Raw genomic sequence first — 285671 nt, forward strand, 5'->3', positions numbered from 1 at the left:
CATTACTCAGTATTAAGTAGAACTCTAGATAGATTACTTTGTACCAGTCTTTTGATATCTTAGTTAATCAAATGGCGTGCTTCCGGTTATAGAATACAGCAGTCAACTATAATAAATCTCGCATCCTTTCAGAAACGGAAATACTTTTATGAACATAAAATTGGCATGTATATATCAATAACACAGTATAATGAATAATGTATCTATTTTTGTTAAATATTTTGAAATAAATGTTTTTTTTCCAAGAATATAACAATTTTTTCTTGATTCTGCCATGCCGGTGTGGCAGTTTCAGATGGTTCCTGGTGTGTGATTACCGTTTGGCGCATACGCAGTTGTAGGAGTCAACTCACACCGTTACAGTCGCGGTGTGCATTGACTCCTCGTGATAGGATTTCCCCTAAGATTTTCTTATGGTCAAATCAGACTATTATGTACCGATATTTACAGTATTACCACCACGAGAGGATGCAAATTGACGATCTTTATTATTATTATTTAGTATATATACCCGTCCACAATGCGAACATTCTCTCTTGTATTTGGCCTGTCTACATGCATGTTTGAATGTATGGGATGGTATAATAAATCTATATTTATGTTAAAGAAATCGGAATATGATGATGAGTTAGTTGTATTTTACGTCCGCTTCCACCGAGGTGATATCGCAGACAATCGGAATAAGAAATTCCATACTTTTATATTTGTGATAAATGAAGCCACGAAATATCAAAGGCCTTAATCTTCCTTTGGAGGTAAGTTAATTGATAATTTCAAGCCAATCATCAATTTGTATGGTTTCCAGTTATCGTACGTGTGTAGAACGACTAATCACTAAAAAAAAACAACGGCAACAAATCACGAACGATAGAAGTATCAATTTCAAGCCAATCAACTTAGATCCGTTGATCGTGTAACTACTCATCACTAAAACAACAGCTAATCACGATAACAAGTATGTTTATTAATGACAAAACTCTAATCAAGTACATGATATACTTTTTCCTGGACTATCTGACCAGGAACCAACTCGCATCGCAGGAAGTAGATATAGTTTCGTTGTTAAGGCAAACATCAGTTTCGGACATGCGCAAGTGCCCAGGAGAAAACACACACCAGGAGTCAACTCAAACTATCACACCGGATGTAGAATAAGGTCATTGCGAGGTACGACTCATGACTCCCCTACACACCCCACCCCCTCCCCTATACACCCCACCCCATCACCCATGAAGGCCGATGTGTGGGGAAGGAGTCAAAACGATAGAGTCCGGACTTGTTTCAATTTTCAGATGGTTCGGATGTTTTAATAATTGGCACGCAAATTTTCTTCTTGAAACGCCTCTGATCGTAATGAATTATTCTTCGAAAGTTATATCCAAGACCAAAACAGTACTAGCTATAGGTATAACCTGTCGGCGAAATGTCGATTTCATTCGAAGCTGTTTTTGTGGTGGTTATCGGTATAACCTGTCGGCGAAATGTCGATTTCGCTATTGGTTTGTGTATAACTTTAGGGAAGTTTAAGGTTGCATAATATACCTTTGCAAGGGTAACGGAAACTCCCGTGCTATAATCACAAATCGTAGAAGTATGGAGTACCCGCGCTATTAAACAACAAAACATTGTTTTTGACAATTCCATTCCAAGAAGTTTTTGTGGTGGTTATGATGTAAATATACTAAGTAATTTGTTATCTTCGTTTTCTTCGTGTAATAGTGATGTTTCGGGGTATGAATAATCACGAGATTTGGATCATTTGACTGGACTGGTATTTAATGACTCACATATCAAGCACTGTGTAAAGAATTAAATGAAATGAATATTAAGCACAACGTAGAGTATTTAATGTTTCAAATAGCAATGACATTGTAAAGTTATTAATGACTCAAATATCAAGTACAGTGTAAAGTATTTAATAATTCAAATACCAATTACCAATGACTCAAATATCAAGAACAACGTAAAGTATTTAATGATGCAACTATCAAGCACTGCGCAAAGTATTTAATGACTCAAATATCAATCACAGCGTAAATTATTTAATGACCCAAACATCAAATACTTTACACTGTAAATGACCCAAACATCAAATACTTTACACTGTACTTTGAATCATTGAATCATTAACTACTTTACACTACTTGAGTCATCAAATACTTTAAACTGCACTTGCATCGATACCTGGGTCGATGAGTATATTTTGCATTGTTCGCTATTAAATAATATTCTCTGTACTTTTATTTGTGTCATGGCTTTGTAGCTACTTAATATATGTAAGATATTTTGCATAACAGAATTTAAATCATTGAAATATATCGATACTCTTTGTAACACGAGTCAGTTTGTGTCAATACATTACAATTTACTGGCGTAAGCAGTTGCTTCATTAAATACTTTACATTTTACTTCCTGTGTCAAATACTTTGCCATATATACATCCGGATTGTTTGCGTCGGTATAGAGGATGAAGATATACCAAAGACGGTGTTGACTGTGAGACCATTTGGGCTCACTAATGACCCATCACCCTACCGACGACTCGTGCAAGGGGGTACAAACATGTTAAGTTTGGAAGAGAAAATGTAAGACATTTAGCACATAATATTTTTTAAGGATAAGTTATAGATAATCTAACGAAACTAGGGCTAATAATTGCCAAGTATTTAATGAAGCAAGTATTTAATGAAGCCTGTATTTATATAAAAATTTTCTTGGGATTTTTTCATCGTGGTTCTCCCCTTGTCAATAGTACAGAACATTCAGGCGGGACGAACAATAACCATTGGCAGTTCATAGTGTATTATGCCCGTCTTCGTTAGATCCGTGGGTGCAGAAAAGTAGGGTGCTAAACCCCATTTCATTTTATATAAATACATTGTAGTGTATTTTATATAGAGTATTGAGCTAATAATATTACATTTAAAGGGGCGTTAGGTAAGATTAGATAACGAGCTGACAGTTCTCGCTATAATAGTTTTAAAAAAATAGAAAATGAAAACAAAATATGCTGAGAATTTCAGTCAAATTGCTTCACTCCGAACCGAAATATTTGCTATTGAATTTTAGACTAATCTTGGTCGTCATTTCTGACATTGGCATGATAACAAACAAAGTCTTGATTATCCATTTTTACGTTAAATTATCCATCGCAAAATGTATTCAAACCCAGTAAATATCGCAGGCTAACGATGGCTTCGAGAGTTGATTATGGTCTGGATAAGTTAATGTGCAATTAATAATTTAGGTAACATTTCAGGCTAACAGAAAGACAATAGGAAGATTTAGCTCTTGCATAATGCATGTTTAAAGAATTTAATGAAGCAAGTTCACGCATTAATATATATTATATTTATGGAGCAAATAATTAAATACGGTAAGATATTTTTGTTGTTCAAAATTATTGTTTTAAATCTAACATCCTTCATCTTCAGCTTACGAATATTTCCACGGTATGTATGTATGCATTAGTATATTATTTATGGGGCAATTAATTAGATGCGGTCTTAGGATACTGTAACTGATTTGATTAATAAGCCATTAAATATAAGTAGGTTTCTTTTTTGTTAATACATTTTTCTGAATTAAATATTGTACACGGGGTTTTAAGTTATAAGTGAATGAACAGAGAGTAAAATTAAATTTTCCTCTATTAGATTTCTATCATGTGGAATTAAAAAACTCATTCATCATTGTAATTATTTTTAGTCTCCCGTCTGTTAAAATACACAGGGAAGTTCTGTAGTGTTTCCCCAGAGTAATAGCTTGCCTTCAACAAACATGATTTATTTAATATGGTGTCATTAATCACTGTCAATAACTTTCATCTTCAGTCACAGTTGGGGATCTATAAACATATAATAAAAAAATATTCATACAAAAACCATTTTACTCCCACGTAATAATAGTTCCAATATGAAAATCACAAGTCACAAATTATAGAAGTTGAGATGGATCAATTCTCCACAGTTATATCAGGCTGATTTGATTGTATGATTACAGGCGCGTGTGCATGTGTGTTGGGGGTGGGGAGGGGTCCGGACACTCCACTGCTCCCGCTTGTTCTCTCATATATTATGTTCATTGAAAAAACGTCTCACTCAAAATCCAATACAGGTAGACGTATTTCTCTTTTGTTAAGGTAGCTAACTCAATAACATCCAATGTCTTCGACATTGCAAACACGAATTATTTGTTAATTAAATCAACATGCGCAATAAATACCATCGGTGTAGACTGGAATAACTAGAGGCTAGAGATTGCCATTGAAACTTCTGGCGTGTTTCACCCAACATAACTGATTAGAAATTACAGTAAAACAGAAAGGATTGGATGTAAATCAGTTTATATACATTCACATTACATTATTATATATCGGAATTAGATAGTGCATGGGGTTGGAAATTGTAAATGAATGACCCTAGAAGTCAGATAATGTCTCAGAGCTTCTGATTTTATAAATCTCTCTGCCCTGTACCCCTCGCTGTCGAAACTCCTAAAAACGCCCTAGGGTTGGCTTTATTTGAATTTGGCATCTTATAACTTTATGGTCTATCTAATAATCTTGGAATTCATAAAACATCTATTTATTTGTTAATGGAAGATAAAAATTGTAATTTGTTACTAAATATAGTTTTATCTTGTAAGATTGATTTTGAATAATATAGAATATAGAGACCGGTAGTCTACCCTGGTATAGTGGTCAATACATTTATGGGGTATTGGATATTACTTATTTATATATAGGAACCGTGGTGGCTCAGAATTTCCGGCGTGATTTCCGTCTGTCAGTTGTGCGGGGCGGATAGGACGAAAAACCAAGGTCCCTTGTACACTTCACGTTGGTGTGCACGTAAAAGAACCCTTGACACTTGGAATTTGGTAGTGCCGTTGTCTGCGCAAAAATGGCCTTCATAGCACACTGCATGGTGTATGCCTGTCTTCATTAGCCAAGTCAGAGCTGACAAATAGGACGTTGAACCTCATTTCATTTCATACAGGGGTGGTGATTCTAGTTCATTTTCTGGTCCAGTCAATTTTCTGGAAATGATATTTTCAGAAGACAACAAATTATCTTGAAGGAGCACGAACCCTTTGACTGAAGTTAAAATAAAGTGTTGAATTGTGTTGATATTCATGTTATTTCGATTACGTAAAAAGTCTGCATTTTACGATAAAGTTTTCATACGATAAAGTTGCAGTCGTCTCATTTGCTAATTTCATTTTCAAGCCCCACATCTACAAGGACACCGCCGATTCCATTATACTTTTAGCAAATAAATATATATGTGAAACGTCTCAACCACCAGAAACACATTCAAGTAGATGGTTTAAAATTCATCTGGAATGCAAAATTCTCTGGTGTCAGGGAATTCAGTCATGATTGTCAATGTCAAACGAATGGTTTGAATTGCTATTTTAAATGAACACATCATTGATAGATAATCTAAAACATCAAAATAGGAATCATAATGTAGATAATAATAAAACTAACCATTCAATTGAAACAAAACGACCGACTGGTTGTTCTGTTGCTGACAGTTTACATTTTTATTTAAAGAGTGATTAATTTCGATCATTTTTTATTATGTTTTCATGATACCAGAAGGAACCATAGGTCAGTGGCCCCATTTGACCCTCGACTTGAATTATATCGATGTCACTCGGCATCATTTTCTACGTAAACAATTACGCTAGACAAGTTAGGTCTGGTGTTTTGCCATTAGATGGACCCCATCCCCACCCGCCTCCTGCACCGAGCCTCCTGAACTGAGCCTTCAGACTATATATTTATCAGAGACGTAAGAAGAAAAGAATTATTAACGATGCATTATGTAAGATTTCGATAAAATGCTGACAGACAGTTCTGGCTATAATAGTTTAATAGAGAAGAATAGAGAACCAGATTTTTCGTACAATCAGGGGCCATAATCCCAGAAGTTCTGGTCTGAAATGTGACAATATCGAAAGGGACTGAGATCTTTGTGGTATAAAGATATATTTTAAGTTTCATCAAAATCGGACAAAAATTGTGACCTCTAGAGATTCCACGACCTTCGTATTACATACTTGTGCACAATTTGCGTACACACGGGGGCCATTTTGTCGTGCAGTTTCTTATCAATTTTCCCGAAATTCTAACTCAACCTCTATTATGTTGTAACTGTTACCACTAGAGGGTCTACAAGCTAAAAAAGCGATTTTTCGTACAACCAGGGGTCATAATCTAAGAAGTTATGGTCCAATGTGCGCGAATATCGAAAGAAACCGGGATCTTTGGGTTATAAAAATACATTTTAAGTTTTATCAAAATCTGATAAAAATTGTGACCCCTAGAGTGTCCACATGCTATAAACATGATTTTTCGTACAATCAGGGGCCATAATCCATGAAATTATGATCCGATACATGCTATATCGAAAGGAACCGAGATCTTTGGGATATAAACCTATATTTCAAGTTTCGTCAAAATCGGATAAATATTGTAACCTGTGTAGTGTCTACAAGCAAAATCAAATTGTGGATGGACGGACGGACGGGTGTATAAAAATAGATAATGAAAAAGGAATATTATATTGAAAATTTCAGTTAAATTACTTTATTTTGAGCGAAAGTATGATTCGTAGTCTCAATTTTCATTTCTACCATTGTTACGATAATAAACAAAGTCTCGATTATCCACTTTTAAATTCAATTATTAAATGGCGTTGGTGTTTCATTCTATTAAAACCAGGTTCATCATATGGTCTAGAAAGTGGATTATGTACTTGTCATGTGAATAAATGTCTAATTTATAAATTAAATAACATTTGAGGCCAAAAGAATGACCTGCAATAGGCATACAGATTTATCTCTTACACAATTCAACAACCCGTTCAACGCAACAAGGCTGGGTCTTGGTGGGTTTTTTTCAGAAAGACAAAGGCGATAATAACCGATAAAACAATTTGGAAAATATGGACATATTAATATGCTAGACGGATTTGTTTCGTTTTGGGATGTTTTCTGAGAGTTTTTACACCGGTACCGAACAGATTAAAACAAAAGTCCCAGTTTTATCTTTAACAACAAAGCTGCGGGAAGAATGCCAAAAAATAACAAAAATCAATTATCTTAAAAACATATAAAGAAATTTATATTTATGGAATGAAATAAAATAAATAGTCAGCAACATTTTCCATAAAATAATGGAGAAAGACAGGTTACTGAGAAATGGAGGAACCTTATTACAGACTCGTATCAAGGAACATACTAGCTGTTTTAATATATTCTATAATTCAGTCTTGTTTTTAGATTTGGGACACAGACATGCTTCTTTTTGGGATTCTCTATATGGTTTACATCCTAGAGCCATAACACCAGCATACATCAAATCCGCCGTGGTCTTACATCCTGAAAAATACCATAGAAATAATGAAGTATGTTCCACCGACAAATTAAAATCAGTAATCATTCAATTGAAAGCTTGATTTTCCCAGCAGCTAATGTGTTTCTGGAAAGAAAATTATTACGATTATTTGCAAAATCTTATAGATTTATTTTGGAACGGATTCAAAATTTCCATCATTAGAACGTTCGAGCCAGACCTTCTAATGCATGCCTGGAGCTTCAATGATTTTTATACAGTTTTTTTTTTTTTGTTCTATTTTTTATGATGATGCATATTTTAGATGAAAAACAGAGACTGCAATGCATTTAGTTCTAAACCGGAAATTATCGTATTTGTGGGCATTAGGTCTACGCTTTTAAGTTTTCATATCAAATAATTCATCTCTTTGCGTATACTAATGTAGATCTATTGTTCACAATGACCTTGGAGGGTAATAATTCGTCGTCAGAAAACTAGAATATTCTTGGTTTACTTCTAAATCCCCATTAGATCAGTAAGTCAACTGGCGCGGTTTCTATCCCAACTTGTGCGGGACAAGCAGTAGAGTCGTCTGACCAGCCTCGTGGGTTTTTTCCGGTTCCTCCGTTTTCCTTCCACTGCTAAAATACTCCTACGCACAAGCGAATTATTGAAATAAAATTAAACCGTATAATGTATATTATGTAAATCTCGAAATTATCTAGTTTGTGTCGAGTCGGCGTTAATCGCTCTCTAGGTGTGGGTGTCTAGTTTTTCGGATAGGCGAAAAACCTAGGTCCAATGTACACATTGGCGTGCACGTAAAAGAACCATTGACAGTTGGAATTCGATATATAAAAGTAGGTACACCTTACTAGTCTGTGCAGATAAGTATAAGACGTTAAACACAACTTCATTTCATTTCATAACAAACTCAGCATGTTTACATACAATCTTTTTTAGAGTGAAAGTATAAAAGCATGAGGAAACACTCCCAGCTACCAGACCTGATAATATTTGTAATTATCATTCTTGATCTGATAAAAATCAAATTATTCCATTCCCTTGGTAAATTAGATAATTAAATAAAATATTATATAATAATATTCATGGTATGGTTCACTTCACGCGACAACGAGTTCCTGGCATTTCTTTTTATCAAAGAATGTAATAAATCATGTATTGTACATCATATTTTTAGACTTTTCATATTAAAGTCTCTAACTAAGCGCCCCCCCCCCTCCAAATAAACACATTTTTATTAAAGAATGTAATGAACCATGTATTGTACGTCATATTTTTAGACTTTTTATATTAAAGTCTCTAACTGAGCGCCCCCCCCCCCCCCAAAAAAAAACCCCTTATAAACACATTTCCTGTGCTTACTTACGGTTACCCGACCAACCCTAATTTTTAAGGCGATATCGCCGACACTATAACCCAGGGTCTTCTGTAGACAAATTCCAAAACTGAAATTGCGGTATTGTTATCAGAAGTCGAAAATTAAAATTTCGGTATTATTTTCAGGAATCTTAGTCGGTCTGTCCAAAACATGCAGGAATATCAAAAACTAAAATTTCGGTATTATTTTCAGTAATCTTACTCTGTAATTATGCTACGAATTAGATAATACAAACTTCACGAACAAAAATAATAAAAATATTTTCCGACCGATGGACCACAGGTATTTTTTTCCTAGCCTAATCATGGGCCATTTTTTATTCCCTGTAAACAACAATGCTGTAAAAGTCAAATCTTGATGCTCAGTCCAACCATCGTTAAATTCCGTTCGGTATTTACACAGATATCATTAATTGAAAATTTTTCAAAATTCGACATCTCTACAGACAATATAAATGGGAAATGTCAAACCAAGCCAGCACCACTTATAATTTTCACCAAATTCACTTGGCAGTAGAATGGAAGCCGGGAGATATTTTGATTTTGTTTTCTTAATTAGATTTTAAATAATCAATTTGAGTATATTTAACTTGGATTAAAGATGCATTATGTAAGATTTAGATAAAGGGTTGTTTATTCTTGCTATAATAGTTCTAAAATAGATAATTCAAAATTAATATATTGAAAATTCCATTCAAATTGCTTTATTCTGAGCAACATTATCACTGATTGAAGTTTTGACATAGACTGAATATTATCCTAGCAAACGTTACATGTTAATCGAGACTCAGTCCCGTTTCTAAGTTTTTAAATTAAATCAAATGGCTATCGTATCTCAATCCATTTTCTGTGCCATCCGATACTCTAGAGAGTTGATTATAGGCTTGTCGTGTGAATAAATGTCTAAATGGTAATTTATATAACATATGAAGCCAAAATAAAAAGATTTAGCTCTTACATAATGCATCTTTAAGCGATAAAAAATAGTTCAGAAGCTTTAAGGTTAAAAAAAGACATAGTACCCTTACAGTGCAAACTAGTCTTGATGATTTTACAGCCCAAAAAATCCACACAGCCATATCGACACGATCTTGATCCAAAAAGTAAAAACCTTTAAAAAGTGTGCATTATGTAAGAGCTAAATCTACCTAGGCATAATCAACCCTCTGTGTCATCGGATGGCCCGGCTTCTAAAAGCTAAGCATTCGCCCCCCCCCCCCCCCCTAAATTAGATAGATAATCGAGCCTCTCGATAAATAAACTCATATTAATTCCGTATTCTATTATAAGCAAAGGAATAGTTGCCAAAACTAAAACACCTCAAACTGCATCATTATTGGTAATTAGTCTAGAAGTGATTGGAGAAGATAAATAACTAATCAGTCCGGACGCAATAACACGTAAATATACTGATTAAATTATAACACTGTGGTCAATTCATTGACGATGGTTAAAAATAACCAGACTTTCTAATGGCTAGGACACACTATGTGAAATTTTGAGGCGAATCATTCGGGCGAACCCTTCCCCGGCGAATTAAGTCTACATATTTATAGACACCGATATTGTGTGGCTAAAACCGCACCGGCGCATGCGTGAATTAAGTTTCAAACGACCTGATCGCCGGGAATCGGCACAGGCACTCGCCTTGTATGTCTGTTACGTTACTCAAGTAACATCGGCGGCGAATACTTCGGCCGAGCTATTGGTTAATACAGTTCGCATAGTGTGTCCCATTACATTGTTACAGTGATATAATCAAACGGTTTTTTTTAAATCGGGTAATAATTGTGACCTCCAGGGACCACAAGCTAATAAAGGCGATTTTTCGTACAGCCAAGGGCCATAATTCAAGAAGTTACGATCTGATATGCGCAAATATCGAAAGGAACCAAGATCTTTAGGTTATAAACATGCATTTCAAGTTTCATCAAAATTGAATTAAAATTGTGACCTCTACAGGGTCCACAACCTTGATATACCATATTTTTTACACTATTCGCGTACAAGTGGCGGCCATTTTGTGACCTCCAGGGACCACAAGCTAATAAAGGCGATTTTTCGTACAGCCAAGGGCCATAATTCAAGAAGTTACGATCTGATATGCGCAAATATCGAAAGGAACCAAGATCTTTAGGTTATAAACATGCATTTCAATTTTCATCAAAATCGAATTAAAATTGTGACCTCTACAGGGTCCACAACCTTGATATACCATATTTATTTACACTATTCGCGTACAAGTGGCAGCCATTTTGTCTGGCAATTTTGGTCCGATTTTCATGAAATTCGAACTCAACCTTCATTACGGTGTAACGGTGATATTACTCAAGTAACATCGGCGGCGAAGACTTCGGCCGAGCTATTGGTTAATACAGTTCGCATAGTGTGTCCCAGGCATAAGTATTCTATTTCTTTATGTTTAATTTACCATACTCTACAAATATCACAAACTGGGAGTGAACATAATTTTTTTTAACCATCTACTGCACTGAGATCGTGAGTTTAACTAGTAATATTTTCATTTGATTTTTTTAGCAAGTTAATGAGTGTAAGTAATAAAATATTATTTTTATACAAGATAGTATTGTAAATATATCAAAATTAAGACTGGGTAGATTAATAAATAAAAAAAATTGGTAAAGATAGCTACGATACGGCTCCGTCGCGATCACGAGGCTTTTGGAAAGGAGGTGGGAGTGTGTGGGGGGGAGGGGGTGGGGTTCCGTAACAGAAGGTCCTGGAACTCTAAATATCGAAAGGGGTCATGAGTGGTTGAAATTTTGACATAGGTGTACGGGCTCGATGATTGTTAGGGGGGCAGAACTGAAATGCCCGAAAAAATTCTCGTTCACATACGGCGGTGCCGGTCGCCAGAGAGTGCCGGAGGGCGACATACAGACAACTAATCGAAGAGACAAAAAAAAAAAAAAAAAAAAAATACGAGAAATTGATTCTCTATAATTGCCCATAATATAAAAGTTGATGTACAGCTACATGTGCTGTGTCTATAAATGAATTCTATTAATCCTTTAATGGTTGATGGATAAATTGTGTTTCTAAAGTTAGACTGTAGCACCACTAGATAAGACACAAAGAACAATATTCTTGAAATAAATCAACATCAGCAATCAGTGCCGTGTTTAGAATTGATATTGATTGTCCATGACGAATAAAATGTTTGGCCAATAAGTATGTGAAAGATTTGTTTTTTTGACAATGCACGATATCAAATAAATCTAATTATGTCACGTACGCTTCTATAATACAATGGTAAAGGCGGGGCATAAGAGTTTTTAACAGTTCCAGGCTACCAGCATGACGAGTGGTCTCGGACTCGAATCAGTTTGCTGACTTCGCAAAAATATTTTTTTCGTGGTAGACTCTCTGGTGGACGGACTGGTTTGAACATAGAAGTGAATTGGTTAGGTTGCTTCCAGCATAAAGAATGGTCTGGAACTCGAATCAGTTGGTTGACTTTGCTAAAATACATTTTTCGTGGTAAACTTTCTGGTTGACGGACGTTTCGAAGTGAAAGAAAATGCTAACTGGTGCAAATAGGAGCTAATTGGTTAGGTTGCGAATAGTGGTTAATTGGTTAGGTTGCAAATAGTGGTTAATTGGTTAGGTTGCAAATAGGGGCTGATTGGTTAGGTTGTAAACATGGGTTAACTGGTTAGCGTTAGGGATCAAAAACTCTGTGACCGAAAAGTCCCACATTAACATGTTCATTATTCCATTCTGTGGCAGATTACCTGTGGCCCCGGGGTTCAGGGACCCTTTAGAAAGTTAGAATACAGAAATATTTTCAACTGCTAAAACAACATATAATCATCTGAGGGCCCTCCTTGCGCCTTAATCCGGCACTGATCCTATTTCGTTGTTTGATTGCCTTTGAACATCGTTCACAGACTCTCTGTATTAACCACGAACAGATTTTATAAAATATCAAATACTGCATTTCTGATATATAATAGAGTTGCTCATATTAAATGCTACAACTAATCGTTACCCTACGGGGACTTATACATAATCTAATTTCATGTTTACTTTATAAAGTTACATTGACAAGAGGATTAGGGTGACACATTGACAATTCAGAGCAGACCCGAAGTACGTGTTTTCACTTGTACACAAACATATTAAGAGATTAGAAGCAGATCATCCTGGGCTTAACCTGTGTTGGTTTAACACGTGCTCAAACTATCGTCTGAGACGAATGGTGGCAGTTTTGCATTATTATAAAACGTGCTCTAACTTCCGGTAAAGCATTGTTTGGTTCATACGAAACTTGTGCTGTCTGTCTACTGGTTGACCGACATTTCCATTCCTAAATCGACGATTTTAGTCGAAAATGCTATCTATATTTCGGGTACTTGGAGAAATATTTATTCTGCTTCCTTTTAATACAATTAAACATTTTTATTTAGTCGTTGTGCGTATGAAAGATATAAAACGGATTAGAATTGCATTACACAATTGCATACTAGTGTTTGAATATGGCAGTCATTGGGGCCAGCGGTCTATCCTCAAAGTAGATAGTTTTCTGTGTGCAGATTGTGTTTGGTTTAGTAAAGTATGAAGTGAGACGTGTACCAGTATGAGATATCTGTATTATATCTACTTGAATATAGCTCACGATTCATATCAATAGTTGCTGTAACATGTTAAGTTATTAGTACATAATTGACATATGGTCAATCATTCTTGTGAGGAAATGAAGAATTGGGAGTAGGAATGCTGAATGAGGTATTTAAGTGCAGATTTATTGTGATTCGTTTTCATCACAAACGACAGTAATGACATTCTAAATGGTCAGTTATACTTCAGAGAGGCTGTGGCTCCCTATTGTTTGAAAAACTCTAAACGAGGGAACTTAGCAATTTGAATTATTGTCCGGTGTAAAATCTATCTAAAATGCCTTTTGGCTTCCTGTTAAAAGGACTTGATCCTAAATCTGGAACTTCATTTATCCACAGCCGAGACTTTCGCTCATCACATCATTGTGGTCAGTAGGTAACATCGGTCATTTAGAAGGGGATGGGGGTGGGGCATTTCGTTGGACAGCAACTCCGCCTGGAATCTAATGTTATAAATTAAAACCCAGTGTATAACATCGTGTTGTTTGTAGCCTGCCATCGCCATTAACCATTTTTTTTACGTTGTGCGAAAATAATAGAAATGTAAATGACCTTCTTATTCACACAGCAGACTTAACCTTAAGACATTAAGGATATTGTAAGGGTTCCTCTGTTATTTCATGGTTTAGTTTAAGTTAACATTACATAATGTTGAAATGGTCTACGTGCAACTACACTCGTAAAACACCGACCCCGGGAACTCTTGGTTAGGGAATCTACGTCATACTCACTGAGCCACCATGACTCAGAGATCAAAATGGCGTCAAATGCCAATAGATTTGATTACGCTGACGTAATAATAATGGAAACACAAGAATATGATGAATTTATCGAGACAAATTAAACATCATCACATTAATGTATTTAATTACACAAATAATAACAAGTATCACAGATAATATATATAATTTAAAATTAAATATAAGAGATTTGGTGTATATAAATAGTTAAAATGAAAAAAAAAAAAGAAAAAAAAAAGCAAGTTACATTTATACAATAAAAATTTATTATAAAAAAGCTTCAATAAGCTTCTTCGTCATAATAAAATGTACGATAGTAATATATGGACCTGGAGCCAAGAATGCTGCCTTGCCGCTATCATGGAATTATGGCGTCATATCCAAGTCCGTACATCGATGCGCAATTGTCCAAGGAACAAGCATGCCAAGTTTAATGTCGATCGTACTTGAATTAGTGGAGCCCCCAGGTAGAAGAACAAGATGAGTAGCGCTAATGGCCCCAAAAATGTTGTCTCTTGTGAGTCATACTAAACTTAGGCTGTCTGTCTACGGTTACCTCCGCTTGAGAACAGACATTAAGCTGGTTTTCCGACATTTTAAGTCCTAAATCGATGATTTTAGTCGAAAACACTAAGTATACTTCGAATTTTTTGGGGGGTATTTATTCTGCTCCATTTAATAAAACTGAAAAAGTTTATTTAGTCTGTGTGTGTGTGTGTGTATGGCACATGCGAAACGGAGTATAGAAACGCATTACAAAACAGTATACTAATTTTTGGATATGGTGACCATTTAAGACAGATGTTTTCTCGAAGAATGAAGTAGATGTAGATGGATCTCTGTGTGCAGAATGCTCTTGGGTGTGCAGAATTTCAATATCAGTAAATGGTGAATGGACCAACGTAAGGCAGTATTCGACAATACGGCAATATATACGCGCATACAGAGTAAAAATACAATAAATGTAATGTAGACATTAAATCAAAGCAAATGATATAATAAGAAATATTTGCCAATTGTTTTCAAAACGGACATCCGCTAATCTAAGTCTGTGATAAATGACTTAACGAACACAGATCTCTCACGTCATTAATAGGTAGGTGAAGTTGTCTTGACCGAAATTAAACTGGGTTAATGAACTGCTATAAGCATGCATATGGTGAACTATAGTTCATACTATAAAACAAATATTTATATTAACATGGTGTGGCTATAATAGTATGCGTATCATGGCCCGGTTTTCTGAGAACTCGGTGTTTCTTTCAGGGCGAAACTAAATAAATCACTGAAATAATGCAGGCGTCATATCACAAAAAGACCAGCGGCTGCCAGGCGGAATCCGCCCACATTTTGCAAGAGATGTATAGAGAACAAGCTAAAAACAAACACGATTTTTTGTTCAATCAGGGGCAATAATCCAGAAAGTTATGGCCTGAAATGTGCAAATATCAAAAGTGAATGAGATCTTTGGCATATAAGTTTCATCAAAATCGGATAAAAATTGTGACCTCTAGAGGGTCCACAACCTTCGCATTACACACTTCTACACAATTTGCGTACAAAGAGCGGCCATTTTGTCGGGCAGTTTTATTTCTATTTTTCCGAAATTCGAATTCAACCCTCATTATGGTGGAATGGTGATGCATTTAAACGGTTTTTAAAATCGAAAAAAATAATTCAGAAAGTTTCGATCCGATATACGTGAATATTGAAAGGTAGCGAGATCTTTGGGTTATAAACATGAATTTCAAGTTTCATCAAAATCGGGTGAAAATTGTGACCTCTAGAGTGTCCACAAGCTAAAAACGTGATTGTTCGTACAACCAGAGCCATAATCCATGACGTTATGGTCCGATACATGCCAATATCGAAAGGAACCGAGATCTTTGGGAGATAGACCTATATTTTAAGTTTCGTCAAAATCAGATAAAAATTGTGACCTGTAGAGTGACCACAAACAAATTGTGGACGGACAGACCGACGAACGGGCGCACGGACCGGGGCGACGACAATATACGACCACATTTAAATGTGGGCGCATAAAAAGACATTGTTTCATCATATAAACTATTCGTTTATTTTTTTTTCAAAACCCAAAATCTTGTTGAACTGGTATCATGTTGAACTGGTTTCAAGCGGAACTTTTCGTGCACAATTGGAATCGAACTCCCCAATAGCCTCATCAAAAATAACAGTACGTGACAAGCCATTTTCGATGGTTAAAGTTGCCAGACCGAACGGATAATAAGCTTCTCCCGGACATATTAGTGACGAATAACGCAGTCATTGGTCGGCAAAAGGTCCACAACTGGCAAAAATATTGGAAAACATCGAGATTTGTACTGACTAACGAAACGAAGACGAAAGTGAAAGTTTCTCGTTCACCTGCGTTTTTAATGATCCGATACCAGTCAGCCAACATAAGTGATCAATAATCGCATGCATGATCTGAGATCATATTTGACACACCTGGGCGTAGCTGGAGTGTGTGCCACTCGGGTTGTCATTCAGTTTGTAGCCCCACTCTAACTGAATCCGCCCACCTTACCACAAAGACCACAGCATATACACAACAAACATACCTTTCGACAATAACCAGTGTTTCGTGGAAAAATAAAATTCTGTCAGACATCTTGTAGCCTTCTACAGTACGGGTAGAAAGCAATTTTTTTGAAAAAAATGAATTAGAACTAAAGTGGCATCCCCCCGGAAAGAGGTACTGCCGCCTCGTCCTACCTTAGCTACGTGATTATTTATAAACTCAAGTCAAAAAGAAAGACAACCGCATGTTCCCGAGGGGGATGTCGTTCGTTTAAAAAAAGAAAAAGAAAGCAGTCATAAAATATCTTTAAATATGATGTGAATTTCATCTAATATTAAAAGATTCGTCTCCCTTTAGCTTAAGATTTCGTCATTTTGGACACGAAGCGAAATAGAGGGAGGGTTTAACGTATCTACTGTTCTGCACCGACTGGGCTAATGAAGACGGGCATACGCTATACAGTGTCATATGGGGGGAATTTTGACCGGACAGTGGCGCTACGGCCTAATCTTATCTCGAATTCCAAATGTCAAGGGTTCTTTACGTGCACGCCAATGTGTACACAGGGCCTCGGTTTTTCGTCAAGTCTGATCAACTAGAACACTGCCCTTGCCAGGGCCTCCGTCCTGCACCACCGACATGGTGAAACTGCGCCGAAAAATGTCAAAAGTTGCATTATTAGATCTATCTGGTATTGCTTCGTGACGGTAAGCTTGTATCTTGGTGTAGAATAAGCATGACTATAACACATATTTTCCTTGGGCACTATTGGGTTTAAGGCCCTTCTTTTATGCACCGGCATAATGAAGCCGGACATACGCCACACAGTGTGCTATAAGGAAAAGTTTGCCTACTCTTCCTTTATTTCTTTTACGTGAACATGAACCGAACGGTTAGACAAGGGGAAACTAGACTGGAAAATTTCGATGCACTACCTTGGTCAAAACTGGGATTGAACCCGCCACCTCCTGGGGACATTGAGTCTCCTTGGATAATAGGTAAAGTGCACATCTACAGGTTACGGTGTGTACAAAGTGTCATAAAGGTATACCCCGGAAAATAAACTTAGGTTGCTAGGCTACGAAACATATACCCACAAGCTGCTAATTAGAAATATGGGATTATAAATATGGGGCGCCGTTTGTAAATTAATTATTTAGCTTTTTATATAGCAAAAAACACTAGAATTTAATTTAAATTTATATATATAGTTAAATCTCGACTTTTGTGCAAATTTTTCACTTCTAATATTTAAACTAAAAATACAACAAAAACTCAATATTTAACATAATATATATAAATATTTCTTGATTTGTCTCTATTTTCATATTTAACATTTAGCATTGAATATTAAGACCAAAACAAGAGATTTGATGATATATAAATATTTAGCTAAATATTTAGTTAAATGTTTAAACATTTAGCTAAATATATATTTAGTTTAATGTTAAAATATTTAGTTAAACATTTATATATTTAGTTAAACATTTATATATTTAGCTAAATAATATATATTTAGCTAAATAATATATATTTAGCTAAATATTTATATATTTAGCTAAATATTTATATATTTAGCTAAATATTTATATATTTAACGAAATAATTATATATTTAACTAAATAATTATATATTTAGCTAAACATATAGTTAAATTTACAAAGCGCAACCGTACCACGCCGTTTGTAAAATAATTATTGTTGTAAGCGACTTCACACTAAACGATGACGTGGTGTACAACTTTCCATTGACTGCACAACACAGTACTATCTGGTACCTGAGCGCTCAGCTTAGTTCTTACACCCGTGATTCGGGCTACAAGTTCGTGGTCAGCTTCCATTTCTAATTGCTAGTAGGCCTATTGTGCCAAGGCTCACGTCGGGTACACGTCATCATTTTATGCGCAGTTTTATGTGTCGCTTACGATAATAGAAATATTGGCGGGACCACAAATATATATTTAGTTAAATATTTATACATTTAGCTAAACATATATATTTAGCATGATATTTATATATTTAGTTAACTGTTTATATATTTAACTATATATATCTATTTAGTTAAATATTTATATATTTAGTAAAATGTTTATATATTTAACTAAATATATATATTTAGCTAAATGTTTATATATTTAACTAAATATATATATTTAGTTAAATGTTTATATATTTAGTTAAATGTTTATATATTTAGCTAAATGTTTATATATTTAGCTAAATGTTTATATATATATATATATATATTTTAGCTAAATGTTTATATATTTAGCTAAATGTTTATATATTTAGCTAAATGTTTAACTTTAGATTTTTCAGTGATTTAGTATTTAGCATTTATACCTACGAAAAACAGCACATTTAGCTATATATTTAACTAAGCGATGTGAAATCAAGATATAACATTTAAAGTTTTTCATAGACCAAAAACTCGACTTTTAGCTAAAATATTTTTTGATATTTACATATATGCCATTTTTGTTCTAATATTTATCTAAATATATATATTCGGAGTTAAATCTAATGTTTTTTGCTATAAAAAAAATTAAATAATTATTTTACAAACGGCGCCCCATATATAAATGAAGCCTCTAACGTGCTATCAAAATTTCTTAACGAGGAATAACTCTAGAAGTGATTATCGAAAATTTATGAAATTCGACAGGGTTCTTCCTTAGGATGGGGTGGCCAACCGACATAAGTTTGATAATTGATAATTGCAGTCTATAAAAGTTCTACCACAAATTTGTAACAAAGCGGAATAACTTGTTGACTTGTTGCTTCTGTGCCAACAAGATATGAACGGCACGGTACGAACAGTTTAGAATATTGGCATATAAATAAATACCACTTAATAGACAGGCCTCACCTTGCAGAGCATCTTCAGAGAACACATTTTTTAATTTATGACATATTTTTAGTAAACATTCCTGGAATTTATCATCACATTTTTCTTTACTAAAGTTACAAGTATCATAGCAGAAATCATGTTTATCACAGCACTTGGTAACACCAGGCATAACTGTCGTATCAATCTGAAAAATATTAAAAACGTTAAATCAGTCAATGGGCCAATACATTTAATTGGTATTCAACGGTTCCCTTTAGATTAAATAAATTAAAGACAGGTCTACACTTTAAAGTCTCGGGGTGTGGGGGCGGGTGGCGAATGGTTGACGCGTTCGCGTTAGATCATAAGGTCTGTCATTGAGTCAAGCAGCGTCGTTTCGATTTTCGGCTTGTACGCGACAAAGATTAGGGTTCCTTGTCCAACCTCGTGCGTTTTCTCCCTCTGCTAAAGACTACTACGTGCAAGCGACTTATTGAAATACAATTGAACCATACGTTAGTCCCGTTGTGACTCTTTAAAGACTCTGATAGTGATTTGATCGACAGAAGATCCCCATGTAAACTACAATATTGTAAAAGTCGTATTTCTATTAGGAATATCAGGCCAAAAATGGTTCAATTCCATTCTTTTACGAGGCAGAAACGTTCTACATTTCTTCGAAGTTGTACTTTCCACCATTTTGAAATCTACAGTAATCACGAGAAGTATGAGAAGTATATACAGTATATTAACTTTGGTTCAAACGCACCGGCATCTGATAATTATTGTACAAAACTTCGCCATTCAGATTAGGGATTTATCAAAACAATAACAGTATTAAAACTTACCAGCACATTTGATATACCACATCCATTACTTGAAGGTTTATGATGAGGATTGGGTACAGGTTGTTCACCTTAATAAAATAAAAATCCGATAACAAGAAGTAATTAGGTTTTATGAATAATCTATATAAATAAAATCAAAGTGTGTATGTTTGTATGTTCGCCAATCACGCTTCGTCGCGGCACTCCCACCCCCAAATATGTGGTATTAAATTAATCAACATAAACCCGTGAATGTTTTAGACCACCTGGGCCAATTGGGCCTGCGCCCCAGGCGAACCACGCTTTGTCGCGGCACTCCACCCACACATATTTGGTATCAAATTAACCAGCGTGCCCCCGTGAATGTTTTAGGCCCTCGAATTTGGGCCCCGGGTGAATTTGTTCCCCGGAAGACTTTGGGCCCCTGTCGAATTTGGGCCCCGGACGAAGTCGGGTATACTGCTAACTTAGCATAAGACCAACAATTTCATATAATACATCTTAACTACAATTTAACCCTTGGCCTTAAACACAATTTTAAATTCAGTCAGCAATTTTTGGGACAGGGATGGCGTTATACGTCAGAAATAGATAGAAAGCGTACCTATCAGAAAAGCGGACCTGGGCTTGCACTGGTCGGGACTAGAAAGAGTGCACTCCTAGAATAGCACTGAACTACGTTCGCCTAGTACATGAACTAAATGAACTAAAACAGTCAAAATAGAAGGCGTTTAGCACAACGAAAATTTGGGTAAAGTTTCAGTCAGCCAAGAGTGTGGGGGAGGGGGCATTAGTGGTCTGCATCCATTTATTAAATAGAGTTGCTTCCCTTATATCAATTCACGTTTACAATAACATTGTCGGTGCAGTTTGGAATTCGTATTCAGAACTATTTATGTCAGGAGTAAATATTGAACCTACCGTTGGGACATTTGTGAACACATCCATCGGCATCTCCTAGGAGATCAAATATAGAATCTACAGCAGTATCAAGAGACGATAACAGGTTATCGATATCGAAGTCTATGCCATTGTTTTCCACTCGTGGAGAGGCTTCGCCACACACCGACGCACAAAATAATACAAAACAAAACAAAACTTTCGTGGATATCCATTCATCACTTCTTTGATCCATGATTATTGATTATATAGTGATTTAAATCAGGTCCTACTACCATGCCCATTAAAATCGGCATCAAAATTAGTCTAACCAACACAAAAAAAAAAGGAGTTCCGTGATCGTAAATTTTGTTTCTATTTTTAGGTGTTGTTTACGTTCTCAAATTTGATTGGCTGTACTACTTGCTCTACATGACAGTGTAGAGTACGATAGTATCAAGAAATGAAATTGAACTTAAAGGACAATATTGGTGCCAGTCATTATCACATATGTGATAGAGCTGGTTAAACACATTCCAAATATAATTTTATCTCAGAGATCATTGCTACGATAGTTGAGTAATACAGTTTTTCTGAATCGGAAGTGACGAACGCCAAAGGAAAACACGAGTCGCCTCTCTATATAACTGACTGATGTGACGAATGATAACGGATATACGGGCGAATTTCTGCTCACTAATAATTCCTTTGGAGACCAAAAGTTGTTATATGGGACTGTAAGAGGATACCTGACAATTCAATAAAGTAATTAAATGTCATTAGATAAGAGAACACGAGAAAAATAGAAATAGTCCGTACATTCCCTTGTTTATATTCATTCTTTTCCTTATAAAAACATGGTAATGCACGGACTTTTTCTGTTTTTCTTTTGTGTTCACTTATCTAGTGACAGTCAATTCTTTTTATGAATTGTCAGATATCCTCTCACAGTCTCACACAACAATTTTTGGTCTTCAAAGGAATTATTAGTGAGCAGAAATTCGCCCGTATATCCGTTATCATTCGTCACATCAGTCAGTTTTATAGAGAGGTGACTCGTGTTTTCCTTTGGCGTTCGTCACTTCCGATTCAGAAAAACTGTATTACTCTGCTATCGTAGCAATGATCTCTGACATAAAATTATATTTGGAATGTGTTTAACCAGCTCTATCACATATGTGATAATGACTGGCACCAATCCTTTAAGTACATCCTACTTTTTTGCATCAACCGAGGAAGACGTACAGGGGATATTATGTACTGTTGTGAAGGAAATTTTGCCTGGACAGAGCTCTGCGTCTCCGCCTACTTTTCATCGAATTCCCTAACATACCGACTGGACCTCGATTTATCGCCCCAACCGAACTACTAGACGCTGTTCCTTAATAGGCCCTTAGTCCTCTATATACAACCTTTTTAAATGTGGTCCCATTAATATTTTTCAGTAGGAATTTTCATCTAAATCGGACAAAAATTGGGGGCTTTAGAGGGTCTGCATCCCACAAACTTTGTACAATTCACATTTTGCCTACTTTTTCGCTCACTGGGGATCTCGTCAGAAATATGTCATTGTGACATATATACATGCAATAGAGACCCGTTATATGTTAAACTTTGATTTAATAAAAAAATAAGCCAAGTGAGGCTGATGTCCCCCGCCGAAATCCCAAAATAAATAGATGACATATTAATTAATCACACATTTATTTTTTTCAAAAGTATCGGGCAATCAAACTGATTACCAACTATACACTAAGTTTCATCACTCTCTATCAGATAGAATCAAAGTTATGTTGTCCCAAAGCATCGACCAATGAAATTGCTTAGCTCTGCTTAGCTAATATAGCTTTAGCTCGAAATGTTATAATCATTGAACTCAGTCAAGACATTCACCTAATGAACATCTATATCAAGTTTAAACATTCTACCTCAATTAGAAGCAGAGTTGTTGTGTCCCAAAGTCTTGACCAATCAAATTGCTTATCGCTCCTTAGCCTAAGCAGAAAATTCTCATCATCGAACTTAGTCAACGTAATAATATAATGAATCTATACTTGGAGTTTCATCCCCAAAGGATCAACCAATCAGATTCATCCTTACCGTAAGCAGACAATGTTCATCATCAAACTCCAAGGCATTCACCAAATGAACGGCCCACACCAAGTTTGAACATTCTATCTCAATTAGAAGGAGACTTATTGTGTTCAAATGTCTCGACCATTCAAATTGCTTATCGCTCTGCTTGCCCTCAGCAGAAAATGTTCATTCTTGAACTTAGTCAAGGTATTGATGTGATAAAACTATACACCAGGTGCCCTCACTCTCACTTAATTAGAATTAAAGTTATCGTGTCCCAAAGCATCAACCAATCAAATTTCTTATCTGGGCTTACCCTAAGCAGAAAATTTGCATCAAGGCATTGACCGAATAAAATTAGAAGGAGAGTTATTGTATACCAAAGTCTCGGCCAATCAAGTTGCTTATTGCTCTGCTTACCCTGACAGACCCATTTTAATAGTCCCCTGATTTCTTCGAAAGGCGGGGGACAAAAAAAGAAGACATAGTAATTTGTAATCTTTTTATTTTGTGAAAACATTATCGGGTAGTTATATAACATTAAATAATTATAATCAATAAAAACAAAATCATAATAGTATGGACTGTAATTACAATCTGATAAATAATAATATCAAGTATGGACTGTTATTATTACAATCCTTGAACTTCTATTACATTCTACTTAAGCAAAAAATTTGTATAACTAAGGCCATGCAAAAAAAAATAAACTGGTTCTTAGACAATCCTTAACAAAAATCTGATGCAGAAGGAAAGGTTGTTTTTTTGTGTTTTTATTTTATCGTAGGATCATTACTTGGCTACATGACATTTATCTCATCCTGTTGTTTATAGGAATTTAAGATTAACCAGTATCATGTATGACTGACAGTAACATTTATCAGGGTTGTATATTTGATAAATGAGCCTACCGCACATGCCTGGTTTCAGTCATACTATAACTGGGGTAAAATATTTGTGCAGTAATTTATGAGACTTTATTTTTTATTTTTTAAAATCAAAACAGGTTACGTGACCCTTTTTAAGTGATACAGGAACATCTGGGAACCAGAATATTTTTTTCATGTGGCCTAACCAAAAGCATTGTATGGAAAATTTGCCTGCTATATTAAACATACATTATGCAAGAGCTAAATCTGCCTATTGCAGGTCTTTATTTAGGCCTGAAATGTTATATTAGAAATTTATTAACATGACAAGACCATAATCAACTCTGGATGCCATTGGATATCTCCGATATTAAGTTAATTAGAACGGTTCAGCAGAGTTCAGCTATTATTTTGATTTAATTTAAAAATTTAGAAGGAGGCTTAGCTTCGAACAACCAGTACGGTGGTTTAATTAATGCACACATCTTGTCAAACCTTCAAAGGCTAATATCTTCCTCACAATAGAGTAATTTCAACGAAATGTTCAATATATTCAGTTTGCATTATCTATTTTTGAACTATTATAGCAAGAATGGCTAGCTCTTTATCTAATTCTTATATAATGCATCTTTAAGTCCCACGAAAAGAATAAATGTATGAAAATCATCAGAACTTTTAGTTTTATATAATTATAATTTGTACCATCAGCTTTAACTAAATTATTATGTGTTTTTCTCTTTCCTAGATATCATCACTATAAGTATTATTAAAGAGCCTCAAGTTTCTAATTAACAACAAAGAGAAATTTTAATTAAGTAGAAACGGATCTCTAGTGAATATGTACTCCTTATGTACTGTTAAACTGTGAACTGCACATAAGCAAGCCAGATAAATTACCCTATGAATATAGAGGAAATAAACTCTGCACTATCCTACATGAGAAGTAGAAGACACTTTTAAGTTCCTTTGAGTTAGAATTTAAAGAATATTATTTAATTCCTAGAATAGTGAAGCTTTAATGAATATTTAAAACAAATCTGTCTTATAATTACAGTCAACATTAAACTATTTAAACTGTTCACTAAACAAAACAAATGTACTTTATTAATAAACAAATGATCAAATTATTTACATATATAGATTTATTATCGTACAAACTACAATGGATATCACCAAACTTGGTATTGACAAACTGTTGACATTTTGATCTGTCTAACACCAATCTAACAAATATATACAAGTATTTAAAAAATATTGAAACAATTGTAATAAACATATGTATAAAAAAAACCAAACAATTGTACAAATTAACTTGAAAACGTGACCTGTATGTGTTACGAAACGTTGTTATTAAATAATAGAGAAGTAGTTATATCCATATATAATGTCTAACTTATGCCAGGTTCCCACTGTTGTGCGATTCGTTATGATAGGATTTTCCCTTTTGAGTACATGATCTGGTATGTGCAGATACGTTCGTATAAGTTTCATTACAATCAACACAATTGCTATGACTGACCTCAATATATGATAAGACCTGATAGAATCACCACGATTACTTCATGATTAAAACCACGATTTCAATCGTAGCGAATTGTGATAGTGGGAATCTAGCATTAGATCAATCAAATACCACTCTATATTGTATCCTGATTTATTGGTTACAACATTTTTTTTTCAAAAACCTGTTTCTTGTAAGGTAGTTGAGATCAAAAGACTGCTATACTCCGCTTTGGTTTCAGTCATATTTACCAGTTTTGACTGACTGGCAGTCAAATTGACTATCTAGGGAACTTACCTGCCAGTCAATTTATATGCCACATAATTAGAATTTCAAAGAATTTAATCTTCAAACACAATAAATATAGTTAAATTTAAAGTTTTAACTTGCTAAAAACTGGCACATTCTTTGAATAAAATATCTATCTAATCTGAGGTAAACTCAATATGTCAAAAATTGAACAACTGGCAAAATTTTAAAGTGAAAACAGTCATACTAATCTCACTAAACAAACCTATTAACTTCACACAGGTAGAAATTAGAGATCTGAATCATCAAGACTAAACATAGATTACATAAAAAGAAATAATGAGTAATACTAATCAAGGCAAACTTTACCAGGTTAAACCCGGAAATAATCTTTGCTACAACCATTCTTCCTTATAATTATTCTAAAATTTACAAGACAGGACAACAATGTGAGAATGTAAAAAGGATCCAATTATAATCCTATATGATCAGTAATGTCTAATGAAGTGGGTTCTAACTAATCTAACACCATGCAGTGTTAACCGTACTGCGGTGCTACTGCCTGCTCTTATTTGCGAATTCTGACTGTCAAGGGTTCTTTTACATATACACAAAACTGTACAAGTGACATTATGGCTAGACACTTTTCCTTGACTGGCCCACCATCTTGCATCACTGACAGTGGGAAACCACACAGGAAAATCCTGGGCAACTTTCTCAGCCTTGTGATGATGCAAATGAATAAATATTCAAGTAAGTTTAAAATTATTTAAAATATGAAATGAAATAAAATGGGATTTAACATCCTACTGTTCTGCTCCTACTGGGCTAATGAAAATGAGCCATACTGTGCGCTATGAGGGAAATTTTGCCTGGGCAACGACACTATGGCCTACTCTTATATCAAATAATCAATTTGCTACAAAGTAGCTAACTTGAATCGCACAAAGGCTAATCATAAATTTGCTTCTTTTATTTCTCACATTTCTCGATTTTTTCGCCAGTTTAGTCACAATCATCTAGTATCTAATACCTATTACTGCTAAAAGTAAAGTTTTAGCGCCCACTGTATTACATCCCCCTGATATTTTTCTGATGACAGGTGTTTTTTTGATAAAATAAAAATAATTTATAGATTTTCTTTACAAAATGGGATAGATATTATTAAATATATAACAAAGGTAGGTACTGATATTAATGTGGGTATTAAATCAAAGAACTTTAACTACTTTAGGTCACTATTTTAATGTCTGTCTGAGAGTAAAATTTGATAATGGCTCATGTGTTTTATCACTTTAAAATTTCGAATAATACACATAAGGCTAATAATATATATTTGTTTCATGCTTGTTTTTGTTTGACGGTTGTGTGCGTTGGAACATAGAAATAATTGGACAAGAGCTGGGTTGGGATTTAATCCTATCTACATGATCTGCCTTAAAAAATGATTCTTCACAATTAAAATTTAACTCTGAGAAAGCCATACTTCTGTTAATATTTTTATCGGAGGAGATCAACTTAATGGTTTTTAGAAGAACATTATCCTCTGTATTTAAAGTGGAAGGCATTGAGGAGGTTACTTTCTTGTCTTCTTCTGTTTGTCTTTTAGTTCTTTTAAATGAAGCGTCTCTTAAAGTATTCTGTAATGTATTTTTCTCTATAGTTAATGAAAACAGCTGAAAAAAGAAAAACCCTGTTTTAAGTTTTTGTTCAATCCAAATAAATATACATTTTATGAGAGAAATGAAATGAAATGGAATTTGCTGCACCTTCTGGGCTAATTATTGAATAATGCAGTGTGCTATGAGGGAATTTTGGCCTACTCTTATTTCAAATTCCAAACTTTCATGGGTTCTTTAACGTGCACGCCAATGTGTACACAACACAGGATCTTTTTTTTTTTGTACACCTTGGTCTTTGTACCATCCAAACGACTTGATGCTGTTTGGAAGCAAACCAATGCCCTCCTAGTTAGCGAACCACACTGAACCACTGCAGCTCTAAAATAATTTAATATATGAGGATCTATGAGGCCACAAATAGAATCATAACGCTATTGTTAGTTCATTTAGAATATAGGACAAGCAGATTTATATTTTAAACCACAAAAACCTTCAAATTCTTTTCCTCCCATGCACAAGTGGATTATTCAAATAAAAATGACCTAGCTTGTGTCAAGTGACATTCAACCGCATTTCTCTCTCTCTCTCTCTCTCTCTCTCTCTCTCTCTCTCTCCATTAGGGCAAATTAAAGATACTCTTAAGTAATTTATTAAAGGTAAAACACAGGCCTGAATTGCCTGATCCACATCTGATATAGAAAAGTCATCATACCAACCTGGCGATTCAAATGTGTCATTCTTTCACTTTGGACATCTTTTTCCCTGGCATGTTCAGAGTTTAATTTCTGATATTCTTCTTGTAAAACCTATACAAAAGATTTCATTTTTATATGTTATAATGTAACAATAAAACAGACACTAGAAGCAATGAATACTCCTACCAACAGAAAAGTCATACAACCCATCAATAAACATTTTGATAAATTCAAAGCAAAAATATTTTCTGTTGAGGAGAATTAATGATGATTTCCATAATATTTTGTTTCTTGGGAATAATTGTTGGTAATTAAACAAATTCAATAAGCTGAAAACGCTATTAAAGCATCAAAAAGATACCATCAGCATTGCTGGGGTGATGTCAATATAAGGCCATTGGAAAGAGGGGGGGGTGGAGGTGGGTGAGCAGTGGGGAGGCCCGGGCTTTAGCGGTCGGGCACCCAAATGATCAGCAAGTATGTGTTTTTAGTTTATAAATTGTCCTGGGGGCAAGCCCTCAAGACCCCATTCTGGTTTCGCTGCATTGACAGTTCCCCCCGCCTCTCTCCAACCCAAATATGAATTTCATCCCGATGGGACTATACCACCATATTAAAATCTTTGTGTATAAACTGAAAGATTTAAATCATGTATACAAGTGTTTAATTCACTTCCTTCAATATTCATTGACGTTAATTTTGTTTTATATCATGTCCTGTTTCTATAACTATCCTAGGGCATGAAGTCATTGTTTTATATTATATTGATATAACAAGAAGAAATTACTGACATCTGAAAAAGTTAAACATGCATTATGCAAGAGCAAAATCTGCTTATTACAAGTCTTTCTTTAGGCCTGAAATGTTATCTAAATTATCAATTAGACATTAATTAACTTATCCAGACCATAATAAACTCTCGATGTCAAGGCTAGCCTTCGATGTTGGCTGGATTAGATTCCTATATGCCGCTAAAGGCCGTTGATAATTAAATCAGAAAAAGTGGATAATCGAAACTATGCTGTTTATATTAATGATTTTAGTAATGATGACCGAGACTATGCAAAAATTTCACCCGCTTCTTTCTCGGCTCATAGTGGATCAATTTGACTGAAATTTTCAGCAAATTACCTTTACACTATCTAGTTTTTAACTATTACAGCGAGAACTGCCATCTCTTTATCTTATCTCCCATACACATATTAAAATACAGAAATAGAAAAAGTAATTAATCCCAACTTATTCATTAACTTATTTATTAGGAAGCGTCTCATAAATAGAATTTAATTTCATTTTAATCCAATTTTTTAGTTATTCAATAATTGGCTATAAGGAAAAATCTGATTGATTAACATCAAAATGAAATGGGGTTTAACGTCCTACTTTTCTGCACTGTGCTAATGAAGACGAAGTAGGCCAGGCCATACAGTGTGCTAGGAGGAAAATTTGGTCTACTCTTATATAGAATTCCAACTGTCAAGGATTCTTTTACATGCATGCGAACGTATACATGGGACTGTGTTTTTTACATCCCATCCAAACGACTAGGGGCTGTCTCTGCCAGGCCTCCATACTACATCCCCAAGAACTCCTTGTTAGTGAGCCAGCGCCTTACTCACTGAGACACCACAGATCCCTAGATTAACATCAAGCAAATTAATCAATACTATGCCCACCTTATATTGTTCTTTAAGAAGGTCGTTCTCTGTGTTAAGATTATGGATTATTTGGACAGATGTTTCTTCATCCGTATCAAGGTCCTCACTGTTAATTAATGATACATCATGTGTATAACTTTCTCTCTTGTATATTTCATCATCTGTTCGGTTGTTGTTGTCATTATCTAACAAGGCATCAAACTTTGGGGTGCTTTCTTCTTGTGTTTGCACTCCTGTATTACAATAACTTTTACTCTGAAATAGAGGTAGAGAATTGGGGTTTAACGGCCACTCAACAAAAACTTGGTCATTTTGGGAATAACATGATCAGTTTCATTTAGGGGTCTTTAACAATGAGGTGAAACCGGAGGATCCATAGAAAACCTGTGAGGTTGGACAGGCAACCCTACAACTTGTTACAATCTAAACCATGCCACTTGACTCAATGACAGACCTAATGATCTAAAGTGCATGCATTAAACCATTCGGTCACCTAGCCCTATATGCCGAAAGAAAAAAAACAACAAAAAGTATTTACAACATATCTTAGTATTTTTACAGTTTATATGAATAACATCACCTAACTCTTAAGGTTCGATTTCATGACTATAATTTATACTCTAATTACAGAAAATTTCCAATGATAATATACATTACACATTGATTTTGTCCTGGATATGGAAAGAGAGGGACATGGGTTTAACGTCAACTTAATACCATCTAGGTCATTTCGGAACTAATACAAGTAGCATTTACACCAAACCTATCTTAGTATTTTCAAATCTTACGAGAAATATCATCCAACTCTTATGGTTCGATTTTATGTTGGCAACATATAAGCATAATTCAATGTATCCTAAAGCCATGATTATTATTGAATAAGGAACACAATCAACATAATTACATCTTAGCATTCACCAGAAAGGGGGGAAATCAGCTCATGGGGCTTGGATATGGTTAACTTTGAATTTGAAGTACAAACATAGTGTTTTGAATTTTTGAAATCGGTTAGATGGAGGGCCCCTAATGAACCCTTCTGGCAGTGCTACTGGATTATCTATCCAACCAAGTGCTAACATTTTGCCTAATCCTTCTAGAGCTCAAAAAAACACTTCTCATATTAGAAGTTAAAAGTGCCAAGAAAATGTTTCTTACACTTTTTGCATTTCATATCATTTCTATAGACAATGATGATCCTGTGCAGCCTAAAGCAAGCATAAAGCAAGATAATATGAAAACTGACTTACAGGATCTGTCAGTGAAGCTAATTTTTTGGACAATATGTTGCTTTTTTCTACACTTTCTTTATATTTTCCTTTCCACATATCACACTGTTTATTAAGATGTTCACAAACTAAATTACGTAAACTCAGTTGTCTTTCTTGTTGGGAAACCTGAATAATAGATATATTAGTACATATTACAACCAAGGTCATCACAATATACACATATATTTAATAATATAAGTACGGTACTTAAAGTCTCATGGAATTCCTTTGAACACTATTGTAAAAGTTGAATCTCTTATCAGTTCAGAAATGGTTCAATTCCATTCAGTATTTACAATATGTTGACCTGAAACTTTATTGATCTATACTGTTCGCTATGTAATAAGCCCACTGCCATTTTGTTGTGGGTGAACAGAAATGATAGGCCTGTTTTAGATCCGAAGGAATCCTTGCTGGGAGATTATCTAGCATTTGCATTTTGATTTTGTTTTCTTACACATGCATTATGCAAGAGCAAAATCTTCTTATTACAAGTCTTTCTTTAGGCCTGAAATGTTATCTAAATTATCAATTAGACATTAATTAACTTATCCAGACCATAATAAACTCTCAATGTCAAGGCTAGCCTTCGATGTTGGCTGGATTACATTCCTATATGCCGCTAACGGCCGTTGATAATTAAATCAAAAAAAAGTGGATAATCGAGACTAAGCTGTTTATATTAATGATTTTAGTAATGATGACCGAGACTATGCCAAAATTTAGCCATAAAAGCAAATAACGTATCGTTACTTTAAAGAAAAATGATGCATGTTATTGATTGTCAATGAACCAACTCCATGATAATAAATGAAGCTTCATTATCAGACCTATAATCAAGTCACTGGAGGTAGTATCTAATCAATTCAATATCTAAGCCGTCCAATGGTCAAGAGAGTTGATTATGGGTTTTTCATTTGAATAAATGTCTAAATAATAATTTATATAACATTTGAAGACAGAAAAACATCTGACAATTAGTAAATTTAGCTCTTGCAGAATACCTATTTAAGTAAAAAGTAAACTTTCTTTCGTCAGTTTTAATGAATAATTTGTATATATTGGGGACTAAGAATTAATAAATCCATACTACATTTAAATATATTATTCTAATCATTAAAGATAGGTTCCCAGAAAAGTATTTATTGGGTGGTTATTTCCAATAAAAGTATGGCAATACAATTACAATGTTTTGAGAATGATTTGAAGCAAATTTATGATAAATTAATTAGTTTGAATATGTTTTTAGGCCAAATATATCACCAAATCACCCAGTTTGTATGCGGGAATGTATCTTTAATTTCAACTGTGTGTAAAACTTGCAGTATTTTTAGTAATAACATTTTTAAATATGGGTATTACTATACATAACATGATATTTATATATTTTAGTGCCCACTTCCAAATCTCAGTTATAGCATTTTGAAATATGTGAATATGTGACATATTGTCTTTTTAGATGCAATAATTTATTGTATATCTTCAATTAGGCCACACTAATTTGATAAATAAATGGCCTCTTGAATCACATGAAAAATGTTTTGCTTAATCTTTCAAAAATTTGAACTAAACGCATTTTAACAGCACAACCAACTACTTCTTGTTTTAAATAAGTCTATTTCCCGATAAAATAAGAAGGAATATTTTTACAGGTGTTCCCAAATTCATGTATGAAAATAAATTGTTGAATAAACTGGGGATTTCCTTGAGCCAGAAATATACTACCCAGATGACTGCAATTACACACAACCTGGTTATGTAAACGATATCTTAAATGGTAATGAATTTAAATTTAATATATATATTTCTATCTTCCTTGAACATTTTAGATGATAGGTTGCCATGCAACCATTTAAATGTGGAAGTTTAATGGTAACAATCGCTCCAAAAGCAAATGTATTTTTAACTGGAACAAATTCAATCCTATACATCAATAACAAAAAATGAAATAATAAACATGATTTATTTTATCTGACAATTAAAACAAAAAAATGAATTAAAGGGCATATAGCTCTATTCTTTGGAACCATAAAATAGATGAAGAGCACATATTGATTTAATATAGAGGTATTTACATTCAATTCTTAAATTTATTATTTTAATTTCTAATCAATTATATTCAGGGAAATATGTGAGCAGTCCATTCTACATATTCATCTTTTTTTATTCTGGCACTCAAGACCATAGACAACTTGACGTCCGGAACTGATTTTAATATGTTTATTGTGTCTTAAATATTGGATATCAAGAGCCCATACTTTCACAGTAAGATAACAAATCAATATATAGAACAGAACTAATATTGAATTCTAATTTATTTTTTTAATTTTTAATATTAGACCTATAGATAATATTGAGTTAATGCTATATGCCTTTAATATAAAATAGTACTTCAGATTTAATCGATTTCTCTTTGTTTATGAGCAGTTGTGAAACATACGTTTACCATACAGGAAGAATTTACCTGCTGGAAATATTTCTTTGATCATCTTTACTTTCACTTTCAGTTTTGTTATAGATATTCTCAGAATGTAATTTTTACACCTTTTAAATCACCTGGTGTAATTTCCATCATTTTTTACCTGGTACTCCATTTATATTCTAGTTTCACTTCACCTCGATTTATATTTTATTATGTAATCAAGCCTGGAAATAGGGCACCTGTCACAGACATTATCAGGCACAAATTCAGGCATTGCCAGGTGCAATTCCCTCTGGTGTCTGTCATTTTGTCTGGTACAGATTTGTATGTTTTATGTGTTTTGTTGATATTATTAAATTAATACATATCCAGCACAAATTTCAAATTGTCAAGAACTAGTTCAGTTGTGCCTGATATTTTGTAAGATATACTAAAATCATTATCTGCTGGCCTGCATGTAAATTATATACAATGTAGCCAAGCATATCATTCTCAGAATTAAGAAAGTTCCTACCAACCTTTTTGGACAAATCAGAGACCAGTTGGTCTGGGTTTTCATTATATAGTTGTTGCTGCTCAATAATGATCCTCATTCTCCTATTCTCACTCACAGTTTCATCATACAGACTTTGAAGCTTTACCAAATTCTGGGAAAAAATAAGGTACCAATTTATTGAATAACCAAAATTACTAGATTTAACCCATGAAATAGGGCCTATAATAAAAATACATCTATATCCCAGAGATGCTTTTAAAGTTTGGAGTCGCTGTGACTCAGTGGATTTAGCCGCTGAATCATAACATGGAAGTACAGTAAAATGTTGTTTTAACCCAAAATACTGTGATCTCAAATAACTTACAATAAGGCAAATTTAATTATGTTCCTCTTTTAGAGCCTACTTTTAATCTCAACTCACCATAATATAACTAGGATCTTGCTCTGTTATCCTTATAAGATGTGAATTCAGTTCTTTAGTCTTTGCTAACTCTTCTAAGGCAGAATCAAAATAGTTTTTAGAAACCCCAATATCCACATTGTTTAATCTAGGCTGCAAGATACTATCTGATGAAGGTAACTTTGGTAATAATGTAGATGTGGGTGATGATAATATAATAGGATATGTTTCATTCTCACATGATGCCATTGCAACGCTCCTTTCATCATATATGAACTTGCTTCCAGTTAATTCAGGAGCAGATTTATATTCTCTATTTATAGGTAATGGAAATTCTGGGGCGCAGTCCACTTCCAGTTCGTTGTCTGAACTTTCACAGCCTCTCACCCCTCGACCAACTAAATTTCCCATATTTTGTGAACATTTATTTTTGTCCTGAGAGTCAACAACTTGGGGTAATTTTTCTGGATGGTTGCTTGATGTAAAATAATGTTTGATATATTCAGACATTTGCTTTTTTTCCATCTGTGATTTCTGTATTTCTCGTACCAGGAGTGCGAGTTCATGGGTAGCAACCTTCACATAAGGCATGTTCAGAAAGTCAGAAACTTCATTATTTCCGGATATATTTTCCTTGCTCATGGTTTCTCAAAATATAGCACTATTAATACTAAAAATAAAAGATCAATAACTTATGTCAGAAAACAAATAAAAACAGCAATATTATGTACTAAATTATATATATATATATATATATATATATATATATATATATATATATATATATAACCATTTTATTCCATTCAAATCAAATTCAATGTCAACAATCATCATTTATATTTTTGGGACAATATCAAATTATTCATGGCTTTATTCCCGACCAAAATATAACCAAATTGATTACATAAGTTCACTTAATTAAGAAAATATCAATGGTAAATAATCTCTTTGCTTGAATTCAGTTAGATTAAAAAGAGGCCCAACAAAAGAATTGAACCATTTTGGACTGATAGTCCTTATAGAAATTCATCTTTCAAAAAACTGTGCATGTGCAAGGGATTTGAAATCCCCCAAAAGACCACCAGACTTTAAACTAATATTATTCAAACTGTAGTTGGATTCTGAAAGAAATAGTCAGTATATAACCATGCAGTGAACAGTGACTTGAAAAAGTTATACATGTACAAACAGATTTCTATTTAAACAATTATGTACCTCCTGATTTTAATGAATAATTTTAACATGCATAAAAGTAGGCCTACCACTATACAGGATACATTTCATAGAATAAAGATATATAACTTCTTGCTTATATATTTGGGTTGCTTATATAAATGATCTCACCACAGCGTATTCAATTGCCTTATATATCTATTCCTCAAAATAGCACATTGGAATAAAAATATGGAAATTGTCGATTGTATCAGTATATGTGTAATATATTTCATAAATAATTAACTTATTGCCTGTTATAACTGCTTGTATAAATGACCTCACCGCAGTGCATTATGTTGCCTTATATAATTCCTTGAAATAGAACATGCCACATACAAAATGAGGAAATTACAGAAAAAATCTATTATATACGGTATTTATTACAAGGTCGGTCTATAATGCTAACAATAAACTGTGAATCCATTTTCTTTCTTCTTTTTGGGAAATTCCATAAAACTATTATGGGGAACAATTTTATGGAATAGGTCCTACAATTTTTGTCTGAGCTACCTTTTGTGGGCTTTTCTAGGACTATGACTTTGCCCTTTTGCAATGAGATCATTACACATGTGTATTAAATTCCCAGTCCTATTAGTATTACCGTATAATAAGATAGGCCTACTTAAATTGTTATTACTAATAATGTCATTGTCTAAAGCAATTAAATACTAGCTGTTACTGCTATACTTAAATAAGGACTTTGCTAAGGTATCGGTATTTTACATTGATAAGATCCGTTCCCATCAAAGTAGGAGAGAATATTAAGCTTGCCGGCCCCTACAGCTGGTTTACGTATTCATATATGATTAGGCCTACCCTACAGATTGACTGATGAAAACCACGTTATCGAGGACAAAATATAATCGTTGATTTGCATAGCCTTAATTCAGCAATTTGCTGTCATTTGAAATGACTTAAATCTCCATTAGAAGACGTTGATGTAATATAATTTAATACAATACATGACACTGCCCTGGCCATCCTGATATGAAATTCACGAAAATAAAATCGAAAGTTGCAAACTGTTCAGCACTTCACAGAGTAAAATCTACGGTGCTCTGAATGCATATTTATTTTATGAAGAAACTAACAATGCTTACCTCGGTGTTGCCGCTTGTAGATGCTGTTTGACTTGGTAAAAGATTGTGAATCAGGAGCTGTCGCAATCTTTATAAACGGAAGAATAGGGAATAACAAGGATATTTGTTGGAAAGACCGAATTTCTATTTTTAGTAACACCTATTACGATTAGACACAGACACCACGTGCAGACACCATTCTAATAGGCGTCATGGTGATCTAGGCTACACCAATTTGTCAAACGAACGAAGATCGCATTTTCGACCGCACCCTGGTTACTGCGCATAATGATCGATTCTGTAATATTTCGAAGCGTATTCACACATTAAACTACGTTTATAATAAAGTTTCCGAAAGTGGAGCCCAGCCCCTAAATGGAATTAGGCCTAAATGGGCCTGCCCAAATATATATTTTGATTTGATTGAGAGAATCATTTACTAGTCTGGTGAACAAAATCTTTTGACGAGCCAAAGCTTGGGGTGGGGGTGGGGGGAATATGTTATGCTCAATAAATACTGACATTGATTTTGTCCAATAGAAATAAAATAATATGTCATTTCGAGATTAACATAGCTGTCTCTATTTAAATCTTTTTTTGTGTGTGAGGCGTGGATCTTTAGCAGCGAGGATGGGTGGGTGGCATAACTAAACTAGGAATCGCAGAAAAACCTCGAAGTAACACAGACAACACACCTGGGATCAATCACGCAACTTCACCCATACGGAAACCTTACAATAGCTCGCGGTTAGATCAACCATGACCAACCTTACCCCAGGGGGTGCTGTAAAATTGACGGACAATGTATATCTATTGTTTTTATGGTCGACAATTTTTCCACATGAGGGAGGGGGGGGGGCAGTTACAGGCCTGGTGGTATATTAGATTTAAAATTCTATAAATTCGGATAGGACGAAAACACTTGGCAGTTGGTCGTGTCCTGGCTAAATTTTAGTACGTCTTCATCATTAGCCCAGTGAAATCGAATTAAAATTTACGCTGAACAAATAAAAATATTAGATTATACATTACATTGTCTTAATTTACAAATTACACGAATAAAGTTAGAAATTAGACGATAGCATTGTAGCTATATATGTATAGTAATTTTATAGATTTATTCTATTTAATTGGATTAATTGTATATATATTTAGACATATTTTATTTATCTACTTGTGGTTCCAAGTAGAGTACATACCTAAGATGTTTTTTACTATCTTGTTTTGAGTGGATTATCTTGTTCAGCTGAATGTACAGGTCATTTCTTTTAGTAAATTATCTTGTTCAGTTTGACGAACAGGAGATCGACTGACCAGTAAACACTCATAACAAGGGTTTTGTTTATTGTATTGTCGTGAGTTCCGCAATTGTGCAATTTTATGTTGTTTCATTCAGTATAAGTAATGGATCTCTCCTTCATTCGGGGAAGCTGATAAGCAAGGATCTCTCCTTCATTCGGTGAATCTGATACGGTCTGTCTTCGTACGTGTTAGACGTAGTATCCGTTTCTATAAGTAAACGGTGTATCTGGGAGCCACTTTGACTATTTCAACGTAATATCCAATAAAGCCATATAATTGAAATGAAATGGGGTTTAACGTCCCACTGTTTTGCTAATACTGGGCTAATGAAGACGGGCATACGTCATACAGCGTGACTTGCCACTATGGCCAATGTTACACATGACCTCGGTTTTTCGTCTCATCCGAATAAAGAGACAGCTGTCCATATCAGGCCCTCCGTCCTGCACCACTGACAAGGAGAAACCACCTCGGGAAATCCCGATGAACTTTCTCGGCCAATGCAGGGATCCAACACGCGACCTCCAGACTTGTGAGCCAACGTCTTACCCACTTAACCACCGTGGCTCCATAAAGTCATATATATACTCTTCAAAAAAAAGTAGGGGATATTTAGAAACAATACAAAACTGCGGAAATGCACTGCTGTTTTTATTAGAGGTAACCTGTGTATGTTAATAACGGGCCAATTGCCTACGCACGAACATAAACAGTTCATATGGGCGGCTTATCTGACGCCCTCATTTCACTCGCAAAGAGATACACTGTCAAAAGTGAAAATGGACGTTTTTGATTTTTGTCTTCATAATGAGTAATTTCTCCACCAATCCTCAGACATTCAGTAATTCGTCGTGGCATGCTCCTAACCAACCGTCCAATCACAATTTGGGGCAAACTGACCGACTCCTCTTGCAGTGCCACGGCCAATACTTGCAGTGTTGTCGGTTGACATTGACGTCGACGAACACGCCTCCCGATCGAATTAACGTAACACACTAAAGCAAAGATACGCTAAACAGTAAATCTTATGCAGGAACCGATAGGAAAGCAAACATGGATAGGATAAACCAGCAAGCGGCAGTTTTCATCAACCCTTTCTTGAGGTGTCAAATTTGACAATGGACCCCTCCCACGTGTATGGCGCTATTGCGTGTCGCACATGCAGCTCAGTGGTTCTGTTGTGGCGATAAGTTCTTCATCTGTGAACATATTCTCAAAGCATGTCAAGTGTCCATGACTATTTATCATATCACAACCTGCAGAGGTATTTGCATTTCAATTTCCCCTACTTTTTTTGAAGTGTATAGAAGGATATATTATTTTGTTAGTCTTAAAAACAACGTGAAGTCAGAATACCGTAGACGATCACAAGTCACAAACTGAGAAGAAAGAACCTGGGAGCTACTGACAAGCCTGTCAGCTCTCTGTTATAGCATGACGTTAACAAATTTAGAATTTTGAATCTAATATACGACGATCTCCGTAATGGTGTCGCCTTAAGATCACCGGAAACCTATAGTCACTGAGCCATAATTTGGGGTTTTATTGAAACGGATAAAGGCAAAGTCGACCCATGGATAGGCCAAACCTACGAAAGCCCAGAAGGCTCATTGGAATTTGGAATTTCGCATTTGGAATTTGGAATTTGGAATCTGGAATTTGGAATCTGGAATTTGGAATCTAGTAATTTGGAACGGGTATTTATCTGGCCCAGATAGGTAAACTAGAAGTAATTAGTTGTGTAAAATTACAATTTATATAAATTCTAATTTGTTTAAAGGGACGATAACACTCTTGCTGGCTTGACAGTTCCAGAAAATAAATAATAGCCTTATTCTAAGTATTAGATGTTTATGTGTCCTACCTGTTGTGTAAATTATCCATTACATCCTATTTTACTTGTCCAGAGGGTTCGAAAATATTTTTAAATCCAAGTCACATTTGAAAAGGTTTACGTTAGGCTTTTCAAATCATTTAGTTGAATTTTTCCAATTTTTTAAATTAGGTGTGTTAAGATGAAATTTGTATCATCAATTAATTGGAATATTGTAAAATAGTACAATTTGGGACATATTATTCAGTTACAACAGGAGTGGTATTGGGCCTTTAATTGAGGGGGGGGGGGACTGCCAATTTGCTATTTTATCGGTAAGACATGAATTTGGAATTTCGCATTTGGAATTTGGAATTTGGAATGAGCCTTCTGGGCTTTCGTACAAACCAATTTAATTTTTAGGGGTCTTGATCAATAAATAACCCATTCAAATCCAGTGTGCGATGGTTGTTAAAATTTTAATATTTGGAATTAAACGTATTTGACAAGAGCAACTAAATACTTTTCAAACTAACACATACTTATGGAAAAATAGCTACTAATTTATTTGGCGACGTCTCCAAAAGCATTCTCTCAACGTCGTCGCCCAATAAATTAGTTGTATGTGTTATAGTATTAATTGCCCTATTCAGTTACTAAATGCCTCTAAAGATTAAATACTTTTTGTTTTTAAATTTATTTTTTTCCTGAAGAAATTGGAGACAGAATTTTAATAATTGTTTCCGAAAAACAGAAATGCAAATTAATGAGGCTAAACGACTCAACCAATGTTTCAAGGTTGTTTCTAGAGTCATCAACAAATCCTCTGGATTTAAATAATTCTGCCTATTTTGTGTTAAAATTTTGAAATTTTATTAGGTGTAATGGCTCATTGTTTAAAACCTTATTGTAATTTAAAAGCTTTAGTTTGAGGACTTCTGTCTTAAAATTGGACGGGATTACTTCCCTTGAATAGAAATACTTCAAAGTTTAAACATTTTTTTAAAAGTTGACATTTTCTAATATTTCACTGGCATAAAGACAGATAAATGTTATTCTTGGAATGACACCTGGACTCACACGAACCACATTGCCAATACAATAAACATCCGGGTTAGTGTTAAAGAAAATAAATTCATTGACTTTATTATCACTCGCATTCCCAGGAGATTATACACCTTGCAACAGTTCTTTTATTCCGTGAACACTATACCAAGAGTTTCGAGTTCTTGACGAAATGTGTGTTCAATCCTTGGGTATTTGATAAAAAGAACCAAAGAATTGATTTGTTCACTGGGTCATGAGGGTTACCTTGGTCTAAATTTAGAATTTTCACGCACTTTGTGCCAGCTTTTAAAGAAAAACAAAATGCGGTGGTGTAAATAATACAATGCGTTTGCAAGCTTATTTTTAATCAAATTGATTTTCAACGACAGCGTGGAAAAACTTACTATGGACTTTTCCGGTATTGACCTCGTTTTTACGATGTTGTAAAATCCGGTTGTGGTTTTTACCGGCAAACCATTTCATTTAAACAAACGTGAAAGAGACACAAAATCATTGATTGATAATGTTTTTGTTATTCATTGGTAAAGAAGATCAATAAGATTGTATATATTACAACTTATAATATGTAATAAGTAAATAACAAATATTTATAAATACATGTGTTCTTTCCCTGAAGTTAGTTATGTTGACCATACTCACTGTTGTCAGAATAAACAATACTTTTTCCAGATAAAACTTGACTATTGAATTCCATATTCAGTGAAAAATTATACTTTCCGAATACCTACTAATGGTGATGATGAATTTAGTGTGTTTTATTCATTGTATATTCCATTTCCTCACATGATCAACTGTTTTCCGCTTTTTCTCCATTTAAAATGAGAAGTTTTTGATCGACGCTGTTGATGTTCAAAACTCATTGAATACGACACACGACCGGGTTCTCAAAGGAATGTTTTAAACATTGGTGAAAAACTAGAATGGTCCGTAAGCGCGTGAAGAGACACTAAGTTAGGGTGGCCCATGCACCTACAGAAATACAGCCAACCGCTGATAGTTCGAGACTACCACTGAAGCGTGCACATTCGGCGTGTCGAGGCCAACTTTCTGACAGTATGATACTATAAATAGCCATGGCACGTGCAATTCTCTACAAATCTATCAACTATTACAGCCGTAAAAAATTTATTGTTGACGATTTTGAATAGCAGTAAAATTAAGCTTCTTGGTTATTACAGCAGATTTAGAAATTACGTTCGTTTCATTTTTTAAATCGCTTTATCATTAACTGTACCGTTAAGAGCGGCATCTTTTGGTTTAGTACAAATACTATCTCTGAAACACTCGGTTTAGGCAGGAACATGATACTAGCAGTAGTTTCATTTTACTTTTACAAGCTTCTTAAAACAATTGTTGAGCTAGCTAACGTGTTCATTTCTTAATTCAATTTCTTGTTCTAACTTTCTGTTATGTTTCGTAAAAAAGTAGTCTTGATTATCCCGACCTGTCAATCAGCCTTAGAATGGTCGATAGACTGGTTAAGCGACTCTAATTTCAAAACAAGGGCACGTAACCTATCTTTTACTCAAAAGTGTCTGGATGTTATGGACGACACATGGAACCAGTTTTCAGTCTATTATTTATAGATGATTAATGGTCATAGCTTATTAAGTACAACATGATCGTTTATTTAGTGACTATAATTGTGTGAAACTGATTTGAGGCTTGGCATATATATAAATATTGTGGCGAAATTGTCGAGATATATGGAGATATTTATTTATGGTGGGTCACCCTATTAGACTAAGTATTTATTCTGCTCCCATTTAATGGAAATGAATAGGGTTATTTGGTCTTTGTGTCTATGTCAAGTGTGAAAAATAGTGAACCGCATTACAAAACAATATAAACGTATTAATTTTTGGCTATGGCGGCCATTCAGGGCAGCGATTTATTCTCGAAGTATGAAGTAGATATATCTCTGTGTACAGAATGGCGCTGCCGCGCATTATCCTTTCTTCCTCCCATTCCTAGCTTTTCTGGCAAGTTTCTTATGAAACATTGTCTGCGATGTCAGCCTCAGGTCAGTGGAAGCCATAGACATACTAATAATATTATTAATATGTCTATGGTGGAAGCGTACCATTATTTCAAATAATCGTACGGGCAACTGTAAAAGCACGTGCGGTGTGTCTGTATTTTTAGTCGTTTAATGGCCTCTTGTTGTTACAATATGTTACTTAATCACTCGGCAAACCTCGGCAGATTCCGGTATCCTACATCTAGCCTCGGCTGTGTGACAGTAAATGATATGTACCTACGCCTATACATTTGCGATGCGGCACCGGTTTACTTATAAGGGAAACTTGCCCGCGTTTAGAAGAGTGTGTAGAATTTTCAGTGCAAATTTATCATTGTCTAAAGAAAATCAGATAAACTTGAAAGAAAAACAGCTTCAAACTTTGAAAATTTTGTAAGATAAAACATTCTTCAAATACGTCGTCATCAATGACGTCATTGGTCGTCAGGGACAACGCCATTGTAATCCGGGAACTTGAAAGTAGTTCTAATGGCGGACTTTGTTATGCAGCCGAGATTAGATGTAGGGTACTGGAATCTGTTGAGGTTTGCCGAGTGATTACTTAATGTCTCGCTCTCGACCATAGAGATGCTCTCGACCAATAAACTAGTCTCTATCATCCAGAAAAATATTCTACGAATATTAGTCTGGACAGGTTGTCAACATTTGAGAAAAATTGGCTAGATAATCCGGTCTTTCACATTACCATAAACAATGTCTAAGGGAGGTAACTCCTCTTAAAACAAGATGTTTACGCCTATGAAATTAATTTAAGAATGTCATTTCAAAAAATCCATTTGATTGCATGCGAGTTCAATATCTGACACTCTCAATTTTTTATTGTAAAATTTCTCTCTTCATGGACCATATCTATGCTTTTAAAATTAATCCTAATTCGTCGTCACGGTCCATGTTTGTTTATATTAATGCAAGAATTATGGGGTTTATTGTGGGAAGGGGCGCAACTCTTACTTGACTTGGCTAATCAACCACATTAAAAACCAAACTCCCGGTTACGCATGGGCAATGGACTTTACGTCAAATATTGACAACCTTCCCAGACCCTCCGTATGTTGAAGACTAGGAGGTTCTGGGTGACCGAGACTACCAATAAACAATACCTAACGTAGGACGAAGAACTATAAGGACTAAGACTAGTAATTTTTTCCCCTTATTTCATGATGGACGAATGTAGTGCGAGTTATAAATAGACAATTTTTCCCTTAATTTTTTTCTCGCCTCTTCCGTTATGGGGCGCCGTTTGTAAAATAATTATTTAATTTTTTTTATAGCAAAAAACATTAGATTTAACTCCGAATATATATACATTTAGATAAATATTCGAACAAAAATGGCATATATGTAAATATCAAAAACTATTGTAGCTAAAAGTCGAGTTTTTTGGTCTCTGAAATACTTTAAATGTTATATCTTGATTTCACATCGCTTAGTTAAATATATAGCTAAATGTGCTGTTTTTCGTAGGTATAAATGCTAAATACTAAATCACTGAAAAATCTAAAGTTAAATATTTAGCTAAATATATAAACATTTAGCTAAATATATAAACATTTAGCTAAATATATAAACATTTAGCTAAATATATAAACATTTAACTAAATATATATATTTAGTTAAATATATAAACAGTTAACTAAATATATAAATATCATGCTAAATATATATGTTTAGCTAAATGTATAAATATTTAACTAAATATATATTTGTGGTCCCGCCAATATTTCTATTATCGTAAGCGACACAAAAAACTGCGCATAAAATGATGACGTGTACCCGACACGTGAGCCTTGGCACAATAGGCCTACTATAGCAATTAGAAATGGAAGCTGACCACGAACTTGTAACCCGAATCACGGCCGCGGTACTCCGTGCCGTTCGCACAGATCAAGGCAATGAGGACGGCCTCTACGTCATCGTTTAGTGTGAAGTCGCTTACAACAATAATTATTTTACAAACGGCATGGTACGGTTGCGCTTTGTAAATTTAACTATATGTTTAGCTAAATATATAATTATTTAGCTATATATATAATTATTTAGTTAATATATAAATATTTAGCTAAATATATAAATATTTAGCTAAATATATATTATTTAGCTAAATATATATTATCTAGCTAAATTTAGCTCTCTCTCTCTCTCTCTCTCTCTCTCTCTCTCTCTCTCTCTCTCTCTCTCTCTCTCTCTCTCTCTATTATTTAGCTAAATATATATTATTTAGCTAAATATATATTATTTAGCTAAATATATATTATTTAGTTAAATATATATTATTTAGCTAAATATTTTAACATTTAGCTAAATGTTTAAACATTTAACTAAATATTTAACTAAATATTTATATATCATCAAATCTCTTGTTTTGGTCTTAATATTCAATGCTAAATGTTAAGTATGAAAATAAAGACAAATCAAGAAATATTTATATATATTATGTTAAATATTGAGTTTTTGTTGTATTTTTAGTTTAAATATTAAAAGTGAAAAATTTGCACAAAAGTCGAGATTTAACTATATATATAAATTTAAATTAAATCTAGTGTTTTTTGCTACGCCATAGTCATTAGTACTAGGCTTAGTACGAACTCCTATGTTATTTATCTTACAAGTCCCAGTGGTCAGTTAACCACGTGATGTTGTGTTCTTCCGGTTCTCTCTGTATTATTACCGCCATTAAATAGTCTTGTATTGTTTGTCGCTGTTTGTGTAATTAATCCAATCCGGTGATTATTCACCGACTGTCGTGGTGGCTAGAGTTGGATCAGACTCCATTCTTCTAAAGGTATTAACTTTTCGTAAAGGAAAACATACTACATTTTCCCGGAAAAGGTAAATTTGTCTTTTGACAGCAAACGGGCGTACTTGATTCGTACGATAGTTAACAATTTGCGTGTGGTTAAATCACGCATTTTTAGGACTTAATTTGGTGGTAAATAATATACTGGTGCCATGGCCTCATCAACACTAAGAGCCCCTAAACAACAACGAATACTTACCAAAACAGAAACTGTTACGTCATTTGAGTCATGGAAACAAAATTTGACTTACATTTTGTCCCTTGATGAACATTTTGCGCAATTTCTACGTGACGATTGTGTATGGCAAAAGAAAGGACGAGATAACCCAGACAGGGGTTTCACAGACGACGAGGGTGCAAATGGCAAAACAGTAAGACAAAAAGTTGTGCTCTTAGAATTAATGCTTGGTCAGATAGCCAATTACTGTCCTGTAATAGCCCGTGGAACCATAGTGAAACATTCTGTCAGCATTACCTGCGTGTGGCAAGCCATTCGGGCTCATTTTGGCTTTCAAAACAACGGTGCTCAGTTTTTGGATTTTACTGACTTTAAATTAGAATTGGAAGAACGACCTGAGGATTTATATCAGAGAATTGTGGCGTTTATTGAGGACAATCTACTTGTGGATGGGTGCGGTCTAAAACATCACGGTGACAGCATTGTCGAAGAAGAAATTACGCCATCCCTTGAAAACATAATTGTTATAACTTGGCTACGCTTAGTCAATCCTGGTTTACCTAAGTTAGTTAAGCAAAAATATGCAACTCAATTACGTTCTGTTACACTTGCGTCGTTGAAACAGGATATTTCTCAATCGTTACCATCATTGTTAGACGAACTCGAAGTTAGTGAAGAGGTACGATGTATGAGAATGGGCAGTTACGGTAGCGGTAAGCCTGTGCGTAATAAACCTTCCGGTAATTTGCTTGCACGTCACAGAAAATCGTGTCCATTGTGTCTTCAATCTAAAAGACCTGCTTCAGATCACTTCCTTAGTTTATGTCCGTATCTGCCGGAATCTGATAGGAAGTTTATGTCCCGCGCACGTCAAATTCTTGTTGATGACGAAGATGACACTTCCGTATCTAATGTTCCGATACACTGTGATGCTATCCAAGTTCTACCAACTTCGTCACGTCGAGTTCAAGTCAACCAGTCTCCGTATATGGATACATTTTATAACGAGCATTGCGTTCGCATCACCAACGACTCAGGCGCTGAAACCAATATGATCAGTCTACGTTTAACACTATTCCTAGGACTTACCATTCGTAAAAATTCTCAACATGCAACTCAGGCTGACGGGAAAACTCTACTCGATGTTAGGGGTGAAGTTCACTTTAATCTCGCTCGAGACGACCACATTCTTACTCTGAGTGCCTTGGTTGTTGAATCGCTAGACGTCAATTTATTGGGTGGAACACCATTTATGTCATTGAATGACATATCAATTCGTCCTTCTAAATATCAAGTTATTATCGGCGACACTGACACTTACTCTTATGGTACTACTCCCAATTCACAGGACACCACCGCTCGCTCTACTCATCCATCGATTCTTCGTGCCAGTGTTCTAACTACCTTATGGCCTGGCCAGTTTATCGAGGTCACTGTACCTGATAACATCAAAGACACTCAAGACCTAGCTTTGGAACCGAGACCAGATCTTTTTCATACCGATAGCGATGCCACTATAGAATGGCCATACCTAATAATACTAATTTCCCTATTACCGTACGCCGCAATAGCCACTTTTCCCACATTTTGCCTACATATACTCCTGCTAAAAACGACACCGGCGGATCATCAGCTGGAAAACTGCCTTCCAACAATGGACCTCGTACATACTCCAAAGCTGTTCAGCTAGATCCCGATAATCTACTTCCCGAATCCACACGGCATCGATTTCAGGAATTACAACATACTTACGATGACGTTTTTCACCCTGAACCAAGAGGATACAATGGCGCATTTGGACCTTTTTCCGCTACTGTTAATATGGGACCGGTTTTACCTCCACAACGAAAGGGTCGCATTCCCCAGTATTCCAAAGACAAACTCGACGAGTTGCAACACAAATTCGACGAGTTGGAGCTATGTGGTGTATTCAAGCGCCCCGAGGATGTTAATGTTGTAGCAGAATATTTAAATCCCTCTTTCCTCGTCAAAAAACCGAACGGCTCTTATAGACTCGTCACAGCTTTTGCTGAAGTGGGCCAGTATGCTAAGCCACAACCTTGACTAATGCCAGATATAGACTCGACACTGCGATCTATTGCTAGATGGAAATATACTATTCAAAAAAAGTAGGGGATATTTGATTTTTAAGTGTTATTAAAGTCACCTAATGAAACTGACGAAGAAACAAATGACAAAATGAAATGAAGTTCACATTCATCGATTTATTCCAAATGATCGTTAGACTAAGTAAGGCACAGACTGACCATTATAAGGGTAAAATGATACCCGGTGTCAAACAGCAAAGTTACCACAGCATAACAACCAAGTCAGTAACTGGTAAATCCTCCTCTGTTTGCCAAACAAGCATTGATCCGACGTGGCATACTCCTAATGAGACGTCTAAGGTCATTTTGGTCCAGATTGTCCCATTCCTGTTGCAACGCAGCAGCAAGTTCTTGGACATTGGCAGGACGTTGTTGACGTTGACGTAACCTCTGTCAAAGCATGTCCCAGACATGCTCGATGGGGGAGAGGTCGGGACTCAGTGCTGGCCAAGGTAATGTGCTGATGTTCTGTTGTTGGAGGTAACCTGTAACGATCCTGGCCCTGTGACATCTTGCGTTGTCATCCTGGAAGATGAAACGGCGGCCATGACGTCGTGCGAACGGCACAACATGGACTGCCAAGATGTTGTCCCGGTAGTACTGGCCTGTAACACGCCCTGCAACAACATGTAAAGCCGTTCTTCCAGCAACAGTGATGCCTCCCCACACCATAACAGAACCACCCCCAAATCGATCATGTCTGATGACGTTAACGTCTTGGAAGCGCTCGTTTCGACGACGCCACACCCTCCTACGTCTGTCCAAAAAATCAACAGTGAACCTTGACTCATCTGAAAACATCACATTGCTCCAGCGTCGATTATCCCAGTGTTGACGATCCCTACACCAACGACGTCTTGCCTGAATGTGATGATCTCTCAAACAAGGGATCACGCGAGGACGTCGGGCGCGAAGGTGACCCCTATGCAGTCGATTCCGAATCGTCTGGCCACTCACTCTCACACCAGTGTCTGTTTGAAGACGAGCGCTGATCTGATTTGCTGTGATGACACGATTTCTCAAGGCCAAGGTACGGATAAATCGATCCTGGGTTTGAGTTGTCGCCCTTGGTCGACCTGGGCGTGGTCTGTCCTGTACAGATTGTGTATCACGGTATCTGGACCATAGCCTGCTTATGACAGACTGAGAAACATTCATCGTCCGCGCCACAACCGCCTGTGTTGTGCCGATCTGTAGCATGCCAAGGGCACGTAACCTTTCATTTTGGGTAAGCCTACGCATATCAAAATTTGTTTTCTGGTCACTAAAACAATTAAACTGATGTTTCCACCCTGGAATTCAATGCCACAATGACTGTAACATTCAAAGTCAGAGTCGTGCAAATCTTGGGTTGGACCCCCATGATGATCCCAAGCATCACCTGCATTCCATGCGGTAGCTATTAGTGCGTTTGGGCGTCACATGTAACTGGAAATGTTTCTTCTGTTAGGTTCTATAGTGACTTTTTTCGTAGTCATTTGCATATTTTAGTATTATGCCCCCAAAATCAAATATCCCCTACTTTTTTTGAATAGTATACATCATCGTTACCGACTTGTCGAACGCTTTTTACAAGATTCCGCTATCCTCAGAGTCCATGAAGTATTGTGGGGTTGTTACCCCTTTAAGGGAGTTCGTGTGTATACTCGTTGTGCCATGGGTATGCCAGGGTCGGTGACCTGATTCAAGATGGGTTTGTCGCTAAAATTGCTGACGACCTTTACTGTGGTGGAAACTCTCACGAGGAACTCATCTCAAATTGGCAAAAAGTTCTCACAGCCTTACAAAAAGCCCAACTTAGTTTGAAAGCTTCGAAAACTGTAATTGCTCCTCATAAAACTGTAATACTTGGCTGGATTTGGTGCCAAGGTACGTTAAGTGCTAGTCCTCACAAACTTGCTACTTTATCGACATGTCAACGCCCTGAAACTGTCCGCGACCTACGAGCCTTTATTGGTGCTTACAAGTTCCTGGCCAGAGTACTACCTCAATGTTCTAAATACCTCACCCCGTTTGACTCTATGGTAGGAGGTGCCACATCAAAAGATAAATTGGCATGGACTGATGATACTATTCGCGCGTTTCAGGTAGCTCAGGACTATTTGCGCAGTGCTAAAGTCATCGACTTACCCATACCATCTGATCAGCTATGGATTGTCACTGATGGTGCGGTTAAAGATCATGGTTTAGCGTCCACACTTTATCTCGTTCGTGACAGTAGACTTAAACTCGCAGGATTTTACAGTGCAAAACTTCCTCATCGCAAGTTTGGATGGAGCCCCTGTGAGGTCGAGGCTTTATCAATAGCTGCCGCCGTGAAACACTTTTCTCCCTATATCGTCCAGTCGGATAAAGATACTCAGCTTCTCACATTCACCGACTGTCACTATATAAAAAGCTAAATAATTAATTTACAAACGGCGCCCCATATTCCGTTAGGCCTATACGTTAACCTTTCTGAATCTTGGATTGGAGTTTTTAAAATATTGTTTAATTATTCATTGGGACACACGCAAGAACCACGAATTTTCGCACCACCAATTTCGAATGAGTTTCACATATTACTACAGTGTGCTGTAAGTACCGAAGGGTGTCGTCCTACTGGTGGTAAAGGCGGAGTAGGCCTATACTAGTTCAGCTCTGAACGTAGGTCTTATTACACTCGGCCGAGTGTAATGAGACCTACGTTCAGAGCTGAACTAGGCCTATACGTACTCCCGAGAACACCATTTCTCATTGAAAGCGGTTACATGTAACGGATTTTTGTTGTACTTTGTTACTGCCATGGACATACATATTCCGTGGACATACGGCTCATGATGTTGTTCATTGCTACATAAAGATGGACAACTTTGAAATTCCGAATTCTAGGATCACATAGGCCTAATAGGCCCTATTCTGTTTACAATTTATTCTAATTTTTTTTTTTTTTTTTTTTTTTTTTTGGGGGGGGGGGGGGGGAGTTGGATTGAAGACCGGGGCTACACGAGGGGCCGGCGTAACGCACTTAGAGTCAGCTTTAGAGTTTTTGCACCCCATTGAATTTTTGCTCGCCTTGTCAAATGGAACACAGTCCCTACCCCACCCCCACAAACGATATAAGTATTGGGTTTTTTGTGCGCCCATGGGACCTCTTTTCTCAAATAAAACCATGAATTTGGATCAAAATGTGGTTTTTTTTATCAAGACAACGCAAAATGGAAGTTTAAAGTTAAATGGTGCAGGCCAAGATCAAAGCTATGGCGGGGTATTGGGTTCAAAATGCAAACTAGAGTAAAAAGTAGAAAGTCAACAGTAAAAAGGAGAAAATCTAAAGTAAACGGGTAAATTCTTATCTATCTTATCTAAAAAGGTATTTTTATGGTGAAAACCTATAAATTTATGTACTTAGTCAGTAGAAACATCAAGCTTTTCAACTTTTAATCGTCATAATTCTACTTTCATGGACAAAATTTCTCCTTTCTACTATCAACTTTTGACTTTCCGCTTTCTACTTTCAACTTTTGACTCGAGACTTTCGACTTCAGATTTTCTACTCAGGATTTTCTAACGCAGATTTTCTCCAATACTATGGTGGCTGATAGTGGCCATGTAATTTTTCGCCATTTTCATAACACGACATAACGACAGCATTAGTGAGAGCATACGTCAAAGTAGACTTGGATATTATAGACTGTTGGCAAGCGGAATTTTTCACATCCGTATCGCGTATCCGTATCGTATACGTGATACGTTGCGTCAGAGTAGTTTTAGAGTTTTGACAGACGTAGCTGAGCTGAGCTTAGTTCTCTTACAACATGACGACGGTTATCTACCAAAATCACCATCAGTGCTGGTCAAGTGCCTAGCCACAAATGCCTAGACTCGACAGCAATTTTTGGTTTCACTCATTTCAGAAAGTTTATACCCCTTTACGGTAGAATCACACCATTTACACCTCCCTAAATTTAGCACGTAGATCAATCAGCATGCAGACAAACAGGAAAAATATGAAAATTCCGAGAAAATGATTAAAAACACGTCTTTATCATGGTTAAAATCACATCAAATATACACCTTCGTGTTCTAGGATACACATAGATTCATAAAAACGCTATGCCACAACATTTCAGCGTATAAAAGTAGCAAAAAAGGCGATAAAAAGACGACGATGTTATACGGACCTTTCCGTATGAAAGCTGTTCGATACGTGCTGCCGTATCCGTGTGCCGTATCACGTATGAGAAATACACACACATTGATGACGTCACACACAAAATCCATACGGATATACGATTCGGACCAGGAATTTACGCTTGCCAAAAGTCTCTAATATCCAAGTCTTCTTTGATGTATGCTCTCACTAATACTGTTGTTATGTCGTGGCCACTATCAGCCACCATAATATTGGAGAAAATCTGCGTTAGAAAATCGTGAGTAGAAAATCAAAAGTTGACAGCAGAAAGTAGAAAGCGGAAAGTCGAAAGTCAAAAGTTGATAGTAGAAAAGAGAAATTTTGTCCATGCAAGTAGAATTATGGCGATTAAAAGTTGAAAAGCTTGAGGGTTTCTGCAGACTAAGTACATAAATTTATAGGTTTTCATCCTTTTAGATAAAAAATTTCCCCATTTACTTCAGATTTTCTACTTTTTACTGTTGACTTTCTGCTTTTCACTCTAGATTGCATTTTGAACCCGATACCCCGCCATAATTGTGTAGTTGAACAGGTCCATATTGGTTGATAGCAATATCTTTACATTTATTTTGTTTCTGAATTTTTCAGTACAATCATGTGCAAGTGAAAGGTCGTTCGTTCGTGGGGATTAACGTTCGCTTCCACCGATTGTCCTATTGCAGACAGAATCAGTGACAGTTCTCAGTTTGGGCCCTGAGTTTTATTCGATCACACAAAATCCATCAGAACCCTACATGTACTTTTAAATTTACCACAATTCACCAAAAAGCCCTTTATACCAATACGAACAATTTGATTGATCTAAACACTGTCTTCAAAGACACTATGTCAGCTGTTAATTTATTACAACACGTAAAAGTAATTAATATCCGATGTCAAGCTGAGTTACCGTAATGTGGATTGTAAAATACTGAAAACAATTTGATGGTATTAAAAGGGACACATAAAGCATGCATTGTATTGACCACTGCATCGTCTTTTGTTCGGCTTTTCCGTTTAAAGAGTGCATGTCAAAGCGTAAAGAGTCCATTCCACCAAATCGAATCCTATTTTCGCCACTTTTTGGCCTTTTCCAAAATCTTACTTTCAACCCAGACAGATGGACACCCAAAATATATTTTTAAAAAAACATTGTATAGATATAAAAGATTATTTGCTGTTTTATTTTCATAGAAGTCACGCTGTCCAATTTTTATATTTTTCAGCCAATTTGACGTTTGATGAGAGAACAAGTTTATTAATTGGGGCAAATGAGAACAAGATGTTCTGGAATAGAAAATCAACCGTCTACAAATACAATAGCATTAGATAGATTAATACAAAATCTCGGTTCGCCAAGAGATTTAAACCAAGGTGATATAGATATAGAAAATGGTATATATCCAACAGAACCCGTAGTAATTGCTGTATCTACTGGCAACCCCGATTTAAACAATGACGAAGATGGTTCTATATTGTCTACTGCTGACAGTGATGCTGATGATGAACCTCTATTGCCGGACCTCTATTTTAGTATATATTGTGTTGAGAGCGGGGTGGGGTGGGGGTGACTAACGCGTACTCTTTAGATCGTAAGGTCTGTCATTGAGTCAAGTGGCCGGGTTTCGATCCCAAACATGTATGCAAGGAGCAGGGTCGTCTTCCCAACCTCTTGGGATTTCTCCGGGTTCTCCGGGTTCCCCCACTGCTAAAGAAAGTTGCAAGCAAGCGAATTAGGGATTGAATCTTATGTTGATACGGCCTTGGTAAATATCACTTTTGAAATTTAGTACAGCCTCGGTAAATGTCATTATTGATTGTTGGTAAATATCACTTTTGAGTGCTCGTAAATTCTTGTGACATCCAAAGTTAGTAATTTTATGTCATGTTGTTTAGGGTGATTTTTTTATCGTAATTCATGATCGTGAGTTCACATATTACATGGGTTTTTTTATATATAATTTATGAACTATTCTCTTATAGATGAATTATATTATAGTATTTACAGGTATGAATAATACTATTCCATGTTTTATACAGAAAGATATAGATGCTGTAACTACAGGTATATTATTATTCTTTATCTTAGTAGCAATTGTAATCACTATATTTTACAATAATTATATAAAATGAGGGTTTAACGTCCTAATTTTCTACACCGACAGGGCTAGTGAAGACGCGTAAGCCATACAGTGTGCTATTAGGGAAATTTTGCACCAACGGTCAACTCTTATTTCCTTTCCGTGCGCACCAATGTGTACTCAAGACCTCGCTTTTCGTCCCATCCAAACGACTTGACACTGTTCATGTACCATTGACAATGTAAAACCACGGGGAAATTTCTTGGTCAACACTGGGATAGAACCCATGACCTCGCCTTTCGTCCCATTTAAACGACTAGACACTGTTCATGTACCATTGACAATGTAAAACCACGCTGAAAAATCCCGGTGAACTTTCTCGGTCAACACCGGGATAGAACCCATGACCCCCTGGGCGACCTTCGGTTATCGTGATTTCTTGACTATGGTCGAACTAACTGAATCCGAATTTTATTTAGTCCGGACCATAGTCCGAAAATACTGAACCATGCTATTGTGGCATGGTCGGAATAGTTCCAGGATGGCGGTGTCGATGAAAGAAAAGTGTAGTATATGTAGAAAGAATCTATTTTTGTTAAATATATGATTTTAGGAAGGCTTGAATGAATTTTAAATGGTTGCTACCTCTATGATCAGATATTTTTTTGTCTCGTATCATATGTCTGGATCTATGTAAGTCTAAAAATTACGTATTGTTTCAATATTTGCGCTATGCAAAAAGTAAAGTCAAATTACAAGGAATTTTGTCGTCTCTGGAATTAATTTGAGTCGAGCAAATTTAACTTCATGAAAGTATTATTTGTTTATTAAACTATATAACACAGCGATTCATTATCCTTCATGGAGAGATGTATAGACCTTCCTTGAGCTTAAAGGTTTTTTTCAGGGTTATGGTCGAGGTCTAAAGCAGAGTAAAATGACATCACAATTTCCCTAGGGACAGCCATCTTTGAACAGATGATGGTCCGGACCATTCGCGTTCGGTTTCTAATTCCGATCACTAGTCGTGAAAACATTTTAACCGAAGGTCGCCCTGGCTATAGTGAGCCAGCACTTTGTTCACTGTGCTGGCTATAGTGAGCCAGCACTTTGTTCACTGTGCTTTGAGCTAAATTCATTGACAATTTAACTACTTCTGTTCCCTGATATAAAAATTTAAATGTTATATTTATTTATAGTAACTCCTACCTCACCAACAAAATCTAAAGAATCCAGATTACGAAGATGGAGAAGGAAAGCGGCTAAAAACTTAAAGAAACTCTTCACATGCTGTGTTCAAACTGATGACACGTGTGTCTAAGAATTTAATAAAAACATTTTAGTTTTGAAGAAATTGAAGAACGATAAAGAATGAAAAAAAAACGAAAAGTAAAAGAAAGGACTAAAAAGTTTACAATTTGAAATTACATTATTTATGTAATATTTTTGTATAAAGTTTCATAACGATTATTAAGACGCCTATAGGCTACGGGGCTATGAGACGCAATTTCAGAGAAAAGGACCGCCCCCCCCCTCCCAAAATTTTTAAAAAAATATTTAAATACAATATTATATTTGTGATTGATTAATTATTTTAAAAATGGTATATTTTATAACGGGGTATACATTATTTATTGATATACATAATAACGTTTTAAATAAAGTTTCAAATAGGCTACGGGGATATGAGGCGCAATTTCAAGGAAAAGAACCTAAAAAACTCATTAAATACAATATTATATTTATGATTCAATGATTATTTTAAAAAGGGTATTATTTAAAACGGGATATACATTATTTATTGTTATACAGAATAAGGTTTATAGCATTTTAAATAAAATTTCATAAGGTTTAGTTTAGTATTTCTATACTACGGGAAAAATTATAATATTTCAAAGAAATGAAGTAGAAACAAAAACCGTTTACATACAATAATAATATTATATTTATATTTGTTATTTATTTAATATTTTATATGACGGAAAATACATATTATTTACTGTTATACACATAATATTTTAAGCATAATGTCCAACATTATTGTAAACCCGAAAACCCCCCAAAACAAAATTGTTTTTTGTACATTTATTATACACCTGTTAATATAATAATATGTCTTTTATATTTATAAATATTTGATATTGTACAAGTTGTGATATATACATATTGATCTTCTTTTCATTAAAAATAAACAAAAAAATATCAATCAATGATTTTATTTATTTTTCACGTTTCTGGTTGGACCCTGTATGTACGGCGCAGGATTGGGCCGTAAAAACCATAGGGGTTTTACCACGACGTAAAAACGAAATAAATACCGGTAAAACCAATAAATTTTTAGTCTCGGTCACCCAGAATCTCCTAGTCTTCAACGTAGAATGGGTTTTTTTCTGGATAATGGAGACTAATAAATTTTCCCACCTTTTCCCTATAACTCAATTTTATTAAAATAAGCTTAAAAACTTATCAAATACATTTTTATATGCCCACATTGTCGTCGCCACAGTTTTGACGAAACTTGAAATATAGGTCTGTGTCCCAAAGATCTCGGTTTCGTTTGGTATTAGCATATATCGGACCATAACTTCATGGATTATGACCCTTGATTGTACGAAAAATCACTTTGTTAGCCTGTGGTAACTCTAGATGTAACAATTTTTATCCGATTTAAAAAAAAACGTTTGAATATATCACCGTTACACCCAAACGATGGCTGAGTTCAAATTTCGTGAAAATCGGGCTAAATAGTGTCAATATATGATATATCAGGGTATATCAAGGTTGTGGACCCTCTAGAGGGTTTTTTATGAAACTTGAAATACATATTTATTACCCAAAGATCTTGGTTCCTTTCAATATTCACGCATATCGGATCATCACTACCTGAATTATGACCCTTGATTGTACGAAAGATCGCGTTTTTAGCTTGTGGTCCCTATAGATGTCACAATTTTTATCCGATTGAAAAAAACGTTTGAATATTTCACCCTTTCACCCGCCCCTTGTACGCAAATAGTGTAAATATATGGTATATCAAGGTTGTGGACCCTCTAGAAGTCACAATTTTGATCCGATTTTGATGAAACTTGAAGTATATCTTTATAACCCAAAGATCTTGGTTCCTGTCGATATTCGCGCATATCGGATTGTAACTTCCTGAATTGTGTCTCCCGGGATACGATGATCTGTACGCTGTACACCCAAAAATGTAAGGGTATAAAAATCGGAAGGACCGCGGGGTATAATGTATTGGCTAGCGGTTGTAAGAAAAATAAGAAACGTAAACGTACAACATACTCTGCGATTAAACAGCGGAAAAGAAGTACTCAGAGGATAATCCAAGAGTTTACTCAGGCTTCGATATTTCTGGTAAATGGATAGCGGGTAACGACAAATTCAAGTCACGTGACAAATGAGGCTGCATATAAAATAGATTTGTTCGACTTGGGGTAGATCCTTGCGGTTAAAATGTTTTGTGAGGGATTTGAAGCAAATTTTTGATAGATAAATTAGTTTGAATATGTTTTTAGTCCAAATCTATCATCAAATAACACAGTATAATGTACATGAAGGTATCTTTAAAGGAGTTAAATCGCTAATATTTGGGACCTAGAAATTGACACAAATGGGTCGCAACGTATATAATAATGTAATATGAATGTATATAAACTGATTTACATTCAATCGTTTCTGTTTTTATTGTAATTTCTAATCAGTTATGTTCGGCGAAATACGCCAGACGTTTCATGTGAATGGCAATCTTTAGCGTCTGGTTTTTCCAGTCTACACCGATGATATTTATTGTACATGCTGTCTAGATAAAAATATAGCGTCACAATTTTAATGACTTGTGGAATATGTCTATCCTGTTCTTTGAGTCCCTTGTTCCAAATGGTGCTGAAACGCATTAGGGTACAATGGTAAAATGTTTATTTTGTATTGAATATTGGATATCGGAAGCCCATCTTTCCCCTGTAAGATCACAAGACCCATGTTGATTTGAATTGACAAATAATTCGTGTTTTCAATGTCGAAGATTTTTGATGATATTGGGTTAGAGACTTAGCTACTTTAAGTAATTCAGGGGGGTTGGTTGGCCGAATGGTTAGCACGTTAGCGCTGTATCATAAGATCTGTTATTGAGTCAACTGGCGCGATTTCGATTCCCCGGTTGTACGTGACACGGGGTATGATCGCCTGTCCAACCTCGTGGGTTTTCCCCGGGACCCCTACGCGCAAGCGAATTATTGAAATAAAATTGAACCATGTGTTAGTCCCGAAATGACCTAGTTTGTGTCGAGTGGACGTTAAACCCCATTCCTCTCTCCCTCATTTAATTAATTCATATTTATTTAACAACACTGCAACAAGCTTCATACCGAATTTTAAAAATAATTTGTTAAAAACTGTAGCCGCTTTTACTTTCATGATGTTTTCTGCTGGACGGGCGGACGGACAACTTAGGTTTCATGCTCTTGTGTTCCCAATATATCACATGGTAGATATGCCATAACCCAGAAAGTTACGGTCCGATGCGCCCCCAAAATCAAGCCCATCCCCCCAAAAAATTATCCTTTTTTTTTAATTGACCTCAAGAGTGTCCACAACCTTGTTATGTATAGGATATTAACCTACCCGAGGTTGATGTGGTAGAGAACGCGCGGTTGATATGAACGAATATATCAACCTATGATGATGTCATGACAGGTTGTTATGAGATATAACTGCTATGGACATCAAAGTAAAAACTACCGCCAGTTGTATATTATTATGTACTAGCTCGATACCCGGCTTCGCCCGGGGACCAAGATCTGCTTACTCGCCTCTTCCTTGCACGCTTTCTGCTAGCTTACATCATACGTTACTATTATTAAACTTAATTACCATAATAAACAGAATAACCTCCCGTGCTTTGCTCCATTTGCGTAAAGGGTAGGGGCCATTTGAACGGGAAGTTACGGTCCAATGTCCACCAAAATCGAACTCATACATGATTTTTGTGTAATAAACATATGTGTTAAGTTGGATCAAAATCGAATATCAAGCGGTTGCCTACGCCTACATTTTGCAAGAGATGGGTTTCGAACTGGGAAAATCGTTTGGCCTCATCCTATAATTGTCCCAGTGTTTCACATCAGATTTGAAAATAATCTGTTAAAAACTGCAGCTTCTATCGCGTCCAGAAAATTTTCGGTAAAGGGAGGTTGTGCAACGCTGAATATCGATAGTGTTCGTCCTGACGTGAACATAATGCGGCACACTAAATTTGAAAAAAGGTCTGTTAAAAACTGTGGCCTTTATCACAAATAACACATCAGATCAACCCAATTCCATACTTTATTTTGACCTGATTCAAATAGGTTTAGCTTCTTGAAGTTTAGTAAATGATCGACATGTCTGATAAAAGATAGCCACACAAAGCGTGCAATACGCCCATACAGCAGCGTTGTCTTAACTGCAGATTTTCAGAAAGGAAAATTTGGATGTTGAACAAATTTGATAAGGATCTAGGATCCCTGAAAAAATCTAACCTCTAGGGTTCAACCTCTTATAACCCCACTGCTTCGAACCAAATTTGAAAACAAAATCTTATAAAACATAATATAGCCTCTATTGCGTTCACACGGTGTTCAACAAAGGGTAATAACCCAGGAACTGAAGGCTCCGGATTAAGAACATCTATACGGATCAATCACCCCAATGCTCCAAGCTAAATATGAAAAAAGATTCATTAAAAGCTGTAGCCCATATCGCGTTCACAAGGTTTTTTGTTAAAGGATGCATAACTCTAGGACAAAAAAGTCGCGGAACGCTGAATATTGGTAGGTTTCATCCTCTCATGGAACCCAATGCTTCCCACCAAAGTTTACAAAAATTAATTTAAAACCATAGCCTCTACGAGTTCACAAATGGGGATGACTGAAGATCAACTGAGTTCATCTTCTCATGAACCCAATGCTTTCTACCGAATTTATAAAACATCCGTTAAAAACTCCAGCCTCTGCCGTGTTCACAAGGTTTTCGGCAACGGGCGGATAACTCCGGATCGGAAAGTCGCAGAACACTGAATATTGAGAGGGTTTATTGATTCAGCCACGAACCCGCGACCCCCGGTCTACACAAACGCGAGTTTCATAATGGCGGACCAATTCAAATTTATTTTGTTTATGTTTTTGAATTATTGTAAATGTGGCGAGAAATGATTCCTTTGGCGAAAAAAGATGAATCACAGTTAATAATAGAAGGTAAGGATTCCTAAATAGCCTTAGAAACGAGGTGGGGTAGAGCGATATATTCGTTCATATTGCAGCTCAGTAGGGACGAGCAGGAACGGTGAGAGTACAGCGTCCCATCAGAGACCGTTCCTAAAGGAACTTAACGATTGGGTTCGTCCTCTCATGACCACAATGCTCCACACCAAATTTAAAAATAATCCATCAAAAACTATTGCCTCTATCGTGTTCACAACGTCCTCTCATGACCACGATGCCTCACATCAAATTTGAAAAGAATCCGACAAAAACCCTGGCCTCTATCGCATTCACAAGCCAAATGATGACGGATCGACGGACGGGGTGGCGGCAAAATACGCCCACACTGAAATGTGGGCGTATAAAAATCTGCATTTGCCAACTGAGCAGTAGGTTAGAGCTAAACGATAAGTCCAGCTCAAATTTTCGTCATAGGTCACGAGATGTAAACAGGGCTAGCGCTAACCCCAACCCTAACCCAGCCCCAAAATTCTTAAACCTAACCTACAATCTTGCAAACAGTCACGTGTCCTAACCTTATTTACGTCAAAAAAACTGAGCTGGCATTAACAAATAGATTTAGCCCTGAGCAGTATTCATGTTATGCAGCATAATGGAAAAATACAATTGAAAAATCTATGGACGATAATTTCGTGTCATTAGAAGTGTTCTATTCATTCGTATTGCCTATATCTGAAAAATTATGGGATAATAGCAAGGCTACTATTGACAACACGAACCGCAACTCTACCTAGACTATAAATAATGGAATAACGTCAACACGTAAAGTTAACGTCAAGTTATTATGACGTCATAATAGTATATCATCATTTGAGCTGGAATCTTTATTCAACGAATTTATTTACCAGTATTTACTTTGTATAAACGAAAAAAGGGTATGTATTACATGCTTTTACAATTTTAAACTATTTAAAAATATTACTGATCAAAACGTAATCTATATTTTAATTTCTTATCAAGATATAAAAAGAGAACCAGATGGTTTCACGAGATGTATATATGAACATGTTTCATGAACTCTAAATTAATTCTGTTTTCTTTTATAAGATAACTATTCAAAATGGATGACAAGATTAACAACGATCTCCATACCTTCCTGAACAATTGGTTATGTAAGTAATATTCAAGAACCAAATATCGACATATATTTCAACTAGACAGAGTTGGGGTTAGGGTCATTATTGCTACTGGTCATTTCAGATTATTCTTGCTCCCAGAAATTATGACCATTAAGTCGGGGATATGGTAAAATATTGAAAACAATTTGTTCGGATTAAAGAGGACCAACAAACATAATATCAATCTGTGTATCGTCCTTGTGTTCGCCCAGTCTTTGAAAGAATACATGTCAAAGCGAAAAGAACTCATTCCACCAAAAGGTTTGGTGTCTTGGACCCTTCTTTTCCGTTTGGAAAAACCCTAATATCAACGCAGACAAAGTGACACACAAAATATAGTATTAAAAACAATGTAAATGTATAAATGTGTATCCGCTATTTTATTTCATGGAAGTCACGCTGTCCAATTTTCATATTTTTCAGCCAATTTGACATTTGATGAGAGAACAAGTTTATTAATTGGAGCTTGTCAGATGAGAACAAGATGTTCTGGAATGGAAACTCAACCATCTACGAATAGAATAGCATTAGATAGATTAATCCAAAATCTCGGTTCACCAAGAGATTTAAACCAAGGTGATATAGATATAGAACATGGTAAATATCCAACAGAACCTGTAGTAGTTGTTGTATCTACTGGCAACCCCTATTTAAACAATGACGAAGATGGTTCTATATTGTCTACTGCTGACAGTGATGCTGATGATGAAATATCCACTGATGATGAGCTATTGTTTACTAGTGATGATGATGATGATGATCTTCCAAAAAGACTTGAAGACCCCTTTAAAGGTACCGTTAATTATAATACGACTTTAAAATACCTGCTTGAGTTGGCTGAAATAGCCAGCTGTCTGAAATGTATCATAGTATATTCTCATATAAATACAATCCGTATTTAGCTAAATTGCCGGACCTCTATTTTAGTATATATTGTGTTGAGAGCGGGGTGGGGTGGGGTGGGGTGACTAACGCGTACACTTTAGATCGTAAGGTCTGTCATTGAGTCAAGTGGCCGGGTTTCGATCCCAAACATGTATGCAAGGAGCAGGGTCGTCTTCCCAACCTCTTGGGTTTTCTCCGGGTTCTCCGGGTTCCCCCACTGCTAAAGAAAGTTGCAAGCAAGCGAATTATGGGATTGAATCTTATGTTGATACGGCCTTGGTAAATATCACTTTTGAAATTTAGTCCAGCCTTGGTAAATGTCTTTATTGATTGTTGGTAAATATCACTTTTGAGTGCTCGTAAATTCTTGTGACATCCAAAGTTAGTAATTTTATACATGTTGTTTAGGGTGAATTTTTATCTTTCCTGATCGTGAGTTCAGATATTAAATGGGTTTTTTTTATATAATTTATAAACTATTCTCTTACAGATGAATATATTATTATATTTACGCAGGTATCAATAATACTTTTCCACGTTTTGTACAGAAAGATATAGATGCTGTAACTACAGGTATATTGTCTCATTTTATTATTCTTTATCTTAGTAGCAATTGTAATCACTATATTTTACAATAATTATATAAAATGAGGGCTTAAGTTTAACGTCCTACTTTTCTACACCGACGGGGTTGGTAAAAAGGCATCCGCCATATACGGTGTGCTAAAGGTGATTTTCCCGGACAGCGGCGCTACGGCCCGCTCTTATTTCGAATTCCAACTGCCAAGGGTTTCTGAGACCGCGCTTTCTCGTCCCATCCGAAACAGACACTGTTCGTGTACCACTGACAAAAGGAAACCACGCTGAGGAACTTTCTCGGTCCACAACAGGACCTTTCTCACTGAGCTTTCTCATGGACAATTTTAGGCATTTAATGTTTAACTACTTCTGTTTCCTGATATAAAAAATTAAATGTTATATTTATTTATAGTTTTAGATTTAACCCATACCTCACCAACAAAACCAAAAGAATCCGGATTACGACGATGGAGAAGAAAAGCGGCTAAAAACTTAAAGAAACTCTTCACATGCTGTGTTCAAAGAGATGACATGACAATGTGTGTCTAAGAATTCAATAAAACATTTAAATTTTGACGAAATTGAAGAATGGATAATATAATATTACAGATACAGTTTATTGTTTTTCTAAAAACTCAAAAAGGGAATAAGAACAAAATAAAGCCACAATTTGAAATATATTTGTGATGCCCTCCATATGTAGTATTTTGTATATAACGTTTCATAGAGTATAGATTAAGACTGTTACGGGAAAAATAGATACCTCATTTAAAGCACAAACATTTCAGAGAAAAGAAGTAAAAAATAAAAAAATAAAAACTCATTAAATACAATATTATATTTGTTATTCATTTATTATTGTTATATACAGAATATATTTTAGAATTTTCCCACATTAACTTTTGAAGATGTAAACTCGATATCTATTTTCAAAACAAAGAAAAAAAAAATCTTTTACATTTTTTATACATTTATTATGCATCTGTTATATATATTGTATAAATATATATGTTGTATTTATTTATAAATATTTGATATTATATAAGTTGTAATATACTTCAGAAATAAACAAAAACATTATCAATCAATGATTTTATTTCTTTTTCACGTTTCTTTAAATGAAAGGGTTGGTCGGTACCATGCGGAAAACAAGGGGTAAATAACTCAATTTGATGAAGATAAGCTTGAAAACTGACTGAATAGTCCAGACGTTTACTTCCAAATAACACTGCAAGATATATGAAATGAAATGAAATGGGGTTTAACTTCCTACTGTTCTGCCCCGACTGTGCTAATGAAGACGGGCATATGCCATGTAGTGTGCTATGAGAGACATTTTGCCCGGACAGCGGCGCTACGGCCTACTCTTATATCGGATTCTAACTGCCAGGGCATCTGTTGCGTGCATGCCAATGTGTACACGGGATCTCGGTTTTTCGTCCCATCCGAACGGCTAGACAGCTGTCTTTGTCATGCTCTCTGTCCTGCACCACTGACAAGGGGAGGCCACGCCGGAAAATCCCGAGGAACCTTCTCGGCCAACAACGGGAGCGAACCCGCGACCTCCAGACTAGCGAGTCGGCGTCTTACTCGCTTATCTCCACTATTTCCACTCGGGCCCGTAGCCACCCCCCCCCCCCCCAAAAAAAAAAAAATCCAATGAGCCCCCCCCCCCCAATATTTCGCCAACAATAATGATTTCTTAGGAGCGTTCTTAGCCGGCCACATCCTCAGCCCCCTCCCAAAAAAAATTCCGTAGCCCCACCAAATTTTAACAGCTGGCTACGGGCCCGCACCACTGCAAGATATATATAAAGCAGAACTGAGAGGTGTAATCCGGATGTTTATTGTAGCCAACTTGCAATTGGGCAAAACAGGGGCCTGTTTCACGAAATTTTAACTAAGATAAACTTTTAGTAATTTGATTGGATAATATTAGATTGATTTTAGTGCCTTGCCAATCAAAATTGAAGTATCTACTAAAATTTGGATTTTATCTTTAGTTAAGATTTCGAGAAACAGGGTCAAGAGTGTAACATGTCAAGACTATAACCTATCCTATCATGTTTAAATTCAGGGACAGACTTGGTAGCCCTTCGACCAGCTGATGTCTTTGCAGTGAAGAATACGTGACATGACGAGAAAAGGAAACTAACTTTTTTCACCTTTCCCGCATATCACTTCTAGATCATTTTCCTCCGCGGATTTAGGCCATTATATTTTTCAGTGGATGCGAAGATGAATTTTATTCATATTGAAAAACATAATATATTTTAACTTAATTGTTTTTAATCAGGGCCAATAGTTAGTACCCTGATTTTATCCAATTTTATTAAGCAACACTGGACAAGCGACTGTTTGTTATATTCTATTCCTCGGCGTGAATATATACAAACAGGGACGTAACATAATATTTGTAATAAACCCCTTGGCGAAGTTCAAATTCATATGATATCTATAATGCGAGATCGGGCGTTCATATTCTGTGTCGATGGATGTTATTGGATGAGCTTACATACGTGGGCGGAGCTTTCGAAAACACAGAGTGGAGGGTCACGCTATTGGCCACACATAAAAAGGATTGCCTGTATGCGATATCACCTCGGTGGAAGCAGACGTTAAATAAAACTATTACACACACACGCGCGTCAACTTGTCTGCGATGTCACCTTGGTGGAAGCTGCAATTTCATATTTTTAAGTTATATTTTTAAAATTTATTAAAATAAAGCCTTAAAATAGATGGTAACCATAAACCGTTCTACCTTGTTAAAGAATAATCCTATTAATCCTATAATTCACTATTGCCTGCTGAGAAATTGGCAAAAATATCATTTTCAACTTCAAAATCCAACGTTTGAAGGTAGCTAATGCATGGAGGCAATAGGAAAACAAGGGAGGTAATTGTGTTATTTTTTCCTGTGTAATGGTTTTTAAGGGTAGGAAATAATGCCCATGGTCGTATAATAGTGAGTTGATAACCTATTGAGCAAAAGACATAGAAATAATTTTGTTTTGACTTTCTTAGAAAATATGAAATTCTCGCTTTAAAGGAGCTAAATCGCTAATATTTTGGATCTAGAAATTGACATAAATGGGTCGCAACGTATATAATAATGTAATGTGAATTTATATAAATTGATTTACATTCAATCGTTTCTGTTTTTACTGCAATTTCTGATCAGCTATATTCGGCGAAATACGCCAGAAGTCTCAATCCAATGGCAATCTCTAGCGTCTGGTTATTCCACTCTATACCGATAGTATTTACGGCGCATGTTCTCCAAATAAGAATATGACGTCTGCACCGTTTAACATGACTTGTGGAATATATCTAGCCTCTTTCTACAAGTCCCTTGTTAAAAATGGCGCTGAAATGCACCAAGGTACACGGTAAAATGTTTATTTTGTCTTAATTATTGGATATCAGAAGCCCATCTTTTCCCCATAAGATCACAACATCAATGTTGATTTAAATTGACAAATAATTCGTGTTTTCAATTTTGGATGATATTGAGTTAGAGACTTAGCTACTTTAGATAAAGCTATCTCACACACACGCGTCAAATCTTAGTTTAAAAAAGGTTCTTAGATTAACAATTACAAGTAGTTATTTAACTTGGAAATGAAATCAAATGGGGTTTAACGTCCTACTTTTCTGCTCCGATTGGGCTAATGAAGACGGGCATATAGACCAGGAGCCCAGGGGGCCAACCTCCCAGGGGGCCAACCTAGCTGAAAAGTGTACCAATTTTCTCATATATGTTATCAATGCATGTATATCTGGTATCATCAGAATGTAAGTCTGTCGGGTTTCCGGTGGTGGGTGTGGTATTCCACGCCCAAAATGCCATGTACCCCAACTAGACTAGATTAGCTCAAAAGTGTACCACATGAAAATCTTACTGCAGTGTACCGTACATCTTCAGGTGTTACAAAAACACTCTAACAGACATTTCTAGTGGTGGGTTACCCCGGACAGATACTACAAATGTCTGACAATTACATAGCTCTGTCTTTTCCATCCGTTGCTATTTTATTTTTCCTGAGCTACCCGACATTGAATGGAAGGGAGTTTATCTTTCTTAATAAAGTGACGACATAGATTATTCCTGAATGTCCTCGACATAGTTTGAAATCCAATCTGGTTAAAACACAGATCCTATTTCGTTTCGTTTTTATAGTTCAAAATTTCGTTTTACTTGTCTTTACTACATTTGGTGTAGGCCATCGAAAGTATAAAAAAACGAAACGAAATATGGATCTGTATTTAATCAGATTGTTTGAAATCCGTCCCCCAAAACACAACCCAGCTTTTTTTTAATGTCCTCGGGCCAGCCAATACCCATGGCATGGAATGAAAGAGTGTTTATCCATTTTTCATGTGGCACCATAGATTATTTCTGAAAGCCCTCGACATAGCCTGAAATCCGCCCCCGTTAAGAACTCCCCCGCCCCCACCCCACTCCGTCGTTTTTGTCACTGCTGTTTTACTAAACGTCCGCTGCTAATTCATTTTCTTCAGCCATTTAATACATGACATGGAATGGAGGGGTGCTTATCTCTCTTTCATGTGCCACCATAGATTATTCCTGAAAGCCCTCGACATAGTCTGAAATCTGTCCCCGAAAAGCACTATACTCCCTCTTTTATGTCAATTCTGTTTTACCAAACGTTCGCTTCTATTCTATTTTCTGGTGCCACCCACTGATCTCTATATGTTATTTATAGAGATCAGTGGTGACACCCAATACATTGCATGGTATATCAATAGGATTCGTCCTCTCATGACCACAATGCTTTACAACAAATTTGAAAAAATCTCTCACGAACATGGTTTGATAGTAAATATGACATGCACCAAATAGAAAGGAAAAATGTTTTTAGTTGAAAAATCACAAAGGACGCCAAAAGGGCGTTCCCGTCCCCATGTAGCCTACTGTGATGGAGATGACATTCCCAGAAGAAATATGTTAGAGTCTAGAACTGATACACTGTTTAGACTAACTGTTTCAAGATCTTGTGTATTTTAACAAACACGTGTGTTTTTACACTTCGATTTACAAATAAAAATGGCAAAAAAATATGGTAGTATATTGATCGACTGTAACTGGTTCGATTATAACTTCAACTGTCAATTACATTTACTGTCGATGGAAGGCATTGGCTGAAATACATCACATGGTAGTAGGCGGGTTGTTTTTAATCTGCAGGCTGGGCTAAAACTTCGCGCGTCCAGTTACATGATAATCCTTACATAAATCCAGCGTATATTGTGTTAACTTGAGCGAACGACGATGAATCTGTTTGTCGGCAATAAGTATAACATTCCGTCTGGTAGATAAAGTATTACGCTTTGTTCAGGCTTGATCTACATGACATTCAGGTCGATACAGTCCAATTTTTTTCACAATCTATCGTGCGGCAAGTTTTAGTTGGAAGTAAGGGTCCTGACAGGTCACAATAAAATCAACGAACGACAGACATTCTTTTATTGATGACAGGACTGTGAGAATCTGGTTCTGTGGATGTACGTTTGTTTTGACTTCTATTTGTGCTTGGTGACATATAATCTCCACGGCTGATAAAATTTAACTGCTGGGAAAATAAGATAGTTGTTCAGGTAAGAATGAATTATCGAGTTATAATCGATGACGTGCGGTATGCCATGCTACCTACTAACTTTAAAGTGACATTTTTATATTAAAGAATGTTTTTATCTTTATTATATGCCTCTTTCACATGTAAATAATTTTAATTAAATCCCCCTGTCTATATAATATTATAATGTATTGGACGTTAATAAACAGCAACCTAGCTAACTATTACTGTCACTGTGTGGCAGGTCTTGTTGTGTATTGTACAGGTTGAAATTTATTTGTCTCACCTGACCTGAGTTTTAGCAATTTCTTCTATCTGCACGTACATAACAGGAACAACTTTCGGGATTAACACTGTTTACCGCAGAAATATATTTCTATGATGTTTACAATATTGTTGTCCTCGTCAATATATTTGTTGGTTTTTGTATAATAGGCTTCATATTTTGTTATGCTAATGTCCATATAAAACTTGCTATAATCACTATTCTTCATTTATGTGTCCTCGTTTAGGAGTCCTAGTAATTCTGCACTTTCCAAACAATTATTGACTGTCGGCTGATTGGATTTTTAAAAAAAAAAAAATACTGCACTTTCCAAACAATTATTGACTGTCGGCTGATTGGATTTTTAAAAAAAAAAAAAAAAAGAAAAAGAATTTCAGGTTTTGGTGATTTTAAGTAAGACTAATAAAAACCTATCAAGGTGTGAGCCAATCATTAGAAATTAATTTAAGAATTTTTGTTCGCATCACTCCACCCAGCTGGTAATTTATAGATCATAATTTATGTGCACATTTGGTTTGCTTGACTCAGTGAAACATTGAAGTTTTTTTGATACACTAAAGACTATGAAAAATTCAATGGAAAACATACCTTCTCATTGATCATAGATTTTTAATAACTATTCTTTTTTGTTATTTTTTGCTTTTATTTTTAACATAGGCTGGTGGATAATCTTGAGTTTATTTTTGAGGGAAAGTGGCAATCAAAATCGTAGCCTGTCACATTTAGAAATAGTTGTTCTTCTTAATGACATGTGTACTACTCATTGCAATGGTGTTACTACAGCAAACCAATAACTATACACTTGTATGCCTTTAGTAACTGGATAGAGCAATAAACTGTAACACATATTCATGGAAGAACAATTACTAATTAATTTTGACAAACTTTGGATGAATATTCTCTCAATGATTTAAAACAAGTACAGAAACCAATGACGTGTAGGGCAAAATAAATTAGTGGTCAGACAAGGACAGTGTCTAGTTATTCGGATGGTACCAAAAATCAAATTCCTGTGTACATGAATGACGTGTAGGGCAAAATAAATTAGTGGTCAGACAGATGGCACGAAAAATCAAATTTCTGTGTACACGAAAAATCAAATTCCTGTGCGCACTTTGGCATGCATGTAAAATGACTCTGGACAGTTGGAATTCGAAACCAGATAGGACGTAGTGCCGCTGTGAGGGCAAAGTTCCCCTCATAGCACACTATATGGTGTATGCACATCTTCATTAGCTCAGTTAGTACAGAAAAGTTGGACAATATACCCCATTTCATGTTTTCATCAACAAAATCCGATATAAGAGTTGACCATAGTGCCGCTGCACACTATATGGCATATGCACATCTTCATTAGCTCAGTTAGTACAGAAAAGTTGGACAATATACCCCATTTCATGTTTTCATCAACAAAATCCTTAGAATAAACAAAGGTATTTTTTTTATCTTAACCTATTTTTGGAGAGTGTAACCTGATCAAGAGAGGAAAATATCTGTGCACCAAAGGAGTACAATGTACCTGTTTCTAGATTACAATAGATTGTAATAGAATACCCACCCATTATGATCACTACCCTTGAGATTATATTTGTTATTATTTTCCGACTGTTTCTGCCTTGTTTAGTTTCGATGTGCATGACCTATATGGATGCAATTAAATAACATTTAAACAGTTTAAAAAATTTTATTCTGTCTTTGAAGTGAATCAGTAGCCTACAGAATTCACTGGTCACCTGTTCAACCTCATAGGTTTTCTCGATCTTCTGGTTTCCACCCCATCCTAAATATCCCTAAGTCCAAGTCAATTATTGAATCATTTGTTAGTACTGAAATGACCTGGTTTGTGTCAAGTACGCTCTATCTTTGTGAAAGATTCAAATAAATTAGTTCCTAAGTCCTAAAGTATAGTTAAGTAAGTAATAATTATGAAATGTTTATTTAATTGAGGCCATAAATTATTTTATTAGAGGTCAACAAAGGGTGAAAGTGTAAAAGTCAACTGACAATAGGTCAGGTATATTATCATCATTCTTCATTTTAAAATTTATTTAGATTATTACAATTGGAAAGTAATTCAATTCCTTGATTGGCTAAATCCATGTTTAGGTAGCTGTGGTGGCTCATTGAGTAAGGTCAAGTGTTTGATCCTGATGTTGTCTGAAAAAGTTATCCATGATGTTCTGGCTTGGTTAATTCAGTGGCGCCGATCTGAGGACCAGGCAAAGATCAAGAAACTTGAAATTCGAAATATAAGAGTAGGCTGTAGTGACTCTGTCAGGGTAATTTTTAACCTCATAGCAAAAAAAGTAGGATATTAGACCCGAATTCATCTCATTTCAAATCCATGTTTAATATATTGTGTTAATTATTTCCAATATTTTATCAGAAAACAGTTATATACGTCCCTTTGTACCATTATTTCCAATAATGTACGACAAAGGGCCAATCATACTTTATTTATACTTCATAAAATATTGAATGTGCGTGACAATTTCATAGAAATGCACATCCAGGATAGTGTCTGTGTTTTAAGTTGTTTGATGGTCTCAAACATTGTGTATATTGATGCAACACTCAGACTATTGCCCTCGTGCAGTATCTATTTCTTTCTTAATGTCCTCTCTTAATGATTAACCCACCCATACATGGTGGGAAGACATTACAGTAAACCTCAATTTAGATAAGAGCATACAAAAGAAAGACATATATGGTAGTTTTATAATGACAATGATTATAATGAAGGTCTAATACTAAATAGTGATTAACTATTATATAAACTTCTTTAACAAACATAATCAGGGCTTTTTGCCAAATATATTGTAGATAAGTTTGATATATGATTGGCTGTCATATAGGTATAGAGTAAGCCGTGATAATTTACTGGCCATTGATTGTCTTCATTATCTGTATATGGCCAGGGGCAGAAGAGTCCTCACATGTACAGTTTTAACGCTCATACATAATAGGCCATTATTCAAATAGAAAGTTTATAATGTGAAATGTGTATAAAATTTGTATGCACAGTAATTTTAGTCTCATGAGTTATATACATTTTGCTTAAGCTACTAACGCCTCTTGAGAACATCCCAGCCTTGTGGTAAAAGCACTAGATTAAAGTAGCTAAGTCTCTAACTCAATATCATCAAAAATCTTCGACATTGAAAACACGAATTATTTGTCAATTCAAATCAACATTGGTCATGTGATCTTACAAGGAAAAGATGGGCTTCTGATATCCAATATTCAAGACAAAATAAACATTTTACCATTGATACACGAATCGTGTACCATAATGCGTTTTAGCACCATTTGGAACAAGGGACTCAAAGAACGGGGCTAGACAAGTCATGTCATATGGTGACGCTATATTCTTATCTGGAGAGCATGCGCAATAAATACCATCGGTGTAGACTGGAAAAACCAGACCCTAAAGATTGCAATTCACATGAGACTTCTGGTGTATTTCGCCGAACATAACTGATTAGAAATTACAGTAAAAACAGAAACGATTGAATGTAAATCAGTTTATATACATTCATATTACATTATTATATGCGTTGCGACCCATTTTTGTCAATTTCTAAGTGCCCAAATATTTTAGCGATTTAGCTCCTTTAAGTCTTACTTTCCAGTCTTTGACTAACTGGTAATTTATGTCATAAAATTAGAATTTCAAAGAATTTAGCTATAAAGCACAATAAGTACAGTATTTAAAAATTTATATAGTTTTTATTTGTAGAAAACACTTGAAAATTGGGATAATGCTAAAAGTTGTCATATTCTTTGGAAAAAAATATCTTGCTAATCAAGGTAAATTATGTGGTTTATATACCATAATCATGCTGTCTTTTGATGTAAATGTTGACCAAGAGTGATAAAATTTTTACTGTTTATCAGAAACAGATGAAGTATTCGAATCACCATAGCCTTGGGCAGAAGTATAATTTTGAAAAGTGTTGGCTGTGTTACAGAAATATTGAATAGGCAATGTTAGCAGAATACAGAATAGGCCATGTGACAGAAATATAGAATGTGACAGGAATATATGTTACATGAATATAGAATAGGCTATGTGACAGAAATATATTACATGAATATAGAATAGGCTATGTGACAGGAATATAGAATAGGCTATATTACAGGAATATAGAATAGGCTATGTGACAGGAATATAGAATAGGCCATGTGACAGAAATATAGAATAGGCTATGTGACAGGAATATAGAATAGACTATGTGACAGAAATATAGAATAGGCTATGTTACATGAATATAGAATAGGCTATGTGATAGGAATATAGAATAGGCTATGTGACAGGAATATAGAATAATTTCTTGATAAACTCAATGTAGTCAGTTTAGATTCATACAGTTACTGAAGCTTGTTATTAATTTCTTTATATTGGAAAATCATGCACTAATTCATTTGAATAAAAAAAACTATAGTGACAAAGCCAGTGTACTTTTACTTGTCATCATGATACTACAGTTAATATGGTATTCTCTATCACAACTTAAATATTAACCATTAAGACAGTTTGTGTTATGCCAGAGCCAAGAAATAAGGCACCTATAACTGTGTCAGGCACAATCCCTCTGTGGTATATAATATGTCAATTTGTTCAGCACTTGGGGGGCAGGGTATAAGGCAAAAAACAATGCAAAGATTAACGGGGATAAGCCACTGTTCGCCTTAAATAACACACTCTTTTAAATTGTTAGTTAGTTGTATTTTACGTCCGCTTCCACCAAGGTGATATTGCAGACTCTTTTAAACGGTATACATATTAATTATATATAAAACAGATATGTGTATTACTGATTGAGAACAAATACCTACTGCACAGAAGGTTGGTGTGATTTATGTGTGTATAATTCACGTATTAAATTACAGAATACACAACTATTAGCAGATGGCTGGTGGGGTATATGTGTATTTACATGTAATGTGATATATTACAGGATGCTGATGATGTATGGAAGTTCTTATAGAATACACAACTACCAGCAGATGGCTGGTGGGGTATATGTGTGTATTTACTGTGATATATTACAGCAGACACACCCACTACACAATATTCTGGTGTGATTTATACATATATTTACTGTATGTTATTACAGAATACACATATATTTAGGCTATCGGTTTTGTAAATATACTGTTTTTTTATTAGGGAAAACACTTGTATTGCACAGGAGGCTGGTGTGGTTTATGTGTTTAATTAAGGGAATATACTTAAATTACACAGAAGGTTGATGTGGTTTATGTGTGGAAAGCAACTGTTATTTGTAGGGAATACAGATGTATTACACACGAGGTTGATGTGGTGTATGTGTATGTAACACTTTTTTTCACACTTGGCTGGTGTTGTTTGAAGCTGTATTTACAGTTATTGATGAGGGACTACACTAGTTGATGTTTATTCACCGCGAGTTATCTCAGAATAAACTTGCAGCACATAGATGGGTAATTACAACATGCATGGAACCAGACTTCTGCTTCGTGGGAGACAATAACCAGAAAAAAGTATAAAATTAACTGACTTGTTAAAAGACTTTTTAAAGCAGATAATGAATGATATTATTATTGTACATTTTTATATCAAACAACTTCCACAAATAAGTGCTCACATGTGCTTTTCAAAATATGGTACAGAAATTAAATACACTGTATAAAAATGACATAAATAAACCGAAATACAAATAAGACATACAGTAAACTTCGCACAAGTCGGATCTAAATGGACTGACCAATTTTATCCTAGTTACGCTAAGATCCGAGTTAGCTGAAGACCTAGTTCAGCTCTGAACGTAGGTCACATTATCGCCCTGTACGTTCAGGAACCGTCCTATTGAATCCTTGTCGAAATAAAAATCGGTTCCCAGGCAATTTTACTGGGAAACTTTTTACTGCTAAACGGTCATGTGTCAGTCTGTGAACGCCTGAACAATGTAAAGGAACATTTTAATGAGAACATAAGACCTAGCTTACCTTGCTAGAGTCAGTATGTGGAACACAACATGCCGTTAAAAATGCATCCGGTTCTGCTAAACGACTTTTGCGAACGCCATCGAGGTCTAGATGTAGAGTGGCGTACGTATTTACGTGGCTCGGCCATAAAAGAGGAAACAAAATTTAGGTAAGCTGGGGTGGGGAAAAATTAGAATGGGGAAAAATTAGAATTGTTGAAAAGCCGTAAAACTTAAGTCAATTATTGCTTTGCCTAGCCCAATTACAATCAATTTTTTTCAAAAATTCCAATATTCGTTTCGTCTTATATGGCCGAGTTGTGCAAAATGTGCACTGTCCTTTATTTGGATTTCAATGGCATTAGCCAGGCCCTTTGGCGGAGGGGGACGTATGTTTAACAGCATGTTGTGATCATAATTAGGCGAAGGAAAAAAGCCGGAATTAGATCAAATGGACCAAACATTTTGATCCGAGTTGAGCAAAGATCCGACTTAGTAAATCCGACTTACGCACATAAAATAAGAAAAACGTGCAGGATCAAAGGGTCCAAACGATTTTATCCGAGTTGAACATGGTTTACTGTACATGTAAACATTGAAATCAACTTCAAATCATATAAATTTCATTAATGTATAGCTATATCATACCTATTGTAACTAAAACCATCCAATTCAGACATCCTGAATAAAAATATTGTTTAAAAAAAAAATCATAAAATACACCATCACAATTTGCATATATAAATTATACAGATAGCTACTTGTAACACTCCATGATAACATGATCATTTTATTGTCAGTTTCGGGGAAAGATATCAGTCAACAGATAGTCTTCAGGAAGTGTTGGATTAAATACATTACTGTAAATAGATTAAGATTTATGTTATGCATGAAATATCGTCTTTAGATTGTTGGGTTTTTTTGACTACTAAGATCTGCATTTAACCCTTTAGCACACGATACATATAAATATTGACTACCGGTTCCTTAATAAAAAATTGATATAATTCATACTGGTATATCCCTGGACAGCTCAAGACATTCCAAAACTACTCCTCCCTAGAACCGCCAGAACTCTGTGAATATTGAATGTCCTGGTGGTTCCTTGAAAAAGCTGAGAGAAAGGTAGTTAATTGCTACCATTATATCCCAGGACATCCAGAAACTATTGCTCCTCATACCTTCTAAAACAGTGCATGGTTCTTACCTTGTTGGGGTATGAAGTATCAAAGTAGGGGGTACAAGATATGGTGTCAAATTCAATATTGTATAGGCCTACTAGTACTAATAACATTAATAATATGTCTGATTGTCTGTGTACTGTGTAAGTATGGTTGTACTTGAAAGACTTTATGTGTACAGTATATTTGTATGGTAACAGACAACTCATCCTAAAGACAACTCATCCTAAGACAACTCATCCCAATATAAGACAACTCATCCTTATCTTTATGTATGAGTTTCAGTATAGCTAATATCTTGGGATGAGTTGTCTTCTATCTTGGGATGAGTTGTCTTCTAACTTGGATGAGTTGTCTTCTAACTTGGGATGAGTTGTCTTTGGGATGAGTTGTCAGGTATTCATTTGTATGTATTCAGTGCATTGGATAAATAAACTTACATTGTATTTCATATTAATTATTATAATTTCATTTATTTCCATAAGTCATTTTAGACAAGAGGGTACAGGGAAATATTATGAAAGCTCACAGGGTAAGAGCACATAAAAATAGGTAAAGAACCACTGTTCTAAAACCACCAGAGCTAAGAGCTCTGTGACTAGCTCTCCATATTGTATGTACATATAATAGTTATGGAAGCTACAGTGGCTCAGCGGGTAGGATGTTGGCTCGCTAACCTGGAGGCCACTTGTTCGATCCCTGTTTGAATGGGATGAAAAACTGAGGTCCCATGTACACATTGGCGAGCACATAAAAGATCCCTTGACAGTTGGAATTCGATATAGGAGTAGGCTGTAGTGCCGCTGTCCAGGCAAAATTTACCTCATAGCACACTGTATGGCGTATATGGTCTTCATTAGCCCAGTTGGAGCAGAACAGTAGGACGTTAAACCCCATTTCATTTCATTTCTTAGAGGCACATCAGCTATTCATGTGCCAATCCAAGGAGCAATAGTATCAGATGGTGCGAATGATAAAGGGTTAAAGATGTTGTCACACATGACATTACTTTATGTATATTTAGAAAATGACAATTCAAGACATTTTGGGATGATTAAGTTTTTAATGGCTTAATTGTACTTGTAGAGAAAAATACCTAGACATGTTTAATCTTAAAATGTCAATTTATCAAGGATGATAAAACTGCATTAAAACTGTCAATTTCCACAATTGAATAAGAATTAAAATGTCAAAATATGATAAATATAGATTAAAACTTATCTTTGTCCCACAGTATGTGTATCTACCTACATGTAATTCAAACATAATCGATCGATTGAATGGAAAAGTTACAGCAATAAATTTATAATATATGCAAATCGTGATTGTGTATTTTATGATGTCATCATAGGTCTAGATATAATAGGTATGATATGGTTATCTATAGTCATAAGTAGTAGACGATAATCAGTTGAAGGTGTTGTTAGGCCATACATGTATCAATTTTGAACTTTGTTCTTCGGTAACACCTATTCATAATTTGTGTCCTGTTTCTTGGCTCTTGGGAAATAATATTAATTCAAAAACCAAAGATACTTTTCCGGGGGGGGGGGGGGGGATGGTTGAATGGTTAGCGCGTACGTGTTACATCATGTCTGTCGTTGAGTCAACTAGCGTTGAGTAAATTCCCGGTTATACGTGACAAGGAGTAGGGTTGCCTGTCCAACCTCATGGATTTTCTTTGGGTCCTCTGGTTTCCTCCTACTGCTACGACCTTTACGCGCAAGTGAATTATTGAAATAAAATAGAACCATATGTTAGTCCGAATTGACCTAGTTTGTGTCGAGTGGACATTAAACCCCATTTCTTGCTCTCTCCCTCCTTATTTTCTTGTTTTGAAGTTCTAAATAAATCATTTTACACAAGATTCAAGTGGATTTTTATCCATGAAGACCCTGAAAGAACTAAAAATTAAATTGTTTGGCCTAAGTTTAGTTTTACACCTGATTGACTATGTTGAAATATGAACTACCTCAGGTAAACTATTCATTCAATTGTCATCTACCAGTACTGTGTATATCGAAAAGGAGGGGCTACATAATTGTTGATGTATTTAAAGTATGATGTAAGTTTCTTGTGCTTTTGATTGGATATGCTGTAAGGAGGATTATTGTGTTCCACATTTTATGATAAATTAAAGTCTTGTGTCCCAGGTGTTTTGATTATTTCCTTGTGACCTTGAAATAGTCATTTTTTTCTACAGATAAAGTGAGTATATAATTTAACACATGACACAATAAATGGAATACAAGTTTCTTAGAAATTTATTTGTGGCCACATTCCGTCTAGGGTTTCTCTTCTTTAGTATTAATAGTTAGCATAGAATGAGTATATAGTAATTGGGATTAAGTTTATATATGTAATACAAGTTACTTTGATGTTTATTTCTGGAAATGTCTCGACAAGGGGTTTCTTGTATAAGCAAAGAATTAGTATATTATTGGGATTAAATATAATGTGGTGAATATCTGTTACTGTCATTTTTATGTTTTCGTGTTGAATGAATTATATATATATTTCGCTATGAATAATGTTCATATAATTGTCACAAACAACTAGGTGTGTCTCCAGGTTTTCAAACTCGCTATAAAGCCTGTATCTACCTGTATCATAATAGCCTGTTAAAGTATAGTTATTACTCTCTCCACTTATCATCTCAATAGTGAATTATATTCTGTCCCATGGAATACAATGTATTAGTGGAGAGAGTGAAGCTTGTACATGACAGGGAGTAAGATCGCCTGTCTAACTGGATGGGTTTCTCTAGTTTACTCTCACTGATAAAGACCCCTATGCTTCAGCGAATTATTGAAAATAAATTGTACCATGTTAGTCCCAAAATAACAGTTTGTATCGAGTGGACGTTAAACCCTTCCCCCCTCTCTCTCTCTCTTAATATACATATTCTTCAGTGGGAGATCCAGGTGGAGTGCCCTAGGGGCCCAGCTCCCCCAACCACACACACACCCTAAAATAACAGTGAAAAAAAATCCCCCTATTTGAGCTCTGTTTGGGTTGCATTATAGTGAGGTCACTATTGACAGCCCAATTTTTGAAAATGTATTCTGTGGGCCCCTTTGATATTCCTAACTTAATAATAGCCCATTAATGTACTCTTTGACTTGAACCAATAGGTGATTAAGGTCCTTGTGTCTCTTGGTCTATTCTTAATAATATTCAGAGAGCCTTTTGGATTTCATTGAACAGTGGCAATCCCCTTTAAGGCTTTTCTGTTGTGCAATTTCTTCTGATTGATATTAAATACGTTTTTCTTTGTTGATCAAGGTGTAAAGTTATGTATTCTATTTTTAAACTAACACACCCACCCAAAAGACAACTCCCAGAGACACATGATGTTGTAAGACATTATTATTGATATTAGTGTATTTAAGATTTATATGTAAGGCTACATACCTATTTGTGAAAGGCAAGTACAAGTATACCATATAATTTGATATAATTTACATTAAAGATACATTATGGAAGATTCAATAACGAGTTGGCAGTTCTCACTATAATAGTTAAAAACTAGATAATGTAAAGGCAAATTGCTGAAAATTTCATTCGAATTGATCCATGATTAAACAAGAAGTAAACGATTGAAATTTCCGCCTAGCCTCGATCATCATTACTAAAGTCAGTACAATAAACAGCATAGTCTATTTAATCGTTAAATCGTGAAGGAAAGTTATGCAGTAAATCGGCCCATAATCCACTAAACATCACAGGCTAGCATTGCCATCTAGAGTTGATTATGGTCTGGAAACGTTAATTAATGTCTAATTAATAATTTAGATAACATTTCAGGCCTAAAGAAAGACCTGCAATAGACAGATTTAGCTCTTGCATAATGTATGTTTAAATAGTTAACTGTTTTTTTTTTTTAAAATACAAATTATTTTAAGAATCTAAATCCATAAGTTTATGAATATAATTTAAAATGTCTAGCTTGACCATCTTGGTATGTGTCAAAGTTAAATGTTATTTTGTGTAATCTGTTTATATGCATAATGTGGTGGAATATATGGGTTTCTTATCTTAATAGTAAAACTGGGGGCAAGCTCCAAGAACCCAGTTTCGGTCTACTAGGAGAACAGCCCCCCCCCCCTACCCCTAATATGAATTTCATTCTAATGCAGAATGTGTATTACCTAGTTCAGATGAATAGTGTACAGCCATTATTCACAAAGAATGTGTATTACCTGCATATAGGTATTATATTTATTCAATATTCAACCTTCTAGTAAAGTCGAGTGCACTCTGAGTCATTTTTGATTCCCCGCTTGTATGTCACAATGAGTAGAGTTGCCTGTCGAACCTTATCGGTTTTCTCCGGGTCCCCTGGTTTCCTCCTACTGCCAAGGACACCAACAACGTGCAAGCAATTTACTGAAATTAAATTAACACTATGTTAGTTCCAAAATGACCTAGTTTGTGTCAAGTAGACATTAAACTTCATTCCTCTCACTCTCTCCTCTGTTATAAGATTGAATTCTAGAATTTATAATAAAACCACCCCAAAAAGTCTATGATTTCTTCCTTTCATTTCTTACCGGTAGAAGGATAACACCAAGTATTGTGATAATTTTCGATAATTAAACATTAGACATTAGTAAATGTAGATAAATTTAGATGAGAGACAGGTACTCTTCACATTCATTATGATCAGTTGATATTAATCAAAACATTCTACATCACTACTGTATTGTTGTATATTCACCTCGCCCAAAACTTGAATCATATCTTGTAATGGTTGACTACTTCAAACTATTTCACCCTAACAAATGGATGGATTTTATATATTGAATACTTGTAATGTCGGTTGTGTTGCTCATTATTATTGTGAAATATGGTATGGTTCTTGGAAAAATATGATTAATTAATGCCACAAAAAAAAGTTTTAAAAGAATCTGTAACATATCCATGTAGGATAAAATTCCTCAAACACATCTGTGTATTATTTTTATTTTAATCTTTGAGTGTTGTGTGCGTTAAATGGACCACTTGACCCCTCGCTAAATTGATGCTGTAAATAAATTTGTCTTCAAATCAATGTTTTGTGTGCAGTAAATGGACCACTTCACCCTTCACCACCCCCACCCAAATGATGCTATAAATAGATTTGTCTTCAAATCACCTTTTTTAAAACTAGATATAAATGGACAGAGGACATGGCAAGGAGAACCCTCTAGTTGTTCAGATGGGACAGAAAACTGAGGTTAAATTGACGTGTTGGCATGCTCATAAAAGAACCTTTGACAGTTTTTAGTTGATGAAGAGTGTATTTGGAAATGTTGTTGAGGCATAGTGTTTATGCCCGTCTTCATTAGCTCTGTTGGTATTAAACCACATTTTATAAACTAGCATATACTTATTGTTGGCTGGCTATTGTCTGATTAGTTATAAGGAAGAACTCCCTACAAATAAAAACTGATTGAGCCTACATTGAGAATTTTTACCTAAACAATGTTAAAAACCATTCATGATACATGTACTATATATGACCTCAGTGTAGTCAAAAGTCTTTATTCACTAGTAATGAATTCATATTGTCAATGTCACATATAATTGTTGTATGTAAAACTAAAAAAAAATCATTGATTTACCTGTATATGTTATGGTATAAATGGGTTAACAGGTGTATTTGAAATTTTACAAGGTATATCGGATTAATTTAACACATTTAAGTGTCTTGGTCACAGTTGTGTGCAGAGAAGGCGGGTCAATTTCAGGTGGTCATCCAATCAATGATTGAAATTAAAATAAAGTTTTTAGAAATTAGAAATTATTGCTGTTACCTTTGCTGCACAAGTTGCCCTACTTGATTTATTTATTTTGTTGTAACATCCTCCTTTCTCAGATTCTTACAGTTCTGAGTATTATGCCCTAGGAGTCTTGGAGGTATATATACAATCTCAGAGTTGGCCCTAGGTATTAACACCGTTCGACTTTCAGGGAATGTAGCTCGTCGACGGGAGTTCTTTAAGTATCAGAAATGAATACAGATTCTTGGAATGGATCTTCAACTCTTTATTTCAGCAGCAAATAATTAACAGCAACAATTTAACAACCTATAATTTCCTATATATTGGCCCTCCAAATAGTATGTTCCCTAAACTGGTCTCTCCAACTAATAATCTCATCTAACATACATTTGTCTATTTATACAAATCAGTTACTTAGAAAGTGTTGACATAAACATATAATTATTGAAGGATTAAGACTTAAGGCATTTAAAACAATAGTTAGATGAGACTTAACAGATCAACCACTTTAGTTGCCAGTCTGTCACAATTTGACTGACAGGTTATTTGCTGTATGACTAACCAAGCATTAATGAAAATTAAAATATATACTTGAAATTTAAAACAGAATTGACAAATAATAAAATAACAAAACAACATATGACCTAGACATCGGTCATATATCCCCCTTACTTCAAACAAAAACATGACCCCATGTTTTAAGCATTTAATAAAATCAAAAATCCTTATTTTTCGATTAATCAAAGTAACATAATCTATCCCTTTTTTCATGATAATAATTTCATAAAATAATGTTCTTGCAAATTGTACTGGTTAACTTTTTCATTTGGTAAACATAATTTGGGTCCTTGTATTCTATTTGACTTTGCATTTATGTATTGTTGAGCACAATAATCTAGTTCCTCCTCCAGAACCCAAGAATTCTTCCACTGAATGATATATTCTTGTTTTGTGTTCTTAACTCTTTGTCTAAGCACTTTGTCGGACACTTGTACAGGTGGATTTGTTGAACAAATTCCTACATATCAATGGTCTTGACTGCTGGTACTTTTGGCACTAGAACTTGAAACATCTTTCATCGCTGCCTCACTGTCCAAATTTATTTGACAACCTTTATCATGGCTATTTGCAGGATGACACATTGTTTCTCTTGTCACCATTAACACTGGGTTATTCCCAACAGCCACATCTTTAGTATCAGGAACATTTTGGACACCCACATCCTTTTTACTGGAGACCACAGAAATCTGTTCTTTTTGGGCATCCTTCTTAGCAAAAAATTCTAGCTGTCGCTGTCTATCCCTTTGTCTTTTGGCAAAAGAACGATATTTCTTTTCCGGACTGGGTAATGAATTTTCTGAGAAGCCCATTTAAAGCTGATTTCTGTAGAACCCCTATCCTGTTTGAGACTCCAAGACATTGGTAGTTGATTCAGATTTCTTATTGCTGCTACTGCTGCTGAAGGAAGAATAAAGTTGATATCCATCCTTTCTTCTTCCAAATATGTTTACAATTTATCTCGCTTAGCTGTACCGGAATCAAGAGTAGACAATTTTGTTTACTCTACCCGGCATCTCCACCATATAACACCGTTCGACTTTCAGGGAATGTAGCTTGTCGACGGGTGTTCTTTAAGTATCAGAAATGAATACAGATTCTTGGAATGAATCTTCAACTCTTTATTTCAGCAGCAAATAATTAACAGCAACAATTTAACAACCTATAATTTCCTATATATTGGCCCTCCAAATAGTATGTTCCCTAAGCTGGTCTCTCCAACTAATAATCTCATCTAACATACATTTGTCTATTTATACAAATCAGTTACTTAGAAAGTGTTGACATAAACATATAATTATTGAAGGATTAAGACTTAAGGCATTTAAAACAATAGTTAGATGAGACTTAACAGATCAACCACTTTAGTTGCCAGTCTGTCATAATTTGACTGACAGGTTAATTGCTGTATGACTAACCAAGCATTAATGAAAATTAAAATATATACTTGAAATTTAAAACAGAATTGACAAATAATAAAATAACAAAACAACATATGACCGAGACATCGGTCATAGTATCACCAAACACGTGTATACCACTGCATGGTCAGGCATGTGTTTTAGTACACTTATACTCTTTCTGAAACACCTGACATATTTTCATTATTGGGATATCAATCACCTGACTTGAGGGATTTCTTGTCCATGTAGGGTCGCCTGTCCAACCTTGTGGGTTTTCTCCAGGTCCTCCGGTTTCCTCCCACTGATAAAAAACCCTACGTGCAAGGGTGGACGATAAACTCCATTTCTCTCACACTCTTTTATCATTTCATATGCTAGAATATTTGTATATTTGATTACCAGTATATTTTAGCCCTTTATAGGGGCGATTCTGAATAAAGACTGTGTGTATGTTTTAGGGATTAGCTGACGGAAAGTTAGAAAAATGTCAAGTTTTTGACAATTAATTTTTGTGTTTTTATATAGTTACTGGAAACTGTTCTTTTACTAAAATATCAGAATTTCACGATGCATGTAAAATGTTATATAATAAGAAGTGTTATATGGCATTTGATTTGTCAACTGCTTAAAGCATTGCATGTATCACTTTGCCTGCAAAACAGTGGGCAACAGGTGTCGCTTTTCCTATTTACAGCTAACAGTGTAGATTGATCAAATTATCTAAAATAGATTGCAACGATTATTACGAACTTGTATTATCAACTGAAAGATCGTTTGCTCCACCTATGCTCTATTTTTTGTCGTCTGCCTGGCAAACTTATAAAAAAATATTTATTTAAATTTGTTTAGCTTTTAAAACTTTACAGAAAAAATAATAGACATTTTACTATAGTTCACAGGAGGTTATGTGAAATTTTCTAATGGTTTTCTATCTTATATTTCAGCTAACAGATAATAATAATGTTTTGAATAGGAAGATGTAAAAAAAGAAATAGGATAGCAGTAAATAGGTGTAAGAACTTTAGGATGTATATATAAAAGAAACTAGTCACTTGTGTAAGTATATTTATTATTTATATTTTAAAGGGGTGCGAGTCAAATGCAGAAGGATAATACATTTTAGAGGTACATATAGAAATGCCATGGCGGATCGGTGAGTATGGTTACTGAATCACTGACCTAGAGGTCCCAGATTTGATCCTGGTTCAGTTTCTCAATGTCAGTGATGCAGGATGCAGGCCATGGAAATGAATATTGTCTAATCGTTCGGATGTAACACATTGCCATGCCGTGCAAGGAAAGAACCCCTGACAGTTGGAATTCTATTGTTGTCATGGCACACTGGTTGGCATATGCCTGTCTTCATTAACCCAGTAGGTCGGGAAATTTAGAATTTAAATCCCATTTCGTTTATTCAAACAATAAAAATAACTGAGCTTCTCAAGACTGACCCTGATAGTGACAAAAATGAAGGCACAGGGATAGTATTTTAATCCAAATGGATTCACATTCATTCACACTTTTAGAACTTTCACATTGGATGGCATAATGATAAGATTTAGTCATGAAGGATCCCAACCCTCTTTGTATACTACAATCTGGTGTATTTGGTTCCATCCATACATACCTTTCAGATGACAAACTGTGAAAATTTAAGCAGTCCAAATTAATTTGAATATTTTAAGAATGGCGCTTTATCACTGACCGACAATCAACTGCTGCTTTCTTATAATACTTTAGTTCAAGATTGTGTGAATAAATCCCCTGTTCTGTAATAAGATTAAAACATACTTTATTGTCATATATATGTTCATTGTTAAATATTGGATATCATGATCCCATATTTTCATGGTAAGATAACAACAATATTGATTGAAATGGACCAATATTGAATTCTAATTTGTGTTTTTAATGTTGAATGTTATGGATAAAGCTATACACCCATTAAACTAACCTAATGGAAGCTGTTGCTAGCTTCTCAGTATTTTAAGGCTGCGGTAAGAAATTTGGATTACCATTATTTATTGTGTCGGTGACATCGTAACTATTGGTTCGTGGTTCATTAAAACATCAATTGCTGATCAGTCGGTACTAGACATTGATAGATTGAGCTTTAACATGTGTTTGTATTATTATATAAATCTGTCACTCACTCATATATTGACAGATTGATTGTAAATATCAGCTTCATGAATATTTATAAGATCCGGACATGATTTCTTTTACCTGTGACCTCAGTCGATTGGATTAATTACATGTACTTACTTGATCATGTCTGTACAAAAAGGCAGCTGAATTAATTGTACCATACCAAATATTAATACTAATATATATGAATAATATCTGTTATGGTATTCGATTTTTCATGGAAGAGTGGTTGAGTGGTCTTTAGAATATTAGGTCTGTCAAGAGGCATAGTTTCGATCTCAAGCCTGTGCATGACAATTAGTAGGGTTGTCTGCGCAACCTCGTGAGTTTTCTCTGTGTCCTCCACTTTCCTCCACAGTTAAAGTCTCCTATGCAGGCTCATTATTGAAAAAAAATGTTTCTATCCCGAAATCACCTAGTTTGTGTCAAGGGGATGTTAAACCCAATTTCCTTCTTTCTCCTCATGGATTTATATATACTAATTAACAGGTAATATTTCTGACATTTGAATTCATTCAGTGACAATCACAATTGATTGGAGCTTGCGTTGTTACCAAGCACAATTGATTGTAGCTTGCTTCGTTTCCATGTCTGTCTATTAAAAGATCAGAAGTAAATTTCAAAATTGACAACTTCGACTGTTACACACATTTGAAAGCAGTAGAATCTCTTCAGTGTAATTGAAGTTGCATGTAATGCCATTTGTCAGATAACCTCAGGTCAGGTGTTAGAATAATTTAGTGGACAGGTTCTATAATTATCTTTATTGCCATTTATTAGCAGAATGGAATTATTGTATTTATATGGTAAATATACAGATTGTAAGCATTGTCTTATGTCTATATAAATTGCTTCAAGATGGTAGTCTGAAATTTGTAGAGGCTAATGTAAACTTTAAAATGTTCAGAACGTCTGTTAGTATTGATCGACCTGTCCAGTTTTCAAAAGACTTTTAGCCTTAACTGTCTAGTTTACTAAGATATATTTGGGAATATTCCTTTAAGAACAGTTCTGATATTCTTTAATTTAAAGTCCTATATTGCCCTTTTATTTTTGCATCTTGTATGATTGAGACATCCATTTAAAACTGTGTACTGGATAATCTCACATATAAGCAATATATTTAATGTCGTTATGTCATGTTGTCCTATCAGTAGGATAGATACATGGTAACAGAATGTCTCGTATAGATTTAATATATAATTTACCCCTCAAAAAATAATTTATTGATCTCAACTTAAAAATTATGGCCACTCAGTGTTTTCATGAAAACTGTGATATATGAATAGACCCTGTAAATAACTGTTTTAGTTGTATCTGTCAAAATGTTGAGCACTACTGAACCAGTAGACATTTTATTAATAATGTCAATAAAAACACAGAAAAATGACAAATTAGTGCCAGACAAAATGGCAGGCATCATAGGGCTTGTGTCCGAAAGTATGTCTGTGACAGATGCCTTATTTCCAGGCTTGTGTGGTTGAAACTATTTATTAAATTTGCCCCATTAAGCTTTTGAAGATTTAGTTCGTTGATACTCCATGTACCAGGTTTAAAAGTCCAGTGCGAGCTGAGAAGAACAATTATAGAATTTTTTGAGTTCGATTCACACATATTGGGTGGTGGCGATGGGGCTGACAAACCAAGTGTGATACCCCCCCCCCCCCCGACACACACACAAAAACGAGGCTTGTTAATGCCTGTGGAAATTGATACTGCACATTAAAGATCTTTTGGAAGTTGAATTAGAATAACAGTAGGCAAAATGTTCCTTCTACCATTGCATAATTAACTATAAAAATAGAAATAAAATTTACAGACAATATAAACAAGTACATTTTAGCGACAATCAGCAGCTTTAAACTGTAACAACTTTTCTGCTCGATAAGCCATACAGTTTGCTATTAGGGAGATTTTGCCTGGATAGCGGCACTAGCCTACTCTTATATTGAATTCCAACTTTCAAGGGGTCTTTTACATCAGCGCCAACATGTACACAGGGCCTTGGTTTTGCTTTCCTTCCGAATAAAAAGATGCCAAGCCCTCCATCCTGAACCACTGACAGTGGGAAACAATGCTGAGACCGAACGCAGGACCTACAAGTTAGCTGGTCAGTGTCTTACTCACTGAACCACCACAATTATATGAAGTAAATAGATACTATGGTTGCTATTGTGTAGAAACGTACTGTGTTCTGTGATGATATTTCTGTCTTTGTTTGAAGATAATCAATAATTGATTTTATATCGTTAATTATTAAAAATTGTTAGCACATGATGGATGATATTTGGTAGCCCAACAGATTCATTTATTTTGTGATACTTGACAGAGCAATATTTGATTTGATTTAAATATATTTCAATGAATATAATAATTTCCAGAAGTTCTCTATATTTGATATTTTAAGATCAGACAGTTTGTGATAGAGATGACAAGAACGATATACCAGGTCTCCAATTTCCAACATATTTGTCAGTCTTAATTGACTGGCAGTGAAATTGAGCTGTGGGGAAGCTTACCTGTCAGTCAATTTACATGTCATAGAAATAAATTTTAAATAATTTAAACTGTAAAACACAATAAAGACAGTTGAATCATTTATATATATCTCTGGGTCATGTTGCCATTTGATTATTGTCTATCAAGACAAATTTGCTGCTGGTGTGCGAATAAAATAACATGTTTTATGTTCTACTCCACTGACATATAACATATTTTCTCTTAAGCGAAAGTTCAGTTCATTTAATTGATTAATCAAATTGTCTCTTGATGTATAAAACATTGGTTTGTAGGGAATTATGAGAAAGTTGACCAGAAGCGATGTAATATTTGGGTGTATGGTTGGTTTATATTTGTAAAAATTAACATTGTCACTCAGCAAACTTGGGGATGATAGAACTCATGTTAGAATACTATGCATTGCAAAAATCAGAAAAACAATGGACCTTACATTCAATTCTAATGAAAGTTTCTTTACACTAATCTTCAATAATATCTGAATAATTTTTTTTTAAATTTTCATTCAGAAGCCCAAGCTGAGCGGAAATCAAAATGGTTGCCAAACCAAAAGACCAAGAGAATGAGCAAGAAGGGGTGGAGGATATGATCCATTTAAGGTAGGTAGTAGGTACATTTTAACATAAACAAAATGTATATATGTATGATAGATATTGTCGGTGATTAGTAGGATGCTAAGAAAAAATGCCATGGTATGGTTCATTGTTGTCTGTAAGTACTTTACTCTATGGAGGGGGCGGGGTGTGGTTGAGTGGTCTAACACATACGCTTCAAATTATAAGGTATATCACTGATTCAAGTGGTGCAGTTTTAATCCCATCCTTGTGGATTTTCTCCACATCCTCTCACAGCCAAAATCTCCTACGCACAATCAAATATTGAAATGAGATTGTACCATATGTTAATCCCAAAATGACCTAGTTTGTGCTTAATGGATGTTAAATTCTATTTCTCTACCTCTCTCCCCTCCTTCGATATCCTCAAACATGAGGAATAAACAAAATATTACAAACATGCACCTGTGTGATAAATACAATTGAACGAGTAATCTGTAGAACATATTATCTAGAACAGTGTATTTGTTAACATTATACACATACCAGTAGTTGGTTTTGGATTTAATTGTTTACAAAATCAATCATTTCTGTCCTCCAAGGTGATCATTTCTTTGTTGTGTTTCATGTTTCCTTCATCATCCCTCACTTAATCTTTGTCTACTGTCATGTTTAACATTTGTGTGTCAGTTCAGGTCAATTTATGTACTACTGTTATTTTGTGGGTTTTCAAATAGGAATTAATGAATGAAATCATGTTTAACAGCTTACTTTTCTGCCCCAACCGGGTTAATGATAACAGAAATATACGCCATACAGTGTGCTAACACTGGGACTGAACACAAGAGCTATTGGTCAGCAAGCCTGCGCCTTATCACTCGGCCACTGTGGGTCCCTTTATTAATAGGAAGAAGGTAGTTATATGGAAATAGAATCAAAAGGCAGAGCACTTAAATGTCCTCCAATTGACATGATGTGTTTTATTTTGCCCATTCCTTGATTATGATTTCCAGAAATCAGTATTCCCACCTACTCCAAATATCATGGGTTATTTGACGTTGAACACAAATGGACTGTTTTTTTCCCTACCAAACCCCAGAATTCCCCTCATTCCTGATCATGATTTTCCGGACAACAGCGTTTCGACCTACTCTTCCATTTCCAAATGACAAGGGTTATTTGACATGAATGCCAAATTGGACCCAAATGGACCTTATTTTTTTCCCTTCCAAACCACAAAATTTCACGTATAGCACACTGTATGCCCATCTTCCTTAGTCGGGTTGGTGCAGAAAAGTAGACTATTAAACCTCTTTTCATCATGAGAATAACACAAGCAGAATAACACCCATTTTGTCACATCCTTAAGCAACAATAAATCTAACAAGACCATCTTCTCACGCCTGTTAAAAAATTATTTTATTGTGTTAAATTTTCCCATTATTGTACTGCAATTGAGATGGGTGTATACTGAGGATTACTCATCTTAGCGAGAAATTAGACTTTCATCTGCAGTCGACAAATATTATTACAACCCTTCAAATACAAATAGCTCTTTAAAGCAGTTTAAACATCAACTCCTTATAGAAATGATTTATTTATATATTTTTAAAATGAAAACAAGATTTTGAGGGTCGGTTTACTGTTTTGAATAGCCAGTGGATAACTTATTAATATATTCATTGAGATATATAAAGCTTTCACTATTGAATAACTTTATTCTCATTCTGTGAATAAGTTCTTGTTATTACAATTATGCGTCTATTGTAATAATAGATATTTGTGTAAATGTTTGCTGTTCACTACTAAAACTCATTGAATATTGAAATGGTTTTATTCTTCGTCGATATTTGTTTAAATGTTTGCTGTTCACTACTAAAACCCATCTGTGTTATCACAATGCTGTACTTAAAGTGCACATAAGATGGTCCCGGAAGATTTGAGATACGTGTAGCCAATGGTTACTATATCCACTTTACGGCAAGTTTACGCCAATCTGGTTGAAATTAATTCAGTTATCTTCATTCAAAGTTGTAAAAATAGACCTTCCGTAAAAACGGCTTTGCCAATTATCGAAAACACTTTTAATACCCTCAGACGCCAGTGACGTCACAGTGACCGAATTCATATTCGGAATGTTTATTCCTTAATTACCTATATACAGCCGGCGTGTGAATTCTTTAACGCCTGAAGGATTCCTTTATCCCCCTAATTAAATAAAACAATTGACTACGGAATAATTTGTTTCGTAATTCATTTTAATTTAAGATCCAATTTAGGGTGCCTACAACTTTTAAACTTTGAAGTCCTGAACTCTTAAGTAATTTTTTACAATATGGAACTTATTGGACGAACACTTTTAATATGTAAAAAATATACGGGTCTAGTTATGTGGTTTTTACTGCGAGCACTTCGCTTTTCCACATAAAGTGTAGTGTCGTTAATATCTGTCATTAATTAATCAATCCGATTATAAAAGTTATACAGGCATGGGTCATAAATTAATTTCAAGTTGGTGTTAGCAGTGAGTGTTAGTGGGATTAAGAATGTTGATTAGGTAATTATCTTTTTTTACGCCGGCCAGATCAAAGACATCACTCTCAGTGGAACGTGTGCGTAATACCTCACGAACGAACTAATGGTAGAATCATACACACACACATTAATTGTATAAAATAAATTAAGTTTTACTAATAAGTTGTTTAAAATTACTATATACCCAATAATTATTGCTCACCGGTGTTTTTGTAATCAAGTAGCCTCGTATTGTTTGTTGATTGGCGTTTAAACAACATTTAATTGATGGATGGATTAACGTTTTTCATACGATTAGGTTATAATGTCTAACATCGGTTATCTTCTTTATAATAAAAGTATTTTACAATTGCATCTCCTATTTCAACTTTCATTATGACAAAGTGAGAAGATGACCCGCCCTCTCTTCCCACGACAACGATTTCCAAGCCATTTTTAAAACCGTGTTTTAAAGTGATTTTTAGATTTACAAGAACTTTTAATTATTTTAAATCTGTTTTAAAGTGACGTTTAGATATACAAGAACTTTTTATTATTTAGTGTTTTTACCTAACTTCTATTTTTTATTTAAGTAAATAACTTAATCAAATCAACCTGTCCATAATATCATGTATTATGTATTGGAAGTTAAATTTGTAATAAACAACAACAACAACGGCATTGACAGTTTAATAACTCACCAAACGGCACCAGGAACTCCACGAATGATCCCGTGCAATTTTCGCGGCGAAGTTTAACCTCATTTACTACACCCGTAGTACATGGAACGGTACATGATAATAAGATACCAAGCGTTGATTGGCAGAGAAATGAGTGCGATCTATTGTACATGTTATGCATAGTCATCGGAAAATTCTATATTTACTGTAGTTGTTCTTTATGTATAGAAATGGTTATTATTATTATATATAGCTAATAATGAATATATCGACAAATGACTGGCACCATTTGTATTTCTGTACTTAAGTTTGGGATATCAAGTATTACAGGGTTATCCAAATTACCGGTAAATGCGCTAATTTCTTGAGTCATCTTCATTTGACACGTGGCCTATTTAAACAAAGGCAGCTTAAATTGATCTACGGCATGATATGGCATTTTAAATTCACTCTAAAATATTCCAATCACAAATGTCTAATCTATACCAATGAAAGACGATAATTCGGTGATTATGATTAGGCCAGTCACGTGGTAATTGGACCGTCAATAGACGCTTGCCCAGTTGCCGTGTGTATTGATAGTGCTATATTGTACATACGATGAGATATTGTATAGGTAATGTATATCCTATGTGTAGTGCCTGTGACGTCACCAGCCAATCAACCGGATTAAGGTCGTAATTGAAAAATCGAAAAGCGTTTTGGCGTGTCGGATACTTAAACGTTAATAGCGGACTTAATTTTAATCAGATTGGTGTGAACTTGCCGTAAAGTTGATATAGTAACCATGGGCTATACATACATGAAATTTAGATTTTTGATCTTAAGTGGTCTTTAACCATACCCGTTTCAGATCTTCTATCTTCTCTGGCGTTCAGGGTACTGGACTCGCAACAAGAATGTGCCTAGTCCTTTGGTAGGGACTAAAAAACAAAACAAGGTCCAGTCGTGTACGTCAAATAACCCATGACATATGGAAATTGAAGAAGAATAGGTGGAAATGCTACTGTCTGGGAAAAATTATCTTAGTTTGCATGGCACATGTAACCATAGAAATAAGAAAAAGCATAATGTTTGTCTCAAAATGGCCGAAGTATTGCATTGATGAGACATTTAACCCCATTTTAATCAATTCTTTCTTCTGTGCAAACAGGAAGTTGCAATATTCATGTGGTTGGGACACTGGACTCAAATTGTGAAAAGAAATGAAATGGGCTCTAAAGTCACACTTTTCTGCACTGACTGGGCTAATGAAGCCGGGCTTACACCATGCCTTTTGCTTATTTCGAATTCCAGCTGTCATGGATTCTTATACATGCATGCCAAAGTGTAGCCTAAGTGGGACCTCTGTTTTTTGTTCCATCTGAATGACTATACATCATTATACCTTGCCAGGCCCCCCATTCTATACCACTGAAAAGGGAGAAAATCCCAATGAACTTTCTTGGCTAACCAGGTTAGCGAACCAACTTCTTACTCACTGTGCTACAATGGCTCCCTGGGCTCATATTCATAGGGGTATGTGATATTCATGTGACTAATCACAGGGTGGACAAACAAGAACCTTCAGAATTTGATGTCTACACATACTTTACATTTGAGAATATTGAGACGATGCTCTACCCACTTAATTTCTAGACTTTTGAAAGGATTTTTAAAAAGATTTGGAGTTTGGACCCGGTTTTCCTTGATGTTTGGAACCATTTGTCCTTGTCCTTAGTCGCTTTCTTATAACCAAAATGTCTTTTAATGATAGTAAAGGGTTTTCTCAGTGACGTGCCAGTAGACAGCCAAATCATTTTGATGTTACAGGTTGGCCTATATTTATACAGATAAAGTCAGAGAATCAGAAAGTTTTTCGCCACTTCCCCATAGCGACTGTGTCCTGGGCTATTTGAACCATCCTTTTATGCATGGGGATAAAGCATAGAGTGTTAGATTGCCCTAAGCTAGTGGTTTGGTGCAGTAGGTAATGGGCTTGAATCCAACAGAGGACCGACTCGAAAACTTTCTATATATAGATACCTATACTTTGACATCTATGAAGTAATCTCATTGTTTCTATCTATATGTATATATATATATATATATATATATAGATATTAAGATACAGTTAGTTAAATACAGGTAGCAGGACTATACAAATAGATAGGGCTTTCTGTTGATTACATGTGGCCTATATACAATGGCTGAATAGTGTGGTGTTTTCTATAGGGTGAAAGGAAAGGACTTTATTGAAATCTTCTGATCCATATATGATAGAGATAGATATATGTTTACTTACACTATATACAGTAAAGATTCCCATATCTCATTCAGTTATTTAGGCCAAACCAATTTAACACATTGTACCCGATAGCGAATCGATTCGCACCGGGATATTTGTTCACATTATTTTACCATTATGACAGAAAAAAGTCATACTTTTGATGAAACCGACTTTTCAATATTATTGTTAGTAATATAATTGCTACTTTATACAATTCAATTATATATCATTGAAAAGTTAAACGACAATATGTACATTTTTGTAATAAGAGTATCATTTGCTTTTTTCGGAAAATAGAAAATTGTCCACAACTCAATCCATGCTTATATATGATCAAGATACCAGTGCTAGTAAATCCCTGGGTTGAATTCAGTCACATTTACAATGGGCCCATCAAATTGGTTCACAGCAAATAAAGATGGCAGGATGCTTGTTTCATAGGGAGTAGTATGATGGATTAATGGAATTTTCAATCTGTCATATCTTTGCAAATACTGAACTGAAATGAACAATGTTTGGACCGATATTCTTATTGGAGATTCAACTTTAACAAGATTGTATTTTGCAAGGCATTCCTATAGTACTAAAATCACACACAGGAGCTTGATAAAAAAAAAATCCAGTTAAATCTCATGAATTTTAAAACATGAAAGTGGGGAACTAAAAGTATTTTTGGTTTTTGAATTATTATATTTTCCCCAGGAAATAGGACATAAAATATTAATAGGTGTTACCGAAAAACAAAGTTCAAATTGATGTAGGTGTAAGATGGTCTAATGCATGCCTTTAGATTTTAAGATCTGTCATTGAGTCAAGTGGTATTGGTTTTGTAGGTTTTCTACGGGTCATCTGGTTACCTCCAACAGCTAAAGACCTATATGAGCAAGCGAAGTATTGAAATAAAATTGAATTATGTGTTTATCCTGAAATGACCTTTGTATCAACTGGACCCTAAACCTCATTTCTCTCTCTCACTCTCTGCTTTATGATGTAAAGCCTGTCCAACCTCGTGGGTTTTCTCCGGGTCCTCCGGTTTCCTCCCACTGCTAAAGACCCCTACGCGCAAGCGGATTATTGAAATACAATTAAACCATATGTTAGTCCTGAAATGACCTAGTTTGTGTCAAGTGGCCGTTAAACCCCATTTCTCTCTCTCTTTATGATGTAAAATTCTCTCTCTCTTTGATGTGGCCTTATACTTACCATGTATACTATATGGAGTAAAGATTCTCATATATCATTCATTTATTTACCAGTCTTTTATAATATATACATTAATCTTACAGGTAATCTTACCAATATGTGTCACCATTCTATTTTAATATCTTTTCTTTATTCCTTTTCATTATAATAGTATAAATTACAAACAATACCTTCTACCATGACCAATTCTATATACCTGAGTTCTGCTTGAATACCTTGTAGTTATTTTGTACAGGTGTTTTGGAATGTTTACTGTTTGTAATAGGTATACATGTAATATACATGTTTACACACCAGGATACATTATATTATACATACGTAAACATTCTTATCTCAAACACTGCATTTACTTATGTAATTATGAACACCACAACACACATATTCTCTCAATACTTAAAGTGCTATTATCACTTTTAACAAGAAAATAAATATAACATTATATTCGAAATAACTGAAGCATTGACCTACATGAGGCAAACCATTTTGCATAAGTTTCATAAAAGTTCTTGAAATCAAGCCCACACGCATATTTGAATATTCAGATAGGAACAGTGTTTTCAAGTCTTATTTTTAGATAATTTTTGGTGTTCATTATTTGATTCTAATTTAAACCAATTCTCCTATACAGAATATAATTATTCTATAAGATCAAATCAAAAGTAAATGAATAGATAAGGAAAATATATTTATTTTAGGTTCTAGTCATTGCTTTAGAAAAATCTATCAAATTTTATAAAGGTTCACAAATTCCCAAAAGTGCACTAAAAACAAAAACAACCGAAAATTGATTATTTGAACTGAATAAGCAGACAGACATCTCCAAAGTACAAATGTTCTTTTAAGACCACTTCATAAATAAACAACATGCAAGCAGACTTGAATTTCATCAATAGATAAATGATTGCGAAATATGTCGAGATCCATCAAGATTAACTTTTTTTTTATTTGGCTTGTTTATAAGAGACATGGTTTTGATATCAAGCTTATATGTGATAAGAAGTATGGTCATCTGGTTTTCTCCAGGAGTTCCAGCTTCCTCCCACAGCTAAAGACCCCTACCCTACGCACAAGAAAATTATTGAAATAAAACTGTACCATATATTAGTCCCAAGATGACCTAGATTGTATCAAGTGGACCCACAGATTAATAAATGTCTGTAAAGAAAACTGATAAGCTTTAAGTTTCTAGCTTCTTCTTCAATAAAAACATGTCCAATTTTATTCAGTACATCAAGATTGTGACATGAATTAGAAAACATACATTGATTGACAGACAAATGTAGAAAGATTTTTATATTCACTGACCATGTCACTTGATATGACATGTGTCAGACCTCTATACTAGACACAACTCACTCATATTTATCAATATGGGGTCATCTCTGATAGGATATTATAACAATATAACAATGGATAAACAACACCTGTTTCCATGTGTTGAATACTGATATATTAAAACTGACAATTATTATTTGTTTTTTTCGGACCATATCTAATTTGTCATTGCTTAATCCATGCTAAAATATACTCAAATTAATCATCTATATAAATAAAAACAAAGATGTGTGTATATTTCACCCATCATTTCAGCATATTTTGTTTTCATTATCTTTTTTTTTCACTATTATAGCGAGAACTGTCAGCTCTTTATTTAATCTTACCTAATTATGCCCCTTTAAAGTACAGAATACCAAACTGTAATAAAACATCATTTATATTGATGAAGCACCCCTTTAAACCAAAACATTTTGATTGTGAATTGACAGGTATCCACAAATTCTTGTCTTTCACTTTGAAAAATGAAAATTTGCAAAACTCATAAGTGTCTGAATTCGAAGTGACTGCTGGTTTATTACAGACAAGCATCCAGGCAACAAAGCTGCGTGTGGGCATATGTTGCAAAAAAAAAAATCTTATCATTCATACTTTTTCATTTCTTTCAAATTTTTTTGTTCTTTTTTTTTTCAGTGATCTGAATGAACGATCTATTTTGGAAAATCTAAAACATCGCTATGCCAAAGAACTTATTTATGTAAGTAATATTGTTTTTTTTATTTATATATAAAATATTGAACTTTGTTATGTTGATCGCTTGGTTTGAAAAACATTTCTTGGTAATAAGATAACATTTCAGGATATTGAGGTCCTTATCAGCAACCAATACTTTCACTTGATTTTGAAAGGGATATGCACAATTAAAACAATTTTACCTGATAACTAAAAGAAATTTAGAGCTATTAATTTGATATTTCAAAAAAATCTTTTGCATACATTTTTTTTCTAATAAATAATACTAGTAGTCAGATTTTGATGAGACTTTTTGAAATGAAATGCAAACGGGTTTAATGTCCTGCAATCCAACCTCGTGGGTTTTCTCCTGGTCCTCCAGTTTCCTCCCACTGCTAAAGACCCCTACGCGCGCAAGCGAATTATTGAAATAAAATTAAACCATGTGTTTGTCCCGAAATGGCCTAGTTTGTGTCGAGTGGACATTAAACCCCATTTCTCTCTCTCTCTCTCTTTCTGTAACAACCTTGATAATGGCAGTGTGTTGAAAACTATATGTAATGGTTAGGACTTGTCTGTGATATACTGAAAATATGTAAAGACTGTTGTAAGGTGTAACACTAGAGCTAGTCTAATGCATACAAAAGAAGTATATGTAATGCCATAGTCATTGGTGTAATGAAAATGTATAAGTAATGGCTAGGGTAGGGTAGAGTAAACTGTACAGAAAATGTTCATATGACTAGGGATAGAGTAAACTGTACAGAAAATGTATATGTAATGACTAGGGTAGAGTAATGTGTACTGAAAATGTTCATATGACTAGGAACAGAGTAATGTGTACTGAAAATGTATATGTAATGACTAGGGCTAGAGTAAGGGGTACTGAAAATGTACATATTATGACTCCAGGGATAGAGTAAAGTGTACTGAAAATGTATATGTAATGTCTAGGGATAGAGTAAGGTGTACTGAAAATGTATGTAATAACTAGAGATAGAGTTGACATTATTGTTTAACAGGGAATGTCAGACTGGAACAGTTTCATGTGGTTGTTGTTTTTTTTTTGCATTGGATGACCATTTATTGCAAACCAAACCCTAGCTAGGATTGTTTGCTTTTTTCCTACCAGTAATTTTCCACTACTCAACAGCTGAGGTTGAAAACTAAAAAAAAAAGTAACCCCAAAAACTTACATGTAGTTTGTTAAATCATTTTTTTAGTAAAATTGATCTATTCCACCAAATATTTTCTTAACAATTTTCTTACTGAAACCAGATTCAAATTTTAACGTGGTAAACATATTGAATTTAGGCTGTTAAATTCCTGCCACATCTTATGTTGATACTATAAAATAAGTTGAGTTGAATAATGTGTGTGCTTCAGATCAATGAATCGAACCTTGTGGGTTACCTCTGCCTATTACTTGCCAAGCCCTCTATCATGCACTGTTGACAATGGTGGAATCAGGCTTGATAATCCAGAGGAACACCAGGATCAAACCCAAGCCTTCATTGAGATCTAGTATTTGAACCAGGAACTGGTCGCTAAGGCTCCATCAAGTCCAATCGACATGAAAGTTAGCATGCTTGTTCTTTGAAAAGTTCTGCATCAATTTGGTGAATTAGATTTAGGAATTTCATCCAATTACAACATGGTCAGTTCCTTGTTAATGTATGTCACAAAAAAGCAAATTTAGCCTTGACATTTTTGCAAATAATCTGGTAGGACTATAGAATATAGTACTCAATACACCTATTTCTTTGTTACCAGACTATATAATAATTTAAAAAAAAGAAAATGAAATGAAATGGGGTTTAACATCCTACTGTTCTGCTCCTATGCTGTGCTAATGAAGACAGGCATACACCATGCAGTGTGCTATGAGAGACATTTTGCCCGGACAGAGGCGCTACAGCCTACTCTTATATGAAATTCCAACTGCCAAGGGATCTTTTACATGCATTCCAATGTATACACGGGACCTCGGTTTTTCGTCTCATCCGAAGGACTAGACAGCTGTCCTTGTGAGGCCCTCCGTCCTGCATCACGGACAAGGGGAAACCACGCCAGAAAATCTGGATGAACTTTCTCGACCAATGCAGGGATCGAATTAAAGAAAAAAAAAAAAAAAAAAAATGTATAAATAAATAAGAAATACAGTAATAAATCAAATATGTTTATAAATAATCGACTTTTGTGTTGTTTAAATACTTGCTACTAGATTGTTTCTTAAAAGCAACGATAATACGTGAAACAACAGATTGAATTTTTTCTCACATATTATGAAATAGATTCCATGTTAAAACTGATGGACGTTACGTAATAAAATCAAATCAAATGAGGTTTAATGTCATACTTTTCTGCACCGACTGGGATAAAGAAGAAGTGCATATGTCATACAGTGTGCTATGATGGAAATTTTTCATGGACAACAGCCTAATCTATTTCATATTCTAACTGAAGGGTTCTTTTACATGCACGCCTTTGTGTACATGGGACTTTGGTTTGTTTTTTTTTGTTCCCATCCAAACAAATAGACACTGTCCTTGCCAGGGTCTTTGTACTGCATCATTGACAAGGGGAAACTGCACAGGAACATCCAGAGGAACTTTTTGGGATAACCCTGGGTATGAATCTTAGACCTCCTGGTTAGCGAGCCAGCATCTCACCATTGACCCACTGCGGCTCCCAAGTTACATAACTGATGCTGATTCATGCACAAGTAACCAGGTACTAAGTATAACTGCAACAATGGTAATAAAGATCAGGCTTTAATTAGATGGGGAAGCTGTGGTGGTTCAGTAAGATGTTAGCTCGCTAACCTGGAGGTCCTGTCTTCAATCCATCTGTAAGTTCATCAGGAATTTCCAGCGTGGTTCCCCCTTGTCACTGGTGTAGGAATAGTAGGATGTTAAACCCCATTTTAATAATTAGATGCTGTATTTCATTGTTATTATGTATGAAAATAAAATTTAAAATCAGTTCCATGGAGAAAATAGCCCTGTTACAAATTTAAATGGAAAGTTCCATCAAGATTGAAAAAATCTCAAAAGCTAATAAACAAATAAAAACATTTTTTTATTTTCGATTGTGTTTAAGATTCCAGTTTTTAAAGCATTATATTGACGTTCTCCGGGGATACTACTGTGTACAAATTTCAAATATCGATGAATGTTATTTGCGGTATGCATGGAAAATATTTCTTTAGAAAATGAGACAACAAAGGTAACCTATTCGTGTTTACATGAGGTGGTTTTTTATTGGACGTTGCTGATTGATTAGATAACATTAAACATACAATATTACAATATAATGGAGTTTTATCAACATTTTAAACAAATTTCATTTCTATAATTTGTTTGAAAGTAGGGTCATTAACAGTGCAAGGAAACTAATATAACTGAAATAAATTTGAATACTGTAAGGGAACTAGATATGAAAAATAACAAGGTTCATCTATTTGTATTAGGTACGAATTAAAATATTTTGTTGACACATGATTTTTCATTGTGGTCGGAATCAGTCTGCTTAAATAACGATAAGAGTTATACCTCTTTATTTTCGATTAAAATATCTGACAGGGTACAAATTTGAATATTTTGTTGACATGTTATCTTTCTGAAGTTTATATGCATTATTTAGATTACTGAAACGAAGAAGCCTATTGAATTTCGGCAATTTCCGTTTATTACGTCTAGAGTTATGGCCCTTGTTTCACTTTATGGAACCTTGTGAACGCTCTAACACCAAAAGTGATCATTCGATCTTTCTGAAATTTATATGCATTATTTAGATTACTGAAACGAAGAAGCCTATTGAATTTCGGCAATTTCCGTTTATTACGTCTAGAGTTATGGCCCTTGTTTCACTTTATTGAACCTTGTGAACGCTCTCACGTCAAAAGTTATCATCCGATCTTTGTGAAATTTATATGCATTATTTAGATTGCTGAAACGAAGAAGCCTATTGAATTTCAGCAATTCCCGTTTATTATGTCTAGAGTTATGGCCCTTGTTTCACTTTCTTGATCCTTGTGAACGCTCTAACGCAAAAAGTTAACACCCGATCTTTGTGAAATTTATATGGATGATTTAAATTATTGAAACGAAAAAGCTTATTGAATTTCAGCTATTTACAATAATTACTTCTAGAGTTATTTCCCTTGTTTCACATTGTTAAACCTTGTTAATGCTCGATTGATGATAGTTATCATCCGATATATATGAAATTTATATGCATCATTTAAATTTGTGAAACAGATCTATTGAATTTCAGCAGTTTCCGTCAATAATTTCTAGAGTTATGGCAATTGTGAACGTTTGAATGACAAAAGTGATATGTATGAAATTTATATGCATCATTTAAATTTGTGAAACAGATCTATTGAATTTCAGCAGTTTCCGTCAATAATTTCTAGAGTTATGGCAATTGTGAACGTTTGAATGACAAAAGTGATCATGTGATCTGTATGAAATTTATATGCATTATTTAAATTAGTAAAACGAAAAAGCCTGTCAAATTTTAACAATTTCTGTAGATTACTTCCAGAGTTGAGACCCTTGTTTCAGTTTGTAGAACCTTGTTAACCCTCAAAGGACAAAATTTATAATCTGATCTGTATGGAACTGTCTTGTAAAGGCAACCAATTACCTACAAAGGAATAAATATGCGACAACCCTTGACGACCGCTCGGACGATTTAGCTGCTGTGGGAGTATGTTTTGTTGCCTGGCAACCTATCTTTAATTGTGGTCTGAATCTGTCTGATTAAATAACAATATGTGTTACGCCCCTTTATTTTTTTGTAAAAAATCTCTGACAAGAAAATTTTTGAAGTAGCGACACTAGTACATGACACATTTATGTGCTCTTTAAGTATATATTTGTATTATTCATTTTTTTTAATTTTAGAAACCAGCATAGATAATCATTGTTAATACACAGGTCATAATTCCATTGAATATAATTACTTTTTATTTTTCAACTAAACTTCTTTATATAGTCTTTTTCAAGCAATACAATAAATTGCATTCCATAGAATTGTGACCTGTGTATTTCCAGTTCAGTTAGTTACTAAAATGCGTTAAAACAATTTAAACACCAATAAGATAAGGATTTTAGGGAAAGGCACATACAATAAGTGATGACCATGACAATAAGGGAAGACACTGACAATAATCGAAGATAGTGTGTTGCAATATCTTTGACATGATACCTGTATTGACCTGCCATAGATATATAACATTTGATCCATTATCTGATATTGAGCCCTTTTATCTTGGCTTGTTGACAGAAGGTTTAAATTGTTTTATTTGACGCATACCTTCCCTGATATTGGCTTTAATAATAAATAATTGACATAGTTTAATATTATTGTCCTACAAGTGCTTGTTATACGTGTACTTGACGTCATTTTCTTTGGTTTATGGGTTGGATCTTGCATTCAAAAGTTTTGTTCAATTAAATGTGCATTATGTAAGAATTAGATAAAGAGATGCTGTTCTTGTTATAATAGTTTAAAAATAGATCATAAAAAATGAATATATTGAAAATTTTAATTAAATTACTTTATTCTGAGCGAAGATATGAATGTTTGAAGTTTTGACAAGAAACTGCCTAAACACTCTTAATTATCAAATTGTCCTACCATTGCTACAAACATTTACGATATGGTGGACAATGAAAAATGAATATATTGAAAATTTCAATTAAATTACTTTTTTCTTAGCAAAGATATGAATGTTTGAAGTTTTGAAAGAAACAGCCTAAACACTCTTAATTATCAAATTGGCCTACCATTGTTACAAACAATGTCTAATTGACTCAATATCTTAGCCATCCGATGATCTAGAGAGTTGATTATGGGCTTGTCATATGAATAAATGTCTAAAAAAATAATTTCTCTTAACATTTGAAGTGAAAATAGGCAGATTTAGCTCTTACATAATACATCTTTAATTCTTACAAGCCTATGTCAATTAATTTATCATTCGTAATGGCCAGATCTTTTTAAAGAATTTCTCCTTTTCTTTCCTGATGAATGATTTCTGTCATTAAAATAGAATCCATAATAAAATATTTACTATGTAACACTTGATATACGATTGATTAATGATTTTTATTCTGGGCAGGTTGTTCTTTATTTGTTCAGGCCATCTAAATGTTTAAATATGGCCTCCCAAAAGAGCTTGTTTATATATGCGCCAGATAGAAAAAGGCTTAGGAACATTGAGAAAAACACATTAAGCGGATTAGACTTCAAGGGGGGTATGGTGGCCGAATTGTCTTACGCGTGTGTTTTATATTATAAGGTATGTCATTGAAAAAAAGTGGTTTGGTTTCAAACCAACATTTGTAGGGTTGCCTAGTTAACCTCCTGGGTTTTCTCCAGACCCATCGGTTTCCTCCAAACTGCTAAAGACCCCTAAGCACAAGCGAATTATTGAAATAAAATGGTACCATATTCTAGTCCTGAAATGACTTACAGAGCAAACATTAAACCCCATTTCATTTCATTTCTATGGGGGATGGCTGAATGGTTAGCACGTGCACACTTTATCATAAGGTCTGTCATTGAGTCATCTGGCGTGGTTTTGATTCCCCGGTTGTACGTGGCAAAGAGTATGGTCACCTGCCCAACCTCGTGAGTTTTCTGCAGGTCCTCTGGTTTCCTCCCACTGCTAAAGACCCCTATGCGCAAGCGAATTATTGAAATAAAATTGAACCATATATTAGGCCCGAAATTATCTAGTTTGTGTTGAGTGGACGTTAAACTCTCTCTCTCTCTCTCTCTCTCTCTCTCTCCTTTAAGAGACATGGAAAAAGTACTAGTCTAAGAAAGGTGTACTTTGTACATGATGAATGTCTCATCTGACATGTAGAAAAGAAAAAATTCATTTTCCCCAAAATATGTAGTTGTCATGTCAAGCTTAAAACATGTGTAGCCATTTTTAACCTCCAAATAACACAGAACAACGTAACCATATAGAGCTATTAAGAGATTTGTCAGCTTTATGTTAGAACATAACAGACACTGTTAATAAATGTTAAACGGCCACGGACAGTTTGTTAAGCAATTAGTGACATCAAACATGAACACACTTTTTGCATTAAGGCCTTGTTTACATTCGTTCGTCTGTTACACTTGTGATTTGTATCTCAGATTTCAGTAAACAAGGTTTCTTTCTCTTCTTGACTCTTGTATAATAATTTCTATTATGATGAATGAAATTGTCTAATATATTGGACAACTGGAGCCCTGTTTACAAATTGGCAAAGCATATTTAAAATATCCATTGTTTCATGTATATCGTTGAATTTGCAGGAATCGTTCCTTGGGTAAGAAACTGGTCAAAATTCAAATTTTAGTTCCCTCTTAGTCTTTACAGTCGACACTTGTGGCTTTTGGTCGGTACTCCTTCCACAGTATCCTATAGGTCAGAGTTCTCCACAGATTTTTTGTTTGTTTTGAATTTGCAGGAATCGTTCCTTGGGTAAGAAACTGGTCGAAATTCAGATTTGAGTTCCCTCATTACATACAGTCATACATTGTGCCAGCTTGCAAATGAGATACATGAAAGAGTTCTCTATGTAACTTTTAAAACCTTTATTAGCTTAAAGAGAATTTGCTTAGCAGGGTGGTTTCGAATCCCTGGTTGTACGTGGCAAGGAGTAGGGTCGCCTGTCCAACCTCGTGGGTTTTCTCCGGGTCCTCCGGTTTCCTCCCACTGCTAAAGACCCCCTATGCACAAGCGAATTATTGAAATAAAATTAAACCATATGTTAGTCCCGAAATGACCTAGTTTGTGTCGAGTGGACGTTAAACCCCATTTCTCTCTCTCTCTCTCTCTTGCTTAGCAGGATATTCTAAACATTGATCTTAAGAGTTTTCATAGATGACTTTGCTGCTGGTTAACATATTAGGGGGATTGACTAACCGTTGTATAAATTTTGAAATGAAAAAAAGGTAATCAGAAAAACAGTTGTGCAGTCAAAATTTTCTCTGACTACATTGCACACATACCCACAGATAAGAAATGTGAAATTAAGTGAGATTAAACGTACTACTGTTCTGCTCCGACCGGGCTAATGACGATGGGCATATTACATACAGTGAACTATGAGGGAAATTTTGCCCGGACAATGGCACACGGCCTCAAATTCCAACTGTCAAGGGTACTTTTACCAATGCCAATGTTTACACAGGACTTCGGTTTTCTGTCCCATCCAAATGACCATACATTGTCAATTGTCAGGCCCTCCGTCCTTGCACTAGAAGACCTGATGAACTTTCTTGATCGACACAGGGAACGAAAACAGGACCCCCAGGTTAGCGAGCCAATGACTTACTCACTGAGCCACAAAAAGAAATGTACAATATGTTAGATTCAAAGAAGCCAACAACAAAAGACTTGATTAATGAAAGAATTTTGTCCTCTCTCCCTCTTTTACTCCAGATATAAGCCAATTATAACGATCTTTTGTTTTTGTTGCAGACATATACTGGTAGTATATTGGTGGCTGTTAATCCATATCGGATGTATAATATATATGGATTGGATATGGTTAAACGATATGAAGGTAGAACCCTTGGATCATTATCCCCGTAAGTATTTATATACATTCAAGTGCTCTCCATCATATATACACCTAGTTTATACTGACCAGCTCCATTGATGGCAAGTTTTAATTTGCTATCACTGTATGCAGCCTTGACTGTTGAGGCCTTTATGGCAAAGGCAGTTCCCTTGTTCATTGTGCTTAATGTCCATTTCCATCGAGTGTAAATCACAGATAAACATTTCCTAGGAAACCTACTAGAAGAGTCAATCGTGCTTGAGAAGTTAGTTTGGCATAGGATGGGAATGGGAGGGCGAGAATGAAAATTCAGCATACTGGCAAAGGCAGAGGACTTTTTAAAGTACCCTCACCCTATTCTATTGGGAGTGATCATAATTGTTCAGGGCACTATGCAAGTAAAGCTATATCCTTTAAATAAAATCAATGGAACTATTACAGTGAACAGTTTGTTTTTTCCTTGTAAAAGTTAACTAGTATTATTACTAATTGTCATATTTATTGCTTCTACATTGTAAAAGAAGGCATAAAAACTACATTAACTCTTTGAACAATATATGTAGTGGCTGGTTGTAGTACCAACAATACAAGTGTCCGGTTCTGGCAAAGATGTTCAATTGGTTACGCCGAAACATATTCAATTGCATTCTGAACAATCTTCATTGCTCGGTTTTAAATTATGCAAAGAAACATTAATTGAATGTTTGAAGATTGACTTCTCTTTCGAAGAGTAGACTGACAGATACATTATTCAGATGAGTTAGAATAAACTTAAAGATGGAAGTTATAGCTTTTATTTGTATAATGCTACTGAACTCAAGGGGGATCAATAGAAAATGTTTCTAGAAACAAAACGACACCAGAAGAACTTAGAAAACAATTGGATTTAAATTTTATTTGCCTTGAGCTTAATCCTTATAAATTCTTCAAACTATCTTGTGTTACGGTGGGAATACTTGAGAACACGACTGAGTATTGTTTGAAATAGTCATTGTTTTCAAATCTTTAAAGAACTTGAATTTTTTTACACTTGAATAGTGAGGGGGAAACAGATTTGTGGGAAAGGATATCTCTGTATAGAATAATAGTTTCTTTCCACTTCTTTTCTGGTACTGAAATAATAGCAGTTTTGGCAAAAGGTGGTATACTTAAGAATACAGAGTCGTAGCATCCAGGTTTGCAACAAACGTTATGAATTACACAATCATATTAGAAAACATTTTTGGCACTTGATTTTCCTTTCTTGTTTTAAGTGAATATTAAGAATATTTCTGATAATGTCTGATTTTTTTCATTCAGGTCTAGTCTTCTTTTGATGTCAGATCCTTGTTTTAAATCATGTATTAAGACTATGCATGATGTTGTGAAAGTTGAATCTGTAATAGGAATATCTGTCCCTTTCAGTATTTATCAATCTATGCTGCTCCCTATATTATGTAGCAAAACAGATGCCATCTTTCTTTGTTGTGAATCAAATTGATGGGTCTGTTTTAAATCTGATTGAAACAAGCCAGGCGATTATTTCGCATTGGTATCTTGATTTTGTTTTCTTAAATAAATGTTAAATGATAAATCTGAGAGAAATTTTATATTTTCCAAAAGTTCAAATCATGCATCGTTACTTTAAGACTTAAAAACTTGAATATGTAAGAAGATTATAGAGGCTTCTTCTACGGCATAAGTACGATCTCTGATCATAAAAACTGAAATAGCCTTCTTAACCTTTTAAAAAATTTGGTATGCAAACCAAAAGTTTAAAACTTGTTCAACATTGAAGTGAAATTTTTGGTTAAGGGCAAAGTAGGGGAGAATTTTCTTTTTAACGGCATTATTGCCGTTCTTGAGGTAACAAGAATGGGCTTAGTTTAACTGTCAATCGTTGGATTTGTTCAGCGAGACACAAGTCAATAAGAATGTGGTTCAATTGTTAGTTTAGATGGCTGCTAGATTGACTGATAGAGCCCCTGTATCACATGCCTGTATTTTAACAGTGATTTGTGTCTGCTTAACAAGTAAACATTGCTCAGGTGTGAAACAATAAAAATACTTGTAACTTCTTTTAAAAACATGATTGGGTCAAAAGTCAAAAATAGAATAGAATTTACTCGAAAGTTGTCTAAAGAAAATGCCCTAAATGCACTAGTAGAAATGTCATTCAAATCTTATATAAGTAAAGACAGTTAAAGCTTCTGATTGTTATTTACAGTTTTAAAGTCACATATATGTTGTAATCCTTTACATGCTACAACATTGTGAAAGTAGAATCTCTGAAAAGAATATCAGTCCAAAAATGATTCAATGGCGTTTAAACAAGATATGATGAATTGAAAATTTGTCAGTACCATAAGGGGATATGGTCAAAAGAAACCAGCTTTACCTTCACCAATTATCTTCCCTGATATCTTTTAATAGTCCTTTTTCTAATCTCAAAGCTGATAGATTGTCTACCATTGGAATTTTGATTTTGTTTTCTTAATCAAGTGTTAAAGACTCAATTTGAGTACATTTATTCTTGATTAAGCTCTCTCTCTCTCTCTCTCTCTCTCTCTCTCTCTCTGACATGGTGAAGAAGATTTTAAATACTGGTAGGAGGACAAAAATATATTCTAGATTTACTGTCTGTTTATTTATTTATTTATGATAATGTTTGTTGTTATGGCAACATGTAAACAACATTTCAAATAAACTATGGTAGTCTAGAAGAAAAAGCAATGGTTAAGAAAAGCTGATGAGATACAAAAAAATATAGAAAAATATGTAATTGAGTACATTTTGAACATATACTATTTTTCTTTTCAAAACATTGACATATTTAAAATGATCAACAAATACAATGTTAATCTTTTAGAGGCATATAAAAAAACTGGATAGAGCAATAAACAATAAGACATACTTATAGCATATTAATTACTGATTTATTTTGGTACCCTTTCGAAGAATATTCTTTCAGCTCTGTGACAAATGTGTGGCGCAATTATATATAGACAAAAAAAAAATATATAGACAAGCAACAAAATGTTGTCCTCCTGCATGGTTTCTCATTTGATGTTATTGCTTGTCCATAAGTAATTGCTCTACACATTTGTTACTGTACTTGCTTGAAAATGTTGAAAAAATATATACTCTTGGAAACGTTTCCTAAGTAAATTATAGTGATTGTTCTTCCATAATTATATGTTATAGTTTATAACAAATATGTTCAATGAAATCTGACCTGGCTTGTCTGACTGTAAAACCTTGAATTTCTCATTGATTATATCTGAGTGGACAGATATTTTTAGCATTTAATAATTTCTTGAATATTTTATGGCTATTCTATTAATAAAATTTCATATGAAATGAATCATATTTTTGTTGCCTGATCAAAGTCATTAAATTCCTGTCTAATATTCCTAATAGATAGATTGCCATTTGTATTTAATCTCCTTAATCAATTAAATTTCCTTAATGTTTATTGCATTAGTTTGAAATCAGTTATTCTGATTACCTATTTGTACTAGTGTAGCCCGAATGGGGTGGGGAAAGAGGATTAGGAAACAGAGGTATCTTAGAGGCTTTAACACCTTCTAAGGACAGAGTTAAGATTACCATGTGTTTGGAGCTGATCAACATGTCATACATAATACTCCATTTCATACATTCTTTCTAAGGACAGATATGAAGAACATGGTACCAATAAAATTTTCTATTACCGTGCCAACAGTCAAGTCCACCTGATCAAAATCATGGCCTGTTTTTAATGTTTGTTTCATTTACATTAGACATCTTTTTATTTAATATTTCACTTACATTGTTGAAAGTTTATGGCATGTTTATAATTCTTATTATTATTTACATTAATGAATATTTCAGGCATCTTTTCGCAATTGCCAGTACAGCTTATTCCCAGATGATGAAAACTTCGGAGAACCAAGTTATAGTTATCAGGTAATATATTTTTATTTGGCCATATTTCTTGTGGATATATATTGAATGTATATTGTCATCACCAATGTTTGGTGATCCATCCAACTTTATTTGTAAATGCGTTACACACGAGAGTTCTAATTGTTGGATATTTTTCAAGTTTTCACTTGATTGTAAAGAAGAACCATATTCAAAATTGTTGAATGTGTTACGCAGAGTTTTCTCTCTGTTCATATGTTTACCATTAAAGTTTTTGAACTTTATAAAGAAAAAAATCTATTTTGTTACCGAATCACAATTAAGACAGCAATTGGCCAGACTCTGTCTAAATATGACTCTGCCTTAAACTATCCGGGGGGTTGGGTAGCCGAATGGATCATAAGGTCTGTCAGTGAGTCAAGTAGCATGGTTTCGATTCCCCTCTTGTACGTGACAAGGAGTAGGGTCACCTGTCCAACCTCATGGGTTTTCTTCAGGTCATCCGGTGCCCTCCTCCCCCCACTGCTAAAGACCCCTAAGTGAATTATTGAAATAAAATTGAACCATATGTTATGGGCCTGTCATGTGAATAGATATCAAAATAATAATTTATAAAACATTTGAAGCTAGAAAAGAGGCCTGCAATAGGCAGATTTAACTCTTGCATAATTTATCTTTAAGTTGATTTTAATTTTAGAGAAATATATGCCAGTTATATGAGGTTCTATGTTTATATTTCAGCGGAGAAAGTGGTGCTGGTAAAACAGAAAGTACAAAACTTGTGATGCAATATTTAGCAGCTGTAAATAAATCAGGCAATAATTTAATAACAGAACAAATTGTAGAAGCCAATCCTTTACTGGAATCATTCGGAAATGCAAAGACTATCAGGAACGATAATTCCAGTAGATTTGGAAAATATATTGAAGTTTTCTTTAAACGGTAAGAATACATGTATTTGCAGTTTTGTTTCGGAGAAGACAATAATGGAAATCTACGTTTATTTCAAATTCCAACGGTAATGGGGTCTTTTATGTGCTCACCATTGTGTACACAAGACCTCAGATTTTTGTACCCCCCCCCCCCCCCCCGAAGGACTAGAAGTAGATTAGTTTCTCATATTAAATTAATTTGAATGGTTAACACCGGTGTGCACTAAATTGCAACTAGAATTTAATTCATTGTTTAAAGAGGTATTACCACTTTTGGACAGGAAAAATAAATGTCATTGACTCTTTTTAACATTAGAGCCTTGTAGAATAATACAAAAGGATATAAACATTGAAAACTTTTCAAAATAACAATAGATACTACTCAATTTTAAAGATGCATATACATGCATGTGTTGCAAAAACACAATTCCATTTGAAAGAGGGGGGTTGGATGGCTGAATGGTTAGCGTGCGCGCGCTGTATCATAAAGTCTGTCATTGAGTCGACTGGCGTGGTTTCGAATCCCCGGTTGTACGTGACAAGGAGTAGGGTCGCCTGTCCAACCTCGTGGGTTTTCTCCGGGTCCTCCAGTTTCCTCCCACTGCTAAAGACCCCTATGTGCAAGCGAATTATTGAAATAAAAATTAAACCCTATGTTAATCCCGAAATGACCTAGTTTGTGTCGAGTGGACGTTAAACCCCACTTCTCTCTCTCTCTCTCCATTCGAAAAATGTTGCTTTTTTGCGGCCATATAACATTAGATGTTTAGGAATTTATTTATACAGTAATTTGCCTAACCATGAACCACGCTATAGTCAGGTCACAGTTTGTTGAATATTATTTAGCTTTCAATTATGTGGATTTCTGTATATTTTTAGTGGATCAATGGTTGGAGCTCGAACTCAAGAATATTTACTTGAAAAATCAAGAATCGTCAGTCAGGTGTGTATGCTTTATTACTTTAACCATGCTTTGAAATAACGTTTTTTGTCATTGCCGGCATCTTTAGCTATGTGCCTAACATATATTACAAATACATAAATAAAAATAATGAAAATAGTCAAATTCTGAGTTTGTGCCTTTCTTGGCTTTAAGCCAAGTTTGATTGTGGTGTGATTAGTCTATGATGGAACTTTGGCTCCATATAGATTCTATATTTTGCAGGTTATCAAAATCTTTGTATGTGAAACCTTAAATATTTGTCTGTCATTATCTAACCCACTCAATGTCTAAGCCATCAGCTGATCTAAAGAGTTGATTATGGGTTTGTCATGTTAATAAATGTCTAAATGATAATTTATATGACATTCAAAGCCAAAACAATTCCCAGCAAAAGTAAAGTTTAGCTCTCACATAATGCCCCATTAAATATTTAAGTCAGCACCACCTAATAGAAAACACCGTAAATATTCGTCTTGGCAATGGATCTGCTTCTCACAAGAATATCTGTTTTTATCAATACTATTTATTGATTTTATCTGGGGTGATGAATATTATTGAAAGCCGACGTATAATTGCGTGTAATCTATGGACAAATAAATAGATAATCAAATCACTCAGGTGTATCAGTAACTAATACAGAAAATTCTACCTGTAATTGATTTATTGATCTGTAATATCTTCCTCATTATTTGTTCTTCTTTTAACAAATAACTATACCATGATATACGTACATAACTGTATTAATATCATTCATACTAGGGTGTCACAGTGGCTCAGTGAGTAAGACTTTGGCTCACTAACCTGAAGGTCCCATGTTTCAATCCCAGAGATTTTCCAGCCTGGTTTTCCCTTGTCTGTTGTGCAGGACAGATTCGAGGTTCTGACAAATAACTGCGTCTAGTTATTTAGATGGGACAATCGAGTGCATCAGACAGTAACTAATACAGAAAATTCCACCTGTATTTTTCTTATTGATTTATTGATCTATGTTCTTCTTTTAACAAATAATTACACACTGATATCAATATATAACAATATAAACATCATACCAGCCAGTTCAAGTAAAACCTAGACGATACTCGATGGGGTCAAACAAACCGTGAAAAAAATAAGTGCTAACTGTAACTGATTAGAAATATTTCCACCAGTCATCATAGTTGAAATATGTCAAAATCGAAGTTTGAACTTAAGTTTACACCATTACCTTTGGGTCCTCCAATTTCCTCCCACTGCTAAAGACCCCTATGCACAAGTGGATTATTGAAATAAAATTGAACCAAATTGTAGTCCCGAAATGACCTAGTTTACATCGTCGAGTGGACGTTAAACTTCATTTCTTTATCTTGTGTGTTTGTGATTTTCATCGAGCCTCCATTGCTGAATGAGTAAGGTGTTGGAGTTGGACCACTAATCACTATTTAAATTTTTTTTGCAGGCAACAGATGAAAGAAATTACCATGTATTCTATGAAATGTTGTCGGCCATGTCAGATGAAGAAAAGAGTAAATATGGTTTACAATCGGCACCGAAATATTTTTATCTCAATCAGGGAGGTGATGCAAGTATTCCTGGAAGAGATGATGCAGAAAACTTCCGTAAAATGAAAGCAGCCATGGATGTATTAAATTTTGACAAATCTGAGAGAGAAACCGTTTACAAAATTCTTTCCTGTGTTCTCCATATTGGAAATATTTATTTTAAAAGTGATCAGGTAAAAATAATATGATTTATATACAATATTGGATTTGATTACATGTAGATGTTCTAAGGGAGGGAAATAAAGGAGCAGGAAGCAAACAAGATCAGTTACCACTAGGTTGCGTGGTCAATAAGACTAGCTGGGATTCCTTAATTAGGAAACTGTATCCCTATATTCCAGTCTGCCTAGCTTTAATTAGGTACTGATAGGATAGTGCGAGGCATTTTTAATTCAGCATGAAAAATCATTATTTTACAGAGAAATGACCTCTCAAAGGAGCATGGGAGGAAATTAAATCTCATTATGGAATGTAAGTCATCAACGTTTTCCAGAGCAGGATGAAAAAGCATTAAATTTACAATTCAAATCGGAGAATTGTGTAACGCATGTACTTTAGTTCTTATGGTCTTTCATTGAGTCAAGTGGCTTTTTTTTCGTCCCACACTTGCATTTGTGACCTCAAGGATTTTCTCTCGGGGCCTTCGGTTTCCTCCCACTGCTGAAAATCCCTACTTAATATTGAATTAAAATTATACCATTTGTTAGACCTGAAATGGCCTAGTTTGTGTTGAGTGGACATTAAACCACATTTCCCTCTCTCACCTTTCAAATCTGAAGAACACAAGCAATGTAGTTAACAATGGCATCATCTTCAAACCTCACAAATTAGAAACAGTATATGTAAAAATATCAGTAATATTATGCAAGATTTACAAATGTATTTTTATTTATAGAGTGAAAATCATGACAATACTGTAGAATTAGGAAGTGAAGCGGAAATAAAATGGATATCATATTTATTACAATTATCGGAAGACTGGTTAAAACAAGCACTTATTAGTAAAGTTACTGTAAGTTCATGAATTTTTGTTTAACAGAAGTTTTTTTATGAAAAGAAAATCATAGTTCCTGGGTTTACCATTGACAGTTTCAAATTGAAATAAGAGAAAGCAATCCTCTGGTGTCTGGGCAAACTTGCCCTCATAGCACACTGCATTGTATATACCCATCTTCATTATCCTGATTGTCATTGGTGCAGATAACTACGACATTAAGATTCGTTTCAATTATGAAACACATGTTTTAAGTTTTCTAATGAAACATTTTATTTAAGACAAGCTTTAATGTAAAGAAACAATAGTTTAATTATGAAATGATATAGCCGCTTCTTGACCATTTCTGAACATTTCAAACCAAATATTGAACGATTTGGAAATTACCGCTGCAGAGTTACGTAACTCAATTGTATAATTACTTACACAGCATTGAAATTGGGAACTTATACCCAACTCCAGGGGGAAATTGAAAGTCTGTATTGGGTGGGAGGTTTGGTGGCCAATTGGGCTAACATATACGCTTTATATCATAAGGTCTGTCATTGATTCAAGTGGGAAGGTTTTGATCCTACAAAAGGAGAAGGGTTGCCTTACTAACCTTGTGGTTTTTCTCTGTGTCTATGGTTTCCTCCCACTGCTAAAGACCCCAACAAGCAAGCGAATTATTGAAATAAAATTGTACCATATGTTAGTCCCAAAATGACCTAGTTTGTGATGAGTCGACATTAAACACCTTTTCTCTATCTCTGTCTTAGCGTAAATGTTTGCAAGAGTCTTTTGCCCAGAATTAAGCAGCTTTATTAACTAAATCATGTTTGAGTTTGCACCTAAGTACTGTACATATATGAAACAATTTATTTATTACGTTTTTATTTTATATTATAGGAGGCTCGAGGAGATAAAGTTTATACACCATATAATTTAGATCAAGCTTTAGATGCCAGGTAATTCATTTTCATTACTAAATATTATTGACTTGTTTTACATAGAGGAAACCATGGTGCATCTATTAACTAACCATCTATATTAGGCAACTGCATTCAAGATTTTGTGGTTGTATTTGTTTCAGTCTTACTGACAATGAAATGATATGGCCTAAAATATTTACATACATAGACTGCGTATCAACTTCGAAGATGGACTGCACTATTACAGTCTGTATTTCTCAGGGTGTTTCTTTCTGATTTCAATGTTTTTATGACCAGAATTTGAATTTAATAAGAGTGATCTCATATGCACATTAGGTCATAGGTCAAATGGCTTGATTTCATTCCCATGCTTGTACATGACATGGAGTAGGGTTGCCTGCCCAACCTCGTGGGTTTTCACTGGGTCCTCTGCTTTCGTCCCACTGCTCAAGACTGTTAGTCCTGAAATTAGTTGTGAACGAATGGACATTAAACCTCATTTCTCCCTCTCTGACTGGAATTTAATATTTTTGTTTATTTCCAGGGATGCCATTTCTAAAGCTTTATATACCCGTTTATTTACTTGGTTAGTGGAGAAAATTAATGCAGTAATCTGTCGTGCTGAACGAGACAAATCAACCTCTTTAGCTGTACTAGATATCTTTGGTTTTGAGGTACATTATTTGAAATATACTTTAACTTAATTTAAATTTGACTAAATTGTATTCTCAATGAAATTAAAGATCAAAATACTGCTTTATAAACAGACCTGGCCACGAGTCTACAAAGCATTCTCAGAATTAAGTAAAGAATTTAATCAAAATTGTTCGCCTTATTTTAACTAAAATTTAGCAGTTTATAAAACTTTTGTTGTTTTAATGTACCAAATGACTCGTACATCAATAAGAAACTGTAAAGTTTTCTGTTTTTGGATCAAAGATATTTCTCATGAACAGTGATTGAAAATTGAGTAAATACTTAACTCAAGTCTGAGAATGCTTTGTGAACTCAGGCCAGGAAATAATGGTGTTTAGATGTACCTGACAAAACATCAGACACTACCTAGAACCTGATATTTTGAACTATATGCTGGGCATGTATTAATATCAATAACAACACAGACAAAATGACAAGCACTAGTGGGGTAATAATGAATGGTCTCAAAAACAAATAGTCAAATGAGAGGTTATTGTAGAAAAATCTTTGTTTTATATATTAGATTAGTGAGAGAGACAGTCTTGTGGTGGTGTTGTGAAATAGATTTATTTAATGCTAGCTTCCACCAAGGTGATATTGTAGATAATGTCATTACAGAGAATGTTCCTTGTTAATTATGGGGAGAAAATGGAGCGACCAAGTACAATTTTGTGCCACATAAAATGGCTATCAATTTACAAACAGTAAAAACATGACAGATATTTCTATTTTGAAATGTCATCAGTTGCACAAACAACTACCAGAAAACATCATTAAGATTTTTATTAAAAAATTACCTTCATGGAATTGGTAAAAACAAAAATTACATTTCCTAAATCATTTTTAGTGCATTATCTCCCCTTATATCTTTTGACCATTCTTATGATATGTGCATGTAATGTTTTAAAATGTCAGATCTACCCAATTCAACAAATATTTAACCTAAATCAAAGCAATTTAACTTCTTTAATATTGTATTTGTATATTCCAGGACTTTACAACCAACAGTTTTGAACAGTTATGTATCAACTATGCCAATGAAACTCTACAGTATTTCTTCAATCAACATATATTTCGACTAGAACAGAAGGAATATATTAAAGAAAAGATACGATGGAATCACATAGAATTTAAAGATAATCAGCCCACTATAGATTTAATCGCCACTAAACCTGCTGGTATTCTACATATACTGGATGATGAATCAAACTTTCCTCAGGTACAATTCTCTATCAATTTTCAGTTTCGAAAAGATTCATAGAGTTTTATAATTGAGCAGTACTTCTTTATCAATTCCCAGGTGTTTTATAGAGTTTTATAATTGAGCATGCTAAAAAACCTCATGTAAAATACAGTTTTGACTAATTTGGTTTTGCAGATTTTAAGTGTTATTCATATTTTCTTTCATTAAAAAATATCTCATTGTATGACATAAAACATTGTACATTTCAATTACATTTTAGGGAATCTCCAAAAATTCCAACACTTACGACCAAACGAATAACCCGCAAAACTGTCTGGGTTGTTTGAACAAACATTAAATGTCTGTTATTATTGAATCATGAATGGAAATCTATACTAATATTTGTGACTGGCGTTTGTCTGTTTGTGCAGCGCCGGGTCATCCGCTTGTATATCAATATTTTCTAATTCCGTCCATGCGTATTGGCAGGTGGATGAGTGGATTGAGATCTTTGCGTCGGTTATTCGTTTGAACGGTCCCTTAGAATCAGTTTGGATAAAACAACTGAATAGATAATGCATGTTTTAGATTTGATACTGATGATAATTTATTTCAATGGATAGGTATTCCTATTATCTGTTGTCAATAAATAAAAATATATTTAATCTTTATAATTACAGGCCACTGACCAGTCTTTCCTAGAGAAATGTCATTTCCACCATGGAAATAATTCCTTATATAGTAAACCAAGAATGTCTGGTCCAGAATTCTCCATCACACATTATGCTGGAGATATTAAATATGATGTAAGTTAGACTAGTTTTTTTTTTTTAGAGTAAAGTGTTGGCCGAGAAAGACCTCTGAGTTTTCCAGTATGGTGCTGGATGGAGGGCCAGGGCCTTATTCACGAAAACTTAAACTAAGATACAATCGAAATTTTAAGAAATACTGCAATTCGATTGGCTGACCAGTAAAATCAATTTGCATATATCCAATTTGCATATTGGTCAGCCAATCGAATTGCAGTATTTCTTAAAATTTTGATCGTATCTTAGTTTAAGTTTTCGTGAATAAGGGCCCTGGAATGGAACAGTGTCTAGTCAGGATATGCTGGGGAGCACATAAAAGAACCCTTGACCATTGGAATTCGAAAAACCGTATTACAGTTGTCCAGGCAAATTTTCCTCCTAGCACAATCCATGGCGTATGCCTGTCTTAATTAACCCAGTTACTGTAGGACATTATACCTCATTTTATTTTCTATTTTATTTATTTTTTCATTAGCATTTCCAAATATTAATCATTGTTATCCTTATAGGTTACTCATTTCTTAGAGAAAAATAAAGATACGTTACGTAGTCATGTGGTGGAACTGATGTGTGAAAGCAAAAACCAGGTAAAATTTATTTATTGTTGCCATAATTATAACGATAAAAGCAAATATAAAAATGAAAGCAAATATATTCAATCAATTTTTGTTGAAAATGATAATATTTTTATTTGATTTCTGGATCAGATTTGAATAAAGTAATACAAAATCACAATTTATGTTGGGTAGCCACGGGGTTGATCCCTGTGTTGGCAGAGAAAGTTCCCTGGGATGTTTCAGCTAATTTTCCATTGAAAATTATACAGGACATAAAGTCTGGCAGTAAACAGTATCTATTCGTTGTAATGGGATGCAAAACAAAGGACCTGTGTACATGTAAGAACCCCTGACAGTTGGAATTTGAAATGCGAGTAGGCCCTAGCACGGCTGTCTAAGCAAAATTTATGCAAAAATTAAGTAGGACATTGAATCCCATTAAATTTGAGTTCAGTTTATGTTAGGTAGAAGTAACCACCTCCTGAATCTTCCTATATACTAATCATTGTTGGTTGCTATAGAAATATAATTAATCTTTTATTTTTACGTTGTTTTTTTCGTCTCTAGATAATATCTCAGATGTTTAAAGATATGCGAGACCGTCTGATAACTAAAACATTAAGCAAAACAACTGGTAGATATATCACATTAAAACCAAAAACAGCAACCGTGGCAGCAAGTTTCGGACAATCACTGCTGTCTCTTATAGACACCATGACAAGGTTTGTTCCACTAGTCATATTTTGTTTATACAAAACATCTCCATTATTTTTTTTGTTTCTGGATTATGCTAAATAGCTTTAACAGCCCATTTCCAGTTTTACACCATTGTAATCATAAATAGCTAATAAAATGTGCATGTTACAACTAGTATTTAATTCTCAAGTAATGGTTAGCACGCGCGCGCTGTATCATACGGTCTGTCATTGAGTCAGCTGGCGGGGTTTCGATTCCCCGGTTGTACATGACAAGGAGTAGGGTCGCCTGTCCAACCTCATGGGTTTTCTCCGGTCCTCCGGTTTCCTCCCACTGCTAAAGACCCCTACGCGGAAGCGAATTATTGAAATAAAATTAAACCATGTGTTAGTCCCGAAATGACCTAGTTTGTGTCGAATGGACGTTAAACCCCATTTCTCTCTCTCTGTCTGTCCAACCTCGTGGGTTTTCTCCGGTCCTCCGGTTTCCTCCCACTGCTAAAGACCCCTACGCGGAAGTGAATTATTGAAATAAAATTAAACCATGTGTTAGTCTCGAAATGACCTAGTTTGTGTCGAATGGACGTTAAACCCCATTTCTCTCTCTCTCCCAAGTAATGCATTCTGTACATGTTGCTGGCCATCGTTAAAGAAGCCATAAACAAGTTACGAAAAATGACATCAAATACAATGTATTTTAGATGGTAAATTAATCAAACAACATGAAGTAGATAATGGGTAGCTGTCACATGGCATACATATCGTTTAAAGATTTTGTTGCCCATATTAACACAAAAATCAAAAGAAATTGAACTAAACTGTCTCATTTCTTGCTTATAGTAATGTTAAATTTACAGCAGACCAATTATCACTTGTCTGTAATGGGAAATAGCAGACAAAGCAGACCTTTTCTAAATTGGTGAAGGATTAGATGTCTGATTGGTCTAACCTGTGCACTTTAGATCATAAGATTTCGATCTCACACTTCTCTGAGACAAGGAGTAGGGTTGCTTGTGGGTTTCTCAGGGTCGTCAAGGTTCCTGCCTCTTCTAAAGACCACTACTATATATTAGTCCCAAAATGACCTAGTTTGTGTTGAGTGGTTGAGTGGACATTTAGTTGGTATGTTAATATTCTCTGGGCTCCAATGACCATTTATAGAATTTATAAATTGATTGCCCATGTCAACTGTGCAGAATAAGTGGGAGTAAATATATTGTGACTTATAACATTATATGACCAACACTTATAATAAATTCATAAACTAACCTCATGCGATGTTAATTTCACGGTTTTGTGCTTTAGGTGCAATCCATATTTTGTGCGATGTATTAAACCTAATACAACCAAGACACCGATGAAGTTTGATGATAATGTTATATTAACACAACTACAGTATACTGGTATGATGGAAACTGTAAGAATTAGAAAGATGGGGTTCCCTATTAGAGTCAAGTTTCCTCATTTTATAGAAAGGTTAGTTCTCTTTCTCAACATAAGATTTGTTATCATTTTATAGAAAGGCTAGTTCTCTTTCTCAACATAAGATTTGTTATCATTTTATAGAAAGGCTAGTTCTCAAACTCATCATAAGATTTGTTATCTTTTTATGTGAAAATGCATCGACATATTTGATATTATGCGAGAAACCGTCTACATATTTGATTTAATGTGAAAATGCAACTAGATATATGGATTTATTTTTGATTAAAGAGACATCAAATTCAAAATATCATGATTTTGGCTCGAAAATAACAATAATTTGTATTATTTTTCAGGTATCGTTGTTTACTAAAAGGGGCTAAATTACCTGCCCGTGAATTACCAAGTGAAGTTTGTGCCAAGATTTTATTAACTCAAGGTCCTCTTCATGCTGAACAATATCAAATTGGTGCTACAAAGGTAATTACTTCATTAAATATTTATCACTTCTAAAGAAATGCTAATTTTCAAATCTCAAAAATCAAGATATTAAATGCATAATTTGAATTTTGTATAATAATTTTATAATAATCAAAGAACCCTTGAAAGTTGTATTTTGAAATAAGAGTAGGCCGGAGCGTCAATGTCCGTGCAAAATAAAATTTCCCTCATTAGACACGGCATGGTGTATATTTGTTTTCATTAGTCCAGTTGCTTCAGAAAAATAGGGCGTTAAACTTAATTTTATTTAATTTAGTTACAACACTCTCCTGGGGGGGGGGGGGGGGGGTCTGAATGGTTAGCGCGTTGTATCATAAGGTCTGCCATTGAGTCAACAGGCTTAGTTTCGATTCCCGGGTTGTACATGAAAAGGAGTAAGGTCGCCTGTCCAACCTCATGGGTTTTCTCCGGGTCCTCCGGTTTCCTCCCTCTGCCGAATTATTGAAATAAAATTGAACCATATGTTACCTAGTTGACCTAGTTTGTTGAGTGGATGTTAAACCCCATTTTTCTCTTTCTCTCTCTACACTCTCCTGTGCCACCTTAAAAGTGATATATGGTTAAGACCCCTGGGCCTCTTAATTTGAGGCTATTACCTGTAAACAATTGTTATGATGTTTTGATATGTTAATTTACTGTTATGTTGACATATTAATGTGATGGATGACATAAACACCTATACATGGCCTACCTATGGTCATTATGTCTATTTATATGATACATGTCAAATCTTGTTGAAGGACAATTAGGCTAATTATATGCCGAAATAAACGTGACATATGTAATGATATTTTTGTCCCCCTTATTTCCAGTGTATATTGTTGACTGTCTCTTCATCCACAATGCTTTAAAACTTACTAGGATATTTTTGACTGAATTAGGGACTTTTGACACCAAAATGTGAAAGCCATTCTCCAAAATACCTTGTCTAACAGTGTTATGTTGCAGTATTTGAATGAAGCATTTAAAATTTACTGAATGTTGTAAACTTTATAAAAAATATTTATAAATGACAGTTGACACATGTCGAAAAACAAATCTAAATATTTGATTTAATTTCACAATGTCTTATGGCGTATATAATATTGTATTGTCTAAACTGATCCTTTATGAAACAGGACATCATTTTTTCAACTTAGTAGTATGACGTTTGAATACTGAAATTTACATATTAAAAATCTTATGGATTGAAATTACATATTAGATATATCTGTGAGTTTTGTTTGACTGACATTTATAACTCACTATAGCGTTTGATATGTGGTTTAAATGCTGACGTTTACATCTGACAAATTGAAATTGCATGTTTGATGTATGTATATATTGTATTGTTTAACTAATCGTTTATAAAAAACGATAGCGTTTTCTCAACTTAATATGAGATTTAAATGTCGATGTTTACATCTTAAGAATTGAAATTTCATATTTGGTGTATCTGTTGGCATTGTATTGTTTGACTGATCATTTATAACCCACGATATCATTTTGACGTTTACATCTCATGAATCGAAATTGCACATCATGTCTCTGTATGTGCACTTGTCAAAATATCTGTGACATGAAGAGACTAGGATGTTCTACATTTAAAATAGAAAATCCGGTGTAATTTGTATATAAAGATATATTATAGTTAAATTGACTAGACAATTGTCATGTTACTCCCTCTAGCTTGATAGATGACCTGATTGACTTACTTCAGCAGTGATGAATGGTTCTCTATTACCACACACATGTAAACCTCTAACTCTTGGCTTATTGTAGTCCATGAATTATTCTCTTGTCTTTATTTCGGATTCCAGTCAAATTATTTCCTTTTATCAGAGCTATTGTTTGGACTATTTCTGTGGATATTAAACAAGGGAGGTGGTTGACTTATGTGAAAGAGAAATCGTAATGTTTCAAAATTCTTGAAAATATAGTGCAGGATTTTTAATCGATCAAATAGTTTTAATTGATTCCATGAAATTTTTCCTGGCGTCCAACAAAAATGTATTTCGGAGATGACATTTCTTTGACTGAATCGGAGCACACCAAACATAAAGTGCAAAAATATTTGAATTCTTTGCCCAAATCTTTTATAACGATGTGCAAAAGTCGGGTTGAGGAGGACATGCATCCCAGACCAGATTATCCTCCAATAGATACGGATTCTGTGAATTTAAAGATTGATATGTCTTTTGATTCTGATCAACGATTTTACACTAATGTAGTTATAAACGAAGACCTGGTTAATCAAGGACACGAAGATGGAATCTCCGATATGGTTATAGACAAATTTCCAGAAATCAAACCAGTGCATAAAATGGCCAACATAAATACCGATTTTTTATCCAGAATGAAGGGAAATTTAAAAAGACATTCTTTACCGGAACAATTGGTGTTTTCTCCACATGGACACAGAAGGTCTGATAATTTTCTTGCTGTTCCACCACAAAGGAGATTGTCCATGACATCGCATTTATCTGACAATACATATCACAGTATCCATAGTTACGATATCCTCTCCTCAAATCGCTTAATAGCGTCCAAATCACTTCCAAATACTCAAAAAGTTGAAAGAAGTTACGACTCTTGTCGAGATATTTATGATAACGCTTCCTTACATTCTCAGGTTTTTATGAAAGAAGAATTCGAACATCATATTGATATTGAAGCAGCTAAGATTATGAAAGATGCTGTGATAAGAATACAGAAATGTACAAGAACTTTCTTAGCTAGGAATCGCTTCAAGAAATCAAGAGGCGCTGCCACTAAGCTTCAGTCTGCTTTTCGTACATGGAAAGCCAGGTAAGCCTTCAAAGCATTTTCTTTTATTATTTGAGCTATAAATATCTCTATCTATAAAGATTCATCATGTAAGATTTAGATAAAGAACTGGCCATTCTCACTATAATAGTTCATAAATATGAAAAATGAATGTATTGAAAAGTTCAGTCAAATTATTCATTTCTGAACAAAGTTATCAGACTTTGAAGTGTTCACAATAGTCTCGATTGTCAAGCACCATTGTTACGATAATAAACAAAGTCTAGATTATCCATTTTTCAAATTACATTCTTAAATGGCATTCGTGTTTCAATCCATTGAAAATAGTGACCATCTGATGTTCTAATTAATACTTTATATAATATTTGAGGCAAAAGAAAGACCCGCAATAGGCAAACTAGCTCTTACATTATGCATCTTTAAGTAATTCTCGCAGATGAATCTCTGACATTGAAAGTGATTTTACTGCTAATGTTTGTCTACTTCTATGGTACTATAACTTTACTGTTTGATACTGTAAATTTTGAGCACAACTGATATTAACCAGTTATCAATATACAATGGCAGAACTCAGTAAATTCTTTAAGTAATCACCAGGAAGTGGATTGTCTATATTAGATACCTTTAGGGGGATTTAACCTTGAAACAACACTGAAATTTAGTTCAAGGCACAGAGAATTCCACAAACACCCTTCACCCGTGTTTACAACTGATCTTTCTTACATAAATTTAATGACTGGCTCACAGTGGTTCCCCCTATTCGTCTGCTTAATGTATGTATTTTTCATATCCAAGTTCGATGAGCTTATTTTCCACATTCTGATTAATGCTAAGATGTAATTATTTCTGTTGATTGTGTTCCTTGAACCAGGAGGCCCCAGACATATGCAGAAAAGTAGGGTGTTAAACCCTATTTTATTTCTGGTTTTGCTTTGAATCATGCTCCTTAAGAGTATCAATTACAGATATGATGCCTATGTTTGGTTTTGAAAGGCTAGTAACACGAAGACAGAAATATTGTCGACTAGCAATTTACCCAGTGTTGCACAGGTAGATCTGAAACCCAAAGTAGTATAACTCTTAAACCGGAAGTGTCACTCTCCCAGTTCGAGCTGCCCCTGTGCCCCACATTTGAGCCACAATTGCAGACCTAGCTCCTAGTTTAGGAGGCAACCCCAGACAGACTAACGGACAAACAGACAAACGACAGTCATAATAGAGATATGATTTATCTGCATTGATGACGTAATAGTTAATACCTATATAAGATATATGTTAACATGAAAAGTAGAAAATGATAATATGTGAGATATATAGTCAAGTAAGGTTATAAATCATTATGCCCCTATTATTCCAGAGTTTTTATGGATGAGTATGATTGTATATTGTCAGAAGGAAATACACGCAATATTTGCTGATCGATTTTGATTTATAGTATACATATATCTCCCGTTATTGAACATTTTAAGGTGTAGGGCAGGTCAACCTTGTAGGTTTTTTCAGGTCATCTTGTTCCCTCCCACTGCTAAAGAATCCTAGGTTAGTCTCAAAAAGTATGTGGCTAAGTGTAAGACGCTGGCTCGCTAGCCTGGAGGTCAGGTGTTCGATCCCTGCATTGGCCGAGAAAGTTCATTCAGATTTTCCGGCGTGGTTTCCCCTTGTTAGTGATGCAGGATGGAGGGCCTGACAAGGACCGCTGTCTAGTCGTTCGAATGGGATGAAAAAACGAGGTCCCGTGTACACATTGGCGTGCACGTAAAAGATCCCTTGGCAGTTGGAATTCGATATAAGAGTAGGCCGTAGCGCCACTGCCCGGGCCAAATTTTCCACATAGCACACTGTATGGCGTATGCCCGTCTTCATTAGCCCAGGTTAGGAGCAGAACAGTAGGACGTTAAACCCCATTTCATTTCATTTCATTTTATTTCTCAAAAAGTACTAGTTTGTGTTGAGTGTATATGTTAAACCCCATTTTCAGTTTAATCGGCATTAAACCCAATTTCATTCATTCATTCATTAATAAATTGCTATAACTGATGAATAAGTTTTGTGCATTGGACAGAGAATGCTGTGTTGAAATCAAATGAAAATCAGATGACACCATATAGTGATCGATAAATGTGCACATAACTAAAGAATATATTTGATTAATATTTTATTACCGTTATTTATAATGTTTCATATATGTGATAAGTAGCTGAATATGGCATGTAGGTAATATAATGTAAGATGTAATTCGTTTTTTGAAGTGGTCATATTACTGAAGTGACCATAAATCGTATATGATAATGTGACAGATGTTAAATTTTTCTATGGAGTAAGATAAGATGTTTATTGCATCAAGACGACCATCAAGGACTGCATGCATACATGTACATTTAGACAAATCACATACATCTAAAAATACAATACACAGAAAATACATACAAGTAATACATTGTTTATTGTTTATACAAGTAATACAACTAATACATTGATAGGATACATCTATAATCTATATAGTAATTGCAGGAGGACTGCACTACACACAAAACAAAATCTACAAGATAAACCCACCGACAAGACAGAATACATAGACATTGCGTGAAATAAACAAATATCAAGTCAAGAGGATGGACCCGGGGGCCAGCCATACATTGATAGGATACATGTATGCACAATTAATACATCTGCAAACAATTAATACATTAATAGGATATGTGTAAATACAAATACATATAATACATTGACAGGGCATACACCTTCATACAAACAATATGTCTAAAGAATTTCAATTAGATCTCAGATCTCACCAAATTTAATTTCGAGCTATCATCAAATGCCCCAAAAATATATTAAGTACCGTACATGCTTTTACTGTGCAGTACATACACATGCTTGTCAGACTTGATGTAGATGTATAAGTAGTTTTCAGAGTCAGTGTGTATAGCCATAATATTTCAAACCATGTGACCTGAATTTTAAAATGAATGTAGTCACAGGGTTTCTTGACACATATCTCAAAATTACTTTATTTATGACCAACTTTGTAAGGTGCTTGTGATTGTTAAAACTTCCTTGTTTCAGTTAGCAAATCCTCTGACACATACAGAAGCTTTGAAACATTTCAAGTTTGGAAAAGTTACACTTTTCATTTCTTCTCTAATTCATAAATTCATTAGCAACCATTATTATAATGATTTATAAATTAATATGTATATGTAACAATTAGGATGATTAATGATGAGAATTGAAGTATGAGAAACCTGTTCTTGAACAGAAAGTGAGTTGTTTAGGTTATGAAATTTTACACTACAAGTACATGTATTATGAAATAGCCTCTAGGTATTTCATTTGACGGATGCATGTACTTATTTATAAAAAAATAAAAAATACACATATCAGTCACATGATGTTGATTTTATATGAAAAGGGAGGCCAGTTTTGATCATGTGAAATACTTTAAATCACCTCATGAAAATGTTTATCGTCATAAAGTAACATATTTGGTATATTCCAAACAGCAATATAATGATCGCATAAATGCATAACAGATCATATCTCTCAAACACCAAAATAAAAAGGAATTGACAGAATGTTCAAATATAAAATGTGGCTTTTAAAAAGCTAGGTTCATGTCAAGGTTAACATCTGAAGATCGGGATCGATTGTTCATTTGCGATATTTCCCTGGTAACAGCATTGCAACAAGAGTGGAAAGGGATCCAACAAGGGTAGTTTTGCTCTAAACTTTATAAGAAGCACTCCTTCCGTCACTCAAGCAGGCATGCTGTCAGTTAGTGACACCCTTTCATTGTTGTTCAGATGGTGCCCCATGGGAATTCAGTATTTCTCTAATAAGATTGAGTGTTCCTACTTGCCATATATTCCAAACATGCCATACTTTTATTGGAAAAACTACCCAATAAATACTTTCATGGGAATGTATCTGTAAGTCAGATTAGTTTATATACTGTTTACTGATGTAAACAGTGATTATCTCAGACAGAGTTGTCTACCCTAGCTTTTCACATGGGACACTTTACAATTACATCAGAAACAAATCCAGGATTTGTCAGACACAATACCTTGGGTGACAGTGAATTTGTGTGGCACAAATCTGTCCTTTTTAAATGACATTATTTATACATGTTTGACATGAAGTTCAAAATGGCAGGTACTACCGGTAGTTCAAGAGTATTTGACATTTTCTCAGATACATGTAAAAGCTAAATGATTATTTCCAGAAAACCTGCTATTATATATATAGGTAACACAGATTCTTGGTATGATTGAAAGTAATAAACAGTTTGATGAAAAAAAACAAATAAAAGATTACTGAAGGTGAAATGAGAAAATGTAGAGAAAAATACAGGAAAAAATTGGGGTTTAAATACAATTTCCACATCACATCATCATGTTATTTTAACATAACTTAACAGACTTGCATATATATATGATTTGGTTTTGTTTATCATTATCATGACAAAGACTTAACCTTTATAATGCAGTATTAAAACACTAAAGTTATTAAACTAAAACCATAAAGCAAAATTACATTGTGGGAAAGTAGAAATATTTCAAATATCCTTTGAATAAAAGTTGTGTTTTCATTTAGGGACAGACTGGTAACCAGAGGTTCCTGAGTCAGGTCCAGTTAGAAGACTTTAATTTAAGGAGAGGGAGGATGGGGGGCCCACACCTGCATGATAAATTATTTTGAAAAACTTATTGTAAATTAAGCTTTCTAGGCTATATATCCTGATGTTTCTAGGTTATGCACAAATTTATCATGTGGCAATCTTTCCAATTCAAGATTCTTTATGGGCCATCGGAGCTACCAGTCTTACATGCTCATTCTCAGTTCCATCTTGTTTTCTTTTCAATGATTGCATTTGAAATCTATGACCCCAAGGTCAATGCATTTAAATTGTGGGTAACGAGACTTGTATTGGATAAAGATAAAAGGCATACACGTGTGATATGTAGATAAGATTTGTGATAATAATACATCAGTCTGTACTTAAAGGTTCCTCAGTGTAGAAACAGTCAAGTGTAGACTGTAGAGGCTAATCACAATGACACAATCTACCAGGAACTGAACCATACTGCATGCAGCGATCAGGCAGCCTTAGTTTGGGATTGAACTGAGCATGACATCATCGATGCCATCTTGGAATTGTGACATCATATAAAAAATCGAAGTCCTTCATTGATGTGAAATTGTCCAAGGAACAAGCATGCGAATTTCATGCGAATCATGCTTAAATTGCCAGAACCTTGGGATTTTTTTTTTTTGAAGGACGTCGCCCCTAAGAAGAACAACTAGATGAGTAGCACTTGGGGTCTAGTTCCTGGCCCAATTATATTCCAAAACTGATTTAACACCCATCAGATTTTATTAGTACTGTTTGAAGTTTATGTTAGTCTATTGTTTTTTTTTGCTCTTTTATGTAAATGGTACGTATCTGATTTTTAAATATTTATGGACCATATGTCGTCCCTTTAAATATTTGTTAGTCACACCCATGAATGACAAAGATAGGAAATACAGATGGATGAAGCAGACATTTTGTTGTTGTGATATGTTATATAATATTGATGAAGGTAATATTCTTAATAATTGCATAAATTGTCTATAGGGGTTGTGGGTACGAATGCTTTACCACACCCACTTTAGATCATAAGGTCGGTCATTGAGTCAACTGCTGTGCAATGTTCTGGGTTTACTCCAGTTTCCTCCCATTGCTATAGACCCTTATGAGCAAGCGAGTTAGTGACATAATGTAAAATTGAACCATTTGTTGGTCCCATTTCTCTCTTTGTAGTTTATTTATATTGTTCAGTTTCTTCCATTGTTTGTAATAGAATAAAATGAATCAATCTTCATTATTTATTATTGAATAATGACAAGGAGTAGGGTTTTCTCCGGGTCCTCCGTTTCCTCCCACTGCTAAAGACTCCTATGCGCAAGCGAATTATTGAAATACAATTATACCATGTGTTAGTCCCGAAATGACCTAGTTTGTGTCGAGTGGACGTTAAACCCCATTTCTCTCTCTCTCTTTATTATTGAATGAAGAGATGGTGAATATTTTACTGTCATTTATAAAAGATACAATTATGTTAATAGCTGCATGTGTGTGTTTTAATTATAAATTATAATTGTGTGTAAGATAAGATTTTATTGTACCTAAACATCCATTAAGAGGACAGCATATACATAAATAAGAATCCATTACAATATGACAAATAATATAATTTTCATAACAAGAAAAATAGTATACAAATGTATGTCAATAACCATAAATATATATGTACATAAGTATAGATTAGAAACAGCATTTGATAGTGTTCTATATAGCATTTTGTAGTGTTCTATATAGCATTTGGTAGTGTTCTGTATAGAATTTGTTAGCGTTGTGTTTTGCAATTGTTTTATGCAAGATTTAAAGATATGTGAATTTATCTTGATCAATTATTGCTTTTGATTGAGAGATTATAGGATTTTAAAATCAGTTAAGAATATAATGTCAAGATGTCTGTACACATATGGTTAATTAAAATGAAATGGGGGGTCAACTTTTATGTCCTACTTGCTAATGAAGAAAGGCATATGCTATGCAGTATGCTATGAGGAAATTTTGGCCGGACAGCTGTACCATGGCCTACTTTTTAAATTCCAACTGCACATGACCTTATTTTTTTCGTACAATCTGAACAACTAGACACTGTTTCGTGTTAGATCCTGCACCACTTACAAGGGGAAACCCACGAGGAACTTTCTTGGCCAATCCTCGGATTGAATCCAAAGTAATGAATGGGAGTGGTTTAGCTCATTTAAGTATATTTATGTATTTAATTGTTTCTTATATTATTACACACTGATCAGCAGTAAATATTCACTTGGCCGCAAATATCACCGATTACCGCTGTGAATCAGTTTGATATTGTTATGCTAGTGTTAGAACTTTATAAATTGAATAAATCTGTCTTGATTGCTTATTGACATGTAAATTGTTTAATTGAGATATTATGATTTTCTTAACATCAATAATGTAATTACATTAATATCTTGTAGGTACATTTATATGATTTATTTATTACATGTCAGAAAGTACAAATTCTTTCTAGTATAATGTACGGTTTTAGTCAATTCGTGATCAATAATAATTATAAATATATTCTGCCGTTTTTAATGTTTTAAAAACATCTGTTGTAGTGAATGTATAACATGAATTGATCATTACGATTGTTCAGCTGAGCGGAATATAATATTAGTTTACAAGTTGAGGATCTACAATGGCTGTAAATTTGATATGTTGAGTTTTTATACCTGAGGAATATGTTACACTTATGTTTACCTATATGTGTTTATCATACATGCCAGGGATTATAAGATATAGATTGCCCATATTCAGTTTGTTTTTACTGTGAAGGAAGGGTTAGATTTTCACCTGTTGAGCTAGATATTTTGTGTAATATGTATGTGCATCTTTTGTTATTTTCCGGGGATAATATAAAAGGATTAAACGTATAAAGTAGTAAGTAGAATATTCATGAAATAACATTTACAACACTTTGTGATTAACAGCTACTTACAGGGCTATACTATATACCGGAAAACACCGAAAAACACCGGAAAACAACCGGAAAACTACTGGAAAACACCGGAAAACTACCAGAAAACACCATGTTATACTGAATACCGGAAAACACCGGAAAAACACTAAATACCGGTATTCAGTATAAAATGATGTTTTCCGGTTGTTTTCCTGTGTTTTCCGGTATATAGTATTGCCGTACTTGCATGTTTTCAGTTCTTTAAAGCTGCTAATATCCATTTGAGGGATTTTGAATCTAGTGCAAAATGCTATATTGCGAAAGTTGAAACTTTAAAAGCCCAAAAATTGTTTTGATTTCATACAACATTTAAAAAGATAATAAAAATTTAAAATTTCGCAACATTCAGCATTCTGTGCAGATGTTATAAACGAGCCAGCTCCACTTATAAGTTTTTGCTTAAACTTTTTGATGGGCCTCTTTTTAATCCAACTGAATCCAAGCCAGGAGATTATCTGCCGTTGATATTTTTGGGTTTGGGTTTTTAATTAAATATTATATAATGAATTAGCCAGAAAATGTGATTGATGATCAGTGGCTTCAATAAGCTAATGAGTTGAAAAGAACCATTTAATCCCAGTTTTTGTTTTCAATTTGTCTGTAAGGATACTGCATTATGTTGCATTATTAAATTGGGTCTGTGCATGCTGAGTGTTGCTAGTGGAGAATTACCTATGGTGGGTGGACCTGGGGGCCCATAGAAAGTTGCTTTATTTCCAAAATGTGTTTATAATTCTGTGATTGATTTAAACCATCACAGTCACTGAATCAACTCTGCTTTCCACTAGGACACATGAGAGACTTTGCAATTTGGCATTAATTACTTTAGTACAGAAAAGGCATGTAAACAACAAATTTGATCAAAGCTTACTGAACAAGAAATTATTTGACATAAATTGATGAGCATTCAGTGATTTGAGATTGTACTTTTTGTGTTTTGTCTATATATTATATATAGTGGATTCAAATCAATAAAACATTTTTTACATAATTCGATTTCTGTTTGAACATAACCTATTTTGACAGGGGTCCTCATTTGCTTAAGTGTGCCAGGGCCCCCCATGTGTTTCCCAAAGTATTGCACTTTAGTTTATAACGTTTAATAATGTCTTATAAAGAATGTTGAATATGATTATTATCAGTTCATACCATCTTGAAGCCAAACAGGTATATCAACAACTAATGTATGTTAACAGACATGTCTGACAAATTTACTTATTTTGCCAGAAGCAAAAATACCTTTTAATGTCGAATTCTGCTTTTTACAGTAAAGCCATACAGAAAATGTCCTTATTGAGGGCAATCCACCTTATATGCAAAACTACAAATTAGGAATAAATATGATCACTTTACGTTCTAGTACTTGTGGCCATGGGTTGGGTGGTCGAGTGCTCTAAGGCATGCACTTTAGATCATAAGGTCTGCCATTGAGTCAAGTTGCGTGGTTTCGATCCAAAGCTTGCATGTGACAATGAATATGGTCACCTGCCAAACCTTGTGATCTCTCTCTCTCTCTCTCTCTCTCTCTGTTAGTTTTGCCAAATATTTTTACAATTCAGCAGTTTTTAATAACACATATTGCATTTGTTCAAATAAATGTAAATTTGTCTTCACCTGTATTTGAGGTAGATATTTGACTCTGAGGAAATACAGGGGAAATATTTTTATACAAATACGATAACATTAAACTGAAGACAATCCTAAATAAAAAGCCATTAAGATTGAAAGTGATGATTATGTATATATTTAAGATAGCTCAGGGCTAATTTACTGGGGCAAGTAAAAGTTTTTATTTATACGTAATTTTTCTTTAATCTGTAGCACACACCATGAATTTGTTTTTAAAGGTAGGCTTGTTATAATATTAGATGAATTGATATGAAATTATTTTATAAGACTGCAGTTAATTAAGTTAGTAACAGTTTTGTTGGGTTTGCAGGATGTTATAACGTAGTTTGTAACAGTTTGGTTTTGTTGGGATTGCAGTGCAGGACATTTTTGACATAAAAAAAAACATCAGGTGCATTAAAAAACAATAGCTACAGATGGCCAAATATTTCTGCAAATTTATGAAATTGTGAATTTGTGACTTATATGAGATCTGTGATAGCAAAATGAGTTGGAAATTGCATGTCTTTTACGATATGAATAAAAATGTTAAAGATACTTTATGGGAGATTAGATAAAGAGCTAGCAGTTCTCACTATAATACTTAAAAACTAGATAATGTAAAGGGAATTTGCTGAAGATTTCAGTTAAATTGATCCACTCTGAACCGAGAATTTAGCGATTGAATTTTAGGTTTAGCCTCGATCATCATTACTAAAGTCGGTATAATAAAAAACATAGTCTCGATTATCCATTTTATGATTTAATCATGAATGAAAGTTGTGCAGCCAATGTGATCCTAATCATTAAATATCACAGGCTAACGATGACATCGAGAGTTGATTATGGTCTGGATAAGTTAATTAATGCCTAATTAATAATTTAGATAACATTTCAGGCCTTAAGAAAGTACTGCAATAGGCAGATTTAGCTCTTGCATAATGTATGTTTAAAATAGGCTAAAAATATCTTTTTAATGATATAACACGAAATGTAAAGTTTAGATTAACAAAAACTTTCATGCCAATGTTCTGCATTGAACTTTGCCACTTGGTGGAGTATTTTCTAAACTGAAGAACTCACACTCACTTAAAGTTGCATGTAAAAAAAAGGTTCCTCAAACCAAAAAAGCATTAAAATTACATTTGTATTTATCTATTTGAATGAGTTTGTGGTCAATTTTTTTTATTAAAGAATGTATTGAAGGAAGTTTAATTATGTCCTGGATATACTTTATTTTTTTGTTTTAATGAGTTTGTTATTTTGTTATTTGTCTGTTTGAGTTTGTTAGCATTTGGTTATTTTTCTGTTTTAAATAGTTTGTTGTCATTTGTTTATTAAAGAATGTATCGAGAGAAGTTTAATTACATGCGCGATATATTTTATTTATCTATTTGAATGAGCTTGTTATCGTTTGGTCATTTAAGAATGTAACAAGAGAAGTTTAATTATGATTGGGATATACTTTATCTGTTTTAATGAGTTTGTTGTCATTTGTTTATTCAAGAATGTATCGAGGGAAGTTTGATTTTATTTGCGATATATTTTATTTATCTGTTTGATGGGTTTATTATCTTCTGGTTATTGACGAATGTATTGAGGCAAGTGTAATTATATGCAGGATATACTTTTTTCCATTTGAATAAGTTTGTTGTCATTTTGTTATTAAAGAATGTATCGAGGGAAGTTTAATGAATTAAAGGCAGTTCAGGTACAGGCAGATGTCGTCATATAGAAACATGATTTGTAATATAAGTTACCAAACAACATTCTGTCTCAATGTTTAGCTGGGCTTGCTAAGGCCAGTACAACTTGTTCTAGTACAATCAAAGCAACCAATTAATTTCACTCATCTTTGATATTTCAGACGAGACTTCAAAGTTTTTCGAAATGGGATTATTAGAGCTCAGGCCCAGTTTCGTATGCGAAGACAGAGACGCAAATATCTACAGGTAAGCTTGAACCTTATCAATTTATAATTTCTTTTAATCAAACTTTGACCTGTACAGAAATCTGAATTTTTCCATTTTCAGTTTTTGAAGTCGGTTTATTTTTATTTTTAAATATTTCTTAAAGAATTTATATAAAAGGAAAACCATTATAAACAAACTAAATTTCTCTTTTTAGTGTTTTTTATGTCAGTTAAGTTATGTTTTTAAATATTTCTAATAAAATTTATATGAAAGGAAATCCATCATGAATAATACAAACTTCTCCAAATTTAGATCTTTTATTAGAAATTAGTTTACTGAATTTGATTATCTCTTTTCTTGTTTGTTGTAATCAAAATTATCTCATCCATCAGCTTTTAGCAGAATTAAATTGATGTAAAGAAAAAATAAAATGTTTATAAATTTGTGAGCCACAAAAGATAAGGAATTTGGGCACCAAATAATCACTGAATGTTTCTTAACTTGATTTTTATCCAAATATTCATTGATGGAGTTTGTCATAATTAGAAGATTTTTGTATTGAAATGAAATAGAGTTTAATGTCCTATTTTTGTGCTCCATTGAGGCTATTGATTTCCTAATATTAAATTTGAATAATGTGAATCAAAATAAAATGGGTTTCAATGTCCTACTTTACCACATCAGCCAGGCTAATAAAAAATGCACATACATCATGCAGTGTGCTTTGAAGAAAATTTTGACCAGATTGCTCCATGTGTGTCATGGCTACTTTTCCTGGAATATCTGATATTACTTGTCACTGGGCTGACAAGTTGGCAATATTTTGACATTAGAATTCAATTTTTTGAAGTTGTTGCAAGAATTTTTTTTTTTTATTCTTGTAGAAATTAGTTAATAGGCTTTGTTGCCCCACTGTGTTAAACTAATATTAAGTGGAAGAGAATTTCACCACACGTAAAAATTAAGTACATATCTAGAATACAAAACACAACTTGAAACAAAACCCCAGATATTAACACTATCAAATCAAGTGCCTTCTTTTAAAAATGTCAGTGGTGCATTACTGAGAGCCTGACAAGTACAGCTGTATAGTTGTTTGGATGGGATAAAAAAAAACCAAGGTCCCGCGTACACATTGGCATGCACGTAAAAGATTCCTGGGCAGATGGAATTCGATATAAGAGTAGGCCGTAGTGGCACTCACTGTCCGGGCATAATTTCCCTCATACTCATAGCACACTGTATGTCGTATGCCCATCTTCATTAGCTCAGCCGGAGCAGAACAGTAGGATGTTAAACCCCATTGCATTTCTTTTCATTTAAAAATGTAAACAAAGTTAAATTATAAGAGGATTATCATACAGTTCTTATATTTATGTTATTTCAATAACTAAGGAGTTCAGTTTAATTGAAGTTTCATTTCTTGAAAGTAACTAGTAATTAGTGTACAACTTTAAGTGCAGTTTAGTTCTGTTTATATGCCAGTCTTGATGTGTCATGCGGGTTGGATGGTCGAATTGTTTAATGTGTGCATGTTAGAAGATAAGATCTGTCATTGAGTCAAGTGGCACGGTTTCAATTCCTTACATGTACGTCACAAGGAGTAGGGTCACTTGTTCAACTTTGTGGGTTTTTCTCCTGGCCCCGAGTTCACAAAGCATTCTCAGACTCAAGTTAAGAATTTACTCAACTTTCAATCACTGTTTATGAGAAATAACTTTCATCCAAAAACATAGCACATAGTTTCTTATTGATGTACTTGATACATTAAAACAACAAAAGTTTCATAAAGGGCTATATTTTAGTTAAAATAAGGTGAACAATTTTGAGTAAATTCTTAACTTAAGTCTGAGAAAGCTTTGTGAACTTGGGGCCAGGTCCTCCGGTTTCCTCCCAGAGCAAATTTCAGACTGAACCATATGTTAGCCCCGAAATTACCTAGTTTGTGTCGAGTGGATTTTAATCCCTGTCTCTCTCTCTACAATTAAAGTGCAGTGTAATTAAATGGTGTAAGATAACCATCTATGTAACAAATAATAAAGGAGGATATTAGATTTGATAAAATCAACAGTTCTATTTTTCACTCAAGTCACATGATCACATCCTCTATGTTGTTGTGTTATGAATATTGTTTTAATGTAATGACAAACCTAGAGTCACATATATAGGTGTGTACTTATATATATATAACTTTTAATTTATCTTACTATTTGTACAGATATGACGCGTCTGTTAACTGATAGAGTAATTGGTATAAATCCATGAGAAAGTAGGGTGGAGTACCTACAGATTCACTTAGTAAAACCTGTTTCATAAATACAATGTACAGAAGAAAAAACTGAAATCTTTTATAAATTTAAATTGATGAAGGTTTTGGTCAACATAAAAAGGAGATCATCAGTCTTCCTCATTTGTCATATTAAAGGGTGTATAGCTCTATTCTTTGGAACATTATAATAGACCAATATGAGTCTAAAAGCACATATTAATGTAATATGGATGTATACATTCAATTGTTAAAAGAAAAATTGTAATTTCTAATCAATTATGTTCAGTGAAATATGTGAATTGTCCAAATTTAACAGCAGCTGCTCTTGCCTGCTTAATCCGATCTACACGTTTTTTAAAAATTATTTTGTCGTTCATGAATCGGCCATTACTAATTACTACCATATTGTCTTTAGGGTATGTTTTTCTTTGTTCATTACAAATGCCTAGAGTACACAGTGTTGTGTACTGATTTTAAAATGTTCATTGTGTCTTAAATGTTGGATAATGAGTTAGAGGTTCAGCTCCTTTAATGTCAATATATAGGGACATACATAGATATACGAAGTAACAGGGTGTGGTCTCTATGATAAGGTGGAGTCGCTATGACAGGGTGGAGTCAGAGTTAAATAGTAAGTGAAGGTGAACCACATTAAACACAAACAAACAGGGTGAAGCCAGAGGTCAATAGTAAATGCAGGAGAACTGCACCATACACAAACAGAAATCCAGAAGACAAACTCCATGGACAAGATGCATGCCATATAATAATAATTTTAAAGAATCCAACCTTCAAACACAATAAATACATTTAGAATTATGGTTTAATATGCAAAAACATCTAAAATATGTTTAAAAAATAGTATAATGCAAAAAATTGTCACATTCTTTAAAAAAAATATCTTGCTAATCTGATTTAAACAATAGACATCAAAAATTGAGTGTGAAAGCCTTAATGCAGAAGTCTTGTTCAATTTGATACTTCTGTTGTATACTGTTTATATTTTAAAACCAGGTACAAGATATTTGAGATTGTTTAGAAGATGATATGTCAAAAGCTGCTTTATTTGCTTTTATCCCACATTCATGTAACTTATTGAAGCATGGGGATCTAGTGGTATCATATGAATAACATTATAGCTATACTGTGTGCTTATAGCACAATAAAAAAGATTATTAAAATTATCCAATTTCTTCTGCATAAGTAAATGTATATCATAATAATTGTATATTAAATGAATATCAAATGATTTGAACTGGATATTCAGGATGTACCAGTTATTCACAGATCTAGGTAACCTATTAATGTTCCTTACTTAAAAAAGATTTCTTTTTTGAACGAAATCCAGTTGGTTATGCATAGATTGAGGAAGATTTAAGGGCTTATAATATAATATGCAAATGTATTTAAATAGTTACTTACAAATATAGGTAACCTTTTAATGTTCAATACCAATTGAACATTTCTTTTTTGAAATAAAACCCCAGTTGGTTTTGCATAGATTTAAGAAGGTTTAAGGGCTTATGATATAGTATGGCATATTATGTATTTATTTATCGCATTACTCACAGATATAGGTAATCTATCAATGTTCCATAATTGTTCTTTTTTGAATGAATTGTGAAGATTTAAAGGCTTGTAAAATAGTATATGGCATATTGAATGAATTTTTATAGATACTTACAAATATAGCTAACCTATTGATGTTTCATACTTATCGAAGATTTCTTTTTTAAAATGGAACCCAGTTGGTTATGCATGGATTTGAGAAGATTTTAGGGCTTATAGAATAATATATAGCATATTATATGTATGTATTTGTGATTTCTTCCTGCTTGATTTGATATTATGTTTGTTTATTCAAACTGATAAAAAGATATGCATATCCGTAAATAAATCTTAATGGAAATTCTGGCTATGTTATCAATGCATGGGTATTAGGTTTTTTTTTCTTTTTTCAATATTAGATTTACAAAGCGATCGCATTTGATCAGGTACATGTTTTGTTTCTTATTCAGACTCGTGAAGAAATTAGAAGAAAATTGGATCAAGAGAGGTTGTTAAGGAAGAAACAACAACAAGAAAAAATGCAGCGTGAGCAGCAGGTAAGATTGATGACATGGTTGACATCTTGCTCATAGTTGTTTGATTGGATACATTTCTCTTTGACATATTATCTTAATTGATACACACCAGTATTATATATTCAAGTACTTCTATGTTTACGGGGAAGATAAATACATAAATGAATAATAAATATGTCCAGTTATAAAAATCAACCATGTTCACTTCATTCTGATGTACATCAAATCATATGCTAGATGTCTGGTCTTACCTCAGTTTTGTTGAGAGAGACAAATGGGGTTTAGAATCCACTTAGGTTATTTCAGGACTAGACTAGATTTCATAGTCTACTACATGTATATCAATGTCTCTGAGATAAATTGCATTATTGAATAAAGCAGTAATATCTGAATGAAATAGCCCCTAAAGCTGTGCTACAGATCTTGAATCTACTATTAATGCAGTCATCTGACAGTGGGCTTTACTCTGTGTTACTCCCCAAATGACCTAATTGTGTCATTTCTCTGTCTACCATATGCTACTATCAAAGAAATCATTTCTTTCAAGCTAGATGTGAATTTATGTTTATTGTTTTGTTGATAAATTGTGATGTTTTTAATGGTGTTTCATGTGCCCAGCATATTAAGTGTGGTATAAGTATATTTTTATTTGTAGGAGAAAGCTGCTAAAGCTGCTGCAGCCAATGTTACTAATCTAGATATACCAGGAGAACTGGCTTTTGTATTTAGTAAACTAGAGGGTAGGTGGTGATTAATTACTGATTATATTCACGATGACATCACCCTAGTATTTAATCTGAATGAAAGTTGGGTTAATTATAAATACACTTGAACTAAATATATTTTATATGTCATCAGACCTCCGTATTGAACATCCCTAAACAATTGGTGTCATCCATAGCCATATTATTTGTTAATTATGATTTAATTAGGTTTAATTTCTCAAGCGGTCTGCTCTTAAGCCACGCCTCATAGGTGGCACTGTCTAGTTCACCATACCTTTTATAGAGGGTAATTTCTTCTTGTCTGCGATATCACTTCTGTGGAAGCAGATGTTAAAGCATCAGGTAGTAGTAGTAGGTAGGAATATGGTTTTGTTCCTTGGCACTACACGCTGTGAGCTCAAGCAAATGCCAGCTCTTACTTAACCATCATAGATTCTTGTATGAAGGTCCGGAAATAATGATTTTATTTGTAGCTGTATTGCTCCACAGAACAGTGGCAGATCCAAATAGGGAGACCTATTTTTGAATATGCAAATTCGTTTAGAACTTCTAGCAGTTTACGCTCCTGTACGTGCAATATTAATAAATAATGCCCACTGTTTTTATCTGGCTATAACACCACTTACTGTTAATAAATTTGGTAGTCTAACATTGTATTTGAGAAATGTGAAGCTTTATTACAACATTTATTAAGTTTTAAGATGACAGTAATATAGTATGTTTTATCTCCACAGAGACTGGATTTGGTTGTTATTAATAAATCAATAACAATATTACTATTTAATGAATTCTTACTGTATATTTTACAGATTGGCAACTTGTACATAATTCTAAACATGTTATTACTGCTGTTGGAGATGTCCGACCGATGGATATGGGGTATAAATTACCTGTTGATATTAACTCACACGTCTTCAATAAATTCACTGGAGTTTATTTCAAGGTATTGTCATTTTTATAGTTGATTCTTAGACAGCTGTTGCTGAGAACAATATTTTATTTGATCCCTACCTTACCCTGACAAAAATAAAACCCAACCCCCAAAACATGTCCTGTGTACAAAGTGCATATTGGTGGAGCAATTAAAATATTTGTTTCGAATGAAATTTGTAAAATTTTGACATCATGCCGTTGTTTAGACAAAATTGTCATGGCGTAACCTTTCCAGAGCGTTGATTTTATAGTGTGCTAGTGTTATCAATTTTTGATACAAACTGTTCCAACCTGACATATTATGGCCAAGATGAAACCCAAACCCATGCCATAAATGTGAATCAGTTTCCATTTGGTCAACAATTTTTTTTATTGCCATATTTATTTGTTTAGCGCCTGTTTTTGTTTTTAGCTATCTAGCTAATTACACAATATACATATAATTTCAAGATTGATAATATTCATTTTTTTTTTAAAGGATCCATCATGGGGTGTTAGAAATGAACCAATTAAGGCACCTCTCTCAAATACACCAGGAGAAGATGTATTCCACAAATCTATTTCCGTCTTCAAGTTGGTTAGTATAATATCAACAATTTTCTTTACAACAGTTCTTCTCTATGAATATTGGTTTGATAAAATTAATAACCTGAAAATTTAATCAAAGCAATAAAAAGACATAATATCAGCTTATAGATATCAAAATTTTGAAATATGTAAAAATTTGCTGTGTACAGATATATAAAATATATTTTATACAAATCTTAATTTCAGATACTAAGATTTATGGATGATGAGAAAATGTCCGAGAAGAGACAAAAAATGGTGTCTGATTATATTGTCCAAATGGTAAATATAGATATTTTCTACTCAATAATTTCTAATCTTTAAAAATTAGGATCCACCAACAGATTTTGGGACAAACTGTTGTTTTCAAGCTAACCAGTAGGTCTCTTGTTCACTCCTGGTGTTGACCCAGAAAGTTTCTCAAGATTTTCCAGCTCGGCTTCCAGTGCAGACGGAGAGCCTGACAAGGACTAGTGTCTAGTCATTTGGATTGAATGATAAATAGATGCCTTGTGTACATGTTGCTGTGTATTGAAAAGAACCCTTGGCGGTTGGAATTTGAAATAAGTGATGGCTATTTTGCTCCTCTCTGAGGAAAATTTCCCTCATAGAACACTACCCGCCTGTAGAATGTTAAACCCCATTTCATTTCCACCAATCAAGTTTGGGACAGATTGTTGGTTTTGGAACAGTGACATGAAATAGGGGAAGGGTAGTAAGGCTTGTTTAATTAAACATTGCTGGCTCAGTGAATTCATATGAAAAATTAAACATTTCAGATATATTATATTTTAACTTTATTTATATTGAGCATGAATAAAAGAAAATTAAAGTGGACTCATTGAATTTATAATTGTTGCAAATACATTTACAATGTAAAAAAAAAGTGGTTGTTTTCCTTTTTAAAGTGTTGATATATTTTGTCAGTTTTCTTATTATTTTTTTTGTAGGGCTTGCAAAATGAAGGATTACGTGATGAACTTTATTGTCAGCTTATTAATCAAACCTGGAAAAATCAGAAATTATCAGCCGTAGAGAAAGGCTGGTTGTTAATGGCTATGTGTCTCAGTTGTTTTCCGTCTAGTTCAACTTTATTTAAATATCTTCTCAAGTAAGGATGATTTTTTTGATTTTTTCCAAATGTGTTTTTTCTTTAAAGAAAAGTAATCTGCATTTGTACCTAAGACATATTCGTGCAAAATCACAAATTTGATAATAAATTTGATTGGTCAATATATATGTTTTAAATGTTTTTGTCATCTGTATGCAGCTTGGTTCACAGATTTCATTCTTTAAAGGAGCTAAACATCTAACTCAATATAAAATTTTCCATACACAAATAAGAATTTAATATTGGTCCATTTCAATCAATATTGATGTTCTTATCTTGGGCTTCTGATATCCAATATTTAAGATGCAAACGACTGCCAATCAATTTGCACTGCTTGCATATTTCTCAAACATAATTTAATTGATTAGAAATAAGAATAGAATTATAAAAATTTAATGTAAATCAGTTTATATACATTCATATTATATCAATATGTGCTTTTCGACCCATTTCTGTCCATTTTAGGTTCCAAAGAATAGAGACTAGCTCATTTAAAATATTTGATTTGGACTTAAATTTTGGCCTTATAAAGATTTTTTGTCCCCCGTCTTTCGAAGAAAGCAGGGGACTATTAAAATGGGTTCGTCTGTCTGTCTGTCTGTCTGTCTGTCCGTCTGTCTGTCCGTCACACTTTTTGGGACACAATAACTCTCTTCCTAATTGAGCTAGAAATGTTCAAACTTGGTGTATGTGTTTATTAGGTCAATGCCTTGATGGAGTTCGAAGATGAGCATTTTCCGCTTAGGGTAAGCAGAGATAAGCAATTTGATTGGTTGATGCTTTGGGACACGATAACTCTCTTCCTAATTGGGCTAGAATGTTCAAACTTGGTGTATGTGTTGATTAGGTCAATGCCTTGATGGAGTTCGAAGATGAGCATTTTCCGCTTAGGGTAAGCAGAGATAAGCAATTTGATTGGTTGATGCTTTGGGACACGATAACTTTTAATTGAGCGAGAATGTTCAAACTTGGTGTATGTGTTTATTAGGTCAATGCCTTGATGGAGTTCGAAGATGAGCATTTTCCGCTTAGGGTAAGCAGAGATAAGCAATTTGATTGGTTGATACTTTGGGGCACGATAACTCTCTTCCTAATTGAGCTAGAATGTTCAAACTTGGTGTATGTGTTGATTAGGTCAATGCCTTGATGGAGTTCGAAGATGAGCATTTTCCGCTTAGGGTAAGCAGAGATAAGCAATTTGATTGGTTGATGCTTTGGGACACGATAACTTTAGTTGTCCCCCGCCTTTCGAAGAAAGCAGGGGACTATTAAAATGGGTTCGTCCGTCTGTCTGTCTGTCTGTCTGTCTGTCCGTCACACATTTTGGGACACAATAACTCCCCTTCTAATTGACCTAGAATGTTCAAACTTGGTGTAGGTGTTTATTAGGTCAATGCCTTGATGGAGTTCGAAGGTGAGCATTTTCTGCTTAGGCTAAGCAGAGATAAGCGATTTGATTGGTTAATGCTTTGGGACACGATAACTTTAGTTCTAATTAAGTGAGAGTGATAAAATTTGGTGTATAGTTTCATTACATCAATACCTTGACTAAGTTCGATAATGAGCATTTTCTGCTCAGGGTAAGCAGAACGATAAGCAATTTGATTGGCCGAGACTTTGGAACACAATAACTCTCCTTCTAATTGAGCTAGAATGTTCAAACTTGGTGTAGGTGTTTATGAGGTCAATGCCTTGATAGAGTGCGAAGATGAGCATTTTCTGCTTATGGTAAGTAGAGATAAGCAATTTGATAGGTTGATGCTGTGGTAAATGATAACTTTAGTTCTAATTAAGTGAGAGTGATGAAACTTGGTGTATAGTTTCATTACATCAATACCTTGCCTAAGTTCGATGATGAGAATTGTCTGCTTAGGCTAAGGAGCAATAAGCATTTTGATTGGTCAAGACTTTGGAACATAACAACTCTGCTTCTAACTTGAAGTTGATGTTCGTCTTGACCGAATTCAATGATTAACATATCGAGCTAAAGCTAAGCAGAGATAAGCAATTTCCTTGGTCGATGCTTTGGGACAAGATAACTTTGATTCTATCTGATAGAGAGTGATGAAACTTAGTGTATAGTTGATAATCAGTTCGATTGCTCGATACTTTTGAAAAAAATAGATGTGCGATTAATTAATATGTATCATCTATTTATTTGTGGATTTCGGCGGGGGACATCAGCCTCACTGTTGGCTTGTTAAATTTTAATTCAGGTATGTGTCTGATGTGGGTATAAATGGCTACAAGGTCATCTGTCAACATAAAGCTCTACAATGTGCCAATATTCTTCCACAATTAAGTCGAGTGTATCCACCATGTTATTTAGAGTGGATGGCAGCACAGCGTAAAGCTAATATGGCGCTAGAAGTAAAATTTCCTGATGGTAAGTTTCAAGCTGTTAATTATACACTTTATACATTATTCAAGAGCTAAATCTGCCTATTGCAGGTCCTTTTTCCTGGTTTCAAATTATTATTAGACATTTATTCACATGACATGTGCATAATCAACTCTTTAGATCATCAGATGACTTAGATATTGAGTGGATTAGATGATCTTTCTTGAATTGTATTTTATTTTTACATCATATTTGTACCTTTATGATTTGGATTCATTATTCTGAAAATAACTTTTAGAAATTTCTCTTCATGTATGATTTTGATTATATTTGATATTTCTTCTATTAAAGATGTGAATATGTATGGTCATATTGAGTCGTGGACATCAGGAGAATTATTTACATCACATCTACTTAAAATGAGGTAAATTTAGACAGATTTTAACTTTTTGCATACTTCTGGAATATCATAATATGAAATATGGCTGGAAATCACTTTTAGAATTACTACAAGATAATGAATGTTTGTTTTGGATTAAAACCTCAATTATATCTGAAGGCTTAATTTTATACATTGTCTAAATGTTGAAAAATAATTCAATTTGTAATGGAATTTAGGATGACTCTTAGTGACCAGGGCATTTGCATATACTACAGAAACAAATGAATTTATTGATGCCAGTGAGTAAATCTGTGAGAATTTTAACCCGTACTTTATATCTTTTTTGTCCTTATTATAGAGGGTTACCAGAAAACTGTCATGGCTGGACAGTTGTTTTACAGAATGATACAGATTTCTATGAATTAATGGGGTATGACTATGTTCTGGATTTAATAAGTGAAATGGAGATAGCACCAGGCTTTCCTGTATGTAAGGCCTATTTCTTGGTATCTACCGATAGAAGTAAAGAAAGAATACAACATCGTAGACATCTTAATTCCGATCTGTAAGTACCTCAGGCATTTTCAGATTAACATTAATTTCATTACTATGGTTACGTGTGCAATTTGTGGTCCAGAGTTTTGCCTGGACACTGGGGATTTGAGCCCAGGACATATTGGTCAAGAGGCCAGTTTGTCACATCCTATGAAAACCAAATATGGGATGAATAAAATGAACATCGGTATGGAGTATTTTGAAACATTTTGTAAGAAAATGACTGATATATTTGAAATATTGAATTCTCAATGTGTGATGTTCTTTTTTTTTTCAGTCCTCACAACCCAGATAGAGAAAGATTAATGATTATAGTGGGTAGATTGCCAGAGTTGCTGAAACGTGACACATCAAAAATGAATTCCGGTAATATCTCGGATATTAAACAACAACGAATCTTACGGCAGAAAATGGCAAATTCCCCTCCATTAGAGGATGAACTGGGTTTCTCTATGACTAGTGTGTTAAATCAAAGACCAACAGATATTTTCTCTAAGGGACTTTCGGAGAGCAAAATGAATACCCGGTATACAAAGAGAAGTGGAGCTGTAACAAACGGAAATTCAAACGGTTTCACAAACGGAGATATCACAACAATCATTGAAGATGATCTGGAAAATGAATTATCTGGAAATAGATTAAATGTTCGTTATTTTTCATCAAATGGTGAAATTGGACATCCAGAAATGACAGCAGATCTTGATCCTCATAGTAAACTCAATAGCCGCTATGTGAAATCAGGTATTCAAGGAAAGAGGAAAATAGTGGGAGGTAATCGCGGTAAACATATAACAGACGGAAATGCTTCAGAAGCATCTTTTGTGACCAATAATACAGACTTCTCTCATTGGGTAGAAGACGTTTTTAACAATGCTCTTCAAAATGAAGAGGATGATATAGGTGATGGTAGAATGTTGGAGAATAGAATACGTGGAGGTGGAAAAGGTATACCAGGATTACAAACACAGCAGGTATGTCATTGTTAGATACTTATCTCAATGAGTCAATGTCCTGACAAGCAGATTGTGTGTCTACCTGTACAGCCAAATATGTGTTTATATATTCAATTTCTGTGGATGTATTTTGTCGTCGTCCCTGTCATTCCATCTGTGTATCTGTGTGTCCATTTACATTTTGTTTGTGGGCACTCTACAGGTCACTGTTTTTATCTGATTTTAACAAAACTTGAAATATAGATTTATATTCAAGAGATCTTGATTCCTTTTGATATTGGCATGTACCGGACCGTAACTTCATAGATTTGGGCCTTATTGTGCGCTTAAATATTGTGCGCTTAAATATTTGACAATTTCATCATAATGACGGGCGAGTTTGAAATTCATGAAAATCGGACCAAAAATGTTGCAGTATAAGAAAAAATCCTGTTAAATTTAAAACACACACAACTTTCATTGCGGGCTGCGGGGGTTTGGTGTTAATGATTTTTAGGTGGTATTACTGACTTAGCTGGTGTTTGGGGTATTAGGGGTCTGATAAGCCCCATCTGTTTATATTCTGGTCTGTTCTGCTTTGTTTCTTTATCTCTTGTCTGCGGTGCAGGACAAGGAACAGTGTCTAGTCATTCGGATGGAACTGAAAACCAAGGTCCCATGTACACGCACCCTTGACAGTTGCACTTCGAAATAGAGTAGGCTGTAGTGCAGATTTCCCTCATAGCACACTGTATAGTGTATGCCTGTATTCTGTAGCCCAGTCAAAGCAGAAAAGTAGGATGTTGAACCCCATTTCATTTCTTATTTCAGTATTGGATCTCATTGATACTCAATGAAAATATATTTTGTACATCTCCAATAATATATATTAATTGTGTTTCATCCTATATCATATCATTATTTTCAAATGTTTAATGTTATGTTACTATTATTTTCTGACTTGTTTGTTTGTTTGTTTAGACAAGTATGCCTCTAGCTACTGGTGGTTTTATACCTCAGATGCCAACTGGTGGTCTGATCCCACAAATACCAACTTCAACTTTACCCCCTCCTACAGGTAATATTAACTTAGATTAGAGGTACTAATTTATTTGGCAACATTTCTAGGAGTATTCTCTCAGTGTTATCAAGTTAATGACATTGTGAAAATACTCTTCGAAACATCGCCCAAATAAGGTTAGCCCGTCACAAAACGACTAACATTTATTGTTGTCTAACAAAACAAATGTGTTATACTTTTTTAAAATTTCACACAAACGAAGAATGTTTAACGAGAACAACCAACATTTGTTCAAAAGAGACCAACGTTGATGTCACAATGATTGACCCAAACATCACATAGTAACAACATGGCGACATCAGCCATTTCTGTACCATGTGATCGTTAGCGAAATACTGATTGGAAGTCCCTATAAATTGTTTTGCTCTTTGTTAAAATTCAACACAAACGAGACCAACACAAACATTTGTTGGCTGAACAATGTTTTTTAATATTGTTCGGCCAACAAATGTTCCTGTTGAGATCCAAGCACACTGGCTAACTTTTGTCGGAAAACACTATTCGGCCAACAAATGTTAGCCGGTCTGCACCAGACTTGAGTCAATGTTTTTCCATAAGTATATGTTATAGTTCATCTTAAATACTAATGTGTTCATTTGGCACGTACATAACCTATATAACTGGCTTGAAAAATAATAATACACAGACAATTTACCCACCAGGTATAAACAAAGTATATGTTTGTATATTTGATAGATGCTTTACAACAATTGGTGGCTCAACAACAGATGCAACAGCAACAACAAGCAGTACAAGCTTACATGACACAAATGGTAAGTTAAGTATAACTATTGTATGATGTTTGTCGCCAAGTTCTGAGATATTTAGAATATTTTTGTGTGGAAAAATGATAATACACTGTATTATATAATTTTAATCAAAATATAAGTATAACTATTTTTCGATATTTACGACAAAGCTGAGATAAATACACTTTTATCAAAATGGTTCCTTTCCACACCAAGCAATGATTGTTTTCTTACCTAACCTCCATCTCCCTAACAAGTATTTTATTTTGTTTACTGAAATCCCATAATGATGAGTTTCATTTTAATTTTTACCAGGCTGAAGCACAGAGACAGCAACAACAACAACAAGCAATGATGCAGGCAGCACTACAGCAACAAAATGCCAGTGCTAACATCCAAGCTCAAACACAAACAACTACATCTGCTTTACGAACAGCCTTACAACAACAAGAACTACAGAATCAGTTACTGAAACAATCTATCGAACAGGAAGTTCTTAAACAACAGCTTCAACAGATACAGACAGGACCGAGACCAACTGGTTATCCTGCAGTAAATGGAGGCATTATTAGTCCAGCGTCTAGTTTTAACAGTGGTCTTAGTGTTCAGACTAATCAATTACCAGGATATATTCCATCCAATTTTGGTGCGGCTTCCAATATTTCTCAAACAACAAGTAACTTTCAACAACAGCCACCACCGCCTACAGCACCAAAGAAAGTCTCGTTTATAAAAAATAATTTTGAACCTTCTTCCTCTTCACAGGGTCTAATGAATCAGCCAAGTTATGTTTTTAAATCCCAACAATCTAATTTATCTAATGGTGTGTCGAATCAAGTGACTAGTAAAGCTGCTAATTTTGGTGCTGCTTCTACGTCAGCAATGACATACGAACAACAACCTGTAACCAAGGTAACAGTCCGTGAAGAAAGAAGCCAAACACAAACAAACATCCCTCATGATCCACCTCCCCCACCACCAACTTCTTCAGCTTTTATTGTTCAAAAACTTCACAGTCAGCCAGCTATTCCCCCACCTCCTCCACCACCCCCTCCAGCACCTACGAATAATTTTGAACCAGAGATTGACAGAGAAACTGGTACTTTTACATTTAAAGACACTGAAGGTAGAGCGAGAACTATTCGTATCGGGCGAGTTGTCTGGCCACCACCTGTAGCACATGACGGACATAAACTACGAGATGTGGGTAAACTGGACATAGATGAACAAGTAGCTAGAGATCTGGAGAAAATGTCTGGTAAAGCAAAATGGAAACCACCTGCTAAACCAGCTGATGAACCTAAATCCATCTTAAAGAAGCAGGAGGTATTAACTTTTATGAGAACTTGTACATTAGAACTTAAACCCAGTATTTTATGAGTCCAGCATTTCCATTGACTAAGAGTTAATATTTTTACTAGCTTTTTTTCCCTTATTCAAAGAAAATGCTGTATCCTTAAATATAAATATTTAAAAGCATTTATGAATAAGGCCCTAGGCCTACTTGGAGCAAAGCATGCACTAAAGCCCTTGAAAACTTCTATGGCTGTAATATGTACAATTGAATCTTAATACATCTGTGACATATTGGCAAATCTATCACTAATGTTGCATACAATCTTAATTTGAAAACCACCGATGTAATTGTACAGTCACTACAAGCATGAACTGCTGGTAACACATAAATAAACTTAACAATTTAATGATGATGATATTTTTCAGAAACCATTAAAACGAGGTAAATCTCTAGTGGAAACTACCCACATGGAGACGTTAAGATTATTAGAAGTAAAACTAGGAGGAGTACCTGCTAAAAAGACAACCACCACCACCACTACTGAAACAGCTAAAAAGGCCATAACAGCTGCTGTTGCAACTAAAGCTATCGAGGGCATCCCCCTTCCTCCTCCACCACCACCAGCACCAGCAGGTATGTTTAATTTATTATCAATAATCAAATTTTTTGTTTAGTTTTAGTCAGTCATATTGGTTATACTGATGTTACATATTTTAAAAACATGTATCTGCTCCAACAGATACACTTGCTAATAGTAGTAATAGTACTGTCAAAATGTAATTTTAACGATGTCAGACATAGAAAATAGTCTTATTATTTATTAACAACTTGTTTGAAGGGTTTTGCTGTAGTATCGTAATACAAAGCCACAATCTATCTCAGTAATCATCCTTTAATTAATACTGATCATTTTTGTGCCACATTTTCTTTTGCCATGTATCATAAATATGTGAAATATTGTGACCAAATTAATCACTTATTTCAAGCTGAGCATTGCTGCAAAAATTCTATGAAACTTCTGAAAATAATCCTTATAAGACATATAGAGGTAGATTTCACAAATTAAAAACACTTATATGGATATACTACTTCTGAATTTATTAACATGCTACGTTTCGATACACATACAGATAATGATATTTGTATGTGTATCGAAACGTAGCATGTTAATAAATTCAGAAATAATGGCAAATACTAGTATCACATTTTTGTCTGTTAATTTAACTAATGGTCACTAGTTTAGACAATACTAGCTGCCAGATTTGCTTAACTCTGCATGATATAAATTTGTTCATTTTTATATCTGTTGCTACTAAAATATCAAAAACTGCAATAAAATCATAGAGTTAGACCACACACACGTCTAAAGGGCTGTATACGTTGCTACCTCCATAAAGCAAGCACTATGTACTATCCTCTTAAAATGGTTGAGTTCAATAGGAATTGAAAAATTTATTTTCTAGCACTTCCACCACCATTACCTGACCGACCTCCACCAACGAAACCAAGTACTATACAAACACAGACGGAGAGAATTGAGAAAGTATCAGAAAATATACAAGCACAGGAACCAATTTATGAGACACACATCACACAGGAAGAGGAAGTACAAACTAAGATTATTGACTATGCCACTCTTGAAAGAGTTATGACCGAACTTTACCCACAACAAAAGAATTTCTTCCTTACTTACAGTCCGGTTCCATGGAAACTTCATGTCAGAAAAGAGGTGGGTCAATTTTTAACATAATTATAGAATAGTTTATTGTCATTGTAATATTCTCTACAGTGTTGATAATTAATTGTCGCAATTAAAGAGTTTTAACAGATTATCTGCTCCTGTTGTCATTGATGTAATACTTAGAAATGACTAACGACAAAAGCAAATTATCATACCACTTAACTATACATTTTTCTTGCACTTTACAAAGTAAGGGAGGGATATTGAAATGGGTTCTGTCCTTTCGTTACTGTTTTTTTCTGATATCTTATATCCTATTCAAGATGTATTTATGAAACATCATACACATGTCAAGCTATTTTAATAGTTATGCCCTTTGCTAATTAGATATTCCTTGATTTTAATAACCTTTGGGTTTCATTCAATGGATGCAAATTTGACTTTTTTGTATTAAGGCTGTGGGATGTTAATTACTATATCTTTATTTCTTTGTTCTTGGTGATGACAAAGTATTTAATATTTCAGGTATTTTTACCACAAGAGAAATTAGATAATCAACTAGCTCTACATCTAATCTACTGTCAAGTTGTACAAGATGTTTATAATAATGCTTGTATTAGAATCACTAAAGAGGATAAAATCAAAATGAAATCTACTCTAGGTAATTTTTATGTTCTGTTCAAAGAATGTAGTAAAATATTGTTTATTGATTACATTATTCTCTGACTATCTCTACTTTATAGATCTTGTCGATCAATAACAAGTGTATCATTTAACATTAAACTTTATAATATAGAGTTATCCAGAGAGGACAAGTGTCTCATTTAAAATTAAACTTTATAATAGAGTTATCCAGAGAGGACAAGTGTCTCATTTAACATTAAACTTTATAATACAGTGTCTCATTGAACATTAAACTTTATAATAGAGTTATCCAAAAGTGTCTCATTGAACATTAAACTTTATAATAGAGTTATCCAAAAGTGTCTCATTGAACATTAAACTTTATAATAGAGTTATCCAAAAGTGTCTCATTGAACATTAAACTTTATAATAGAGTTATCCAAAAGTGTCTCATTGAACATTAAACTTTGTAATAGAGTTATCCAAAAGTGTCTCATTGAACATTAAACTTTATACATTGAGTTTTCAAGAAAAGAACATTGCGTCATTGAATCTGCTTTCATCATGTAGTCTGTATCTGTTAACTTTTGGTACTTCCGTTAAGCACCAGTCACATCATTGCGAGTTTAGATTGCCTGCATCATGCTTATCACTCAAGACAGCAAGACATGACAACTTAAAAGACTTGACTCTTCTGTAATAATGCTGCTACAATATAGTGTTGAATGGATTCTTCAAGTTACTGTTTTTGGTCATTTCCTTGACTTTAGTTAAAAGACAGCAATAGATGTGGTTCGGTAAACACTCCTGTTTACTATATATAACCCTGTGTTTTCCACAATATCCAGAGTTTTTCATGTCCCCCACAGTACTACATCATTTGTGTACATTGTAATGATAAAATGCTATTAGTAAACTTTTAACATGGCTGTTAAATAAAAATTTGAATGTTTATTTTTGTTTTTTGAATATTTATGTTTTATTTTAGATACATATGGAGTTAGTAATCATAATGTTTTAACTAAAGAGGTCAGTCAGAAAGCCAAGAAAATTATAGTTGATACCGCCAAAGAATGGCCTACATATTTCTGTCGTCTCTTTCCCGTGGCAGTAAGTTTTACTTTATATTTAAATTCTGTTTAAACTGCAAATATAAGTGCTTATTACCATTAGCAAACACATTCAAAATCTGACAAGAGTTCCATGCTTACTGTTATTTCCAACCGTCAAGGGATCTTTAATGGGCTGCCAATGGTAAACATGGTACCTCACATTTTCATTCCATCAGCGCATGGGTGCAGGGTGGGGGGTGAATGGCCAAATTGTTAACGTGTGTTCGTTGCATCTTAAGGTGTGTCATTGAGTCAAGTGGCATGGTTTTGATTCCCCACTTGTCTGTGACAAGGAGTAGGGTTGCCTGGTCAACCTTGTGGTTTTTCTCTGGTTTCCGCCATACGCCAAGACCACAGCGTGTAAGCGAATTAATGAAATAAAGTTAAACCATATCTTCGTTCTGAAATGATCTAGTTTGTGTCCAGTGGATGTTAACCCCTCCCCTCTCTCTCTCTCTCTCAGCACAATTAGATGCTTTACCCTGCCAAGGCCGCCGTCCTGCACTATTAACAAGCAGAAACCAGAGGACCTTCTCAAACCCAAGACCTACTGGTTTGTGACCAGAGCCATACTCATAGACTTTATTTCTGTGGAATATCTGACCTTGTTTATTAGAAGCCAATCCATATTGGTCAAATGCTGCACCATATTAACATAAATTCCAACACTTATATAAACAATTAATGGTGGGAGTATGCAACAATAAAATTTAATCTGAACTTCAGGAAAATAAAGAAATTAAGTTTGCATATTGAATTTTGATGTGATTTTAATATGTATGGTTTTTTTACAGTCAACAGGTCACTATTCTAGTGTCAAATATTTGGGCGTGAGTCATACAGGTTTACGTCTGGTAACAAGAGAAAGAACATTAATAGATGACCATCTCTCTGTTTTAGAAGAAATCAGGTATAATTACTTACAGTTGGGGGTGGGGGGGGTTAAGGGTTTATCGTGTGCGCTTTAGACTATAATGTATGTCATTGAGTCAAGTGACGTGGTTTTGAGTCCCCATCTGTTTGTGACAAGGAGTAGGGTCACCTGCCCAACCTCATGGGTTTTCTCCAGTTTCTTCCAACTGCTAAAGAATAAAGAACCCCATGTGCATAAAATGTTACAGCATACTCTTATTCCTGAAGGGGGGGTGGAAGGCTGAATGGTTAGCACGTGCGCGCTGTATCATACAGTCTGTCATTGTGTCAACTGGCGTGGTTTCGATTCCCCGATTGTACGTGACAAGGAGTAGGGTCGCCTGTCCAACCTCGTGGATTTTCTCCGTTTCCTCCGGTTTCCTCCCACTGCTAAAGACCCCTACGCGCAAGCGAATTATGGAAATAAAATTGAACCATATGTTAGTCCCGAAATGACCTAGTTTGTGTCGAGTGGATGTTAAACCCCATTTCTCTCTCTCTCTCTCTGATTCCTGAATTCCAACATGTACACCAGATGCTGTCCTTGTGAGGCCCTCCATCCTGCACCACTCAACAAGGGGGAACCACGCCGGAAAATATCCTGATGAACTTTCTCAAATTTCCAGTTTCCAGTGCATTATCCTTATCTCCTTGTCTCAGAACAAAGAACATGCAGTAAATGATGACAACTTCTCTGTAACTAAAAAAGTTTGCATGTATTTTTCAGGTTTGAAGATGTAGTAGATTGTGTGATGCCAAGTGATTCAACGATACAACTTGACTTAAAAACAAAATCAGTTTTATTTTACACACCCAGGGTAAATTATTTACATAAAATGTTTATAATAGTTGTGAAAGAACAAAAAATAAACTGATAAAATCGAATGATTTTAGGATGGGAACTAATAAATCTGTATTTTAATTTGGGATCATTTCTTAAGTTTTAAGAATAAACTAAAAAACTTGTGTGTGTTTTTTTTTTGTAGGCAAAGCAGCTGAAAAACATGATTGATAAATTCTGTACAGAGAGTGAAAAGGTATGTAGAAGATTGTATTTCTATTCGTTTAAAATGATATGAGTAAATATATATAGATGTTGGTCTTGAACTATTCCAGTAATTTTACCAATAATTTTATTCTCTAGAAGGGCTATGCCTTAAACGTGATGTTGAACAATTCTGGGTGGTTAAAGTCCTGATGCGTCATTTTAAGCAATAGAAATCACTTGCAAACTACAATATTGTGAAAGATGAACCTCTAATAGGAAAAACAGTCCATTCAGTATTTACAAAAATATGTGGAATTAAAATTTCATCAATCTGTACTGATCACTATGAAATGAGTCTGTTGCCCTTTTGTTGTCCACGAAAATTTGATCATTGGTCTGTTTTAAATCCAATAGAATCCAAGTCAGGCGGTTATCTAGCAATCATGGTATTTTGATTTTTTTTTCTTGATTAAATTTTAAATAATCATTCTGAGTACTTATTAGCGTGAACTGGACTGTGATATTTTTGTGACAAATGCCAATGGCGCATCATTACTTTAATTTGTATTGTATTGTATTATAATTGTTTCAGGGGAATAAGTACGATTGATGATTAATGTGTATTTATAATTGTTTCAGGGGAATAAGTATGTTGTAGCTTTAAGAGATTATATAACCAGAGAATCAACATTACTCAGTTTTAAATGTGGGGATATTATAAAACTCATGGATCCTGAGATGCACTTGGATCAAGGTACCTAACATTTTAATTTAATTATTGTAACACCTTTATGTAGCAGAAAATATAATATTATGATCTCTGTTTTATTGACCACTACTAACTATAGCATTGAGAAGGCTACTGTTTACTGTAGCATTGACTACTGGTACCTGTAGCATTGTTTACAGCAAACTGTTGCATTGACTACTGCTTACTGTAGAATTGACTGCTGCTAACTGTGGCATCTGACTACTACTAACTCTAGCATTGACTACTGTTAATTGTAGAATTGACTACTGCAAACTGTAACATGGACTACTGCTAATTGTAGCATGGACTTCTGCTAACTATTGCATTGTCTACAGCTAATAGTAGCATTGACTACAGCGGACAACAGCATTGAGTACTGCTGACCATAGCACCGACTACTGCTAATCAAATACCAGGTGAGATGAAGTACAGGACACAAAGTTTTGCTTTATTTCTTTAATTACTTTTAAGGTCTTTGCATCAGAAGAACCCCAACTTAATTTCTGTATTATGTTCTACTTGTGGTTATATATATTACTATATTATAAAATGATTATTTTTTAGGTTGGCTTTATGGCTCATTGAATGGTATTGTTGGTATTTTCCCATCAGAGTATGTTAAAGTATTACTTCGTCATGAAGTTGAACATAGTTCAACAACCAGGGTATGTATACAATGTTTATGCAACATATCAAATCATTTCAGCTTTGATTGTGTCTAGAAAATAACTATTTTTTTCTTAACAAAAAAGTATTTGCTAATCTTTCATAAAGCTAATTGGATTAATACAACATGAAAAGTTACTATCAAGAAGAAAATTATTTAAAATATCAGCTAAATTTTTTAAATTCATGTGTTTTAAGGTGGAGTAGCCCCAAGCAATGTTTGTTTTTTGTTTACTTCATAATAATAGGACTGTGAGATATATATGGAATTGTAATAACTAATTTTATATCCTTTGTAATAATCCCTTTATAGAAGGGTATCATTAGTATCACCTGGAGAAACAATATTTGAATTTGAAATATAATTGGTGTATAGATAGGTGGGATGAAATGCATTTGCTATATAATCTTAAAACAGCCGGCAAACTGTTATGTAGTTAAAGAATGTGAAATCCTAAAATTATAATCTTTAGTTGAATTATTTATATTTTTTGGGTGTTACTCCCTCTTCAAATTTGTGCTAATTTAACATTAACCTAGCTTTAAACTGTTTTTAATCAAGTCTGTTTTACGGCTTATTGCTGTTTTGCTTTACAGGCAGTTTTAGTACAAAGACAAACAAGTAGAGTAAGTATTTTATTCTGATTTATTTTAACCCTTTCACTGCGTATACCCGGTAGTACCGGGTATTATAAAATGTCGGTAAAATGCCCGTACCCGGTATTACCGTGTACTCAGTAAAGCCCTCGCTAAAATTAGTACCGTAACTGCAAGTGCCATCTATTGTATTTTCTATACACTAGAACATATTTCCACGTGTTTCAAAGCAGCAAACCGTAAAATGGCGGAGTGCATTGTGACAACATAGACAATGCACTCTCGACGAAGTCGTGAATGACGTCTTGCTGACCAACATGTGGACAATTTCGAGGCGGGTGATACACATAATTCGTTTCCAGTTACTTGATAATGATAGTAGTCAGGACAGTGATTGGTATTATGAAGTGTGTGATTTGTTGCGCGACGTTCCGCCCTTGGCTAGCTATGTCTCACGTGCATGATGAACAAGCCCAATGTGAACACGATAGCCCTGTGTCTGCAGTAGATTCTGACAATAATTCTGATGTTGATAATAATGCTGGCCTGCTGGATCGTAAAATACGTAGGTAATTCCTGATTCCCGAACGTGTAGATCTATTGACTGACTATATTGATAATGATATGGGACTTGGGGATGAAAGTGAAAGTGAAAGTAAAAACAAGGTATTGCAATCCGCACGTGGTCATGGCAGCGGGAGACGTGATGCGCGTGTTCGCGGCGGCATTGCTCATGGCTGCTATTGATATTTTTGTTCATTTTATATATCTTTATCAAAATCCAGTAAAAAAAACAATATCTTTTAAGTATTTCATGGAGAAAAATTCGTTTTCGTGTTAGCTTTAGTGTGAAATGAGAAATCCAAAATGGCCGCCATGACGTCACGTGACTACATTATTATGCAAATTTCCAAAATTCTATTTTTTCCTCTTAGCCCAACCTCATGCCCATCCCAACAGACAAAAAGATTTTTCATAAAAGCTTCCATAAGTACTGCTTGGCATTCAGTTCCAACCTCCCTTTTTTCCTCAAAAAAGGGTCTAGCACAGGCAGTGGATTTACGTCTAGCATTGAAAGGGTTAATCTAGTAATTTACCTTAGCAGCTTGTTAATTATGTTAGCATATTTTTACATCACAAAAATAGACATGTTTGTATGCACATGTATGAGATAAAATGTAATAGTAGAGAGCGGGGAGTGTTCGCAGATTGAATGTCAAAAGGTTTTATGAGAGTTTGATGTTCACGTCACAGAATGAGGTAGTTTATGAGTTGGTAAAATATATCAATTATTTTGATGAGGGTTTTGAATTAGGCAGACATACAATATATCACCATATTACAGTTCGTATCTGGTGGGTTTCAGGGTAGTTTATTATCCAGTTTCATTGTAGCTGTAATGTAGGCTCAATTATCAAATATACAACCCTGATAAATCTTATTGACAATCATAAATGACACTGCATATGTTATCTTGGGTTCACTCCCGGTGTTGGCAAAAAAAGTTCCTCTGGTGTGGCAAGTCTTTGACAGAGATGCAGGACGAATGGTGGAGCGTCTAGTCGTTTGGATGGGACGAAAGTCCCCAGTCCTGTGTACACTTTAGCATGAACATTTGAACTTAAAAGGATCCTTGACATTTGGAATTTGATATAAGAGTATGCAGTAACGCCACTGTCCACAGAAAATGTTCCTCATAGCACACTGCATGACGTATGCCCATCTTCATTTGCCCAGTTGGAGCAGAAAAGTAGAATGTTAAATTTCATTTCATGTCATTTCATTAACCTATATGATGGTTGTTTATTTGCAGGAATCAAGAGATGATATTAGTGATGCGAGTCAAGGTTCATTCATGCCAGAAGGAAAATATTCAATGATTGAGTTTGCTATCATGAATTTTAGAGAAACAATAGACAAGTAAGTCAAAACAACATATATTTTTATCCTAGAAAATTTAATTATTAGTTTTATTTTTTACAGTATAAACATTTTTTGGAAATTTCACTTGAAGGGTGAGTTTTGTTTTGCAAATGCTCTTGACCAAAAAGTTTGGGGGTTGATTCCAAATTTGAAGGGAATTTATAAGATATCTTGTGACTGGTTTCAGGCCAATTTTCCAAGTTCATTGAACCAACTTGATACAGAAAAGTAGGACGTCAAACCCCATTTTCCTCCATTCATTCCATCTTTCTTTTGTTTATTTCCCCCCCAAAAAGGGGCTAAAGTGGGTGGGACCAGTGATATTTGAAAAGGATTATACTATATGAGTTAAACTTGTTTCATACTGAATGGTAAATGGTTTGAAGTGATGCCTGTAAAATTACAGGATTGTAATAAGCTATGAACTTTTCTTGGATATGTACATATTCTAGTCAAGGAAGGATATGTGCATGTAGTCACAAAATGATTTGTGCATGTAGCCAAGGAAGGATTTGTACATGTACAGTAGGCAAAGATGGCTTTGTAGTTAAGAAAGGATTTGTACATATAGTTAAGGAAGGATTTATGCAAGTGGTCAAGGAAGAAAGTAGCAATATGTCAAAAATAGTTGATTAATATTCAGCACAATTGATAATGTTAAAATTGTTTCTATCTTCTATTGTATATATAGTAGATATTCAGCTAGACCGAGAACCAGGTAAACAAGTGTATAGTGATCAAATTAATTAATCACATTGATCTATTAATGAGCTTTGATTATATATAAATAATAACTATATCAGCATTTTAATGAATGATCTCGGATACATCTTCTCGTTATTGCAACTTATTAAAAAACTTCCATTTATATACAAGGACCATATATATACTATATATTGAAAATCTTGACACTGATAGTATTTGACAATATAGATTTTGAGGAGCTATACTGACAAAATTCACAAATATATTGGTATTGATCATGCAAAAATGTAATTTTAACGCCTCAGGGAGTTGTTCACTGTGCAATATACAGAATTTGTGTGCAACCAGTACCCACTTAAATCTGGATAGACTGGAATATAGCAATCACATGTCTGAATTAAGGATACAAGAATTTGAGGATCAAACAATGTGATTACAGTTCTGTCTCTCGGACTATTAATATGCGTCTCTCTACACTAAAGAATTTACTGTTTTCTTCCAACCATACCCATCTAACTACCACAGGAGACTTAATATAAAATGCAACTTACTCTGGTATATGCTTCTTTAATGATATATAATTATATGAATGATTTGTTATTATTCCGAACACGCTTCAGTCAAAACCACACACTTTCAGTTTATTGATACAAAATGTGGAATTAGCTAATGTTACAATAATATGAATACACTTTAGAATTATTCATTATCGTGATGACAGAATATCAACCAGCTTTTATGATTATAACAAATGATAATTTTTTAGATCTATATTCAAATAACCCCTTTTCCATTTCTGATTTTACATTCAAAATTTTTGTATCCATTATGTTTCAACAATATTTGAAGGTTATTGATAATGTTTTTTTTTCAAATACCGGTGGTCCTTGTTCAATTACTGATTTTACAATTGCATTTTGTAATTATAGTCATTATGCATTTTCTTTAATATAATTATGTATTTATAATAAATTGATGTGTTTTATATAATTATTTAATTATAATAAATTGATATGTTTAATATAATTATGTATTTATAATAAATTTAACAGGAATCAACACAGATTACCTAATCAAGGTAATTACAGACTAACGAATATCATATTTTTATTCTAGCACTTGTCTGGTCTTCACATGCCTGGTTCAGTTCCATCATGCATTATGTTTTTTAAAAATTTTATTTTAGTTAATTTTAACTTCAAGTTGTGGTCTCTAATACGAAGATGGCATTAGCTATTTAGGTCCATGCAGAGTAATCAGATTTTTTTTTAAGTGCCGTGCATGTAAAAGAACCCTTGACGTTTGGAATTCAGATGCTGTCCTGGCAAAATTTCCCTCATAGCACACTGTGTGGCATATGCCCATCTTCATTAGCCCAGGACAAGGAGTATGGTCGCCTGTCTAACCTCGTGGGTTTTCTCCGGGTCCTCCGGTTTCCTCCCACTGCTAAAGACACCTACGCGCAAGCGAATTATTGAAATAAAATTAAACCATATGTTAGTCCCGAAATGACCTAGTTTGTGTCGAGTGGATGTTAAACCCTATTTCTCTCTCTCTCATTAGCTCAGTTAGAAAAGTAAAACACATATCTGCTAAGAAAAATGTCACTGTCATAGACATATTTACAATCAGAGATATTTAAGATGGAGATATATATATATATATAACTGTCCCCCTTTAAAATTAATATATCGCCTTCTTGTTAGAGATCCTGACTTTCAAAATATGACATCAAATACACAATTCCAATTCATTTTCGACTGATGGAGTTTCATAATCTTTATAGAAAACAAAAACTGGAATTAATGCATGTAGTTTTATTGGAAGTTGGATTAAAAAAAAATTCTTAATCCTAATGGAATGATGTTTGAGAGTAGATTCTTCTTATAAATTGGAATTAAGTGATTGATATCATCATTTTTTTTTTTACTGTCTAGTTGCTTGAAAATAGTTTTATTTACATTTCATATACGCCTTCTGACTGATTGACCTCACCAACCGCACTGCTTCCATTAAAAAAAAAAGTTTTTGTTCCAGCAAAGCAACCAAGCGTTCCTAATTCATCTATCATTATTGCACTGTAATCCATTTCATGCTTACTTATTTTAACTCTTGGATGCTCCAATCATTATTTGTTAAAGGTACGAAATGCTGAGAAAGAATGATGGTTCTATCAGGGGAACAATCAAAATGATTGAAAGTCTCAAGCTTCGTAAACTACAACAACTAACTAAACATGGACGAAACAATTCTAAAGGTGACGGTGGTGCTTCATCTTTATTCTTTAATATTAGACTATTTATCTCTTTTTATATACGGTATTCATTTTCTATCTTTTTATTTTTGATTTTCTAAATTCTCCTTAATTTTTGGTTTCCTAAATTCTCCTTAATTTTCGGTTTCCTAAACATTGTCTTTCATATATTTTTATGCTTCACAATGCTGAAAATAAATACCATTGTACTCTTTACTTCTATGTTGAGTATGGTATATATTTATGTTTAGTATACCATGCATATCAACATATCATAGTATTTAAAAACCATCATGTTTAGTCTGCCTTGTAGAAATGCATCTATTTGCTTAATTCATATTTGCTTGAATAATACTAGTATTATGCTACTATACACAACACCAAAAAAATACATTACTATATCTTTATTTACATATTTACTTCGGTCTCAATTCCCCATTATTTCCCTATGTCAGTTGTGCAGGACAGAGGATCTGGCAAGGAACAGTATCTAGTCATAGTCTAGTCAAAACCCATGGCTGTTGGGTAGCGAAATAAGAATAGGCCGTAAGAGCAGCTGTTTGATCAAAATTCCCCTCATAGCATATTTCTATCTTCATTAGCCCCATTTCATTTAATGCCAGCCTCTGCTTGTATAAAAATTTATTATTGTGTGTGCAAAAATACAAATTTGACTTCCATTGTTCAGTATGTGGATACATCTACTCATTACATTCTCTTATATTTTATAAATATTATATTAGAAGTTGAAATCGGGACTGAAAATCATCTTTATATTCCATGCAAAATTTTAGATGAACAAAGTTTTATCATTCTCAAGATAATAATACAAGGTACAATTAAAACACCTTGGATTAGGGGGCCATTTACAATTAAACCAACACAGCGGAAAATCTTTTAGGCAATGAATTGTATTTTGTTATTTTTGTTGCATATAATGTTTATATTTGTCTACTATTCACATATCTGTATAATTTGCTTGATAAAGATGAGAGTATACTCGTCAAAACGTCACTTAGTATTAAACTCAGTAATTGTGTATCCATAAAATAGTACCTTGTGTTAATATGTTCAATTACTAAAAACTATTATTAAAATATTAGAGGCAATATCTATCTGTAGGCTCTATACTTCTCAGGGGCAGATTAAGCTTGTACGAGGCCCCTCAATGAAAATATCACTAGGTCCCTTGCATCAACAGTAAAAATGGACATTTTACCAAAGCTGCTAAGTTGTATGTCCCTTTTGTTGAACTCTATCAAAAATTCAAAATTTATTAAATGTAATAAATATAAAATTGTTTTTAAATACAGCTGGTGATTGGTCATGGAAAGAACAGGCAGAACTTATTAAATGGACAAGGGTACGAATGTATATTTTTTTTTTTAAAATCAGAAATAATTTTGCTTCAAATGGACAAGAGTGAAAAATAATTTTGATTCAAATTTTTAAATTTAAAAGTCAGAATGAAATGCAAAATAAAGCAACTTCTGATATTTTTGTGTCATTGAAATCATTAAATTTTAAGAATAACTTCCGAAGATCACCAAATATTTAAGTTAGTAGATTGTCTGTTTTTTTCTTATTCCAGTCCCCTATCCAGGCCTCTCTGTTGAAACTTACATCTGCTGAACTCAACAAAATGGCTTTAGAATGTTTTATATGTAAGTAGACTTAAAGAAATAAAGAATTGAATTGAATTGCCAGTATATGATATGCCAGACAAGTCCTATGCGAGCTGGCAAATGTCCAATCGGGAATATGCCTGCTTAATCGTACATCAAGATATGGGGAATCATATTCAAAATTCCAAAAAATATTGGCTGTACTGAGGTTATAACAATTACTAATCTTGATTGTGTTCGATAATAGGGGCGATTTTTTAAGTAAGTCGTTCGTTTGTTCCTAAAGTTTTACGTCCACTTCCACCATAGGTGATATCGTAGACAACTTTTTTTTTTTTAAAGTAATTAAGTGATCAATCCGTTTATAGTGTTATACACCTACCGTGATTGACTATATGTATATTAAATTTCAAGAATATTAGATATATCTGGAGGTTCACAACGAAATAGTAAAATGAAATTGCCAAATAATATTATTATAAAAAGTATCTTTTATTGTGGCAAACAATTAAAATGTAAACAGTTACAATTGATAACAATAGAATTTTTGTTAAAATGTTGCTTATGTTAAAATCAGTAATTGTATTCTTAGATTTGTGGTTTATTTAATGATAATAAAATGCCACTTAAACAATATATGTGTGTCCTCTGGTTTCCTCCATAAAGACCCCTAACCGCGAGTGAATCATTGAAATAGATGGGATCAAGAACTGAGGTCCCATGTACAGTTAGTCAACTGGCGTGGTTTCGAATCCCCAGTTGTACGTGACAACCTCGTGGGTTTTCTCTGGGTTCTCCGGTTTCCTCCCACTGCTAAAGACCCCTATGCACAAGCCAATTATTGAAATAAAATTGAACCATGTGTTAGTCCCAAAATGACCTAGTTTGTGTCGAGTGGACGTTAAACCCCATTTCTCTCTCTCTCCCCGTGTAGAGTTTTAATTCGATGTAATAGTGTGCTGTAGCGCCGCTGTCTGGGCAAAATTTCCCTCATAGCACACTGTATGGCTTATGACCATCTTCATTAGCCCAGTCGGTGCAGAAAAGTAGTAGGATGTTAAACCCCATTCCATTTCATTTTGTATATGCTCTTATTTTCAGGTATAATGAGGTTTATGGGAGATTATCCAATGAATAACATTTCTGATGTTGACTGTGTTATCGACATTCTTAGAGTATGTATAACAAAATAGTTAATGATAATAATAACTTTATTTAGAAAGGATAGAAAATAGGCCAAAAGCCTTTCTTACATTTTGCCCTCTGTACTAAAATGAATTGAAAATTACGTAAAAGTATGAAACACAAGCCAAATACAGAGAGACAGAAGAAGATAATATACAAAAGATATACAGTGTCAATTCCGACATTGTACAGGATTGATACAATATGCTGGATTACACAGCACGTCGGAATACTCAATCGCTGCAATACCGGAAGTATTATTGTACTTTCGAATACTGCAAGTATTATTATTATGCACCCTTGAATACCCAGTACTTAAAATATGATAACGCTTTCTGTACATTCTGTACGATCACATATTATAAACACAATATTATAATGATAGTGATTCTTCACCTTGGTAATTTATTGTTGCTGTATTTGACGTGAGAAACTCAAATGAAATACCAATTGCTCTTTTACGAGAGATTGTAAAATTATCAAGGTAATCAACAAAGATCGACACATGTTTCATGCTCACAGATAATTGGCCGGTGATTGCTTGTCGGTAACACCCGGTGATTAATGTCGTAATTCCGAATATTCAGAATCTGGACTACTCAAAACTTTTTTGTTTGAAGTAAAAGGAAATAAATCGGGATATGAAAATGATGACAGATTTCACAGAATGACATAGTATTCAGATGTCAGAAGTGACAGAGTCCACTGTATACATAAATAATGGTATAATTTCAATTATGGTGTTGTTCGATAGTTTTTTCATATTGTAATAATATTGATGCTTGTTTTATAGTGTTGTCATAAATATCCTGAATTACGAGATGAAATATTCTGTCAATTATGTAAACAGACGACAAATAATAGAAGTATGAAACCGTAAGTACAATACCCTTGCATGTAGACTTTGTAGATCATTGTAAACTGCTCTCAATGTGTCTTAGTTCTTGAATTATAAAAAAAGTGACAGTTCAGATTCACTATCTGAAGGATAAGGGTAGAAGGAAACAAAATAAGCAGTCAAGTTTCCTCTTTCTAAGACAGAAGTAAAAATTCCTTGTGAGAAAGAAGAGAAAACTCCTTGTTGTGAGAAAACAGTAGAAATTCCTTGTTCTGAGAAAGTAGTGAAAACTCCTTGTTCCACGAAAAAAACAGTGATAATTTCTCTTCTAAGAAAAAACAGTGACGATTCCTTATTTCTGAGGAAATAGTGTCAGTACCTTGTTCTTAGAAAAACAATGTCAATTCCTTGTTCTTAAAAAATAGTGACAATTCCTTGTTCTGAGGAAATAGTGGCAATTCAATGTTCTAAGAAAAACAGTGGCAATTCTGAAAATGCATTGTTCTGAGAAAACAGTGGCAACTCCGTGTTGAGAAAAAAATAACTGTGGCGATTCCGTGTTCTTAGACAACTTAGAAATTAATTTGTCAATCAGATACCTGAATACTGGATGTTGATATTTTCTTATTTTATAGAAAAAGTGCTATTAGAGGTTGGAGATTGTTTGGTATTGTTGCTGCTTTCTGTGATTGTTCAGATACACTGAGACCATATTTATTTAAATACCTAGAAACTAACTCATCAGACATCAGTCGACCATATAGTTGTAAGTTTTTATATGTCATCATTTAATAAGGACGTATATATATCTATATATTGTTGTCACCATCGTTTGTTCACAATTTGTGAACGATTTGATTTTTCTTTAAATTCGCATGTATAGTTCATTTTGTCGTAAGGAAAAAAGTGGGGTTGGATGTGTGCTGTATCATACGGTCTGTCATTGGGTCAACTGGCGTGGTTTTGATTCCCCTGTTGTATGTGACAAGGAGTAGGGTCACCTGTCCAACCTCGTGGGTTTTCTCCGGGTCCTCCACTTTCCTCCCTTTGCTAAAGACACCTATGCGCAAGCAAATTGTTGAAATAAAATTGAACCATGTGTTAGTCCCCAAATGACCTAGTTTGTGTCGAGTGGACGTTAAACCCAATTTCTCTCTCTCTCTCATAAGGAAAAACCTAATCGAAATCCTGGAAGTTCAGCGGAATGTGGGAGGTGGGGTGGTCTGAAGCGTGCGCTCTAGATCATAAGGCCTGTCATTGAGTCAAGTGGGGGGGGGGGCGGAGGCGATCCCAGGCTTATAAATGACAAGGAATACACCATATGTTAGTCCCGAAATGACTTAGTTTGTGTCGAATGGACATTAGACCCCATTTCTCTCTCTCCCCTTTTTGTTGACATTTTGACTGTTATAATGTGTGGTGAGATTGTTCAGTATAAGGAAGAACCATATTGAATGGTCATTGCAATATTTCTAGTTTTCTACTATGGTATTCAAGGTAAAGCATTGTACATTCTTTCTTTCTTAGCTGCTGCCACGTTGTGTCTTCAGAATCTACGAAAGACCTTCCGTTATGGTGGAAGGAAGAACGTACCATTAAGAGAAGAAATCCAAGCTCTCGGTGTAAGTTTTAAATTTTTTGTTGTAGATTAATGTGTTAAGAGTTTTACAATATCCTACAGTATGTTACAAGTTTATAATATCCTATTTTATATAATGTCCATTATTTTTTTTTTGTAGGATGGTCGAAACTGTAAACGATTCCCGTTTGTATATTCTGGATCTAATTCACATGGTGGAATGTTACAAGTTAAGTCATGCACAGTAAGTAGGCTTACGTTTACATTTACACTAAAAGGCTTCATTATAATATTGTTCTTTGTTGGTGTTTGGGGTTACAGATGACATCATATGTATATATTAAACACATTAAATCATTTGAAGTGAACTGCATTTGACGTTGTAATATTCTGCACCAATAGTGTGCGCACCAGTACTGTGCTATGAGGACATTTTGCTCGGCACAGCAGCATTTCCACTTCCTCTTGGTTAGGTCTAAATATTAAGGCCACATGCAGATTTCATCAAGGTCACAAGATGTAAACAGGGCTAACGCTAACCCTAGACCTAGCCTTCCCACAATCTCGTCAACAATCACGTGCCCAAACCCTATTTACATTTCGTAACCTTGCCAAAATCTGTAGGTGATCTTAATATTTAGACCGGACCCAAGTCAGGACCACTTGGTTATTCAGACAGGGCCTTACTCTCTGAGCAACTGTGCCTTCAAATAAAGCATATAATACATTACTTGAAATATAAAATCATAGCAGTATATTTTCATGAATCTTTGTAAGCATGATATAAAAAAAGAGACTGAGAGAACAGGGTCATTTCAGGACTAAAATGGTACAATTTTATTTCAATTTATGGGTCTTAACAGTAGGAGAAATAATATGACCCAGAGAAAACCCACAAGATTGGGTGGGCAACCCTACTCCTTGTCGAGTGTGGGATTTGACACAATGACAGATCTTAGCATTAGACCATTCAGCCACCTGTAGCTTAATGCAGTGTATTTTGGTTGTATTTGATAGGTTGTACTAGATGCTATTGAAGATATCTGTAGAAATCTGAGTATTGTTGATCAAGTAGAATTTGAAGAATATACGTTATTCTTAAGATCAAGTAAGTCAAACTAATTTAGATTAATAAATTATAACTCATCATTAAAAAATGTTGGATTATTTATCTTACCCTGAATGTTGTTAAAGAGTTAAGATAGATAAGTGACAATTGGAGCATACCAGGGCTTTCACTTCTATATGTTGCCAGGCAGTCTATTTTTAATGCATTTTGTATATGTTGTAACTGCAAGATATTTTTTCAAAAGAATGTTATGATTTAAGCATTATCCCAATTTTCTAAATATATTTTAAGTGTTTTTATACATTAAAACCTTAAATCTAACTGTATTATTGTGTTTCAAGGTTAAATTCTTTGAAATTTTATGTCTTGTAAATTGACTGACAGGTAAGTCTGTCAGTTTCACTAGGCAGTCAATTTCACTGTCAGTCAGTCAAGACTGGCAAATAGAATCGAATGAGAGCCCTGAAGCTTACACTAGTGAGCAATTGTTGTCCAAGAATAATACACAATAACTTTATTGTCCATTTATCTTTTCTTCAGGAGATGGTGGAATAAAGAAATTAGGTCGAGAAGAATATATATTAGATATCACCTCGGAATGTCTTCGCAAAAAAATTGAATATGACCTCATTTTCCAGAGAACTGTATGGTTCTTCCCTGTCCATCATAATGATAATGAAATCTATATTAATCTTCTATTTCAACAGGTAAATTTCTTTTCTTATTACTTGTTATGGTTACAATGTCTTTACCCATGGTGCTAGCATCATACAAGGTCTAATCGTTCTCTTCTTCTTTTCTTTTTTTCTTCTTTTATTTGATCTGAAAATAAACTGAAATTTAAATACCTTTTAAAGTGCAAAGATTGTTTCGAAAGTACACATGTATTCTTTGAATAAATTATGACAATGATATTATTGATATTTTTTATTAATAGTGTGTATTAGATTATCTGGATGGATTATTGATAGAGATGCCAAATGGTGTTCCTTCTAGAGAAACTTTGGTATGTATAGTGCATTTATTGTCCTTGAATATCAAAAGAAAGATTAGAGTCTATAACATTTGAGATATTATTAGTTCTATGTATTGTGGAAGACTTAGTAACAATTCGAGCTCTATTATATAAACTATGTGTATAAAGATATTAATTCTATGTACTGTGTTTAATAGAAAGATATAGTAACAATTGGAGCTCTATTATATTTATAAATTCAGATATTAATTCTATGTATTGTGTTTAGCAGGAAGATATAGTAACAATTGGAGCTCTATTATATTTATAAATTAAGATATTAATTCTATGTACTGTGTTTATCAAGAAGATATAGTAACAATTGGAGCTCAATTATATCTATAAATTAAGATATTAATTCTATGTATTGTGTTTAACAAGAAGATATAGTAACAATTGGAGCTCTATTATATTTATAAATTAAGATATTAATTCTATGTATTGTGTTTAACAGGAAGATATAGTAACAATTGGAGCTCTATTATATAAAAGTAAAGAAAATGCTGCTGTTCCAAGTCTGTAAGTTATTTTATTTTAATTTTTAGTATTTTTATCAGATTATATTTTATAATATTCTTTAACTTTAGATCAACAATTTTTTTTTTATCTTCACAAGGCATATTTCCATTGCATCAATCTTGTATAATTATCTACCTTATTTGGTTCCAAATATTTATTCTCAATCCCTGGCAAGAGAAAACATCTATTTGTTCGAATGGTACGAAAAAATGTGATCCAATGTATACCATTGACAGCAGGTTAAAACTTTCTCCCATAGCACCCTGCATGGTGTATGCTTTTCTGCATAGCCTGATTGGTGCAGAAATGCCCATTTCATTTTATTTTGCTTCTCAACCACTGCCACCTAGAAATTCCTATTGTGAGACAATTCCATGTTGACTTTTGAAGTCAATGTTTTTCTCAGTGATATTAGAGATTTTCCTTCATCTAATTGAAACAAAAACCCAATTTATCCATTATTATAGGTGTATATAATGGCTACTGATCGTGTGGAATGTTTTGGTAAACTGATAATTGTTTTATATTTCAGAAGAGAATTGGACACATTAATACCTGCAAATGTTCTTAATGTACCTGGAATGAGACCACAACAATGGTTAAATAGAATACATAGTAGAATAGCGGAGTTGCCTTCAAGACCACCAATGGCTTACAGGGCACAGTTTATTGGTAGGAATAGCAGATTTATTAATGATTGAATGATTGTAATGATTGACATTTGCTAATTTAATGTAATAAGTTTTTTAAATTCTCTAAGTAGAACTTCATAGGAGATGCACAGTAATTATTTGATGAATATTATGTATTTTTTTCTTATTTTATTCATATGCTCCCATCTATGTTTCATATTTATTTTTATCTTTAGATATTTTATCTACATGGAAATTATTTGGATCAACATTTTTCCATATTAAGGTAATTTTAATCTGTTTTTTTGTGATTGTGTGACTTAAAAGATCAATTTCACCATATAATCTATTTTTAAATAGATTGTGTTCAAAATAATCCTAGACTCACCACCTACTTATCCAAAATCCTGGTATATCTTGAAACATTCATTGATATATTGATCGATTTGTCTCAAAGATATAAACAATTTGATTAAATCAACACTGATGTAACTGTATAACAAATTCACATCAAATATATATATAAAAAAATTTAACGACAAACATGCTAACCCCTCTTTAAAATCGGAAAAAATTGATGGATTTCGACAAAGTATACTTTTATTATAAATATACATAGGTATTAATATTTGTTTTTTTAAGTTAAAGTGTGGTATTTTGTATGAAATCAATTTAAATATATTAATATTTCAGAGTATACCTAATGTAACAGGACAATGTATACTGGCTGTAAATAGAAATGGTATTCATTTCCTCAGACATGACACAAGGGTATGTATGCTTTCATTTTTTAATATATTTGAAGTCAAATGAATATCTAAAGATTGATACAACTCTCCAACAAGAATTGCAACCTAATCGTCTATAATCTATGTCTTTTGACACTGGGGAGCCAATATGGCTCAGTGGGTTAAAGCGCTGGCCCACTAACCAGGAGGTCCAGGATTCAATCCCACCCAGTGTTGGCAAAGAAAGTTCTTGTGATTTTCCAGGGTGTTTTCGCTTGTCACAGCATATAGTTACTGGGATGGTATGGAAAACCATGATCCAGTGAAAATTTTCCAAATAGCACCCTTCACAGTGCATGGCATGTGCAAATCTTTATTAGCCAAGTCTCATTCTTCATTGAATATGGACACTAGATAAATCATTGATCTGTCAGCTCTATATAAATTGCCTAGATCAGTGATTCTCTACCAGTGTGCAAGATCTTCCTAAGTGTGCCGCGAAATTTTGAACGGCACACTAAGAAAATGTGAAAAACCAAGTGATATTGAGTATTCACTGGTGTCTACTCATAAATTCATTATTTAGTTTAAGTCATCCTATGTGTCTATGAACAGTCTCTGTCTACGGTTGTAGATATTTTTCATACATATTTAGCCAGGTGTGCCGCTATTTTTTTCATGTGTTCCAAAGTGTGACGTTGGCAAAAAAAAGTTAAGAACCACTGGCCTAGATTAATCAAACAGATTAGTTTGAACATCTGGTCTTAAGCCTTAGATTTTTTGCCGAAATGTTCTTTTAAAACTTGTACCATATCTTATTGACATGTCAATGAAATGTGTTTCAACTAAAATGTATATATAATACCAGGTATTTGAATTTCAGGAGGTTATTGTTTATCATCCATTCGTGGAGACGTTATCTACTCGACGTTATCGCAGTGATTATAATGTGAATTATTTAGATATGAAAGTGGGTAATTTGATGGTACAGAAGATAATGAGAGTGGAAACTGATCAGGTACGTGGTGGATTCATTACTTTCGTAATAAAAACAAGTTGATGATAATATTTACTCGTGATTAGACAAGGATGTAGGAATCATGAAAACTGTATTAATCCAACGGCCATATTCATGAATACTTAATCTAAAATATTTTAAGAATTAAGCATGTTCATTGGGTGAGAATTAAAATCCTAGTTTGATTTTTTAGCCAATGAAAAGATAGCATTCTAAAATCATTTTAGTTTAAGATTTTGTGATACTGGTTAAGAAATAAATTATGACAACAAATTTGAAATACATTCAAAATATTCCATCAGTTTTCATTATTTTGAAATGATGAACTTGCAGAATATGGCCACATGATATTAAAGTATGGGACTTTGAATTTGGTTAATCTTTATGATGAATGGCCCTCTATTTCATTTGAGGAAGGGATATGGCAAATACTGCACTTTAGATCATAAGGTGTGTCATTGAGTCAAGTGGTGTGGTTTCAATCCCACACTTGTCCGTGACATGGTCCAACCTTTGGGGGTTTTTTTCAGGTCCTCTGGTTTATTCCCACTGCTAAAGACCCCTACTTGCAAACAAATTATTGAAAATAAAAATTGTACCGTATGTTTATTCCAAAAATGACCTAGTTTGTGCCGAGTGAAAAATGACTTAGTTTGTGTCGAGTGAAAAATGACTTAGCTTGTGTCGAGTGAAAAATGACTTAGCTTGTCTTAGTTTGTGCTGAGTGACCGTTAAACCCAATTTATCTCTTTCTCTCTATTTTCTTTGTTCTTAATCATAAGATAAACTTTTTGATGTTCATTTATTCCAGGGATCTGATATCTCCAATATGATTGGTCAGTACATGCAGGTCATCAATCGACACCGTAAACGGCCCGATCGACCAAGCCCATCTCCGTATTAAATAATGGGACCGGAACAAATCTGCATGATAACATAAAATACCAAAAATAATACCCTCACTATAAGATTCTTTCAAAATGTATATAGATATAAATATGTATATTTAATACTTATATAAAAAAACAATTTCTTATTCTTGAACAAATTGTATATAGCTTATGCTATTAATATGTCTTTCATTCTTATGGAAAATTTTGCCTAGAAGAAAATGCTTAGAAGATATTAATTATTTGAAATTGTTAATTTTGAAAATAAGAGTAAAGTTTATTTTGAAAAAAAAAGAGTTAAAAAAAAAAAGTTAAAAAAAAAAAGATTTATTTTTCTTTTGAAACTGTTCATTTTGAAGAAAAAAAATAGTAAAAAAGATTAATCATTTAATTGATCTTTTGAAGAAAAAAAAAGGAAAATAAGATTTATCATTTAAGTAATAGCTCTTGAAAATAAAAATAAGATTTTTTTTTTTTCAACACATCAAAGCATAATAATATATATTTATGTATTTATATATTCACAAATAACAGAATTTATAAACACTTCAATTTCTTATTCTGGTTAGATTAGCACATTCCACATTGACATAAACTCACTAATTGTAAATATAATTGTAATTTTATTATACATGAATATCGGCAATAAATACTGCTACTTAGTAATAATTATAAATATTAAATAATGATTATTAAGAATAAAATGTTGTTTATATTAAAAAAAAATTTATTGACAAAATGTATTTATTATATTATAACTAAAAGTGCTTTTTTCATGTAAATGTATGTTTTTGGGGTTACTTGTTTTCTCTGTGGAATATTTAAGTATTGTATTGTTAGAATTTACATATATTGACCCAATTTCTCAATTCATTCAATCTTATCTAGTGTTTTAAAAACTACAAATATTTATACCTTTATATTCACCCTTTAGCACTTAGACCGCACAAATCAACCCTTAATTGTGGCGCCTTCAATGGTCATATAATAGGGAAAGCTATCTCGGGTCGCTTGGTTGAGGCAGTCTAAGGAACAGCTGTTTCAGTCTGTTCAGGGATGTACCAGTATTAACATATCCTTTATCTCTAATTTTCTTCAAGGAACTGAGGTCCATCAATATTTACATGTATCAAGTGCTAAAGGGTTAATTATATTAATTTGATTATGATGAAAGGTTCATATATTATATTATAGTGTTTTATAAATCAGGAATAATTATTAATCATTTAAATTTGCTGCATTTAGGTATTGGTGAAGGTAGTAATTAACACTTATACCATTTAATATTTTAATTAGGCCAAGATAAAAACACCTGTGTTTATGGTTACCAAACTGACCCTATTTTTTTTTTTAGCCAAAATCGGGGTCCCCTTAACTTTTTTTCCTATTTCCCAGGTGTGAATTTCTCTAGACAAATTCCAACACTGAAATTTCAGTATTATTTTCAAGAACCGTACTCAGTATTTAAGCTAGAAATGCTAGGAAATATATAATACAAACCCCACAGAAAAAAAAAGATTTTCCAACTGAACGATCCTATTTTTATTTTGGCCAAGTCACATAAACACAGGTATTTTTTTTTTCTCGGCCTTACATGAATCATTTAAACAGGAATCTTTTTATATATATGTGCATTGTGTTGTACCAATATTTCTGTATAAGTGTCCATTTAAGTAAACCACTAACCTATATTTACAAGATCTTAATTATATTATGCACCAAACAAAGATTAATACCAACTTCTATAGGCCACACCAGTTTGATTTTCTGTTTTTCAGGAACACAAAATAAACATTTTGCCTCCAATTTCTTCAGAAAAAAAACTAATTTGGAAACAAAAGTACTTAAGTATTAAGTACTGTACTTAAGTATTTGTTTTGGAATTTTAAGGAAAAATTGCACACAAGAATTGAGGATTTATTTATTCATCAAGACCCCGAACAAAAAAATTTAATTGGTTTGGCCTATTGGTAAATGAAAGTAAACTGGGAATATTGAAAATGTTTACCAAGATTAAAATGAAGAAAACATGTTTAAAACATGGAATATGTCAACGTTTTGCTCAAAATATTTTGATAGTTTAGCATAATAGTACTAATTGATATAAAAGTATTTGGGGGAAAGTTTCCTTGAAGAAAAATATTGTATTACGTGTTCAACTAGTTGTGATTGAATAGGTTTGTTTGGAATTTTTGTGTAGTTGTGAAACACAGTTGTGATGAAATACTAAACAAGTTGAGTTATGACATTTATATTCTATTTTGGGGGAGGGGGGGGAATATCAGAATATTCGTTTTTTATTTGATGAGTGGGACAAATCACTTACAAAACATTCCTTTTTTATTCCGATATGTGGGACAAACACTTATAAAACATTCCTTTTTTATTCCAATGTGTGGGACAAACCACTTACAAAACAAATGATTATTTTAGGTTTTTTGATCTATATATAATAAAAGTTATATATCATATTCTATGTGCAATCATATATCATATCATATACACATTTCAAGTTTTATATTGTCTAGTACTATATAGTTTATAAGCAATTTAACAAATATTTATATTAATCTCATATTTTTATACTGACATCACAATTAAAGTTTATAAAATATATTATACTTATTCTTTATTTTACTTTCTTAACTTAAACCAGTCTGTATTGCATGCAGTATGTATCACAAAACGTATGATACAACTATATGGACGAGTATATGAGCATGACGTCATCGCGGCAGTCTTGTAATTATGATGTTGGTACAAAACATTTGAAGTCCTTCAATCGATAACCAACTGTCCAACGAACAAGTATGCTACGTCTCATGTCAATCGTACTTCAATTGGTGGAGCCTTAGACGTTTTGAAGAACTTTTTGCCCAAAGAACAACCAGAAGAGTAGCACCTGGGGACTGGTTCCTGGTCTCGTATGGATTATTTGACAATTTATTAAAGCAAAACCAAAATATCAATAGTAGATATCTCCTGCTGATGCTGGCTTGTTTATATCATCTGCAGATAATGCTGAATTTTGAGACATTTTCAGTTTATCTTATCTTTGTAAAGACTGAATGGAATTTGACTGATGTGTCTTTTGTAACAGTTTATGTGTGGTGCGGTCCTCCTGCACTTAACTGTTATAGAGATTTAATTTGCACAATATTGTAGATTCCAAGATATTTAAAATCACTCAAAAGAGGCTTTTATGATTATTCTAAATCTATTTGCTGTCAGTCGGATTCTCTGTATTTTGTGTAAATAACTTGGGAATTATGATCATAAATATACATAAATGTTCTTTCGGTCAGTGCCTGTCAACCAAATTATTAATCTGTGGCCATCAAGACTACACAGTCATAACAACATTGATCTAGCCTGTCTCATTGGACAGAGTTTAGTGTAGGCTAAGCCACATCTAACGCTGATATGTCGGGCATTGTCTAGTTCACTCAATATCTCTGCCATCCAATGTTCTAGAGAGTAGATTATAAGCTTGTTGTGTGAATAAATGTCTATATATAGAGAATCTCCTACAAGTCTTTTTTGATATCAAAAAATATCAACACAAGCCTCATTTTTTTTTACTTTATCACCAAGTGTTGATATTTTTTGATATCAAGTAGGAGATTTTATTTATCACCCAATGCTTTCTTACATGCACAAATAAATAAATATAATTCTTCGCTATATATTTCTCTTTTACTGCACCTGATTACATTAAACACTTTAAGCCAGAAAAACGTCTGACAACAGGCAAATTTAGCTCTTGCATAAATCCTCTTTAAACAAATTGAATTCAATAAAGTAAAAAATATTTAACAGTTTATTCCCAACTTAAATAAGAAACAAGTATAAGTAAATAATGTGTTAAAAATAAACATATACAAAATAAATTTTTGGAAGATATAATAAAGACAAACATAACATGGCTGGAATAAAGTTAAATCCAGTGGCCTGCAGAGAGAAAGAGAGAAATGGAGGGGGCATCTAAATCAAAGAGTAAAATTAAAATTATTTTTTTTTTTTTTTAGATTTGAAATTATCGCCCTTACAGGCATTAGTTTGTTCTACAAGCTGCCCTGTTTAATTTAAATAAACAGTTTATTTCATCTGTTTTTACATGTTTAAAATATCTTCCTTTCTCACATTTCTCAATACTATGCCCTATAGTTGGTGGCATACAATCAAGGAGTTGGCCCCAGGCATCACCAATCTTCTGCACACCACTAGTTAAATCCCAATCAGTAAACTATAATCTCCACATATTGGTGAACTGAATGATAAATGATGAATTAAACAACCACATTTAACTAGTCATTAAATACAGATGTAACTTAATCCTTTGATGTTGGTGTACTATTAATTCAAATAATGTATGTGCAACATGCCAATCATACATTATTTATACTAGATGAAATATTGGACTTGCGTGACAATTTCATTGAAATGCTGGTGCAGGATAGTACATGTATCTGTATTTTGAGCTGTCAAATGATATTGAGCAAGACATTGCATAATATATTGAAACAACACTCAGACTAATGTCCTCATACACTATCAATATACATGTATTAGTTAATGTCTCGCTTTCAACAAATTTAAACCACACTGAAGACACTAATCTTAACTCCATATAAATGATTCCAAATGATGAATTTAAACAACCGCATTGAACTAGTCATGTAAATGATGAATTTAAACAACCACATTGAACTAGTCATTAAGGTTTCTCTGAGATACATGATTTAAACTTAATTAGAAAATATACATAAACATGAAATTATTAACAGCAGCTAAAGTCAAAATCTGGCAAGCATGCATTTATTTGTAGCTGTCTTACTATTAAAGTATCATCCACAAATCTTCATTTAGTATGTAACATAATGTTAGCATAATTTGATATCTCAAGTACTAGTAATATTGTTGCAGTCTCAAATTTGTGAGTCCCAGAAGTCTGTGGGCATTCTTGTAGCAAACCAGACAATCCATATATCTCGTTCTCAGACAATCCAATTATCCTCTTTCTCTTGTATTTTTTTTTTAAAAGCCAAAACCCTAAAATGTCATAGTTCCATCCTAAAAATGTCACAGGACTTGGCTTTTTTATGGCTTATCATAGAATATACCCCAAAAAAGGATTTGGTCTGAAAATGTGTCAGTGTTTTCGCAAACCTAACGCAATTAAATTTAAGTCTTAGTATATTTAATTTGTATTATATACTCTTCAAAAAAAGTAGGGGATATTCAGATGCAAATACCTATGCAGGTTGTGATATGATAAATAGTCATGGACACTGGACATGCTTTGAGAGTATGTTCACAGATGAAGAACTTATCGCCCCAACAAAACCAGTGAGCTGCACATGCACGCAATAGCTCCAAACACGTGGGAGGTGTTCATTGTCAAATTTGACACTTCAAGGAAAGGTTGATGAAATCTGGCGCGTGCTGGTTTATCTTATCCATGTTTGCTTTCCTATCGGTTCTTGCATAAGATTTACTGTTTAGCGTATCTTTGCTTTAGTGTGTTACATTTAATTTGCCAGCCATGAGTCCTGACCTTTCCATAGAGCATGTCTGGGACGTGTTTGTCGATGTCAACCGACAACACTGCAAGAATTGGCCGTGGCACTGCAATAGGAGTGGGTAAGATTGCCCCAAATCGTGATTGGACGGTTGATTAGGAGCATGCCATGACGAATTGCTGAATGTCTGAGGATTGGTGGAGCAATTACTCATTATTAAGACAAAAATCAAAAACGTCCATTTTCACTTTTGACAGTGTATCTCTTTGCGAGTGAAATGGGGCCGTGAGGTAAGCTGCCCATATGAACTATTTATGTTCATGTGTAGGCAATTGGCCTGTTATTAACATACACTGGTTACCTCTAATAAAAACAGAAGTGCATTTCTGCAGTTTTGTATTATTTCTGAATATCCCCTACTTTTTTTGAAGAGTATATATTATAGTTATAATTTGTAAGTCATATTATTTCAAGGATTAGATATTAACATAACATTTTAGAACTATGTTTTTATATGTACAATAATCTACAAATAACATAATCTCCATCTTAAATTATTTTAAAAAACTAATTGGTTTATACAATGGATTATATATTTGCTCAATTTAAACAACAATTGTATGAACTTCCTCTAAGAATTTAAATAGTAACAAAGGCACTTCATTGATTCTATTAAAGATAGGTTACCAGACAACGAAACATGCAAACATGTGACATAATTGATCTGTTTGACCGTTTTTACAAAAAATCAAATACAACAATCATGTAAATATTTTATTGAAATGCATAGTATCAGTAAAAAATCCATGCTATCACATAAACAAAAAAAAAATTGATCAGAAATTGTTGAAATGTAAGGAATTGGATTCTTTGTTAAATTTATGCAAAAAGTGTGTGTAAGTTTTAAATTTCTTATTTGAAGAGTTAATAAAGCCCTCATGCTTTTTCATACTTTTAAATGGTTTCATTTATTTCCATGGATTTTCAAAAAAAAAATGTTTGAATATGTACATAGAAATCCATAGAGGCCCCTTTCTTCTTTTATCTGACTAATTTAAGCAATGCATATACATGAACCAAGCAAATCATGTATCTCTCCACTCAAGAGCATCTGAAGTGATCAAGGGCAATACTCTGCTGATTTAAAATGGGATGAGTGTAATGTCATCATTGCATCAATGGTAACTAAGGCTATAAAATTTTTCAAAGTTTGGATAATAAAAGTACTATTTGGAGTACTCAAAAAGAAACTGGTGAAGATACTCTGACAGAGGACGGATTTATACAACCATCTTTAAATCTTGTTGAAGCTACACTAAACAGTGAAACAAAGAAATATTTACAAAAAATTTTTAAAAAAAATTATTTCATCGTCAAGCAATTTCTCACATTTTTAATTTATATTTTCCCCATTACAATAGAATATTCAAATTTTCAACAAAATAATCCACAAATCTGGATGAATAATTTCAACATTAATTGCTATTAAGGCCACCATGATGTATTGGCATACTTCTGAGGCAAAACTCTATGGATGATTCCAATTTTGGTACCAAATCATTTACTATGTGTTACAATATGATGTGTATTGCCCAATCAAATAGCTTTTTACTAACATCTCCCTCAGTCTCCCTATTATCACCCTTGCATAGATAATAAATGTTTAAAATATATATCAGTCTCATACAATAACATATCTATACTGACATCCAAACTAAACAACACCAAGATATGTTATAAAGCAACATAAAAGGTAATTGTATCATCATAATACAACTAATGTTCCAATTTTGAATCTCCTTCAGTTTGGTCCAGGTGAGGGATTTGATAAATAAGGAGAAGTTGTATCATAATGAGAATGATTCCTTTCATTCATAAGACAAGGGTTAGAGTACAAGATTTAGAATCTATATAGAGCTTCATTGTAAGTAGAATACACAATTACAGTGACTTTTGACCATTTGTCAATGACATGTAAAATAGAATATGCAAATTATGAGAAGCGATTTTCAGCATTAAGGAGATCGTCAACAGACTCTCGTTGATTGAGTATTGGATACTCGTAATACTAGACAAATAATTAAATAAGACCCAAATTCTCAACTATTGTAAGTTCATAATGGAATGTTCAAAATGAAAACCTTTAGTCAATCTTTTGTTTATCTTCTGCTACTTGTACAAGAGGCAGAACTACTTTCTTCCACTGATCATGCCATCTCACTGCTTGAAAAGTTTTAATATTTCTACGCATGGCCGTTAACTTTGATTGGTCAGCAGGGAAACCATTCAGTAATTCCTATAAAATAATAAACCATCGAATATAACTGAAAAATGTACCAAAAAATCATCGTTACACAATATATCAAATTAATAATAAAATGCAAGTTGTTAACTGGAGGGAGAAAAATTGCTAAAAATGGTATATAGGAATAAAGTCTGCTTCTTGAGGATCTATACATGACAATAATAAGATTTCAAAGCTGACAACAATCTCGGTGGTATAAAAGTACATCATATAAAGACTCATTGCATCATTTTAGTGCAATATGAATCACTTGCAAACTACAATATCAGTCCAAAAATGGTTCAATTCAGTTCAGTATTCACAAAGATATGCTGAACTGAAATTTCATCAATCTATACTGCTGCTTGCTATGTAACAATCCACCGCCATTTTGTTTTGGGCAAACAGAATTAATAGGCCTTTTCTTAAATCTGATTGAATCCAAGCTGAGAGGTTATCGCGTGTTTGTATTTTGATTTTGATATCTTTAATAAATGTTAAATAATCAATCCAGGTAAATATTAGTGTGAATTAAGCCGTGAGAAATTTGATATTTTAGCAAAAAATGCAAATTCCATATTTCATCTAAAAATATATCTCTTATAATTCTGTGTGCTTGTATCATTTGTTCTATTTGTATTAAGTTGGCGGCATGGTTAGTGAGTAAGATGTAACTCGACCAGAAGAATAAGGATATGATACGGGGGGGTGGCCATCAAATGGGCACAAAACCAGACCCAACTTTTCTAGAGTAAAATTTTGCGTAGAATATGATGCCGAGTGGTAATCATAATATCTCGAAAACACCCCAACGGCGGACTGATTACCACTCGGCATAGTATTCTACGAAAAATTTTACTCTAGAAAAGTTGGGTCTGGTTTTGTGCCCATTTGATGGACATCCCCCCCCCGCTGAGCCTCCAGACTATACCCTTGTTAGTTGTTGCAGGAAAGAAAGTCTGTCAAGGAACATTGTATAGTCATTCAGTGGGCAAGCACATTAAAGAGCCATTGACAGTTGGAATTTGAAATAAGAGCAGACTGTAGTGCAGGTGTTCAGGCAAAATTTCTCTAATAGAACACAGCGTGATCCATGCCTGTTTTCATTAGCCAGGTTGGTGAAGAACAGAAGGACATTAAACCCCATTTCATTTCAGGTATGATGTGTTCTATCTATTCTCCTGTGTTGTCTGGTAAAGAGTAAGGTCCAGGATATGTTTCTGAATACAAATACTGTGGTCTATACATACCACTTAATTGTTGGCACTATCACTTCTTTAGAAACGGATGATAAATAAAGCTGTTTCACACACACATCACTTACCTTAAGTTGGCTACTTAAAACATCACTATCACTAAATATCATACCATTTTTATTATGTTGAACTAACTCAGTTAAACTAAAAAGATCAGAAAACTCATATGAAATATTATATAATAAGTAAACATTTTTTCAGCTATCTTTTATCATACATATATCAGAGAGATAGAGCGAGAAATGGGATTTAACGACAAACATTTTGTTCAATTTTATTTCAATAATTCGTTTGCTTTTAGGGGTATTTAGCTGTAGGCAGAAACCTGAGGACTCAGAGACAAAACAAAACACAAGGTTGTGTAGGCGATCCTACACCTTGTCATGTAAAAGTGTGGGCTTGAAACCACCCATTACTTGACTCAATGACAGACGTTATGATCTAAAGCGCACAGGTTAGACCACTGTTGCACCAAACCCCGGTAACAAAATGAAATGGGGTTTAACATCCTACTGTTCAGCACTGACTGGGCTAATAAAAATGGGCATACACCGTAGAGTGTGCTATGAGAGAAATTTTGCCGAGCTGCTGCACTACTGCCTATTCCTATATCAAATTCCACCTGACAAGGGTTCTTTTACACGCATGCCAATGTGTACACAGGACCTCGGTTTTTCATCGCACCTGAACAATTATACGCTGTCCCTTGCCAGGCCCAATATCCTGCACCACGGACAATAGGGAACCATGTTGGTCTATACTAAGATCAAACACGGAGCCTCCAGGTTATCAAGCCAACATCTTAATCACTGAGCCACCATGGCTCCCCATCTGGAACATAGGATAACACTTGTATAATACAAATTTGCCATGGTTCTTTAACATACATGCCAACGTGTACCAAGGACCTCAATCTTGCATTCCATCTGAATGACTAGACCCTGTTCCATGCTATAAGCTCTTCATCCTGCACTACTGAAATGGGGAAACCATGCTGGCAAATCCTGAGTTTTTCATGCAACACTGTAATCAATCCCAGAACCTCTTAGTTAGTGATCCAGTGCCTTACACACCAAGCCATAAGGACTTTTGTATAAGGCTTTTTGGGTATACACATTTATATCACAGAGAACTGCACTACTGTGAGGCCCTAATGTAATATTCTAGCATAATACTAAGTCATTTCTTTTATTTGAATCATATATAAGCATTTTCTTTGACTCACCAATTAAAATTCACAGCACAAACAGGAAGACCACAACCAAACATATCAACAACTTTCATTGGTAGATCTAAGCCACTAGATGATTTGTGTAAACATACACCAAGATCAGATGACCCTGAAATAAAACAAACTTTTAATATTCTGTCCTTCCGCAGGACTAATATTGTAGATAATTTCAAAACTAAACTTAAATGATTGGACATCCTTTAACAAAATCAAAAATATACTCTGCACTATCTAAGAAATGAAGCGCTCATTTTGGAATCTAAGAGGTTTCTCTTTTCTGAAAGGGAGAGGGGGATCAGCAAGAGTCTTTGAAAGAATATCAGGGACTGGACAAATCGGTAGATCTGTCTTAAAATCCAAATCAATATGATTAAACTACCACTCTATTTTACATAAAGTCTGTCGAGCAGGGATTATTCCATATTTTTTTTCCATAACAAATTACTGTATTCTTCGGAACACTACATGATACATTTTTTACTAATCATTTGAATTTCTGGAAGGGGCACACCAAATGCATGATATTAAGCAAATGTGGGGTTTTCCGGTGTCAACATATAAGTTTGAAGATGAAGAAACAATTGTTTATGAAAACAGGTGGACCATATCGGCATGCCAGTATGCCACAAGTCAATAATATTAACACTTCACTCTATGAACTGTTCATTTCCCTATCCATTTATATATTTTATAACAATGTTTTTACTTGAGGTTTGAATGTGCATAATTGCTGACAATTACCTAATAGAACAGGATAATCTTCTGGTTCTAACCATGGTAAACAAAAACTAACATGGTTCCATTCAATGTCATCAATTTTTTGTCTGTAATGTTCTTTTAGTGGACCTTTTCCTGTAATAATATATAATTTTTTTCATATTGGTTAAAACTCTGTTCCTTTAGGAAGTTTTTAGCATCTACATGTTTCATCTAGCATTTAATAACAAAATAGAAGAATTTCCCAAAGATTACACACATACTAAAATTTGAGACTAATCTGCCACAGAAAACTGAACATGTCGAATGAAAAGCAAATCTGGTAGTTGGAAAGACATAACACTTAGAGCACACATCTTGGACACTCTTTCAATGTGAGAACCGAAATGAACGTGCAATGTGCTATAAGGGAAATTTTGCCAGCGTATCGGTCTACTCTTCATAAGTCCAGACTGTCAAGGGTTCTAGTTTACCACAGCAACTTGTACACAGAACCTCAGTTTTCGTCCCATCCGAATGACTGGGATTGAACCCGGTACCAACGCATTAATCACTATGCCATCTCTGTTCGTCCTGAGGAATATAAAATAAACTTCCTACCTGTAATAACACATAATACACTAGGTAAAGGACAATCATTGGCTTCTACAAACTTCTCATATTCTGAAATATAAAATAGTTAGAAACTTAAGTCACACATACTTCTACAAACTATGTTTATTCTGAAATATCTGTCTATTTGACCAGGACAGCTATACACAGGCTATACCTGTTATTTTATTCAGTAAATGATTAATTAACCAAGACCAATATTCAAGATAGATAACTTCATTTATCATACATATTTGTATCAAGATATTAAATGCTGTGCATTAGTAAACGATTTTCTCTATCAAGATTATTCAAAGGTTAACATCAATAATTTGTTGCTACCTACCTTGTAATGCTGATAATAAGAGTCCAAAATCTTCATCCTCTAACAGGGCAAAAAATATAACAATATCAATTAATCAAAAATTGGGGAAATAATGCCAAAACGAACAGGCAAGTGTATCATAAGTCTGGTGCAGAAAAGTAGGATGTTAAACCCCATTTCATTTCCATCATAAGTCATGAATTGAATACATGTACATCAAAATCAAAATATATTAAAATTGCAAACATCTAAAGACCCATGGTACAAGACAATCATCATATTATTATTTCAGCAAATAGATATGTGTACATCAAATATCTGATAATGACATCAAATCCATCTTGTATCCAAATCACTGACGTCTCAGAACACAGTTTAGATATAGATATATGGATTGCCATATTTACATGTTCCATAAACCTTACAATTCTTATACAAAAGTATCAAAATAATTTTTTAATGGCACCCATTCAATTTGCCACTCACAGTAAACAACCATTAGTCAATTTATTGGGGGAACACAAAACTAATTTTGTATCAAGTTCCATTATGTATGCAAAATAATTATCATTTGATGATTTTTGTTATACTTATAGATTTAGATATTAAACAAACATTTGAAAACAATTTAGACGATTCATAAAATATAGATGTTTGTAACATCATTGAAGTCTCAAAAATAAGAAGGGTAGAAAAAAATGTGTCAGGGGAAATAACTCCATACATTTTCCCCCCTTTTCTTCAAATCACCAATTGACAAATGCATTAAAACAAATATGGAAATGAAATTAAAGACTGAATCATTCAGAATTAAAACATGGGAAGTCAAAAATTCCAATCAAATTAAATATGATCCTTTGATTAAATCACAATTTTCTATTAAACCAAATCAACAATTACAGAAGTTTTGGTGTGAGAATAACACAAATTCTATGCACTAAAGACCAACGAGTAGCAGAATAAAATAAATACTGTTGATATAACATAAATATAACTAACCTGTCCAACTGGTACTGCTAATAATTAATGCCGGTCTGTTTTCTTGGTAACTTAACTCACCAAAACTATTTTTGATAGTAAATACAGTTTCTTCCCTACCACTTGTTTTAGATTTACTGTAAAAATAATTAATAATAATCTCCATATTTTTCAAGGAGGTAAGAATCTTTTATTAATGTCTTCATACTAATCAATATATAAAATATACAATGAAACATAAAAGATACATTATGGGAGATTAGATAAAGAGCTGGCAGTTCTCACTATAATAATTAAAAACTAGATACATGTAATGTAAAGGGTATTTGCTGAAAATTTCAGTCAAATTGATCCACTCTGAACCAAGAATTTAGCGATTGAATTTTCAGTCTAGCCTCGATCAGCATTACTTAATTCAGTATGATAAAAAACATAGTCTCGATTATCCATTTCATGATTTAATCATGAATGAAAGCTGAGCAGCAAATCGGATTCTACTCCAGCAAATATCGCAGGTTAGTGATGACATCGAGAGTTGATTATGGTCTGGATAAGTTAATTAATGTCTAATTAATAATTTAGATAACATTTCAGGCCTAAAGAAAAAGGACCTGCAATACACAGATTTAGCTCTTGCATAATGTATGTTTAACATCCAAGAATAAAACATATACAGGGGAGGGGGAACGTCAAAACTCCCTTAAAAGAGCAGAGTTTTGACAGGTCGATAAATCTGTGTAGCTGCTGGATCAAAAGTTGATGCAGGTGAAAAGAGTAGACAATTCAAAAATCCCCGCAAAACAGTAGAACAAAACAGATTTTAAGTTGAATAGAGATATGGTTTATTCATAACGTTTCGGGTTATACGTCTGTAATCAAGAATAACTTATAATGAATTTATTTTGACCGTGTATTTGCATTAACATGGAACTGTGTTAAATTCTTCAAGACAATCAAAGACAAGATTTCTATGTAACCATCAAAATAATATGAAAAATGCAGTGATACAATAACCATGATACATTAGGTAAATGCATTATGTAAAATTTAGATAAGGAGCTGGCCATTTTGCTATAATAGTTCAAAAATAGATAATGCCAAATGAATATACTGAAAATTTCATTTGAATTACTTTATTCTGAGTGAAGTTATTACTGTTTGAAGTTTTGTGGGATAGATTTTCTATTATCATACCAGCGGTACTTGTTACTCGAGACTAAACCTTGATTCATGATTTTTAAATCAAATCATTAATGTGAATAAATGTCCAAATAATACTTTATATAACATTTGAAGCCAAAATAAAGACCGGCAATAGGCAGATTTAGCTCTTACATAATGCATCTTTAACATGCATTTTGATTAAAATCCTTTAGTGGCATTTAGCAATTGGAAACATAACAAAACTATACAGTTATATGGGACAACAATCACTGGTTTATTATACACAAGCACAATGTTTCGATAAGTATTCTCTTATCGTTATCAAGCACAATGACATTTAGTAAACTTGAGGGTCTATATATATGTACAATGTGAAACCAAGTGATTGTTGTCCCATATAACTGTATAGTTTTGTGTCATTTTGATTAAAACAGAAGAATATTTTGAGTGGGGAAATGCAGTTTTTGTTTGGTTACCTGGGTTTAAAGGATGTATATTCTTTAGCTAGTTTAACAAATAGATCATGTCGAGCAGCTAATGAAGCTTTCTGAAATTTGGGAGGTGGACGATCATATAATGTTACAGCCCTGAAAATAAATATAGACTTTATCTCATTATATATACATGTACTAAAGGGGGTCAAATGGTCTAATGCGTTATTGAGTCATTTGGTGTGGTTTCGATCCCAAGCTTTTCTGTGACAAAGAATAAGGTTGTCTTGACTGTTCAAATCTATATAATTCTTGGCCATCCGATGGTCTAATTATAGGCGTACAAAATATTTCACTTTAGCCTTTATTCAGCCTGACCACTTGACGTCATGAAGTCAAAATGACATAGACCGTTTAAGGTTTAAGGTGGTGTGGCCTTAAGGCAAATCACATGTTTTTCGGCACACAAATGAAATTTTGTAGATCATTATGATTTACAAATTGCTTTATTATAAATATATAAATAGTTGTTCTCACTCTATTCCCCAGCTCTTCTTTAAATCACCTTTCATAGCATTTGTTACACATAAGTTTATTGATGATAATCTCCCAAAATAACTCTCATACCTAAAATACAGTTATGGTACTACAGGTAACTATATTAGTACATACTTCATACAAATGGTACTACATTACATACATTATATACTTCATACAAATAAGGAAGCCACAGTGGCTCAGTGAGTAAGACACTGGCTCGTTAAGCAGGAGGTCCCAGATTCCATTTTGGCGTTGGTCAAGAAAGTTCCTTGTGATTTTACCTTCCTTGTCAGGGGGGAAGGGCAGTCATTTGGACAGGGAAAAAAAAAAATTAACTATAATACATGATCTAGGCTTACAGGTGTGTTCAAGGCACTGCACTCGTCTTTCTAGGATATCATAAAGACTTTTAGTTCATGACCACTCTGGTTTTTGGTGTGTATGTGGATTAGGATAAACACGGACAAAGGCCTACTAGCATGAAGTATATTAAATCTATAAATACATTAATGTTTTATGTAAATCTATCCATTGTATCAATCCTTTCTTAAATACTGAAATAATCTGAGATATATAAATTCAAAATACAAACCATTTTGAGAATCTAACCAAGAGATGAGCTGGATCCAGAGCAAGACTTAAAATAGTAAAACCATAGTTATGCCAGTCTATCAACAATTTACTGGATCTAAGCAAACAAACAATCCAACTAATGGCTATAGTAGGAATAGACGGAGGATTCTACAAACAAAATATATAAATAATTATATAAACATACATTCCAAACTTTTAGTGACTTGGAAAGATGAGTGGTTGGGTGGTCTAATGTGTGCACTTTATATCATAACATCTGTTATTGAGCCAAGTGGTGTGGTTTCAATCACATTTAAGAATGTGATAAGGCCTAACCTCGCGGGTTTTTTACATGCCTTTCGGTTTCCTGATACCACTAAAGAACCCTACACACAAGCGAATTATTGAAATAAACGAGTAGTTTGTTAGTCCCGAAATCACCCAGTTTTTGTTGAGGGGACATAAAACCTCATTTCTCTCAAACGCCAAGATATTTCTGTTTAGTCATCCAGTAAAAAAAAAAAAAGTTAAGCCTTTGTCCAAGATTAACAGGTATATTATCAACATCATATAGTTTATTAGCTGAAAAGATGTCTTTAGATAATGTAAGATATAGAGAATCTCCTACAAGTCATTTTTTATATCAAAAAAAGTTGAGTTGGAGATTTTATTTATCACCCAATACTTTCTTACGTGCTCAAATAAATAAATATAATTCTTTGCCTTAGATTTCACTTTCAATGAACCTGATTACATTACGGCGAAGTGATACATCATTTTTTGACAACAATTCAACCATTGCAAAGTCCTTTATATTGACCCAGTGTTTCCATCAAAGTCAATTAAATAAAAATAATTCATTTTTAATGAAAAAGAAGTTACTTTTAATAAAAAATGAACTGTTCTTTGAAAATACAAAAAAGTAGTTCCTTTTTAACTGACCAATCAAATTCATGTAAAGCGATATCTCCTATGGATTATGAAATTTATCACACAAGCAATATCTACTGTAGAATGTATTATTGGGTGATAAAAGCCTATCTTACCTGAAGCAAAAGAAAACCTGACTTTGGCAACAGTAGCAAAATCCATCCTAGATTTATACTCTGCCACAAAACTTTTAATACATAGCCAAGAAGTTTGGGTAATTCTAAAAAAAAAAAAAATGAAGAAATGAATTTCTAAGAAATTATATCATATAGCCAAACCAAAATGAATACAGGCAAAGTGGTGCCCTACTGAATTTCCCTCTACTATTATAATCACAAACACATATTGCATCCATGTCAAGTTAATACTATAATATAGTGCTGAAAAAGTAAACATTATTTCATCAGCTTTAAATAAACATATTATTAAAAAAACTTAGCAAAAACAAAAATTGAAAATGAAGTAAATTTGTAGCAAAAATGAATTATAAATGCCGAGATTTCAGGCAATAATATTGACTGTAGACTATAAGATAAATGTACAGGTAAGATGAGATTCAGCATGTTAGCAGTGATGACACTTTAATAAGTCATCAGAATTTTGATCTTTTGTGAAATCCCTTTTTTAACTGGGAGTAAATTCTCAAATTCTACCTTCTTACTTTATGTCTCTTAAAGATCACCTTACTTTGGTGCAATTGAACCCGGCTAATGTTGACATTCCATTAAAAAACATTTCTTTCTAAAGTTTGATATTTGTATCACTATGTCTATATGATGAACCTTTATATAGCTTTGAAAAAGGAATAGATTAGTGCTGGGTATTGCCACTGAAGTCAGGTGCTACGATACGATCTGTAGCACGTTTCATAACCAGGTCAATATTTACCAAAAAAACAACAGGATAAACAAATAATTGATATTTCTAGTCATGAAGATGTCGAAGAAATAAAATTGTTTTAAGTTACGATATCGACGTCGATTAAATAAGGACCAAAACAATTTAAGAATGTTTGTGTAATTATGGATAATGTGTCACATGGTTAATTAAGAGTGACAGGTTACTTACTGCAGCGGTACAAAAAGACATGAAAAAAGAATAAAGAGAGATAGATACAGCATGAGAATTTTAAAGACCACGTAAGATCAAAAATCTAAATTACAAGTATGTATAGCCCATGGTTATTATATCAACTTTACGGCAACTTCTCACCAATCTGATTAAAATTAAGTCGGCTGTTAACGTTTAAGTGTCCGACACGCCAAAACGCTTTTCAATTTTTCAATTACGACCTTAATCCGGTTGATTGGCTGGTGACGTCACAGGCACTACACATAGGATATACATTATCTATACAATATCTCACCGTCTGTACAATATAGCACTATCAATACACACGGCAAGTTGACAAGCGTCTGTTGACGGTCCAATTACCTCGTGACTGGCCTAATCATAATCACCGAATTATCGTCTTTCATTTGTGATTGGAATATTTTAGAGTGAATTTCAAATGCCGTATCATGCCGTAAATCCATTTAAGCTGCCTTTGTTTAAATAGGCCACGTGTCAAATGAAGACGACTCAAGAAATTAGCACACTTACCGGTAATTTAGATAACCCCGTAGTACTTGATATACCAAACGTACAGAAATACAAATGGTGCCAGTCATTTGTCGATATATTCATTATTAGCTATATATAATAATAATAACCATTTCTATACATAAAGAACAACTTTTATCGTAACTCAATTTGAAATTTACAGTGAATATGGAATTTTCCGATGACTATGCATAACATGTACAATAGATCGCCCTCATTTCTCAGCCAATCAACTCTGGGAATCTTATTACCATTTACGGTTACATGTACTACGGATGTAGTAAATGAGGTTAAACTCTGGCACGAAAATTGCACGGGATCATACGTGGAGTTCCTGGTGCCGTTTGGTGAGTGATTAAACTGTCAATGCAATTGCAAAATACTTTTATTAAAAAGAAGATAAACGATTGTTGTTTAAACGCCAATCAACAAATAATACGAGGCTACTTGATTACAAAAACACTGGTCAGCAATAATTATTGGGTAAATAATAATTATAAACAACTGATGAGTAAAACTTAATGGTTTTATACAATTAATGTGTGGGTGTACGATTCTACCATTAGTTCGTTCATGAGGTATTATGCACACGTTCCACTTAGAGTGATGTCTTTGATCTGGCCGGCGTAAAAAAAGATAATTACCTAATCAACATTCTTAATCCAACTAACACTCACTGCTAACACCGACGTGTAAATTAATTTATAACCCATGCCTGTATAACTTTTATAGTCGGATTGATTAATTAATGACAAATAATAACGACACTACACTTTATGTGGAAAAGCGAAGTGCTCGCAGTAAAAAACACATAGCTGGACCGGTATATTATTTACATATTAAAAGTGTCTGTCCAATAAGTTCCATATTGTAAAAAATTAATTAAGAGTTCAAGACTTCAAAGTTTAAAAGTTGTAGGCAATCTAAATTGGATCTTAAATTAAAATGAATTACAAAACGAATTATTCCGTAGTCAATTGTTTTATTTAATTAAGAACTAAGGGAGATTAAGGAATCAGTCAGGCGTTAATGAGTACACACGCCGGCTGTATATAGGTAATTAAGGAATAAAAATTCTGAATATGCATTCGGTCACTGTGACGTCACTGGCATCTGAGGGGATTAAGAGTGTTTTCGATAACTGGCAAAGTCGTTTTCACGGGAGGTCCATTTTTATGACTTTGAGTGAAGATAACTGAATTAATTTCAATCAGATTGGTGTGAACTTGCCGTAAAGTTGATATAGTAACCATTGGCTACACATATCCAAAAGTTCCCAAACCCATCTTATGTGCACTTTAAGGTGAATCGTGATACGTTAATTCAACGATATATCGTGCCAACACTAGAATATATACTGCCGCACGGTACCTACATAAAAGTACAGCTTACTTTTTATAAAGTGTGGGGGCTCTGTTAAATGACTAAGTCTTATTTTATCATTTCCTTCTATTTGTTCAATTGGCTTGGAGCCTGAAACAACAAACAATATCGATTAGTCAATTAGTAAATAAGTCAAACATGTCAAGTATACTTTTACAGGTGAATGTAAGGGGATATGCAATTGAACATTCTAGAATTGAATTCTCTCAATCCCCAAATTAATGACAATCAATTAAGTGCAAAAGGGGATTTCGGGCTAATGCACTAACAAAAGCAAATATCTCCACCAACCATCACAGCTAAAAGATATTGGTTGTGTTTAATAATGTCACAATTTTACTCACACCACCTCCGTTGTCGGGATTGAAAGAACTGTTACAGGATTGAATTCCACTTCACTTGATTGCAATTCGGTCAATTCGGGACATTCAGGACTAACTCAGTAACTGAGTACTCAGTAACTGACATTTATTGTCAATTCACGACAATTGTCCAATTGAGCATATTACCCAAAGTTTTGGCATGTGGGAACCAGTTTTATTTGCTTAATTATATCTGAATTTACACTTGTCATTCTGTACATCATGTAAGAAAAGAACAGAATGTTGCCAATGTTAATTATTCTAAATTAAGTGATATACCTCCATAACCAACCATATCCACATTGTAACCTTCTTCTGCAAAGGACACTGCATGATATTGCATTCGAGGACTTCTTCCAATATCCCCTAATACAACAATACATACACTCGTTTTACCTTTCACATGGTAGTTGAGTAACAGATATAATAATATAAAAACAAATGGTGCAACAATAATAATCTGCAATGTATACAGCATGATCTCTCTTCACACGTGTAAATGCAACAGGAAAATATGAAAATGTAAACACAGCCTAAGGCCACTTAGATCATTGACAAATACCTTATCCAACAAATTATCATAAATATATAATTTCTGAGGTAGAATTTCTCAAAGAAACATAAATCATAGTTAACCAATTGATATTTTCTTCTAATTAATACTGATAATAGATTAAATAATTTTTATTACAAATGTAAATGTTATAAGCGATAGTAGGTGGCAAGGGAAGATAATTGACCACGCCCACTGCTGTGAAGAATGTTGTTTATAATTATAATGCTGTAGTAAATGCAAGAAATATTATGATTTAACAGAGTAAAAATATATTTGCGTAAAGATGAATCAAGACACTGATGATAGTGACAGCGATAGTTTAGTGAGCAGTAGCTCTGAAGGCGAATTTCAGGTGAGTATTTTATTAGAATCATAAAAGTGAAGCTCCAATATTGTTTGTTGTGAGTATGACAATTGACAGCTTTATTTGGAGTTTAAGTCAAACACGCCCTGTTGCATATTCCTGTTGGTGTTAACAGTAACAGCAAGCCAATTTTTTAAATTCCCTGATTGTACGTGACAAGGAGTAGGGTCGCCTGTCCAACCTCTTGAGTTTTCTCCGGATCTTCCAGTTTCCTCCCACTGCTAAAGACCCCTATCCGCTATGCAGGAGCGAATTATTAAAATAAAATTGAACCATGAGTTAGTCCAGAAATGACCTAGTTTGTGTCGAGTCGACATTAAAAACCCATTTCTCTCCCTCTCCCGGGTCCTCCGGTTTCCTCCCACTTCTTAACACCCCTACGCACACGCGATTTATTGAAATAGAATTGAACCATATGTTAGTCCTGAAATGAACTAGTTTGTGTTGAGTGGATGTTAAACCTCATTTCTCTTTCTCTCTCCCTTTCTTTCTTCCTAAGACCAGGGTAATGAAATGCAAGGTACAGAGAGAGAGAGAGAGTATGGTTCAATTTAATTTTAGTAATTCGCTTAGGAATCTTTAGAAGTGGGAGGAAACCGGATGATGAGGAGAAAACCCACGAGGCTTGATAGGTGACCCTACTCCTTGTGAAGTACAAGTGAGGATTCGAAAAGATGCCACTTGACTCAATGACAGACCTTAAGATTGTCTAAGAGAGAGAGAGAGAGTATGGTTCAATTTTATTTCAATAATTCGCTTAGGAATCTTTAGAAGTGGGAGGAAACCGGATGATGAGGAGAAAACCCACGAGGCTTGATAGGTGACCCTACTCCTTATGAAGTACAAGTGAGGATTCGAAAAGATGCCACTTGACTCAATGACAGACCTTAAGATTGTCTAAGTCAGAAAACAAAGTTTAACATTACATACATATATGTATAGGTATTTATATTATGTATGTCATCCCTGTTGAAAATCTGTTTTTAATGTCTTGTCTTCTGCCTTTAACTTACAATGTATCATATATTCAGTTACCTGAAAATGATGAACCAAAGTTTAATTTTGAATGGAACCCTGAACCACCAGCAGGTTTACATTTCATGTGTCTGGTTCCATTTCATCAAGATTATCAAGCAAACTACAATCAGTCTTCTCACATCGGAAAAATTAAAGTTTCATCTTCACACAGACAACAGCGAATGAATGAATTCAAAAGTGGAAGAACAACTGGTAGAAATTTTCTAGGTATGTATTACATGTATATGAAGTATTCATATTATGTTATAACTATTAGGTTTGTCCATCTACCTGTGAAAGATTCATTATGTAAGAGCTAAATCTGCTTATTGTAGGTCTTTCTTTTGGCTTCAAATGCTATATAAATTATTATTTAGAAATTTATGCACCTGACAAGCCTAAAATTAGCTCTCTAGCCTATTGGATAGCTGAGATTTAAATGGATTTAAACACTCAAGATATTTAAAAATTTAACAATAAGATGGACAATTGAGTCTTAGTCTTGTTTGTCAAGTACCATGATAAATGATCTATCTTACATCTTTAAACAGTCTTAAATTCGCCCTGAATAAATTATTTTTAATAAAATTTTCAATATATTCATTTTTTATACGCCCACATTTAAATGTGGTTGTATATTGTCGTCGCCCCTGTTCGTCTTTCAGTCCGTTCGTCGGGTTCGGCTTCCACAATTGCTTGTGTAATTCAACATTTTCTTGAATTAATTGTATTTATGCTTTAGTCTTGTTAAATATTTGGTGAATATGGTAGCGTCAGAATTATCATCATAGAAACTGATAGCTCGAACGTGTGTAGTTTTAAAATAAACAAAAACTGAAAGTAGTTTATTAATCTCAATATTTAGGAGAGCGATTAGCTAATTTGCAGGAGTCTTTAATGACTCCCGCGAAGGTAAGTCGAGGTATTTCAAGATGTCAAGAGGAGCAGGAGCGAAAGTGCACCTTAAACGTGAAGGATTGAGCTATAAATAATGTTTAAAAGAGATGATCTATGGTCTGCATAATCATACACAAGACATCAACTTTTATTTTAGTGTGTTTTGTTGTGTGAATTGGCACTTGTTTCATTGTGTGTGTCATTTCTGATTTCATGCACGTAAAAAATATAATCAAATTATTATTATGTTTCATTTCACAGATGAGAAGAAATTAAGGAATGCAGCAACACAAAATAATCACCAATTAGGTAATTTCTTCATACTGTTATCTATTTTGTAAAATTTATTTGTTTAATACAAGCCAAGACAGTTCAAGTAATGTTTATTTATAGTTGATAAAAATAACAGTACAACATAAGCTCTAGTGAGCTTTTAAAATCTAAAATCAACTGTATACATTTTCAGAATTTATTCCTTCATACAGTTATTATTTTGTAAAATTAATTTTTTGAAAACCTTCATGGAATTTATTATTTACAAGATGAAATTCGGTTCTGCCTGCCATGAACTGAACCTGTGAATCCTTAGAGGTTGTAGTAGGGAATTCCCCCAGGACAATCTAAGCCTCCCCAGATATAAGTGCACCTGTTGGAGTGTTGGAACATTGGAACAAAATCATTTTGCGCTGTCAGCTTAGCAGCCAAAATAGGTCCTAGGGGCTTGTTTCCCAGAAAATATACAAACTAATGAACACATATTTGCAAAGTATTGTTGAAAGAAAATGAAGCCACCCCACCCCACCCCATAGGCGTAGAGGCTTGATGAATAATAGGGGGGGGGTGACAGAACCTGAAATGCCCCCCCCCCCCAAATTGGGTTATACACGGCTATGACAACGGAACAGAGCTAACTGTATAGGACACACAACACACACATCCATCCGTCTGAAAGGTAATTTGGAAAATTTGAAGGCTGCAAACACATTTTCCTGGCATGAATCATGATATTGAGAACCTAACATTTTCTATTTGTAACGTAACACCTTTCTACTTTTCATGAATAAAAATGAATAGTCAGACTTTTTATGCTCCTTAATGCTGTCACTTGTGAAAAAATAAAATAGATATTTGAGTAACTTCCTTGTTGAATAAGTATGCCAAGAATAATATATAATATAAAGTAGACAGTGTGTGACATTGTATACATGTACATATGTATAACTTCCATGATAAATATATGGTTGGTGTAGTTCATAATTTATAAATTTGGATCATGGCGTGACTTTTAAATTTTTTAATAACTAGAAGCCTTTTATGAAGTGTGTTTCACCGGTGTCCTTTTACCAAGATAAATCTAGAGATATCAGATAAATTTATACATAAAGTGGTCCTGTGATACATAGGTGTACAGGTTTGATGAATGTTAAGCGGCCGGGGCAGAAGCTTGGACTTGGATTTTAGAAGCCAACTTCTTCAGTTCAAAATAACACCATAAAGGAATGAGAAGTGACATCTGGTGTTTTTGAAATCTTTATTTCATTCTATTCAGACCGTGAATGGTGTAAATACACCAACTTCAAAGAGGTCTAATATAGCCTAACTTACCGGGAATTCTCGTATTTAAGCCCTGGGCTTAATTTCAAATTTGACCATGTCAGTGATGAAACATTTCTTTTGAAATTAAGCCCAGGTCTTAAATTCGAAAAGAGGAAAAAATGACAAACATATGGGCTTATATTCGAAATTTAAACTCGTTATTTAGCCCATGAGCTTAATAACGGCAGGGCTTAAATATGACGATTCCCGGTAGGTGGCTGACTCAAATTCCAATCAACCAATCATTCGTTTACAGTCCACGGAGATGGGACCGATGGGAGGAAATTTTGAAAATTTAACTGCCGCAAATGCATTTTCCTGCTATTCCAGGCTATAAATACAGCAAGTTCAATTTGGTCTAATATAGCCTACCTTATGTGACTTACCTGAATCCCAAACAACCAAGCAATCGTTGCTGGGTATGGGGCCCCCACGCTCCCCGAGAAGATTTTGAAAATATAGCCGCCCCAAATGCATTTTCCTGCTATTCTAGCCTGTGAATTAAGCAACTTAAAAGTTTCCAATCGGTTTGCAACCGAATTCTCACTCTATGCCGACCTGAGTTCCAATCATCCAATCGGACAAATAATAATCGACACCCGAAATATGTGGCACAAATAAGAGTGGCTCCAGAAATGGAATGGAATGAAATGAAATGGCGTTTAATGTCCTACTGTTCTGCTCCTATACTGGGCTAATGAAGACGGGCATACGCCATACAGTGTGCTATGAGGGAAATTTTGCCCTGGCAGCAGCACTATCGCCTACTCTAATCGACGCCCGAAATATGTGGCACAAATAAGAGTGGCTCCAGAAATGGAATGGAATGAAATGAAATGGCGTTTAATGTCCTACTGTTCTGCTCCTATACTGGGCTAATGAAGACGGGCATACGCCATACAGTGTGCTATGAGGGAAATTTTGCCTGGGCAGGGGCACTATCGCCTACTCTTATATCAAATTCCAACTGCCAGGGGATCTTTTACATGCTTTCCGATATATACACGGTACCTCGGTTTTTCATCTTATCCGAAGGACTAGACAGCTGTCTTTGTCAGGCCCTCCGTCCTGCATCACTGACAAGGGGGAACCACGGCGGAAAATCTGGATGAACTTTCTCGGCCAATGCAGGGATCGAACACCCAAACCTTCAGGCTAGCGAGCCAGCGTCTTACCCACTTAGCCACATGATCCCCGAGTGGCTCCAGACAAAAAGTTTTAATTCATTGTCAGTTCAGTACAAATTCATAGTAGTGAAAAGTAAAATTATTAGATTTATTAGATTTCGGTCACTTTATTTTGCCAACTAGATGAAATAACAGCTTCTGTTTTTATTTTACCTGTCTGCCGGAAAAGTCAGATTGCCCGAAAGTTAGGGGGACAGCTGCCTTCCTGACTTGTACGTCTATGCCCCACTCCCCTTCCCCACCAAGCCCTGATATTTAATTCCCTGTTTGTATCCCATCTATCGATACATAGATTTTTCTTTATTTGTATAACATTTATATTGATTATTGCAGTTATAGAATTATTAGATAATGGTGTTGATCCATGCAATCAGGATGATAAAAGAAGAACAGCTCTACATTTTGCTGCTTCACAGGGTCATGATACAACAGGTACTGTAATGATAATATCCTGTTCAGAGGCTTAAGTCTAATGGTTTAAATACCCAGGTGATCGTTAAATCAGTTGAACTTTGTCGTATAAACCCAAAGGCGGGGCTAATAAACCATTTTAAAAAACCCAGCTCTCTCTACCTGACTTTGAGAAGGCTTTTTTTTTAAAGCTGATTTATCTTGGCCATCTGAATGGGTAGATTGAAAAACACTGGCTTGGACTAGCTTTGGTCACACTCAGTAAGTTATCTTCATGGCAAAATGATGACATGTGCCCATATGTAATTAACTCTTACCTTTAAAGGAGTTAAATCTGTATTCTTTCAACTCAAAATGGACAAAAATGGATCAAAAAGCACATACCGGTATTAATGTAATATAATATGAGTTAATATAAACAGATTTACATTCTTTTTTAAAACTTTTATTCTAAGCTCTAATCAGTTTTGTTTGTCGATATATGTGAGCAGTCCGGATATTTCATATCAGGATTCCATATTTTCATGTTAAGATAACAACATCACTATTGATTGGAATGGTCCAATAATTTGTGTTTGTAATGTTGAAGGGGGTGTGGATGGCCGAATGGTTAGCACGTGCACGCTATATCATAAGGTCTGTCATTGAGTCAACTGGTTTCGATTCCCTTCTTGTACGTGACAAGGAGTAGGGTCGCTTGTCCAACCTCGTGGGTTTTCTCTGGGTCCTCTAGTTTCCTCCCACTGCTAAAGACCCCTACAGGCAAGCAAATTATTGAAATAAAATTGAACCTAGTTTGTGTCGAGTGGATGTTAAACCCCATTTCTCTCTCTCTCTCTCTCTCTCTCTCTCTCTCTTGTAATGTTGAAGACTGGATAATACCAATTTGGAGCTTTACCCCCTTTAACCGACAAGGTCAAAATAGTTTAAACTCGTTTGGCTTATCAAGGTCAGCGTGTTTATATAGAGTACAAATAATTTTTCGACGGCCATTTCAGCTCTTTATTTGTGTTTGGTATCATACTGACAAAGTGACATAGACATGTGAATTGACAAAACAGTATCATAAATAAAATCATGAAATATGAATTTAATTTGCAAAGTTTCTGTCTGTTATCAGAAATGACTTACAGTGAAAATTTTGAAGTAGAAGCCTGAGTACTTACACTACCTTGTCTTAAAAAGCCTGAAGTTTTAAAACTACCTTAGATATAAGCGTCTCACCCAAATTTGATCACAGAGGGGGGGTTGGATGACTGAATGGTTAGTACATGCTCGCTGTATCATAAGGTTTATCATTTAGTCAACTGGCATGGTTTCGATTCCCCAGTTGTACGTGACAAGGTGTAGGGTTTCCTGAACAATCTCATGGGTTTTCTCCGGGTCCTCCAGTTTCCTCCCACTGCACAAGCGAAAAATTAAAAGTAAATGAACCATACATGTATGTTAGTTTCGAAATCACCTGGTTTGTGTAGAGTGGACGTTACACTCCATTTCTCTCTCGCTCTCTTGATCACAGATAGTTTAATACAGATTTTAATTAAATATATCAATTGATCAATCTTTTGGTGAGGTATATTCAGAATATTCACTTACTTTAGGTAGATATTAGGAAGATCTTTCTTGTTTGATATTAAACTTATGAACATTATAGGCTTTTTAAAATGACCCACACTGAAATATACTGTTTAACTAATTATTATTATTTCTTATAGTTAGAATATTATTGGATAAAGGAGCTGATCCCAACATGAGAGATGTGATGGGAAATACACCTTTACATCTTGGTAAGTTTTAATTAATGTACTGGCATATTTCTTCACATATACTCTTCAAAAATGCGACACACAATAGCGCCATACATGTGGGTTCATTGTCAAATTTGACACTTCAAGGAAGGGTTGATGAAAACTGCCATGTGCTGGTTTATCTATCCATGTTTGCTTTCCTATCGGTTCTTGCATAAGATTTACTGTTTAGCCTATCTTTGCTTTAGTGTGTTACATTTAATTTGATCGGGAGACATGTTCATCGACGTCAACATCAACTGACAACACTGCAAGAATTGGCCAAGGCATTGCAAGAGGAGTGGGTCAGATTGCCCCAAATCGTGATTGGACGGTTGATTAGGAGCATACCACGACGAATTGCTGAATGTCTGAGGATTGGTGTAGCAATTACTCATTATTAAGACAAAAAGCAAAAACGTCTATTTTCACTTTTGACGGTGTATCTCCTTGCAAGTGAAATGGGGCTGTCAGATAAGCCACCCATATGAACTGTTTATGTTCATGTGTAGGCAATTGGCCTGTTATTAACATACACTGGTTATCTCTAATAAAAACAGCACGGCATTACCACAGTTTTGTATTGTTTCTGAATATCCCCTACTTTTTTTGAAGAGTATATTTTGACTAGGTAAATCATTGTCGAGGTATTCTCTTAATGTTTTAACAATATCTCTATTATTTTAGTTAAGAAATCACAAGAAATATACAATTTTTATAAACATGAGATAATTGCTTGTATAATAAAGTATTGTCTACATTAAATAACATATATGTTTACTGAAATTTAAGTAAAAACATTGATTATTGTCTCAGAACATTATAGATGTGTTTTGGAAGATTATCCCCAACTGCACTGGATTTTATATTGGCCAAATGATTTGAGTGAGTTCTGCTGTCTGTCTCAGTGACTGGCTTGTCTGTTGTCCATTCCTGATATTTTTCCTCATTCATTTCTTGCTTACATTTTACTTATTACAAAACTTTATAAAACAATAATTTTCTATTTACAGCTGTTTGTACATGTCAGATTCCTGTTGTTACGTTATTGTTAAAAGCAGGTAATACATTATCATTATTATTAAAGATTGTCTCCATAGTGCTACATTAAAATTATAAATCCCTTTTAAAGTCTTACAGATATTAATTTACGGGTACACACTTTTAGCTATTGATGAATAGAAGTTCATTTATTTTTTGTCCCCCGCCTTTCGAAGATGTTCATTAGGTGAATGTCTTGACTGAGTTCAATGATTAACATTTCGAGCTAAAGCTAAGCAAAGCTAAGAAATTTTATTGGTTGGTAATCAGTTTGATTTCTTGATACTTTTGAAAATATACGTCCACATGAAAATGTGGGCATATAAAAAATAAATGTGCGATAAATTAATATGTGTCATCTATTTATTTTGGTTATTCGGCGGGGGACATCAGCCTCACTGTTGGCTTTTTTTAATTATTAAGCATTGACGTTTCATCTGCTTTCTTGATCTATGTTCACACATTTTGGATTTAAAGGGGTTCTCATTAAGTTGAAAGTGATAAAAATTACCAGTATTTTAATTTGAATTTTACAGGTACAAATCTCAAGGCAGCTGATAATCATGGTCGAACTCCTTTATCCTTGGCCAAATCTAGATTAAAACTATTATCTTCAAATCAGTCGTACTCATCTGAACGACTGAAACGTGAAGTGACAGAGGTAACTTACCTAATTATTGTTCAGTTACTGTATGATTAATCCTTTCAAGAATTAACATTGGAACTTACACGTTTAATAAACCAGAGCTTGATTAACTATTAAAATCCATTAGACAGTCATTTCAAGTTTAATGCTTATTAGGATTATTTTTATGGAATATTTCCAAGTTTGATAGGCATAGTAGTTTTGGCTTTCAAGACCGACAAGCCTCTGACCAGAATAAAAATTTAAAATGTCCAAGAATGAAATGGAAAGATAACTCTGCATGTTGGGAGATACAGACCCTCTGAGGCAGGGTGAATGGATGCTGAACTTATGAAAATGACCACAGATTAATACCCTAGTGGTCAGTACTAAGGCATATCAGTCATCAGTGCCATAATGTGCAATCCAATTAATATAATCGACACAAGGTGAATGCCAGGATGGGAGTTCTGATTTATCTCATCTACTGTGATATAATTTTCAAAATTATATCATGGTGTAAGGCTAATGATATACATGTGATGAAAACATATGCTATCCATTTTGTCATTTTGGATTCAGGACCAGTGGCTGTTTATATTAATCACCAGTAGATTTGAAGATTCCAGCTGAAATGTGTTTGATTGACATAACATGTTTAAGGATGGTTTTATTTTATATTGTGTAATATAAAAAAGCTACAAGCACTAATAATTCTTATTTCAGGTTTCAGACATGATGAAAACATATTTAAATTTATCTGGAATGAAAGATGATGCCAGTCAGATAGAAGAATTGTGTGCTCGATTACATATTACATCATCAAGGGATGAATTGGACAATATTAATAATTTATTATCTGATTTTACAAGCATGAACATTCGCCAAGAAGAAAACCCAGGCTGAAATAATATCATTGATTGTTAAATTGTTAAAGATATATTTATTATGTTATGAAGTGGATTAGAAGGGAGCGATTGATTTGGGAATAAATGTAAATATTGAATGTTTTGGAAATACCAAATGAATTAGAACTTATTTGATATGAAATTCATTATACTGAAAGCAATATATAATATTACACACCTCCAGACTATAGCGCCCATAGCAACTAGTTATGTTTAAGGTGGCTATTCCCAAAGTCATAACATTAACCTCCAATAACATCATACTTTGAATTTCATGTGTACAAGGTAAGCAACGGTTGATACTTGGAGATAAACTTTATAGTTTGTGTCGATGTGTATGTCAGATAGAAACCTATTTCTACTCTTTTTATTCGTAATAAAACCTTTGGACTCCGTCCTTAGGATTTTCATTTCGAATAACAACCTGGAAAGCTGTTTCTATCTACTACATAAAGACAGCTTTATGGATAACATTCACAACAAAGTTTATTAACTGCAACATTTGAAGGGGGTACTCTACCCGTTAACACTTGATATACGTTGCAGTTAATAAACTTAGTGAATATTATCCATAAAGCTGTCTGTATTATTGCGAATTTTATTCTTTGGAAATCATTATCTAATAGTGAATTTCAGAACATCACTGCCTAGTATTTGGAGGTAGAATTGAAAATATTGTCCTTGGTACTGGTACTGGTACAGGACATTTTGATATTATTTGTTACATTGACTTTATATACATTTTATATGTAAATTTTTTAAACTTCTAGATATTTTATTCAAAAGTTAGATATAATACAAGAATAATAAATGGTGACATCTTCAACCCTAATTTTATATGCTAGATAAGCTTCTCATTTTTGACTGGCTCCTCTCACAAGTTTCCTAGGAAATGCATGTCTGCGATATTCCGTAGGTGGGAGCAGACGTTAAGCCCAATATCAAGTCAAGTCAAGTCAACCCTAATATATTCAGCTGATGTTTTCGTACTTTCCCCTTATACTACTGGAGTTCTACTGCAAGTAAAAATAACATAATCTGATAAAATTTAACTCCTTTAATACATGTTACAGTTTGCGGATGTGGGGTTTTTAATATCCCAAATAGACTGTTAGTGTACTTCAGAAACAATGCAATATCTCTTCTATAATTAATTTCTGTTTGATAAAACTCAGTTATGAAACAAAAACATGGTTAATGTGAAATTCTTATTGAAGATGTGGCTACAAACTAAAACTGTATACACTGCTTGATAAAGACTAGTGAATCCTGGAATTGTGTCTTGTGTATTTCCCGTTTAATGTCACAAATCTTCACAGAAAGGTATCCTAAATACATGCATATATTGAAAGGTTATCCCTCTGAAAATTGGTTTCGGTTAATCAGTGAAAAATCGAGTGTACAGGATAGGAGTGAGCTTTGGTATCATATCAGAAGTGAATAAGGCCACACTTATTTGAATTTCTGTTCTTCAGGACCACATGTTAAAATTTTTTACTTGGTTTCCAATTTCAAAAGTTTTTATTTTCAAGTTTCGAATATTCATGTTTTGACATTTTAAAGAAAACATTGTTCATGAAACTTGAGTGGATATTTATGGAAGGACAAAAAAATAAATTGGTTTGGCCTAAATCTCTTTTTTTTTATCAGCTTTTATACATAAGGGTTAAATTTATATTACTTTACATTACATTACATTATATACTCTTCAAAAAAAGTAGGGGATATTCAGAAACAATACAAAACTGCAGAAATGCACTGCTATTTTTATTAGAGGTAACCAGTGTATGTTAATAACAGGCCAATTGCCTACACATAAACATATTAACAGTTCATATGGGCGACTTATCTGACTGCTCCATTTCACCCGCAAAGAGATACACTGTCAAAAGTGAAAATGGACGTTTTTGATTTTTGTCTTAATAATGAGTAATTGCTCCACCAGTCCTCAGACATTCAGCAATTTGTCGTGGCATGCTCCTAATCAACCGTCCAATCACTATTTGGGGCAACCTGACCCAGTCCTCTTGCAGTGCCACGGCCAATTCTTGCAGTGTTGTCGGTTGACGTTGACGAACACGTCTCTCGATTAAATGAATCGTAACACACTAAAGCAAAGATATGCTAAACAGTAAATCTTATGCAAAAACTGATAGGAAAGCAAACATGGATAGGATAAACCAGCAACCGGCAGTTTTCATCAACCCTTCCTTGAAGAGTCGAATTTGACAATGAACCCCTCCCACATGTATGGCGCTATTGTGTGTCGCATGTGCAGCTCAGTGGTTCTGTTGGGTCGATAAGTTCTTCATCTGTGAGCATACTCTCAAAGCATGTCAAGTGTCCATGACTATTTATCATATCACAACCTGCATAGGTATTTGCATTTCAATATCCTCTACTTTTTTTGAAGAGTATATATATTGTATGCATATAAATTTGTGTTTTTAAATTTTTAGTTGTACGTGACAAGGAGTAGGGTCGCCTGTCCAACCTTGCGGGTTTATCTGCGTCCTCCAGTTTCCTCCCACTGCTAAAGACCCCTATGCGCAAGTGAATTATTGAAATAAAATTGAACCATATGTTACCGTAGTCCCCATATGACCTAGTTTGTGTCGAGTGGACATTAAAAGTCATTTCTCTATCTTTCTCTCTTAAGCACGCATGTTAGACCATTAGATATAAGTTCAGATGATGAAGACACATTTGTAGTTTAATTGCATTTGCAGAGCTTTAATTTGTAATTCCCTTTTAGCATGAAATAATAAATGTCTATATATATCTGAAAGAAAGTTATAAATGTGAAATATTTTTTATAACGTACAGGTTTTATGTCACTTTATAAATTTGTTATATGTTACCATCTTAAAGAATTTGTTATTAGTATTTGTCAATTGTAAGCTTATGTACACATTTTAAAAAAAAAAAATTTATATCTTTTTTGTTAAATCTTTTTAGTAGTTTATAGTAGTTTTTCTTCATTAACCCTTATTTTTAATTAGAATTGCATAAGTCTTGCAATTACATTTTAAAAAATAATCTACCTGTAGTGTTTATTCTGTGTTGGATATTAAACTGGTATTTACCAAGAAAGCTATGTTTTCATAACCCCCCAGTTCAACTTGTTTCTTTCTGTTATTTAACATACAGAGAGATGAAGAATGGTATATTTATTAGATAGTGCTCCAGAACCACAATCAAATATCTATACTTTGGCTGGTCAAATTGTCATTTGATGTGGAACAAATTGCAACAAAGGTTTTTTTTTCATTTCTATAGACTTATTATGATGTTCTAATTTAGCAAAAGATAACCACAAACAGAGTCAAATTGTGGATTGCGGGTATGCAGGTGGAGTGGGGGGGGGCTTCAAATCTAAAATGACGGTTGTCTACCAAATATCACAAATTTCTTCAACACTATTGGCTTGTGATGGATGTATTACAACTTTAAAACTAAACCGTTTTTAGCTGTAGAAGACATTTTCACTCGTGACATTATATAATTACAAACATGAATAAATATTTCACAGGGTATCTGTATCTGTAGATGACAATCTGTCTTTTTTGAAAATGTTAGTGTGTAGATAGCCAGTGTTTAGATATACTAAACTTTTTCTGTTTTCCACTCTGGAAAGAGTAGCATAAAAATTAAACAATAATAAATTATTAAACAAGCCAGCTTTCTACTTGTACCAACATCTTCACAATGTCCAAAGGTAGGCCTACTGTACACATGTCTGATACCTTGTTGAATACATTCTTGCTCAAAAATAATCTCAGCAATAAGGTTGGTCAATAATCTCAGTTAATAGGATGTATAAATTTGTATTGATTGGTAAGCTTAGCATGTCCCATACCACACCCAATGAATTCATGTGACATCCATAGTCCTACAGTACAAAAATGCAGGCTAATGCAGTTATTGTCAAAGAAGAGATTCTAAAATGTCTTTTTTCACACTCTTTTTTTTGGGGGGGGGGGGTATTTAGGCCTATTACATGCAGCCTGGTCAAATTTAAATTTTGTCAATAAAATCCTCTGGGGTTGGTTTTGAATTGAAAATATAAAAAAAACACCATCTTTCATCTTAAAATTAATTATGCCCTAAATCCATTTATTGTTTCTCAGCATTAAATTTGAATAAGATTTTATGAGCGTTAAATTTATATTTTTATTTCTAACAATCTAATAAAATTAAGGTTTTGAAAAAGTTTAAAATACAAAAATATATATTTGTGTCAGCAATAACAAAAAAACATCATAGTTGCTAGGAAAATACCACAAAAAAATGGAAAATTTATGTATCGTCGCATACATTTCAATATTAAATTGTTTTTTATACGCCCAAATTTTCATGTGGACGTATATTGTCGCCCCTGTCCGTCCGGACATCCGTCTGTTCGTCCACAACTGTTTATGGACAGTCTACAGGTCACAATTCTTATCCGATTTTGACGAAACTTGAAATATTACTTTCGATATTGGCATGTATCGGATCAAAACTGCATGGATTATGGCCCCTGATTGTACGAAAAATCACATTTTTTAGCTTGTGGACCCTCCAGAGGTCACAATTTTGAACCAATTTTGATGAAACTTGAAATTTTGAAATGCATGTTTTAACCCAAAGATTTTGGTTGCTTTCGATATTCGCGCATATTGGATTGTAACTTCCTGAATTATGGCCCCTGATTGTACGAAAAATCGTGTTTTTAGCTTGTTGTCTCTCTAGAGGTCACAATTATTATCTGATTTAAAAAAGCGGTTGAATATATCACGTTTACACCGTAATGTTGGCTGAGTTCGAACTTCGTGAAAATCGGACCAAAACTGCCAGACAAAATGGCCACCCCTCATACGCTAATAGTGTAAACATTTGCTATATCAATGTTGTGGACCCTCAAGAGGTCACAGTTTTGAACCGATTTTGATGAAACTTGGTTTCTTTCGATATTCGCGCATATGGATCGTAACTTCCTGAATTATGGCCCCTTATTGTACGAAAAATCATATTTTTAGCTTGTGGATTCTCTAGAGGTCACACTTTTATCCGATTTTAAAAACTGTTTAAATATATCACCATTTTTATCCGTTTTTGATGAAACTTAAAATATATCTTTTGATATTTAGACCATAACTTTCTGGATTATGGCCCCTGATTGTACGAAAAATCTCATTTGTTTTTAGCTTGTTCTCTATCCATCTCTTGCAAAATGTGGGCGTATCCTGCCTGGCAGCCGCTGGTTATCATATTAATTAACACTCGGTCATGACAGGTAAGTAACGAAAGCCCTAAAAAATGGAGATTTATGTTAAAATGGAGTTACTTCCCCTATCATAGTAGATGTAGCTATATTTACCATTATATGTTGGTTCCAAATAACAACTGACAACCAGACAAAAATAACAAAAATTGTGTGGATGGCGTCAAAGAAATGCATGAGAATTAAAATAATCTATTTTGATATTTCTTCGGGTGGGGTGACAATTGAGAGTTATTTCCCCTTATTTTGTCATGCAGTATGCAGAAGACGTCTAGATTTTGGTAAAATTGGTAAAGGACAAAAGAAAACCTATAAACATGGTCTTGTTTAGGACTGATTTTGAGATAAAATCTTTTTGACTACAGAACTAATTAAATCATGGCATCAACAAGGTAGTTTTAATTCACAGAACTGATATAATTTCTTGTAAATTCACTGTAGGGAGGGTAGATGAATGAATGGAATTTGGAAAATTGATTGTTGTCACCTTCTTCATCTATCTAGTTAGTTGTGAGTGTGACTCAAATTTCAAATGTACAAAAAAACTAAAGAGTAAAACAGTTTCAATTCAAGGTAGTGGGTACCCATACATAGTAAGACATTTATTGCAAAAAGGGATGCTTATTACAATGAAATCGTTAAAAAAAAATTGGCAGTACTAAGTAGGAAGCCGACGACCAAAGCGGAGTGACATTGGTTTGGCTGCTAGATCCCCTTGCCCACCCCCCTGATCCCCCCGCTATAGCTACTTACCTGGCACCCACCAGTGTTTCTACGGGTTTCACATTACCAGAATCATAATCTGTTTTTGCTACATGTGCAGTAATACAGGTAGGCTTAACGTTAATGTGAATGGTTCACAAATTCTGGTATCCCAAAGATACCACATAGTGACATATTAACAATTTTCACTGGGTAAGCACAGCAAGTCAGCTATTATATGAATGTTACTGATCTATTGTCCCCCCCCAGCTGGTGTACACATATAGCGCCCACAATTTTCCTGATAGGCCTACCCCTACTTGTAAAGTCAGCAGATCTTTATCAGGACGATTGAAATATATAAAATATTAACTTTCCTTCCACCATATAACAATAATACTATTATTAGCGAGTTCTTATTGCGCACAATTCCATCATTGTTAATGCTGAAGGCACATTTAGCTCTTCACTTATCTCTAGACAAAAATACAATTAATGTCAATAAGCAGTCAAAAAACTGCTTCTTAAAACAGCAAGAGATTTTAAATTCTTTATAGTCAAGGGTAATGAATTCAATAGGTTTGGTACAGTGTATGAGAAGCATCTATGACAGAAAGACTGTAGTCTATAGTTGGGCACCTCAAGCAAGACGTATCGGGTAGTTCATGTTGGGATCGAAGATTTGTTTGAGGAACATAGTAAACAAATGATAAGCGTTAGCCTAACTAAAGTTCCCTGTGTCCATTTCTCCTCATTTTTCTTATAGAAATTGTGCATATAAAATTTACTCAAGATTAGTTTGAAAATAAACCATTTTTTTCAGAAGTAACAAAAGATTAAGAAGTGAAGTTGATGACGAAGGAGATGAATCTCTACCGATATCAAAAAGAATAAATGGCCTTCATATTCAGTAAGGAAATATGTTGTAACATGTGATTTCTGTGAATATTATAGTTATTACCTAACCTAGAATTATTTTTTTTATATGTATATAATTGTTTCATTTAAAAGCTCCTCAAAAGTTTTTCTTTTCTAACATGATATAGACTTTAGGCTACAAGTCAGAATATATATTATTGTTGGGGTTGGGTGGTCGAATGTGTGATTTAGATCGTACGGTCTAGTGTGTCAAATGGTGTGAGCTTTTTCCAGGTCCTCCGCTTTCCTCCCACTGCTAAAAACCCTTATGCAGAAGTGAATTATTGAAATAAAATTGTGAAATATAGTTTATGCCAAGTGATCATTAAACCCATTTCTGTCATTCTCTGTTGAATTGTAGATGGTCATTGAACACTCTTGTTGACCCTTTAGCACCCGATACATATATACATGTATATCATAGTATATGTAAATATTGAGTACCCCAGTTTCTTGAGGAAAATTAGAGAAAAGTGATCTATCCCTAAACAGCTGGAAACTACTGTTTTAAGAGTTCCTCAAACCGCCAAAGATATTTGAATAGCTCTCTGTATTATAAGACCATTTACTAGTTCTTGTGGTACCAGTGTTAAATGGTTAACAATATATTAGGTGACTATCTCTGCTTATTATTAAAATAAAATTAAAAAAATCCTTAGGGTTTATTCACTAGTTTTGAAACATAAATTTTTTGCAAAAATGCAGAATTTGCTTGAAGTACTATACTTGTAAAAATACAGTGTTGCAAAATGATTCTGAGAATAGTCCATTCCTTTAAACTATGGGAACGAGATGTTAGTTTAGAGGTGGGAGTTGGCAGAAATTGTATTGTTTATTTTTTAGTAGCATCGACTTTAGAGTGCTGGTGTTGGTGGAATGAAATTCACAATTATTATTAGCTTTTTTTTTTTCAGAAATGAAAGAAGTTCATATTTGAATCAAGAAGATCAGTTATCTCCTTTGGTAGGTTAATTTACCTCAAAAGACCCTGCAGTCAGCAACAGGCATATTAAATTAAATATCAAGTAATAGAATTACGAATTATGTTTCTACTTTCTGCATACCATTATCGTATGACTGTCAAATTGTTAATTTTGTCAAATTTGTCAAGAAATACAGTTATAATTCTGGGAACTTGTACATATTTCAGAAAATGTAGTACTTCCACTCTGCAAAATTTTGCAAAATTGAGCTCTGTGACCCCCAAAATTATATAATTGAATGGTCAGTTTATGCAATTCTGTATTAAGACTATATAAAGAACCAGGGTCTAGTTGTTTGAAGGGGATGGAAAACCAAGGTCCAATATACATGTTGCCGTGAATGTAAAAGAACCTTGACAGTTGGAATTTTATATGAGAGTAGGCCATAGCACTGCTGTTCGGGCAAGATAACCCTTATGGCACACTGTTTTCATTAGCCTAGAAAAGTAGAACATTAAACCTCATTTCATTTCTATAAAGATTAATGAACATTATAAATATTTTTTTTCAGATTCATCCTAGTAACATGAATGGTCATACAGAATCTTGGCAGCAACAGGCTTCTCAACAACCAAATCATCACGCACATTTATCTCCCTTGTCTGTGTCTGCTGAACATTCCCGCCATCTTGAAACAAACTTGAACAACAATATTGAAAATAGACAATCTTCTTCAAGTAGTGTTTTATTAAATCCAGATTTACTTGGTTATGAACCTGAATTAACTGTAACAGAAAATCCACATTATTTTCATATTAATGAAGTTTTGTATCGAGCTCATGTTGATAGGGCGACAAGAACAAACCAATTTTTTGATAGCTAGCTTCCTGATACTCAATTGAATAACTTACCTATGTCTTTCATATTATTTGCCAGTTAATGTAATGTTTTAATTGCATTTCTGTATAAAGCCATTAGGGTGGATTTGCTACTTCAGATCTGTCGGCATGTTCCCAGTTATTTTAAGAATGTAAGAACTAAGAAAATAAAAGAAGTCTTCTTTTATGTAGTGATTTATTTTAATCTATATTTGAATAAGCATATACATGTAATTAATTCAAAAAGTGCTAACTAATTAGGTGTAAATATTAAGACTAGCTAAGCCAATAAGACATTCTATGTGATGCAGTAAAGTTAATGTCAGTTGATCTCAGTAATCTTATCTCAGAGCATTGTTAGTCAATCAGAATTATGATTTGTGGGGGTGGGGGCGCAATCCACATAAATTAAAGTTCCTTGCAGTGTTGTTCGAACTGAATAATCTGATCTCGGTGACAATTTAATATGCCAGTGATATTGGGCAACCTCACATTAGCTTTAACAAAACATGCACTATGATCAGATTTACTAGATTATGTACAGTACTTTATAGTATGGATATCAAAAATATAACTTTTAACTCTTTTTATTTCTATCTCTGAGCTTCCATATAAATGTGATATTGGATATACTGTTAATTTATATTACAAACATTGCTTGTGTCTGATCGTATGTATTTGTCATAGTATAACTGTATACGCATGTATTTAATTATGATTTGTCTGAGCAGAGGTTGTGAAGAGGGTGCAGGGTAGTGAGTAACTCATTGTGTTATTTAATGTTTTAAAAGTACATTTGTATGAGACAGCGAGTAGGCCTAGACATGTTTTTATACGTCACATTTTCATGTGGACGTATTATACCGTCGCCCCTGTCTGTCTGTACGTTCGTCCGTCCACACGTTCGTCCGTCCACAATTTGTTTGTAGACACTCTATAGGTCACAATTTTTATCCCATTTTGACGAAACTTGAAATATAGGTCTGTCTCCCAAAGATATCTGTTCCTTTCAATATTGCATGTTTCGGACAATAACTTCATGGATTTTGGCCTTTGATTGTTCGAAAAATCACGTTTTTAGCTTGTGGACACTCTAGAGGCACAATTTTGATCTGATTTTGATGAAACTTGAAATGCATGTTTATAACCCAAAGATCGTGGTTCCTTTTGATATTCGTGCATATCTGATCGTAACTTCCTGAATTATGGCCCCTGATTGTACGAAAAATTACGTTTTTAGCTTGTGGACCCTCTAGAGGTCACAATTATTATCCGCTTTTTAAAAAAAACGTTCGAATATATCACCATTACACCGTATGCAGATAGTGTAAATATATGGTGTATTGAGATTGTGAACCCTCTAGAGGTCATTTGTCTGTGATATCTCCTCGGTGGAAGCGGACGTTAAATGAAGCTATTTCACACTCTCTAAATGTCACAATTTTGATCCGATTTTAATGAATATGGAAATATATGTTTATAACAGAAAGATCTTAGTTCCTTTTGATTTTCATGCTTATCGGATTGTAACTTCCTGAATTATGGCCCTTGATTGTACAAAAAATCAGGTTTTTATCTTGTGGTCCCTTTAGAGTGCACAATTTTTATCCAATTTAAAAAAACGTTTGAATATATCACCGTTACCCCCTAATGACAGTTGAGTGTGAATTTCGTGAAAATCAGACCAAAACTGTTGGACAAAATGGCCGTAAATGTATGGTATATCAAGGTTTTAGACCTTCTAGAGGCCACAATTTTTATCCGATTTTGTTGAAACTTTAAATTTATGTTTATGTCACAAAGATCTTATTTCCTTTTTATGATCGTGCATATCCAAATGTAACTTCCTGGATAATAGCCCTTAATTGTTAAAAAAAAATCACATTTGTGGCTTGTGGACCGGCTAGAAGTCACAATTTGTATTCAATTTTAAAAAACTCTTAAAATATAACACTGTTACACATCCGGACATTATGGCAGCTCCTTGTACACAAATTGTGTAAAAGTGGACCCTCTAGAAGTCACAATTTTTATCTGATTTTGATGAAACTTAACGTGCAGTTCAGACCATAGCTTCCTGGATTATGGCTCCAGATTGTACGAAAAATCCCTTTTTTCTTTTTTTAGTTTGTTCTCTATCCATCCCTTGCAAAATGTGGACGTATCTTGTCTGGCAACTGCTTGTTCCAAAAGATACTTTCATATTTGAAAATATGGAGTATCTCAGACTGAGAGTGTAAATTAAGGGAATAAAAGCTGAATTTGAATGTCTCGGACCTCCTTTTTAGACAATTTCATCCCTAGTTTGGGTTCTTCCAATGGTATTTTTTTGAGACAGGAACTTCATCTCAAGTGCGGCTCAGGAACTTCATCTCAAGTGCGGGTCATCTTTTTGTTGTTCTATTGGGGGCGACCTTCTTCGAAAAAAGCATAAGGCTCAGCCAATGCTAATGCAATCAACATGAAAATGGTTGGGTTTTGTTTTTGCTATCACTCATGGGGTTATGGAAAAACTTTTGGGGTATTTCAAACATTACCAGATATATTAAATAAATTGGGTTCTTTTTGCTGTCCATTATTGGAAACTTTTTATATTTGAAACATTTCTAGAAATATTAAAGAAATGGGTTTGATACAAAATCAATCTTTTATAGTTATAATCTACATCCTTGGGTAAAATAAATTCTCTCATTAATGTTATCAAAAATAAATCTGCTTTTGGAATTACTAAAATAATGGTATAGATTTGGTTGTATTGATCTATTTATTTATGGGTCAGGATAACTGTTTAACCTTTTGTATTAAACTTTATATTTAAATCACAAATAATGAGTTCAGAATGTGTGATTTTTTTCAATTTAGAATAACTACTCTGCTGCAAATAAAAATCCCTCATAACCTGTTGAAATGAAAGTTTTATATGTCTGATGTATGTGCAGTTTGCTTTTTCCTCCTTAACTTTAGTTCCCAAATAAAGAATTCAATCTTCATTTTTGTAAATGCATTATATTATTATGTTTATATTCTGTTTTTGCATTAATAAATTATAAAAATGATTTTCTTTTTATTTTATACGCCCACATGTATATTGTCCTTGATCCTGTCCGTCAACAATTGTTTGTGGACACTCTACAGGTCACAATTCCTATCCGATTTTGACAAAACTTGAAATATAGGTTTATCTCCAAAAGATCTCAGTTCCGTTCGATATTCGCATGTATCGGATCGAAATTTCAGGAATTATGGCCCCTGATTGTACAAAAAATCACATTTTTAGCTTGTGGTTCCTCTAGAGGTCACAATTATTATCCGATTAAAAAAAAAAACGTTTGAATATATCACGGTAATTACCCCATAATGATGGTTGAGTTTGAATTTCGTGAAAATCGAACTGAAACTGCCCAACAAAATGGCCGCTCACAGCACTCAAATTATGCAATACGAACGTTGTGGACCCTATAGAGGTCACAATTTTTGTCCGATTTTGATGAAACTTAAAATATAACTTTATATCCCAAAGATCTCAGTTCCTTTTGATATTCGCACATTTCAGACCATACCTTATTTGATTATAGCCCCTGATTGTACAAAAAATCAGGGTTTTTTGGGGGGCTTGTTCTTTATCTCTTGCAAAATGTGGGCGTATCTTGCCTGGCAGCTGCTGGTTTTGAATATTCAATGAAAAAATACATGTGAATCTTATAGTCCTGTTTGTCTCTCCTAAAAGGAGCTGCGGTGGCTCAGTGAGTAAGACGGTGGCTCGCTAACCTGGAGGTCCTGTGTTCAATCCCTGTGATGACAGAGAAAGTTTGTGATTTTCCAGTCTGCTTCCCCCTACTCAGTGGTGCAGGATGGAGGGCCTGGCAAAGGAAAACATAGTCGTTCAGATGGGACAAAAACTGAGGTCCTGTGTACACATTAGTGTGCATGTAAAAGAACACTTGGATAGTTGAAATTCAATATAAAAGTAGGCCGTAGCACCACTGTCTAGGCAAAATTTCCGGCCTTCATTTCATTTTCTCTCCTAAAAAGTCAAATTAGAAGAGATCTTTTTTAAGCGAATTGCTGATTTTAGTTCAGGAAGCCAAGTGACAAAAAAATCACTAACTACTATAAAATGATTGTTATATTGTGATGGCACCAGTGATGCAGCCCTGTGCCATAAAGAGAGTTTGGCCAACTCCCATGATCACCATTTTTATTATTCAATCTTTATGGTTAATAGGTCAACTTTAAAACAAAACAATTATAACAATGAAAACAAATGGAATAACAGTTTTGTGTACCATCTACCATCAGAGGTATGAAATGTGTAAGAATCTGTGATAAGACTGCTCTCTGACACATTAATAAATATGCCATGTGTTAACCAGCACTACAGTGGTATATTACATTTATGATAGCCTTAGGTGTAGTGGCCTAATTTCAAGACAATAACTAAGAGTTATCCCCCTTTAGTTTTCAGGAATTTGGTATCCTGTTTTTGTGAATATAAGGTTTAAGCTTTCTCTCCTTTAAATAGAGCACTAAAAGATGGAAAGGTGGGTTGGGCGTGTTGCCTTGGTAACTGGTGCATCGGAGGGAATTGGTGCTGCCATAGCAAGAGATTTAGTTTGTCATGGAATGAAGGTTGTTGGTTGTGCAAGAAATAAAGACAAGATTCAGGTAACTTTTTGATGGGTCTTCATATACTTTCTTTAATATTTTTTTCAAAAGAAATTACATATTATAAGGTCCATGATAGAACACAATAGCACTGTTTTTTTGTGAATTACTCCTATGTCAAACCCTCATAAAACTAAAAGTAGGGTACCGGTACTGAAAGCACTATCTTTCTTGAATTACTCCTAGGCTATGTCAAACCCTATTAAAACTAAAAGTTGACTTTATCATACATTATGCTTTTTTTGTTATTTTAATAACACTACATGTAAATGTTTGATTTTGAATTTCAGAAGTTAAGTGATGAGTTAAAGAATGAGAAAGGATCATTAACTGCTATAAGATGTGATTTAAGTAAAGAAGAAGATATTATAAATATGTTTAAAACTATTACAAGTAATGAAAGTCTTGGTGGTGTAGATGTCTGTATAAATAATGCTGGTCTCGCTCATAATGCACCAATTTTATCGGGCAAAACTCAAGAATGGAGAGAAATGCTTGATGTAAGTATGCTTATCGGTCACACATCTTTATGGTTTTTAAAATATAATTCCCTCTTTTACACGCTTTCCCATTTAACACAAAATGAAAAGAAATGTTAATAATTTGAAAACTAGAACAAAATTAGATTAATATTAAAGATTAATATTAAATTGTTTCAATGGCAGATCACAATTCTATGGAATTACTGACTGACTTGTGACCTGTGTAAATTAATGTTGAAAGAAATGGTGGCACAGATAGTCAAGTCAATCAAGTGGAGTTAATTGTAAGAAGCCAAATTGCGGACAATAGACATTTTCAATAAGAATTTTGTCAGTGATTTAGCAAAGATAACAAAATATTGTTTAAAGGCACTCTTCATGATGAATTCATCTAATTTTAAAAAAGTGTGGTTTTCTAAACTATGCATTTGATTCTGTACATTTTATTTTATTATAATAGGTGAATGTGATGGCAGTAACTATTTGTACAAGAGAAGCATTTCAGTCAATGAAAGAAAAAAATGTAGATGATGGTCATATTATATTTATAAGCAGGTATCATATTAGACTATATTTAACATGCACAATATGAACAAATGCCAGTATTATTTATTTGTTGATTGTTTTGGTAATTTTAATCTCTTAAAATATTCACAATGTGATCGCAAAGTAAGTGAATATTTTAAAATTTAAACTTACTTCATTGCAGTTTTAATTTTGATTTCACCTACAGCAGGCCTACACAAAAATATTTTGTATCCTTCAATCTAATAACTAAAATCGAAACATATTGATAAGTTGATAAATATAAATAAATGTCTAGAAAACATATATATAAACATTACTCAAATAACAAAAAATATTATAATACAGTAATCACAATAATTATATTGAGTAAATTAGAGCCCCCAATTCTGCCAATTGCATCCAAACTGGAAATCAGTATGTATAGAATGACTAGCCCAACACAGTATACAAAGATCTTTTTTGATAGATTTATTTATGTATGGATCATTTTGACAATTTATAATCTCTAAAAACCATTCACGATTTGATCCTAAAGTAAGTGAATTTAAGCCCACTATAAGTTATTGCATTTAGAACATCGCCCAACAGATGTTTGGAAAATCTTATTAAACTTTAAACTTTATTCAATGCAGTTTTTATTTTGATTGGCCAACACTATATGAAGATCTATTTCTTTATCAAATCTCAGTTTTGTAATTGGTTAAAATCATTCTTGCCCAAGCCAAAGCATCTGTTCATTGGTTAGATGAAAGATCAGGTCAAGTCAATTGAAGTCAAACTTCTTGAAGATTTTGATAGACCTCAGCATTTGCACTAGGATTTTCTAGAAGGGAAGTGAGTGGGGGAGAGGAACGAAGCCACCCCCAGGCAATTTTCAAAAATCACATTGAAATACTGGATAATACTGGGCACTGGCATCAATAAGTGAGGTGGAAAATTGGCTAGGGTATGTCCAGCTTCAAATGAAAAGTACATACATTTTTTTGAAATTTTTGACATGCCACCAACCAATCTAACGCCACCACTGGACTTTAATGTAGTGGAAATGTAAAAGACCTAAAAAAAATGAAAGTAAGGTCTTTTATTAAATTTTGACTGAACTATGGAGAATTGATCTGTTTCAGTATGTCAGGTTATAGAATTGCTAATGAAGCTTTTACTCATTTCTATGCTGTAACCAAACACAGTGTCCGTGCAATAGTTGAAAGTACAAGACAAGAATTAAGGGAACTTAAATCGCATATTAGAGTTACAGTAAGTTTTATACAATTACGTTGGGGGCGGGGGAGGAGGGAAGTGGCATGGTTTCAATCCCAAACTTGACTGTGACAAGGAGAACCTAGTGAATTATTGAAATAAAATTGTATCACATGTCAGTCCCGAAATTGTGTCGAATGGACATTAAACCATATGTCTATCTCTCATATTTCTATTCCTTCCCATTCTTGGATCAACTAATCTCTTACCAGTCACCACTGCTTCAGTCACCACCACCCAATACCATATTCTTCTTATATTAATGATAATTTATGTTTTAAGGGAATAAGTCCAGGAAATGTAGATACTGATTTTGCCGTTAAAATGATGAAGGATGAAACGCAAGGAAAAGATAATTTTAGGGTAAGTAATGGTTATTTATGAATTTATAAACAATATGTGAGAAGTGTTAGCAACACAGAATAGTTATTAGATTGTTTGTTTTTCTAGACTTGAAAAGCAGATATTCTTGCTTGTTGGTTAATATTGCATTTTTGTGAGATAAAAGGGGACCGCGGAGGCTCAGTGATAATGGCACTGGCCCACAAACCCGGAGGCCTTGGTGTTGGCTGAGAAAGTTCCTCGTAATTTTCCGGTGTGGTTTAGCTTTGTCAGCACTGGGCAAGAAATGGTGTCTTGTCGATCGGTTAGCACAAAGAAACGAGACCCTGTGTAGGCCTACATACTGGCTTTCCCTTAAAAGAACCCTTGACAGTTGAAAAAATTTGAAATACAAATTAACGTCACAGTCCTGGCAAATTTCCCTCATAGCACACTGCATGACATATGCATGTCTTCATTATCCCAGTCAGTCCAGAAAATAGTCATTTCATTTTAATGAGATATTAAATAAAAATTGGTTTGTTAATTTTTCTTTTCTAGCGTATGGATGCGAAAGATATATCCAGTGCAGTCATTTATACCTTAAAGGCACCAGCACATGTTGAGGTAAATCTTTTCCCCTGCCTCCTTATAGTTTAATTGTTTCAAAGGGTTATTTAGTTTATGAGTATTGATGAGTCACTTATGTCCAATACACAAGGGGTCAGTCTGGAGAAACCCCATTGAAAATTGTTTTGTACATTAAAATTTCCATGTAGTCATTGTGAACCCCATGCAAACCTTGTAATCAACTACAGATCAGTGTTTTTTCCAGCTTGGATATGTTGCCTAGTCTTCATAAATGTTCTACAGGCTACTGTTTTTAACATTCTTATTGACACTTGCATTGATGGTTTCAAAGGGGAAGAAAACCCTATTTTGGTCAGATTTTAGTTGACCCAACAAGTCAAATAAACTGTCTGGTCAACTTAGCTACAGGTAGATCTTTTTTCGTTGCCTGGAAACTTTTTTTTTATGCCTGTTTTACCATTGATTGTTTATGTACAGTTTTTTGGGACAATATTAGAGAACTCAGTTCTTGTTTGTAAGTTAATAGACTAATATTTTTTTTGTCCCCCGCCTTTCGAAGAAAGCAGGGGACTATTAAAATGGGTTCGTCCGTCTGTCTGTCTGTCTGTCTGTCCGTCTGTCTGTCCTTCTGTCTGTCCGTCTGTCTGTCCGTCACACTTTTTGGGACACAATAACTCTCTTCCTAATTGAGCTAGAATGTTCAAACTTGGTGTATGTGTTTATTAGGTCAATGCCTTGATGGAGTTCGAAGATGAGCATTTTCCGCTTAGGGTAAGCAGAGATAAGCAATTTGATTGGTTGATGCTTTGGGACACGATAACTCTCTTCCTAATTGGGCTAGAATGTTTAAACTTGGTGTATGTGTTGATTAGGTCAATGCCTTGATGGAGTTCGAAGATGAGCATTTTCCGCTTAGGGTAAGCAGAGATAAGCAATTTGATTGGTTGATGCTTTGGGACACGATAACTTTTGATTGAGCTAGAATGTTCAAACTTGGTGTATGTGTTTATTAGGTCAATGCCTTGATGGAGTTCGAAGATGAGCATTTTCCGCTTAGGGTAAGCAGAGATAAGCAATTTGATTGGTTGATACTTTGGGGCACGATAACTCTCTTCCTAATTGGGCTAGAATGTTCAAACTTGGTGTATGTGTTGATTAGGTCAATGCCTTGATGGAGTTCGAAGATGAGCATTTTCCGCTTAGGGTAAGCAGAGATAAGCAATTTGATTGGTTGATGCTTTGGGACACGATAACTTTAGTTCTAATTAAGTGAGATTGATGAAACTTGGTGTATAGTTTCATTACAGTAATACCTTGACTAAGTTTCATAATGAGCATTTTCTGCTCAGGGTAAGCAGAGCGATACGCAATTTGATTGGTCGAGACTTTGGAAAACAATAACTCTCCTACTTTGATTGTCCCCCGCCTTTCGAAGAAAGCAGGGAACTATTAAAATGGGTTCGTCCGTCTGTCTGTTTGTCTGTCTGTCCGTTCCGCTTATGGTAAGCAGAAAAAACAAATTGAAAAAGAAACTATTATAAATTAATTAAATATGTAGTATGCAATAATGAATTGACATTTAATGACAGAAAGAAAACAGTGAACTTTGCACAACTTGCAGCAAGATGGAAAATAGACCCGTTGATACAACCAAACTCTAGATCTGTAGGCATAGAGCATGTTTTCCCCTTAATATGCTATAATTATTCCATCAAAAACATTGTATGCTTAGACTATAAGTAAAGATATACTGTTTGATTGTTCAATACTTTGTAAAAGATAATTTGTGATAAATTTATATGTGTTCTCTAATTATTTTCCTATTTCGGCGGGGGACATCAGCCTCACTGTTGGCTTGTTTAATATATTTTTCTTTTCTTTTATAGATTAATGATGTGTTAATGAGACCAACAGAACAGATTTATTAAAACTGTAGATAAATTGTAAATAATAATAAAATATGTGTGCATAATCATATATAGTCTTTTTATTTGAACATATTTTCAAGTGGATGTATATTGTCGTTGCCCCTGTCCGTTGTGGACCCTCTAGAGGTCAGAATATTTATCCGGTTTGGATAATACTTAAAATATATCTTTATATCCTAGAGATTTCGGTTCCTTTTGATATTCGCGCATATTGGACCGTCACTTCCTGGAATATGGCCGCTGATTGTACAAAAAATCATATTTTTTTATTAGCTCGTTCTCTGTCTATCTATTGCAAAATGTGGGTGTATCTTTCATGGCAACCACTTTTTCAGATATACATTCAAATGTTTGAATTGATCGATTTTAATCATTTTGGACCAATATCCATTTTGATCAGATTACTTTTTATTTTAGGTCTTTATTGTCCCCCGCCTTTCGAAGAAAGCAGGGGACTATTAAAATGGGTTCGTCCGTCCGTCTGTCTGTCTGTCTGTCTGTCTGTCCGTCTGTCTGTCCGTCACACTTTTTGGGACACAATAACTCTCTTCCTAATTGAGCTAGAATGTTCAAACTTGGTGTATGTGTTTATTAGGTCAATGCCTTGATGGAGTTCGAAGATGAGCATTTTCCGCTTAGGGTAAGCAGAGATAAGCAATTTGATTGGTTGATGCTTTGGGACACGATAACTCTCTTCCTAATTGGGCTAGAATGTTCAAACTGGGTGTATGTGTTGATTAGGTCAATGCCTTGATGGAGTTCGAAGATGAGCATTTTCCGCTTAGGGTAAGCAGAGATAAGCAATTTGATTGGTTGATGCTTTGGGACACGATAACTTTTAATTGAGCTAGAATGTTCAAACTTGGTGTATGTGTTTATTAGGTCAATGCCTTGATGGAGTTCGAAGATGAGCATTTTCCGCTTAGGGTAAGCAGAGATAAGCAATTTGATTGGTTGATACTTTGGGGCACGATAACTCTCTTCCTAATTGAGCTAGAATGTTCAAACTTGGTGTATGTGTTGATTAGGTCAATGCCTTGATGGAGTTCGAAGATGAGCATTTTCCGCTTAGGGTAAGCAGAGATAAGCAATTTGATTGGTTGATGCTTTGGGACACGATAACTTTAGTTCTAATTAAGTGAGATTGATGAAACTTGGTGTATAGATTTATTATATGAATACCTTAACTAAGTTCGATAATGAACATTTTTTGCTGAGGGTAAGCAGAGTGATAAGCAATTTGATTGGTAGAAACTTTGGAACACAATAACTCTCCTTCTAATTGAGGTAGAATGTTCAAACTTGGCATAGGTGTCTATTAGGTGAATGTTTAAACTTGATGTATATGTAGATGTTCATTAGGTGAATGTCTTGACTGAGTTCAATAATTAACATTTCGAGCTGAAGCTAAGCAGAGCTAATCGATTTCATTTGTCGATGGTTTGGGACAAGATAATCTTGATTCTATCTGATAGAGAGTGATGAAACTTAGTGAAAAAAATAAATGTGCGATTAATTAATATGTGTCATCTATTTATTTTGCAATTTCGGCAGGGGACATCAGCCTCACTGTTGGCTTGTTGAAATCTAAATCATTTTAGATAGATAACAATATTTTAGATGTAGCGAAGTTTTTGAAATTGTTAATCCAGGAGGTTAGGTGTGTAACTGAAAATTTCGTTGAATTGTTTGTAGAAGAAAAACAAAAACCAACCGAATCTAACTAGAGTGCAAATAGCTTTATATTTATCTTGGGTGTTTTTTAATTTAAACATCCTCATATTTTAAAAAAAAATATAAAAATTTAGAAATTTAAATTTATCCAGTCCATCAAGAAATAACTTTTCCATTAGACTTACACCATATTGTTCTTTGTTGAAATTAATTTCTTTAATATTTTTAAGATATGTGATCATGAGTAGAGAAAAATATAAATGTGATAATACCTGATTAATGAATAAGGGCTAGGACAGAAATATGGTCATATAAATCAGTTATATAATGTAGATATATTTTATTTATAATCTTGTAATCAAAATTAAAGAGACTTCATTACCGGTAGAAAATGTTAATAATGGATGCACTGATAGGCCTTATAAATTCTAGACTTTGATATGTTGTTATTTCCATTTCTTTTTATCTATGCCCTACAGTAATATCTAGCACTAAGTTTTACGTTTTTGTATCTCCATCTTGGATTGGATTTCAAAAAAGATTATTTGTTGGCAATTTTCCACTGCAGATAAATAATTATTGGTCTGCGATAACTTATAAAGTACAACGGATTCTCACTAACAACCTATTGCCGACAAACCATCTAGGTTGCTAGATATATATTTCAAAATGTAATCTTAGATAGCAGTGTTTGTTTTGATCAACAACTATACTTCTTTTACATGTACGCCAGCATATTCCTGAAGCAATGGCCCGAGAAATCTCTCTCTGCCAATTGCTGGATTGGCTTCTGATACTTAAGCTTTTGAGGGAGTGTGTCTATTCTTCCCATTCAATCAAATCTATCCCAAGTACAGCAACATGACAGTCCTTCGTTTAATCTGGGTCTTCCCTAAAACTTTGGACAGTGATTTAAGGTATTAAAAACGGGGAAAGTATGTTCGTCTCCAAACAGTATTGTTTACATTGTTTTCCGATTTGATAGCCTCGTTTGTCACACAATTAGTTTTTCTGCAATATTCTGCTATGCACTGGTTAACTGGGCATAAAAAAATTGTGAGTCATGATGTAAAGTTATGTAAACATATTTGGTCCAATTTGGAGCTCTTTTTAAGTGTAATGCTTTTGTAACGCAGTTAACTATTGGTTGTTGATCGGACCATTGACCAGTCATAATTTGGAACAGAAATTTGCTTTCGTTAAAGCAGTGTTTAGTGGGATTAGGTATGGTACGCCAGTGTGTACACAAGATCTCTGTTTTCTGTCCCATCCAAACGATTAGACACTGTTTCTTGCTAGGCCCTCTGTTCTGCACCAATGACAAAGGGCAGCCATACTGGAAATCTTGAGGCATGCTCTCGACCAACAACGGGAGTGAACAAGGAGACCTCCTGGTTAACGAGTCAGTGCCTTACTCATTGCGCCACCGAGGCTCGCCCAATACAGAGACTCGAGGTATGTGTCATTTTATATAGAAACTGTTTTATTTCTGAAAACAAATTTTATCTACATAGTTTATTACAGTAGGGGTGGGGAGTGGCCAAATGGTCTAACATGTCCACTTTAGATCATAAGGTTTGTTATTGATTCAAGTGGCATGGCTTCGATACCTCCTCCTGTTTCCTCCAAGTGTTACAGACCCCAACGCGCAAGTAAATTTACTTAATTAAACTTGTGCCTTATTAGTTTGTGGTGTTGAGTGGACAGTAACCCCATCTATCTCTCTCCCCCTGTAACCAGTTCCAAGGCACTAATTGACAGTCACATTTTAATACTTAGATATTTAGCTTTACAGTTGGGTGAGGGGGGTTGGATGGCCGAATGGTTAGCACGTGCGCGTTGTATCATGAGGCCTGTCATTGAGTCACAAGGAGTAGGGTTGCCTGACCAACCTCCTGGGTTTTCTCTACGGGTCCTCCGGTTTCCTCCCACTGCTAAAGACCCCTATGCGCAAGCGAATTATTAATATAAAATTAAACCATATGTTAGTCCCGAAATGACCTAGTCTGTGTCGAGTGGATGTCAAACCCCATTTCTCTCTCTCTCACAGTTGGGCGAAAGAACTATTCCTTTTTACAACTTTCATAATTATACAAATTTACATTATGACAATTTTTGTCTATAAAGTTTATTACATTAGTGGTGTAGCCACTTTAAATCTTTAAGGGTCAGTTGACAGATGAGCAAATGATAACAATATATGACCTGTTTATATAAGTATATGTATTGACCTATAGGCCTATATCTTTTATCACACTTTGTTGCCAGGTATTATCATTTAGATAAACCACAGGTATGTATAAATGTTACCTATGAATTACAAATATTAATTTAATGCCTTTATTTAAAGAAGTATTCAAGATAAAAAGGGACTGTCCCAGGTATATTTTATTGAATATAACTGGTTATTTAACCATTTAGAGATCTTGTAAATATTGACTACCCCAGTTCCTTGCAGAAAAGTGATATATTAATACCAGTACACCCTTGGACAGACCCAAACAGTCCAAATGTGAAAGATAATTTAGAATTGTTCTGTGCAAATATTTGAAAGCCAGATTCTTGTTTAGCTGTGGTTAGATCCCCAAATGCCACACTGTAAATGCCTGGATAACCATGCCTATTCCAGTTGCAGTTTCAGTGGAACATATATATATATATATATATATATATATATATATATGATTACTGCAATTATAAAGTCACTCATACAAAAGAACACTTATTCTTAAATGGGTTACATAACACCCCTATCTAACAGCTCAGTATTTGGAGCTTCAGCTTACAGAAAAGGTGATTTTCAGACATAAACCCACTTTTATAAACAAACACCTTGTGAAATCTGTGATGGCTCTTTTAAAAGTCAATGAAATCTTTGTTGAATGAAAAGATGTTCGAATAAATGATATTACCTTTCAGTTAGACCTTTAACTTCAGAACTTTCCTTGTTCTCTACTTCTAACAGAAGAAAGAAAACTTATTGCAACAAAGTTTTCCTCCATATTCATAGACTTGCTGGATTGATAGTTTTTAAATTTATACCCTGGAATATTGTGAATAATGACCCTGACAATGATCTTTGACATCTATTCATTGGGATACAATAAGACTTAAAATTTACCAAAACAATAGTAATTTTGTGAAAAAATTAGGGCATGGTGCTATTGATGGGCTCTTAATTACATTTGCATGTAGACCTCACTTTCTCTCACTCTCTCTCTTTCTCTCTCTCCTCCAAAAAATGGTCCTGCCTTATCCCATCCCATGGGTACATATGCATTTTGATGTAACCTTTAGTATTACCAAATCCTTAATCATGAGTTTCATCTGACTTTAACAGTACTAATGCCAATAGCCAGATATATTTAAGAGTTATCCCCCTTTAATGCACAGGTTTATTTTTGGGGTAAATAATGGATCTGTAAATGTAGGTACAACTACAAAACATCATTAAAAAATGGAAAGGTGGGTTGGAAGAGTTGCCTTGGTAACTGGTGCATCAGCTGGAATTGGTGCTGCCATAGCAAGGGATTTAGTCTGTTTTGGAATGAAGGTTGTTGGTTGTTCAAGAAATATTGAGAATATTCAGGTAGTTTTTTTAAATAGTTGGCCTACTTTACTGTTTTTAATTATTTCATTTAAATTAAAGAATGATTTTGTTAACTAAGATTCATAAATGTTGGCCATTTTATAAAGTATTACTAGTATAGGATACTGTTGGTCAGATGATTACAAGCTATAAATTAGATCTCTATTATTTTGTCAACTTTAAACTAATTGTGTTACAAATATTTCTGTTATTGTTAAAGGAAATGGATTTAAAGAAAATGTACTTACATTCATTGTTCAGTTCATTTTTTGTCCCTTTTAAAGAGACAAAAAGACTAAGATTTATTTTGTTGTATGGCGAAGTTAGACACAAATAAACCTCTTTAGATGATCTTACCAGTAAACTTAATCAATGTTTTTGTGTATAATTTTGAATTTCAGAAGTTAAGTGATGAGTTAAAGAATGAGAAAGGATCATTAACTGCTATAAGATGTGATTTAAGTAAAGAAGAAGATATTATAAAGATGTTTAAAACTATTACAAGTAATGAAAGTCTTGGTGGTGTAGATGTCTGTATAAATAATGCTGGTCTCGCTCATAATGCACCAATTTTATCGGGCAAAACTCAAGAATGGAGAGAAATGCTTGATGTAAGTACTGGTTATCCAAGTTAAAATGGCTAAATATCTTCCATCTTGTTAAAACTGAAATTATCAGTTTCATTTGTTTTAAGGAATGACTATTTGTCCACAGTTAAAACATGTATTATAATCAATTTGGGGGATGGGGTGGTCTAGTGCTCTAACATGCACTTTAGATAAGGTTTCATCAAGGAGTAGAGTCATGTGCACAACCTCTGTATTTTCTCTAACTACTGAAGTCCCCTACCATGCAAGCGAATCATTGAAAATGAAAAGTGTACCATATGTTAGTCCCAAAATGTGTTGTGTTGAGTCGATTTTGAATCTCATTTCTATTTCTCACTCTATAATCAATTTTGTGTTCCTTCCTATATTGATACAGTAAGCCAAAAGTAAAAACAGAATTAGTAAACAAACCGAATTTGCTTGATCATACGAAACATACAAAACCGGTCTCACCAATAATCAAAATAACAGATTAACCGTAATAAACATTTTTTTACCCTAATCAAACAGATTTTACTCGGTTAGATTTCAGTGACTAATCTAATCTATAAAAAGAAATATAGCTTTGGGCAGTGAGGCGGTATTGGAGGGTCGACTGAAGAAAAGCAGTAAGGGTACAAGTCAATGAATGGTGTGGTTCAAACAAAATTTTAGAACATAGTAAAAAGTAAATGTTGTTACAGTAGGTCCAATTAATTCAAAAACACATTTATTTTACTATTTAATAAGTCAATGTGATGGCAGTGAGTAATTGTACAAGATTTTTGAAGTTTTATTAATTATATTTAAAGAATGTATATTGCAGTTTATTTTATTATATAATAGGTGAATGTGATGGCAGTAACTATTTGTACAAGAGAAGCTTTTCAGTCAATGAAAGAAAGAAATGTAGATGATGGTCATATTATATTCATCAACAGGTTTGTTACTTCTAGTATAAATAATGTCCTGGAACCTAACTAGTATATGGTTTTAAAAAATCATATCAGTATGCAGTGGGGATCAGTACAACTTCTCCATACAATCCCTGTCTTCGCTCCTAGTGGTTTCTTTTATTTTGGCAACTTTAACACATGTCGAAAAACTTTATTTTACTTTACCGCGGGTGGATTCCCAATAAATAACGGAATTTAATGGCATAGTATTAGAACATCATATTGGATTAAATTTAATAACTGCAATCAACAAGCACAAAATAGAAATTGTAATGGTAGACGGGTCACAGGAAAACTTGAGGATGCAATTGGAAGAGTTCAGGAGTCTAAATAGGGAAATGGTTTTAAGTTGTTCGATTTAATATGAAGTCAAATGTATGTGCTAATACAGATTCCTGCCAAAGATGGTTACCTTAATACATCCTTAAGAGGTTGAGATTTTACATTTTTATATACAATTTTTAAAACCTTATAATCTTTGAGTGGGATTTAGTGATTGAGCACAACACAATTTACATGGAAAACAATCACTGGTTTATACACATATAGCATGATGGTTCAAGAAGTGTTCTCTTATCAAAACAAAACCATTTATATTTAATTAAATAAAAAAATATTTGCAAAATTATCCATTTCCTAGGTCAGGTAGACTGAATATTAATTTAATTATATTTTAGTATGTCTGGTCATCGTATTCCACCTAAGACTGCAGTACATTTTTATTCAGCAACTAAATATGCTGTAACAGCTTTAATGGAATCAACAAGACAAGAACTTAGAGAACTAAAATCACACATTAGAGTAACAGTAAGTTAAACAGTAGGACGTTAAACCCCATTTCTTTTCATTTCACTGTTATCTGAAATAAAATTCAAACCATGAGGTTATTAGGGTTCCACACTGCGTAGCTTGTGTGAAACACTATTGTTTTTGTTTTGGATTATTAGGGTTCCTCCCCATGCGTAGCTTGTGTGAAACACTATTGTTTTTGTTAAAATTATTCTTATTATTATTCTTATTATTATTATTATTTTTTTTTTCCAATTTGATTGTATCTCAGAAACTACTTGTCGGATTGATTCGATGTCTTCGGTTTTACTGGAAAAGTGGGTGTGACTTAGAGATTAAAGCTATTTCAAACGTTCTGCGACAATGCGAAATGTCCAAAATCGTCAAATTTGTCGATTTTTGAAATATTGCCGTAATATTAACAAGAATCGTCAGATTTTAAAATTGGATACATTTTGACATAGCCAGAGACAAGGCACATAGCCACGGTTCTTTAGATTTTTGATTTTCCACGAATCGTCGGAGATATTAGGCGCCAAATTTTGAAAATTTAAATTTTTACAAAAAACTTTTTTATTTATGAATATTTTAATGTGGTATTTTACCCAGGGTTAAATATTCATCTGATTTGACCAAAAATGGCACCATTTTTTGTCATCGTAATTTTCCTTGGCTGCCATTGGCTAATTCAGTTTTTCAGTCCTGGATTAATTATTTATTGCTCGATTTGTATAAAACAAAGTTCATATGCTCCGGTAAAGTTACCTTTCAGCAACGGAAGTGACATAAATTTAGCAAAAACTACAATTTTGACAGTTCGGTACCACTTTTTCAAAGCAAATATTATTTTTTTCAAATCTGGTATGACTGAAAGTGTGTGCCCTGTAAAGGTGCAGAAAACATCGGGCTCAGTTTTTTTAATTTCGATTTCGTTTTCGGGTCATTTTGATTTAAAGGTGAAAAAAGGTGAAAAAATGAGCTATTTACAACCCATTCAGGCTTTTCATATTTTAAAATATTTCTTCGCAACTTTCATAAACTTGTAGCATAAATCCATACGAAGAGAATCTATCTCAAAATTAGTTTGTAATATGAGCAGTTGCCGAGAAATGGTCAATTTGGCATGAGTCACTCTTTACGCTATTGAGTCTGTAAAAGAGTCAATTATTATTGGATTTTCATAAAAGTGACACCATTTGATGCGTAATGTCAATTGTGACTAGTTCAACCCAATTTAACATTTTCCATGTCACCGGAAATGACGAAATTTGGGCAAAAAATGTATTTATAGCCTTCAAAACAAATATTTTATTCAAATGAGTCTGATTTGTAATGTTTTTGAAATTATGATATTTGATTCCAATCAATTAATAGAATGAACCCATACGATCATATAGATATACGATCATATAGATATCACAAAATGGTTTCTAACTTGTTCAGTTGCGGAGAGATAGGCGATTTTTAGCAGGTCCATTTTCAAGGTTTTTTGTCCATAAAAGTGTCAATTATTATTCGATTTTCATAAACTTTTCACTTTGTGATACCTATACCACTTACGATTTCAAACAAGTAATTTAAGATTTTCATTATCACCGGAAGTAACGTCATTTTGGCAAAAAATGTATTTTTAGCCTTCAAAACAGATATTTTATTCAAATGAGTCTGATTTGTAATGTTTTTAAAATTATGATATTTGATTCAAATCAACAAATAGACTGAACCAATACGATCATACAGATACCAGAAAATGGTTTCTAACTTGTATGGTTGCAGAGAAATAGACGGTTTTCTACAAGTCACTTTTCAAGGTTTTTGGTCTATAAATGTGGCATTTATTATTCGATTTACATAAAATTTTCACCATGTGATGCCTTATGCCATTTCTGATTTTATAAAACTAATTGAACATTTTTATTATCACCGGAAGTACTGTACACTTACATGTCTCAAATGTATAAAATGAATTGATATTGCAGGATTTGGTTGATTCGGCGTCCATTTTATTTGATGTGTACAATGCTTATTTGGAAACCTGTTTAATGGTTTCATTGGTACCGAAAGTGACATATCTTTAGGGTAACGTGGCACCGGTGAAACCCGTCATTACTGCTTCGCAGTTCTAGTTCTTATTATTATTTTTTTTTTTCCATTTTGATCATATCTCAGAAACTACTTGTCAGATTGATCCAATTTCTTCGGTTTCACAGGGAAAGTGGGTGTGACTTAGAGATTAAAGCTATTTTGAACGATCTGTGACAATGCGAAATGTCCGAAATCACCGAAGTGGTTAATTTTTGAAATTTTGTCGTAACATTTACAATAATTGACAGATTTTAACATTTGATACATTTTGACATAGGCAGAGACAAGGCACGTAGCTACGGTTCTTTAGATTGTTGATTTTCGATGAATCTTCGGAGATATTAGGCGCCAAATTTTGAAAATTTAAATTTTTGCTAAAAACTTTTTTATTAATGAATATTTTTTGATGATATTTTATCCAGGGCTAAAGGGTCGTCTGATTTGAGCGAAAATGTCAACAATTTTTGTCTAAATAATTTTCCTTGGCCGCTATTGGCTAATTCTGTTTTACGCTCCTAGATTCATTAATGATCGTTCGATTTGTTTGAAACAAAGTTCATATGCTCCATTTTCCAAAATGTCATTTTTTTTGTTACCGATAAAGTTTCCTGTCGACACTGGAGGTGGCATAATTTCAACAAAAACTATAATTTTGACAGTTCGGTACTACTTTTTGAAAGCAAATATTATTTTTTCAAAATTTGTTATTACCAAATCGATGTGCAATGCAAAGGCGCACAAAACAGCGGACTCGTTTTTTTTTAATTTCGATTTCGTTTTCGGGCTATTTCGATTAAAAGGTGAAAAAAGGTGTAAAATTAAGCTATTTACAACCCATTCAGCATCTTAATATTTTAAAATATTTCTTCGTAACTTTCATAAACTCGTAGCAACAATCCATACGAAGAGAATGTATGTGAAAATTAGTTTGTAATATGAGCAGTTGCCGAGAAATGGGCAATTTTGCAAGAGTGACTTTTTACGCTAGTTTGCCTGTAAAAGAGTCAATTATAATTGGGTTTCCATAAAAGTGACACCATTTGATGCGTAATGTCAATATTAACTAGGTCAAGCCAATTTAACGTTTTCAATGTCACTGGAAATGACGTAATTTGGGCAAAAACTTTATATAGAGCCATTAAAACCAATAATTTATTCAAATGAGTTGTATTTGTTATTTGTTTAAAATTTTTATATTTGATTTAAATCAACTAATAGAATGAACCCATAAACAATAAAGTGTTTAATATATTTAAAGCTAAAGAACAGTACACTTATATCCACTCTGCCCGTGTTTTTCCCCTTTGTCTTCTTTCTGGACGGCCCATGAAAGGTTTTAAAAAATGTCTTTTCCGATAAATTTCCTAAATTTCTAAACCATCTTCAAAACAGCAAAATGTAATAATAAGTACACGTGTCTTGGCTCAGCTTACTGTACTCCAAAAAATAGAGGGCCCGAGTCTTAAATTTTAGATTTAATTGCCTATATTCCACAGAGAGAGATAGAAACCAGTCTTTAAAAATACGTTTATTTAGTATGGCAGCAAATCTAGCACTGAAGGGTTCCCCTGATATACAAACTAAATCCTTTAGTTAGGTGATTTATCATCCAGAATACCAGATAAAAACAAAAACTCACTTATTCCTTAACCCTTTAATACCCAGCGTATCAGATATGCACACCTATATGGAATATTTTAATTATTTACTGTTATAATATGAATTTACGGTTATAATATGAATTACCACTTATTCCCTGTTGAATAAAAATCGGTCACCGGGTGCAGCTGTACAACTTCAAGGACCCTGGCCTCCAGTGCCTGGGACCAACTCTACACTTTCTGAAATGTCAATAAAAGTTCTGGAATGATTTTAATTTCAAAAAATAAACAGTTAGCAAAACATCAGAAAATAAGTGGTTGGGACACAGTATATTATGTCCCCACCACTAAAAATATTGGTGGGAATGCGTCCCGGTGTCCCCACCGGGATCTGCGCCCATGTCACTGATAGTAGTTTGAAGAGAAAAATTATACTTAATTCTTCAAATAAAACGTTGATCCTCATCTTATCATCCAAACTTAAGGTCACACCAATTCAAATTCCTGTTCTTCGGGAACACCTACTAAGACTTTGGCCTTCTATTTCTTTATAAACAAAAACTATAATTGATTTAAAATTTTACCGAAACACTGAGCACAAAAATTAAGTGGGTTATTTATTGATCAAAATTGCAAAGAACTAAAAATTAACTTGGTTAGGCCTTATTCCTATCAAATAGTTTGTTCAAATGAATTGCAGCAGATTCCTTCTCAAATTTAGCAGACTAAGATATGATAAGCATTTGTTTACTGTTCATTTTATTTTCTAGGGAGTTAGTCCTGGTTTGGTAGAAACTGAGTTCTCCTACAGGATGAATAAAGATGAAGAGAAAGCTAAAGCTCTGTATTCTAGCATCCTGGTATTTGTCTTAAATATAGATTTATTATTACTAATATACTAATACTGTTACAAATATCAAATTTCTTACAGCTTCATCCACCCTAATATGTACTAAGATTGATTATTTAACATTTAATTTAGAAAAAATCAAAATACCAACGCCAGATGATCTCCGGGCATGGACTCAATCAGATTAAAAACAGGCCCATCAATTAGTTTCATAGCCAATAAGATGGCATCAATGTTGTTACATAGCGAGCAGCATTAATCGATGTAATTTCAGTTTATCATATCTTTATAAATACTGAATGTAATGATTCAGTGGTGAAAAACTTTAGCACCCTTTGTCCTAGTTCTGTTCATCTAAATGAAATACAAATTTTCCTTTCAATTGTTGGGGTTGACCGTGAGTAGGGTCATCTGCCTAACATCATGCATTTTCTCTGGGTCCTCAAGCTTCCTCCCACTGCCAAAGACCGCTACCTGTGAGTGAATTATGTTATATGGTACTATATGTTAGTCCAAAAGTGACCTTGTTTGTGTTGAGATGATTTAAACACATTACCCCCTCTTCCTCTCTCTCTTTCTGAAAATGAATATAATTAAAATTTTGTCAATTAACTATTTATTTTTATATTTTAGTGTTTGAAAGGAAAAGATATCTCGAATGCTGTTGTTTACGCATTACAAGCACCATCACATGTTGAGGTAATGATTATTATTTTTGTGTATTTATATATAGGAGCTTTATAATTTATTTTTAAAATGAGATGTTATTTTAGATAAGACTAGAGAGAGAGAGAGAAATGAGGTTTAATGTCCACTCGACACAAACTAGGTCATTTCGGGACTAACATATGGTTTAATTTTATTTACATAATTCGGTTGCACGTAGGGGTCTTTAGCAGTGGGAGGAAACCGGAGGACCAAGAGAAAACCCACAAGGTTGGACAGGCGACCCTACTCCTTGCCACGTACAACCGGGGATTCAAAAACGACAGTCGACTCAATGACAGACTTTATGATACAGCGCGTGCACGCTAACCATTCAGCCATCCAACCCCCCTTAGATAAGACTATGAAGCAAATGAAAATAAAATGAAATGGGGTTTAACGTCCTACTGTTCTGCTCCTAAACTGGGCTAATGAAGACGGGCATATGCCATGCATTGTGCTATGAGGGAAATTTTGCCCGGGCAGCGGTGCTAGACTATGAAGCATGTTTTCAGTATATACTATATAACCTGATTCTGAGTACATGTTAAGGGGTCAGGCTACCTGAAAATTTTAAAATAGAAACATCTCATGCAGCCCTTTTCAAGTGATGAGGGATTATCTAAGAACCAGAATGATTTTTTTATATGGCCTTATTTTATCTTTCTTGAATGTTTATTTTCCATCCTCGATAGCTCACAATTCTTTTAAAGCTTGTGAACTCAAAACAGGACAAAGTCTTCCATGGCAATATTGAAAACTTGGTGTGATTGATGATTCGGACCAAAATAGGAACCCTTTCAAAATCCACTATTTTTCAGTCACAAAATTGCTGTTATTTCCCAGTTTACATTAAAATCTTGTGAATAAACCTTAGCTTATGAAGTTAAAAGATTAGAAGGGCTGTAAGATAAATGTGTAAATATTACTTTCTCCCTACAAATCTTTTGATACTACCTGGAAGTATGGCTGGATTTTTTCAAAACTATTTTTACATTTTATTTATTTCAGATAAATGATGTCCTTATAAGACCAACAGAACAAACATATTGATTTAAAGAAAAACCCCAAGGTGATCTATGGGCCAGTCATTGCCCAGCTGGAAAAAAAATATCTAAGAAAATTACTTTGTTTTAAATATGTTGCCAGGCAATGAAACATGCCCACAGTCACTAAATTGTCTGAGGCAGTACACAAGTCTGTCGGATTGTGAATCTTTATGCAAAATTTCTATACTGCATACTATTGAGACTTTCACAAGATTACATGACATAATCATGGGCAACAACTCTTTCAGTAATTATCAGAAATTGTTGCAATGAAATGAAATGAAATGGGGTTTAACGTCCTACTGTTCTGCTCCTAACCTGGGCCCTTATTCACGAAAACTTAAACTAAGTTACAACCGAAATACTGCAACTTCATTGGATATATGCAAATTGATTTTACTGGTCAGCCAATCGAATTGCAGTATTTCTTAAAATTTCGATTGTATCTTAGTTTAAGTTTTCGTGAATAAGGGCCCATGGCTAATGAAGACGGGCATACGCCATACAGTGTGCTATGAGGGAAATTTTGCCTGGGCAGCGGCTCTATGACCTACTCTTATATCGAATTCCAACTGCCAAGGGACCTTTTACACGCATGCCAATGTGTACACGGGACCTCAGTTTTTCATCCCATCCGAACGACTAAATAGCTGTTCTCGGCCAATGCAGGGATCGAACCCCCAACCTCCAGGCTGGCGAGCCACGTCTTACCCAGTTAGCCACGTGATCCCCAGAAATTGTTGCAATTGTTATTCATCATAATAATCAAAAGTAAGAACATAGATTTATTGTAGATTGGATAATGACTTTAGCCTTTAAAACACTCAAGTGAACAAGGGCCATAACATGTTAAGAGTGGTCACAAGATTTGGAGTAAAACTAGTATGTAGTAGTTATTAGTGCGCTTTCCGAGGTGTATCGTTGAAGATCAGGGTCGAGGCCCCCCCCCCCTCAGGTGGTCCACGACCAAAACTGTCCTGATCATCACCGATACACCGAGGAAAGGAGCTAATAAGCCAAACATCACATTTTGTATTGTGAAGCGAAATGTGAAAAATAGTATTTATTATCGAGTCGTGTCAAGCGAAATGTGACAAATACTTTCTGCTCTTTCATTTAGCCCTTTCTGTGCCTCACGTTACATTTCGTGGTAGAATGATTTCACAGTGGAGAAACGACCCGAGTAGTATTACATTTACATGTGCGTCTTGCTGCGTTACTCTGAGCGTAAAACAGTCACATGTTTTTTTTAGACTGCACTCCGTATTAAAAGATGGAGGAAGTGTTTGATGAAGTCGGTGAACATAGAGCCAACCATATCGTCAAAACAACTTGTCCCTGGCGTAAAGGACTGCAATTATATTAAACGTAATGTAAAGGACACTGCAATACGTAAGTCAACCCTCATGAAATGTGCATCGGCGGATGGTTCGTCCGTTGAAATTTATTTGTAATAAAATTTATGACATTCTAGGCGTCTGTTTTCAACCTGCTAATTTTCAATGCTTGTATAAAAGTGTTCGTTTGTCGGAAATGAACAGTACTCATTCTGGAAAGAGTTTTATTAAAGGTTGCCACTGGCAACGAGGTAGAAGTTGGATGTAATCATTCTGATCGAGACAGTGACTTTCCTTTTCAAGCTGCCGCTCCTGTCCTCTTCTAAAACTTATCTTCCCTGTTGGTCACATTTTGCAATACTTTTGGCACTATTGACAACAAATGTTCTTGTCATATTTCTCATTGATTAGTAAGGCCCCACCCTAGGTGAAAGTGGACACTAATCTCCAGTAGTATTGAGTTGAGTGGACACTAACATCCAGTAGTATTGAGTAGAAAGGAGGTCCAATCTTTGTGCCACACCCACTCCAAAATTCTTTAGATCATAGAGAATGATAACTCTAAATCTCCACCACTGAACAAAACGGAACCCACACTGTCAATTTATAAAATAATTTTATTACATGTATTTCATTTGAGAATACTTGTAAATTCATAACAATTAAATATTAAAGCTGGGGAAGTAACAGAAAGCAAAATAAAAATTAACTTTTAATTCTGGATGCAGAGGATTTGGGTTTTTTGGGTTTTTTTTTTTTAATGGAGTTTAATTTAATGTCCACTCAATACAAACTAGGTCATTTTGGGACTAACATGTTACAATTTTATTTTATTAATTCACTTCTACCAGAAATCTTTAGCAGTGGGAGGAAACTGCAAATAAGCTACAATGTATTGGACTTGGACAGCCGACCTTATTCCTTGTCACATAAAAGCTAAGGATCACAACCACCTCACTTGACTCAATGACAGACCTTATGATCTAAAGCACAATCACTATTTCTTTAATCTGGTGGAATTTTATTTCATGTTATTAAATTATCTAGATGGGTAATTTGTGTAGATTAGTAATAAATTCATTCATACTGTTGTTGTCCTTCCTCACAAATAATGAATACATCATTTTAAAATTTTGGTATTTAGTGAACTATATTCCTTTTTAAACAGAACATAATTTTGAATTACTTTGAGTGCATTTATGATACATTTCGAAAAGTAGGACATTAAACCCCTTTCCATTTCATTTATCATCCATTTAAAAATTGATCATATATTGATTCATTTTATTGATAATACTGAAAATTTAAAGCAATAAAAAAAGATTTAAAAACACAGAATAATAAAAAAATAACATACCAATACAATACTTATTAAAATGCAGTAAACCAATTCCTTGGTAAATATTTTAAAATTCCCCAATAAGCACAAAAATTAAAGAATAAAAAGTTTAATAATAATACACATTAATACAACTTACAAATCCCATACACTCAATAAATTTTTTTAGGCCACACCAATTTGATTTTTCATTCTTCGGGAAACAACTGTAAATATTTTCCTATTTCTTCAGGAAAAAGATTAATATAAAAACCAAAGGTACTTGGTTGTGCTATTAAGACCTTTTAGTTCTAATTATATCAGTTGAGAAATTTTAAAGATGGGTTCCCAGAAAAGTATTTATCGGGTGGTTATTTCCAATTAAAGTATGGTAATTTTGGTATATATATCTTTGTGAAATTTATATGCAATATTTAAGTTAGTGAAACGAAGAAGCCTATTGAATTTCAACAATTTTTGTTTATTACGTCTATAGTTATGGCCCTTGTTTCACTTTATTGAACCTTGTGAACGCCAAAAGTTATCACCCGATCTTTCTGAAATTTATATGCATTATTAAGATTACTGAAACGAAGAAGCCTATTGAATTTCAGCAATTTCCGTTCATTACGTCTAGAGTTATGGCCCTTGTTTCACGTTATTGAACCTTGTGAACGCTCTAACGCCAAAAGTTATCATCCGATCTTTCTGAAATTTATATGCATTATTAAGATTACTCAAACGAAGAAGCCTATTGAATTTCAGCAATTTCCATTTATTACGTCTAGAGTTATGGCCCTTGTTTCACTTTATTGAACCTTGTGAACGCTCCAACGCCAAAAGTTATCATTTGGTCTTTGTGAAATTTATATGCATTATTTAGATTAGTGAAACGGAGAAGCCTATTGAATTTCAGCAATTTCCGTTTAATACGTCTAAAGTTATGGCCCTTGTTTCACTTTATTGATCTTTGTGAACGCTCTAACGCAAAAAGTTATCACCCGATCTTTGTGAAATTTATATGCATGATTTAAATTAGTGAAACGTAAAAAGCCTATTGAATTTCAGCAATTTACAATAATTACTTCTATAGTTATTGCCCTTGTTTCACTCTGTTAAACCTTGTTAATGCTCGATTGATGATAGTTATCATCTGATATGTATGAAATTTATATGCATCATTTAAATTTGTGAAACAGGTCTATTGAATTTCAGCAATTTCCGAGAATAATTTCTAGAGTTATGGCGATTGTGAACGTTTGAATGACAAAAGTCATCATGTGATCTGTATGAAATTTATATAAATTATTTAAATTAGTAAAACGAAAAATCCTGTCAAATTTCAACAATTTCTGTAGATTACTTCCAGAGTTGAGACCCTTGTTTCAGTTTGTAGAACCTTGTAAACCCTCAAACGACAAAATTTATAATCTGATCTGTATGGAACTGTCTTGTAAAGGCCCCCATTTACCTACAAAGGAATAAATATGCGACAACCCTTGACGACCGCTCGGACGATTTAGCTGCTGTGGGCGTATGTTTTGTTGCCTGGCAACCTATCTTTTGGGACTAGAACTCAGTTATTGTTTGTAAGTTAATAGACTAATATTTTTTTTAATATATTTTCTTTTCTTTTAAAGATTAATAAAGGGGTAATGAGACCAACAGAACAGATTTATTGAAACTGTAGAGACATTGTAAATAATAATAAAATATGTGTGCATAGTCATATATAATCTTTTTATTTGACCATATTTTCAAGTGGATGTATATTGTTGTTGCCCCTCTTCGTTATGGACCCTCTAGAGGTCAGAATATTTATCCGGTTTGGATTATACTTAAAATATATCTTTATATCCTAGAGATTTCGGTTCCTTTTGATATTCGCACATATTGGACCATCCCTTCCTGGAACATGGACGCTGATTTGTACAAAAAATCACTTTTTTTTTTTAGCTCGTTCTCTGTCCATTTATTGCAAAATGTGGTTGTATCTTGCATGGCAACCACTTTTTATACGCCCACATTTTCATGTGGACATATATTGTTGTCGCCCCTGTCCGTCCGGACGTCCATCCACAATTTGTTTGTGGACACTCTACAGGTCAAAATTCTTATCTGATTTTGACGAAACTTGAAATATAGGTTTATCTCCAAAAGATCTTGGCTGCTTTTGATATTGGCATGTATCGGATCGAAACATCATGGATTATGGCCCCTGTTTGTACGAAAAATCACGTTTTTAGCTTGTGGACCCTATAGAGGTCACAATTTTTATCCGATTTTGTTGAAACTTGAAATGTAGGTTTATAACCCAAAGATATTTGCGCATATCGGACCATAACTTCCTGAATTATGGCCGATTTAAAAAACTATTATTATATCACTGTTACACGCTAAGAAGGACTGAGTTCGAATTTCGTGAAAATCGGCCCACAATTGACAGACAAAATGGCTGCCGTTCGTTCTCAAATGGCATAAAAAATATGGTATATCAAGGTTGTGGACCCTATAGAGGTCACAATTTTTATCCGATTTTGTTGAAACTTGAAATGTAAGTTTATAACCCAAAGATCTCAGTTCCTTTTGATATTTGCGCATATCCGACCGTAACTTCCTGAATTATGGCCCCTGGTTGTACGAAAAATCGCGTTTTTAGCTTGTGGACCCTATAGAGGTCATAATTTTTATCCGATTTAAAAAACCTATTATTATATCACCGTTACACCCTAAGGACGACTGAGTTTGAATTTCGTGAAAATCGTCCCCAAACTGACAGACAAAATGGCCGCCCTTCGTTCTCAAATAGCATAAAAATATGGTATATCAAGGTTGTGGACCCTATAGAGGTCATAATTTTTATCCGATTTTGTTGTAACTTAAAATGTAAGTTTATAATCCAAAGATCTCGGTTCCTTTCGATATTCGTGCATATTAAACCATAACTTCCTGAATTATGGCCCCTGGTTGTACGAAAAATCACGTTTTTAGCTTGTGGGCCCTATAGAGGTCATAATTTTTATCCGATTTAAAAAAACATATTATTATATCACCGTTACAGGCAAAGGATGTTTGAATTCGAATTTCGTGAAAATCGACCCAAAACTGACAGACAAAATGGCCGCCCTTCGTTCTCAAATAGCATAAAAATATGGTATATCAAGGTTGTGGACCCTATAGAGGTCATAATTTTTATCCTATTTTGTTGAAACTTGAAATGTAAGTTTATAACCCAAAGATCTCGGTTCCTTTCGATATTCGCCATATTAAACCATAACTTCCTGAATTATGGCCCCTGGTTGTACGAAAAATCACGTTTTTAGCTTGTGGGCCCTATAGAGGTCATAATTTTTATCCGATTTAAAAAAAACGCATTATTATATCACCGTTACACCCTAAGGACGACTGAGTTCGAATTTCGCGAAAATCGACCCAAAACTAACAGACAAAATGGCCGCCCTTCTTTCTCAAATAGCGTAAAAATATGGTATATCAAGGTTGTGGACCCTATACAGGTCATAATTTTTATCCGATTTTGTTGAAACTTGAAATGTAAGTTTATAACCCAAAGATCTCGTTCCTTTCGATATTCGCGCATATTAAACCATAACTTCCTGAATTATGGCCCCTGGTTGTACGAAAAATCACGTTTTTAGCTTGTGGGCCCTATAGAGGTCATAATTTTTATCCGATTTAAAAAAACTCATTATTATATCACCGTTACACCCTAAGGATGGTTGAGTTCGAATTTCGTGAAAATCGACCCAAAACTGACAGACAAAATGGCCGACCTTCGTTCTCAAATAGCGTAAAAATATGATATATCAAGGTTGTGGACCCTATAGAGGTCACAATTTTTATCAGATTTTGTTGAAACTTGAAATGTAAGTTTATAACCCACAGATCTTGGTTCCTTTTGATATTCGCGCATATCCGACCGTAACTTCCTGAATTATGGCTCCTGATTGTACGAAAAATCGCGTTTTTAGCTTGTGGACCCTACAGTGGTTATAATTTTTATCCGATTTAAAAAAACGTATTATTATATCACCGTTACACCCTAAAGACGACTGAGTTCGAATTTCGTAAAAATTGGCCCAAAACTGACAGACAAAATGGCCGCCCTTCCTTCTCAAATAGCGTAAAAATATGGTACATCAAGGTTGTGGACCCTATAGAGGTCACAATTATAATCCTATTTTGATGAAACTTGAAATGTAAGTTTATAACCCAAAGATCTTGGTTCCTTTAGAAATTTGCGCATATCGAATTGTAATTTTCTGAATTATGGCCCTTGATTGTAGGAAAAATCACTTTCTTTTTAGCTTGTTCTCTATCCATCTCTCGAAAATGTGGGCGTATCCTGTCTGGCAGCCGCTGGTTATCAAATTTTGTTGAAACTTGAAATGTAAGTTTATAACCCAAAGATCTCAGTTCCTTTCGATATTAGCGCATATTGGACCGTAATATCGGATAGTAACTTCCTGAATTATGGCCCCTGATTGTATGAAAAATCGCGTATTTAGCTTGAGGTCCCTCTAGAGGTCACAATTTTTATCTGATTTAATAAAAAATGGGTGAATATATCACCATTACACACTAAGATCTTGGATTCTTTTGATAATCGCGGATACCCGAACTTAACTTCCTGGATTACGGCCCCTGATTGTTCGAAAAATGGCATTTTTACTTTGCAGATTCTCTAGAGGTCACAATTTTTTTTTCCGATTTTAAAAACCATTAAATATTCCACCATTATGAAGGTTGAATTTCGTGAAAATCGAAATGAAACTGGCCAAAAAAATGGACCCTCTTTGTACGCAAATTGTGCAAAACTATGCAATACGAAGGTTGTCGACCCTCTAGAGGTCAGAATTTTTATCCGATTCTGATGAAACTTAAAATATATCTTTATATCCCAAAGATCTCAGTCCCTTTTGATATTTGCGCATTTCAGACCATAATTTTCTGGATTATTGCCCCTGATTGTACAAAAAATCCTGTTTGTTTTTAGCTTGTTCTCTATCCATCTCTTGCAAAATGTGGGCGTATCCTGCCAGGCAGCCGCTGGTCTTTGCCCTACAGTAATATGTAGTACTAAGTTTTATGTGTTTGTGTCTCCATCTTGGATTGAATTTCAACAAGGATTATTTGTTGGCAATTTTCCACTGCAGATAAATAATTATTGGTCTGCGATAACTTATAAAGTACAATGGATTCTCACTAACAACCTATTGCCGACAAACCATCTAGGCTGCTAGATATATATTTCAAAATTTATGCTTAGATAGCAGTGTTTGTTTTGATCAACAATTATGGTTCTTTTACATGTACGCTAATGTGTACATAGGACCTCTGTTTCACGTCCCATCCAAACAATTACACACTGTTTCTTGCTAGGCCCTCTGTTCTGCACCAATGACCAAGGGCAGCCATACTGGAAATCTTGAGGCATGCTCTCGACCAACAACGGGAGTGAACAAGGAGACCTCCTGGTTAACGAGTAAGTGCCTTACTCATTGCGCCACCGAGGCTCACCCAATACAGAGACTCGAGGAATGTGTCATTTTATATAGAAATTGTTTTCTTTCTGAAAACATATTTTTTCTACATAGTTTATTACAGTAGGGGTGGTGAGTGGCCAAATGGTCTAATGTGTCCACTTTAGATCATAAGGCTTGTTATTGATTCAAGTGGCATGGTTTCAATACCAAGCTTGTACCTGACAAGGAGTATATTTGCCTCTCCAGCCTCATGGGTCCTCTTGTTTCCTCCAAGTGTTGCAGACCCCAATGCACAAGTAAAAATATTTAATTAAACTTGTGCCTTATTAGTTTGTGGTGTTGAGTGGACAGTAACCCCATCTATCTCTCTCCCCCTGTAACCAGTTCCAAGGCACTAATTGACAGTCACATTTTAATACTTAGATATTTAGCTTTACAGTTGGGTGAGGGGGGTTGGATGGCGGAATGGTTAGCACGTGCGCGTTGTATCATGAGGCCTGTCATTGAGTCACAAGGAGTAGGGTTGCCTGACCAACCTCCTGGGTTTTCTCTACGGGTCCTCCGGTTTCCTCCCACTGCTAAAGACCCCTATGCGCAAGCGAATTATTAATATAAAATTAAACCATATGTTAGTCCCGAAATGACCTAGTCTGTGTCGAGTGGATGTCAAACCCCATTTCTCTCTCTCTCACAGTTGGGCGAAAGAACTATTCCTTTTTACAACTTACATAATTATACAAATTTACATTATGACAATTTTTGTCTATAAAGTTTATTACATTAGAGGTGTAGCCACTTTAAATCTTTAAGGGTCAGTTGACAGATGAGCAAATGATAACAATATATGACCTGTTTATATAAGTATATGTATTGACCTATAGGCCTATATCTTTTATCACACTTTGTTGCCAGGTATTATCATTTAGATAAACCACAGGTATGTATAAATGTTACCTATGAATTACAAATATTAATTTAATGCCTTTATTTAAAGAAGTATTCAAGATAAAAAGGGACTGTCCCAGGTATATTTTATTGAATATAACTGGTTATTTAACCATTTAGAGATCTTGTAAATATTGACTACCCCAGTTCCTTGCAGAAAAGTGATATATTAATACCAGTACACCCTTGGACAGACCCAAACAGTCCAAATGTGAAAGAGAATTTAGAATTGTTCTGTGCAAATATTTGAAAGCCAGATTCTTGTTTAGCTGTGGTTAGATCCCCAAATGCCACACTGTAAATGCCTGGATAACCATGCCTATTCCAGTTGCAGTTTCAGTGGAACATATATATATATATATATATATATGATTACTGCAATTATAAAGTCACTCATACAAAAGAACACTTATTCTTAAATGGGTTACATAACACCCCTATCTAACAGCTCAGTATTTGGAGCTTCAGCTTACAGAAAAGGTGATTTTCAGACATAAACCCACTTTTATAAACAAACACCTTGTGAAATCTGTGATGGCTCTTTTAAAAGTCAATGAAATCTTTGTTGAATGAAAAGATGTTCGAATAAATGATATTACCTTTCAGTTAGACCTTTAACTTCGGAACTTTCCTTGTTCTCTACTTCTAACAGAAGAAAGAAAACTTATTGCAACAAAGTTTTCCTCCATATTCATAGACTTGCTGGATTGATAGTTTTTAAATTTATACCCTGGAATATTGTGAATAATGACCCTGACAATGATCTTTGACATCTATTCATTGGGATACAATAAGACTTAAAATTTACCAAAACAATAGTAATTTTGTGAAAAAATTAGGGCATGGTGCTATTGATGGGCTCTTAATTACATTTGCATGTAGATCTCTCTTTCTCTCACTCCTCCAAGAAATGGTCCTGCCTTATCCCATCCCATGGGTACATATGCATTTTGATGTAACCTTTAGTATTACCAAATCCTTAATCATGAGTTTCATCTGACTTTAACAGTACTAATGCCAATAGCCAGATATATTTAAGAGTTATCCCCCTTTAATGCACAGGTTTATTTTTGGGGTAAATAATGGATCTGTAAATGTAGGTACAACTACAAAACATCATTAAAAAATGGAAAGGTGGATTGGAAGAGTTGCCTTGGTAACTGGTGCATCAGCTGGAATTGGTGCTGCCATAGCAAGGGATTTAGTCTGTTTTGGAATGAAGGTTGTTGGTTGTTCAAGAAATATTGAGAATATTCAGGTAGTTTTTTTAAATAGTTGGCCTACTTTACTGTTTTTAATTATTTCATTTAAATTAAAGAATGATTTTGTTAACTAAGATTCATAAATGTTGGCCATTTTATAAAGTATTACTAGTATAGGATACTGTTGGTCAGATGATTACAAGCTATAAATTAGATCTCTATTATTTTGTCAACTTTAAACTAATTGTGTTACAAATATTTGTGTTATTGTTAAAGGAAATGGATTTAAAGAAAATGTACTTACATTCATTGTTCAGTTCATTTTTTGTCCCTTTTAAAGAGACAAAAAGACTAAGATTTATTTTGTTGTATGGCGAAGTTAGACACAAATAAACCTCTTTAGATGATCTTACCAGTAAACTTAATCAATGTTTTTGTGTATAATTTTGAATTTCAGAAGTTAAGTGATGAGTTAAAGAATGAGAAAGGATCATTAACTGCTATAAGATGTGATTTAAGTAAAGAAGAAGATATTATAAATATGTTTAAAACTATTACAAGTAATGAAAGTCTTGGTGGTGTAGATGTCTGTATAAATAATGCTGGTCTCGCTCATAATGCACCAATTTTATCGGGCAAAACTCAAGAATGGAGAGAAATGCTTGATGTAAGTACTGGTTATCCAAGTTAAAATGGCTAAATATCTTCCATCTTGTTAAAACTGAAATTATCAGTTTCATTTGTTTTAAGGAATGACTATTTGTCCACAGTTAAAACATGTATTATAATCAATTTGGGGGATGGGGTGGTCTATATAGTGCTCTAACATGCACTTTAGATAAGGTTTCATCAAGGAGTAGAGTCACAACCTCTGTATTTTCTCTAACTACTGAAGTCCCCTACCATGCAAGCGAATCATTGAAAATGAAAAGTGTACCATATGTTAGTCCCAAAATGTGTTGTGTTGAGTCGATGTTGAATCTCATTTCTCTTTCTCACTCTATAATCAATTTTGTGTTCCTATTTTGATACAGTAAGCCAAAGGTGAAAACAGAATTAGTAAACAAACCGAATTTGCTTGATCATACGAAACATACAGAACCGGTCTCACCAATAATCAAAATAACAGATCAACCATAATAAACATTTTTTTACCCTAATCAAACAGATTTTACTCGGTTAGGTTTCAGCGACTAATCTAATCTATACATAAAAAGAAATATAGCTACGGGGAGTGAGGCGGTATTGGAGGGTCGACTGAATAAAAGCAGTAACGGTACATACAAAGTCAATGAGTGGTGTGGTTCAAACAAAATTTTAGAATATAGTAAAAATTAAATGTTATTACAGTAGGTCCAATTAATTCAAAAACACATTTATTTTACTGTGATGGCAATGAGTATTTGTACAAGATTCTTGAAGTTTTATTAATTATATCTAAAGAATGTATATTGCAGTTTATTTTATTGTAACAGGTGAATGTGATGGCAGTAACTATTTGTACAAGAGAAGCGTTTCAGTCAATGAAAGAAAGAAATGTAGATGATGGTCATATTATATTTATAAGCAGGTTTGTTACTTCTAATATAAATAATGTCCTGGAACTAGTACATGGTTTTAAAAAATCATATTATCAGTATAAAGTAGGGATCAGTACAACTTCTCCATACAAACCTTGTCTTTGCTCCTAGTTGTTTCTTTTATTTTGTCAACTTTAACACATGTCGAGAAACTTTATTTTACTTTACTGCGGGTGGACTCTCAGTAATAGCATAGTATTAGAACATCATATTGGATTAAAATTAAATAACTGCTATCAACAATCACAAAATAGAAATTGTAATAAATGGTTCCCATACTAGATGGGCCACAGGAAAACGTGAGGATGCAATTGAAAGAATTCAGGAGTGTTATAGGGAAGTGGTTATTAGTTGTTTGCTTTAATATGAAGTCAAGTGTATGTGCTAATACAGATTCCTGCCACAGATGGTTACCTTAATACATCCTAAGTTTAAAACCTTTTAATCTTTGAGTGGTCTTTAGTGATTGAGCACAATAAAAAAACACAACACAATTTATATGGAAAACAATCACTAGTTTATACACATATAGCATGATGTTTCAAGAAGTGTTCTCTTATCAAAACAAAACCAATTATATTTAATTGAATAAAAAAATATTTACGAAATTATCCATTTCCTAGGCCAGGTAGACTGAATATTAATTTAATTATATTTTAGTATGTCTGGTCATCGTATTCCACCTAACACTGCAACACATTTTTATTCAGCAACTAAATATGCTGTAATAGCATTAATGGAATCGACAAGACGTGAACTTAGAGAACTCAAATCACACATTAGAGTAACAGTAAGTTAAACAGTAGGACATTAAACCCCATTTCATCTCACTGTTATTTGAAATAAAATTCAAACCATGTGGTTATTGTTTGTTAATATTACCTCAATATCAACTTCTAATGACTTTACAGAAGGTTGATACTGGGAATAGGCACCTTAAAACATTAATAGTTGCTATGGTAGATATAGTCAGGATCAGTCTGGAATTGTGTAACATCACCTAATAAAAGTCTTCTTTTGTTGTTGAGCAGCTAGGTCTGTCTTTCTACTAACAGCTAGCACACCACCTCCTTATGTACTGATCCCTTCTTGATTGGAGTGAAGGTGGCAACTGGGATCATTCAGCATCTACTTGCCATCATCCCAGTCCAGAATAAGATAAAATTTTGAAATGAAATGGGGTTTAACATCCTTCTGTTTTGCTCCGAACTGGGCTAATGAAGACGAGCATACGCCATACAGTGTGCTATGAGGGAAATTTCGTCCAGACAGTGGCACTACGGCCTACTCTTATATCGAATTCCAACTGTCAAGGGATCTTTTATGTGTACGCCAATGTGTACACAGGACCTCGTTTTTTTGTCCCATCCGAACGACTAGACAGCTGTCCTTGTCAGGCCTTCCGTCCTGCATCACTGACGAGGGGGAACCACGCGGGAAAGTTACAATTTTGACAAATGCATCTGGATTAGAGCAAACAGACTTGAATGGTCCATTTGACACTGTATAATAACAATCAATCATTGTTTTGAAGAAAAGAAAAAATTTACGATTTTGCTTTGTGATTCACAACTGCATCTTCCAGAAAGATCTATATATTACCCTCTCTTATCGAGAGTGTAGGTATGTTATCTAGGCAGCTCAATGAGTAAAGATCTGGCTTGCTAACCTGGAGGTCCTCCATTTGTTCACATAGTTGGCCGAGAAAGTTCAACAGGATTTTTTGGCGTGGTTCCCCCATGTCATTGGTGCAGGATCGGGAGCCTGAAAACTGACAGTGTCTAGTCATTCAGATGGGAAGAAAAAGCAGGGTCGACTCCTGTGTATAGCTGGAATTCGAAATAAGAATAGGCTGTATTGCTGCTGTCCATGCAAAATTTCCATCATAGCAAACTGCATGGCATAATTATGCTCATCTTCATTAGCCTGGATGACTTTGATTCCCTTAACAACTGCTCCATAAAATGCTTTCACTGATATTAGTTTGTGAAAGAGAGAAATCTTCAAATAAAACATCTTATCATCCAAACTTAAGGTCACACCAATTCAAATTTCTGTTCTTCGGGAACACCTACTAAAACTTTGGCCTTCTATTTCTTTAGGAAAAACTTTTTTTTATAAACAAAAAAGTACATAGTTCTAACTATTATTGTTTTCAAATTTTACAGAAACACTGAGCACAAGAATTGAGTGGGTTACTTATTGATCTAGACCACAAAGAACTAAAAAGTAACTTGGTTAGGCCTTATTCCTATCAGATAGTCGTCTGTTCTAATTTGTTCAAAATGAATTGCAGCAGATTCCTTCTCAAATTTAGCAGACTAAGATATGATAAGCATGTGTTTGTACAAATATAACAAAATAGGCCTACTGTTCATTTTATTTTCTAGGGAGTTAGTCCTGGTTTGGTAGAAACTGAGTTTGTCTACAGGATGAATAAAGATGAAGAGAAAGCTAAAGCTCTGTATTCTAGCATCCTGGTATTTGTCTTAAATATAGATTTATTATTACTAATATACTAATACTGTTACAAATATCAAATTTCTTACAGCTTCATCCACCCTATCCCCTAATATGTACTAAGATTGATTATTTAACATTTAATATAGAAAAAATCAAAATACCAACGCCAGATGATCTCTGGGCATGGGCTAAATCGGATTTAAACAGGCCCATCAATTAGTTTCATCGCCAATAAGATGGCATCAATGTTGTTACATAGCGAGAAGCATTAATCGATGTAATTTCAATTTATCATATCTTTATAAATACTGAATGTAATGGACTGATAAAGCTGGTTAATTCAGTGGTGAAAAACTTTAGCACCTTTTATACTAGTTCTGTGCATCTACATGAAATATAAATTTTCCTTTCAATTGTTGGGGTTGACCGTGAGTAGGGTCATCTGCCTAACATCATGCATTTTCTCTGGGTCCTCAAGCTTCCTCCCACTGCCAAAGATCATCACTACCTGTGAGTGAATTATGTTATATGGTACTATATGTTAGTCCAAAAGTGACCTTGTTTGTGTTGAGATGATTTAAACACATTACCCCCTCTTCCTCTCTCTCTTTCTGAAAATGAACATAATTAAAATTTTGTCAATTAACTATTTATTTTTATATTTTAGTGTTTGAAAGGAAAAGATATATCGAATGCTGTTGTTTACGCATTACAAGCACCATCACATGTTGAGGTAATGATTATTATTTTTATACGCCCACATTTTCATGTGGACGTATATTGTCGTCGCCCCTGTCCGTCCGTCCACAATTTGTTTGTGGACTCGCTACAGGTCACAATTCTTGTCCGATTTTGACGAAACTTGAAATATAGCTTTATCTGCTTTTGATATTGGCATGTATCGGATCGAAACTTCATGGATTATGGCCCCTGTTTGTACGAAAAATCACGTTTTTAGCTTGTGGACCCTATAGAGGTCACAATTGTTATCTGATTTTGTTGAAACTTGACATGTAAGTTTATAACTCAAAGACCTCAGTTCCTTTCGATATTCGTGCATATCGGACCGTAAATTCCTGAATTATGGCCGCTGATTGTACGAAAAATCGCGTTTTTAGCTTGTCGACCCTATAGAGGTCATAATTACACCCTAAGGAAGGTTGAGTTTGAATTTGGGGAAAATCGGACCAAAATTGCCGGACAAAATGGCCGCCGTTTGTACACGATTAGTGTTAAAATTTTAATTCGATTTTGATAAAACTTGAAATGCATGTTTGTAACCTAAAGATCTTGGTTCTTTTCGATATTGTCGCATATCAGATCGTAACTTCCTGAATTATGGCCCCTGATTATACGAAAAATCGTGTTTTTAGCTTGTGGACCCTATATAGGTCATAATTTTTATCCGATTTAAAAAACCGTATTATTATATCACCGTTACACCCTAAGGAAGGTTGAGTTCGAATTTGGGGAAAATCGGACCAAAATTGCCGGACAAAATGGCCGCTGTTTGTACGTGAATAGTGTAAAAATAGGGTAAATCAAGGTTGTGGACCCTGTATGGGTCACAATTTTAATTCGATTTTGATGAAACTTGAAAAGCATGTTTATAACCTAAAGATCTTGGTTCCTGTCGATATTGTCGCATATTTGATCGTAACTTTCTGAATTATGGCCCCTGATTGTACGCAAAATCGCCTTTCAAATTTCCTGAAAATCAAACCAAAACTGCCGGACAAAGTGGCCGTCGCTTGTACGCGAAAAGGTGTAAAAATATGGTATATCAAGGTTGTGGACCCTGTACAGGTTACAATTTTAATCCGATTTTGATGAAACTTGAAATGCATGTTCATAACTCAAAGAGCTTGGTTCCTTTCGATATTTGTGCATATTGAATTGTAACTTCATGAATTATGGCCCTTGATTGTAGGAAAAATCACTTTCCTTTTAGCTTGTTCTCTATCCATCTCTCAAAAATGTGGGCGTATCCTGCCTGGAAGTCGCTGGTTGTGTATTTATATATAGGAGCTTTATAATTTATTTTTAAAATGAGATGTTATTTTAGATAAGACTATGAAGCAAATGAAAATGAAATGAAATGGGGTTTAACGTCCTACTGTTCTGCTCCTAAACTGGGCAATGAAGACGGGCAAATGCCATGCATTGTGCTATGAAGGAAATTTTGCCCGGGCAGCGACTCTAGACTATGAAGCATGTTTTCAGTATTTACTATATAACCTGATTGTCAGTACATGTTAAGGGGTCAGGCTACTTGAAAATTTTAAAATAGAAACATGTCATGCAGCCCTTTTTCAAGTGATGAGGGATTATCTAAGAACCAGAATATTTTTTTTTTATATGGCCTTATTTTATCTTTTTTGAATGTTTATTTTCCATCCTCTGATTGTTCACAATTCTTTTAAAGCTTGTGAACTCAAAACAGGACAAACTTTTGCATGGAAATATTGAAAACTTGGTGTGATTGATGATTCGGACCAAAATAGGAAACCTTTCAAAATCCACGATTTTTCAGTCACAAAATTGCTGTTATTTCCCAGTTTACATTAAAATCTTGTGAATAAACCTTAGCTTATGAAGTTAATAGATTAGAAGGGCTGTAAGATAAATGTGTAAATATTACTTTTGATACTACCTGGAAGTATGGCTGGATTTTTCGAAAACTATTTTTACATTTTATTTATTTCAGATAAATGATGTCCTTATAAGACCAACAGAACAAACATATTGATTTAAAGAAAAAACCCAAGGTGGTCTATGGGCCAGTCATTGCCCAGCTGGAAAAAAAATATCTAAGAAAATTACTTGCTAGTCATTAGTCAATTCACATGTCAATATATAAAACTTAATTACACTTTAATTAAACTACTTTAAAAAGTCACAGTAAATCTAAAATCTAGTTTGTTCTTTGTTTTAAATAGGTTGCCAGGCAATGAAACATGCCCACGGTCACTAAATTGTCTGAAGCAGTACACAAGTCTTTGTTGGATTGTGAATCTTTATGCAAAATTTCTATACTGCATACTATTGAGACTTTCACAAGATTACATGACATAATCAAGGGCAACAACTCTTTCAGTAATTATCATAAATTGTTGCAACTGTACGTTATTCATCAAAAGTAAGAAGATAAATTTATAGTAGATTGGATAATGACTTTAGCCTTTAAAACACTCAAGTGAACAAGGGCCATAACATGTTAACAGTTATCACAAAATTTGGAGTAAAACTAGTATTCATTCGAATCGAGACAGTGATTTCCCTTTTCAAGCTGACTTTCCTGTCCTCTTCTAAAACTTATCTTCCCTGTTGATCATATTTTGCAATACTTTTGGCACTTTGACAACGAATGTTCTTGTCAGGTTTCTCAGTGATTAGTAAGACCCCACCCCAGGTGAAAGTGGACACTAACCTCCAGTAGTATTGAGTTGAAAGGAGGTCCAATCTTTGTGACATACCCACTCCAAAATTCTTTAGATGATAGAGAATGATAACTCTAAATCTCCACCACTGAACAAAACAGAACCCACACAGTCAATTTATAAAATAATTTTATTACATGTATAATATCTATTTCATTTGACAATACTTGTAAATTCATAACAATTAAATATTAAAGCTGGGGAAGTAACAAAAAGCAAAATCAAAATTAACTTTTAATTCTAAATGCAGAGGATTTGGTTTTTTTTTGTGTTTTTTTTTAATGGAGTTTAATTCAATGTCCACACCATACAAACTAGGTCATTTTGGGACTAACATGTTACAATTTTATTTTAATAATTCACTTCTACCAGAAATCTTTAGCAGTGGGAGGAAACTGCAAATAAGCTACAATGTATTGGACTTGGACAGCCGACCTTATTCCTTGTCACATAAAAGCTAAGGATCACAACCACCTCACTTGACTCAATGACAGACCTTATGATCTAAAGCACAATCACTATTTCTTTAATCTGGTGGAATTTTATTTCATGTTATTAAATTATCTAGATGGGTAATTTGTGTAGATTAGTAATAAATTCATTCATACTGTTGTTGTCCTTCCTCACAAATAATGAATACATCATTTAAATTTTGGTATTTAGTGAACTATTTTCATTTTTAAACAGAACATAATTTTGAATTACTTTGAGTGCATTTATGATATATTTCGAAAAGTAGGATGTTAAACCCCGTTTCATTTCATTTATCATCCATTTCAGAATTGATCGTATATTTATTAATTTTATTGATAATACTGAAAATTTAAAGCAATAAAAAAAAGATTTAAAAACATAGAATAATAAAACAATAACATAAAATATGATGTTAATACCAATACAAGACTTATTAGAATGCAGTAAACCAATTCCTTGGTAAATATTTTAAAATTCCCCAATAAGCACAAAAATTAAAGAATAAAAAGTTTAATAATAATACACATTAATACAACTTACAAATCCCATACACTCAATAAAATTTATAGGCCACACCAATTTGATTTTTCATTCTTCGGGGAACGACTTTGAAGCATTTTCTGATTGAGCCTTATTGAAAATTGAAGTTTTTTTTCGTGGGTTCCGAAGAATGTAGATTTTCCAGTTTGTCGGCAGGTTAAGAGATCCCAATACCACAATTCAAATGGCTATTTATTTATGAAGACTAAGCAGAAAAGAAAATTGGTGTGACATTATTATTATTATTAGGGGTTTTACAATAAACTTAGAAATAAACATAACAAGACTAACAAATCCAATGCACTCATTAACATAACAATTATTACTTTAAGTTATGTACAATATCATACAAACATACTACCTACAACTGTCTACATAATCTCTCTAAGGTAAAATATAAATTTAACTATGAAATTAGAACATAATATTAAACAATATAAAGAGCTCTTTTCAAAAACAATTGGAAGAGGAATTGAGTATGATAACATCGCCGTCATCTTGGAATTGTCGCATCACATCAACAATCAAAGACTGTATGCCGAGTATCAAGTTGATAGTACTTGAATTGACGTTTTGAAGGAGTGTTGCCGTCAACAAAAACAACAAGAAGATGATTAGTGTACTGGCGACCCGTTCCTGGCCCAAAACCAGCCCAGTCTATCCTAAAGTCTGGAATTTTGTTTTAGAAAAGATCTCTACATTTATATTTGAATCAATCATGTTAAAGTCGTTCTACTTTACATGCACGCATATGTTATTTACATTCAAAGGGTATCAAGTATCTCAATCATTGCTGCATCTCAAATTCAGAGTTATTTTTAGCCATTAAATTTCACTAAGGCAGTCATGGCCTGAATTCTCGACTGCTAATAAGGCAAATCAGGACATAAATATTTCTTTCTCATTCAGACTGTTTCAGCCTGTTCAACTTTTGATAATATGGATGTTCTATTTGAACTCAGCAAACTTGAGTATCAAGTCCTATACAAACTTTCTTATTTGGTGGACCATCATCTATAAGAATATCATTTGAATTATTGGTATTTTTTTCCTGTGTACACATTGGTTTGAGATTTCCACTCTTAAGCTCATCAAAAATCACTTCAAGTTTCTCACACAAAAAATCTATATTGTCTTTGGTAAAGCACATTGGTGGTTTGAATTTAAGAACATTCATATGGGGTCCATCTCTACTATAGAGTATTCGCTCCTCTTTTAATCTGAAATAGGTACAGAGTCATAATTAAAATCTCTTTGCATCGTTTTAGCAATAGAAAAGAAATGAAATGGGGTTTAATATCCAACTTTTCTGCACTGACTGGGCTAATGAAGACGGTTTCAGTAATAGGAGTCACTTACAAACTACAATATTGTGAAAGATGAACCTCTAATAGGAATACCAGTCCATTCAGTATTTACAAATATATGTTGAATTAAAATTTCATTAATCAATGCTGCTTGCTACATAATAAACCCACTGCCATTTTGTTGCTGGTGAACAGTAAAAAACACATCCGTACACCCTTGCATATAAATTCATGTAAATAAAATAAAGAATGACACTCATTGTCTTTTTATTAATAATATTGAATTCTGTGAGTATGACCTGAAATTAAGACGTATATTTATATATATATATATAGGCCCACAGGGTGTCCTCAAAAAAACATGTCCTATCTTTAAACAGTTAGAATTTGGAATTCTTCGAACATTTGTTTATCTGAAATATTAAGGAGCTTATTATTCCACTATTTGTGATTATCAGTGAGCTATAAAGAGACATTTGTACCTGGAAACAGCATACTCTGCAGCTTCTGTAGCTGGTTCCCGTGTTTTTCTATCATTTACTAAATCAATACCAACAAACATACCATGTCCTCTGAAATTTTGTCAATTTTTACACAATTCAATTAGAAAGTAACTATCATTAGAAAATATGATTATCCATTAGATCTGATATTTTGGTTGAATGCAGGAAATCTGAATATTAAATGCCAATTTTCAAAAGAATTTAGTCATAGATGATCACTGGATGTCAAACATTCTGATTCTAAAATATTGATATTGACAAACCAACATAAAGTGTTAAAATTCAGAAATTAAAAATGTTGCTTAATGTTTTACTATTCTGCAACGACTGGGATAATGAAGACAGGCATACACCATTCAGTGGGCTATGAGCGAAATTTTGATTGCACAGCTGCACTATGGCCTACTCATATTTCAATATAGGACATTGTTTTTCATCCCATCTGAATGACTAAACACTGTCCCTTAACAAATCCTCCAACCAACACCACTGACATTTTGGGAAATTCTAAGGAACTTTCTCGGCCAACACCGGTAGCCAACCAGAGACCTGGTTAAGAAGCCAGCACCTCACTCACTTGCTAAAGTATGACTTTACTTATAAAGAACTGTTAAAACAGCCCTTTATCCAATTGTTGACTGAGTGAAGGAAAACGTTAAGAGAATACTTGTTTCTATATTTGTAACAAATCAGTCATAGTATTCCGTATAAATGGTTGTTGTGTTTATAACCCTTTATATTCCAGTACCTGTCTCTGATCTATATAGTTACCTACCTGATATCTCCAATCAATGTATATGTTTTCTTCATGTTATTTAGTTTATCTAAGAAATATTGACCAACTTGAACAGCTTTTCCTCGTAAATCTTCATTCTCTATAACATCTAATACGGCCAGACCAATCGCACATGAAACTGGATTACCACCATACTGAATAAAAGGTTTTATTAAATGTATGATGATGAATATATTTTTTATTCCACAATAAACATTCAAATGGATTGGTAAAAACTAACAAAAAGTTCCGGTTAACCTCTTAAAAATATTTAAGGGCATAGACATTATATTAAACATGGATTATGCAAGAGCTAAATCTGCCTATTGCAGATCTTTCTTAGGCCTGAAATGTTATCTAAATGCCATTGTTAGCCTGTGATATTTAGTGGATTTGAATATATTTTGGGATGGATGATTTAATGTTAAAATGGATAATCAAGACTTTGTTATCATACTAACGTTAGTAAACATGATCCAGGCTAGCCTAAAATTCAATGGATAATATCTTGGTTCAGAGTGAAGAAATTTGACTGAAATTTTCAGCATATTTTGTTTTCATTATCTATTTTTTAAAGGGACAATAACACACTTGCTGACTTGAAAGCTCCAGAAAATAAATAATATCTCTATCTAAGTACCAGATGTTTAAGTGTCCTACCTGTTGTGTAAATTATCCATTACATCCTATTTTACTTGTCCAGAGGGTTCGAAAATATTTTTAAATTGAAGTTTCATTTGAAAAGGTTTACGTTAGACGTTTCAAACCATTATGTTGAATTTTTCAAATTTTTTAAATAAGGTGTGTTAAGATGAAATTTGTATCATCAATTAATTGAAATATTGTAAAATAGTGCAATTTGTTGACCAGAATAAAGATTGGGACATATTATTCAGTTACAACAAGAGTGGTATTGAGCCTTTAACTATTATAGCGAGAACTGCCAGCTTATCTTACCTAATGCCCCTTTAATTGCTCAATAATATTAATGTAATTAATACAGTAACAAAAAAATAAAACATAGAATATTGTAAGTAAGCTTCATCATGTATTTATATACAATTTATATTGACAGAGATAAAACAATTACTTGTTGACATTGAAAGAGGGGGCTGACTCTTGTTGAAATAATTTGTATAAGCTCTCTCTAAAAGTGGGCGTATATCGTTGTCACCCCTATTCACAAGTTATGTGCATACAATCAAACTAAGCATATCTTGACAGAAGAGGTTGAATGAAATTTACAGAGGTATAACACCATGTGCCCTAGCGAATATTTCATAAACTTAATGCTCTTTCACAGTGGTGTGCAGATCTTGATGATGCTTGCAGCCAACTCTTTGAGTGTATGCCCCCAAAACTCAAGTATAGGGCTTAGTACTCAGAAATGTGAGAAAGGAAGACATTGGAAAACCACGTTGTTTAATCTGTGTGTTTTGCAATTATAGATTCTTATAAAATACCTGTCTCTGGCTGTCTATATCTTATACAGAATTATCATTCCATTTGTTTTCATTGACACCCATTATTTTATATTTTAGAATTAAAGTTGATCTAGATTTAACTTCAGTATTGCGTAACAAAATGTGAACATGGCAGTGGTAGTTGGTTAGACTCTCTCTCTATATATAAGACTCTGTATTTCGGTTAAGTCAGTGTAATGTTCACATCAAAACTTCATCATATCATGTAATAACAGCATGTGACAGTCAAGTCTGAACACAAGGCGTCTGTCATAGACTTTGTCAGACACAAATTATCACACAACATATATAATATACATAATGTGATAATTTGTGTCTGACAAACCCTGTGATAGGTGCCCTATATCCAGACTTGTGTATATATACATTGTACGATAATTTGTCCGTGACAGGTGTCTTGGCGACTGTAGAGAAAATTAATTACTTACAGTGTTAAAATATTCTGCACCACAGGCAGCAAAACTTGCTGCTATTTCTCTAGTTGTAACAACTGCTGCTATTGGATGACCATTACCCATTGGTTTACCCATTGTAACAATATCAGGTACAACACCTAGTGATACAATAATTCATGTTTTAAATCTTGTTTTTCTGTCAAAATGACTAGATGACTCGGTACTGTAAAAAATAATTTATGGTTATAGACTTAAATGTGGTTTAACATCCAACTTCTCTGCACCAATCGGGCTAATGAAGACAGACCTACGTCATGCAGTGTGCTCTGAGTGAAATTTTGTCTGGACAGCAATTTTTCCGCCTAATATTTATTGAAATTCTAAATGCCAAGGGTTCTTTTATGTGCACGTCGACATGTACATGGGACCTTGGTTTTTTGTCTCATCTGAACAACTAGACACTGTTGCTTGCTAGGGAAAACCACACTGAAAATTTCTGAGAATGTTTCTCGGCCATCATCCAATCGAACCCTGGACCAATTAGATACATGGAGGCCTACTGTATTTAGTTATATAAATAATTAGATACACATACTGTATTAGATAAAATATAATACAGACCATGCCAAATATCATTTTAATGTTTTCACCTTGAGCTTGAAAAGACCAAAAGTGGGATCCAACTCTTCCAAATCCAACTTGAACCTCATCCATAATATTGATCCCGCCAGCTTGATGAACATATCTAGTAAATAGCAAATCAATACATATACCATACTCCTTGCAGTGTTTCGTTTGATTATACCTAATCCCACTAAATACTGCTTTAACGAAAGCAAATTTCTGTTCCAAATTATGACTGGTCAATGGTCCGATTAACAACCAATAGCTAACTGCATTACAAAAGCATTATGCTTAAAAAAGAGCTCAAAATTGGACCAAATATGTTTACATAAGGTTATGTCATGACTCACAATTTTATTATGCCCAATTAACCAGTGCATAGCAGAATATTGCAGAAAAACTGATATCATGACAAACAAGGCTATCAAATCGAAAACAATGTAAACAACACTGTTTGGAGACAAACATACTTTCACCGTTTTTAATACCTTAAATCACTGTCCAAAGTTTTAGGGAAGACCCAGATTAAACGAAGGGCTGCCATGTTGCTGTACTTGGGATAGACAAACTCCCTCAAAAGCTCAAGTATCAGAAGCCAATCCAGCAATGGCCCGAGAAATCCCTCCCTGGCCATTGCTGGATTGGCTTCTGATACATATACATACTTTTGTCTGATCAAATTTTTTAGAGTGTTATTTTTTTATTCTGTATATACATAAGAATTCAGGCATTAAAACACAATGTTTATTTGTAAAAATAATGATCTAACTTACTTAAATACTTTCTCTAAGTATCCATCAGGGTAGATGATTTGTCCTCCACAACTTTGCATAGATTCTGCCATAAAGCCACTGACCGTGTTTCCCTTTTCATGGATAGAATCAATGATTTCTTTGACATCATCAGCATACATCTTTCCTAAATCCTTGCCTGGGTGTTCATCATCTCTATATTTACCACGGTATGTGTCAGGACATGCGGCCTACAATTTAATATAAGAGTTTTAGGTAAAAATTGTCAAATCAATCTTCTTTTTACATCTCTGTAAAAGTAGAAAATGTTCTGTTCCGACTATGCTAATGAAGACAGGCATACGCCATCCATTGTTCTATGTGGGAAATTTTGCCCGGACAGTTGCGTTATGGCCTACTCTTATATCGAATTCCAACTGCCAGAGGTTTTTTTACGTGTACACTAATGTACATGCGAGACCTCAGTTTTTCATCCCATCTGACAACTATACGTTGTCCCTTGCCAGGCCCTCCGTCAAGGGGGAACCACGCCGGAAAATCTCGATGAACTTTCTCGATCAACACAGGGATCAAACAAAGTTCAGCGGGCCAACGTCTTACTCAATGAGTCATCATGGCTCATGCAAAAGAAAAATGGACTTGCCATTAAATAATCATTTCACATAAATGACCTTTTCGATATTTAGATTTGATTATTAGGCCAGAATTATGCGCTTATAATTAATAAATCATTACGAACAGAAGCATTAGTTTCGATATAAGTATAGTTTTGTGATTTTCTGTAAACCTGCATAATAAAGTGTGTATTCAATGGATGTGTCCTCTTAAAAGACCAATAAAACCTTTCTCATGGATTAATTTTTGTAAAAAAAAAAAATGTGTTTTTTTTTTAGTTTTAGGTAAGGAACATGAACCCCTCAACCTACCATATGTACAGAACTAGGTGCCTTGTGAACTCCATCTTTCATATCATCAAGCTTATATGAACTCAAATCTATTAGAGAAATAACATGTCCATGGTAGGCACTGAAAATAAGAATTAGGATATCAAAAATAGTCTATTGAATTATATATTGGTATTATACCAGAGTGAATTCGTTCGTTCGTTCGTTCTTGGTGTTTAACGTCTGCTTCCACATAAGTGATATCGCAGACAAGACATAGGAGAGCCGAAGCTGATTCCTGTTTTTTAGAATATGATTTTGCAATCTTTGGTTTAGTGGGAATTTTGGTAGATGATCTTGTCTGCTTCTGGATTGGTAGATGTCATCGTTTGGGGTTAGTGTTTAGGTGCCAGGCCCGTCTTATCGTGGCCTCCCCTTACTCCACTATCCCACTCTCTGGGTTTGGTATCAGTTTTATTTGCGGAATAGTGTTTAGGTGCCAAGTTCGTCTGACCGTAACTCCCCCTTACTCCACTATCCTGCTAGTTTGGTAGATGTCATCTTTGTGGGGTTTGTGTTTAGGTGCCAGGCCCGTCTTATCGTGACCTCCCCTTACTCCACTATCCCACTCTGTAGGTTTGGTGTCTGTTTTTGGTGGAATAGTGTTTAGATGCCGAGTGAATAGAGTGAATTGTGCTGTATATAGGTAATATACTAATGTGGATTGTGGTGTATATTGGTAATGATATACTACCATGGATTGATGTGTATATAGGTAATATACTACTGTGGATTGATGTGTACAGTGGTGTATATAGGTAATATACTAGTGTGTAGTGTGGTATATTGTGATGTATATAGGTAATATAATAGTGTGGATTGTGGTGTATATTTGTAATAATATACTAGTGTGTAGTGTGGTGTATTGTAGTGTATATAGGTAATATAATTACTGTGTTGTGTGGTATATATTATAGGTAATATACTAGCATGTACAATACATTATACTGTGATGTAAGTAAGATAGTAATATAAACTGCCATTAATAATTACCCTTTTAAAACAATCATATCAGAATGCTTGGTGTGATGCTTGGCTAATCTCAAAGCTAAATCATTTGCCTCAGATCTGAAAAAAAATAAATAATTATTTAAAATCTTTTTACAAATGATTTAGATCTTTTGTGTTTTGTATTTTTAATTCCAATAATATACTTGAACTGGGAGAGAAAGTGTATGAGAGAGAAATAGGCTTTAATGTAAACGTAACATGGTCATTTTGGGATGAATATAATAATAATCATATACACATTTCTTTATTTCAATAACTCATACAGGGGTTGTAAAATGTGGGGATTCTTTTGTATGGAACCCAAGACTAGCTTAAATAGCAGATTGTGCACACATTTTAGACCACCCACCCACCCACCAAACTATAGGGATGTCTGTACATAAAATATTAATAATCGTCATAAAGACACAATATAGACAGATCTTTGTCAAAATATGATTTACTATAGATTACAAGACTGCTACAGAACAATACAAAATGGACAGATTTAAAAAAAAAACCAAAAAAAACCATTTTTCTACAGAAAAAATAAAATAATATTGTACAGACAACAATAAGCATTTATATAAAAAAAATGAACAAAACTGATAACAAAAAAACAGAAGCTTAGAATTTCAAAAAATTTAGAAAGACGTTGACAAACAGCACATGACTGACATAGAAGCTGTTCGATTCAACATAAATTGCTGGCATATTTGAGTCTTGAAGGCAGACAGTGAAAGAGTTGGTCACAAGTATCACCAAACCTCTATATGCCACTAACTGCGCAAATGATCAAAATCTCATTGTATGTATCTCATTGTATGTAACATTAGTCAAAGGTAAAAATAACATTAGTCTTTACTCCTGATATACAAGTAATAGGCATATGGTAAATTCAAACAGTGAATATTACACAGGCATTAGAACAAATTTTTTTTACCCAGAATTAGTAAAATAAACAACTTTGAGGTCATCTGGTAAGGTTTCAGTTAATCTTCTGGCTAACTTGACCATATTATCATGTAGGAATCTAGAATTGGTATTCAGCACTTGCATTTGTTTCGCTCCAGCTTCAACAACGTATGGATGGCAGTGACCAACTAGAAAATCAAGAGTTTATTCTCAATAAAGAATACCAGGATGTTATCTTATTTTAATTCCTACAGTGGCATGGAGAGGTTTAGTGATGCCCGGGGCCAACTCCTCGATTATATACCCTAAGACTCAAGCATAGGGTCTTGTAGTTCTGCTCTGACTGGACTAATGATAACGGGCATATGCCATACAGTGTGCTATGAGGGAAATTTTGCCCAGGCAGCAGCACTATGGCCTACTCTTATATCAAATTTCAACTGCCAAGGGATCTTTTACATGCATGCCAATGCATACACTGGGCCTTGGTATTTCATACCAACCGAACGACTAGACAGCTTAGACAGATGTCCTTGTCAGGCCCTCCATCTTGCACCACTGACAAGGGGAAACCATACAGGAAAATCCTGATGAACTTTCTCCTGTCACTTGAACTACTTCATGTTTTATAGGTTCTCTACTTGGATCTCAAGTTACACATTCACACCAGCTTGTGGAAACTGCAGGGTGACTTGTACAACGACTTGTTCAAATGTCCTCCTGAGATGGATGTCCCCCTGAAATGGACGTTCCCCTGAAATGGATGCACAGGGCCATATTGCCCCACCCTCTACCCCCTACATGCTGCTGATTCCTACACTGAAGCTGTTTTGCACCTAAGAACAAAAATTTATGTTTGACTTCTATACCTGGAAACCTGGATATAAGCAACCAGTCATAGACAATGTCAGGCAGAAATTCTGGTTTTACTAGGCATAATCCCTGTCATTTTGTCTGTCATAAAATTCTTCAATGTTTCAGTGTTTTCATTGACATCTTTAATACAATGTCCTTTACAAAGATCAAAATGTTAGGTACAAATAAAATCATTTTTTTCAGGTCTGTATTTCTGTCGTTCAAAAAAGAGTACATTATTTCAATAGTCTACTTACCATGACAAACATTATTGATACAATCTAAATATTGGTTATCATGTTCATCATACATATACTGTCCTTTTGCTCGTACTATTTTCAACGGATCAGATTTAAAAAATAAGGTACACGATTCTCTGCAAAATAAAATAAAGTTATATAATTCATTGTATACAAAAAAAAAAGAATCTCAAATATATCACTACAGGCCCGGGACTGTACAGTGCAGTGGAAGCTTACGGCTAGCCCCTGGATCCATTCACTTGATTTGATATTTGTTTATTTAGTGGATTGCTATTTTCTGTTTTGTCCGCAGGTTTATCTTGTAGATTTTTGTTTTACATGTAGTGTGGTCCTCTTGCACTTACTATTATAATACTTTCGGGATGGAGCCATTTAAAACGGCTGACATGAGATATGAAATGAAATGGGGTTTAATGTCCTACGGTTTTGCGCGGACTTGGCTAATGAAGACGGAAAATTGCTTATAGCCAAACGTAGGTTTATAGGTTTTTAAGACTCACCATCTTCAATATACAAATGAAAAGAAATGGGGTTTAATGTGCTACTTTTCAGCTCCATCCGGGTTAATGAGGACGAGCATATGCCATGCAGTGTTCTATGAATAAAATATGCCCAGACAGCAGTGCTATTTATTTCATATTCCAACTGTCACAGGATTTTATACGTGCGCACACACCAATGTGTGCATGTGATCTCTAGTTTTTTTCCCATCCTAACAACTTGATGCTGTTGCTTGATTAGGTCCATCGTTCTACACCACTAACAAGATGGAACGAAATCAGAAAATCATAGGGAACTTTCCATTTTCAAACTATCATCATAGTTTTGCCACTAGAAGTTGGCCACATGTATGTAGTTAAAGCAGCAGTATGGAAGATTAGATACAGAGCTGACAGTTCTTGCTATGATAATTAAAAAATAGATAATCTAAAGGGAATATGCTGAAAATTTTAGTCAATTTACTTCACTCTCATTTTAAAAACAATATAGCCTCTATTGTCATTGTTACCATTGTTATCGTTGTTACGATAAAAAACAGTCTTGATTATCCATATTTACGGTTAAAGGAGCTAAATTGCTAATATTTGGGACTTAGAATATGACATAAATGGATTGCAACACATATAATAATGCAATATGAATGTATATAAACTGATTTACATTCAGTTGTTTCCGTTTTTACTCCAAGTTTCAAATCAATTATGTTTGGCGAAATATGCCACAAGTCTCAATCGAATGGCAATCTCTAGCTTCTGGCTATTCCAGTCTACAACAATAGTATTTATTGTGTATACTCTCCAGATAAGAATATGGCGTCACCATTTGACATGACGTCTGGAATATGTTTAGCCTTGTTCTTCGAGTCCCTTGCTACAAATGGTGCTGAAACGCATTATTGTACACGAATGGTAAAATGTTTATTTTGTCTTAACTATTGGATATCAGAAGCCCATCTTTTCCCGGTAGGATAACAACATCAATGTTGATTTAAATTGACAAATAACCCGTGTTTTCAGTGTCGAAGACTTTTGATGATATTTAGTAAGAGACTTAGCTACTTTAATCATCCACCATCGTCGAACCACAGATCAGATTCAAATCTGTTTAAAATCGGACCCATCAGATGGCATCGAGAGTTGATTGTGGTCTTGTCATGTATAAATGTCTAATTAATAGTTTATATAATAGGCCTAAAGAAAGATTTAACTCTTGCATAATGCCTGTTTAATCAACATACTCAAAATAAGATTAAAATCAGCTAAAAGGCTTGATGCATCAATTGCATTTTTACTAAAATATCAAATTTCTCACGGCTTAATCCACTCTAAATATTTACTCATATTGATTATTTAACATTTGATTAAGAAAACAAAATCAAAATATCATCAGTAACCAGTTTGGATTCAATCGGATTTAAACTAGGCCCATCAGGTTTCTCTGCTACTAAACGGTTTCCTCCCACTGCTAAAGACCCCTACGCGCAAGCGAATTATGTAAATAAAATTAAACCATATGTTAGTCCCGAAATGACCTAGTTTGTGTCGAGTGGACGTTAAACCCAATTTCTCTCTCTCTCTCTGCTACTAATAAAAGAAAGCGGTGCCTTGTAAATACTGAACGGAATTGGAATGATATTCCTATTAGTAATTAAACTTTCACAATATTGTAGTTTGCAAGATTTCTATAGCGCTAAATGATATATCAAATTTACATTCAAATTCATAACAAACTTTTTATGTCATTGGGAACTAGACCCACTCAATCATTGGCAACTAAACGCAATCACTCATCGGAAACTAGACCACACACTCACTTATTACAGCCCTCCAGCCACATACTGTCCTACATCTAGAACAGATTCAGAAATTTTACACATTCTGTTACTGACAAGACATCTACTAAATCGCTCATCAAGCTGTCTGCCTCGTAGTAATGTCAAGTTTTGAAATGGTCCAAAATTAATCTTTGTACATATTAGCCTAGATTTATTAATGAAATCTGATTAAAACACGTATCCTATTTCATTTCGTTTTTTATAGTTCAAAATTTCGTTTGACTTGTCTTCACAATACTAGGATCTGGAAGAGCTGTTATATAACAGGCGTTCTAGTTGATGTGGGGAATTAGACAATATGATTCCATTATTATTGTAACTGCTGATGCTTCCCTGTTCTCAGTCGAGAACACGCCTGGAAAAACTTAAAATAGAATAGGCACCAGTACCAGATTTTTCTGTTTATCTTAGTTGTATGTGTAAAAAATTTCTAGAACACACGTTGTTCAGATTTATGATGAACGACTATTATCAGAACAAGCTTAACCTAAGCAGAAAATGCTCATTTTCAAACTCCATCAAGGTATTGGCCTAATAAACACCTACACCAAGTTTGAACATTCTAGCTCAATTAGAATGAGAGTTATTGTGTCCCAAAAAGAGTGACGGACGGACGGACAGACAGACCCATTTTATTAATCCCCTTCTTTCTTCAAAAGGCGGGGGACAAAAACCTTTTTGTTGTATAAACCTTTAGTGTTATTATGCAGTGACTTGTTTTCCCTTTATTTGGCAAATTTCGTTTCGTAAGAATAATTAATATGTTGGTAGCATGCACGTCAGCGTCCAGACAATTCAAATCTGAATTTTCACCACCCAGTATTTAAATGTAAGTGGCCGTTATGGTTTATGGTTGCTATGACCACATCGGAACATCCATCCCTATATGAATGTCTGTAGTTATATATTTATTTTATTCAATTGAAGTAATGTCGTTTTATTGAAATGAAATGAGGTTTAAGTCCTACTTTTCTGCAACTGATGTAATGTGAATTTATATTTTATCAGCTCATCAGTATATGGTAATATAGTTGCACCACATTCCAAGCACATCCCAAAGTTATTACTTCCTTGACATACCACAAACATTTGCTTATTTTATATTTCAATATTGTTATGACGCCATGGTGATGTGTGTGCACAATTTATCTCTGTAGCCCTAATATTATGTGTGATCAGAGAGAAAGAGAAATGAGGTTTCATTTCCACTCGACACAAACAAGATCATTTTGGGACTAACATAGTAAAAAAAAATTTCAATTTTGTGCATGTTTTTTTTTTTTAAGCAGGACCAGGGGAAAACTACGAGGTTGGACAGGTGACCCTCGTCATGTATTGGGGTTGAAACCGCGTCAGTTGACACAATGACAGAGATTATAATCTAAAGTGCATGTGTTAGGCCCCCTCCCCTCCCCCAACCCCATGTTTGACCTGCGTATGACTTCATATTAAATTTTAAATTTATTATAAACAAAATCATCAGCATGTCAAAATCTATATTTGGGCCAAATTTCACACTTTCAAAACATATCCAACAATTTGTTCACATATTTGAACCACTATATGGGTTAGTGGTCTGAATGTGGGCACTGTTTACCAGGAACATATTTAATTGAGGATTAAGATAAGAAAATGAAAATAGTTTATGAAAAAAATATTAATTATATGACAAGATCTTATTAGAGGAACATTATACAGTATTTTAATAACCCCCATTTTAACACTATTTGGGCTAGGGCATGGACCTTATATACATGTATTATAAGGTCCATGGTTAGGGTTATGACCCCGCTCCCCACCCACACTTTGGAAGTTTGCCTTTCTTTTCATTGTCATTCTTTTAGTAGCTGCTAATTAATATTTAAAAATAGGGATATGGAAAGTGAAAAGAATATTATATAAATGTTATAATAGGATACAACAGAGGATGACTATTTATAGCAATCATTTGATAAACGGTCTTTTAACCCGAAACATTATCATCAATAAACCACTTATCTTTTCTATGTGCGATCCCTGCATTGGCCGAGAAAGTTCATCTGGATTTTCCGACGTGGTTTCCCCTTGTCAGTGGTGCAGAACGGAGGGCCTGAAAAGGACAGCTGTCTAGCCCTTCGGATGATACGAAAAACCGAGGTCCTGTGTATACATTGGAATTCGATATAAGAGTAGGCAATAGTACCGCTGCCCGGGCAAAATTTCCCTCATAGCACACTGTATGGCGTATGCCCGTCTTCATTAGCCCAGTATAAGAGCAGAACAGTAGGACGTTAAACCCAATTTCATTTCATTTCATCTTTTCTATGTAAAGTCTGCTGTTAAGTGAGGATTTTTAGATGTCTATAAAAATCTAATAATAGCTATATTTATTTAACAGCTAAATACATTGGAAATCCTGATCAAGGTCGGGTCACTGTGACCCTTACTTAATCTACACGCAAGTCCAAAATGAAATACTAACACACCTCCAATTAGACATCAAAGACACCTTTCTACCTTAAAGATGTTTTATTTTTTTATTATAATGTTGATAATAGTGATAATGGAAGCAGTGATTTTATTTTAGGGGGCTGATATTTGATTCTAGAGCAAGAGTCGGTCTTGGACTGATTTAGCTAAATAAAAAAAAAACTAACCTGTAAACCATTTTTTAAGAGTAAAAATTTTTAAAAACTTGTAATGAAAAGTATAAAAATATTTCAAAGAAACTCCCCCCACTCCCACGCCCAAATACCTAAATCTCTGAATGTAATTGATTTAACAACTGACATGCTATCAATTAATTCTATCCCAAGGGACTGACACTAGTATATTTTTCATTTAAATTGTATTTTAATCGATGAAAGCATAGCCTAAAATAAATAAATAATCAATCTTCTATCAATTGAATGAAACGTAGTGGGGAGACAAATCTATCTATATACACCAAACAGGGCAGACGTAGGGGTTCTAAAAGATAAACACTTAAATTCTCCTCAACAGAAATAATAAAATATAACTTACAGGTCCGGTCTCCACATATTCAACTATAATTTTTACAATAAATCTTCCAATTTTAGATAATTTGAAGAAGAATAGAGAATGCAACTATCAGTTAGTCTAGGTTTAGAATCAATATCTGCGTCTTAACCTCTCTCCCGCTCCTGTCCAAGAATATCTATGTCATAAGACCTTGATTCAGATTCTGTAATAAATACTATCATGTCAAAAATGTTAAGCGATGTATTTGCAAGAGATTTGTATGGACTACTGTCAAAGCAAAAACATATTTTGCAGATTCAAATTTAGCAAACAATGAAGTGAAAGTGTCATTTTATATGTCTTATAAAGTAGCCAAATCTCTAAACTCCTTATTATCCATAATCTTTGACATTAAAAACACGGATTAGAACTAAATATTGGTCCATTTCAATCAATATTGAAAATATGGGCTACTGATACACAATATTTAAAACAAAATGAACATTTTAAAATCAGTCTTTGATATCGTTTACTCTATGCTCTCTAGCACCATTGAATGAGGCATATTGTAGGTGACTTTGATTTTTTATTTTGCCATTGCGATAATAAAATTTCTTCCTAATAACATAAAGGGGTTATAATATAGACACTAATTATCTCAGATTAGTTGAAAATGCCTTCCCGCATTCAAACTCTGTGATTTGATAATATATTTGGACTAAAAACATATTTAAACTAATTTATCTATCAAAAGATTGCTTCAAATCTCTCTCAAAACATTTTTTTTGCAAGAAACTACCCAAATTTGCAAAAAAATCCATTTTAAGCAGCCTTGTTTGTCATGTGACTTGACTGAGGAAGAGTCTATTTACCATAAATATTTAAAGACCACATAAGATGAAAAATCAAAATTTCATGTATGTATAGCCAATGGTTACTATATCCACTTTACGGCAAGTTCACACCAATCTGATTAAAATTAATTCAGGATTAAGGGTGTTTTCGATAATTGGCAAAGTCGTTTTTACAAGATGTCTATTTTTTGTGACTTTGAGTGAAGATAGCTGAATTAATTTCGATCAGATTGGTGTGAACTTGCTGTAAAGTGGATATAGTAACCATTGGCTACACGTACTGGGAATTTCCTCGTCCATTTTATGTGCACTTATTGGCAAGGTCATTTTTACGAGATGTCTATTTTTGCGACTTTGAGTGAAGATAGCTGAATTAATTTCAATCAGATTGGTGTGAACTTGCCAGAAAGTGGATATAGTAACCATTTGCTACACGTACTGGAAATTTTCAATAATTCCGTCAATATTATTGACTCAATATATTGACTCAATATATTGACTCGATAATATTGAACGTGTGTTGGCTATATTGATGTAAAATATTGTCAATAACCATTATTGCGTCAATATATTGACGGATCAAAACCATTTTGACTTTTATTGACGGTTCATCAATATATTGACGGACGGTCAATTTATTGAATGACAATATTGATCGTGTGTGGAGAATCTGTCAATAATTGCGTCAATATTTTCATTCCATCGGTTTTTTTTCGCGGTTCTGCCATGAGCAGCGCAACAGTGACCGCTGCATCCATTTTGAAAAATGACCAAAAATGATGAAATTATTGATGGAAATATTGAATCGTGTGTGGGCGATTCCCGTCAATATTATTGAGTCAATATATTAGGTCAATAATATTGATAGTTTTATTGAACGTGTATGGGCCCCTTAAAGGGACAATAACACTCTTGCTGGCTTGAAAGCTCCAGAAAATAAATAATATCTCTATCTAAGTACCGGTACTAGTGTCCTACCTGTTGTGTAAATTATCTATTACATCCTATTACATCTATTACATCCAGAGGGTTCGAAAATATTTTTAAATCGAAGTTTCATTTGAAAAGGTTTACGTTAGACGTTTCAAACCATTATGTTGAATTTTTCAAAATTTTTAAATAAGGTGTGTTAAGATGAAATTTGTATCATCAATTAATTGAAATATTCTAAAATAGTACAATTTGTTGACCAGAATAAAGATTGGGACATATTATTCAGTTACAACAAGAGTGGTATTGAGCCTTTAAGCAAATTCTTGGATTATACAATGGCATTTAATCGCAGAGTCTGCTGTACATTTAAGTTTCTCCCTGTTCTCATAAGCACTAGCACAGGTTGCCAATTAGTGATAACATTACATTTTTGTTGTGCGCACGCCCCATGGGTCCTTTTCAGGGAATCCAGTATTTTCTATATATACCAAATGTGCCATACTTCTATTGAAAATCTAATCACCCTATAAAATCTTTTGTGGGAGTGTATCTTTAACTACAAGAATTATGGCATTCAGGCAGATAAGGACAGAAGGAACTATTTAGAAAAAGTCTAAATTTTATACTTTGCTTATATAATTTGTCAACATAAAACGATAATATTGTGTTATGTTTCAAGAACCCCACATACCTGTTGAAAACATTAAATATACAGTGGGATGAGGTTTTTTAGTCTATCAGTCGGCATTTAGTTTTACTCTATTTTAACCACATCGAATAAACTTGTAGAATTTTAAAAGTAATTTGAAACATATGAAAGTACAGAAGCTGAATAGGGCCATGTTAATTGTTTTCATGTTGACATCGAAGTGTGGTTAAAAACATATGAGTATCACCAGACCATCACAGCGACTCATACAACTGTATCGTATGACATATTTGATTTGGTTGCTGAACTGTGCATGGCAATGCAAAGTGCTTAAAGTGTTTAACTTTAAGGTCATGAGAAGAAGAAGTCGATTGTCGAAATTACTGCCAGAGTTATCCCTTCACCTCTCTGAATATTCTTGTTCACAGTCTACAGATCAGAATGATCATCCCATTGACTTTAAATTTGTAAATAGTGTTTTAGGTCCAGAGAAGAGAGAGAGAGAGAGAGAGAGAGAGAGAGAGATGGGGTTTAATGTCCACTCATCACAAACTAGGTCATTTCAGGACTAACATATGGTTCAATTTTATTTCAATAATTTGCTTGTGCGTATGGGTCTTTTAGCAGTGGGAGGAAATCGGAGGACCCAGAGAAAACCCATGAAGGTGGACAGACGACCCTACTTCTTGTCACATACAAGCAGGTAATCGAAACCACGCCACTTGACTCAATGACAGACTTAATAATGCAACGTGCACGCATTAACCATTCTTGTCTAATCTTTCCCAAAGAATTTTCATTGGGTTAAAGGAAATAAGAAATAAGGTTTTAATGTCCATCTTTTCTACACCAGGGTTAAATGGGAGACCCTTATTTAAATTTTGAATTTTGCATGCAAGAAAAAATGCCAATGGAAAAGTCGCTCATCAAGAAACGTGCACGTTTTCTTGCATGTATGAATGCTTACACTGAAACAGTCCTATTGCATTTGCATTTTCATTGGTGGAAATGCGTGCATGGAAAGCAGGCCTAAAGCCCACCTTTTTTTTTAAACATGACGTCAGTAACGTTTATTTTTCTATTTGATTATGCATGTTACAGCGGCTATCTTATCAAGGTAAAATAATCTGTATATGGTTGTTTACAAATGTACCTGTAACAGGCATATAGAATAATGTACAGCAATAAGGACATTATTTAAAGTTTATAGACACCTTGTACAAAGCGTAATATCTATGCTATATGAATGTCATGTATCGCACAAGTAGGAATTAGTTATTTGAAATTATAATTTATACAAGTGGTTGTCAAGCAAGATACAATCTTAACTTGCAAGAGATGGACAGAGAACAGGCTAAACAATCGATAATGGACCATAATTCTGAATGTTAGGGTCTGATACACACAAAAATCTTGAAAGGAACCCAGATCTATGGGATATAATCCTATATTTCAAATTTTGTCAATAAACGATAAAAACTGTGACCTGCAGAGTGTCCAGAAACAAATTGTGGACAGACAGGGGTGATGACAATATAGGTCGATGTGAAAATCCCTCTTTACTTCCATACCTTATAACAATGAAGTGGCTGAAACAGAACACCATAGACTGGGTATTTTGTTTAATATCAAATTGTCAGTCAAAACAATGTTATGACACCATATACAAAAATGTTGGGAATCTGACCTGGAGTACAAAATCCTACAACACATAAGCTCCATTTTTAGAAACCCAGGATATCAGTGCATTCATTTAGAATTCATCAATTTCCTTGTTGATGTATTTTTGATAAGGAGTGAAAATTTTATGACAAACTTTTAAAGCATTTTGCCATCTGTTGAACTCCCAGGTTGGTTGCCAGATACTAAATAACCTGTTAGCCGTTAACAGGGGCGGATTGGTTATTTAGAAAAATGAACTCCAAATATGCGATTTGGTGGCATATCTGATTATAATCTCTGTCAAATAATATATCTCATAAATCACTTAATTTAGGCCAAAACCCCGACCTGCAAGTAATTTACAACCATCAACCTGTGAAATTATCATATCGTCATATTATTAATTAACGTATTATCGTCAGAGTCAAGAGAATTTAACTGGTTAAAAAATGGGACTAGTTGAGAAAATTTTGACCATTTGATTAACCAGTTATAAGGAATATGGAATAAGTAGGAATATTTTCATTGAAAAATGTCCCATTTTTGGTGCCGGGAGTGCTAGTTGATTCATCGAAGTTGATTACGAAGAGGGTGCAGGTGACTTAATAATTAGTAAATTAGTGGGCGAGTGTTGGGTGAATACGATGAAATTTTCGGATGAAATTCCGAATTCACATACATGATCATCATCGCTCCATGGCAGGTCCAATACCCCCCCCCCCATATAATGTTGATCCGCCCCTGGCCGTTAACAGTTGCATACAAATTTAACTTAGAAAATGATGAATGTCTAGTTCTGTAAAGTCTTCAAATTATGCTGTCCTCTTTTCAATCATATTTTGTTAATAAATACTTATATAAAATACTATTTGTAGTATATAACATGACCATAGGCATATTGCAAAATATCTTTATAAAAAATTTCTGAGCATTCAGCCATCTGTTAAACATTCGACCGCCCGCTCCGTTTCTCATTCTGTTCCGCGTTTTAGCAAAACCCCATGTTTACAAACTTGAAAGATTATCCATTGCTGTCATTTTAAATGATCAATGTAGACTTATCAAGAAGTTTATTAACCATGCTGATTACATTTCATATAGAATGCTGATTATTATAATCTATAGATCACGAACCCATGATTTGCAATAATTTAAATATTTCATTTATGTTGGTTTGTAGCTTATGATATTAGATGAAACGATCAAAATGACTTAGAAGTGCTTAGAAATCAGGGATTATTTCTGAAAACAAGGTAATTTAATTCTTCAGGCACATGCCATAACAAATACAGTGTTATTTGATTAAAATGGCTGATCCCATAGTAGTATGTTTGGCCTAAGGGACTGAGCATGCAATTAACATACAAATCCCTCCTATATGAGAATCTGTAGGGGTGATGATTATCTGCTAAAAATTACTGAAATTGTCCTTGAGAAAGATATTTGGTTAATAACAAAATTTCACCACAAAATTTTAAATAAAAGGAATGAAATGAAATGAAATGGGGTTTAACGTCCTACTGTTTTGCTCCGACTGGGCTAACGAAGACGGACATACGCAATACAGTGTGCTATGAGGGAAATTTTACCCGGGCAGTGGCACTATGGCTTACTCTTATTCCAACCACCAAGGGATCTTTTATGCGCATGCCAATGTATACACGGGACCTTGTCAGGCTCTCCGTCCTGCACCACTGACAAGTGGAAACCAGGTCGGAAAATCCTGATGAAATGTCCCAACCAACGCATGGATCGAACACAAGACCGCCAGGCTAGCGAGTCAGCATGTTGCCCATTTAGAGGTATACCGTGGCTAGAAATGGCTGATTTGCTCAGTATTAAACATGTGTACATAATATTAACAGTTAATACTAGAAATTTCATAGAAACCACTCGGATTAAAAGATGGTAACATGAGCACTGTTGTCAACTTCACTTATCGACAATCTTGTCAATTTATTTTAAAGTTATTTACATTTTGGATATGTTGTGTAGAATATGCATATCTATAGCATATCTTTCCATGTCAGTCCATTTTTGCAATACTTTGGGTGCTATTGACAAAAAAACTGTTGTCAGTGATTAGTATGATAGATAAATAGTCTATCTTACCTCTCCCATTATACATAGGTATTTAAAGATAAAAATAAACAAGTTTAGTTCAATACTGATAAATATAGAAAATTCCATGTCAAAAATAATTTCAGTTTGTTGAAACAGTAAATCTAAATGTGTAGAACAAATTGGAAGAAAAAGATGTCTTAGATATTATTTGGTTCTCAATTTGTTTGTAAATCCCACATATTTTTATTTATTTCATATGTTACATTTTTGATATTTCCTTGTTGACACATAAAAGTTCAAATATGTGATTTAACATATACATGGTTCTGTTAACATAAATGAGTTCTTTACAAATGTTAACATATTTTACATTTGCTGTTAATGGTTGAGAACAGATTTAAACATTGACATGTTTACATTTGTAATTTGTTTTAGGTGTTTGCAGGTGTTTTTACATTTGCATTTGTGGTTCTTCGTACATTTGTGGTTCTTCGTACATTTGATAGTTCTTCACTTTTCCAGTCCATCATGTTGTTCTGGTGGAAGCAAAATACACATTCATCACCTACATGCATTGTCATTTATTAAAACAAAATTAGCAAAACTATCCCAGTTGTTCACACAATTTATGCATGGTTATGAAGGACAGACACCATTTAGAAATCTAAACCCATCACGTAACTTAGAACAAAAGTAATACAACATTATGATTAATTGGTTCTTTATAAACAGTATTTTATTCAAGAGAAGTTTAGTATTTATCATTTGAGAATATATCGTAAGTGAATAGGATGCAGTAACATGCAAAAATGCTTATATAAAACTGTTTCCCTAACAATATAATCATTACATATTTGACAACTGACAAGATGAAGATGTCTATATATGGATAAAATATGTGAATTTGAAGCTGGATGCAGGGAAAACAAAAATGATTATTTTTAGTATCATAACATAATCATATTGGTATTCCAATAGAAAGTGCAGGAGGACCGCACCAAACAGAAACAACCCTATAAGACAAACCTGCGGACAAGATACACAAACACTGCAAGCAATAAACAACAAACCAGGGATGCTATTTCGCCCAGGAATATGCCCAATCGGACATCAAGATATGGTGAATAATATTCAAAATTCCAAAATATAATTGACTGTACTTACTGTATCTTAATTATCGTTGATAATAGTCAGTATTGATTAGGTAATTATGTGATCAACCCATTTATGGTGTTAAACACCTACTTTAATTGATTAACTACTTAATCTGCCTTGAATAACTTTCTTAATATATGTGATTTCCTTTACCGGTATATCTTAATTCTTGGTTTAACTGCTTTGTCGGACATTTTAAACCCCTTGATGTTGGTCGATGAGATTAAAGTAGTCAAAGATTAGTCAATAACTCGCTTTAACAGTCATTCAGTTCACGATCTACTGTAAGTAATTAGTACAAACAGTAATTTTGATAATCCTGTAAGCTCGATAATCAGTCACAACACAATAATTTTTATTTTTAACAATGTGATGACAATATACGACATTTCAATGTGGGCGTATAAACAGGATTTTTCGTACAATCAGGGCCATAATTCAGGAAGTTACGATCCGATATGCATGAATATCGAAAGGAACCAAGATCTTTGGGTTATGAACATACCTAACAAATTCAACAATGCATAGCAACAGTCAAAATATAATGAACAACTCCTGTAAAGCAAGATAACTTGAGGTGTGTAGAAAGAATTTAAAAATCTGGTGGTGGCTGACTGCTATTTCACACTAAACAAAATTCAAGATTTGTAAATTTTATATATTTGTTGCCCTTGACTTAGCCCATCAATGCAATTTTTTTATTTGATCTTTATCAAACTTGGTATACATCACTGAACTGCTGTTTTCACTGGTTATATGCCTGTTGATCTGCCATCCATTACAATTTCTTGTGAACATGCTACAGACCTGGGCTCTTGACATGTTCTATTTTTCTCATTTGGTCATATTTATTATGAAAGATTGTAAACATGGTACAGGGCAAAGTTCTTGACAATGAAATCTACCATAAGGCCAACTGCAGTAATTTCATGCGACAATTACATTAAATAGAAAACTGGTCTGTAGCAAATGTATTCAGACTCAATGGATTTATTTACATTAATAAAATGCTTCTCTTACACATGACATGTACAATTAACTTGTATCCTGTTTCTTGAGTTGGTTCTTGACCTGACACTAATAGACCTACATATTTCCTTTAGAATTAATCACATTAGGCCATGTTTTGCTAATGTGTGCCCTAGAACTGTTTTTTGTTAGTATTCTCAAGGTTAGGTCTTGATATTTGTACTGAAAATTATTTATTTGTATGCTACAGAGAGAGAGAGAGAGAGAGGGAGAGAGTTTGTCAGGCAATGAAACCTACACCCACCAACAATTCGTACAAGTAACAAGAAGATTCATCATTTTGGGACTAGAAATTAAGTCACCTTTTCTCCTGTTGATGTTTAATGCCCTGAAAGGCTTTTGAGGAGAAAATGTCCTGGCAAGAGAATTAGCAATATCAGGAAATGTTGTAAAGGTGGTATTATCTAGATGCTTAACTAATAATCCACTACTTTTACCTTTAATCCTATGAATCATATCGCATACCGATTTGGATGTCATACAGGAACTGATCCTTGAGACATAACCTTGCCATATGGTTCTACGGGCCTATGCCCTGACCAATTGGTATGCCGCAATATTCTCCATAAAGGGATTGGTGTAAAGTCATCTGAGGATACGATCACCCTCTTTAAAAGCGTAGTCATGATTATACCATGTTTTATTGAAATATTCTGGTTAAGTCGTGGTCTTTGGAATTGCCCATTCATCTACATCTTGAAGAATATACGTGAATGAGATCATCTTCTTACTCCCTTGCATCAAAAGAGAAGAGACACAAAAATTCAAAAAGAGCCTTATCAGCCTTATGCAACTTCAGCCTCTGAGGTCTTTCAACCAGAGAGGGTCCATTATTATCCATCAACATAGGGAAGTGATCACTACCACTACCACTCATCATGTAAAATCCTTAAACAGGTCTGGAGAGCAAATGGTGAGATCGAGAGAAGAAAAATAACCTGGGCTATATTAAATGAAATCACAATAATATATTAATATACAAAAATAAAAACAAATATCACAGTAGTAAACATAGTTAAAATTAAATAACCAATATTTTATGTATATGATCAATATTTAACGGGGCAATCTGGAAGATTAGATGAGCTGGCAGTTCGCACTATAATAGTTGAAAACTTAATAATGTAAAGGGATTATCTTGAAAATTTCACTCAAATTGCTCCACTTTGAACCTAAATATTAGCTTCGAGTTTTGGCCTAGCCTCGATCATCATTTCTAAAGTCGGTACAATAAAAAAAAGTCTCGATTATCCAATTTTGGATTAAATCATCAATGAGCACTGAGCAGCAAATCGGATTCAAATCCAGTGAAGTTGATAAAGGTCTTTTCATGTTAATAAATGTCTAATTAATAGTTTATATAACATTTCAGGCCCAAAGAAAGACCTGCAATCTAAGAAATAACTTATCAGAGACCTGCCCTTCAGTCTGTCCCTTGCCTGCCTGTGGGGGTCTACTTATGATCTACAATCTTTCCTCTAATATACTAGAGGTTACTTGGTAACAATAAACAATACATAGTAATTATATATATTTAAACTTAAGAATATTTTATAGTTGTTAATGGGTAGTATTTAAGTGACATCCATTCATTCATTTACTAAGTTGACTAATGTTTATAGATGGATTATCTCATTACTACTATTGTCTCTAATCTCTATCATAGCTGACCATTGATAACTTACTATAGATAATCCATCTTGGGAGCCAAGTTGTGATGTAAGTCTCGCCCTGTATTGGGTGAATGGCTGTATTAAATACTACCTGGTCATAAATACCCCCTGAAAATTTCAAGTCCCTACGATCCTGGGAACTGGTAGAGGTACGTTACTGAAATAGTACCGGCCATTGGGCAATAAATTCTGAAATGACTGGTTACAGAAGTATTTGGATCTTACATCTATGAGATGCTTGCACTCAATCAAAATGTGCTTTACTGTGTTCACATTCTGGATGAGGCTCACGCTTTACGATGAGTTAAAAAAGTATGACCTATGCGAGAGTATGACCTATAGGAGTTCGGCCAGTCTGCATGATCCCACGACCGATGCTATCGGCCATAAATGAAATGATTTATACAGTTTTTAAAATCTGGGTATGGTGATAAAAACTGGGATATGGGAAGATCTAAAGCTGAATTGGCAGGCAAATCTGCTTGATCAGTTCCTTTTACATCAATGTGATGAACGAGTCATCACAAATAGCTTCCTTTTCTCCTTTATCAAGTTTCAGTTCTATATGAACTCTTTTGATTAGTGATAAATGAAAAATCGTAAATAAAATCCAATGTCTCAAAAATAGGGTCATGTGACAAGCAAACAAGTTATTAAGAGTTCTCAATCTACTCTTCTTATCTGACAGCCGTGAAATGGTCTATTGTTCGAGCTACTATCAACATTATGGTCTATTGTCTGAACATCAAATTAGAATAAAGATATCATCAGTTTGACATCTGATATATGAAAAAATTCAAACAAAACAACCTCATGATACTAAGTATCAGAGTGAAGATGAGTTTATATTCAGTATGGGAAACTACTGGAAGGGGGGATGGGGGAGGGGTGTACACAACATTTGTAGAATATTTTAGAGACGAGGTTCAGCTTGCTAAAAGACTTTTAAAGATCATACACCCAAAATGGTATTATTTTGATTGTCAGTTATTGGGCATAATATTTTTGACAGCTGAACAGAGGAGTGCTGTGGCCCAATGGCCACCATACCCAAATACGCCAAGACATAATCCAATTTAGGCTACTATAGAATAATCTATCAGTATTTGTTCCACATGGGTAACTGAATTCAAGGCTTGAATCTGACCTGATAATTTATACAATGTATACTAGTGTGCAAATGGGTCTTAACAAACACTCTATGACTAATAAAATTAATTATTTACTTCTTTCTTAATCCTTACATACATTAGCCTGCTTATTCTGTTTTTGTTATAATGCATCTAAATATATATATATATTTATAGTACAGACTATCCTCCACCAACCAAATGTTCAGATAAAAGAAAATTCTTGCAAGACAGACATAGAGATTTTGGCAAGGATTGCTAATCTATCTATTCCACTGAACATTTTTTGAACAGTAAAGGTCAAATCTGAACAAGAATAATTTTTCAAGAACGGAATTATTTTGATTAATCTCATTAGGATTATCAATATCATTTGAAAAAAAACCCTGTGAAAGTCACTTTTCATTATATTCGGTCAAATTGGAGTCTGGTGATATTCAGACACCCAAACCTATGCCCCCCACCCCACCCATCCCCAGCCCACAATCAAAAAATGAATGAAATGAAATGGAGTTTAACGTCCTACTGTTCTGCTCCTAAACTGGGCTAATGAAGATGGGCATGCGCCATACAGTGTGCTATGAGGAAAATTTTGCCCGGGCAGCGACGCTACTGCCTTCTCTTATATTGAATTCCAACTGCCAAGGGATCTTTTACGTGCACGCCAATGTGTACACAGGACCTCGGTTTTTTGTCCCATTTGAACGACTAGACAGCTAAAAAGTCGAATACATATGCCTATGACAAAGTATGAGAATTTACTAAAGTGTAGTCAACAAATTTTCTAGGGAATAATGATATCCCACATGGTAAATATATTGCCTTCGATAATTTATAACCACAAAATTTATTTATTGTAAAGCATGGGTGCAATCATACTCCTAGCAGTGTTTCGTTTGATTAGAGCTAATCCCACTTAACACTGCTGTAAAGGAAGCAAATTTCTGCTCCAAATTGGACCAAACATGTTTACAATGTAAATTACATAAAGTTACATCAATTAATCAGTACATAGAAGAATATTGCAGAAAAAACTAATTGCGTGACAAACGAGGCTATCAACACGGATACAATGTAAACAATACTGTTTGGAGACGAACAATACTTTCACCGTTTTTAATACCTTAAATCACTGTCTACAGTTTTAGGGAAGACCCCAGATTAAACGAAGGGCTGTCATGTTGCTGTACTTGGGATAGATTTGATTGAACGGGAAGAATAGACACACTCCCTCAAAAGCTCAAGTATCAGCATCTTCAATTGAAGGCTTGATCTTGCTTTAACATGTAATCTTATCAAGGCCTTCACGTAATACTAATAATCTGCATATTTCGGCACTAATTTCAATTGGGTATAAACTGAGCTTGTGAGCCTATCTGATTCCTCGATCCTGTGAATACCAAGTCTCATACTTATAAGCTAAAATGTCTACCTGTGATAAATGAGTTGCAAAGTTCAAGGTTCGTTCAATGTCAAGGTTTCTGTGGAGTTCGCTTTGTCACAAGCTCTGATTGGACGCCACTGTTCACGTGTCTGTAGCCTAAATAACGTAGCTATAAGTTCGGGAATTATGAAGTAATCTAGCAATGTCAAGATGTTGTCAAACTCACAGTCGTTGATTCAGGAACATGAAGTATCAGAAGCCAATCCAGCAATGGCCAGATAGTGATTTCTCGGGCCATTGCTTCAGGAATATGGGGTGCAATACAATTTCTGTGGGACTATAAAAAATTACACAGAAAATTACCTAGGTATATATATAATATATATATATATAACTATATCTATATCATGATCCACCTATATAATATATTTCTAGGGTGGCCCACGCACCTACAGAAATACAGTCCACCGCTGATAGTTCGAGACTACCACTGAAGCGTGCACATTCGCCGTGTCGAGGCCAACTTTCTGACAGTATGATACTATAAATAGCCATGGCACGTGCAATTCTCTACAAATCTATCAACTATTACAGCCGTAAAAAAATTATTGTTGACGATTTTGAATAGCAGTGAAATTAAGCTTCTTGGTTATTACAGCAGATTTAGAAATTACGTTCGTTTCATTTTTTAAATCGCTTTATCATTAACTGTACCGTTAAGAGCGGCATCTTTTGGTTTAGTACAAATAATATCTCAGAAACACTCGGGTTAGACAGGAACATGATACTAGCAGTAGTTTCATTTTACTTTTACAAGCTTCTTAAAACAATTGTTGAGCTAGCTAACGTGCTCATTTCTAAATTCAATTTCTTGTTCTAGCTTTCTGTTATGTTTCGTAAAAAAGTAGTCTTGATTATCCCGACCTGTCAATCAGCCCTAGAATGGTCGATAGACTGGTTAAGCGAGACTAATTTCAAAACAAGGGCACGTAACCTATATTTTACTCAAAAGTGTCTGGATGTTATGGACGACACATGGAACCAGTTTTCAGTCTATTATTTATAGATGATTAATGGTCATAGCTTATTAAGTACAACATGATCGTTTATTTAGTGACTATAATTGTGTGAAACTGATTTGAGGCTTGGCATATATATAAATATTGTGGCGAAATTGTCGAGATATATGGAGATATCTATTTATGGTGGGTCACCCTAATATTTCCTAATCCTATGTACTGTAGATTTAATGCTGGACATATGTATCTAGTTTATGATCCACTTAGTTCCTATATGAGTATTTCAACTACATGTCGAATAAAACGATAAGATATTCCTATTCTAGTACTAGTACTAGTAGATAAGATATTGGATTCCAAAATAAATAATTCCATTAGTGATGGCAGTGTTGAGCAATAGTGAGAATATGTAAACCTGTTGTATTGGGCTGTACTATGAACTATAATGACTGACTTATAACTAACTGTTCATGCAATGCAGCCTTTCATGCAATTGGCGTATAATGTAGCCGGAACTTGACATACACTATGCAGTATCCATATTTACCATACAACATAGCTGGTTAATACTTTACTTACCCTATGTGTCTTTTTCGCATTGCTATTGTTTCTGTTTTAGTAAGGGCCGCCATCCTGCAAAACCCACTGTTTAAAATGTGTTTTTAATTGGTTGAATTACAACCAAGGTTAAAGAACAGCAGAATAAAACTAAACGTGACCATCAAAAGGAGTGTGATTCCGACCGAGTCCTTCACAGAAAATATCTACTCATGACGTAGTGCACATACACAAAAGACACGTGCTTTGTTACTATATTTAGAACAAACGGCGTTTATCAGCTGGTTTGATAGCAGCTGTCATCGTTGAAGCATGATTTATGCTAATTCGAGTTGATTTACCTGTAAATTGTAACTAAAATGGTGTTTAGCGTCCTACTGTTCTGCCAAAGGTTCATTGTAAGTGTTATACAATCTTGTAAGTTGTAGAGATTACCATTAATTAAACTGAAAATTATACCATATGATGAATTTTAAATAAATACAGGCGTTCGGACGATCTGCAGGGGATATCACCTTAGGTGGAAGTGGACGTAAAACACCAGAAACGAGCGAACGCCACGATCTGCAGGGCAGTGCCAGTCAGTTGTGCGACAGAGAATGAAATAAAATGGAGTTTAACATCCGTCTGGGCCAACGAAGACGTGCATATGCCATATGGTGTACCATAGGGAAATTTTGCCCGACAGCGGCACATATATGGCTTACTATATTATTGAATCCCAACTGTCAAGGGATCTTTTACGTGCACACCAATGTGTACACGGGACCATCCAAACGACTAGACAGCTGTCCTTGTCAGGCCCTCCGTCCTGCATCACTGATAAGGGTGAACCACGCCGAAAAATCTGGATTAACTTTCTCAGCCAATGCAGGGATCGAACACTCGACCTCCAAGCTAGGGAGCCAGCATCTTACCCACCGAGAAAGTAGCCTATAAAGACAAATATAGCCTATACCAGTCATCTACTAGGCTACATCAGGCTTACACCTCCTTTAAAGTCCATAGGTCTTGGTCCACAAATCTGTAACTAATTTTGATATCATAGTCATTTGTGCAAGAAATTCCATTGAGATGTTTAAGTAATTCATTAGTCGAGACCTTCACATATTTCTGATAGGCCCATTGATTTTGTAAGCCTTCAACAAAATGGTTGCAGGCAACAGGGGGTTAGCGAGAGAGAGAGAGAAATGGGGCTTAACTAGGTCATTTTGGGACTATGGTTTAATTTTATTTCAATAATTCGCTTGCGGGTAGGGGTCTTTAGCAGTGGGAGGACCCAGAGAAAACCCACGAGGTTGGACAGGCGACCCTACTCCTTGTCACGTACAACCGGGGATTCGAAACCACGCCAGTTG

General features: G+C 34.2%; 10 protein-coding genes across 17 annotated transcripts; 6 read left to right on the top strand and 4 right to left on the bottom strand.

Moving 5' to 3' along the window:
- Nucleotides 1-7108: 7108 nt before the first annotated feature.
- On the bottom strand, nucleotides 7109-21594 carry LOC126810998 (group XIIA secretory phospholipase A2). Its single transcript, XM_050536459.1, has 4 exons — nucleotides 21249-21594; nucleotides 20349-20416; nucleotides 19540-19705; nucleotides 7109-7392 (listed from the first exon to the last, which is right to left on the bottom strand). Exons 1-4 carry the CDS (start codon nucleotides 21460-21462, stop codon nucleotides 7271-7273), a joined length of 570 nt encoding a protein of 189 aa, XP_050392416.1. The 5' UTR covers nucleotides 21463-21594; the 3' UTR covers nucleotides 7109-7270.
- Nucleotides 21595-23777: 2183 nt separating this feature from the next.
- Nucleotides 23778-37444, bottom strand: LOC126810807 (uncharacterized). The gene is made up of 7 exons (XM_050536088.2): nucleotides 36778-37444; nucleotides 34484-35132; nucleotides 34085-34213; nucleotides 31124-31270; nucleotides 29895-30131; nucleotides 28240-28329; nucleotides 23778-27577 (listed from the first exon to the last, which is right to left on the bottom strand). The coding sequence occupies exons 2-7, from the start codon at nucleotides 35102-35104 to the stop codon at nucleotides 27224-27226; spliced, it is 1578 nt and encodes a 525-aa protein (XP_050392045.1). The 5' UTR covers nucleotides 35105-35132; nucleotides 36778-37444; the 3' UTR covers nucleotides 23778-27223.
- Nucleotides 37445-68465: 31021 nt separating this feature from the next.
- LOC126812447 (unconventional myosin-XV) lies at nucleotides 68466-176291 on the top strand. 6 transcript variants are annotated; one of them, XM_050538840.2, is made up of 62 exons: nucleotides 68466-68773; nucleotides 84858-84969; nucleotides 89088-89177; nucleotides 97767-97830; nucleotides 106303-106412; nucleotides 110237-110311; nucleotides 111011-111211; nucleotides 112081-112144; nucleotides 113580-113855; nucleotides 114578-114694; nucleotides 115565-115623; nucleotides 116132-116261; nucleotides 117275-117502; nucleotides 118147-118272; nucleotides 118785-118862; nucleotides 119400-119554; nucleotides 120833-121003; nucleotides 121306-121429; nucleotides 124062-124237; nucleotides 135293-135377; nucleotides 139626-139712; nucleotides 140347-140431; nucleotides 141226-141359; nucleotides 141828-141926; nucleotides 142124-142198; nucleotides 142867-143027; nucleotides 145244-145413; nucleotides 145720-145792; nucleotides 146109-146315; nucleotides 146583-147276; nucleotides 148219-148315; nucleotides 149015-149091; nucleotides 149383-150393; nucleotides 150790-150997; nucleotides 151828-152093; nucleotides 152571-152706; nucleotides 153658-153779; nucleotides 154576-154691; nucleotides 155421-155511; nucleotides 155680-155730; nucleotides 156321-156435; nucleotides 156997-157097; nucleotides 157696-157725; nucleotides 159509-159615; nucleotides 160310-160336; nucleotides 161376-161401; nucleotides 163891-163940; nucleotides 164169-164241; nucleotides 165304-165377; nucleotides 166181-166263; nucleotides 166861-166991; nucleotides 167753-167847; nucleotides 167965-168048; nucleotides 168822-168912; nucleotides 169414-169580; nucleotides 169811-169879; nucleotides 170343-170407; nucleotides 170940-171079; nucleotides 171276-171325; nucleotides 171733-171810; nucleotides 172651-172785; nucleotides 173597-176291. In XM_050538840.2, exons 3-62 carry the CDS (start codon nucleotides 89113-89115, stop codon nucleotides 173687-173689), a joined length of 8148 nt encoding a protein of 2715 aa, XP_050394797.1. In that variant the 5' UTR covers nucleotides 68466-68773; nucleotides 84858-84969; nucleotides 89088-89112; the 3' UTR covers nucleotides 173690-176291. The 6 variants fall into 6 exon arrangements, with proteins under 6 accessions (XP_050394797.1, XP_050394798.1, XP_050394793.1 ...); XM_050538841.2 differs by lacking the exon at nucleotides 160310-160336; XM_050538836.2 differs by lacking the exons at nucleotides 160310-160336; nucleotides 161376-161401 and adding an exon at nucleotides 162465-162580.
- A 1190-nt stretch (nucleotides 176292-177481) lies between these two features.
- LOC126812448 (chitobiosyldiphosphodolichol beta-mannosyltransferase) lies at nucleotides 177482-194094 on the bottom strand. The gene is made up of 13 exons (XM_050538845.1): nucleotides 193844-194094; nucleotides 193212-193292; nucleotides 190334-190437; nucleotides 189307-189455; nucleotides 188712-188801; nucleotides 188220-188330; nucleotides 186601-186716; nucleotides 185623-185661; nucleotides 185286-185348; nucleotides 184710-184820; nucleotides 183963-184077; nucleotides 182806-182881; nucleotides 177482-181493 (listed from the first exon to the last, which is right to left on the bottom strand). The coding sequence occupies exons 1-13, from the start codon at nucleotides 194040-194042 to the stop codon at nucleotides 181341-181343; spliced, it is 1407 nt and encodes a 468-aa protein (XP_050394802.1). The 5' UTR covers nucleotides 194043-194094; the 3' UTR covers nucleotides 177482-181340.
- Nucleotides 194095-194303: 209 nt separating this feature from the next.
- Nucleotides 194304-205124, top strand: LOC126810818 (ankyrin repeat domain-containing protein 54). The gene is made up of 8 exons (XM_050536104.1): nucleotides 194304-194472; nucleotides 195516-195729; nucleotides 196660-196707; nucleotides 199515-199613; nucleotides 201308-201379; nucleotides 202393-202440; nucleotides 202957-203081; nucleotides 203772-205124. Exons 1-8 carry the CDS (start codon nucleotides 194404-194406, stop codon nucleotides 203949-203951), a joined length of 855 nt encoding a protein of 284 aa, XP_050392061.1. The 5' UTR covers nucleotides 194304-194403; the 3' UTR covers nucleotides 203952-205124.
- Nucleotides 205125-209400: 4276 nt separating this feature from the next.
- Nucleotides 209401-215680, top strand: LOC126811331 (uncharacterized). Its single transcript, XM_050536837.2, has 4 exons — nucleotides 209401-209611; nucleotides 210745-210831; nucleotides 211754-211802; nucleotides 212334-215680. Exons 1-4 carry the CDS (start codon nucleotides 209598-209600, stop codon nucleotides 212643-212645), a joined length of 462 nt encoding a protein of 153 aa, XP_050392794.1. The 5' UTR covers nucleotides 209401-209597; the 3' UTR covers nucleotides 212646-215680.
- Nucleotides 215681-217098: 1418 nt separating this feature from the next.
- Nucleotides 217099-222461, top strand: LOC126810765 (dehydrogenase/reductase SDR family member 11). The gene is made up of 7 exons (XM_050536023.1): nucleotides 217099-217305; nucleotides 217596-217805; nucleotides 218248-218342; nucleotides 219440-219569; nucleotides 219855-219935; nucleotides 220455-220520; nucleotides 222371-222461. Exons 1-7 carry the CDS (start codon nucleotides 217174-217176, stop codon nucleotides 222410-222412), a joined length of 756 nt encoding a protein of 251 aa, XP_050391980.1. The 5' UTR covers nucleotides 217099-217173; the 3' UTR covers nucleotides 222413-222461.
- Nucleotides 222462-227471: 5010 nt separating this feature from the next.
- On the top strand, nucleotides 227472-236320 carry LOC130010299 (dehydrogenase/reductase SDR family member 11-like). Its single transcript, XM_050536016.2, has 7 exons — nucleotides 227472-227675; nucleotides 228077-228286; nucleotides 229109-229203; nucleotides 229896-230025; nucleotides 234464-234553; nucleotides 235177-235242; nucleotides 236260-236320. Exons 1-7 carry the CDS (start codon nucleotides 227544-227546, stop codon nucleotides 236299-236301), a joined length of 765 nt encoding a protein of 254 aa, XP_050391973.1. The 5' UTR covers nucleotides 227472-227543; the 3' UTR covers nucleotides 236302-236320.
- Nucleotides 236321-245319: 8999 nt separating this feature from the next.
- Nucleotides 245320-253559, top strand: LOC126810764 (dehydrogenase/reductase SDR family member 11). Of its 2 annotated transcripts, XM_050536019.2 has the most exons (8): nucleotides 245320-245393; nucleotides 246502-246659; nucleotides 247061-247270; nucleotides 248079-248173; nucleotides 248844-248973; nucleotides 250574-250663; nucleotides 251314-251379; nucleotides 253354-253559. In XM_050536019.2, exons 2-8 carry the CDS (start codon nucleotides 246528-246530, stop codon nucleotides 253393-253395), a joined length of 765 nt encoding a protein of 254 aa, XP_050391976.1. In that variant the 5' UTR covers nucleotides 245320-245393; nucleotides 246502-246527; the 3' UTR covers nucleotides 253396-253559. The 2 variants fall into 2 exon arrangements, with proteins under 2 accessions (XP_050391976.1, XP_050391974.1); XM_050536017.2 differs by lacking the exon at nucleotides 245320-245393 and having other exon boundaries at nucleotides 246438-246659.
- Nucleotides 253560-254198: 639 nt separating this feature from the next.
- LOC126810760 (ethanolamine-phosphate phospho-lyase) lies at nucleotides 254199-284528 on the bottom strand. Of its 2 annotated transcripts, none has more exons than XM_050536009.2 (11): nucleotides 284335-284528; nucleotides 264902-265020; nucleotides 263818-263977; nucleotides 262878-262952; nucleotides 261867-261966; nucleotides 260962-261170; nucleotides 260215-260309; nucleotides 259598-259722; nucleotides 257686-257840; nucleotides 256890-256979; nucleotides 254199-256320 (listed from the first exon to the last, which is right to left on the bottom strand). In XM_050536009.2, exons 1-11 carry the CDS (start codon nucleotides 284385-284387, stop codon nucleotides 256059-256061), a joined length of 1443 nt encoding a protein of 480 aa, XP_050391966.1. In that variant the 5' UTR covers nucleotides 284388-284528; the 3' UTR covers nucleotides 254199-256058. The 2 variants fall into 2 exon arrangements, with proteins under 2 accessions (XP_050391966.1, XP_050391967.1); XM_050536010.2 differs by lacking the exon at nucleotides 284335-284528 and adding an exon at nucleotides 270246-270372.
- Nucleotides 284529-285671: the final 1143 nt, after the last annotated feature.

Source organism: Patella vulgata, chromosome 2, assembly GCF_932274485.2.
Source record: "Patella vulgata chromosome 2, xgPatVulg1.2, whole genome shotgun sequence".
Taxonomy (NCBI): domain Eukaryota; kingdom Metazoa; phylum Mollusca; class Gastropoda; family Patellidae; genus Patella; species Patella vulgata.

What these genes read in the sequence shown, in the direction of transcription:
- LOC126810765 (XM_050536023.1), top strand. Translation starts at nt 217,174, where the DNA reads ATGGAAAGGTGGGTTGGGCGTGTTGCCTTGGTAACTGGTGCATCGGAG. An exon ending in GAAATAAAGACAAGATTCAG is followed by an intron (nt 217,306 to 217,595) that starts GTAACTTTTTGA and finishes TTTGAATTTCAG; the next exon opens with AAGTTAAGTGATGAGTTAAA. An exon ending in AAGGAAAAGATAATTTTAGG is followed by an intron (nt 219,936 to 220,454) that starts GTAAGTAATGGT and finishes TTTCTTTTCTAG; the next exon opens with CGTATGGATGCGAAAGATAT.
- LOC126811331 (XM_050536837.2), top strand. An exon ending in ATAAATGGCCTTCATATTCA is followed by an intron (nt 210,832 to 211,753) that starts GTAAGGAAATAT and finishes TTTTTTTTTCAG; the next exon opens with AAATGAAAGAAGTTCATATT. An exon ending in AAGATCAGTTATCTCCTTTG is followed by an intron (nt 211,803 to 212,333) that starts GTAGGTTAATTT and finishes ATTTTTTTTCAG; the next exon opens with ATTCATCCTAGTAACATGAA.
- LOC130010299 (XM_050536016.2), top strand. Translation starts at nt 227,544, where the DNA reads ATGGAAAGGTGGGTTGGAAGAGTTGCCTTGGTAACTGGTGCATCAGCT. An exon ending in CATATTATATTCATCAACAG is followed by an intron (nt 229,204 to 229,895) that starts GTTTGTTACTTC and finishes ATTATATTTTAG; the next exon opens with TATGTCTGGTCATCGTATTC. An exon ending in CTCTGTATTCTAGCATCCTG is followed by an intron (nt 234,554 to 235,176) that starts GTATTTGTCTTA and finishes TTTATATTTTAG; the next exon opens with TGTTTGAAAGGAAAAGATAT.
- LOC126810818 (XM_050536104.1), top strand. Translation starts at nt 194,404, where the DNA reads ATGAATCAAGACACTGATGATAGTGACAGCGATAGTTTAGTGAGCAGT. An exon ending in ACAAAATAATCACCAATTAG is followed by an intron (nt 196,708 to 199,514) that starts GTAATTTCTTCA and finishes TGATTATTGCAG; the next exon opens with TTATAGAATTATTAGATAAT. An exon ending in ACAGGGTCATGATACAACAG is followed by an intron (nt 199,614 to 201,307) that starts GTACTGTAATGA and finishes TATTTCTTATAG; the next exon opens with TTAGAATATTATTGGATAAA.
- LOC126810764 (XM_050536019.2), top strand. Translation starts at nt 246,528, where the DNA reads ATGGAAAGGTGGATTGGAAGAGTTGCCTTGGTAACTGGTGCATCAGCT. An exon ending in CATATTATATTTATAAGCAG is followed by an intron (nt 248,174 to 248,843) that starts GTTTGTTACTTC and finishes ATTATATTTTAG; the next exon opens with TATGTCTGGTCATCGTATTC. An exon ending in CTCTGTATTCTAGCATCCTG is followed by an intron (nt 250,664 to 251,313) that starts GTATTTGTCTTA and finishes TTTATATTTTAG; the next exon opens with TGTTTGAAAGGAAAAGATAT.
- LOC126812447 (XM_050538836.2), top strand. Translation starts at nt 89,113, where the DNA reads ATGGTTGCCAAACCAAAAGACCAAGAGAATGAGCAAGAAGGGGTGGAG. An exon ending in ATCAAATTGGTGCTACAAAG is followed by an intron (nt 121,430 to 124,061) that starts GTAATTACTTCA and finishes TTACATTCTCAG; the next exon opens with GTTTTTATGAAAGAAGAATT. An exon ending in TGAGAGTGGAAACTGATCAG is followed by an intron (nt 172,786 to 173,596) that starts GTACGTGGTGGA and finishes CATTTATTCCAG; the next exon opens with GGATCTGATATCTCCAATAT.
- LOC126810760 (XM_050536009.2), bottom strand. Translation starts at nt 284,387, where the DNA reads ATGGCGGCCCTTACTAAAACAGAAACAATAGCAATGCGAAAAAGACAC. An exon ending in CACCTAGTTCTGTACATATG is followed by an intron (nt 261,171 to 261,866) that starts GTAGGTTGAGGG and finishes ATTAAATTGTAG; the next exon opens with GCCGCATGTCCTGACACATA. An exon ending in ACATTGATTGGAGATATCAG is followed by an intron (nt 256,980 to 257,685) that starts GTAGGTAACTAT and finishes ACAAAATTTCAG; the next exon opens with AGGACATGGTATGTTTGTTG.
- LOC126810807 (XM_050536088.2), bottom strand. Translation starts at nt 35,104, where the DNA reads ATGAGCAAGGAAAATATATCCGGAAATAATGAAGTTTCTGACTTTCTG. An exon ending in TAGCTTCACTGACAGATCCT is followed by an intron (nt 30,132 to 31,123) that starts GTAAGTCAGTTT and finishes CCTCTATTTCAG; the next exon opens with AGTAAAAGTTATTGTAATAC. An exon ending in TGACACATTTGAATCGCCAG is followed by an intron (nt 27,578 to 28,239) that starts GTTGGTATGATG and finishes TTCTTTTTTCAG; the next exon opens with CTGTTTTCATTAACTATAGA.
- LOC126810998 (XM_050536459.1), bottom strand. Translation starts at nt 21,462, where the DNA reads ATGGATCAAAGAAGTGATGAATGGATATCCACGAAAGTTTTGTTTTGT. An exon ending in TGTTCACAAATGTCCCAACG is followed by an intron (nt 20,417 to 21,248) that starts GTAGGTTCAATA and finishes TATTTTATTAAG; the next exon opens with GTGAACAACCTGTACCCAAT. An exon ending in GTGGTATATCAAATGTGCTG is followed by an intron (nt 19,706 to 20,348) that starts GTAAGTTTTAAT and finishes AATATTTTTCAG; the next exon opens with ATTGATACGACAGTTATGCC.
- LOC126812448 (XM_050538845.1), bottom strand. Translation starts at nt 194,042, where the DNA reads ATGCTGTATACATTGCAGATTATTATTGTTGCACCATTTGTTTTTATA. An exon ending in GGATATGGTTGGTTATGGAG is followed by an intron (nt 193,293 to 193,843) that starts GTATATCACTTA and finishes TTGTTGTTTCAG; the next exon opens with GCTCCAAGCCAATTGAACAA. An exon ending in TGTGCTGTGAATTTTAATTG is followed by an intron (nt 182,882 to 183,962) that starts GTGAGTCAAAGA and finishes TGATCTTTTTAG; the next exon opens with TTTAACTGAGTTAGTTCAAC.